The 288,358-nt window shown below is 34.5% G+C and overlaps 1 protein-coding gene across 1 annotated transcript; it reads right to left on the reverse strand.

Annotated features, from left to right (window-relative positions):
- Positions 1-89,363: 89,363 nt before the first annotated feature.
- LOC149540598 (putative UDP-arabinopyranose mutase 1) lies at positions 89,364-92,784 on the reverse strand. The gene is made up of 4 exons (XM_089801695.1): positions 92,386-92,784; positions 91,217-91,467; positions 90,656-90,824; positions 89,364-90,044 (listed from the first exon to the last, which is right to left on the reverse strand). Exons 1-4 carry the CDS (start codon positions 92,701-92,703, stop codon positions 89,703-89,705), a joined length of 1,080 nt encoding a protein of 359 aa, XP_089657821.1. The 5' UTR covers positions 92,704-92,784; the 3' UTR covers positions 89,364-89,702.
- Positions 92,785-288,358: the final 195,574 nt, after the last annotated feature.

The following is a 288,358-nucleotide window of genomic DNA, read 5'->3' on the forward strand; positions in this document are numbered from 1 at the left end:
AACTGAGGCACACTGTAAGTATTGGCATCAAATGAGATAGATGTGTTGAATCCAAACGGAATGTGAACTCTCAAAAGTGAGATAGGTTATTTTAGGCCTTAGTATCACCATCCTATAGCATTTGATAGTTCATCGATAGCCCTCACGAGGTCTGAATTATGACCCTCGAAAGATCGACCTTGAAATGCACTTAGAGCACCTTAGAGACTCCTCAGTGCGGGGTGGCTGCAAATGATGGATGGTCTTTGTGGCTAGAAAAAGGGTGTGACTAGGATTCACTGCCCATTTAGAGCTAATGGCACTGATGATTCGATGGCAAGATCAGTGGTTTCAAAGTTACGTTGTGGTGCACCTATGAACTGAGGTACATTACAAGTTTTGGCATCGAGCGAGATCACTATGCCGAATCCAAACAGAATGTGAACTCTCAAAAATGAGATAGGTTATTTTAGGCCTCAGTATCACCATCCTATAGCATTTGATAGTTCATCGATAGCCCTCATGAACTTTGAGTTATGACCCTCAAAAGATCGACCTTGAAATGCACTTAGAGCACCTTGGAGACTCCTCAGTACGGGGTGGCCGCAAATGATGGGTGGTCTTTGTGGATGAAACAAGGGTGTGACTAAGGTTCACCCGCCCATTTGAAGCTAATGGCATTGACGATTCGATGCCACAATCAACGGTTTCAAAGTTATGTTGTGGTGCACCTATGAACTGAGGCACACTGCGAGTTGTGGCAACGAGCGAGATCGTTGTGCCGAATTCAAACAGAATGTGATCTCTCAAAAATGAGATAGGTTATTTTAGGCCTCAGTATCATTGTCCTATAGCATTTGATAGTTCATTGATAGCCCTCACGAGCTTTGAGTTATGACCCTCGAAAGATCGACCTCAAAATGCACTTAGAGCACATTGGAGACTCCTCGGTATGGGGTGGCCACGGACGATAGAGGGTCTCCGTAGTTGGAAAAAGGGTGTCACTAGGGTTCACCCACCCACCTAGAGCTAATGGCACTGATGATTCAAATAGTTCTAGCCGTTAGGAGTTAGATTTTGAAAAGTTGTCAAGAAAATTGCAAAAGTTGCTAAGCAACTTTTTGCGCTAAGACAAGTTTTATTGCAAATTTGATTGCAAATAGACTCTGCAAACTCCTAGGGACCCTAATAATGTTCTAAACATCTAGACTTACGTAAAAAATATGGAATTTACCAAAAAAATTATTTATTGGACCAATTGATGGCCAAGGCTTATAGTTGCACCATGGGGTCTTGTGTCCATTACAAATGTGGATGGTCACAGGGAGATCATTAGATCTATCCCTAGACCTTATTAAATCAAGAATAGAAAAATGATTAGGTGCTTTGCACTAGTGTTCCCTATTTTTCATAAAATTTAAACTATAGAGTTTCCTTCCAAAATGCTCATGTAGCCGTTCGTTCAAGATTTGAATTTTCTAAAGCAATAAGCTAAAATTTAAGTGACTTATTGAATGTTTCAACTTATGAAATGACTTGAGATTATTATGAGACCATATTAGGACCTATGTAATGACTCACTTACCCTATGAAAACTTAGACATTACTAAAGTTCAAATCTCATCGTCCTTTACAACTTCTCAATATGAAAGTCTTTCAAAACATTATACAATATTATGACTCTTTATGCTTTCAAATACCATGATTGGTTGCAAAATGGAAGAAATCAAGTATTCTAATTGTTCATCCATACTTTCTAGATTTTTCTTATTTGATTAGTTTGATAAAAAATAGTTTTAATAATCATAATGTCAGCTTTATGTCAAATAAGGAAAAAACCAAATTTGTAATAAGATATCCACAAGCAATTATCTTTCATATAGTTATAAAGGCTTTTAAAATTGTCCTTATAGCCTTGTATCACATGTAAATATGATTTGCAAGAACTTGTTCAATATCTTCCTCTTATAATTCCTTACAAAGAACCTACCAAAATACAAATTAGAATGTGCAACTAATTTAACTTGTCTTTTTCATTATTACAAAAATCATATACAAAAAATGTTCACATTTTACATCATAATATATCATAAATCTTAAGAATTCTCCCCAATACCACCCCCCCCTGCCCCCCCACTCTTCATGATGTACCTACATTCCAATATCATAAAAAAATTAGTAACTTATTGTATTAAACAAGATAATCATCAGTTCATTGAATCATTATGAAGAAAATAACATAAGAAGTAAATATACCTAGTCAAGTGTTCCAATAGGGTCCTCTCTCTATTTTAGGGTCTCCAACAGGGCTTCATGATCAACATTAGCAATAGTAAAAAGTTCTTTTACTTTTGGTCTTCTTTGATGCTTCAACAACTTTACATTTGTTGCTATAATAAGATGTGAATATATGAGAATTATTTTGTGCTTCTGATAGTCTTCGAATGTAGGAATTTCATTCCTTCTAAGTATGTATGTCCGCAGCCATGTTCCAGTGACAACCACTGAACCAGTAAGATATGTGAATCCATCATCATCTGTGCAAGTTTTTTTTTACCTCTTACACAACGTACTAACCAATAATTAGATTTCTCATCATTCCCTTATGGTGCAACCAATGCAAAGACATGTCTTAGTAAAGTAGATCTGATAGATGGTTATGCTAAAGTGAACTTTTCATGTCATCATTTTTTATAGAGGATATGATAGACAATGGAGTAAGATAATGTGAAGCCCATGTGTCCACCCACTCACTTGACTTATAGTGATCCCAATCACACTAAAAACAACTAAGACAAAAGCAAGCTAGCTATTGTGTCCAAATGGTCCAAGTACTAGAATCAGAGCTTCGGAATGAATGCATTTTTGATGAGTCTCTCACTATAGCACAAGCTAATCTATTAACTACAGACCCTTCCTCAACCAACCAAAAGAACCTGTGTACCACTGAATCAAGAGTCCCCACCTGTGATAATGCTAAACTACACCAATCAACAATGTTACGAGCATCAAGAAACTCTGCTGCTGAAATCTTCAGTTCTTCCTTGACTAGAGCTCTCTTCACACATGCCCCTGCTTCATCATGTTCCCCTTTTCCATGGCCGAACTCAAAAAAAACTCCAAATATGAGGCACCCCTCTCTACATGCATCCTACACAACCAATAAAACATATGAGCATTCTTGAATTGACCTATACAGTTATCTGACCAAATGATATGTCTATCCATAGCAATTGCATGCTCATGTAAGAAATCAAAATAATTCTCGAAATAATGTTGCACAAACTCGTAAGAGTGAGATCTATCATCACTCATATAAAAATGATACTCTCTAATAATCTTTCAATTATCTTTCGCACTATCATTGGTATGTCTATATGTTATGTAAACAAAAATAGCAATCTGAATAGAGTTGTAATACTGAGATTGTGTCTCATTTTGAGGTTGCAATGTGTAGTTCTAAGTAAAATCAACATCTGATATAATAGTTCCAATAGGAAAAGTCTCCTTGCACATTCTAAATTATTCATCCAACCACTGAGACCTATGACTATGTCTTGCATACTTGTAAAAAAGATTTGCCTTGAAATCTGAAATAAAACTAGCCACACTAATATCTTTTCCAACCAATTCAAATCTAGAGCTCTCACTACCACTCTTCAATGTGTATTTTGTTAGAATCTAATAAGATTAATAACCCAGAAAACTAGTGCGAAGAATAAATATCTAAACTATGAATGCAAATGATACAAAATCAAAATAGCATCATAGAGTTAGTCTCCAAGAGAGTAATGCAAATGCTGGAAGAAAAATAGCATTAAGAGGATGCAAAAATAAGAGATACAAATACAAGCCAGGTAGCATGCTTATATAGGCTAGGAAGAGGGAGGAGGTGGCAACACCAACCAATGAGGAGCAACCATCTACCGGACTAAAGATAGCAAAGTATCTTCCCAAGATAGCTAATGGATGCTCACATGTAGGAAGGTGACACCTCACAACCATTCACCTAATAAGACATGCTTTATTAACCTAAGTGAGATTATTAAAAGTGTAGGAAAAACTTAGCAAAATAAGAAAAATAAAAAACTACACTAACACCCCCCCTTAAGCGAAGCTTCGGTGGATGCTAACCTAGCAAAGCTATGAAAGCAGGAAAATGGGTCCCGGCAACAAGGCCTGATCAAGTACCCAAGACAAGAAAAAGAACTAGATGAAGGAAACTAAGCCTCCAATCTAGGAAATGTCCCAAAGAGAGGAACAAAAAAGAGCATGAAGCATCTCTAAAGCATGAAGCTGCAAACACTGTCAGAAGAAATTGCTGGAACCCCCACTAAAATAGTGCATAACCAGGTAGAGAAGACAAAGTCTGAAGACTTGATCAATCGAAGAGGTTAACTCCAAAAGTAGGAATGAATGAGTGTCTATATAGTAGATGAACCATCTCACCGAAATGCATAGGTGCCTAGCCACTGCATCCACCTAGTACATAGGAACAAAAATTGAATACGTAGATCACTCAACCGAACCAAGGAAGCAAAAGAGCCAATAGGTGAACCCCCCCCCATAATGTTGAATAGGGAGAGGGCTGACAGGAACACTGAAATGCAATGCCAAAAACATCTACAAGAAGAAGAATCAGGAACACCAACAGTGCAATAGAAGTACAAGCACAGGATAAAGGGCGGTGTCACCGACACACTACATGGGCTAATGTCGTGGAAGAAAAATTCACTTGACAAAGGTGGATGATCACAAAATGGAAAAACATCATGACCCCCCATGAAACTTTATAACTGAGTGCGAGTACAAACAAACACAAAGTGTACAAGATCCCAGATATGCAAAAGCAGGCACTTTATCTCCATGCGTTTATAGAAAAAAAAAATGCAACAGAATAGAAGCATACAATGCTCAAAAGTCAAAAAGAAGAGTGAACCAAAAGAATAGAAGAAGAGATTCCAAGACTTGTAGAATCCAAGTAATCCGCTAGAGTGCAAAAGTACAAAACTCGAAGGAGAAAGAACTTGGAGCAGAATCTGGATAAAAGACCTCTGCAACTGAATAACTCACAGAACCAACTTTTCAATGATATCTGGAGAGCCCAAAAAAGAGTTCGAATGAGCGAGATATGGCTACCGAAAGGCAAAATAGAACATCTGGCTTTGACTACCAAAATAGGCAACCAGACTGCAGAAAAAATAAAAAACACCTATACCATCATCTCCATCTCAGAATAAGCTTTTCGATGCATTTTTCAGATCAAAAAAAATGTCTGTATGCTCAAGTTACAGCAAAAAACCAACAGGGCCTCCTCATGAAGAGCATATGCTAAAAGTGAAACTTGAGCACAATAATAAAGGAAACAAATAGCACCACTGCGATCTACTTGAAAAATCATGCACTTTCAAAAAAAAAATCACCTCGATACGAGGTCGTATGAAAAAGTTATGATCCTCTGAAGTTTCCAAAATGAGAACTGTGCACAGTCACGGTTGAGAATCTATAATTTCTAAAGAATTCATGCATGAAAATCAAAAAACAACTCCACTAGTGGATAGAGAACAAAAAAATAGCCAAGTTCATAACAAGAATCATCAAAATCAGAGTCTGTATGAGCAAGAACGAGACATTTGAAAACTGCATTCAAATCTGCGACTGCCAACGGAGAGGGGTATGGCTGTAGCTTTGCATGGTTGATTCTACAAAATATATAGCTTGCATGAAAGATCTAAAAGATACCCAAATGGTTTTTCGGGGCTGCGAACAAAATGCAGAAAGCATTTTTCTTTCTGATGTACAGAAGATGTTGCTGTAGTGTAAATTAGATGTCTTTAACAGTAAAAAATGGCTCCAAAAATCAAAAAATGACCCCAGCAACCAGAATATGACATGCAAATGCTGGATCAACTTCCTAAGTCCATCAATGGCATGCTGGAACCTACAAAACTGATTGAAAACTCTAAATATGCAAGTTGGTTATCAGATTTGAGATTGAAACTCCAGAGAAAAACTGTTTTTGTTAAAACTTTTCTGATTCTCAGGATCATCCAAAGATGCAAGAGAAGAGCATACTTCGTTTTTCAAAAAATTATAATAAAATTTATTTGCGCCCCCCCCCCCCCCCCCCCCCCCTCGAATCTCTCAAATAAGGAAACTAAAATCTACTCTTGCACATAGAAAAGCTCTAATACCATGTTAGAATCTAATAATATTAATAACCCAGAAAACTAGTGCAAAGAATAAATATCTAAACTATGAATGCAAATGATACAAAATCAAAATAGCATCATAGAGTTAGTCTCCAAGAGAGTAATGCAAATGCTGGAAGCAAAATAGTATTAAGAGGATGCAAAAACAAGAGATACAAATACAAGTCAGGTAGTATGCTTATATAGGCTAGGAAGAGGGAGGAGATGGCAACACCAACCAATGAGGAGCAACCATCTATTGGACTAAAAATAGCAAAGTATCTTCCCAAGAGAGCTAATGGATGCTCACATGTAGGAAGGTGACACCTCACAACCATTCACCTAATAAGACATGCTTTATTAACCTAAGCGAGATTATTAAAAGTGTAGGAAAAACCTAGCAAAATAGAAAAAATAAAAAACTACACTAACATATTTCACCATTTCATATACTTTTTTTTTCACTATTATCTTTCCAAGATCTTGTTCACACCTCTCATGGAAACATGTGTCAAACTTGGATAAGCCACCACATTATGAACATTTCTCATTTAAGCAAGCATTTCTATAAAAGAAACAACCATCAACTCTATGACATATAAGTTGATCTAGTAAGTCTCTTGATGATTTTGGAAGCTCACTAGCACCACAATCCTCCAACATTTCTTTACTATGCAAAGTAGAATGGATGGAGTGTAATAGTTCATAGTGCATAGAAAACTCAACATGATATTTGCAACAACATGTATTTCAAATTTTGAGTGGCACACAATAAAATGGCTTTAAAGATTCAAAAGCCCTTTGTGATATATGAAGATTTAGATGACTCTCTCTAAATTTTTTGAACATAGTTTGACTTACCTCCAAATAGTGCTTAGGATGTAGCATGCGGTCTCTGATGCCAGTTCTCAACTTTAATATGTCTTTAGCATTGGGTGATACTCATGAGTTAGAGTGCCAAAATTGTGTAATTTCTTCCTTCACATCATCGGATAGCTTCTTATCAAAACGTGGAAGTCTCCCACCAAATGCCCATGTTTCATTTTGAAGATGATCATCAATTTTCTCTCATCGACTAAGTGCTCTTCTCAAAGTAGTATGATTTAGATTCAAATCAATACAAGTTTGTCTCATATATCTACCCTTTCTCAAATAATGACTTACCAAAGAGGTTGTAATAACCCTTCAAGCAGCTCTGTTATCCTTCTCCCTGTTATTCTTCTCAATGCTATTGAGAGCACTGAAAAGATTCTTCACAATAATGGCATTTCTTTCCAACTTTTTATTGACATGAATCTTCAATTTGGAAAGCATAGGTCTCATCTTTTGCATCTTTAATAAGTGCATGAAAAGCTGACATTTCTCTACCATTGTCTTGTTACCGAAAAATATCTGATATAGTCTTGAAGCCCATAACCGAATGGTTCTTTTTAATTTTTTCCTTCCAAACTAGTAATAATCATTTCATCAATTTCAATTATCCATTTTGGTGTTTTAGAACCTTCATGTCAATTATAATTAGGAGATATGTAATGTTCTTGTGCATTAGGTTCCTGTGCATTGTCATGTTCGACATGGTCAATTATGCAATTTGGATTATGACTTGGTAGCATTTAATTTTCAAAATTTTCATTCTTTAAATTTTTAATTTCGGCATTATCATTTTCAATAGGTACATTTTCATTCCCCAACTGTACATATTCATTATTTGACTCTATGATTTCACCTTCGACTAATTCATCGTCAACTTGACTAATATTTAACATACTTTGTCTTTTTCTTTGGTGTTTCATTTTGTCTCTTTCCCTATATGCCATAATTTCTTCATTGGATATCTTCCTTTTGCATTTATCCTTTTGACGATTGCTACTCCCCACTGAGATGACAAATTTGAACACCTAAGATTATATTTTCGAAAAAAAATTCGATTGGTTGGGCCCCAAAACGCATTTTTTTGCAAAACTCATGAAAAAAATTGAAAAAGTGATGTTGTAGGGTCTACAGGGATAGGGATATCTTGGAAACTGGTGCCAAGAGAAATCGGATATCCGATTTTCTCCAATGACATTTGGAGGGAAAACAACCTTTGCTATAATAGTATTAATATTGGAATAATTATTAGAGAAAAACCGACTTTGGTTTATTAGTATTCATATATAGTATCAATATTATTATTATACCTATAATAGTATTCTTATTATTACTATAGGTATAATAGCATTAATATTTAGTGTTTATTTATATTATTATTATTATTATGCTACAATAGTATTTATATATATATATATATATACTGTGCCATAATAATATTAATATATATATACTATTGTTATAGCTATAATAGTATTATTATTATTACTATACATATAATAGTATTAATATTTAGTGTTTATTTATACTATTATTATTATTATGCTACAATAGTATTAATAGTATATAAATATGTTGTCATTTAATGGCTCAAAGGGGGTCATAGGTCAACATATGACCCCCTTTGATCCATATTAACAAATCTAATATGTCCCTAAGGGTCCTAGGACCCCTAGGGACATATCTTGTCATTTAATGGGTCGAAGGGGGTCATAGGTCAAACAATGACCCCCATTGACCCATATTAACCATTCTAATATGTCCCTAGGAACATATGTCATCATTTCATGGGTCAAAGGCGGTCATAGGTCACCCTATGACCCCCTTTGACACATATTAACCATTCTAATATGTCCCTAAGGGTCCTAGGACCCTTAAGGACATATGTCATCATTTCATAGGTCAAAGGCAGTCATAGGTCACCCTATGACCCCCTTTGACCCATATGAACGATTCTAATATGTCCCTAGGGGTCTTAGGACCCCTAAGGACATATTTCGTAATTTACCTAAGGACATATCTCGTAATTTAATGAGTCATGGAGGGTCATAGGTCAATCTATGACCCCCCTTCACACATATTAACCATTCTAATATATCTCTAGGGGACCCAGGACACCTAGGGACATATGTAATCATTAAATGGATCAAAGGAGCTCATAGGTGAACCTATGACCCCCTTTGACACATATTAACCATTATAAAATGTCCCTAAGGGTCTTGGGACCCCTAGGGACATCTGTGGTCATTTAATAATATGTCCATAGGGGTCCTAGGACCCCTAAGGATATATCTTGCCATTTAGTGAGTTGTGGGGGGTCATAGGTCAACCTATGACCCCCTTTCATACATATTAACCATTATAATATGTCCCTAGGAATGTAATCATTTACTATGTCAAAGGGGGTCATAAGTCAACCGATGACCCCATTTAACACATATGAACAAATCAAATATGTCCTTAGGAGTTCTATGACCCCAAGGGACATATCTTGTCATTTAATGGGTCGTGGGGGGTCATAGGTCAACCTATGACCCCCTTTCAAACATAATAACCATTCTAATATGTCCTTAGGGGTCCTAGTACACCTAAGGAGATATGTCATCATTCCATGGGTCAAATAGGGTCATAGGTCACCCTATGACCCCCTTGACACATATTAACCATTCTAACATGTCCCTATGGGTCCTAGGACCCCTAGGGACACATTTCATTATTTAATAGGTCAAAGGGGGTGATAGGTCACCCTATGACCCCCTTTGACCCATATGAACGATTCTAATATATCCCTAAGTGTCCTAGGACTCCTAAGGACATATCTCGTAATTTAATGGGTTGTGGGGGATCATAGGTAAATCTATGAGCCCCTTTCACACATATTAACCATTCTAATATGTCCCTAGGGGCCCCTAGGGACATATTTCATCATTTAATGAGTCAAAGGGGGTCATATGTCAACCTATGACCCCCTTTGACCCATATTAACCATTATAATATGTCCCTATGGGTCCTAGGACCCCTAGGGACATATGTCATCATTTAATAGGTGAAAGTGGGTCATAGGTCACGCTCTGACTCCCTTTGACTCATATAAACGATTATAATATGTCCCTAGGGGTCCTACGAACCCTAGGGACATATCTAGTCATTTAATGTGTTGTGTGGGGTCATAGGTCCCTTTCACATTTATTAACTATTATAATATGTCCCTAAGGGTCCTAGAACCCTTAAGAATATATGTCATCATTTAATGGATCAAAGAACGTCATAGGTCAACCTATGACCCATAGAAACATATCTCATCATTTAATGGGTTGTGGGGGGGTCATAGGTCAACCTATGACCCCCTTTCACAGATATTAACGATTCTAATATGTCCCTAGTGGACCTAGGACCCCTAGAGACATGTCATCATTTAATGGGTCAAAGAGACCCCCTTTGACCTATATTAAACATTATAATATGTCCCTAAGACCCTTAGGGACATATGTCATCATTTAATGGGTCAAAGGGGGTCATAGGTCACCCTTAGGGACATATGTCATCATTTAATGGTTCAAAGGGGGTCATAAGTCACCCCTAGGGACATTTGTCATCATTTAATGGGTCAAAGGGGGACATAGGTCAACATATGACCCCCTTTGACCATTATGAACGGTTCTAATATGTCGCTAGGGGTACTAGGACCCTTAGGGACATATCTCATAATTTAATGGGTTGTGCGGAGTCATAGGTCAACCTATGACACCCTTTGACCCATATTAACCATTATAATATGTCCCTAGTGGTCCTAAGACCTTTAAGAACATATTTCATCATTTAATGGGTCAAAGGGGGTCATAGGTCAACCTTTTACCCCCTTTTACTCATATGAACCATTCTAATATGTCCCTAGGGGTCCTAGGACCCCTAGGGACATATGTCGTCATTTAATGGGTCAAAGAGGGTCATAGGTCAACCTACGACCCTCTTTCACACATATTAACCATTCTAATATGTCCTTAGGGGTCTTAAGAATCTTAAAGACATATGTTATCATTTCATGGGTCAAAGGGGGTCATAGGTCACCCTATGACCCCCTTTATCAAATATGAACCATTCTAATATGTCCCTAGGGGTCCTAGGAGACCTAGGGACATATGTGCACATTTCATGGGTCAAAGAGGGTCATAGGTCACCCTATGACCCCCTTTGTCCCATATGAAAGATTCTAATATATCCCTAGGGGTCCTACGACCCCTAGGGACATATGTCAAGATTTAATTTGTCAAAGGGGGTCATAAATTACCCTATGACACCCTTTTACCCATATTAACCATTCTAATATGTTCCAAGAGGTCCTAGGACCCCTAGGGACATATTAGAATGGTTAATATGTGTCAAAGGGGTCCTAAGACCCCTAAGGACATATGTCATCATTTAATTGGTCGAAAGATGTAATAGGTTACCTTTTGACCTATATTAACCATTATAATATATCCTTAGGGGTCCTAGGACCCATAGGGACATATGTCATCATTTCATGGGTCGAAGGGGGTCATAAGTCACCCTATGACCCTCTTTCACCCATATTAACCATTTTAATATGTCTATAAGGGTCCTAGGACCCCTAAAGATATATGTCATCATTTAATTGGTCAAAGAGGGTCATAGGTCATCTTATGACTCCCTTTTTAACCATATTAACCAGTCTAATATGTCCTTAGGGGCCTTAGAATTCTTAGGGACATATGTCATCATTTAATGGGTTGTGGGGGGTCATAGGTCATCCTATGACCCCCTTTGACCCATATTAACCATTCTAATATGTCCTTAAGAGTCTTAGGACCCCTAAGGACATGTTGCAATTTAATGGGTCAAAGGGGGTCATATGTCACCCTATGACCCCCTTTGACTCATATGAACGAATCTAATATGTCGCTAGGGGTCTTAAGACCCCTAGGGACATATGTCATCATTTAATTGGTCAAAGGGTGTCATAGGTCACCCTATGACCCTTTTTGACCCATATGAACGATTTTAATATGTCCCTAGGGGTCCTAAGACCCCTAGGGACATATCTCGTCATTTAATGAGTCGTGGGGGGTCATAGGTTTTGACCCATATGAACGATTCTAATATGTCCCTAGGGGTCCTAAGACCCCTAGGGACATATCTCGTCATTTAATGAGTCGTGGGGGGTCATAGGTTAACCTATGACCCCATTTCACACATGTTAACTATTATAATATGTTCTTAAGGGTCCTTGGACCCCTATGGACATATCTCAGCATTTAATGGGTCAAAAGGGGTCATAGGTCAACCTATCACTCTCTTTGACCTATATTAACCATTACAATATGTCCCTAGGGATCCTATGACCTTTAGGGACATATGTCGTCATTTAATGGGCCAAAGGGGGTCATAGGGTATTAACCATTATAATATGTCCCTAAGGGTCCTAGGACCCCTAGGCACATATGTTGTCATTTAATGGGTCAAACATGGTCATAGGTCATCCTATGACCCCTTTTGAACCATATGAATTATTCTAATATGTCCCTAAGTGTCCTATGAACCCTAAGAACATATCTCGTCATTTAATGGGTCATGGGGGGTCAGAAGTCAACTTACGACCTCCTTTGACACATTAACCATTCTAATATATCCTTAAGGGTCCTAGGACCCTTAAGGACATATGTCATCATTAAATGGGATGAAAGGGGTCATAGGTCAACATATCACCCCCTTTGATCCATATTAATTATATAATACGTCCCTAGCGGTCTTAGGACCCCCAGAGACATATGTCATCATTTAATGGGTCAAATGGAGTCATTGGTCACCCTATGACCTCCTTTGAGTCATATGAACGATTCTAATATGTCCGTAAGGGTCCTAGGACCCCTAGGGACATATCTCGTCATGTAATGGGTTGTTGGCAGTCATAGGTCAACCTATGACCCCCTTTGACCCATATTAACCATTATAATATGTTATTAGGAGTCTTAGGACCCCTAAAGACATATGTCGTCATTTAATAAGTAAAAGCGGGTCATAGATCATCCTATGACCGCTTTTGACCTATATGAACAATTCTAATATGTCCCTAGGGGTCCTAGGACCCTTAGAGATATATTTCATCATTTAATGGGTTGTGGGGGGGTCATAGGTCAACCTATGACCCCCTTTCACACATATTAACCATTATAATATGTCTCACATGTCGTCTTTTAATGGGTCAAAGGAGGTCATAGATCAATTTATGACCCCCTTTGACCCATATGAAGCATTCTCATATGTCCTTAGGGGTCCTATGACCCTTAGGGACATATGTCATCATTTAATGGCTCAAAGGGGTCATAGGTCAACCTATGACCCCCTTTCAACCTATGACCCCCTTTCACACATATTAACTATTATAATATGTTCCTAGGGGTCCTAAGACACTTAGGGACATATGTCATCATTTCATTGGTCAAAGGGGGTCATAGGTCACCATATGACCCCCTTTGTCCCATATAAATGATTTTAATATGTCCTTAGGGGTCCTAGGACCACTAAGGACATATGTCGTAATTTAATTTTTTGAAAGGGGTTATAGGTTACCCTATGACCCCCTTTGACTCATATTAACCATTCAAATATGTCCCTAGGGGTCCTAGGACCCCTAGGGACATATTAGAATGTTTAATATGGATCAAAAGCATCTTAGGACACCTAGGGAAATATGTCGTCATTTAATTCATCAAAAGGTGTCATAGGTTACCTTATGACCCTCTTTGACCCATATTAATCATTATAATATGTCCCTCGGGGTCCTAGGCCTCCTAAGGACATATGTTGTCATTTAATAGGTCAAAGGGGGTCAAAGGTAACGCTATGACTCAATTTGACCCATATTAACCATTCTAATATGTCCCTAGTGGTCTTAGGACCCATAGGGACATATGTCATCATTTAATGGGTAAAAGATGTCATAGGTCACCCTATGACCCCCTTTTTACCCATATAAACCATTCAAATATGTTCTTAGGGATTTTAGGACCCCTAGGGACATATGTCATCATTTAATGGGTCAAAGGGGGTCATAGGTAACGCTATGACCCACTTTGAACCATATGAATGATTCTAATATGTCCTGAGGGGTCTTAGGACCTTTAGGGACATATGTCATCATTTAATGAGTCAAAGGGGGTCATAGGTCACCCTATGACCCCCTTTGACCAATATGAACGATTCTAAGATGTCCCTAAGGGTGCTATGACTCTTAGGAACATATGTTGTTATTTAATGGGTCAAAAGAGGTCATAGGTCACCCTATGACCCCCTTTGACCCAAATTAACCATTCTAATATGTCCCTAAGGGTCCTAGGAACCCTAGGGACATATGTCATCATTTAATATGTCAAATGGGGTCATAGATCAACCTATGACTCACTTTCACACATATTAACCATTATAATATGTCTCTAGGGTTCCTAGGACCCCTAGGGACATATGTCATCATTTCATGGGTCAAAGGGGATCATATGTCACCCTACGAAACTCTTTGACCTATATAAATGATTCTAATATGTCCTTGTGGGTCTTAGGACCCCTAGGGACATATGTCATCATTTGATGGGTCAAAGAGGGTCATAGGTTACCCTATGACCCCTTTTGATCCATATTAACCATTCTAATATGTCCCTAGGGGTCCCAAGAACCCTAGGGACATATGTCATCATTTAATGAGTCGAAGGGTGTCATAGGTCAACCTATGACTCCCTTTCACTCTTATTAACCATTCTAATATGTCCCTAGAGGTCCTAGGACCCCAAGGGACATATGTCATCATTTTATGGGTCAAAGGGGGTCATAGGTTAACCTATGACCCCCTTTCACACATATTAATCATTCTAATATGTCGATAGGGGTCCTAGGACCCTTAGCACATTTGTCGTCATTTCATGCGTCAAAGGGGGTCATATGTCAACCTATGACCCCCTTTCACCCATATAATGATTCTAATATCCCTAAGGGTCCAATGACCCCTAGGGACATATGTCATCATTTAATGGATCAAAGGGGACCTATGACCCCCTTTGCACCATATTAACAATTCTTATATGTCCCTAGGGTCTTAGGACCCCTAAGGACATATCTCATCATTTAATGGGTCGTGGAGGGTCATAGGAAATATTAACCATTCTAATATGTCCCTAGGGGTCCTTGGACCCCTAGGGACATATCTCAGCATTTAATGAGTCAAAGGGGTTCATAGGTCAACCTATCACTCCTTTTAACCCATATTAACCATTATAATATGTCCCTAGGGGTCCTAAGACCCTTAGGGACATATGTCATCATTTAATGGGTCAAAGGGGATCATAGGTCACCCTATGACCCTCTTTAACACATATTAACCATTATAATATGTCCCTTAGGGTCTTAGAACCCCTAAGCACATATGTCATCATTTAATGGGTCAAACAGGGTCATAGGTCATCCTATGACCCCCTTTGACCTATATGAACAATTTTAATATGTCCCTAGGGGTCCTATGACCCCTAAGAACATATCTTGTCATTCAATGGATCGTGGGGGGTCATAGGTAAACCTACGACCCTTTTTGACAAATTAACCATTCTAATATGTCCCTAGGGGTCCTAGGACCTCTAGGGACATATGTCATCGTTTAATGGGTCAAAGGGGGTCATAGGTCAACCTATCACCCCCTTTGACCCATATTAACTATTATAATACGTCCCTAGCAGTCTTAGGACCCCTAGAGACATATGTCATTATTTAATAGGTCAAATAGGGTCACAGGTCACCCTATGACCCCTTTTGACCCATTTGAACGATTTTAATATGTTTATAGGGGTCATAGGACCCCTAGGGACATATTTCGTCATATAATGGGTGTATATGAGCAATGTTAGTATGCTAATAGAAACCAAATTTAAATAAAGCTTCTACAAACTAAACAAAATTCATAAACTTCAAGATAGACTAAGGTGAGCTCTCAATTGAGAATATGAGCCATTAATGGGCTCTCTCAATGAGAAGCTCTCTTGTTGAGTGGCTTTCTCTAAATAGATAGGATGTATGCTCAAGCTTATGTTTCAAAAAGGGTTTCAAATGGAGTTGGAATTTGGGTGTGAGTGTATGGTTTTGATGTAAAATGGCTTCTCAAAATGGCATTATGACTTTACTTCATGGATTGTGTTATTTTACAAAGGGGAAGGATCCAATTTATAGGCAAGAGGCTTGAGGGATTGAGGGCTAAGATGCAAGGATGGGAAAAAGCTCATGGAGGGCTCAGATTGCATGAGAAGAGAGCACATGGATTGTGCTTCCTTATAGCCAATCAAAGAGTGACACATGTCACATGGTGAGAGGATGGAGGAAAGGGGAAGGATGAGTCAAACAAAAGAGGCTCAAGGGATAAAATCTTCATAAAGACCCTCATAATGACTTGTAAGAGCAATAAAAGGGCTTGTAAGAGTCATTTATGACCTAGTGGACTTCATAAAATTTTATGGTTGAGATATTTTGAGGGTGATGAGAGAAATTTCAACTTGGACTTGATTAGGAAGATTTTAAGCTTGTTTAGGCTTGTGCAAATGATTAGAAGATGGATTAGGATGGTTTAGGATTAGCTTAGGGATAGGCAAGTGGATGGCATTTAATGAGGGTGGGTGAAGGAGGAGATATTTGTCAACTTTGGCTTGGGTTAGTAAGTTTTAACCAATGTTTACGGAATGTGACAAGGTTAGGAGGGGATTAGGATTAGGTTTAAAGACATCTTCTAGAAGAGTCTAGACTTTGGATGAGGATAAAGACTTTCTAGAATAGTCTAGAATTTCCTAGGATGAGGATGAAGACTTTCTAGAAGAGTCTAGAACTTTTTAGGATGAGGATAAATTAGATTTTTAGAAAATAAATAAAGTTTTATTTATTTCAAGGGTTTGGGTTGAGGAGATATTTATTAAAACTTTTTTAATAAACATGAGGATTAATATTTAATCTTAATTAAATATTTTGAGTTGGGATTAGGGGTAGGAAATGATGGGATTAGCCTTTAATCAAAATTAAAGAAGGATTAGAAGATTTTGGAAGAGGTTAGTGGTCTTAAGGAAATTGGCCAAGTTTTGGGCAAAAAATAAATTTTTTATTTATTTTAGGATTTTTGGTCAATTTATTAATTAAATAATTAATAAATAAGGAAATAATGTTTAAATAAGATTTAAACATTTTTGGGAGGGATTCCTTAATTAAATATTTTTAATTAAGATAAAGGGATTTAATGGCATAAAAATTAATTAATTAATTAATAAATGATGATGTCATCAGGTTTTTTTCAAAAAATAAAAATACTTTATTTTTTAAAGAATTTTTAGGTGTCTACATTTTTCCCCTCTTTGATGTGATGCCGCAAGTGGCATGGCATCAAAGATAAGAAAATAAGATGCCCAAGGCTAGAGCAGAAGAGGAGAGAATGGACTGTGAGATGCCCCCTCAAGAAGGTAGCAGGGAGAGAAAGTGAGGCTCGATGGCTTCTTGAAAAGTACAAGAATCTTGGATGAGCAAGGAAACTCAGATTGGCAAAGAGAAGGGGCTAAATTAGCTCAAACTCTCACTATGGGAGAATGATAAAGGAGAATCAGATGCAGAAGAGGAAGCAAGCTTAAGACTTTAGGGAAGGTGGAGGATGAAGGAGCAGAGCGCTATAAAAAGGAATCCAGGATAGGGAGATGGATGAGGGGATTATAAAGCTGATGCAACAGGATTTCAAAGAGTCAGATTGGTGGAAGATGGGTTTCGGAAATCCCTAGGACTAGGATTGTGGATCTCGAAAGATGAGGCTTGGTGGATTGATTTGGATTGGTGGATCCCTAAGACTAGGATTGTGGATCCCTAAAGCTAAGAGTGATGAGTGATTCAAAGAGATACTGATGCATAAGCTGGGGTAGGAGAGACGGATGTTGGATATGGATGGGGGATAATGGAGATGAAGGAAAACCATTGAAGCTTTTTGAGCAGGGGGGATACTTCAAAGAGAAGTACCACCATGTAGTTGAGCACTAGATTTGCTATAGGACTATTGGTTAATTGCCAAGGTTACCAAGAACATCAAGGCCTTTTCACCAATTGTCCAGAGGACTAACAAACTGACTCAAAACAAACACGCAATGATTGCCCTAGTATCACACATGAATCCCAGAGGAAGCAGTGTGAAAACGACACTGGGTAACCCACAAGCAAAAAAGAAAACAAGAAAAAGACATGATCAAGACCTTACGCTCTGATTGCTTCATTCACAGTATACCATGATATGGAAGATCGTGGCAACCTTGAGGAGGGAACAAGGAGATTGCTTGGAAAAGATATTTCAAGACCCAATAGGGAAGAGTCCAAATCAAAAGAAAGCAAAAATCCAAAAGAGAACTGTTTGCCAACGAGATGGGTAGGACGAGGTACTAACGGACCAAGATCAGACATGAGGAAAGCTATATCCTGCAAGGGCCTATCGGAGAGCACCTAAGCTGGTGGATTTGGATGAGTGATGCGTCTGGCAAGCTGAACTAAGAAAGATAACACTTTGGTGATAGGAACTCTAGCTAAAGGATGCATTGGAATAGCTAACCAAGATGTGCGATGGGTGCAAGATGCTGATCAAGGACGAACTGACATGAACGCTGGATAGATACAATGGTACTAAGCTAAAGAGGATGTACAAGCTGACGGACCAAGATATTTACAAGCTGAAACTGACCAAGATAGTTACAAACAGGCAAAAGCTCAGGATGATAGGATAGCAGGATGGCTCAAGTTGGTGCAATTTGCAGAAGCTAAGGATGAGTTGATAGCAAAAGATATGGATTTGACAAGATGCATCCAATGATGATGAGAGATTTTGTGACCAAGGATAGCTAGAGGAGCAGGACGAGATGGCTGGATAGGATGGTAGATGGCTAGGATTATGATGGATATAAAGAGATGACATTGGGTTTGAATGAGGATAGCCTAGAGCTAGATACCAATGACAAGGGAGGATGGAAAAGACAAGATCTCCAAAGAATATAGTGCCTCCAATTAGAAGATAACATGCGGAAGCAGGTCTTATGATGGATGTGATAGGATTGAAGCTAGGATGGAAAAAGCTGAAGGGGCTAGGGAGATGGATGATAGCTGAGATGATTAGCTGAAGCTGCATAAAATTAGTGGATGGTGTGAGATGGAAGCTGGAGGATGGAGGATAGGTGGATAGATTGGAAGATGGAGATGGATGTCAAGAGATGACCAAAATCATGAGGGTGATAGGCTAAGCTGGGGATGGCAGGATTACGCATGACGCTTGTTTGCCAAGTTTTCATCATGGTACTTGTCCAAGGTGCTTGAATTGCCAAGTTTTCACCAGTGGACGCTTTATTTTTCTTTTCTTTTTTTGACTTTTTGACTTTGGACTTAGCTGGAATGATTTTGGCTTTCTTCAACTATTTTGGCTTTTTTGAGATTTTTCACTGGCTATTGGAATGTTCAATTTTGTTGCTAGCTGTTGGTACACCGGATGTGTGATTTATGCAATAGATCGGATTAGATGGGATTGATGGTAGGAGATGGAGGGATGAAAATGTTGGAAAGGAGCATGAGATGGGGATGCTTGCAAGAGCAACATTGGCACATGTTGGGACAGGTGTGAAAAGAGCATATGGGGGATAGATGGTAGATGCGGGCGTGATGGAGGATTTGTGGAAGAGTGCTTGGGGATATAGGCACCCAAGATGGAGTTAGGAGATGGGGGACATGAGTCACTAGATGGGGGATTAGCAATGGTGGATGCCATTATGCATTGGGTTTCAACTTTTTTCTTGGGGATCCACATGGTTTTGGATTTTCTTTTCATAGGCTTTTGCATTGTTTTGCATTCTTTGATTGGATTTTTCCTTTTTGGAGTATGTCTTTTAGAATAGACATATGATTTCCTAGGATGTGGATTTTTATCTTTATGCATTTTGAAGTTGGCATTCAAATTGTTTTGGTAAGCTTTGGGAAGATGGTTAGGAGAAGCTTTGTGAGATGGAGAGGATATGAAAGAGCATGTAGGGGGATGATGATGGATGATGTGCCCTGATATGTGCCTTTGTTGATCTTGCATAGGAATGGATGGAATAGGATTTTTATGATGGCTAATAGGAGGATGGAGGATGGTAGATTTTGGGATATAGGGACCCAAAATGGATTTAGCGGATGAAGGGGGGATATGGTAAATTGTTTTGGGTTGCAAAGATGGTGGAGGGGGGATGACATAAGATTTCTTGAAGGAGTGATGGGAGGCTGGCATGGTGGGCTTGGAGATAGGCTTGGTTTGGGGGTGTGGTGTACCAACACCTTTAGATGGTGAGCCTTTGGATACATATCCAAGACCATGAAATCCTAGATTTTTTTGTGCAATAATAGACTCTCTGATTCTTTGCTCTTGTGGTCCTAAACCTTGACCTTGATAATGCCATTGATTGAGCATTTGAACAAGCTGAGGAAACTTTTTTCTTGCAGAAAATGGTAGAAGTGATTTATTAGTTGTATTGCAATGGGGAGATACTGTTCTTAATTCTTCTACTGAGAGAGGGCCACCGTGGATGAATGTAAGTGAACCAAGAGGGTAGATTATAGATGGTGGAATAACTTGGATAGGTGGTAAGATGGAAGCATGGAGTAGGGGAGATGGAAGGATAGGATCTTGATGTAGCTGGTGGGATGACAAGATATCTTGTAGTAGAGGAGATATGGCTTGAGGTTTTGGAGATGGAGGAGATGGTAACTACACTATGGATGGAAGACATGTTACGATGATATCTTCATTTATGCTTTGGGGGATGTCAACATGCTTTTGGGCAGGATCTTGATAGGATTGGTTTGGAGTGGATGGTGCGATAGGAGGTGAAGGGATGGATTCTTCAAAGGCAGCGGATGGATAGATGGGAGATTCAGTAGTGGAGATGGGTGAGTAGAAGATGGATGCATAAGGGTCATTACGAGAGATTTGGGAAATGCTTGGAGGCGATGTGGATAGGATTTGGAGGGATTTGACAGGTGGTGGGATTTTGATGCTTGCGGGAAGTGGAAGGATTTTAAGCAATTTGATGGATGGTATGGGGATGATAGCTATGGGAGATGGAGGTGATATTATAGATGGGGAAGCTTCATCACTGACTACTTCACATGGTTGGATTAGATGACATGGCTTATCGACTGTTGGAGGCAACTTTTCTTGTATTTCCTCTAGGAGATCCCTTGGAGACTCGTGTGTTGAAGGTGGAGGTGGATTGACAGGAATAGCCAGTGTGATGGGGGTGGAAGATTGGAAGCTTGGTTGATGGGGTGATGGAGGGGAAGCTGGAATATCGGATGACATGACTAGATAGTTTGGAATAACTCTTGAATTTTGGGGGATGCTTGGGGGAATTTTTCTAAGGCTTTCAATATACCCGTCATAGTCAACAAGATTTTCATCATCATTGGAATAGGAGGTGGCGGGAGCAAGGAAAATGCGACCAAAAAAATCATGATAGGATTGGTCCTTCATGCTTTGATGATGAGTTTGATGGGGATGGGGTCTTGCATATGGATGAACATGGAAGCTCATGGTTGGATTTGGATTAAGCACAAATTTTGGATTGGCTGATAAAAGATTTCCAAGGGAGAGTCAAAGTTGTATGACAGACCTAAGGAGGATTGGTTGGAGATTTTTGGCTTTCCTATGGATGGAAGACTTCAAGGGCATACTGTCAAAAAGTGAGAGTTTTGCTTTCCTATGTGCAGGATTCATGGTGATTGTGTCAACTTAAGGATAGACTAGTGATCCTATGGCATGACACGAGATTGACCACTTGTGGATCCCAACCTTTAGCTCAAGGTGATGAGGGATACAAGTGACAAAGCTGGATTACCCTAGACAATGCTCTGTCAAAAGGATAACCTTGGTGAGATTGGTTGATTGGTAGGATTGATTGGATAGCAAAATCTAGCAAAGTGACAACAACTCTTTAAAGGCTTGGGTGATTTTGGATTGGGTTGCTAGCTGGCTGGGGGGATGATTTGGATGGACTTTGGATTTGGGATTTTTCTAAGGCAAAGAACTAGATAGATTCGGTTGCATCAGGGGAGCTTGGATGATATTCTGATGAGGCAGTGACTACGCTAAGTATGCCTTGAGCTGGGAGATTTCTGCTTTTTTGGGATTTTGACCAAAGTTGGCAAAAATTCATTCAAAAGCTATGAACAAACAAGCAGACAAAAGTTTTGAGCAAGCACGTCAAACACACCAACATCCTAGGAAGCTTTCTACAAGGATGAAATTTGGTTTAGCTAGGGAGTCCTCGATATACACAAGGTACGTGAGGCCCAAATCTGTAGATGAAACCAAAAAGATGTCACATAGCCGAGAGGAGCGGTAACCCACTTCTCCTCTTTCACTTCTCAAGGGTATAAAGTTCCTTGAGGCTTAGCCCGAGTGACAAAATTTTGATCACAAGAGAGGTGTCTTTGGATTCACCTCCCGATCTTTATACTCCATCGAAACGCTGGAATTGAGGTCATCCCAAGGGGTGATGAAATCCCCAAGTAGGCCTCCTAAAAAGCTAAGAGAAGATTTTGGATCCTAATCTTATGCACCCAAGATGGCCTTGAAAGACGACAAGGGGAGAGAAGACTTGGATGATCTTGGGCTAAAAAACACGCTTGTTCTTTTACCAACTGACGCTTAAGTTTTCTGATCTAGACTTTGCAAGCACTCATGTTTAAGATACAATGTTTATTCCAACTTTGAAGCATCGACAAAAATAAAATTGATTGAATAATGTGAACAAGAAGAAGAGTTAGGGTCAACAAGAAGGTAAACTCGTGCGCCCGGAGGCCCTCCACGTCAAGTATCGATTGATTTTTCTTTAAGGCATTCAAGATTGAGTGTGAGTTTATTTTAAGCCCAAAACAAAGGTGTGTGAGATTCAATTTCAAGCGCGCGCCCGGAGGCCCTCCATGTCAAGATTTGTCCAATTTTTATGCCCAAATGAAGTGTGAGCGAGATTAATGCTCATTCAAAGAATTTTCTAACTTAGAAAAACCACTAAAAACCCAAGTGAGTGGAGTTTGATTTGCGTGGAGCACTTAACACCCTCTTAGGTGGACCCATCCCCATATATGGCACATAGATTGCAACCAATGGTTAAATTGATGGGTGATTAAAGAGGGTGAGTCCAATGACAAACTCACTCAAAACATTTTTATTTGTTTTTATAACTTAAAAGATTACAAAAATGTAGATTCTTTTTATGCTCCAAAAGATGATTATTTGATCTATGGCATTCAAGATTGGATTTGTTGTTTTAATCATGCATTCATAAAAAAACAAACTTTGATTTTAATCCATGACACTGAAGAGTGATTTTAGCAACATGCATTCAAAGACAAGTGATTAAACATTCAAGTTTTTTCCTTTGAGCATTCAAGATTGAGATTTTGTGTGTTGTTTTAAGAACTTTGAAGTGCTTTGTTTTAACCTTAGATCATTCAAGATTGGTTTTGGACTCAAAAGTGAAAATGACTCTTTGGACTTTGCTTTTCATTCAAGATTTTGTGTTCTAGTTTGCATGTTTTAAGCCCAAAAATGATATTCCTAGATTGTTTTGATGCATAAAAAACCTAAGAAACATTCAAGATTTTGCAACAAGACATTTGTTTGGAACAAATAACAAAGCTTTTTAGGACAATTTTGGCAACCATTTAGGACTCTTAGTTTTCATGAGATTTTTAAAAGAACTTTAACATATTTGCAAATGAGGTTCATTTTATCCTTGATTGATGCTTTGAGTTTGATTTAGATTTTAGTGTACACTTAGTGTTGATTTTGAACCTTTTGAAATGGAAACTTGAAGTTCTTTTTAAATTCCCAAAAATGAAGTGTTCCTAACTTTGAATGAATGCATCTAAAACCTTAATGTTGCAAGGATGCAAATGATTAGATTGGTTTAGTTTCACTTGTTAAAAGATTTTTTTTTTTTTTGCAAATTTTTAATTTTTTAATAGATTTAAGTATGATTTGGGAGTTCATTTTAAGCACTAAAAAGAAGTGTGTATGATTTTGCTTCCTTAAAAAAAAATGGCCAAGATCTCCCACAAGAAGAAAAAGAAGAAGTAGATGGAATAAGAAGAATATAGACAAGAAGAAGAAGAAGAATTCCAAGTGCTTTGTCCACCTATAAGCTTGAAAAATCTGCAAATACTATGAGATAGACTATGAGTTCCTTTGTCTTCTTCATGCTCATGTGGACCTACAAAACCAATTTATACAATCCTACCAATCACAAAAACAAGAAAAATTAGCCAAAATCAGCAAATGATATACAAAACTTGACTAAAAAAGCTAATGAAGATGACCCATGCGGGGTCCCACCAGGCATGCCAAAATGTATATGAGCAATGTTAGTATGCTAATAGAAACCAAATTTAAATAAAGCTTCTACAAACTAAACAAAATTCATAAACTTCAAGATAGACTAAGATGAGCTCTCAATTGAGAATACGAGCCATTAATGGGCTCTCTCAATGAGAAGCTCTCTTGTTGAGTGGCTTTGTCTAAATAGATAGGATGTATGCTCAAGCTTATGCTTCAAAAAGGGCTTCAAATGGAGTTGGAATTTGGGTGCGAGTGTATGGTTTTGATGTAAAATGGCTTCTCAAAATGGCATTATGACTTTACTTCATGGATTGTGTTATTTTGCAAAGGGGAAGGATCCAATTTATAGGCAAGAGGCTTGAGGGATTGAGGGCTAAGATGCAAGGATGGGAAAAAGCTCATGGAGGGCTCAGATTGCATGAGAAGAGAGCACATGGATTGTGCTTCCTTATAGCCAATCAAGGAGTGACACATGTCACATGGTGAGAGGATGGAGGAAAGGGGAAGGATGAGTCAAACAAAGGAGGATCAAGGGATAAAATCTTCATAAAGACCCTCATAATGACTTGTAAGAGCAATAAAAGGGCTTGTAAGAGTCATTTATGACCTAGTGGACTTCATAAGGTTTTATGGTTGAGATATTTTGAAGGTGATGGGAGAAATTTCAACTTGGACTTGATTAGGAAGGTTTTAAGCTTGTTTAGGCTTGTGCAAATGATTAGAGGATAGATTAGGATGGTTTAGGATTAGCTTAGGGATAGGAAAGTGGATGACATTTAATGAGGGTGGGTGAAGGAGGAGATATTTGTCACTTTGGCTTGGGTTAGTAAGTTTTAACCCATGTTTAGGGAATGTGACAAGGTTAGGAGGGGATTAGGATTAGGTTTAAAGACATCTTCTAGAAGAGTCTAGACTTTGGATGAGGATAAAGACTTTCTAGAATAGTCTAGAATTTCCTAGGATGAGGATGAAGACTTTTTAGAAGAGTCTAGAACTTTTTAGGATGAGGATAAATTAGATTTTTAGAAAATAAATAAAGTTTTATTTATTTCAAGGGTTTGGGTTGAGGAGATATTTATTAAAACTTTTTTAATAAACATGAGGATTAATATTTAATCTTAATTAAATATTTTGAGTTGGGATTAGGGGTAGAAAATGATGGGATTAGCCTTTAATCTAAATTAAAGAAGGATTAAAAGATTTTGGAAGAGGTTAGTGGTCTTAAGGAAATTGGCCAAGTTTTGGGCAAAAAATAAATTTTTTATTTATTTTAAGATTTTTGGTCAATTTATTAATTAAATAATTAATAAATAAGAAAATAATGTTTAAATAAGATTTAAACATTTTTGGGAGGGATTCTTTAATTAAATATTTTTAATTAAGATAAAGGGATTTAATGGCATAAAAATTAATTAATAAATGATGATGTCATCAGGTTTTTCTCAAAAAAAAAAATACTTTATTTTTTAAAGAATTTTTAGGTGTCTACAATGGGTTGTGGGGGATTATAGGTCAATCTATGACCCCCTTTGACCTATATTAACTATTATAATATATCGCTAGAGGTCTTAGGACTCTTAGGAACTTATGTCGTCATTTAATGGATAAAAGGGGGTCATAGATCACCCTATGACCCCCTTTGACCCATATGAACGATTCTAATATGTCCCTAGGGGTTCTAGGACCCCTAGGGACATATCTCGTTATTTAATGTGTTGTGGGGGGTCATAGGTCAACCTATGACCCCTTTTCACACATATTAACCATTATAATATGTCTCTAGGGGTCTTAGGACCCTTAGAGACACGTGTCATCATTTAATGGGTCAAAGGAGGTCATAGGTCAACCTATAACTCCCTTTGACCCATATGAAGCATTCTAATATGTCCCTAGGGGTCTTATGACCCCTAGGGACATATGTCATCATTTAATGAGTCAAAAGAGGTCATAGGTCAACCTATGACCTCTTTTCACACATATTAACTATTCTAATGTGTTTCTAGGGGTCCTAAGAAACTTAGGGACATATGTTATCATTTCATGGGTCAAAGGGGGTCATAGGTTCCCTTATGACCCCCTTTGTCTCATATAAATGATTTTAATGTCCCTAGGGGTCCTAGGACCACTAGGGACATATGTCGTAATTTAATTTTTCATAGGGGGTAACCTATGACCCTCATTGACCCATATTAACCATTCTAATATATCCCTAGCGGTCTTAGGACGCCTATGGACATATTAGAATGGTTAATATAGATGAAAGGCATCCTAAGACCCCTAGGGACATATGTCGTCATTTAATTCATCGAAAGGTGTCATAGGTTACCCTATGACCCCCTTTGACCCATATTGATCATTCTAATATGTCCCTAGGGGTCCTAGGACCCCTAAGGACATATGTTTTCATTTAATGGGATGAAGGGGATCAAAGGTCACCCTATGACCCAATTTGACCCATATTAACCATTCTAATATGTCCTTAGTTGTCTTAAGATCCATAGGGACATATATCGTCATTAAATGGGTAAAAGATGGTCATAGATCACGCTATGACTCCCTTTTTACTCATATTAACCATTCAAATATGTTCTTAGGGGCTTTAGGACCCCTAGGGACATATGTCGTCATTTAATGTGTCGTGGTAGGTCATAGGTCACCCTATGACCCCCTTTGACCCATATCAACCATTCTAATATGTCCCTAAGCATCCTATGACCCTTAGGCACATATGTTTTCATTTAATTGGTCAAAGGTGGTCATATGTCACCCTATAACCCCCTTTGACCCATATGACCAAATATAAAATGTCCTTAGGGGTCCTAAGATCCTTAGGGACACATATCATCATTTAATAGGTCAAAAGAGGTGATAGGTTACCTTATGATGCCCTTTGACCCATATTAACCATTCTAATATGTCCTTAAGGGTCCTAAGACCCCTAAGGACATATGTCGTCATTTAATGGATCAAAGAGGGTCATAGGTCAACCTATCACTCTCTTTCACACATATTAACCATTTTAATATGTCCCTAAGGCTCCTAAGACCGCTAAGGACATATATCTTCATTTAATAGGTCAAAGGGAGTCATAGGTCAACCTATGACCCTTTTTGACCCATATGAACCATTCTAATATGTCCCTAGAGGTCCTAAGACCCCTAAGGACATATGTTGTCATTTAATAGGTCAAAGGGGGTCATAGATCAACCTATGACCCCCTTTCACACATATTAACCATTCTAATATGTCCCTAGGGGTCCTAGGACACCTAGGGACATATGTCATCATTTCAAAAGTCAAAGGGGGTCATAGGTCACCCTATGAACCCCTTTGTTCCATATGAATGATTCTAATATGTCCCTAGATGTTCTAGGACTCCTATGGACATATTAAATAGTTGATATGGGTCAAAGGGGTCCTAGGACCCTTAGGGACATATGTCGTTATTTAATTGGTCGAAGGGTGTCTTAGGTTACCCTATGACCCTATTTCACCCATATTAACCATTTTAATATGTCTTTGGAGGTCCTAAGACCCCTATGGACATATGTCATCATTTAATGCATTAAAAGGGTTCATAAGTAACCCTATGACCCCTTTTGACCCATATTAACTATTCTAGTATATCCCTAGAGGTCCTAGGACTTCTAAGAACATATGTCATCATTTAATGGGTCAAAGGGGGTCATAAGTCACCCTATGACCTCATTTTTATCCATATTAACCATTCTAATATGTCCATCAGGATTTTAGGACCCCTAAGGACATATGTCATCATTTAATGGGTCAAAGAGGGTCATACATTACCTTATGACCTCTTTTGACCCATATTAACCATTCTAATATGTCTTTATGCATCTTAAGACCCCTAAGAACATATGTCATCATTTAATGGGTCAAAGAGGGTCATATGTCACCCTATGGCCCCCTTTGACCCATATGAACGAATCTAATATGTCCTTATGGGTCTTAGGAACCTTAGGGACATATATCATCATTTAATGGGTCAAAGAGAGTCACAGGTCACCCTATGACCCCCTTTGACCCATATGAACGAATCTAATATATCCCTAACGATCCTAGGACCCCTAGGGACATATGTCGTCATTTAATTAGTCAAAGGGGGTCACAGGTTACCCTATGACCCTCTTTGACCCAGATTAACCATTCTAATATGTCTTTAGCGACATATGTCATCATGTAATGGGTCAAAGGGGGTCATAGGTCAACCTATGACCCCCTTTCACCCATATTAACTTTTCTAATATGTCCCTAGGGGTCCATATGTCATCATTTAATGAATCAAAGGGTGTCATAGGTCAACCTATGACCCCCTTTCACACATTAATAATTCTAATATGTCCCTAGGGGTCCTAGAACTCCTAGGCACATATGTCATCATTTAATAGGTCAAAGGGGTCCTAGGGACATATATCGTCATTTAATTGGTCGAAGAGGTTTATAGGTTACCCTATGACCCTCTTTGACCCATATTAACTATTCTAATATGTCTCTCGGGATCTTCGGACCCCTAAGAACATATGTCATCATTTAATGGGTCGAAGGGGGTCATAGGGTTGATCCATATTAACCATTCTAATATGTCTCTACGGGTGCTAGGACCCTTAGGAACATATGTCATCATTTAATGGATCATAGAGGGTCATAAGTGACCCTATGACCCTCTTTTTACCCATATTAACCATTCTAATATGTCTCTTGGGGTCTTACGACCCCTAGGGACATATGTCATCATTTAATGGGTTGTGGGGGGTCATAGGTCACCCTATGACCCCTTTTGACCCATATTAACCATTCTAATATGTCCTTAAGCATCCTAGGACCCCTAAGAACATATGTCGTCATTTAATGGGTCAAAAGAGGTTATATGTCACCCTATGACCACCTTTGTGCCCATATTAACTATTCTAATATGTCCTTAGAGGTCTTAGGACCCCTACAGACATATGTCATCATTTAATGGATCGTGAGGGGTCATAGGTGACCCTATAACCCCCTTTGACCCATATTAACTATTTTAATATGTCCCTAAGCATCCTAAGATGCTTAGGGATATATGTCATCATTTAATAGGTTAAAAGGGATCATATGACAGCCTATGACCCCCTTTGACCCATATGAACGAATCTAATATGTCCCTAAGGGTCCTAGGACCCCTAGAGACATATGTCATCATTTAATGGGTCAAATAGGATCATAACCCATATTGACCATTCTAATATGTCTTTAGAGTTTCTAAGACCCCTAGGGACATATGTCATCATTTAATGGGTCGAAGAAGGTCATAGGTCACCCTTTGTCACCTTTTGACCCATGTTAACCATTCTAATATGTCCCTAAGGGTCTTTAGACCCCTAGAGACATATGTCGTAATTTAATGGGTCAAAGGGGTTCATGGGTCACCCTATGACCCCCTTTGACCTATATGAACAATTCTAATATGTCCCTAGGGGTCCTACGAGCCCTAAGAACATATGTCATCATTTAATGGGTCAAAAACCCATATGAACGATTCTAATATGTCTTAACGGGTCCTACGGCCCTTAGAGACATATGTCATCATTTAATGGGTCAAAGGGGGTCATAGGTCACCCTATGACCCCCTTTGACCAATATGAACGATTTTAATATGTGCCTAGAGGTGCTAGGACCCTTAAGAATATATGTCATCATTTAATGAGTCAAAAGAGGCATATTAACCATGCTAATATGTCCCTACCGGTCCTAAGACCCCTAGGGACATATGTCATCATTTAATGGGTCAAAGGGGGTCATAGGTCAACCTATGACCCCCTTTTCTCACATATTAACCATTCTAAAGACATATATTATCATTTTATGGCTCAAAGGGAGTCACAGGTTACCTTATGAACTCCTTTCACCCATACGAACATTTCTAATATGTCCATAGGGGTCCTAGGACCCCTAGGGACATATGTCATCATTTAATTGGTCGAAGGGGGTTATAGGTTGCCCTATGACTCCTTTTGACCCATATTAACCATTCTAATATGTCCTTTAGGGTCCTAGGACCCTTAGGGACATATGTCATCATTTAATAGGTCAAAGGGGGTCATAAGTCACCTTATGACCCCCTTTGACCCATATTAACCATTCTAATATGTCCTTAGGGGTCGTAGGACCCCTAGGCACATATATCATCATTTAATGGGTCAAAAGGGGTCATAGGTCACTTTATGACCCTCTTTTTACCCATATTAACCATTCTAATATGTCCCTACTGGTCTTTGGACACCTAAGGACATATGTCATCATTTAATCGATTATGGGCGATCATAGGTTACCCTATTACACACTTTGACCCATATTAACCATTCTAATATGTCTCTAAGGGTCTTAGGACCCTTAGAGACATATCTCGTCATTTAATTGGTTATGGGGGGTCATAGGTCAACCTATGACCTCCTTTGCCCCATATTCACCATTATAATATGTCCCTAGGGCTCCTAAGACCCCTAAAGATATATGTCATCATTTAATGGGTCGAAGAGGGTCATAGGTCAACCTATGACCCCCTTTCACCCATATTAACCATTCTAATATGTCTCTAGGGGTCCTAGGACCCCTAAGAACATATGTCATCATTTCATGGGTCAAAGGGGGTCATATGTCAACCTATGACCTCATTTCACACATATTAACCATTCTAATATGTCCCTAGGAGTCCTAGGATCCTTAGGGACATATGTCATCAATTAATAAGTCAAAAGGGGTCATAGGTCAACCTATGACCCCCTTTCACATATATTAACCATTCTAATATGTCTCTAGGGGTCTTAGGACCCCTAGCGACATATGTTGTCATTTCATGGGTCAAAGAGGGTCATCGGGTGACCTATGACCCCATTTGACCCATATAAATGATTCTAATATGTTCCAAGGGGTCCTAGGACCCGTAGGGACATATGTCATCATTTAATGAGTCAAAAGGGGTCTTAGATTACCCTATGCCCCCTTTGATCCATATTAACTATTCTAATATGTCCATAGAGGTCCTAGGACCCCTAAGGACATATGTTGTCATTTTGTGGGTCAAAGGGGGTCATAGGTCAACCTATGACCCCCTTTCACACATATTAACTATTAAAATATGTCCCTAGGGGTCCTAGTAACCCCTAGAGACATATGTCATCGTATCGTGGGTCAAATGGGGAGCATAGATCAACCTATAAACCCCTTTGACCCATATTAACAAATATAATATGTCCCTAGGGGACCTAGGACCCCAAGGGACATATGTCATCATTTAATGGATCAAATAGGTCATAGGTCACCTTATGACTCCCTTTGACTCCTATGAACGATTTTAAAATATCCCTAGGGATCCTAAGATCCTTTGGGACATATTTCGTCATTTAGTGGGTTGTGGGGGGTCATAGGTCAACCTATTACCCCCTTTCACAAATATTAAAAATTATAATATGTCCCTAGGGGTCCTAGGACCCCTAGGGACATATATCATCATTTAATAGATCAAAAAGTGTCATTGGTCAACCTATGACCCCCTTTCAAATATACTAACCATTTTAATATGTCTCTAGGAGTCTTAGGACACTTAGGGACATATGCCATCATTTCATGGATCAAAGGGGGTCATAGGTCACCTTATGGCCCCCTTTGACCCATATGAACGATTCTAATATGTCCCTAGGGGTTCTAGGATGCCTAGGGACATATGTCCTAATTTAATTGGTCAAAGCGGGTCATAGGTTACCCTATAACCCCTTTTGACCTATATTAGCCATTATAATATGTCCCTAGGGCTCCTAGGACCCCTAGGGACATATGTCATCATTTAATGGGTTAAACGGGGTCATAGGTCACCCTATGACTCCTTTTGACTCATATAAATGATTCTAAGATGTCCCTAGGGGTCCTAAGACCCCTAGGGACATATGTCGTCATTTAATTGGCAATAGCGGGTCATAGGTCAACCTATTACCCCTTTTAACACATATTAATCATTATAATATGTCCTTAGGGGTCTTAGAACCCCTAGGGGCATATGTTGTTATTTAATGGGTCAAAAGGGGTCATAGGTCACCCTATGACCCCCTTTGACGTATATGAACAATTCTATTATGTCCCTAGGGGTCCTAAGAGCCGTAGCTACATATGTCATCCTTTAATGGGTCAAAGGGTGTCATAGGTCACCTTATGACCCCTTTTGACCCATATGAACGATTCTAATATGTCCTTAGGGGTCCTAGGACCCTTAGGGACATATGTCATCATTTAATGTGTCAAAGTTGATCGTAGGTCACCCTATGACCCCCTTTGACAATTATGAACGATTCTAATATGTCTTTAGGGGTGCTAGGACCTCTAAGATCATATGTCATCATTTAATAAGTCAAAAGGGATCATAGGTCACCTTATGACCTCCTTTTACCCATATTAACCATTCTAATATGTCCCTAAGGGTCCTAAGACCCCTAGATACATATGTCATCATTTAATAGGTCAAAGGAGGTCATAGGTCAACGTATGACCCTCTTTCACACATATTAACCATTCGTATATATCCCTAAGGGTATTATGACCTCTAGGAACATATGTCATCATTTTATCGGTCAAAGGGGGTCATAGGTCACCCTAAGAACCCTTTTGACCCATATGAATGATTCTAATATGTCCCTAGGGATTCTAAGACCCCAAGGGACATATGTCATCATTTATTGGGTCAAAGGAGGTCATAGGTTACCCTATGACTCCCTTTGACTTATAATAACTATTCTAATATTTTTCTAAGGATCCTAGGACCCCTAAGGACATATGTCGTCATTTAATGGGTCGAAGGGGGTCATAGGTCAACCTATGACCCCCTTTCACTCATATTAACCATTCTAATATGTCCCTACGGGTCCTAGAACCCCTAGGGACATATGTCGTCATTTAATGAGTCAAAAAAAATCATAGGGGTGACCTATGACCCTCTTTTTACCAATATTAACCATTCTAATATTTTTCTAGGGGTCTTAGGACCCCTAGAGACATGTCATCATTTAATGGGTCGTGGGGCATCACAGGTCACCTTATGACCCCCTTTGACACATATTAACCATTCACATATGTCCCTAAGGACCCTTAAGAACATATTTCGTCATTTAATTTATCAAAGGGGGTCATATGTCACCCTATGACCCCCTTTGACCCATATGAATGAATCTAATATGTCCCTAGGGGTCCTAGGACTCTTAGAGATATATGTCATCATTTAATAGATCAAAGTTACCCTATGACCCCCTTTGACCCATATTAACCATTCTAATACGTCCCTAGGAGCTCTAGGACCCCTTGGAACATATGTCATCATTTAATGAGTCTAAGGGGGTCATAGGTCACCCTATGACCCCCTTTGACATATATGAACAATTCTAATATGTCCCTAGGGGTCTTAGGACCCATAGGGACATATTTCATCATTTAATGGGTCAAAAGGCGTCATAGGTAACCCTATGACCCCCTTTTTACCCATATTAACTTTTTGAATATGTCCTTAGGGGTCTTAAGACCCTTAGAAATATATGTCATCATTTAATAGATTGTGAGGTGTCATAAGTCACCCTATGAGCCTCTTTGACCCATATTAACCATTCTAAAATGTCCCTAAGCGTCATAGGTCTCTTAGAAAAATATGACATTATTTAATTGGTCAAAGGGGGTCATATTTCATCCTATGACCCCTTGTGACCCATATGAACGAATCTAATATGTCCCTAGGGCTCGTACAACCCTTAGGGACATATGTCCTCATTTAATGGGTCAAAGGGGCTCATAGGTTACCCTATGACCTGCTTTTACCCATATTAACCATTATAATATTTTTCTAAGGGTCTTAGGACCCCTAGGGACATATGTTGTCATTTAATGGGTCAAAGGAGGTCATAGTTCACCTTATAACACCTTTTGACCCATTTTAACCATTCTAATATGTCCCTAGGGGTTTGAGGACCCCTAGAAACATATTTCGTCATTTAATGGGTCAAAGGGGTTCATAGGTCACCCTATGACCCCCTTTGACGTATATGAACAATTCTAATATGTCCCTAGGGGTCCTAGGAGCTTTAGGGACATATGTCATCATTTAATGGGTCAAATTGGGTCATAGGTCACCCTATGACCCCCTTTGACCCATATCAACGATTCTAATATGTCTTTGGAGGTCTTAGGAGTCTTAGGGACATATGTCATCATTTAATGTGTCAAAGGGGGTCATTAGTCACCCTATGACCATTTTTGACAATTATGAATGATTCTAATATGTCCTTAGGAGTGCTAGGAACCTTAAGAACATATGTCATCATTTAATAGATCAAAAGGGGTTATAGGTCACCCTATAACCCTCTTTGACTCATATTAACCATTCTAATATGTTCCTAAGGGTCTTAGGACTCCTAAGGACATATGTCATCATTTAATGGGTCAGAAGGGGTCATAGATCAACCTATGACCCCCTTTCACACATATGAACTATTCTAATATGTCGTTAGGGGTCCTAGGACCCCTAAGGACATATGTCATCATTTCATGGATCTAAGGGAGTCATATGTCACTCTAAGAACTCTTTTGACCCATATGAATGATTCTAATATGTCCCTAGGGGTCTTAGAACCCCTAGGGACATATGTCATCATTTAATGGGTCAAAGGGGGTCATAGGGCCTTTGACCCATATTAACCATTCGAATATGTCCCTAGGGGTCCTAGGACCCCTAGGGACATATGTCATCATTTAATGGGTTGAAGGGGGTCATAGGTCAGCCTATGACCCCCTTTCACCCATATTAACCATTCTAATATGTCCCTAGGGGTTCTAGGACCCCTAGGGACATATGTTGTCATTTAATAGGTCAAAGGGAGTGATAGGTCACCCTATGACCCATTTTTTACCAATATTAACCATTCTAATATGTCCCTAGGGGTCTTAGGACCCCTCAGGACATATGCCATTATTTAATGGGTCGAAGGAGGTCATATGTCACCTTATGACCCTCTTTGACCTGTATTAACCATTCTAATATGTCCCTAAGCATCCTACGACCCCTATGGACATATGTCATTATTTAATGGTTCAAAAGAGGTCATATGTCACCCTATGACCCCCTTTGACCCATATGAATGAATCTAATATGTCCCTAGGGGTCCTAAGACCGCTAGGGACATATGTCGTCATTTAATGGATCAAAGGAGGTCATAGGTTACCCTATGACTGTCTTTGACCTATATTAACATTTTTAATAGAGACATATGTCATCATTTAATAGGTCAAAAGAGGTCATAGTTCACCCCATGACACACTTTGACCCATAATAACCATTCTAATATGTCCTTAGGGGTCTTAGGACCCCTAAGGACATATGTCATTATTTAATGGGTTAAAAGGGTTCATAGGTCACCCTATGACCCCCTTTGACGTATATTAACAATTCTAATATGTCCCTAAGGGTCCTAGGACCCCTAGAGACATATGTCATCATCTAATGGGTCAAAGGGAGTCATAGGTAACCCTATGAACCCCTTTGACCCATATGAATGATTCTAATATGTTCTTAGGGGTCCTAGGACCCTTAGGGACATATGTTGTCATTTAATGAGTCAAAGGGGATCATAGGTTACCTTATGACCCCCTTTGACCAATATGAATGATTCTAATATGTCTCTAGGGGTGCTAGGACCCCTAAGAACATATGTAGTCATTTAATGGGAGAAAAGGGGTCTAGGTCACCCTATGACCCCCTTTGACCCATATTAACCATTCTAATATGTCCTTAGGAGTCCTAGGACCCGTAAGGACATATGGCAACATTTCACGAGTCAAAGGGGTTCATATGTCACCCTAAGAACCCTTTTGACCCATATGAATGATTCTAATATGTCCCTAAGGGTCCTAGGACCCCTAGGGACATATGTCATCATTTAATGGGTCAAATGGGATCATAGGTTACCCTATGACCCCCTTTGACCCATATTAACCATTCTAATATGTTCCTAGGGGTTCTAGGACCCCTAGGGACATATGTCATCATTTAATGGGTCGAAGGGAGTCGTAGGTCAACCTATGACCCCCTTTCACCCATATTAACCATTCTAATATGTTCTTAGGCATCTTAGAACACCTAGAGACATATGTCATCATTTCATGGGTCAAAGGGAGTCATAGGTCAACCTATGACCCTCTTTTACACATATTAACCATTCTAATATGTCCCTAGGGGTCCTAGGACCCATAGGGATATATGTTGTCATTTCATGGGTGATCTATGACCCCCTTTGACCCATATGAATGATTCTAATATGTCCCTAGGGGTCTTAGGACCCCTAGTGACCTATGTCATCCTTTAATGTGTCAACGGGAGTCATAGGTTACCCTATGACCCCCTTTCACCCATATTAACCATTCTAATATTTCCTTAGGGGTCCGAGGACCCCTAGGGACATATGTCATCATTTAATTGGTCAAAATGGGTCATAGATTAACCTATCACCCCCTTTGACCCATTTGAACAATTCTAATATGTCTCTAGGGGTCGTATGACCCTTAGGAACATATCTTGTCATTTAATGAGTCGTGGGGGGTCAGAGGTCAGTTTATGACCCCCTTTCACACATATTAACCATTCTAATATGTCCCTAGGGATCATAAGACCCCTAGGGACATATGTCATCATTTAATGGGTCAAAGGGTGTCATAGGTCAAGCTATAACCCCCTTTGACCCATATTAACCATTATAATATGTTCTTAGTGGTCCTAAGACACCTAGGGACATATGTCATCATTTAATGGGTCGAAGGGGGTCATAAGGTTTGACCCATATGAATGATTCTAATATGTCCCTACGGGTCTACCCCTAAGGACATATCTTGTCATTTAATGAGTTGTGGGGGGTCATAGGTCAACCTTTGAACCCCTTTGACTCATATTAACCATTATAATATGTCGTCTGTTAATGGGTCAAAAGGGGTCATAGGTCACCCTATGACCCCTTTAGACCCATATGAATGATTCTAATATGTCCCCAGGGCTCCTAGGACCCCTAGGGACATATCTCATCATTTAATGGATTGTGGGTGGTCATAAGTCAACTTATGACTCCCTTTCACACATATTAACCATTATAATATGTCCCTAAAGGTCCTAGGACCCCTAAGGACATATGCTATCATTTAATGGGTCAAAAGGGGTCACAGGTCAACCTATGACCTCCTTTGACCCATATGAATTATTCTAATATGTCCCTAGGGGTCCTATGACCCTTAGGGACATATCTCATCATTTAATGGGTCGTGGTGGGTCATAGGTTTACACATATTAACCATTCTAATATGTCCCTAGGGGTCCTAGGACCCCTAAGGACATATGTCGTCATTTAATGGGTCAAAGGGTGTCATAGGTCAACCTATGACCCCTTTTCACACATATTAACCATTCTAATATGTCTTTAGGGGTCCTAGGACACTTAGGGACATATGTCATCATTTCATGGGTCAAATGGGGTCATAGGTCACCCTATGGGTCAAAGGGGTACTAGGACCCCTAAGGACATATGTCATCATTTAATTATTCGAAGGGAGTCATAGGGTAACCTATGACCCGTTTTGACTCATATTAACCATTCTAATATGTCTCTAAATATCCTAAGACCCTTAGGGACATATGGCATCATTTAATGAGTCGAACGGGGTCATAGGTCACCCTATAACTCCCTTTGACTCATATTAATCGTTCTAATATATTCGTTGGGGTCCTAGGACCTCTAGGGACATATGTCATCATTTAATGGGTCAAAAGAGGTCATATGTCACCCTATGACCTCCTTTGACCATATGAATGATTCTAATATGTTCCTAAGCATCCTAAGACCTCTAGGGACATATGTCGTCATTTAATGGATCACAAGACGTCATAAATTACCCTATGACCCCCTTTTACTCATATTAACAATTCTAATATGTCCCTAGGGGTCTTAGGACCGCTAGGGACATATGTCATTATTTAATGGGTCGAAGGGGGTCATAGGTCACCCTATGACACCCTTTGACTCATATTAACCATTCTAATATGTCCCTAGGGGTCTTAGGACCCCTAGGGACATATGTCATCATTTAATGGGTCAAAGTGATTCATAGGTCACCCTATGACCCCCTTTGACCTATATGAACAATTCTAATATGTTTGTAGGGGTCGTAGGACCCCTACGGACATATGTCATCATTTAATAGTTCAAAGGGGGTCATAGGGTGCCTCTTTCACCCATATGAATGATTCTAATATGTCCTTAGGGGTCTTAGGACCCTTAGGGACATATGTCATCATTTAATGGGTCAAAGGGGGTCACAGGTCACCCTATGACCCCCTTTGACCAATATGAACGATTCTAATATGTCCCTAGGGTTGCTAGGACCCCTAGGAACATATGTTGTCATTTGATGGGTCAAAAGAGGTCATCCTTTCACCCATATTAACCATTCTAATATGTCCCTAAGTGTCCTAGGTTTCCTAAGGACATATGTCATCATTTAATGGGTCAAAAGGGGTCATAGGTCAACCTATGACCCCCTTTCACACATATTAACCATTCTAATATGTCCCTAGGGGTCTTAGGACCCCTAGGGACATATGTCATCATTTCATGAGTCAAAGGGGGTCATAGGTCACCCTATGAACCCCTTTGACCCATATGAATGATTCTAATACCCTTAGGGACATATGTCATTATTTAATGGGTCAAGGGGGTCGTAGGTCAACCTATGACCCCCTTTCACACATATTAACCATTCTAATATGTCCCTAAGGGTCCTAGGACACCTAGGGACATATGTCATCATTTAATGGGTGAAAGGAGGTCATAGATCACCCTATGACCCCCTTTGACCGATATGAACGATTCTAATATGTCCCTAAGGGTCCTAGGACCCTTAGGGAGATATGTCATCATTTAATGGTTCAAAAGGGGTCATAGGTTACCCTATGACACCCTTTAACCCATATTAACCATTCTAATATATGTATTACGTTATTATAGTTAATGAAAATATTATGTTATTATGTATATATTAATAACATACATATTAATATAATAATATATAATACATATTATATATTTATATATAATATATTATGTTATTATACATATATTATATTATTATACATATTAATATAATAATATATAATACATATTATATAATATATATATATATATATATATATATATTACGTTATTATATTTAGTAAAAGTAATAATAATATAAATTATATTTATATATTGTAATAAGATTAACATAATATATTATTATATATTAATAGATTATATCTTATATCTTTACATTATGTTATTATATATATAATATACTAAAATACGTCTTTACATAGTAATATAAGTGAAATAATTTATAAATCATAAGCTATAACTTTTAAACGCAATTTTTCTTTCAAAATGGGTTGGGATTTGAAATTTTCCACCCAAATTCTGTTGAAGCATATCGAATATCCGATTAGGCTTGGTATTTATGAAGCCTACCTGGTCAACCCAAAAGACGTGTTTGAAGAGGGTTTTAGTGATACTCAAACTTCAGGTAGCCATCTGACAATGTTATTTTGATCGAAATTGAATGAAACGAAAAGAGTTTTTTAATATCGCTCTCAAGATTCCATCAATATATTTTTTGTCAATTTTTGAGTTCGATAAGCATTTATTAGTTAATTATCAGTGAAGATTATTGTAAAGTGCTGATTGACATACTGATTGAGAAATAGTTATAATTTTCAAACAGTATAACATTTTTTAAATTTAAAAGTTGCATCACATTCTATGCTTCACCTAGTATAAGAAAAAAAAAAATTGGTAAAATTTTCTATTAGTTAAAGTGGTCAAACACGGGACTTTTTTTTCAAAAATGTTTTGGTAGAAAATTCATATTTAATTATTTATTTGGAATAAAAATATTGAAAAATATGTGTCACATCCGGGCATGAGTCTACTTTTCATATCTATAATTATATTAAAAAAATATTATCATTTGATTTTGATTAAGGTGGTCAGACATACACCTACTTTTTATTTTTGCCCTGAAATTTTTATAGTGTTGCATTAAAATTCAAACTTTTGACCAATCAATTACTTTTTTCTCCTAATAAGGCCTACTAGTTTAGAAACTACATTCAATTTTCTACAGATTATTTTTTTACAACTTTTTGATATAAAGTCCATAACCACTTTAAAATTATGTGTCAAGTTGACATAACCCTGATTTGTTGATTTTTCACTACCACTTAAGGCCATAGTTTGGTTGACCATGATCCTGCACATACCCTATACATGCATATATGTATATATACACATATATGTATTATAGATATATATATACACATATATGTATATATATATACACATATATGTATATATATATACACACATATATGTGTGTATATATATATACACACATATATGTGTGTATATATATATACACACATATATGTGTCTATATATATACACACATATGTGTATATATATATATACATATATATACATATATATATTTATTTATACATATACATACATATATACATATATATAGAACCCGCCTAGAGAATAGTAGGGGCTTCTTAGAATAATAAGCATTGTTGATCAGGATACATTACAAATTTGTTATAGGCCAACATACCTAGCAATAGTCAATGGAGTAGCTTGCAGGGGAAGCACCACCAATACTACCATGCTATTCTAAGGCCCCTACTATTCTAAACCATAAGTAGCACTAACAATATACCCACCAAAATCTTCACTAGTAGACTATATATAGATACATACATATATGTATGTATGTATGTATGTATATGTATATATGTATGTATGTATGTATACATACATACATATATATATGTATCTATACATACATACATACATATATATATGTATCTATACATACATACATACATATATATGTATGTATATGTGTGTGTGTGTGTATGTATGTATATATATCTAAGTTAGAAAAAAAATTATTTTTATAAATAACTTACATATAAAAGTTTAAAATACTCATGAAATACTTTTGACTTCATTGATTGGTCACTTCATATTTGTAATTGATAGAATTTTCCTTCTTTTGTATGCAAGGTGAGATAAGAGGTTTTATTATACTAGTCTTCTTCCTATTTTAATAATATAATATAGTGGTTGTTATTTTTGTTATATAAAAAAATGCTCATAACTTCTAATTTAGATTTATTTATTTTTGTCCAAAGGACCAGAGTCTATAGCTTATATATTGATAATAGGAAATTTAACATAAATATAAAATCAAAAGTAAAAGAATACTCAAAGAATATAATATAGAACTACAGTAGAAGTTTGAGAAAATACTATTGTAACTTGCAATAAATCAAAACTTTTTAAACTAATGAGCTTTCCACTGAAATACCTCTCATCTAACCTTAAAATCTCCATTCAAACAACCCATTAAAGTGATCTCAAAGACATAAAGAATCTCTACATTCAATTAATTGTTGTCCTACCAGAGAGATCTTGAAGTATGTTGAATTTTCCTTGGTGCTTATAGCTTGCAAAGCTAGAGATCTTGAAGTATGTTGAGTTTTCCTTAGTGCTTATAGCATGCAAAGCCAAGTATAGTGATGCAAATGCATAAATTAATTTTGTCTCTTTATAAATGTAACTAATAATTTACCTCAAATAAGAAAGTAAGCTATGCCATTTACATTCAATCATCATGTGGTAGTGCTATAATATTGCAATCTATATTGACTTAGAGGTAATCCTTATGTGGGAACCTACATATATGGGAATGTTTCAATCAACAAATTTCTAGAATACTTATGATTTGAAAAAAAAAATTATAATTTTATTAAAGTAAAAATAATTAATTGTAATAGAAAATTTTAGTTTATTTTTAACAATTTTTTGAATTGGTAAAGAAAAATTTGTCAGTTTGACCAGAAAATTGTCAGCGCTCTCTTAGTTTTTTATTATCTATTTAAAAAATTAATTAATTATAATCTCTATTTTTGACTTAAATTTTTATATATATTTTGTTACTTGTACTATTGTATTCACTTTGCACTTTTACTCATTTAATTTATAATCTATGAACCAATCATTATGAATTATTTTTTGAACGATCAAATATTTATAAAGTTTAATATTAACTTATTAATATGATTTATTATTAAAACTATATTGGTTCATTTGATTTTGTCTTATAGGACTCTTTTTTTATTTTGTTGGTTATATTCACCTAATTTATTATTCTTATAAAATTATTTATAAACTTACTGATAATTACTTTTATCTACATTAATTGATTTGAAATACTTATTTTCTCTCATTTCAAAATCATAACATTACAATTTGAAATTTATTTTTGATTAACTTTCAATATTTTTTTTATTAACTTTTAATTTATTTTTGATTAAATAACATGCTATATATTATATTTTGTTTAATATTTTACTATAAGTAGTGCATAGTAAAAAAAATTAAGACATATTTTAACAAAATAGTCCTCTCATTTCTAAAAATGAAATCAATAACATTAGCTCATATTTTATTTTATTTTAGAATACATTTTATAACAATAAAATATTGTGATTTCTTATACATTTATTTCTAAATCTTTCATCTTCTAAATTGATTAATTATAATGATAATATTAAATAACTATTTCTATTATAATACATTTACACCAAGTACATACGACTATGTGACACTTGTTTAAATTAGAAATTATTAGTAATCTTTCTTAAAACATTTACAATTGTCAAAAAAATCTACAATACTATTGCAATAAAAAATAAATAACAACAAACACTTCTAATTTATGACAAAAATTTAAAATAATCATTTCTATAATTTTAATCCAATACAAATAGCCATAAAAAATAAAATTAAACACCAATTCTCAAACAAGCAAACTCTAGAAGAAAAATAATCCTATCAATCTCAAGCATATCATATAAATCAAGGTCTTCCCTTAAATTTACTTAATACAAAGAACAAAAAAAAAAACACAAGTCCAATTACCAATTTCCAAACAATTTACCCCCAGGAATGCATCCACACTAAAACAGAAGACCAGCAAAACATTCACAGCCATGAAATGTTGAAAAGGTCCCTATATCCAACCACAATACAAGAAGAATGTATACATATTACAAATATTTTTGTAAGAAACAGATTTTTGTATTGAAAAACAAAGATGGTTTAAGATATGAACTTCCAACATTCATAAATATACAACTAAATCCTTTTCATATGACATTAAATGCTTTTAACAAATTAATTGAAATAACCATAACCTTATCGATGCTCACTTGATAATAGCTATTATAATGATTAATTGGAAATAGTTGTATTCATGATCATCTAAAATAACTAAATATAACTATATTCATGATCAATTGAAATAACTAAATTAATGATTAACTAACATAATTGTACTCAAGATCAACTGAAATAACTAGATTAACGATCCTTTCTTCATACAAGTAAAGTAAATGCTTAACAAGAAAAGAAGGAATGGAACATACAAGTATCATCAGAGGATCTTTAGTTGGTTGTGCAAGCCTCGTCTTTGGTGACAAGAGAAGCATTCACATAGGCTTAACCTCCCAAACTCGGGCCATACTTATCCCCACACATTTTATTAGATTAGAAAGACCCTCCTTACCTTGGGATCAGGCTTGGGATGTTCTTTAGTCTAGCTACCTAAGCATCCTAGTGTTTTGATTGTCCACTTAGTTATGAAATGGACATGTTTACATAACTGGTGCTACTAACATCAAGTGATCATTAGATGGAAAACATGCCTATAAACTACCTTGGCCAAGGATTTCTGATGGGTTCAATGACCCGATCACCACCGCTCGACTTGACAATAGGTTTCATTATAGGGATGAGCATGAGTCATTAAGTATATGTTATTTAAGTTATTCATATTTGATTTCTCTTATGTTTTATTTCAAATTAATTCCACCTCTTCACCATGCATGGCTACATAGCCGATGATTCCCAGGTGCTTTGAAAGATCATGAGCACTCTGCCCTTTTACACCTCTTCACCATTTCATGGCTACATTGTCGATGAATTCTAGGTGTTTTGAAAGATCATGAGCATTCTACTCTTGATATCTTTTATCATGAGTTGTGACAAAATAAAATTTGTTCTTGAGATCAAAAACATTCATGTAGGTTCTTATTACATTTAGAACTCTTCTTTAAGAGATACTAATCAACTGAATACAATGAAAGAAAGAAGAAAAATCTTTATAGTTCACAAGGATTATTTAGCAAATTAAGTAACATAATCACATTCATGGAGAAAAGAAATTCCTACACTTAACCAGCTACTGTAGGATATGTATTTAAAAACATTAAAAGGTAACTCATGCCTAATAAGTATTGCTTGAAGAACTTTGCAATCTAATCAGTTCCCTCACGTTGATTAAGACATCACCTTTAATGCATATACTTCTAATTCCTAGCCAAAAATACCTGCATGACAAAGGTAAAATTGTATTGTTTGATCAAGGTTGATAATTGCAGAGTGTAGGTGGAAAAAAAGATTATTGGAAACTATGATGAATTTGAGTGTTATGGAGGCAAAAAAAAAAAATTTAAAAATAACAGAAAGAATTTGGAATTGTGGGAATGGTGTTCAACTCTCCTCACGAATTCCACATTTAAAGATCTAGCCGTGACTTCTTGGCTTCCACCATTTTTAAAAGATTATATGCCATTTCAAATTTCCATGTATTTAAATCAATTAAGAAAAATGAGGGAAAGGAAAATAAAAGCTTGGAAGAAAGAGTTGGAAAGATTATAATTTTCAACTATTATTATAATTTATATTTACATACATTCATGTAAGTATATCAATGGGGTGACATCATTTTATTAAGTTAATATAATATAATGGTGCCATTTCATTTTTATATTTATATGTACATATATAAATATATATTATAATAATATGATGAAAAATCAATTAAAATTCCTTGAGATATGTTTTATATTTTAATTAGATTATTTTCTATTTTTTTAGATTATTTTCTTAATAGCTCATGTAGGTCCCACAAATGTATCATGTGTTCAAGTCATTGCGTCCTTTCCAAAGAAGTTTAAGGTCATACCTATTGATCCTAATGACTAAACTAAGTGAGCATCCCATCCTGATGATCTCGTTTAGCAATGCTTCCCCCCTCTTCATCTTCTCTTGCAATCATCCATGAAAACACTTTCACCATAATAATAATTCTATAATAATTTCATATAAACATTTTAAAAGACCTTAAATTATTAATCATAATTTTAAATCAAGCAACTGCTATTCATCTAATAACAGTTAATGGCTAATGACCATCTTCATTAAGAATTAATACAATGTATATAAATAACTACCTATTTCACAAGATCATGAAAGAATGATCTATTAAATCCAATGGTTATGAACAAGTTTTAAAATTAGGTCAAATTTTTGGGATGTAATATACCCTCCCCCTTAAATTTTTCATTGTCCCTGATGAATATCACAACAAAACTTTAAACAATACTTAATCAGTTTAATTTAAGAAAAGAAAAGAAATGGTCAGATTCCAACCCTTGAGAAAAGATGAGGGTATTTTTGGAGAATTTTGTGATAATCCTCCCAAGTGGCATTATCCTCTACATACTAATCCCATTAGACCTTGCATTGTGTCACCTCTTGATTTCGTAAGCATAGCTTACACACCTTGAGTATTCTAAGTGGTTCTATTTCTACTACCCCTAGTTCTTGCACCTATAATAGGTTCCAATAAATTATATAATCATGATGAGTAATGTATTTCTTAAGGTATGACACATGGAAGACATCATGCATCCTAGCAAGGGCTAGTGGTAAAGCAATTATGTAAGCTACTGGGTTCACAACTTCCAATATTTCAAAGGATCCCACATACCTTGGGACTAACTTGACATTCTTACCAAACTTGATAGTACTCTTCTGAGGTTTTACCCTTAATAGTACTTTTTCTCCCACTGAGAATTTTCTAGGTGTTCTTTTTGCATCTACATAGCATTTTTTGTCTTTCATTAGCTTCCTTCAATCTTTGATGAATTTGGAATATTTGTTCTTCCATTTCCTTAAGCATTTCAGGTCCAACAATAATTCTATCTTCCAAGTGACAACTCACAAGAGTTCTACATTTGTGCCCATATAGAGCCTCAAAGGGAGCCATTTTAATGGTGGATTGATAGGAATTATTATATGCAAATTCCACCAAGGGTAAATATGTTTCCCATTGGCATTTTTGATCCATATAGTATATTCTCAAAAGATATTCTAATACCTGGTTTACTCTTTTTGTCTGACCATCTATCTCAGGATGATAAGTTAAAATGATGTTTAGTTTAGTACCCAATGTTGAAAATAATGTTTGCCAAAATCTAGAAGTTATCCTAGCATCCCTGTCTGAAATAATTTTCTCTAAGATTCCATGCAATCTATAAATTTCTTTCATGAATTAATGAGTAATTTCTATTGCTCAATCAATTAAATTTCCTAGTATAAAATGAGCAACTTTTGTCAATCTATCAACTACTACTAGAATGGTACTATGTTGATTTCGTGTCATAGGTAATCCTTGTACAAAACCCATGGAGATTATCTACCATTTCCATTGTGGTACTTCATTAGGGTGCAAAAGACCAGCTAGGTATTGAGGTTCTACTTTTACTTTTGGGCACTCTAAACATCCTGCCATAATTTTTTTTATCTCCATTTTCATTCCTTTCCAAAAATATAGAGGTTTTATATCAAACAACATTTTAGTTACCCCAGGGTGTCCTGAATATGGAGCTGAATGAGATTCTTCTAGAATCATTCTTTGAAGTTCAAAGTTGTTAGGTACATAAATCTTGTTATGATATCTTAACAATCCATCCTCTTCTAGACTAAATTCTAAATACTTAGAATCATGTGGGTCCCTAATAAGAGCTAGGTCGATTTTTGCATAAAATTCATCATGCTCTAGGTGTTGTAAAATATGGTCCTTCAATCTAAAGTTTATAATAGCGATTGTAGAAATGTGTCTTCTCCTACTTAGGGCATCTACCATTTTGTTTTCTTTTCCTTTAATATAGCTTATGTCAAATTCATAGTCTGCTAAAAATTACAGCCATCTTCTTTGTCTAGCATTTAGATTTGGTTGAGTGAAGATATATTATAAGTCATGATGGTCGGGTCACAGTTCAAAAGGTTTCCCAATCAAATAATGTCTCTACATTTGGAGAGAATGTACAATAGTTGTTAATTCTAGATCATGAGGTCCATAATTTTGCTCATAATTTTTCAATTTCCTATATTCATATGCAATTTCCTATTCATCCTACATTAGCACAGCTCCTAAATCTTCTCTTGATGAATCTATTATAACTATAAATTGCTTGTGCGGGTTAGGTCCTTTTAGTATGGGTGATATAGTTAGCTTTTCTTTCAAGTACTCAAAGGCTAATTGACATTTTTTTGTACAGACAAATTTATTTCCTTTTCTCTAAAGTGATGTAATTGAATAAGCTATCTGTAAGAATTTTCCTTAGGAAAAAATAACACCAAGATCAAGAAGCTCAAGCACTAGCACAATATGGACTAATAATGGATGATCATAATAACAATAATGATAATGAATATCATATGAATACACACTAGAAGTGTATGTATATAAAGACATCTAGAATGACTAAGAGTCAACAACATGATAAACCTCACAACTAAGCACATGTCCACCAAGAGTGGATTATCCTTCATTGAGCATAGGAGTTTGTATGATGATGAGAGGATAAGCTTACATAGGTGTATCTTGTAAAGAGATGTTGTAGACACCATGTGCTCAATTGGAGTGCAAAAAACTATGTTGTCTACATGACAATTTAGATGAATATGCAAACTCATGTGTTGTCAACAAGACAACTCATATGACTACATATACTCCTAGGTGTCTATATGATAATGCATTTAACCTAAGTAAACTCAAGTAAAGTGTAATAATAATTAATTATTTACACTAACACTCCCCTTAAGTGCAATTTATGGAAATGCACTTAAGCTCAAAAAAGCTATGATGAAAATGCATGATGGGTACCGATGACTAGGCCATGTTAGGTACCCATGTACAAATGTAATGCTCTGCATATAATGTGATGCGATGCAATGCAATGCAATCTCTTTGAAAATAGAGAAAGAGGGAAAACCTCATGGGAAAAACCCTCCTCCAAAAAGAGAGATAAGTACAATAAAGAAGAGAAGAGTCATGTGACCTCCCTTGGTGAAACATCTCACACCCCTAAGAGATATCACAAATGGATATACTTGACTTCAATTAAGAGTTTGGAAAAGATATCTAAAATCTAATTTTCTATAGGACAATAATGTAATGCAATGACCTACTCATGTATTAGCTCTCTAATGTAGTGCATATGAACCTCAGTATGTTTGGTCCAATGATGCTAAACTAGATGTTTTGAGATCTTAGTAGCACTCTAATTATCACAATGAATGATTGTAGATTATGGAAAGTTGAACCCAAACTACTTTAGGATATGTCATATCCATATGGCCTTTATAGCTATAGTAACAATCCCTCGATACTCAACCTTAGTCAAAGAAAGATAAATAGTATTTTGCTTCTTACTCTGGCAACAAATGGGGCTAGAACCAAGATGAAACATGTAACCTAAAGTAGACTTACGAGAATCAAGATCCCCTACATAGTTTGAGTCTGTATATCCAACCAACTAAAGTCCACTACCTACTACACAGTGTATCCCATGTGTATGTGTACCCTGTATGTAGTGCAAGATGCATTTGGTGGCCTTCCAATGAAGTTCGTGTGGCTTTTGTATGAAGCGAGAACCCATGCCAACTATAAAAGCTATGTCAGGGCATGTATGTGTCAAGTAAATGAGACTCTTAACCAACTATCTGTACAATGTAGCATCAACAAGTGGAGTGAAACACTTGGCCTCTAACTTAACACCGAAAAGAAAGGGAGTAGGTGCAGGCTTATAATCACTCATACAAAAGCGAGAAAGTAAATCAAAAGCATACTTGGGTTGAGAAAGTGTGATCCTAGCTAAAGACTGTGTGATCTCAATACCAAGGAAATAATGAAGTAAACCCAAGTCTGTCATAGAAAATTTTTCCTACAAAGAAGTCTTGACATTGGCAATGATGGATGAAGTACATCATGTAATGATCAAGTCATCTACATAAAGCATGAGTATCAAGTCTAATTCATCCCTCTAAAGAATGTAGACATTCGAATCTGAATGACACCTAGTGAATCCTACTGAGAGTAGGAAGGAATCCATCTTGTCATACCAAGCCCTAGGAGCCTACTTAAGGCCATAGATAGACATTTTCAACTTGCAAACCAAAGTAGAATCTTGTATGAATCCCTGAGGTTGCTCCATATAAATCTCTTTAAGAAGATCCCCATTGAGAAAAGCACTCTTCACATCCATCCGATGTACAACCCAACCATGAGCTGCAATAATAGCTAGTGTCAAACAAATGGAGTTCATCTTAGCTACTAGTGCAAAGGTCTCAGTATAGTCAATACCAAGAACCTATGAGAAATCTTTGAAAACAGTTCTAGCCTTATACTTATCCACACTTCCATCTGCTACAAAATTGGTCTGATAGATCCACTTACACTGAACCAACTTTCTTCCCTTAGGAAGAGGAACTAAGTCCCAAGTGTTGTTTTTTGTTAAAGAATTATATTCTTTCTCCATGGCCTTGTCCCATTTAAGAACCATTGATGATTCCTTAAATGACTATGGATTAGAAGAAATGGCAATATATGCTTGTGGAAATGATTTGTATTGTGCCCTTGTCCTCCTAGTATCTCAAGGATTCCCCACAAAAAACCTACTGAATCAAGTGTTTCTTGTGCCCAATGAGGTCTAGTGGAAGAAGAAAAAGGAATATCCTCAACTATTTGTGAACCCTATGAAGTTGGTGTCCTACGAGTCAAAGTTGATAGAATATCATCTTCCAAGTCATTATCATTACTATCATCACTTTCCATGAAGGAGGAAGGATGAGTTGAAGGAGCCAAACTTGGACAAGTTTCTTCAAAGTGAACACTCCTCTCAAAGAAAATTTCATGTGTCTCTATATCCATGAGTTTTTATGCCTTAAGGTGGTCAGGATATCCAACAAATATACAAGGTTTACTTTGAGGTTCCAATGCCTTCCATTTTTGTGGAGGTATCCTTGCCCATGTTGGACAACCAAAAACTTTAAAGTCTTTTACACTTGGTTTTCTTCTACACCAAGCCTCAAAAGGTGTAATTTCATTCAAGGCCTTATGGGGACTTCTATTTTGGATGTAATTTTGCACAACACATAGCTTCTGCCTAAAAAACTTGATCTAGAGACTTATGTAGTAGCATACAAGTGGTCATCTCCTTAAGGGTTTTATTCTTCCTTCCAGCAACACCATTTTTTTGTATAGTGTATGCAACTAAATGTTGAAGATCAATACCCTCATGAGTACAAAAGTCTATAAGCCTTGAGTTCACATATTCCCTTCCATTATCTATTCGAAGAATCTTGATGGCTTTCCTTGATTGCTTCTCAACTTGAGATTTGAAGGTGATAAACTTATCAAATACTTCACTCTTATGAGAAAGAAAGAAGACCCAAGTGTAGTGTGAAAATTCATCAATGAAGGTGAGAACATATTGAGCTTTTCCAAATGATGTTTCTGGAAATGGGCCAATTACATCACTATGAACCAATCCAAGAACAACAACAGCTCTCCAAGACTTCCCCTTGTCAAACTTCTCTTTAGGATGCTTGCTTGCTTCACAACCTATACATACACCCTCTAAATACTTGACTTGAGGTAGACCTATGACCATATCCTTGTTGCTAAGTTGTTGAAGGTAGCGGTAATTGAGATGTCCAAACCTCTCATGCCATAGTCTACTTTGTGAACTTGAGTGGGTCAACAAGGAAAGGGAAGTGGACTTAGGCACAAAATGAAAAAAAGAATAAATTCTTTTATCATGATTAGTCTTTCCAATTTCCACCATTAAATCATCCTTTAGATTTTTCACCACAACTGAATTAGGAAGGAACTCCACTTTGTTGCCACATCCATAGTGTGTTATTTGGTAGATTGAAAGGAGGTTGGCGCTAAGGATGCGAACATGGAGAACATCCTTGAAAACTCCATTTTCCAACTCAACATTCCCTTTTCTTGCAACTTCCACTTGTGTGTCATTTCCCACAAAGATGTAAGGTATGTGTGATGGTTTCAAAGAGGGAAAATGCTCCCTTGAAGCACCCATATGATGTGTAGCTCCTGAATCAAGAACCCATTCCTCAGAATTGTTTGTACTTACTACCAAAGCTTGTCCCTTACCTTTTGAAGTGGATGAAGATCCCTTATCCTTATAGGCATTTGGCACATCAATTTTATGTTTCCTCATTATGTTTAGCAACTCATCAATTTTCTTATCCTTATACTCATGTTCATCATGACAATTCTTCTTACAATAGGCACAATTTTTATTCTCCCTTTTGTTGAAGTTGTTCCCCTTATTATTTTTGGAAAAAGACTTGCCTTGTTGTGAGGAATATTTTTGTATGGAGGAAGATTGATGTGTAGTGGAATATTGTTGTAATTCATCTTCTAGCTTAGCCTTTCACTACTTTTTCTTCTTGTTAGAATTTTTACCACTTTGATTCCCTTGATTAGCTACCAAGGCTTTGGTCTTGGAAGACTATAGAATTCCTATACTCACTAACTTTTCATGTACTAAGACTAGCATTATTGAAAATGACTCAAATGAAGGCTTAGCGAAGGCACTTCCCATTGTTAACTTGTGAGTATTATAACTTGAAACAAAAATGGCATATTCAGGAGGAAGATGAGTCATCACATGTTTGATCAACTTTCCATCCTTGATGGGTTCACCACAATCCTTAATTTGTGCCCTATACATGTCTACTTAGGTAAGATAATCTTTAATGGTATCAAAATTCCTAGGATCCAATTTGAGAAGATTTTCCTCAATGGTGTAGGCCATATCTTCATCTACTATCCCATACAGTGCTTCAAGTTTATCCCAAACTTCTATTGGATTGGTAATGTTCCTAATGTGATATTTGACAGGATCTAAGATATTTTTTAACAAGGTTCCTAAGGCCATTTCTTATTTTGATGCCTAGTCTGCTTTATAAGACTCATCAGCATGATCATCAGGTTTCTTCGTTGCACCATTTATGTAACATAGTAAACCTTTTTCAACTAATGGTTCATTTATCTTTTCTTTCCAAGTAGCATAATTACATGGTGTTAACTTAGAAAAAGAACTCTTAATGCAAAAGAAAGAGCACAATATCAAGGAGACGAAAGAACACAAGACACAGTCCCCCTTTTCACTCAATCAAATAACCCCCCCTCTACCAAATGAATGCTTTAGGTACTTTGTACTTAGTGCGGTTACAATAGGCCACTTGTCAAAATGGACAAAAGTGGACTTCTAATTTTGTTGTTAACAACCTCCTCTTCGAGTTCAAATCTGGTACTTAGCAATGTTGCTTAGATATACAACAATCTTAAAGTTTGATCAAAGCAATACAATGCAAAAAATGACCTATTTTTGAAAGTGGTGTTTCTATCCATACAAGCCTATAATCTGATTATAGATCTAGAAAGTACACAAAAAATTATGCACTTTCACAAAAAAATAGAACATGAATATGTGTCCAGATGAGCCCGTATGAAGCAATTGAAGTTGCAAAATGCAGGATTAGACAAGTACAGTTGCCAAAAACTAATTTTTCTAACAAATCTATGCACCAAAACTAGAAAGTAATAGCACCACTAAAAAATTTAGGAAATTCCTACCCAAGTCAAAAAAAATTGCACCTAATTTGGAGTAAGGATGAATAAGATATGGCCTCCCAAAGTTGGACTGTTAAATCAAAACTACATATGGTGAGGGGTCTACCCTGATAATGTAAAGAAAACACTATGTTAAATTTGATGTCTAAATGACTGTCATGGAAATGAAATTTTTCCTACTTGTGATGATCAAATGATCATCAATTTTAGGATTGTAAGTTCATAATGTTAGCAAAAAATGGGCCCGGTAGGATAACTATGTAATCTGTATAGTAGGAATGCTAACATTTCTTGTACAGGAAACTAACTATGCTGGTGACATGGATCTTTGTACAAGGCAGTTGTGGCACTTGACGTGGCACTGCTACATCAGACGTTGATGTGGCCCACAACAAAGATCCAGTTGGCGGTGATAGAGGTCACTAGAGTTGGTCACCAACAGGAGCAGACGGGCAGCATCGTGGAGCAGTTGGTCGGTGGAAGTAGAGGAGAGTTAGTTGTTGATGGTGGGTGTGGGATTATTAATCCCACACGCACCATGATAAAAAAGTATAATGTGGTTAAAAACCACAAGCCGAAAAGTTTGAATCAACTTGGAGGTCATTGGATTGTTGTGTTGTCAGTTTGTTGTGTCGTTGGTTTGTTGTGGAGGATGTTAGTTGGGATATGGAATATATCAATGATGATTTGGAATATTTTGACCACGGGCTATCGGGGTTTGATTGCCCAGTTTTCCTGCAAAAAAAATGCTCTCCTACTGGCCTAAAATGCTAATTTTTTTGCATATGCAAATTCAAAAAAATTTGTAGAGAAGCAAAAATATTCAGCTCTAAAAAATTAATTGCACAGATCTAAAGAGATCATACCAATTTTGCAAATCAGGCCTTCGAGTTTCAATTTGCAAAAAAAAATTGCCTCAGATTTCACTATGGCCTAGGGTGGCAAATTTATTTTCAAAATTCGTCAAAATGATCCTCTGGATGTAATGGTGAGGTCTGCTTTGGCTCTAGATGCTCCCAATAACTGTAGATACTTCGGATCCAAATTGTGGCCCTCCGAGAGGTGAAGCAAAAATGGTCTCCAATGGCAATGTGAAGAGATCTCCTATCGCTCTAATACCATGTAATAATTTGCCTTAGAGAAAAATAACACCAATATCAAGAAGCTCAAGCACTAGCACAATACGGACCAATAATGGATGATCATAATTGTTGGAAATCTGATTGAAAATATCATTAATGAAGAAGATTGATTGAAAGAGAGAGATTGTTCTCAAAACAAGATTTTCAATCATTGTTTTGTCATTGATGTCAAACCTACTATTTGGAGGAATGAAATTTTCTTATAAGATCCAAGTATTGTCACTTAGTTGATTGATGAAGAAGATTTAATCAACAAGATGTAACAAGAGTACTTAAGGGAAAGGTTGAGTTATGGTTTTGTAATAAAATTCAAGGATTAGTTAAGACAATGGTTAAATGATGTATTGATAACATACTTGAAGATATAGAGGTTGGACACACTTAGAAATATTGGAGGAATAAATTGTAATAAGGTTGACTGCAAAGCTTAAACTAAGTTCATCAATGGGTGTCGAGCAAGCTAGTTTAAACCAAGAAAATTTTAAGTTGGAGCTGAGCAAATGCAAAATCTAGTATGTGCCGAGTGAAGTTCAAGTGTCGAGTGATATAGGAGTTGAGTGTTAGAAAAATCTTAGTAGGTTCCGAGTAAACTTTAGGTGTCAAGAATCAATAAAACATAGTTGATGCCGAGTAACATAGTATGTGTCGAGCATTATAATTGCAATAGTGTCAAGCTGCTACATTATTGGAAATGACAAAGATTCACTAAATCTGAGCTGACAGAGTTGTTACCTTGAATTTTTTGAGCCAGGTGGAGGATAAGGATGATGAGCTAGTGGCACAAAATTCTATGTAAAGAATTTTTGGATGAATTCCAGAGGATTCTTCATGATGTTTCTAGAAGAAACAAAATGTGGGTTAGATTCAATGAATCCTACCTAATCCATTCAAACCAAAATTAAAGGAGGGAAGAATTGAGCTGGAAAAGAAACTCCAAAACTTCTACTTAAGAAGTCACAGACCAAGAAGCAAGAGATGTTGGAGTGCCAAATTGCAAAGTGATTAAAGGGTCTCAAGGAGAAGACATCTAGGAGAAGGAAGAACAAAGCACAAAGACTCTACTTCGACAAGTGGTCAGAAAGAGAAGATTATATTGGTACATTGAGCATGGAGACTCAAGGAGAAAAACTTTGAAAGGAAGGCAAGCTGTCTGAGTTACAAAGACTAAAAGCCAGGCAATGTTATGAGTTGAGAAGTAATCTAAAATCTGCAAGTTAAGTTGTATTTTGTAATAAGGTCAAAACCCCTTATTGTTACTCTCTAGCAATTGTATCAATTAGGGTAAAAGAAAATCCTATGGACTTAGGTTGGTTTAATAGCCATTTGTAAATCCTTTAAGAGGGTGGCATTCCAAGTGAATGTTCTAAAGTCCTCTAAGTAGGCCCACTTCTAATAGGGTGGTTAAATCCTTTAACTAGGTCACATTTAATAGTGTGTTATGGCCTTTAACAGGGTAGGCCTTTCATAGGGCATCACTTCAGAAGAGTGAGAATTGAGTAGCATGTCACTAGTGGTTTTTTTCAAATTGGGTTTCCACGTAAATCATTGTGTTATGTGTTGATATTTTGATGTGTTATGCTTGCATGTTGATTTATCGTAACTTACTGAATAAAGGTTGGATGAATGGATAGTTTGATGGGCACACTTTACTTTATGAAAAGTTTGAAGTAGGACATTTGGAACTTAAATAACTAATTCACCCCCCCCCCCCCCCCCCGCCCCTCTCATTTATTCTAAAAGAATTTTTAATAATTGGTATCAAAGCCAACTGCTGATTTAGTTTCCAGGTACTAGAAGCAGGAAGATCAAGATGTCCAAGAGAGAAGTTCCCAAGCTCAACAAAGACAACTTTGCTATGGCAGAGCCTGATGAAATTGCACCTTGGATCAATAGGTGATTATGCAAAAACCTCAATTAGAATAGAAGATGTAGACCCAGCTAGACCCCTCTCTGCAGATGATTTGAACAAAAGGAAGGAGCACAATTAGGCAATGCTAGAGATTGCTTTTGCACTTAGTTATGCTGAATTTGATGATATCAAAGGTTGTAATACTACATTCAAGATGTGGAAAGTCTTGTCAGATATCTATGGAGGAGATCAGAATATCCAGAGAGTAAAGAGAGAAAGCCTAACAAGAAAGTTTGATGACATGAAAATGGAAGAAGTTGAAAATGTTGCGCAATATGCTGCTAGAATGAAAGAAGTGGTAAGTGCAATAAGAAGTCTAGGTGGTCAATTGGAAGAAGAGACTATTAATAGAAAATACTTGAGAACCCTACTCCCCGTTTATGATATTAGAGTTTCATCCATCTAAGAACTAAAGTGTGTACAAGGAAACACACTAACCTTTGAAGGAATAGTGGGAAGACTTACTACATTTGAGTTATCCAACTTTGATAACTATAGACCTGAGAACCTTGAATTTTCTTTCAAGACCAAGCTGACATTAAAAGACACTGAGGAGGTGACATCAAGGAAGAAGAGTAGAAAAGGAAAGCATGCATCCAGTGATAGCACCACAAATGAGGAAGATGTCGAATAGTTGGAAGCACTATTGGCTAGAAGATTTCATAGAGGCAAACATAAATTCAAAGGTAAGCTCCCTATAGTTTATTTTAATTGTAATGAGATAGGACATATTACTACAAGTTGTACACAAAAGAAGAACTACAAAGAAGGAAATAAGTACAAGAACAAGAGAGAAGATGATAGTAGAGATTACAAGGACAAAGGCAAAAGATGCTACATTGTTGAAGAAGATTCTGATGATAATGATGATGAAGTAGTCTATGTGCCCACAAAGGATGAATCAAATGAAGATGAAGCAATAGCACTGGTGACTTGTGTGAACAAGAATGACAAGTGGATCATAGATAGTGGTTGCTCACATCACATGACAAGAGATAAAAGTAAGTTTATTACCTTTACTCAATATGATGGAAATAGTCTTAGATTTGGAAATGATGCTCCATGTCAAAACAAAGGAAAAGGTTCAATTAAATGTATAGAGAAAATTTCATGTGATAATGCATACTATGTTGAAGGACTAAACTACAATCTACTGAGTGTATCATAGTTAGGCAATGTAGGTTGCAAAGTAGAATTTGGAAAGAAAACTACCAAGATCTATGACACTGATGGAAATCTAATAGGAAAAGGTGAACAAACAAGAAGTAATTTGTTTTACCTAGATATGGGAGATGCAACTTGTCTTGTTGTTAGACTTGATGATGTGTGGTTATGGCATAAAAGATTGTGTCATATTAACTTTAACAATCTAATTAGCATCAACAAAAAGAAGAAAGTCAAAGGTTTTCCTAAACTAAAGAAATTTGAAAATACAATGTGCAAACAATGTCAACTAAGAAAGATGACTAAGTCTAGTTTCAAGAGAAAAACCTACAATTCTAAAGAAGTACTAAAGTTAGTCCATACAGACTTATGTGGTCCAACAGAAGTGCAAAGCTACCTAGGAGACAAATACATAATGTTATTTATAGATGACTACTCCAAGATGATGACTGGTATGTTCTTAAAGCAAAAATCTGATGCATTTCAAATGTTCAAATGGTATTTGGCCAAAGTTAAGAAGGAAATAAGAGTCTAAAATGCCTAAGATCAGATAGAGGAGGAGAGTTTACATCAAAGGAATTTGAGATATTCTACAATGACAAAGGTATCAAAAGGCAAACATCAGCACCAAGAAATCCACCTCAAAATGGCATTGCTGAAAGAAGAAATAGGTCAGTAATAGACTATGCTAGAACCTTGATGATGGAGAAAAATGTTAATCTAAAATACTGGAGAGAAGTTGTATGTATTGTTGTTTACACCTTGAATAGAGTCCAAGTAAAGAAAGGAACAACTACAACACCTTTTGAACTATGGTATGGTCACTCACCTAATGTAAAATATTTCAAAGTCTTTGGTTGTAAATGCTATATTTTTAAAGATACTAGAAATGGAAAGTTTGATGCAAAAAGTGATGAAGGCATATTCCTTGGATACTCCACTAGAAGTAAGGCATATAAGTTTTTGAATACTAACACTAACAAGATTATGGAGAGTGCAAATGTAAATTTTGATGAGCATGCAGACGTCCAAGTTGATGAATCCAGGAAACCATAAGGTTATAGATCTTTTGAATACTTCTATGAAAGAATGACTATTGAAGACAATGTTGCCAATCAAGTTGGAAATTGGCAACAAATCTCAGTATTAGCCGAGTCACAACCAGTGAATGTCGAGCTACATTCAGAAGTCGAGTTGCAGAATGAAAAAAATGCACATTCTAACTCTAGAAATAGTATACATGAAAGAAATGATGAAGTATCAGACGAAGAAGAGCAAAATGACTTTGAAGCTGAAGGATCAAACATGGAAAGAAGGACAAAACCAAGATTAGTCAAGTATGTAGGAAGACATCACCCTACAGATCAAATCATTGGTGACAAGGATACAAGACCAATGACAAGGAATAGACTAAGGAATGAATCATTTCTGTTGAGCAAGGTTGAGCCTAAGACATTTAAAGATGCATTACAAGATGATGACTTGTATAAAGCTATGGAAGAAGAGATAGACCAAATTGAGAAGAACAAAACCTAGACCCTAGTTCCTAGACCAGCTGATAAGAATGTAATTGGTACCAAATGGGTGTTTAGGAAAAAACTTGATGAGAATGGTGAGATAACTAGAAACAAAGTCAGATTAGTTTGCAAAGGCTATGCACAAGAAGAAGAACTAGATTATGGAGAAACATTTTCCCCTGTTGCAAGAATGGAAGGAGTAAGAACACTACTTGCATATGTTGCATACAAAGGTTTCAAAGTCTACCAAATGGATGTGAAGTTTGCCTTTCTAAATGGTATACTAGAAGAGGAAGTATGCATAGAACAATTTCATGTCCCCTTTTCAAATAATTAAAAAATAATAATCTTTGCTAATGCAGGCAAGCCCAAGAAAGTGAAGTTTCAGAAAAAGGGGGTTAATCTTTGGAAACCATTGGACTAATAAATAAATTTTTTTATTAAAATATGTTTCATTAACCTCTCTTGGACATGAGTTACGGTTATGCCCTATTTTAAGGGGTTTGGAGGCATTTTGGGCTGATTCCAGAACTTGATTTTGGCTCATTTTTTTGTTATTCTTCAGAGGCTGCCAAACCTGTGGAAAAGGAGACCCAAGAACGGGAGTTTGCATGTTTCCAGGGAGACCCAAGAATAGGAGTTTGTAGGTTTCCAAGAAGGCTAAGGATGGGATTTTGAAGCCATTCCATGTGCATGCTCATACAGAGTTTGCCTTTGTGTTGAACAGTGCAAATTTGTGGGTTTTCGGGTGTGTTTTTGGTATGAGTTTGGTGTTTTCAGTTGAGTATTTCATATCAGTTTGTTTTGATACTATATTTCAGACTTTAAGATGTTAAAATAGAGCTGAATATATGTATTGGGATGTGATTAAACTTTTGAGATAGATTATTATTATTTTTGTGGTGTTTTCGGGCATTTTTGTGTTAATTTCGGGAGCCCGATGAGCATAGTTTTTGTCTTGCATTTGTGAGCTATTGTGTAAAGGCTATACAGATATATAAATTTCATTTTATAGTTTTTTATTCTGCTCAAATTTTTTTTAAAATGTCCATTTTCAGATTTATTAATAATTTGTGAAGTTGTGAAGCTTTTGGCACTATTTTCAGCATACCCGATTTGGGTTTATTTGAGAAATTTGGTGGATCTTTGTGATATTAGTTGTTTGATCTTAAAGATCTAATTAGAGGTTGGAAATATCATATAAAATCAGAAAAGGGACATTTCAGTGGTATCAGAGCCATGATCTTGCCAGCCTGAGGGTTTGTAGAAGTTTGCATGTCAGTTTTGAGAACTACCCAAATCTTGCATGTCATAATTTATGGTTGTGTGTTGCTACTAATCAGCTGCATGTCAAAATTTATAGTTGCATGCTACTTCTAATCATTTTCAGAGTTAGTTCTTGGTGAATTTGGTGGTTGTAGAAGTTTGCTTGTCAATTTTGACAACTACCCAGATCTTGCATGTCAGTTTTGACAACTACCCAGATCTTGCATGTCATAATTTATGATTGCATGTTGCTTCTAATTAGATGCATGTCAAAATTTATGGTTGGATGCTACTTCTAATCATTTTCATGTTAGTTCTTGGTGAATTTGGTGGTTGCATGTTGCTTTTAATCAATTGCATGTCAAAATCTATGGTTGCATGCTACTTCTAATCATTTGCATGTTAGTTCTTGGTGTTTGAAGAAGTTATATCCTATTTGGGTTACACTCTACTTTATCTAGAATGGACAGGTATAGTACAGAGTCTCAGAGGACACGATCTTGGACAATTGATTTCCAGAGTCAAAACAGTAGAAAGGATGGTTATTTAGACATTCGAGATAAACTTATGAAAATAAGCCATGACATGTCTGAACAGTTGGTTGAGCACCACCATATAATGAATGACATGTTGTCCGACCCAGCTAAGGTAGATAAGTTGACTGGATTTCTATTTGGCATATTTTCTCATAGGACAAATGACACAATTCCCAAAAACTTGCATGAGGAGTTTGAGAAACTAGCTGATAGCCAGGTAGAGGTCTCAGATTCTACTCTGCCACAGGAGGTGGTGGGAAAGGATATTACACAGATTGATAGTAATGGTTAACTTGATACTCAAATTGAGACAATTGTTTACAGGTCGTCAAAGGGTGATGCCATAGGTATTCAGGATGGTATAGTTACAACAGGCAGTGACTATAGTGTAGTGGGTTCAGATGATGATTATGAGGATGTTGTTGTGCAGGATGGTGAGATACCTGGTAGAGATGAGCATACATTGAGCATTCATGACTTTGCTGAGAAAGAGTACCAGGCATAGTTAGATGCTTCATCACATGAGGTTGAGGCTGGTAGTACTTCACATGATTTGTCCAGCCAGCTAAAGGTGAACAAAGATAGTATTGTGACTTCATTATCTCATCATGACAGGTATGTGGAGTTAGTTGGTATTGGTCATATTACTCAGGTGAGGAGTTTTCTTGAGTTACCAGTTGATTCTAGTTTATAGATATGGACTCGAGATTGTTATATTGGCATTTGGGATTCAGTTGACTGGAGATATTTAACACTTTTTGGTAGCAGTGTTTGTTTGGTTGCTATCATGGATTTGATTAGTAGATTACATGGTGTTGTCTTTTCTTGTGCCAGTATCTTGTCTGATGTTGGTATTAGTTTTTATACACCGATGTTGGGCTTTGTTCATATATCCAGTCGACCATACTTGCTAGAATGTGTTGATGATATTTCATATTCGGCAGTGTGTATAGATGAGTCCCAAGATCATATTGGCATTGATGACATCTAGGAGGATGCAATGGGCAGTTTTGAAGACTTAGTTTCCTTGGGTATAGAGGAGTTGGACAGCAATGCTAATGTTTTTGATACTCTGTATGTTGATATGAGCTTTAGATTTGATTCACACGATATGGATGGTAATACTCTAGAGACTAGTAACTTTGAGGATACTCCTTTAGACAGTGCATTAGAGGAGGTTTTTAGGATATAGTCAAGACAGTGCCATCATGTGTATAATCAGTTGAGAGTTAGTGACCAAGACATTGCTATCACTTGTCAGCATTTTGATGCTGCTCGTCAGTTGTTAGCAGTTTATAGATGGGGTTCTCCTACTAGTGATGAGCAGGGAGGCAGTTATCTTTCCTTGACAGAGTTCCACTCTTTATGGGATGCTATCCAGATTTTGAGACAAGATTATATGCAGTTGATAGCCGACAGAGATTATCTTATGGAGTGGGGCAGTACAACATATGATGCATTTTTGGCCAAGGAAGATGAGGTGAGTGAGCTTACTGAGTAGCTTGAGGTGACTTCTGAGATTCTTGAGAGTACACAGTTGGCTTTCAAGGAGTCACAGTTTCATTTGGCTAAGGTGACCATGGAGTTAGAGCGACTACAGTCTTTACCTGATTCTATACAATCACAAGTTGTGGTTTTTGGTGATCCGAGGATGTCCATGGCCGAGATTGTCAGAGACAATGGAGATGGGGATGCATCCATCTTTGATACTAACATTGGCATATTAGGTTCATTCCCACTAGAGTCAGGTTCAGTTGAGTTGGGTGTTGTAGCAGATTTTTGTGGTATGCCTGACATGGTGGTGACCTCTAGCACTAATGGCACAAAGACTAGAGATGTATCAAAGATCATGTGTGATGTTGGTGAGTCGGAAGTTGGCATGGTTCCTGCTAGTAATACTACTCCCTTGGTGATATCTTTAGAGGTAGTAGTCAGTTCCAACATGGTTAATGATCAATTGTAGTTAGTTTCATCTAGATTACAGTCTGAGCCACTGACTGAGATTGGTGAATTCTATTGGCATTACATTGTGAGGTACACTCATCAATTTACCTTTGATGACCATGTTGATGAGATGATGATATAGAGATGTACTTTGGTTCCTAGTGCTTATCATCAGTTATGGGATAGTTTGATGCCTCAAGATGAGAGTTGTGATGGGCATGACATGTTGATAGGTTCTGCAGTTGACAGCTTGATAATATGTGACTTAGAGTAGAAGTTTGGGATTGATGCTTCAGTGGGTGTTGTTATTGATTCTACTCCTTTGGCTATGACATCTCCTAACTTAGCTAGTGATCAGTCACAGTGGGTTGTATCACTTGTTCATGGTGAGCTGTTGACTGAGGTTGGTTTTTTTAATCAACATTATATTGCAGGGTATGTACATTAGTTAGCATTTGATCCTTGTTTTGAGGAGTTGATGGCAGGCAAATTTGGTTTGGATTCCATTTCTTACTCTTTATCTTGTAATGTCTTTTCACCATCAGCAGTGCATGGGAGTTATGGCTATGAGATAGTGGCCGGTGATTTGTAGAGTTGTGTTGACTGTAGGAGTTGTATAGTGTGTGGATTCTCCATACTTGGTACAGTTTCATTTGAGAGCATTCACCATTGTTGCAGAGTTGGATTGTACATTCCGTATAGGCCAATGGGATGTGTTGATGGTATTTATTGTGTTGGTAGTTTGATTTGTCCACTTTACCTGGGTTTTGATGTTCTAAGAGTTTGTGTCTCATGGGTTTTTGACTGTGGTAGTGGTGATTTTGGAGTTTGGTTGAGCTATAATTGTTAGTTTGATTATGGATTCCTCTTGGTCATATTGCAGAGGATATTGCAGGAGCCTGTGTTAATTGGCAGTAGTATAGTTCATGACTACATTTGGGATCCAGGTGGATTGATTGGTTTATTGTTCAGCCATTTCTTGAGGACAAGCAATTTTTGGGAGGGGAGGACTTGTCATGTCCCCTTTTCAAATAATTAAAAAATAATAATCTTTGCTAAGGCAGGCAGGCCCAAGAAAGTGAAGTTTCGAAAAAAGGGGGTTAATCTTTGGAAACCATTGGACTAATAAATGAAAATTATTATTAAAATATGTTTCATTAACCTCTCTTGGATGTGAGTTACGGTTATGCCCTCTTTAAGGGGTTTGGAGGCATTTGGGGCTCATTTCAAAACTTGATTTTTGCTCATTCTTTGTTATTCTTCAGAGGCTGCCAAACCTGTGGAGAAGGAGACCCAAGAACTGGAGTTTGCAAGTTTCCAAGTTTTGAAGCCATTCCATGTGCATGCTCATACAGAGTTTGCCTTTGTGCTGAATAGTGCAGATTTGTGGGTTTTCAGGTGTGTTTTTTGTATGAGTTTGATGTTTTCAGTTGAGTATTTCATATCAGTTTGGGTTGCTTCTGTATTTCAGACTTTAAGATGTTAAAATAGAGCTGAATATATGTATTGGGATGTGATTAAACTTCTCAGATAGATTATTAGTGTTTTTGTGGTGTTTCTAGGCATTTTTGTGTTAATTTCGGGAGCCCAATGAGCATAGTTTTTGTCCTGCATTTGTGAACTGTTGTGTAAAGGCTATACGGATCTAGAAATGTCATTTTGTAGGATGTTATTCTGCTAAAAAAAAAATTTAAATTTCCATTTTCAGATTTATTAATAATTTGTGAATTTGTGAAGCTTTTGGCACTATTTTTGGCATACCCGATTTGGGGTTTCTTGAGAAATTTGGTGGATCTTTGTGATATTAGTTGTTTGATCTTGAAAATCTGATTAGAGGCATGAAATACCATACAAAACCAGTAAAGGGACATTTCAAACAACCAAAGGGATATGTTTATGACAACAAGGATATGGTTTGCAAACTGCATATGGCACTTTATGGTTTGAAGCAAGCACCTAGAGCATGGTATTAGAGACTACACAAATATCTTGTGAAGATTGGATTTGAGAGAATAGATGACAACAAAAACTTGTATATCAGGGGAAAAAAAGCTAAAGATATTTGATATCTAAAATCTTTGTTGATGATATAATATTTGGAGGAAAAGATGTTCTATGCAAAGATTTTGTTGATCTAATGAAACATGAGTTTGAAATGTCAATGTTTGGAGAAATCGTGATCTTTGTTGGATTTCAAGTACATCAATTGAAGTATGGCATATTTGTGACCCAATAAAAATATATGAAGGAAATACTCAAGACATTTGGATTAGAAGACTCAAAACTAGGCAGCACAACAATGGTAATAGGACATAAGTTATCAAAGAATGATGAGTCAGCTGAAGTAAACTAGACAATGTATAGATCAATGATTGGAAGATTGCAGTATGTTGTACATAGTAGACCAGACATTGCGTTAGCTATTGGAATGGTGGCAAGATTTTCTGCAAATCCAAGAGAAAATCATCTAATGGCAGTAAAGAGAATAATGAGGTACCTAAAAGGAACTGATGACTTTAGTTTGTACTACATGAGGAGTGAAAAGTTTGAACTAAGAGCCTACATTGATGCTGATTAGGGAGGTAATATTGATGACAAAAAAAGCACCAGTGGAGGATCACTTTTCTTGGGAAGAAGATTGATTACATGGACCAGCAAAAAGCAAAGTTGTACCTCATAGTCAATAGCAGAAGCTGAATATGTTGCAACTGCTATCAATTGCACCAATATTGTATGGATCAAACATTTGTTGCAAGGTATGAAGGAAGAAGTAAATGAGCCTGTGATACTTTATTATGATAATAGAAGTGCTATCAACATATCAAAGAACCTTGTAATGCATGCCAAAATCAAGTACATTGCAATCAAGTATCACTATGTAAGAGAATTGGTGGAAGACAAACAAGTGAAGATGGAGTATGTTAGCTCAAAGGAACAAATTGCTAACATCTTCATAAAAGCACTACCTAAAGATGCTTTTGAGTATCTTAGAGCTAAGTAAGGGGTGATACCCCTAGCCAAGGCTACTTAAATAAGAAAAGACTACCCTACATTAGAGGAATTGACTGGTGAAATATTACACATTAATGCAAAGGATACCTACTTGAGGATTATTCCTAAAGAAATTAAAGTGTTAAAGGTTCAAATTAGTCACAAGTAAGGTGATAGAGGGAGAAATTGAATGAACCTACAAATGCTACACTTGCATGATAAGATGCTAAGATGTTAATATGTCTTTGGCATTGTTGTCAAAGAGGGAGAAATATTATAAACTAATTAATTGATCAATAGTAGACGGAGAAGATGAAGAAGCTGATCAAAAAATATGGATAGAGAAAGAAATAGTAGAAGATGAGAAATACATACAAAGGAAGAGAATGTAAGAAAGGATGTAGTAGCTAAGAGGGAGAAGCAGAAGTAAAGCAATTAGGATAGTAGATCAAGAGAAGGAGATGAGATAACTAATGGTAGCACAATTTTCTTTTGGTATTTGACTTACTATTCTAACCTAGTTAGCACTTTGATAACATGGTTGAAAAGTTTGGTCTGATGGTTGATCAGTTTGGTTTTCCATCAATTCGAAAGAGGGAGATTGTTGTAAATCTGATTGAAAATATCATTAATGAAGAAGATTGATTGAAAGAGGGAGATTGTTGTTAAAATAATATTTTCAATCATTGTTTTGTCATTGATATCAAACCTGCTATTTGTAGGAATGACATTTTCTTATAAGATCCAAGTACTATCACTGAGTTGATTGAAGAAGAGGATTTAATCAACAAGATGTAACAAGAGTACCTAAGGAAAAGGTTGATTTATGGTTTTGTAATGAAATACAAGGATCAATTAAGACAATGATTAAGTGATGTATTGATAACATACTTGAAGATATAGAGGCTAGCCACACTTAGAAACATTGGAGGAATAAGTTACAATTAGGTTGACTACAAAGCTTAAACTAAGTTCATCAGTGGGTGTCGAGCAAGCTAGTTTAAGTCAAGAAAATTTTAAGTTGGAGCCAAGCAAATGCAAAATCTAGTGTGTGTTGAGTGAACTTTAGGTGTCCAGTGAAGTTCAAGTGCCAAGTGATATAGAAGGAGCCAAGTGTCAAAAAAATCTTAGTAGGTGCCAAGTAAAATTCAAGCATCGAGCATCAGTAAAACATAGTTGATGCTAAGTAACACAGTATGTGCCAAGCACCAAAATTTCAATAGTGTCAAGCTGCTGCATTATTGGAAATGACAAAGATTTGATGAATCTAAGCCGATAGAGTTGTTACCTTGAATTTTGTGAACTAGTTGGAGGATAAGGATGATGAGCTGGTGGCATAAAATTCTATGTAAACCATTTTTGGTGAATTCTAGAGGATTTTTCATGATGTTTCTAGAAGAATGTGGGTTAGATTCAATGAATCCTACCTAATCTATTCGAACCAAAATTAAAGGAGGGAAGAATTGAGAAGGAAAAGAAACTCCAAGACTTCTATTTAAGGAGTCACAAACCAAGAAGCAAGAGATGTCGGAGTGCCAAATTGTGAAGTGATTAAAGGGTGTCAAGGAGAAGACATCTAGGAGAAGGAAGAACATAGCACATAGACTCTACTTCAACAAGTGGTTAGAAAGAGAAGATTGCACTGGTACATTGAGCATCGAGACTCAAGGAGACAAAGCTTGAAAGGAGGGCAAGCTGTCAGAGTTGCAGAGACTAAAAGCTAGGCAATGTTATGAGCTGAGAAGTGATCTAAAATCTGCAAGTTAAGTTGTATTTTGTAATTAGGTCAAAAGCCATTATTGTTACTCTCTAGCAATTGTATCAATTAGGGTAAAAGAAAATCCTATGGACTTAGGTTGGTTTAATAGCCATTTGTAAATCCTTTAACAGGGTGGCATTCCAAATGAATGTTCTAAAGTCCTCTACCTAGGCCCACTTCTAACAGAGTGGTTAAATCCTTTAACCAGGTTACATTTAACAATGTGTTGTAGCCTTTAATAGGGAAAGCCTTTCACAGGGCATCACTTTAGAAGAGTGAGAATTGAGTAGCATGTTACTAGTGGTTTTTCCCAAATTGGGTTTCTATGTAAATCATTGTGTTATGTGTTGATCTCTTCATGTGTTATGCTTGCATGTTGATTTATAGTAACTTTCTGAATAAAGCTTGGATGAATGAATAGTTTGATGGGCACACTTTACTTGATGAAAAGTTTGAAGTAAGAGATTTGGACCTTGAATAATTGATTCAACACCCCCCCTCCTCAGTTATTCTAAAAGCATTTCTAACACATAATAACAATAATGAGAATGAATATCATACGAATACAAACTAGAAGTGTCTATATATAAAGGCATCTAGAATGACTAGGAGTCAGCAAAATGATAAGCCTCACAACTAAGCACATGTCCACCAAGAGTGGATTTTTCTCCATTGAGCACAGGAGTTTGTGTGATGATGAGAGGATAAACTTACATAGGTGTATCTTGTAAAGAGATGTTGTAGACACCATGTGCTCAATTGGAGTGCAAACAACTGTGTTGTCTACATGACAACTCAGATGAATATGCAAACTCATGTGTTGTCAACAAGACAACTCATATGACTACACATACTCCTAGGTGTCTATATGATAATGCATTTAACCTAAGTAAACTTAAGTGTAATAATAATTAATTATTTACACTAACACTATCTTAGAGAAGTTCTTGACAAATTTTCTATAAAACCCTACTAATCCCATAAAACTTCTAACTTCTATCACATTTTTAGGTATAGGCCATTCCTTAATTGCTTTAGTTTTTGACAGATCTATGGCTATGCCCTAAGCTGATATAATGTGCCCTAAATATTGGATTTTCTTTTGATAGAAAGCACATTTAGAAAATTTTCCATATAATTAATGTTCTCTTAACCTTTGCAAAACTTTTTCCAAATGTTTTTAATGTTCTTTCTTATTCTTTGAATAGATTAGAATATCACCTATAAAGACTAGCACAAACTTATCCAGGCAATCTTGAAATATGATATTCATTAAGTTCATAAAAAATTTTGGGGCATTGGTTAACCCAAATGGCAATACTATAAATTTGTAATGTCCATACATAATTCTGAATACATTTTTGTGAATATCTTCATCCTTAATAGGAAGCCTATGATATCCTGACCTCAAATCAATTTTTTAAAACATTGTTGTGCCCTTCATTTGATCAAATAGATCATTTATTCTAGGAAGTGGATACCGATTTTTGATGGTAACCTTATTGAGCATTTTGTAATCTATGCATAATCTCATGGTTATATCCTTCTTCCTAACAAACAATTTTGGGGCTCCCCATGGTGAAACACTGGGCCAGATCAGTTTCTTGTTTAACATATCTTGTAGTTGTATTTGCAACTCCATTAATTCTATGGTAGTCATTTGATATGGTGCTCAAGAAATGGGTTTTTCTCCTAGTATCAACTCTATGGTAAAATCAAAGGCTCTAGAATGTGGTAGACTGGGAAGTTCTTCAAGAAACACATCTTGGTAATTCTTTAGATATGGATATTTTTCTTCAAAACATTCCTTTAACTTTTCTCTGATTTCCCCATCTTCAAAAATGTAGTCATCTCCTTATGTGGTATTTTTAGATTCTCTCATGTCCTCAACTCAAACTACAAAGTTTTCACAACCTTTTCTTCCATATTTCTTAAGTTGCATGGAAAATATCTATTTTGATTTAATTTCATGTTTAATCCCTATAATGCTTGTAGGCCTACCTTGATCATCCAAACAATTTATAGTTTTGGCAAGACAATCCACCTTGGCCTTATGCTCATTGAGCCAATTAATGCCTATGATAATTTCGTAAGACCCAAGAGGTGCTATATATAAGTTCAATTCCGTTGAGAATTTTTAAAAATCAACCTGAGGCTCAAACAAGCTTTGCTCTACCTTAGCCCTTAGTTGGTTTTCATATTCGACCGTCCATGGTTTTACCATAAAACTAGATCTCTTTAGAAATCTACTTAATAGTTTAGAAAATATAAAACATTCAGAAGCTCTAGTATCAATTAAAATGGAGACAGGATTCCCATAGATCCTACCTGGAGTTCCAATTGGGCCTATTTATTGTTATGCTTGTCTATTGTCCAGGGTTGCATGGATCCTTTGTTGATAAACTTGTTGTTGTTGTGGAAGAGGTGGTCATTGTAGCTGATAGGTGTTGGGTTTGATCAGGCATTTATTAGCATAATGATCTCCTCCACAAGTGAAGAATCATGAAGGTGGCCCCTTCCTTTCATTACTCTTATTATTCTTACTTGTAATAAAATTACCTTTAACATCCTTGACCTCGTTTCCTTTTGATTCTAGCTTGCTATACTTGAAATCCTTAAATTGCCTTTTCTAAGATCCAGCATCAGTACCATTCGTGTTCCAGTTTGTTTTCTTTTTATTATCTCAAATGGAGTCATCCTTCATGATCTTGTATTCTTGTCGAATAGCCTTCTCTAGAGCTTCCTCCATAGTTTGAGGAGTGAGAATGTCAACTGTTGCTCCTATTTTTTTGTTCAGACCCATAATTAATTTTTTCACCTTCATATTTTTATCTTGCTGATATGGTGGTACATACTTCAATAGTCAGGTAAATTTTCTCCTAGTACTTATGTAAACTCATATCTCCTTACTTCAAGTTTTGGAAGTCTAGAAGCTTCTAGTCATAGAAGGTTTGAGGTAGCCAGCGATTTCTAAAAATGGTTACAAACTTCTCCTAAGTATTCTTAGTGGTTTTAATGTTTTTCTCAACTTTGGTGTTTCCCCACTAGGTTGTAGCTTCTCTAGTAAAGTGGTATATTCCTCAAACTACTTTTGAGGTTTCAGAAAAGTTCCTAATTTCAAAATATTGTTCCATTTCAATTAGCCAAGCCTCTACATCCTCTCTAGACTCAGAACTAACAAATTTGGGTGGTTTAATTTTCTTAATATCTATTGACAAATCAGTCACTATTTCTTGTTTCTTTTATTTTTTAGTTTGAATGGGTGAAGAGGTTTTCTTGTTATATCCAAAGACTTCTGTCTCTATTCTAAGAGGAGGTGATGATTGTGTTTCCTCACGGTTATGCCCCATCTAGGCTACCATCTCATTCATTCTTCTTTCCATACTATCCAACTTCAGTTGTGTTTCTTACAAAATCTGAAGTAACAAGTCAGTGGATGATTGAGTATTTTCATGGACCATGCCATGATCTACAACATTCTCATTGTTGTTCATTTTGTTTGTTTACTTATTTAACCTATGAATTTACAAAATTTGTCAATTTATTGAATATATATAATTTTATTTTTTTAAGTGTACTCACAACAAAAGAGTTTTGTGTATGAATGAAACACATAAATTAAATCAATTTATTTCATTAACTTAATACTTTGCTATTGCATTCATGGTAGCCTTATTTACAAAAATTCTTCCATTGAGGATGTTTACATCATAAAATCTAATCTTGCTTCTTAGCATTTAGTTTTGACTCAGATCGGTACATATCCCACACCATCTAGGATCTATGGAAATGTAAAAGAGAGTTTCCGTATTGAGTGTTCTAGTTTTGAATTAATTTGTTCCTATATACTGCTTTACTAGCAGAAGCCCATTTGACTCTTTCTTTCTTCATTCGTTGCAATGCATGGTTAATAATTTCAATATCTTGGGGCATGGAGTAGCAAGTATAGTCAAATTTAGACATTTTTTTAATTAAATAGGGGAAGATGGGATGTCGAGTCTTCTTGAGGGGTGTTTTATGTGCTTGCATCTTGTACAATCATTCTAATATTTTTTTAGGTTTACAGGGAAGGTAGTGTACCCTAGGTTCAACGTTGAGCCCAACGCTCTAATATCATATGTAACAAATGGATTTTCATATTAAAAAACAAAGACAGTTTAAGCTATGAACTTCCAACATTCACAAATATACAACTAAATCCTTTTCACATGACATTAACTACTTTTAACACATTAATTGAAATAACCATAACCCTATCAATGTTCATCTGATAATAGTTATTTTAACAATTAACTGAAAATAATTGTATTCATGATAATCTAAAATAAATAAATATAACTGTATTCATGATCAATTGAAATAACTAGATTAATGATTAACTAACATAACTGTATTCATGATCGACTGAAATAACTAGATTAACAATCCTTTCTTCATATAAGTAAAGTAAATGCTTAACAAGAAAACAAGGAATGGAACATACAAGTATCATCAGAGGATCTTTAGTTGGTTGTGTAAGCCTCGGCTTTTGTGAGAGGAGAAACATTGACATAGGCTTAACCTCCCAACCTCAGACCATACTTATCCCCACACATTTTATTAAATTAGAAAGGCACTCCCTACCTTGGGATCAGGCTTGAGATATTTTTAAATCTAGGCACTTGAACATCGTATTATTTTGATTGTCACCTCAATTATGACATGAACATGCTTACATAACTAGTGCTACTAATATCAAGTGATCATTAGATAGCAAACAAACTACCTTGGCCAAAAATTTCTAATGGGTTCAATGACTCGATCACCACCGCTTGACTTGAAAACAAGTTTCATTATAGGGATGAGCATGAGCTATTAAGCATATTTTATTTAAGTTATTCATGTATGATTTCTCTTCTATTTTATTGCAAATTAAGTCCACCTCTTCACCATGCATGGCTACATAGCCGATGATTCCTAGGTGCTTTGAAAGATCATGAGCACTCTGCCCTTTTACACCTCTTCACCATTTCACGGCTACATTGCTGATGAATCCTAGGTGTTTTGAAAGATCATGAGCATTCTGCTCTTGATATATTTTATCATGAGTTGTGACAAAATAAAACATGTTCTTGAGATTAACATCATTCATACAGGTTCCTATTACATTTAGACTCTTCTTTAAGAGATACTAATCAATTGGAAACAATGAAAGTAAGAAGAAAGTTCTTTATAGTTCATAGAGATTATTCAACAAATTAAGTAACGTAATCACAACCATGGAGAAAAGAAATTCCTACACTTAACCAGCTGCTATAGGAAATGTATTTAAAAACATTGAAAGGTAACTCGTGACCTGATAAGTATTGCTTGAAGAACTTTACAATTTGATCAGTTCCCTCACGTTGATTAACACGTCACCATCAGTGCATACACCTCTAATTCCCAGCCAGAAATACTTGCACAACAAAGGTTAAATCATGTTGTATGATCAAGGTTCATAATTACAATGTAGGCGAAAGAAAGATTATTGGAAACTAAGCTAAATTTGGGTGCTATGGAGGCAAAAAGATTTGTTTTAAACAACCAAAAGAATTTAGAATTGTGGGAATGGTTTCGGATTCTCCTCACAGCTTCCACATTTAAAGATCTAGCCATGACGTCTTGCCTTCCACCATTTTTAAAAGATTATATGCCATTTTGAATTTCCAAGTATTTAAATCGACTAAGAAAAAAGAGGGAAAGAAAAATAAAAGGTTGGAAGAAAGAGTTGGAAAGATTATAATTTTCAACTATTATTATAATTTATATTTACATACGTTCATGTAAAAATATCAATGGGGTAACATCATTTTATTAAGTTATTATAATATAATGGTGTCATTTCATTTTTATATTTATATGTACGTATATAAATATATATTATGATAATATGATGAAAAATCAATTAAAATTCCTTGAAGTATGTTTTATATTTTAATTAGAATATTTTATATATTTTTTAGATTATTTTCTTAATAACTCATGCTCGGGTCCCAAAAATGTATCATGTGTTCAAGTCGTTGTGTCATTTCCAAAGAAGTTTAAAGTCATATCTATTAATCTTGCTGATTGAACTAATAAGCATCCCATTCTGATGATCCCATTTAGCAATTCTTCCCCCCTCTTCATCTTCTCCTACAATCACTCATGAGAACTCTTTCGCCATAATAAAAATTCTATAATAATTTCATATAAACATTTTAAAAGACCTTAAATTATTAATTATAATTTTAAATCAAGCAACTGCTAGTCACATAGTTAATGGTTAATGACCATCTTTATTGACAGTTAATACAACATATTTAAATAGCTACCTATTTCGCATGATCATGAAAGAATAATCTATTAAATCCAACCGTTATGAACAAGTTTTAAAATTAGGTCAAATTTTTGGGATGTAACAATTTCAAACAAGTAAAGCCAGCATTTCAAATAGAAGATTAGAAAAATGTATTAAAGATTTTTTTTATACATTAAATTATTTCAAGAAGCTCATAAAAAATTAATCAATTAAGATAATGTATATGATTAATGAAGCTCACACAAAGTACTCGAACACCTTACGAAAGTAATTCATATAACAATATATTACTTTATTTTGTTCAGATAATGTTTTTGAAATAAAAAGCAACCAAAACAAGGGGATCAGCCCTTAAAAAAAAAGTGGGTAACTAGCACACTACCAGCAAACACCTATAGAATTAACAAGGTGCCACCTAGTCACATAGACAATATCAACCAAAAAGCACTAGTAATAAGGAAGCAAAACTATCAAAAGTCTACAATAAACTAACCAACTGAACTTCAAGATCGTATAAGAAAAAATAGTAGCCAAAAACTACAAAGCTTAAACACACTATAAAGTTCCAAATAAAAACTATTGGCTTAAACATGCCAACTCAAGTCTTAGTAACAACAGTAAACCAAAAACTATGTTGCAACAGAAAACAAACAAAAACTAGGAACCTTAAATCCTTTAAAAACATTCAAAAAATTCTTTTTCTTTTTCTTTTCCTTTCCCGACTAGAAGGACTTGGGCCTAGTCATCAACAAGAAACTTGTAGAGGAGCTTATTATCTTCCATGTCCATCCCCAAATCATCCTTCTCTTGTGCCAGCAATTGGAGGGTGGTAGCCACTTCATGGGTGACCTTTAGTGCAAATTTAGAGAAAGAATGGAATCCCTCCTCCAAGGTTCTGACTCTTTTTTCTAGCGGTGGAGTCATTTCATTTCATTCCTTCTCTATTTCATTCCCATCCTTATCAACCTTTCTAGGTCCCTCATTAGTCTTTGTCAATTGAATTCCATTCTGTAAAACTTGAGGGTTAATAAAAACATTACATTTTTCTTTAACCAGAGAGGGAATAGTGATGGGGGAAGTGTTCACTTTGTTACTATCCTCACAAAAAGTTATGGGCTGAAGGGTGAAACTGATCGAAACATGAGTCTCAATGGTAATGTCTTTACCAGCCGATGCTAGGGTATTACCAACAAACTCTTGGGAATTATCCACCAAGTTTTCACTTTTCTCTTTTTTCTCTTCCTCATTATCTCTCTTAGAATTAGAGAGATTATCATCCTCCAACTCCTTTTCCTTGCTATCAGAACTCTCCTCTTCCAACCGATATCTTTTGGATTTCTGCTTGTACCTAGCCTGAGATTTAGCCAACCTTCTTGACCTTCTCCTACCCTTAACCCCTCCCTCCTCTTCCAACTCCTCAATTTCTACTGCAACAGGTTTTTCAACCTTAATTTTTTTACAATCCTTTTTCTCTATAGCCGACTCTGGTTTTTTCTTTTTCTTAACATCTTCATTGGGGGAGGGTCGCAGGGAGTAGATTTTAGTAGCTATGCTAGTACTTGAGGAGAATTTCAATTTTGACACTGGTTATCAACCACTATAACCCTAGGGGTGCAAAGGGTGAGGTGGAACTAATAGAGCCTAAAAATCAAACCTTGGTGGATAATGGTAAAATTTAGACCCTTACCCCTTTTTTCCCTAACATCATTAACCATGTCCTCTAGAGAATGTAAGAGAAAAAATGGAATAGAAACGAAATCCTTTTTTCTAAAATGATTGAGCAGTGGAAAGTGATAGTAGTAGTAAACTCCAAACCTACCTTCAAGCATAAAGTATTTCATAATCACTAGGCAGACCTCGTCCCATGGAGCCGAAAGCTTATCCCTTCTGAATCCTCCCCTATACCTCACTAGTTCTTCATTCTTCTCAAAGAAGTTGCTCATACTAGCCTCGTCTACAGTTTTCATGACCTTCTGCCATTTTTTCCCCCTCATGGATAGCCCAGTCGCCATTGCAATCACTTCCTTATTAACTTGGAATGTAATGCCATTTATTGTGACCTTGCACTCATTTTAACTGTTCACAAATTGGACTGCACAATTTTTGTCATATCCCACCATCGCCTGCATATAGGGAAGAAATCCCCCCCCCCCCCCCTCCAATAGAAACTAGGTTGCCATTCTGTATTTAAAATTTTCAATCTTCAATGGTTCCGACCTATTCAAATCTCCACCCATCTCCTCCTCACTAGTTTCTGACCCTCCAACTTTAGCAATTCGCATTTGAATTTCCTTGCCTTCAACATTCTTGAAAATATTGATCACCAAAATCACAGCAATTCTACGATTAACACCAACAGGGGTTTTAATCATCTCCCAAACCATTTTTTGAGTTGTTTTAAAATCCCAATCAAAATTATGATGGGATTCATGCGTACTTAGCATTAGTTTTCTCACATCCCTGAATGCACTGACAACCTTAGTACTAAGAACTTTCGTACTTTCAAAGAGAAAGTAATTCAAATTTTTCCTTGTGTTGCTATTATGGAAAAATAACTACCACCTCAAATCACCCCTATTTATTATCCAATCAGTACGGTACTGTCTTATCAACTTCCCCTTGGACTTTCCATTAAAATTAGCACATTTCGTCTTCCTAGGTATAATGTTGCCAAAATTGGCACTGACTATTATTTGCCAAATCATGCTTAACTTTTGCACCCCTCCTTTTTCTTGCCAATCAAGGCCTTCATTTCATCCTTTAAATTTTCTATGTTTCTCCAGCATGCCAATTTCCGTAATTCAAAACCCATAGTAGTGGCAGCATCTGCCACCCTATTTCCTTCTCTGTAAATATGTTGTAATTGGACTTTCTCCATCCCATCTACAATATGTCTTACATCCATAATAACATTTAGGATACTCCAACTAGGTTTAGAGACTCCCTTCACCAAATCAATGATTAATTTGGAATCCCCTTCTATGGTTATTTCCTTTATCTACATTTCCCTTATCAATTGCAATCCCCAAATCAAAGCCATTACTTCAGTCAGATTATTACCTCCTCCTCCAACATTCCTAGAATATACTAGCAGCACATCTCCATTTGTATCTCTCAGCACACCACCTGCCACTCCTATACCCCCTTTTGCAGCACCATCAAAATTTAGCTTTGGCTGAGTTAAGGTTGGTGGTTCCCATTTTGTGTTCTGTCTCTTTAAGACTTTGGAGTTATAAAAATGATTGAAACCCTCCTGGATACCCCATCTCTCTACTATTTGTTTTTCTTTTCCACTTGGTTCTTCCTTTGGTAGCTTGCATTTAGCAGTCATTATATTTTCCTTTAACAATTTCTTCATGATACCCATGACAACCTCATGTGGTTTTTCCTCCTCCCGAAAGATTATGTTGTTTCTTTCTTTCCAAATGTGCCAGCAAATATAAGGAGGGACACTTTTCCATAGAAGTATTAGTTTAGGGTGATAGAAGGGACAATCCCAATTTTCCACAAATTGACTTAAGTTATCCTTCAACACCCAACATAATCCTAGTTTCCCCCAAACAAACTCCCATATCATTAAAGTATATGGGCATTTTAGAAATAGGTGGGAGATACTCTCCTCTTCTCTTTTGCAAAGATAACATCTGTTTGGCACCATAAAACCCCTTTTTTTCAGATTGTCCAATGTTAAAATTTTGCCATGTTGAACAGTCCACCAAAAAAAATTAATTTTGGGGAGGAGATTGCTTATCCAAACTTTACTCCATAGATGTTTGTAAGCCAATTTTATTGTAAAGTTGCCACTAGGCATTAAGTCCCATACCACTTTACCCTCTTCAATTAGAATTGGGATTCTTTGTGCTTCCAACAATTCTTACAGTTCTTTAAGGAGTTGAATATCCTCTTGGGAATACGTATCATTTTGCAATTTCTTCCACCTTCTTCCCTAGTCAATATAATCCACCACTCATTGTCCTATCACCTCCTTCAACTTGTCCATTAGTCTTCTGAATTTGCTATAAACCAGCGGTTTTCCTCCCATCTAGCTATCTTCCCATAACCTTATTTTGTGCCCATTACCCAAGATCCATCTTACCCCCTCCCTTAGCAGCCCCCTACTTCTAATAATATTCATCCAAATTTTGCAACCTCCTAGGAGATCATTACTAAATAGATTGTGGGAGAATAGGGAGTTTGAGTGATATTTTGCTTTCAGGATACTACACCAATTAGTATTTCCTTCTCCCAATCTCCATCCAACTTTTGCAAGGAGAACCTTATTTAGGTCCCAAAGTCTTCTAACTCCCAATCTCCCCCTTTCCTTCGATTTACAAACCTCCTCCCAACTAACCAGGTTTAATTTGTTCTTGTTTTCTATTCTTGACCATATAAAGTTCCTCTATATTTTCTCTATTTTGTTAACCATATTTTGGTTAATCTTAAAGAGGGACAAAAAGTAAATTGGAATACCCTGGAGGGACACAAAGAGTAACTGTAATTTACCTGCATTACTCAGAATCCTCCCCTTCCATCCTGCTAGCTTCCTTTGGCTTCTTTCAGCAATAGTGTTCCAAAATTCATTGGTGACCTCCCTAGTGGTTAGTGGTAGTCCTAAATAAGCATCTGGGAGGTTGGCCGACTAACAACCTAATATGTTCCTTATCCTCCTTTCCATATTAGCCTCAGTATTGAAGAAGTAAAGCTTACTCTTAGAGTAATTTATTTGCTTCCCTGAGCTTTCTTCATAGTTTTTAAGTATACTTTTCCAAGCCTCAGCTTCCCTAATAGAGGATTCATCAAACAGAAATGTCTCATCTACAAATTGTTGTAACTCCTCAATATCAGCGATAGTTGCAAGTTTTATTCCTTTCACACATCCTGTGTTAACCAATTTAGAGAATGATCTCCCCAACACCTCTGCCACCATAATAAAAAGATAAGGAGACAGTGGATCACCCTGTCTTAGTCCTCTTTCTGCAAAAAAATAATCCCAAGGAGATCCATTTAGAAGGACACCATATTGAACCATCCCTACCATCATCTTAATTAGGTTTATAACTCTATCATTAAACCCCACTCTTCTAAGCACATCATAAAGGAAATCCCACTCTACCTTATCATATGCCTTAGATATATCCAGCTTGAAAGCCATACTTGGTTTTTTTATTTTTATCCATAGTATGTATAATTTCATGTGTGGTAATCACTGCATCAAGGATTTCTCTACCCAGCACAAACCCCTTCTGTGGTGTTCCTATAATACTTTCCAGGAAAGGCTTAATTCTATTGACTAGCACTTTTGCAAATATCTTATACACAATGTTACAAAGGCTTATTGGTCTAAAATCCAGTAGACTCACTGTTGTCGAGATCTTGGGAACCAAGGCAATAAAGGTTTTATTTATCCTTTTTAACATCTTCCCTATTTTGAAGAAATCTATAGTAGCCCATATTAATTCACTTTTAACAACCTCCCAAGAATGCTAGAAAAACGCAGGAGGGAAGCCATCTAGACCTAGGGCCTTATAAGCTTTCATTGAGAACATAGCCCTTTTCACTTCCTCTTCTATGATGTTACCTAAAATATAGTTATTTTCCACGTCTCCAAGCACTTGTGGGATTGTATTTATCAAGCTTCTTCTGATAACCTAATTTCCTATATTGTTATCCTTCATATAGGCCTTGCAAATATATTCTACTGCATGTCTCCCCATTTCCTCTTGCTCTTTGTATTCTCTTCCCCCTTCTCGTTCCAAACTATTTATCATGTTTCTTCTTTTATGATCGAAAGTAGACCTATGGAAGAAAGTCATGTTTTGTCTCCCTCAATTAACCATTGAATCCTCAATCTTTGCTTCCAATAGATTTCCTCCCTTAAAATGATGTCCCTCCATTTTTTCATATATTCCTCCTCCTAAGTAACAGCCTCCAAATTATTACCCCTCGCAATCTCTTTTTGCAGCTTTTTAAGTTTTTCCTCCACTTCCCCTTTAATTTTAAACAAATCACCAAAGGAATTCTTAGCCCAACCTTTAACATTCCTGCCAATATTGTCTAACTTTTGCGTTAGTCTATACATAGCAGTGTTGTGTTTCCACAACACATGCCCCATTCTCTCGGAATGGGGACCCTCTTATCTTTTCGAACTCTTGAATTCATAGTTCGAGATTCGAGAAAATGTTAGAGTCGAAAATCATAAAAGATCAAAAATTCAAAATTCAAAAAAACCAAAAAAATCAAAATTTGAAAAATTTGAAAAATTGAAAAGTCATAAAAAAAAAATTTAATTTTAAATTAATTAATTACGCGCTCACGCCACCGGTGAGGCCACCTGCAAACCTGCGTAGGGGCACACCATGCACCCTATCGATAGGTGGGGTTATAAAAGCCCTCGCTGCTCTAAGTTTTTCCAACTTCATTTTTCATTTTCCACATTTGGCTTGGCAAAATTGCGCATACAAAGGTGAGTGCATTCTGTTCAAATGATCACGCTAGTGTGCACTGGCGGCCTTCACACATCATGCCAACACGGCTTCATGCAATGTGCGGCCTTAGCGTGTGCAGCGTGCAGCTTTCACATAGTGTATGAAGTGCACGGCCTTCGCAGGCACCACCTGCCCATGTGCACCACACTACACACGCACTGCACTCACGTGCTCGCCAAGCTTCACACTACACCAATCTCCCCTTTGTGTCACTTTTTCGTATTTCATTACTTTTTTTCTTTAATCAATTAAGAATTACTTTTACATTTTTTTCAAGGTTTTTGTTATTTTCAGCTAACAAACACCTTTTCTTGTGATGTGCAAAGATTAAATGGCATCCACATCTCGAATGGCACCCAAGCTCGTTGTATTTAAGTTTCAAGGCGTACCATCAAAATCAAGGTTCCACGACGATCATGCAGAAATCAGAGATGCCGACCTGGGACATACAAACCTGGGTGACTTCCTTAGAATATGCAATAAACCCACTGAGAGATCTGCACTAATATCCGCCTTGATACATTCTGGGTTGGTGAGCGTAGCTTTGCATCCCATATTAGTACAGTTAGCGAAATTGATCATGGCTCTAGCACAACATTTTGTTTCTGAAGAGAGAGTGGTTAAGAGTGTCACTAGAGAAGTTGTGTTGGACCTACGACCTGACAACATTGAGAGGGTCTTCCATCTCCCAAGAGAAAATCAATTCATTAGAGTCTCATATGAAGTAGTAGAGAGATGGTACAGGGAGCACCATAAGGAGGTGACAGACATTATACAATCATCTTACCTCATTGAGAAGCCTCTTCGAGGAAAGATAATAGGCAAAGTGGATATGACTCAAGGATACATGAAGGAGGATATTGGCTATTCCATCATTCTCTTAAGCAGAGTCATGGGTTTACGTGCAGTGAGTCACCTCATCACTTTCATGATTAACTTTATTGAGACAATCAGGGCACCAAAGATACCATTGAACTGGGCCACCACACTAAGTGAAAAATTGTGTGAGCAATTGAGGGTAGTTAAAGATAAGAAGAAGTTCTATATCACTTCTTACATGGTATACCTGCTTGCAACAAGGGCTACAAACTATCCCAGTTTGTATAGGAAGGGTAGTATGCAAGATCCAAATGCCTAGCCATACATCATCTACCCTTAGCTGGTAAAGAAAAAGCTCTCAACATAGAGCAAGGGGTATAGAATCATGAAAGATTCATTCATTTTTGCGATCATCCAGTTCATTGAGGGAGATTATGGAAAGAGGCTATCCAATGAAGCAAAAGCACAAATAACAATTCTTAGAGCCTAGTTCATTCAGTTTAAGATGTTCACATATCTGTGGGTAGCTGGTGCCTCCATTAACCCTAAGAAGCTCCCCAGATATCCTAGTGACAAATTGGTGTTATTAAAGATTACCTAACAAATTGAATCAGCATATGAGAGGGTGAAGAGATAGTGGAGACTTTGCTGGGCATGGCCTTTGGTCATTGGACTATATCAGGTAAAGTGGAAACAAGATATTCCGTTCTTTGAGTGGGAATGGGAGAATCATCCCCTCGAAGAATATAATTCCCCTAGGCCTTATTTTGATAATATTGGGAGAGTGGAGAGTCGAGCTAGCAAGGAATTCCATCGTGAAGATGTTGTTGAAGATCACTGGATGAATGCAACAAATGACTATGATGTCTACAGAAGGGACTATTGTAGAATGACTTTGTATCTAGCAGAGAAGGCACTCTAGTTGAACATCCCAGAAGAGATAAGGCAACAAGATTCAAAAGAGCTACTGGACCCCCTATTCAACTCTAAAAAAATAGGAGAAAGACCCATTATGAATGCTAAGGTTGATAGGGAGGAGGCCAATGATATTAATCATCAGGTGAGGCATGTCGTCAGAATGACGAAGGATTGGATGAAGAAGCCTTTTCCACTTGATCCAATACCTGACACAGTAATCTTTCACGCACATGCCTGTCTAGAAAGAGGTAGAGGGAAGAAAGTGACAATTCCTACCTTTGCGGCCCAGTCTCCTATAAGGCCAGAGATAGTATACCAACTTGATCACCCAATTGGATACTATCACCCTCCAAAGAGGAAGGGAAAGAACAAAAGGAAGAAGACCTCCCCTCAAAGGATTCAAACAGAAAAAGCTAAAGAACAGGAGCCTCCCTAGTAGCAAGAAGAGAGTATACAAGGGTCCAAGGATACTAGAGCTACACAAGTTCAGAATGACCCTCAATTGCTTCCCATTGTGCCCAACCAATTAGAAGAGGGAGAGATTCCACAGGTTTTTATTCCTCCTTCACAAGAAGAGCCAACTTCTTCTTCTACCTCCAAGAAACGAAAGAAGATTAAGATCCGGATGAAAAAGAGGCAAAGGATCAATAGAAGATTGGTGCCTTCCCCATCTATTCCTGAAACCATATCGGAGGGAGACGAAGAGGAGGAGGAGGAAAAATCAAAAGAGGAAGAGGAACAAATGCCCTTACAGGGGAGAACTTGGCTAGCTAGAGGCACTGAGCTACAAAGGAGAAAGAGTGCCACAGGTACCTCGCCATCCACCCAAGCAGAACCCTTAGAACTCTCTTCTTCAGAAGATGAAGTACAACAGTGGGTGGATGAACAAAGTGAAGAGGGTGATTTTCACAATGTCATATTTTGATTTTATGCCTATAGGAACAAAGTTAATCAGGGATAAAATCAAGGACACCACTATAGGTGAACCTCAACAAGAAGACTGGATGCAAATGCCGCCAGATTCACAGGGTCCCGATCTTACTCCCTCGTCTCCACCACAAGTCACAGTGGTAGATAGCAGCTCAGTTACTCCTCCACCTTAGAGTTCAAAAGAAGAGCAAGTTCAAAAGGAACCATCATAGGAGGAGGAACTAGAACAAATGGCAATCGATGAAGTGTCAAAGGAGGGACAAATGGTGGAATATTCTCAACCACCTTCCCAAGACACTGAGGTGCAAGTTGCAGGGTCCACTAAGACTAAGACTGCAGAAGGAGAGCCCTCACAATAGGAAACAACTCTAAGGAGGAGTGATAAGGGGAAGGAGGTAGTAGAACACACCCCTTCGTCCTCAAGAGCTAGGTCTTTAGCTGAACACATCCCTAGATGGCTCCGAAAAGAAATAATGAGGACTACCAAACCTTAGTTTTGTGCTTCAAAGCAAGATATTTGTGATATTGCTGAGATTTTGAATAAACCTGAGTCCCCGTCACACAAGGCAACACTGTTGGCATTTTTCACCAGCACACGGAAGTAGGAATTGTTTGCACAAGTGGTTGTCCCTCCTGAAGACATAGATGCAGAAAGCCTCAGTCTCAAAGATTACGAATTGAAAGAAATTATGTTGGGAAAATCTACACGAGATACAGCCCAATTAATGATGACCATGAGAGTCTAAGAGGTCCTCAAGGACATGGAATAGGATGAGGTCGAACTCCAAATACTTCGAAGGCAAGTCGAGATCCTAAAGGGATATTTAGCTGAAGTGGTTAGTCCTCTGGATTCTGAGCACCTCGAGCAGACTTTGAATACTATACTCAGAGAAGGGGGAGGTGTATAATAGACCCATTTTTGAAAGCCTGTCAGCAATGGCAGGAAAATTTTGAGGAGAAAGGTGTTTTGATTATCATAGGAAATTTGAAGTTACTACATGCTACGCAAGAGAACGTAAATAAGATCGTAGCAATTTTAAAGCAAGACTTCGGTATTATGGATGAAGTACAAGCCTGGAGTAAGGATTTACGAACTCTACAAGCCAGAAAAGGGAAAAGGTACCAGGTTTTGATCAATGTATATACGGGAGAAGAATTAGATATGATTGATGAATGGATAGAGAAAATAGCGGATAGCAATACAGTAATGGAAACATTACACGAGGAGATTCATCGGCTCAAGGGCCAAGCCCAAGAGCAAATTTTGGAAGTAGAGAAACATTATAGTGATGCGTGTTTGGATATTTTTGAAGATGAAGAATGAGAGTAATTGTTGCATGTTGAGGTAGTAGTAAAGAATTTCAGGAAGATTTTTGTGAAAGTTGTTGATGATGAGGACATTCGACAAGCCTTCAAAACTGAAGCATTGTTAGAATTGGATACCAAACTCGGGGATTTTGCTAACACTCGAATTGAGGTAGACAATTACAGACAAAATGTCAAGGAAAAATATGAGGCTTTGGATTTACTGGATGCGGCCAAAATTACTGAGATTATAGAGAAATTCAAGGGCAAACATCCAAACATAGCTTTGGGATTAAGAAGAACAAAACCCAGATGCTAGAATTTCAATTTTGACAGTTAGTAAAATTTTGAGATTTTGGACCATTTTGAGGTGCGTAGCTCTGCAAGTCCGCGGGTACGTAGGTCTACAACTCTGCAACTCCGCAGGTGCGCATGTTCAAAAAAGTTTCACCGGCAGTTAACTACCAGTTTCAAAAATAGAGCTTTCCATGCATCGAAAATGCATTCTGACGGCAGTTTAACTCCTATAAATGCCCTGTGAAGGATTAGCTTCTATTTTTGACACTTCCACTTCGACTTGGAGCTTTCTCTTTCTCTCTTCTCTCATATTTCTTTGTTTTAAACATGTACAAGGCTCATGCATCCAATTAATGAATATAAAATGGATGGAGTCCTACTAAGCACTAGTTAGGTAGTTAGTTTGTATATAATTAGTTATTTTATTGTTTAAAGAGCATTTTATTACATGAAGATATCTCTCACTCTCAACACAAATTGAGGAGACAATTTCTTATAAATACCCTATTGTAATATGTAATCAAGGTCGTTGTTATTATGCAATAAAATTATGCTTTTTGTGCTCACATTTGGAGTGTAGTGATTCTTGCCTGAATGTGTCATTTTTTTGTGAATTTTGTTCATGGAATTATGATTGAGCCAAAGGTTTATTGTATTGTTTCTAGTTGTGTGATCTTTTAGCTCTGGTGTTTGCTATGATTTTACGAATTCCACTAATGTAACGAGCTTGAGAAGAAATCATCAAATTGTGCCTGCATAACTCTCTATCTTACATGAGTGCACTTTCCATGTCCTTGCGATTTGAAGAAGAGTGAAATATCATATGATCATTAAAGTTTCTCACCAACAATTGCATCAGTGGAATTGAGGAAGCGTTGCTCCTGTTTTCATTGGTTACCTACCGATTTCTTCGAAAAGCTTAACTCACAGACGTGTTGTTTTCTATAGCTTATGTCTGTTAGGATTTCAATTTTACAATATTTGCTTTGAATTTCATGTTCTTTTCTTTGAAGTTCTTGTTATTTTCTTTATTAACCACCTTGTTAGAATAGGATTTCATACTAGCTACATGGTTAGATTGCATTCATAAAAAATATAAAAAATACAAAAACATAGTTCTTTTGTGTGTTATCTTCAAAGCTGTCTGCAGATTCTTCATTCCCTCTGAAATCAAAATAAACCAAAAAAAGCCTCCTCGTGAACCTTCACATTTATCTTCAACTGAGCAGATTCTAGTAGGTCGCAAGATCGCCTGAAACCTTGGAGTTGATTCACAAAATCAACTTTTCAAGAGAGGAGTTCGCAAGAATTCCTACCATTTAGCATTGTGTAAAACGACAGCTCAACAAGCAGTACCATCAATTTTTATATTCCAACATTCTTGGATACAATCTTTAAATTCTAGGTGGGACTACCACATAATTTCATATCTAAAAGGTTTTGATCCTCCTCTTAAACCATCTTCCCAATGAAACATTAGAGGGGAGTGATCTGAGATAATTCTTGTGAGATTCTCCATAAGAGAATTACCCAATCTGTCCCAATTCCCTGACACCATTAATCTATCCAATCTTACTTGGATTAGCTCTCATCCTTTTCTATTATTAGTCCACGTAAATGGGTTCCCTCTCAAATCAACATCAATAAAATCCATTCTACCCATAAAATCATGAAGATCTTGCAAGCTTTCAGGGTTGTCTTTGTTTCCCCCTAATTTTTCTGAGTGATAGAGGGGGGTATTAAAATCTCCCATACATATTAATTGTTCATCTTTGATGGTATTTACAATCCTTTCCATCTTTCCATAGGTTTCCTTCCTCTTTACTTTGTTATTAGAAGCATAAATGTTAATAAGCCCCCATTTTTAATTACTAGTTTGGAACTACGTAATTATAAAAAATTTGTCCTTCCATATTTTAGCGCCAGTCATAGAATACGGGTTCCACATGGTTGCAATACCCTCTAAGGGTCCCTCAGCATCCATATGTACAAAGGCAGCTCCCGACCAGACATGACTAACCAGTCTAACAAAATTAACACTAGACATTTTTGTTTCTTGAATTAACTCACAATCCACTTTTTCCTGAAATATATACTGCTCTAGAGCATATTGCTTCTGGGGGTTATTTAACCCCCTTAGATTCGAAGAGAGAAATTTCATTTCTTACCTCTTGTTACAGTCTCCAGTGTAAGCTGCTACCACTGGCCATGTCCCTTGCTGCTTGTTTTGTCCTGGTTGCTCTACTAGACGATCTTCCCGTTGTCCCACAAGTTCCTACATCTGGTTTCTTCCCCCACTTTTTCTTCCTTTTCTGCACTTCCCATTCCCCATTCTCACTCTCTTGCAGTGAGATGGGACTTAGTTCCTTTTAAGACTCTCTCTAAACTTGCCATAACCTTAGCAACAATCTCCACAAGGGAGGCCTTTATCACTCTTAGAGCAGTGCACACCCATTCCTGGGTACCACAGTCTACCTCCATATGTTCTTGTAAGCACATATCACCTAGACTTGTTGGCGAACTAGGAAGGGAGTGGTGTGCCACTATTTCACTCTCTTCCATAATTTCTCCTTCCTTAAGCCCCCCGAGTGGTGAACTAATTAATTCCTCTATCTCACATCTAAATGGGTATACTTCCATTTTCCTATTCTCCTCTAAAGCTTCCCTTGTTTCAAGTACACTCTGCCCTTCCACTCTCTTAACCGAGATATCCTTAATCATGTTATCCTCTATATTTTGGACTTCAGCACCCCCCTTCTCCAATCTTGGGGCATTTGAAGGTTCCCCCACAGTCTCTTTAACTATTCCAAGAGATCCAACCTTTTGTTTCTCTTTCTACATTTGGAATTTACAGTCAACTATAAGGTGTCCAAATTGCCCACATTTTTGACAGAAAAGCCCAACATTCTCATACTCTATGGGTTGGTATTTCTCTCCCCACTTAGTTTTAAGGATAACTATAATCGGGAGAGCTTGATTCAGTGCCACATTCACATAGAATCTGGCATACATCAGCCTAGATTTTTGCATTGTCACATTGTCCGTAGTTACAAAGTGACCAAAGGAATTTCCTACCCACCTTAGTATCTTTTCATCCCAAAATTCAAGTGGTAATTTAGGTAGCCTTACACAGACAAGAGCTAGTTTATTGAGTTCCACACTAGCATCAAAACTTGGGTGCCAATTTGTTAATGCAAGACAATGTTTCCCATAGTACCAAGTACCTGAGAGTATAAAATTTAAATCCTCCTCTACAGAGAATTTAAAACAAAAAAGGCCACTCGACATAGCAGAAATATCAACACTACCCATAATCTTCCATTTTTTGCTAACCCACTTGTGCACCATCTCTATCGTGGGTCTGAAGGCCACAAATCTCTCAACCACACAAAATTTTAAACCAGAGGCAACACGGTCCACCCAATCATCCAAGAGGGAGATCACGTGCGCTATCCTAGTTTCCTCCTTAGAAACATTAACCACCTTGGATTCCACAAGAGCATTCCTCCAACCTCCTAGGGTCCCATTTGTCATCTTCTGACCAGTTACCACCGGGCAACCCGCCGAGACCCCATTTTCCAATAGTTTGAGGTCAAAAAGATTCCTTCCCAACTCCTCCATGGACCCACACCCATCAGTCATGCCCTCCAAATCTTTGTGCAAGGTCAACACCATCTGTAGATCAAGGCAGGGTAGAGGGTTCGGAGGCTCGAAGCCCACCATGGACAAAACAATTTCAAGATTCAAACTTCAAAGGAGCGGCAACTTGCAAAGCACAAACATAGTAAAAATTAACTATGTTATGTTTTTTTATCATCAATTCATTGCAAAAGTGGTGTTACTTTATTTTAGATATTATTTATTGATTAAAATATTTTATTTTTAGAAGTGTAGTACTATTATGAAATTAAGATGAGTTTCTTTGGTACAATTAAATTAGAAATCACCTATGAAAAATCAAGAATCATTGTTTAGATGTCTATTTATTTAGCTACTAATTCAATGCTAAAAGCTAACTATAAAAGGCAATGAATCCTTTGCAACATAGTACCTCTCTCACACAGAGATGTTATTTTTTAATTTGAAGAGCTCTACATTTAACTAGATATTTTAACCAACTAAATAAATTTTTAAATAGATCTTTTTCAGATTCACTATTACAATGTTTTCTTGCAACTTTGACAAGAATTTCAATTAGATATTTGAAAGCAAAAGCCTATCTTATTTTTTCTGACATATATTTATTACAGTTTTTTCTTGCATCTTTGACAAGAATTTCAATTAGATATTTGAAAGCAAAAGCCTGTCTTATTTTTCCTGACATATATTTTTTCTTCCAACTTTGACAAGAGTTTCATTTAAATATTTTGAAAACAAAAGATTGTCTTATTTTTCTCACATACATATCCAATTATATTTGAAATGAAATAACAAAATGTATTTTTATTACATTTACAACTAATTAACTCTAATAATTTGAATCACAAATTTTCCATTTCAAAATCTGGTAATTCAATTTCATCTGTAATTATGATGATATGTCAATATCCTATGTCATGGACTCTGTGGGCTACCAGAATGCACCCACACCAGGATATTTTATAAAAACTTAACAAAATAGATCTGAAAAAACAAAGCTTCTTGAGAGCATCAACATTGACAACTTTTATTTATATAAATATCCATCACACCAACATTTATCATCATTCTGATGTGAATGAATTGACAGAATGTGAATAACATAAATATATCAAGCAGCCATTAAAAGCTTGATCAAAAGTATGCACCTCCACATAAATAATAAAATACTAGTTTTCCAACCTTCCCCATTCGATGAGCCTACTGATTCTAAACTGGTGTGTAAGGTTACTAAATCGAACAACTAAAACTAATTAGTAAAGTAATGTGACTAATCAGTAAAGTAATGTGAAAATTGAGTCCAAAATGAACTCGATCGGAACTTTCATTCACTCCCTCCTACTTAGATGACCCATTGACAACTACTGATTTCTCCTTCTGAACCATGTTAAGTTCATCCCAAGCCTCAATCCAAGTGACCATGGCATCTGCCAGCTTCACAAAATATGGATCTACTTCTGCAAGCTTCTCTTTGACTTGTTTTGAGAGCTCAATGTAGCATTGCTGAACAGAGGTACAGTCTTTGGGAAGAGTAGCTGATTGGAAAAACGGAATTATCTCCTCCTGCCAGAATATTCCATTGTATTCTTTCTTCAAGTTCACAAATGGGTTGCTCGCTTTGCTGTGCCAAATGTATGGCAATCCAGTCTTCACTCCCAGCCCCAAATGGTCACAAATCACCTGCAACCAAACCAAAAGATTCAAAAATTGGAAGATGAAATCAAGTAATGAATGCAAGAGAATGATGATAATTCAACATTTGGTGAAGGTTTTGCAAATGGGGTTGTAAGCTTTGGGTTTAACCATGGAGGAAACTCCGTAGTTAAGCGCGCTCAGGCTGGAGTAGTACTGGGATGGGTGACCTCCTGGGAAGTCCCGATGCTTCACCCCCGTGAGCATCACCTAGATCCAATGAGTGTTAAGTGTTCTATTTATTCTCATGAGAGATGGATTCATGTTGAATCACTACTCATAAAACATGAGTCAATGAGTTTGACTCAAAAATCACAGAGTTAAATCCTGATAGCAATATCACGATAATTCAACTACTAAAAAGTAAATAAAAAGCAAATATTTGTATCTGAATTTAATTGTGTTTTTTAAGTATTAATGTTTTAGTATTAATACAGTTTTGGTACTCTTTTTTTTTGATGATGCATCACAGAGGGTGATTTGAAACATTGATGCTAAAAAGTAAAAACGCATACAATCATATTAAAAACAAACAAACTGATGAATTGTAAAAATCTAATAATATTAACGAAAAAAAATATAGTTTTGAAGTCTCAAACCTTGACACACCATCCTGCCCACATGTCATCATATCGACCAATGGGCTGGCCATCGCCCATCAGACCAAAATACATTGCAGGGCCAATCAACTCACGGTCAAAGGCCAAATTCATGCCACACATTGGAAACAATGTGCCCTTCGGAATTGTAAGAACTGCATCCACAAACCTACAGAGAACCACAGACACTATAAGAAGCTTATATCATGACATAAATTCATAAAAAACTAAAATTAAGATCTAAAGTAAGAAAATGCCCAAAACTAGATCTTTGACAAGAACTGCAGATCTCGCTTGAAAATGGTTATGATCATAGATTTGGGTTAACTGAGATATTGGGTATATTGATGATCCTATTTATTTTCTTAGCTTTCTAAATTTGTCAATCTCAAGTCATCCCACAAGCCTATTGAAAATCATTGCCAATGGTAATCAGCAATTTTGGATGGTGGGTAACAAGAATAGATTTCAAATATTAAACATTGGACAGTTTAAACATTATACACTAAAGCTTTATTTTTAAACTAAAGTGTTAAAATCAAAATTAGTTATAAAACATACCTGGTGTTGCGCTCCATAGGTTTGACGAGCTGAGTGGGAGCATCGTAATCAGGGATGTTAAGCCAGAGTCCATGAGAGACAGCAGTGGGTGTGCCATGTCTCATACTGAAAGGATATCCACGAACAAAATCTGTCCCTTCCCTGTATGGATCATACAATGTATTGAAGAAAAATGGCGTTGATGGGCATAACAGATTCTTTATGTGCTGCTCCAGAGCATTTATGTCCTTCCCTGACGGATCCTTGGCAACCTGCAGTGCCCAATTTATATTAATATGACTATGATGACAACTTCCAACGTGTGATCAACAAAATAGTATTCGGCACATTCAAAAGTAATTGCTTAAATCTGTTAATTTGGTATAGCTGGGCTATTGCTATCAGATCTATGCATTTAATGTTTTCACATAGATGAATCAGATCTATACATGTTATTTTAGTTCATCAGATCTACTTTTTGCAACATTTTTTTGGTTAGGGGTCGTATAATTCCTGCGGGATCTCCTATTTCTCCAAGGCAATTGATAATAATTGGGGGATCCAGAAAAGAAATTCAATACATCATTTGAGAAAGCCAAACTTACAACTTTCTAATACAGAAGTCACAGTTATGCAACTCCTGTTACAGAAAAAACATCAATGATGTACAGTATTTTTAAAAAGTAAAGGGCGTCAATCACTTGAATTTGCAGATATTTGAAAAAAAAAACAGAGGAGCTGTCCAACAACCCATTTCAAATCAGAAAAAGGCGGGCCAGTCTATTGATTGAGAAATAATCAAAAATAGGAAAAGGGATGTGAGCTCACCCACCACTATATTTAAATGTATGGCAAACCTGTCGGATTGCCATTATTTGATAACAGAAAGACATAGACAGAATGCCGTGTAGAATGCCCACATTTTGACTGATTACAAATGGACAGGAGTTAAACCTTTATGGTTGATAACCCAAATCGATCTAATATGATTCATATCATGGAAAGACAAAATTGAATCTGAACACTGAGACAGACATTAAAAGGGCATTTATCATCCAGATCTACTACTAATCATACTGCAAACAAACTTTTTAAGTGATGTCAGATTTAAGGAGGGTTATCAGTAACCAGATGACTAACTAATATCAACCATTCAATCATAACCTTCAGGAAAACAAACTAATACTTACAAAGCAATCATCATCAATTGTGTAAATGTACTTCTTCTTGGAGATCATGTAGCCAAAGCAACGGCAAGCGCTGTCCTTGAAGGAGATGCAGGAGGCCTTGGGTCCGAGGATCCTGTTAATATCATTGCGATTGTAGAGCTCATAATCGAAACCCTCGGGCACTTTGATGGTCTTGGAGGGATCTCCATCCTGGACTATGATGAGATGGTATTGCTCAAAAAATGGCCTCCACATCTCAAGAAAATCCAGGTTCCTAATGGTGGGTATCACAATATCCAGCTCATCCTTGAGCATGGGGGTTGGGGAAGGGCCTGCCATTATTCAGTCCACAGAAACTACTGCGAAAAATTTCTGCTCGGCCTCGCTCCAGAGAAGGGGGAAATTCTCAATCCCAGGTTTGAGGTCAAAAGTGGGGGCTCTGGAATACATATGAGAAGTTTCTAACCTTATTATGTCATGCAACGCGCCTGTCGGCTCTTCCCTTCCCTGAATTAGCTCCATATCGTATGGCTTAACCGTTGGCTTGAAATGACACGTGTAGGAGGATTAATGGAATTCAAGTTTGGGATTTTTGGCAAATTCAAATACGTTTGTTAATGGGATGTGGAAGGAAGAAAATTATGCAGGAACGTGAGGGCGCGTGTACGATGCCACCACACTCCCATGTCTGTACGGTTGACTGTCAGTGACAGGGTGGAGAGTGTGATTTAACTTTGGTGGTATCCCATATGTTGGAATATAATTAGCACTCAGCAAAATTGTGAAAGAAAAAAAATGTGACAAAATAATTTTGGAATTTTGCTTTTGAAAATAGGAGTGTTGGGCGATTGGATCTTTGGTGTGAGTTTGAAAAAAAGGAGTGTTGGGTGATTGGGTTTTTGGTTTGTTAGAGATTTGGAATAGGGGAAAAGATGGGGGGTCTAAGGTTGCAATCTTATGGTAGGGGCTTCACAAAAAAATTGAATGGATGGTGCTGTTTTCTTGAGAAATATTTTGAAAATGGTTATTTCGTGAATTTATAAAGTGCCCTAGTGTACTTTGACGTGAAGGTCTAAGCTTCAAATTTGAATGAAGTTTTTAGCTTATGAATTTTCCTTCTAAAATTTTATTCGAGGAGGAATTTAAATTTTAGATATATTTTCCTAACTGCTGGAGCTAATTCTAGCCCCATTAAATTTTTTTTGTGCTCAAATAAGCAACCCTATACTATAGGGGCTCCTATTGTCTTCGAGAAGATTCTAAATGATCGTGTAGCAATTTGTTTTCTTCTTCATAGGACCTCGTCTTCCTTTAAAATAGAAGCTTGAGCCCATCCATGGGACCCCTGACCCCCACCTAATAGTGATGATGGTAGAAGGACAAAATTGGTCATTTTGTGTAGTTCAAAAGTGTTATGTCAATAATGTGATTATGGCATGGATGCACCCAATTAGTAAAGTTGAATAGGGGAAAGGAGCTCATGCCAATAAAGATATCCACAAATGTGATGCCACAACAATGCACCCAACTAGTGAAGTTGAATAAGGGAAGGGAGTCGGTCCAATAGTGGGCATGGTAGTAGGACAAAATTAGCTCTTTGGTGGAGCACAAAATGTGCCATGTCAATTTTTACCCCAAAAAGATATCCAATATAATATGATGCCACATTACTCATTGATAAACATGACTTGGTGCACAACTATGTGTTTTGCTTTTCTTAGGACCATTTTGGAGAAATGAGAAAAAATGCATGTTGATATGTCATCGTTTGTGATATTTCTATCAAGATTCAATTATGTAGTTTGACTTTTGTAACTATATAGTTGAATGGAAGATCACAATTTGACTTGTTATGGAAAACACCTCCTACTTATTGATATGGCATCATATTTGACCATTTAAACTTGAAATCATTGTTTTAAATAAGGAACTTGACAAGTAAGTAATCGTATGATGGTAAGAGTGATTTGAAATATTTGTAGAAAATATTGGAAGGTGTGAATTTTTAAATGTGCCCCCAAGGATCAAGTTTTTTCTAGTGCATAATACATATAAATAAAAGTTGAGGTAGTATCATGGCCTAAGCAACTTGGGCAAATCAAATAACTCCAACTCTTTGACTCTTAAACATGAAGATGTTTCAACTTATGACTTGTGCTTCCATATAGGCTAGCTAGATGATTATAGATTTGATAAAAGCTTTGCAACCAAAAAAAATGAGTTATTTACATAATTGTAAGATTTTTATATAGGGGAAAGACTCAGTATTTGAACACGTTCTTGGTTGTGATAGGAATTGTTGATTTGATACCTATACTTATTGATTCAATATCTATACTTATTAATTTAAACTCCAATTCTTTGGGCAACATTGCACCTATGATTGTGAGTTTAAATTTGTTGATACAATGATGACTACCCATAATTGAATGAAATGTACCCTTATTTGTAAAAAGTAAAAAATGATGCGATGTCATATCAACTATGCAAGTATGGATATCCTTTTTGTACAGTCATTGGTCTCACTTTTTATTTGGGTTATTTTGGACAAGTTGAAAAAAATCAAATTGCATCATAACTAATGATGTGGACTTGAAACCTTCATAATAAGCAGATGACTTGCCAAGTAAGTTGTAAAAATTGAGAGTTTATTATATTAAATAATGTGTTAATGTTTTTGACAATATTATGTTTTTTCCAATTAAGTTCTTAAAAATTGGGTCTAGTTAAGTTATCCTTTGTAGAACTAATGGTCTTTGGCAAACAATTTCATACATCTTAGTAACATTGTTTGTTGATGTGGCATCATATTGGACCATGTGGACTTGAAACTAGATTTTTTAAGTAGGGGACTTGACAAGAATGTAGGGGAGAGGACCCAGTACTTGAACACCTTAACTTCATGCTTATCAAAACCATGTGTAAAAATTTCAAATCGCTCCCAATTTTCTACAGTAGGTTACTTGGTGAATCGTCTACTTATAACTAAGGTTTCAAGTCCATGTCACCCGTTATGATGCCACATTAGCATGATTTTTTCCAAGTTGTCTAAAACAGCCCAAAAAAAAAAGTGAGACCAATGGTCACGCATAAAGGGTACCCATAGTTGAACAGTTGATGTGGCATCACATCATTGGTTAATTTTTATAACTTAGCATACATTTTATTCAATTTTGGGTAGTTATTGGTACAATGTTGTCAAAAAAATTGAACATTAAATCAATACTAAGAGTGATTTGAAATTTTCACATAAGATTTTGGGAGGCCCAAAGTTTTGAATGAGTCCACCAAGGATCAAGTTTGTTGAGTATAAAGTGTAAGAGTAATCAGTTATTTTCTTATTAACTAAATCATTTTGATTTTATTATTAAGTCACTTATTATATCTGGTTTACTTAAGCTAAACTTTGGGCATATAACAATTAGTTCTTTCATTTATTATTATAATGCAACCTAGGAGTTATCTTTTAGGGTTGTGATCTCCTTTTATAAGGATTGATCTCTCTTTGTAATCTAAGTTGATTCATTCAATACAATTGTAATTTATGTTTTGCACATCAAGAATGTCTCATCTTTTGTGGATGTCTAAATTCAAACCTCTATAGCTTTGCTTCTCTCTTTTTGCGATAGGTGTTTGCATGCAAGTGATTCTTGGGAGCTGTAGGTTGAGCTTTCATCAACTTCAACATAAAGTCCACATATTTTAAGGGCTAAGGTTGGGGTTGTGGCATGAGAAACTTTGGTAGAATGGATACCTCTCAATATTCAACTCTTAAATGAAAAGGTTTCAACTTCTGACTTGTGCTTCCATATCAGGTAGCTAGATGATTGTGGATTCGATAAAATCCCTCCACCAAAAAAGGATATGTTTAATCATTTTAATATTTTATGTAATATCATTCTACAATAACATATACATTTTGAGTAGTAATCTTTTATATTTATTATGTTGTTATGTATTCAAATGTATGTTGTATTTTGTTGGTGTTTATTGAGTTCTTAAAAAGTTGGTTTTGATAAAGGTTATTATTTGTAAAATTGTGGGTCTTACTTTCTTTTGGTACACTTTTAGATACCTCAAAAAAAAACATGTTGATATGGCAACACATTTTGACCATTTGGATTTGAAATCAAAAGTTTAAGTAGGACACTTGTCAATTAAGGAGTTATACAATATTGAGGGTGACTCAAAATATTCATGTAAGACTTTGGGATTGAGGATGACTCAAAATATTCATGTAAGACTTTGGAAGGCTCAAAGTTTTGAATGGATCCACCATTTGAGTGCAAGATCCATGTGCCATAAGGGTTAAGGAAAATATTATGGTGTAAGTGGTTCTGGCAGAATGAATAGTTACCATTCTTTGACTTATAGATGAAGAGTATTAGACATATGACTTGTTCTTCCACATCAAGAAGCTAGATGATTATGGGTTTCATAAAAGCCCTCTAAAAAAAAATTGAGTTAGTTAATCATTTGAATATTTTTTATATAATATTATCAAAAGGCAATATATATTTGATCACAATTTTTAAAAAGCCACTTTGGATGGAGCATAATATTGCAAGAAGAATACTCTATTCATAAAATCATCATAAGTTTTTTACAATCCCATGGTTCACCATGCAAGTGAAAATAATACAATTTGGTAAAACTGTTTGGCAAGCTTGGCAACAAGAGCATAAATATGTTAGAAAGTAAAGTCTACCAATATAATAGGGCAGGGTGAATCAATTATATGCTTTAAGTAACTTTATCAACTTTAACAATATTGAAACATGTAAACAAAAGATATTACTAGCACTTGCACCCAAAGGAGCAAGGGGTGCGTTGATAATGGAAAAAGGTGGAAGCCTATATAAGATGGTTGCTCACATGTATTTTTGTTGGATATTTAATAATATGTGAAAGGAATATAAATAATCAAAAACAAACTAAACATTGTTAATTTGACATAGTTAATTATTAAATCTAAGATACTTAAATTCATATTCTTAAATTCTATAAGAAATGTAGAAGACATAAACAAAAATCTAAGATAGAAATCATAATGTCCATGGGTAACTTTATAATTAATTTTATGGCTGAAGAGTCTTGTTTGGATGACGGAGATTGTCTATTGTCTATTGTCTTCCTTTATTTTTTTATTAATTAACAAGTCGAATGATGGTGGTCCTTTCGGTTTAACTTTCCTTTTAGTTTCATCATCTAGGTCCTCTAGGAATTTTTTGCTCAGTGTTGTGAAAGTTTAGAAGGATGTTCTAATTCAGGTTACAATTAAAATGTCTATAGTTTATGTTGTGTAGACAAAACATGCTACCAATTTAGTTTCTCCACAAAACACATATTTAATAATTGATTTGATTCAACATAAACATAATGGATGCCCATAATGTAATACACATCAGATACAATAGAAATATTGTAAACAATGACATCAGACACATGTAAATATGCATAAATTGAAAAACTACATCGCATTGCCACAACATGCTTCTTTTTACCATACCTATAACATGACAACTTTATAGGGATGTATGATATTGAAATGCAAAAATGTAACCAATTAAAAATTTGATGAAGTAAGCACACATAGAGTCCTATATAGTAAGGGAAAGTATGATATTTTGTACCTCTTTGATCACTATAATGAGAGTTGTTGCAATCAAGATTCTTCCTTTTTTTCGATAATTGTATATGATTTTTTTTCATTCTTTGAATACCAATCAAAGGAGAATGGTAGCTCTATATGAAGGTTGTCTAGTGATTTAACTCTTGATACAGTTGTAAAAGTCAAACCTTGTCATTTTGTTTTACCAATATCAATTTTTGTTTACCGAAGCGTCAATCCTTGGGATTTATGTATGGTGAGTGCCGATGTCATGCATAATGGTATTTTCCTATGATTAGCCAAGGTTATAGGTGTTATTCGTAAACTTTTTAGGTCATCTTGGTGATAGGGTGGACCATTGTAATTATCAAATCAAACTTACAATTTATTGTTGTGTTGTAGGTTCTTGCCTATCAATATAAACTTATTAAAATGTGTATTAGAGAGCCCTTCATATTATCCTATCCCTTACCTTAAACATCTTGTTTAGAGACCAAAAAAAAAATATAAACATAAATTTTAATCATAGAAAAATGAGTTGAAGTCTATATTTATATACAAAAAATGTATTTAGGAAGATGACATTTTGAATGGAAGAGATGATATTTTTTCATCTAAAAAATATGGATGGATACCATGATGGCTATGCGAAGCGGAAGGGTGTGATCTGGCTCGACCATGGGTATGTCGGTGGGTTTGAAAGATAGGGCACATGAGGAGGATAAGTGTCCAACAAGATTACGAAAATCAGTAGCATTGATATCTGAAGGGACACGAGATTCTATAAGGGCACTATCAAGGATGTTCTTGTACACAGGACTAGTGCGAAGAAGGTCTAAAATGGAGATTTGGGCTGGCATGTTCCCAAGGTGTTCCAAGATATTGTACTGGCTTTTTGATGGAGCTCATGGTGTTGGTGAAATGGGTGGGCCTGCGATGTTAAATTGTGCTCTTCGAGTGGTGACTGCACACTCATTGTTTGGTCCTTGGATATTGATAACATTGACAGAAGGCTCTTTCTCGGATATATAACCTATAAGGCTACCATAGTCTATATAGGATGAAGTGTGGTCATTGTTCTTCCCATGCTGTTGGTTTGGTTGACGGTTGTTGGTGTTGTTGTTGTTGGTTTGGATAGGTGCTTTTCCAGGATTTTGATTGTTGTGAGGAGGAAAAGCATTTTGATAGATCTGTAAGCCTGCATTGGGAGAGGTTTGGGCACCAACGGTGATTTCTTTCTGATCAATGAGGTTCTGCACATAATCCTTTAGTTTCATGCATCTGAGGGTAGTGTGACCTTTTACCCTATGAAATTTGAAGTACTCATTATCTTTGTACCATGCAGCTTTAGATTGGTTTGGGTCGATTTGCTGGGTAGGAGGAAATTTGATGAGGTTTTCCTTGACTAATTTCTCAAAAATGACATCCAATGGCTCACCAAGGGGTGTATAGTTTCTAGGTGTAGGTTGGAATCTGGGCTTTTGTCCTGCAGCTACATTGATGGCATTAGCTTGATTGCTAGACCCATGATAGTTGGGTCTTGGATTATGGTTTTGATAGCTTTGGTGGTTCTACTGTTGGTAGTTGATAGCTTGTTGATTGTTTGGTTGATATGGTGGGTTGGACTGGTTTTGAGAAGGACCAACAATATTCACATGTCTGGTGTCAGTGACGCCATTTGTTGCAATGTGCTTGTTTTTGTTCCAATACCTAGACTTGTCATTGGAATGTGATTGATTTTGGTTGGCTTCCTTGTAAATCTTGACCACACCATCTTTAATGAGTCCTTTCTCAAGGATCATTCCTTTCTCTTTGATGTCTTTGTAGGTCTGTAAACAGTTCATGGTCATGTGGTGAGCCAAGCTAGGATGGGCATTATCAATAAACATTTTCACCAAATGGCGCTCTGGCAAGGTGCAAGATATGTGGGTGGTAAGGGTTTGCCATCTTTGTAGATATTCGGGAAGGCTTTCTCCACCTTTTTGCTTAGTGTGGACAAGATCAACTACTGATAGCTCTGTTTCAACAAGATGGGCATATTGGGCTACAAATGCCTAAGATAATTTAGCAAAATTTTTAATTGTGCCATATGGTATTCTATAAAACCATTCAAGAGCTGGTCCGGCCAAGCTTTTGGGAAAGAGATGCAAGAGGAAGACATCATCGTATGCCACTTCTTGGCAGTGCATGTAAAATTCTTTGATATGTATGACAGGGTCTCCTTTTCCTCTAAATTTGTCAAATTTGGGTGTCTCAAAATGCTTGGGAAATGGTGTCATGGTAATGGCTCCATCAAATGGGTAAGGACACACATTCTCAAACGTGAAGGTTTTTGGATCATTTCCCTCTTGGATGTTTTTCAAAGCTGTCTTCATGGCTTCCCATTCTACATTAATGGGTGATGGATGGGGTGCCCCCAATGTAGGAGTGCCCTGAGGTAGATATGTGCTAGATGGGGCAATGGAATATGGATGACTTTGAGGTATGGGCTGGTAGGGATTGTACATGGCTTGGGCAACTGAATGGTGGATGATGGGTTGCTGAGGTGGAGGTGGCACATATTGCTGCATATGTTGCGAGGCTTGCTGCTGATATTGGATTTGAGGTTGGGATTGAGGAACATAAGCTGGCTGTGGGATAAATGGATTGCTTTGTGGAGGTAAGGTATAAGATGGGTGTGAAGCTTGGGTAAAGGATTGGGGAGCTTGTGGAACTTGACTTTGGATTTGAGGAGTTTGACCAATATATGTGGGCTGTACCCCCATTTGGGAAGGTGTCTGCATGGCGAAGGAGGCCAAGTAATTGGTGGTTGGTGGCGGTGGATTTCCTCCTAGAAGTGGCATAGAAAAATAGTTGGTGATAGGAGGTAATGGATTAGTTGGTGGTGGAGGTGGTCGGAATTGAAAGCTTGGGAATGGAACTGATGGGGTTTGATAGCTTGGTGGCTAGATTTGAAAGCTTGGTAAAGTGGTGGCAAGAGCTTGGGTCACTTGAGAGCTTGTTAGAACATTGGTAGTAGCTTGTGGGGTGTGATAGCTTTGTGGAGTGAAGGTAGTAGCTTGTGGATTTGTGGCTGATGGCACTGAGCTCCAAGGACCTAGTGGAAACGATGGAATTGTGTCCTGAGCGGAGGTAAACAGGTTGGGGGTGATAAAAGGTTGATTACTTAGCCCCATGGGTGGCATCCCTATTGTATATTGTTGAGGTTGGCCAAAGATGTTAGCACTGATTTGGGAGATGGGTGGATTTGGAAGGCTGGGTTAGAGAGCAGCAACAACAACAGTGAAGGGAGTGAATGGTGAGGTGTTTTGGGAAAAGGGGGTTTGGGATGGAGTGGTATGGACCAATGCTAGAGTGGTGGTGGCTGGATTGGCTTGTGGAAGGGAGATTTCAACTTTAGTGGAGGCTGGTATGTTTGGGTCCGTTGGATCATATGGGTGGGTTGAGGCTCTTCTTTTGGCACATATTGAGGATAATTTGAATCATAAGAGCCTATGGGTGCTGGGAGTTGCTCAAACAAGGGGTGAGATGGATCTGATAAAGGGGGAGGTCTTCCAAATTCGAAGGCTCTGATGTTGTCCCTTCGAAAGTTAGCCATGATTGTTTCCTTATTTTTGTCTATAATGGTGTTCACCAATACTGCATTTCCTGGTTGGTTCATGAAAGCTTCAATGTTAGTAGGTGATGGTATAGTGTTCTTTGGGCTGAAGGATGGTTGAGTGCTCAAGGGGAGCGATGCTATTGGATCCAAATGATAGGGCTCCATTGTTTCCTTCTTCTTCTTGCCTAAGCGAGTGACGGGTGGCATGAAAATGTAGAATGTTTCCTAGGGATGAGATGCAACAATGTTGATGGAGGCAAAAGAGGAAGGCTTTTCTATGCAAATGATTTCCTAGGTTGAGGCAAAGCTATATGAAAAAACCTAAGGAGGATTGGGTTGAGGATTCTAACTTCAAAGATATGTTGCCAAATTATGAAAGGTCTGCTTTCCTATGTGCAAGCTTGGTGGTGATTGTGTCAACTTAAGGATAGACTGATGATCTTTTAGGAAGAACACGAGATTGACCACTTGTGGATCCCAACCTTTAGCTCAAGGTGATGAGGGATAACAAGTGACAAAGCTAAATTACCCTAGACAAAGCTCTGTCAAAGGGATAACCTAGGTGAGATTGGTGGATTTGGAAGATGTTAGGAATGGCAAACTTTTGGCAGGGTGACAACAATTTTGAAGGCTTGGATGTGAGGTTTTGATTGCTGGCTAAATGGTTTGGTTCTAAATGAGATGAATGAGCTAAAATGCTTTAAGGGGATGACTAAGGATGGCTAGCTTACCGACAAAGATGACTCTAATGCAAAAGTGAAGCTTATGCAAGAAGATGTGGAGAAACAAGGGGGTCTGATCATAGAAATCATGCCTAGTTGGTAAGGCATAAGCATTGTTAACTCCTAGATGTTGGTTAAATTGGATGGTGTGATCTAACCAGGCATCTTGAAGGGCTTCGTCAGCAGCTTTGTCCTCTACTTTGTGGAGTTTGGCAATTCGAGGGCTTGGTATTAGTTCCTTTCTCTTGGCTGAAAGTTCTTGCTATGCCTGAGATGGCTTGAGTTTGACATTGTGAAACTTTTGTTTGGGTTTGGGTTGCTCTGACATCAATTCTTGAATCTACTTAGCTTTGAGAGATCTTGGTTGTTTTTCTTCAACTCGTTCAACTTCTGGAATAGGCAGTGACTACGCTAAGTGTGCCCTAAGCTAGGATTGACCAAGTTTGGCAAACATGCATTCAATAAGTAAAAGACCAAGCAATAGATAGAAACAACCAGATAGAAGTTTTGATTCCCAGAATGTGATACTTGTGCCAAGGAGTGTGTATGTTTTACAAATGTTTCGATTAGTCACTTCAAACACATTAACATCTTAGATGGTTGTCTACAAGGCTGACAGTTGGTTTAGCTAGAGAGTCCTCAATATACCCAAGGTACGTGAGGCCTAAATCCGTAGATGAAACCAAAAAGATGTCACACAGTCGAGAGGAGCGGTAACCCACTTCTCCTCTTTCACTTCTCAAGGGTATAAAGTTCCTTGAGGCTTAGCCTGAGTGACAAAATCTTGATTCTAAGAGAGGTGTCTTTGGATTCACCTCCCAATTTTTATACTCCGCCAGAATGTTGGAGTTGAAGTCATCCAAGGGGTGATGAAATCCCCAAGTAGGCCTCCTAAAAAGAAACAAGGTTTTGGATCCTAATCTTATGCACCCAAGATGGCCTTGAAAGACGACAAGGGGAGAGAAGACTTGGATGACCTTGGGCTAAAAAACATGCTTGTTCTTTTTACCAACTGACTCTTATGTGTGCTGATCTAGACTTTGCAAGCACTCATGTTTAAGAGACAATGTTCAATTCCAACTTTGAAATGCGCCAACAAAAAAAAATTGAGCAAAGAATGAATACAAGAAGAAGAGTTAGGGTCAACAAAAAAGTAAACCCGCATGCCCGGAGGCCCTCCACGTCAAGTATCGATTAATTTTCTTTAAGGCATTCAAGAGTTGGTGTGATTTTATTTTTAAGCCCAAAACAAAGATGTGTGAGATTCGATTTCAAGCGCACGCTCGGAGGCCCTCCACGTCAATAGTTGTTCAATTTTAGTGCCCAAACTTGAAGTGTGATCGATTTAATCTAGAGTTTTGGTCATTTAAGAATTTTGATAAAGTTAAAGCAAACGTTCAAAGACCAAGTGAGTGAGTTAGATTGTGGAATATTTAACACCTTTTTCAAGTAGACCCATCCCCATAAATGGCGATGAGATTGCAACCAATGGTTGAATTGATGGGTGATTAGAAAAGAGGTGAGTCCAAGAAACTACTCAAATTGATTTTTGCAAATTTGTATTTAACTTAACGAGGTTTCTTAAATTTCCAAAAATCAAACTTTGCCTAAATTGCATGTGGAAAAGAGATTTGTTTTGTTCAATTTTAAAAGCTCCAAATGAAGTGTTTGATATTGCAATGGTTAATTGACCTTTTGCATTCAAGATTGGATTTGTTGTTTTAATCATGCATTCATAAAAAAAACAAACTTGATTTTAATCCATGACACTCAAGAGTGATTTTAGCAACATGCATTCAAAGACAAGTGATTAAAAATTCAAGTTTTTTTTTCTTTGAGCATTCAAGATTGAAATTTTGTGTGTTGTTTTAAGAACTTTGAAGTGCTTTATTTTAACCTTAGATCATTCAAGATTGTTTTTGGACTCAAAAGTGAAAATGACTCTTTGGACTTTGCTTTTCATTCAAGATTTTGTGTTCTAGTTTGCATATTTTAAGCCCAAAAATGATATTCCTAGATTGTTTTGATGCATGAAAAACCTAAGAAACATTCAAGATTTTGCAACAAGACATTTGTTTGGAACAAATAACAAAGCTTTTAGGACAATTTTGGCAACCATTTAGGACTCTTAGTTTTCATGAGATTTTTAAAAGAACTTTAAAATGTTTGCAAATGAGGTTCATTTTATCCTTGATTGATGCTTTGAGTTTGATTTAGATTTTAGTGTGCACTTAGTGTTGATTTTGAACCTTTTGAAATGGAAACTTGAAGTTCTTTTTAAATTTCCAAAAATGAAGTGTTCCTAACTTTGCATGAATGCATCTAAAACCTTGATGTTGCAAGGATGCAAATGATTGGATTGGTTTAGTTTCACTTGTTAAAAGGCTTTTTTCTTTTTTGCAAATTTTTAAATTTTTAATGGATTTAAGTATGATTTGGGGGTTCATTTTAAGCACTAAAAAGAAGTGTGTATGATTTTGCTTCCTTAAAAAAAATGGCCAAGATCTTCCACAAGAAGAAGAAGAAGAAGTAGATGGAATAAGAAGAATATAGACAAGAAGAGGAAGAAGAATTCCAAGTGCTTTGTCCACCTATAAGCTTGAAAAATCTGCAAATACTATGAGATAGACTATGAGTTCCTTTGTCTTCTTCATGCTCATGTGGACCTACAAAACCAATTTATACAATCCTACCAATCACAAAAACAAGCAAAATTAGCCAAAATTAGCAAATGACATACAAAACTTGACTAAAAAAGCTAATGAAGATGACCCATGCGGGGTCCCACCGAGTGTGCCAAAATGTATATGAGCAATGTTAGTATGCTAATAGAAACCAAATTTAAATAAAGCTTCTAAAAGCTAAACAAAATTCATAAACTTCAAGATAGACTAAGATGAGCTCTCAATTGAGAATATGAGCCATTAATGGGCTCTCTCAATAAGAAGCTCTCTTGTTGAGTGGCTTTGTCTAAATAGATAGGATGTATGCTCAAGCTTATGCTTCAAAAAGGGCTTCAAATGGAGTTGGAATTTGGGTGTGAGTGTATGGTTTTGATGTAAAATGGCTTCTTAAAATGGCATTATGACTTTACTTCATGGATTGTGTTGTTTTGCAAAGGGGAAGGATCCAATTTATAGGCAAGAGGCTTGAGGGATTGAGGGCTAAGATGCAAGGATGGGAAAAAGCTCATGGAGGGCTCAGATTGCATGAGAGGAGAGCACATGGATTGTGCTTCCTTACAACCAATCAGGGAGTGACACATGTCACAGGGTGAGAGGATGGAGTAAAGGGGAAGGATGAGTCAACAAAGGAGGCTCAAGGGATAAAATCTTCATAAAGACCCTCATAATGGCTTGTAAGAGCAATAAAAGGGCTTGGAAGAGTCATTTATGGCCTAGTGGGCTTCATAAAATTTTATGGTTGGGATATTTTGAAGGAGATGAGAGGAATTTTGACTTGGGCTTGATTAGGAAGGTTTTAAGCTTGCTTAGGGTTGTGCAAATGATTAGAGGATGGATTAGGATGGTTTAGGATTAGCTTAGGGATAGGCAAGTGGATGGCATTTAATGAGGGTGGGTGAAGGAGGAGATATTTGTTAACTTTGGCTTGGGTTAGTAAGTCTTAACCCATGTTTAGAGAATGTGACAAGGTTAGGAGGGGATTAGGATTAGGTTTAAAGACATCTTCTAGAAGAGTGTAGACTTTGGATGAGGATAAAGACTTTCTAGAATAGTCTAGAACTTCCTAGGATGAGGATGAAGACTTTCTAGAAGAGTCTAGAACTTCTTAGGATGAGGATAAATTAGATTTTTAGGAAATAAATAAAGTTTTATTTATTTCAAGGGTTTGGGTTGAGGAGATATTTATTAAAACTTTTTTAATAAACATGAGGATTAATATTTAATCTTAATTAAATATTTTGAGTTGGGATTAGGGGTAGGAAATGATGGGATTAGCCTTTAATCAAAATTAATGAAGGATTAGAAGATTTTGGAAGAGGTTAGTGGTCTTAAGGAAATTGGCCAAGTTTTGGGCAAAAAATAATTTTTTTATTTATTTTGGGGTTTTTGGTCAATTTATTAATTAAATAATTAATAAATAAGGAAATAATGTTTAAATAAGATTTAAACATTTTTGGGAGGGATTCCTTAATTAAATATTTTTAATTAAGATAAAGGGATTTAATGGCATAAAAATAAATAAATAAAATAAATAAATAAATAAATAATAAATGATGATGTCATCAGGAATTTTTCAGAAAATAAAAATACTTTATTTTCTAAAGGTTTTTAGGTGTCTACACCTTCCACTTTGTCATTGGCATGAAATTCAATTTTTTTCATGGAATGTCAGAGGGATTTCTCTCCCTCACCACAAATATGGTGTCAAAGATGCTATAGTAACATGGAAACCGTATATTTCTTACTGGTCCCCGTCTCTCTTCCTCCCTTTCTAATGTTTGGAGAGATGCTTTCTTTTTTCAGACTTCTCACTGTGAAGGTAGGGGCGGTGCTATTATTGGTTTGGCTCCTTGGATTCGTAAGTTTGTCATTAACCATGGTGAGGATCCTTCTCATAGTTGTGTGTGGGTTCTCACCTTCATTAATGGTCAGCATATTGGGTTATGCTCTGTTTATGCTCCAAATTTCTCCAAAGACAAAGGTTAGTTGTGGGACCTGATGGCTAGGAACCTCCCCCAGGCCGATTGGGTAATACGTGGGGACTTTAACATGGTAGAATTCCAAATCAATTGTAGTTGACCCAACCATTCTAAACTTAGTATTGAGGAATTTGATAAGTGGCTTCTATGTCGTAATTTCATTGGGGTGATAGATTCTATCCATGACAAAAGCTCTACCAATGACATTAATTGGTTTACTTGGTCAAATTGTAGATTCGATGATGAGAGAAAACTCAACAGGCTTGATCAATTTTGTATTTCTCCTAGTCTTCATATTGTTCAAGATGTTGTTGGTCTATCAGTTAAAGTAGACTACACTCATACTCTCTCTGATCATTTTCCCATTATTTGTTCTATCTCAGGTATTCCTATGGATATTGAGACTTCCAAGATGCCTTACAAACTCAATATCTCTCACCTAATGAATCCTTCCTATGTTGTTGCTCTCATCAAATTATGGAAGTCCATCCCTAAGGACAACGAGCAAGTTTCTCAATGAGATTGGTGGAATTAGGCTATTCTCAAGTGTGTTGAATTTCTTCGTGCTTTTGGTAGAAGGATGGCATGGAAACGTAAACACAAAGAAAAATCTCTTAAAGGAAAACTTGAACATCATAGAAAATTATTAAATGGTAGACCTAGTGACATAAACTTACAAAATTCTATAGCTGCATTAGAAGCACAAATTCATTAAATGGACAATTATAGGGGCCAAGGTGCTAAAATCAGGGCAAGATTACATTGGGCCAAGGAGGGGAATAGGGGTTCTAATTTTTTTTAAAAAATTCTTAACTATAAACATAAAAAGGAACATATTGGTGCTATTTGAGATGATAATGGCACTCTCCATTCGAGGCCCGCGGAGATTAAAAATCTATTTTAAAATTATTATGAGGCTCTTTTTAAAGAGGATAATAATTGGCTAGATGTTCAATCAATATTAGAAGACAATGTTAAAGATCACATTCCTATGAAAGTGAATAAGGACTATAGCCAATATTTGGATCAAAACCTTACCATAGAGGAATTGGAACATGCTATCTTTTCTATGCAAGGCAATAAAAGCCTGGGAGTTGATGGCCTCCCAATATAATTCTACCAAACAATGTGGGAATATATCAAGGACGATTTTTATCATCTTTATTTAGAGGTTGTGAAGGTTAGCTCATTAGGATATGATATCAATAAAGGCATTATTAAACTCATTCCTAAAGGGAAAAATGAGGATGCTATATCCAAGTGGTGACCTATTTCCTTATTAAACACTTCTTATAAAATTATTGCCAAAGCCTTGGCTATCAGGATCAAACTAGTGGCTCAAAACATTGTTAGACCAGAACAAATAGGTTTCCTTGGTGCAAAGCTTATTCTTGAAAATCTAATTCTAGCATGGGAAACAATCGACTGGGCTCAACACTCGGGCCATAATACTATCCTTGTGAAGTTGGATTTTGACAAAGCTTATGATAGAATATGTTGGAGGTTTATTCTTAAAATGTTACAGTAGTTGGGGTTTGGTCCTAAGTTGTGCAAGCATGTTGAAATGCTCTTTATTGATGCCAATACTCAACTAACAATAAATAAGGAATTAATTAATCCCTTTCCTTTACAGTGCTCTATTAGACAAGGTTGTCTGTTATCCCCTTTCCTTTATGTGCTCACAACTGATCCTCTTGGTTACTTGCTCCAAAAGTATAAACCAAATGAATCTTATTAAGGGTATTTCCATCCCCAATAATTCGGTGGTATTAAACTCTTACTTTACTGATGATAGTATGCTTTTCCTCTAGAATTCTAAAGTTGAGATATCTAATACTATGGAGGTGCTCAATCTCTATTGTGAAATCTCTCGATCTAAGTTAGCACATCATAAAACAGAATTTATCATGACTTGTATACATGCAGTCCCTTCTTGGATTCCTAAAGAACGGAAGCAAATACAACATGGTCAAATCTCTCATTATTTGGGCATTCCCTTTGGACTGGGCATCCCTTTGTCTAATATGTGGAATTGGTTTCTTAACAAATTCAAATCCAAATTGTATGTGTGGGAAAATAAGTACTTATCTCTAGCTGGAAGATTCAAGTGGTGAATCATATTTTTCAGCTTCTCATGTCTATTATTCCTCATGCTAGATGCCATCTAAAAAATGTTATAATGATCTTACTAAACTTGTTCGATGCTTTCTATGGTCTAAATGGAGTGGCAATGCTAGTTATACATATACTTCATGGTTGCATTGTATTCAACCTAAATCTAAGGGTGGCTTGGGCTTATTGGACCCCCAAACTCAAGGGGTTTGCCTGGCTGCCAAGTGGATAATTAGAATTATTGATGGGGAGGAACCTTGGAAGAAGATGGTTCAGTTCCATATTTCTCATGCATCCACTTATAAAAGATGGCAATCGGTTAGATGGGTAGATAAAAATTTATTGGTCCCTTTCTGTCAAATTAAAGCATCCTTCCCTTTGTAGTCTATCTGGAAAGCTTGGAAGTCAGTTTGCAAGTTTTTGAATTGGAGAAATCCTTCCTTGCAACATGGTTTTAGTTTTAGCAATTCTTCTATTTGGTGAAACAAATTGGTTCAAGATCATGAACAACCTCTTGATGTAGCTTTTCAAAAACATGCTTATTATCTTTAAAAAAAAGGAGTTCGTCAGTTCAAAGATTTGTGGGACTTTAATTCTCTAGATTGGGTATCTTGGACAACCATTAAACATAGTTTTCTTTTGCATAGCATGTTCAAGGATTTTATTATATTTGTTAGATCATTGGTCCCTATTGAGCTTGCTATGAAAATTTGCACTACATTGGAATGCAACTTTTCAAAGGACTGGTGGTGGCTGTCTACTCATCAATTTAGCCACTTTCCCCTTAGAAAAATCTATTTAAATCTTGTGCCACCAATGCCTCTAAATCCAAGACTTAATAATAAATGGAACTGAAAATTTAATGAAAGCACTTGGCATAATTTGAGTGCCCAAATTTGGCTTTCTAAAGCTGAGGCTAATGCTCAACTTCTGGCCTAGAAATTTTTACATCTCAAATTTCCAGTAGGCAGCAAGCTAAGATGTTTGATGATCCAACCTGCTAAATGCCCATTTTGTCTATGAGAGGAAGATTTGAAACATCTATTTTAGGATTGTATATGGGCTAAGAAAAAGTGGACTGTTGTCTTCACTTTTCTTCCAACTACCTTTGAACATTGTTTAAGTTGGAAGGAAGCTATTTTAGGAGCTAATCTTAAAAGTAATATTGTAGCTGATTCTTTGCGACAAATCATATTACTTAATATTTGGAAATGTAGATGTAGGGTTGTATTTTCTAATTCTAAGATGCATCTTGAAGGAGAAATTTTTTAGTTTTACTCTGACATCATTTTCCAGATGATCATTTTGTGTAACCTTTTGCAAGGAGGACCCAAGGCCCAATTGAAGATCAATAACTAGCTTGATAGAATTAAATACCAGCTATTGCAGCTTTTCAAAAGAGATGTGTTTTTCTTGAAGGAGCTTCAACGAATGTTAAAATTCAGTCTGTAATGTTCTTTGTTTGGTTGTAGCTCTTTGGAGTTGGTTAGTTGATGATCTTACTGTTCACTATATGAGCTATTGGAGCAATTGATTGACTTTTTTGTATATTATTCTTTTCACTTTATTCAATAAAAAAAATGACCATTGTCTTATCAAATTTATTTCTTGTCACATTTGTATAGTGCACTTTGTAAAAAACTAGATTTTTTGTAAGAGAAAATTGAAAATTTTCCTTGCAAAAAATAGGATTAACCAATCAAATGAAAAGTAAATAAGATTTATATATTCATGAAAAATAAAAAATAAATATGAATTGTAGAAGTTGCTTTAATTCTTTAATATAATTGGTTGATTTAATTATAGAATTAGATTAAATGATTTCAATAGTTTCATGCCTTTGACATGAACTAATAATGTTGTTAAGTATTACATGTGAAATTTCTCAACCAGGACATTATCTATATTATAAATATTAAATGTGATGTTTGTTGATTTTAAATTGTTTAAATTTTGAGATGACTATATTAAATGTGATGTTTGAGTTTGTTTTATTTAAATATTTTTATTTTTTACATGAGTTTTTTTGATATTTTAGAAAAATATATAGGTGGTAAATATTTTATTTATTTTTATATATTTTTTTAAATTTTTTTTATGCAAATCAATATTTTGATATTTCTGTCAGGATTTAAATGTGTTTGAGTCAAATTCATTGACCATGTTTCATGAGTAGTGATTCAACATGAATCCATCTCTTATGAGAATAAATAATATAGTTAGCACTCATTGGATCTAGGTGATGCTCATAGGGGTGAAGCACCAAGACTTCTCGGGAGGTCACCCATCCTAGTACTACTCCAACCTGAGTGTGCTTAACTATGAAGTTTCCTCCATGGTTAAACCCAAAGATTGCAACGGCAGTAGAAAAACTTCACCAAGTGTTGTGCCTTATGAACCATTCATTAGAAATCCCCTTAAGCTCATCAATTGATAAGTAGGAGATAATTTCCATAGCAAGTCAAATTGTGATATTACTATCAGGATTTAATTGTGTGTTGTTTGAGTCAAACTCATTGACCCAGTTTCATGAGTGGTAATTCAACATGAATCCATCTCTCATGAAAATAAATAAAATGTTTAGCACTCATTGGATCTAGGTGATGCTCATAGGGGTGAAGCATCAGAACTTCTTGAGAGGTCACCCATCCTAGTACTACTCCAACCTGAGCACACCTAACTACAAAGTTTCCTCCATGGTTAAACCCATCGCAATATCAAAATTTGACTTGCCATGGAAATTATCTCCTATTTATCAAATCAATATTGTTGAGGTTAGTTAGGTCTTTATAAACTTTTAGAATAAAATATCAAATCAAAATAAACATATTGTAAACTAAGAAAGTCCTATATCATGTCTATACATAGACCTAAAGTATATTTAATCAAAAAATTGACAACAAAATGCATGTGTGACAAACAAAGTGGAATATGGAGGAAGCTTCAAAAAATAAGATCCTAAAGCACAAAATGATTTTGATGAATACAATTTCAAACAAGTGCCACATAGTGGCATAGTACTTGCCTTTAGTTATGTAGTTAATTATAGTTCTAATTTTGTATATAAATTTAATTATAATGTAAGTATTATTTATATAATTTTTTCATTGTTATAATTTTTGAAATTATATTACAAATTATATTTTATTTTATAATAAAAAATTATATTTATGAGTTAGATAAGAGCCTACAACACAACAGTAACTTGTGAGCCTCACATGTGGGAGGTCTTAGGTTCGAATTCCTTAACACATAAAAATAATTAATTGCAATAAATAATAATAATTAATTTAGGCTTTAGCCGTTTACCGATCCAAAATAAAATAAAATTTATGAGTTAATAATTGTAATGTAACAATTAGTAATTTCATATAATTATTTCAACTATTATTGTTAAAATTAATTTATAACATTTAAATTATTTTTTTGATCGATAAACGATCGAAGCCTTTGATTATATTTATAAACAAATAAAGATACATCATAAGTCTCTTCATTCAAATGGGCATTGGTAGGAAAGAATGGAGAAGAAAACCTCCAATCTTGCTTGGGACCTTAGTCCTTTATTATTACATTATAAAAAGGGGCATACCCTAGTTTCAGATTGAATGTTTATTACAAATGGAGTAGATGAGAGCCCTAATCTATATTTTGGCAATTCTAAAGAAGCCTAAACCAACCAAATATAATTTTGATCCAAAAGAACCACTCTAACCAAAGCTTTAGGTTCTTAGTAGGCATTCCTTCTTTGTTGTTTTGTTTGAAACTCACATGCTTTACTAATCTATTGAACAAAAGTACACTTAAGAAAAAATCGTTAGCATTGTTAGTTAAGAGTAAGAAATTACTTTCCTATTTGGATATTAACATACTTCGCTAATCAAGACTAGTCCACCAAATGCTGATAATATTCAAATTTATTAGAAGATCTGTTTGGTCCTAACTTTCCTTTTTTATTATAAAAAATAAAAAATAAATTAATTTTTTCTTTTTAAAATTCAGATACCATCATAATAAAATAGAATCCTACTTAAAAAAATAGGTTTTAATATAGCATTCTAAATTTCACACAGTTATTAGAGATTAATTCTAACATATAAAGAGAGGATACAATCAAACCTAAGTGCCATTAAATATAGTCATATTATTTAACTAGTTTCCCTTGATTTGAGATTGGATTATCCTTAAGAGAAACTTAATACCTTGTTTTAATTTAATTATCTTCACTAGAATGATCCTAATCAAAAGAAAGGAAAACTTCTATCACTATTTAAATGAGGTACTGATTTTGAGTCGAAAGGAGAATTTCCCAAATGTGTTTGGTCTAGTGAATCTGCACCTTTACGAAAAGAAAATCTACTTCACATGGATGTTACTACTTTAGATCTAATATACAATTATTCTACAATCTGTTATATGACAAGATCAAAAAACATTGACCATAGTGAGGTAGGAACTGCACTTATGCTTTGATGCTAAAGTTCTCAGTTATTTAGAGGCATATATCCCTATCTTAGTTACTACTATAAAACTAAAACAAAAATGGGAAACAAGAACCACAAAAGCATCCATAATTAAAAAGGAACCAAAAGACGAATGATTGAGCATACCAAAGAAGCAGAAAACATATATATATATATATATATATATATATATATATATATATATATATATATATATATATATATATATATATATATATATATATATATATATATATATATATATATATATATATATATATATATGAAGAGGGTGAATTTATAGTTAGTAATATGTGAGATGGAAGACTACCCTATAAACAGAGACCCTTAAATCTACTATCCTTCCATATATTATAAGATTACATGATACATATTCAGAAAAGACAAAAAGGAAGGCAAATGAGCTACTATACCAGGACAAAAACAAAAGGCAAATATGAAAATGGAGGGATTACATCTAGCAGGAACCCCAAGGGGCAAAGATAGGGGATACCCCCAAACAACCATCCAAAGAGCCCTCCTAGCCCAAATGCCTACTTCCAATATACCATAATGATCAGTGCAATGTCGTTAGGTTTCTCAAGCTGTAAATTAGGTGGGAATTCAAATGCTTTTTTCTCCCTACTAGATCTCTCCATGTTAGGTGTGCAGAAGTTCAAAGCCTCAAGGTTTTCCAGAACCACCCCTAGATGAAGATATGCCTTAAAAATGTTTAAATATTTTATAAGCCAGTCTTTACATAGATCTTCAATAATCCCTCTCCACCAAAGGAGGAACTGGATGCTAGCCTCCATTCTAGGCCATTCCATGTAGAAAGCCAGGTTCTCACGAATGACCATGAAGGGATGCCGAGTCACCATACTCAATTTAGGACTATCAGGTGGGTGTTCCATGTACCTTTCTAGAAGGGGAATCTTAAGCTTCTCATTGATGCTTTTGATGGCTTCTCGCAAACCCACTCTCCAAACTAGGTCAAAAATATTGCAACAGAGCCTAATAATAGCCCATTGCTCCACCCTAGCTCTGGCCAAACAACCTATAAAAATTCCTATAATATCACTGTAGGTCTGCCATGTATGATCATATTGGAACATGCCTTCTCCAATGGCCTAACTGACCACACTCCTGGTCATGTTATAATAGGCTTCAAAATTCTACTCCATCTTTTCGGCTTTTCATTTTGCCAGATTGCCATCATCCTCATCTCTGTGGTGTGAAAAAGACTAAAGTTAGAGTCCATTATGAAGATTAAAATCACTTGGAAAGATAGAGAAATAACTAAGACAACAACGGTATAAAAAGGCAAAACACTACCAAAGAAGGGCCTAGAAAAACTTAGAAGTTGAAACGTCGTCCACTAATGATGCCAACTTGGGTTGAGGTATGAGGGAAACCTATTAATACCTAATGATGGAAAGCTATTGAGAAATTAGGGATAGCAAAAAGAAGACAACCAACAAAAAAAAAATTGATAAGTAATAAATCTTACCATAGACCAATTAGGGGAAAGGATAAACCGATACTAGGATAGAAAGGGAGACCAACTAAAAGTGATTTAAAAGGTATAAAAAAGGACTAAAAAGGGGGCCTAATTACTAGATCTTTGATCCTCAATGATTACTGCACCTACCAAGACCATAATTATTCATATGACACAGTCGAGTGCCAGAGTTGGGAAATAAAACTAGAAAAGGAAAAACCAAATGCGAAAATAGATTAGATCAAACTGAGAGGTTTTAAAAGAATTAATTCATTTTTAAGGGGTGAATTAATGATACTAATAAAGTTATTTTAGGCTAAGATATCTACTATACTATAACCTAGATACCTAAGGATGTAATAGAGAGCTGGTCATAAAAAAGTCTCACCATCAACGCCCTTGTTAGCTAGCTGGTTTGCCTTCTTATTTCCTTCTCGGTAGATATGTAGAATTTGAGTATCTGTGAAACAGTCCAGGATATTGAGGATTTCTTCCAATTTTGAATTGAGGAGCCAATTTGGTGTAGAGAATTTCCTAATGGCACTAAGGATGATTTGAGAGTCACCTTCAATAATGACCTTTGTTATGCCTAAATTTAGACATATTTGAAGTCCTTCCTGCAGAGCTTCTAGTTCTATGAGGTTGTTAGTGGTAGGATTAATGGATTTAGCTCTTTTTGCTATCCATTTACCTGAGGCATTATTAATGATGCACCCAATGCCTACTTTACCAAGATTACCTTGTAAGGCACCATCAAAATTTAACTTGGTCCACCCCGATGTTGGGGGGATCCATTTGCAATTTTCCCTTGCTTCTTTGTTTTTATTATTATGTGTGAGTTGAGGTTTATAAGGTTCTTCTAGTTCTTATTCATCAACCCATCCCATCTTGAGAAAGAACCCTCCTCTTGCTAAGAATTCCTAAGGTGAGAATTTAAGGTCTCAACTATGCATACTTCAATTTTATTAAGTATTGTATCTGTTGACATATCCTGACTCTGAAAAATTCTTATGTTCCTTTCCTTCCATATTTTAGACATAAGAATAGATGGGCTAATATTCCAAATTTTTCTATAAACATCTTTATATACTCCTATTAGCCATACCTTGAGAAGCTCAATAAGAGATGATGGCATGGGAGCTATCCAACCTAACATCTATCTGAGCCATTCCCAACATACATGAGATTAAGGACATTTATAAAGGATATGGTTGGTATCTTCACCTTCTTGTCTATAGAGCACACATATTGATGGGCCTTCAACACCCAACTTACATAATCTATTAGCTATAAGGATCCTATTTTGGAAAGCTAGCCATAAAAAGAGGCCAGCCTTAGGTAAGCAAGACACATCCCAACAGAGATTAAAGGAAATATTGACCTCTCCCTAGTCATGGGATTAAGTGATAACTCTATAACCATTTTTGACACTATACTTCCCATCTTTTGAAGCAACCCATATGATCTTATCGTTACTCTTAACTTGCTTGATTTTCCTATTATGAAGTAGATTTTTGAATATATTTTTTGCGGCAGGATTTATATTAAGATTATCTACTAATTTCCATACCCAATGCATAATTCCATTAGTACTTATTTTAGTTTCACAAACCTTGCTCCCCCAAGTTATTACTAGTTGCTCTTTGAGATTTTGTAGAATCCCCAAACTATCTATTGGGGGGTACCCATCCCAAGAGTCTTCCCAAAAAAGAGCATCATCCTTGTTACCTACATCTTAGGTAAGGTATTTACTAATTAGTTCTCTACCATTTACTATAAAATTTTAGCTCTCAGAGCCTCTGGGAGGGACTGCATTTTGAAAATTGAATAAGGGTTTTCTGGATTAAGGTATTTACTATACAAAATTTTGACCCATTTTTGCTCTCTTTCTACAAATAGGCACCAAAAAAATTTAGCCCCAAGTGCTTCATTCTACCAGCTTAGATTTTTAATGCTTAAACCTCCTAAATCGTTAGGTTTACAAATGTTATCCCACTTGATGAGGGAAACTTTACTAGACTCAGTCGAATCTTTCCATAAAAAATTCATAAATTTGGCCTTGAATTTCTTATTGATATGTTTAGCTAGAGGAAGATAAGAAAGAGGGTATGTAGGAAGAGCAGATAGAATTGCTCTAATTTTGGTAATTTTTATGACTTTTGTAAGCCATCTATCTTTCCATCCTCCTATCCAAGTATCTAATTTATTGAGAATATTGTGCCATGCCTTTCTGGATTTATTGCCTTTTTCTAGTTCAATTCCTAAGTATTTGCATGGAAATGAACCTTTTTTGTAGCCCATTACATTGCATATTTGAACCTCCTTTTCAGGCTTGGTATGAATAATTTTTTTTTATGATTTTGCAACATTCACTTTTTGACCAGAGGCTTCCATATATTGTTGAATGATAGATTTAATACTAAGGGCCTCAATTTTTTGAACTTTCACAAGGTAAAATGGTATCATTTGCATATTTTTGATGGGTGATATTAGGGATATTACCAAAAATTTTGATACCATTTATTTTCCCTTCTAAATGATATTTGGTTAATGCCCTACCAAAAGCTTATGCCACAATAATAAATAAGAATGGAGAGAGAGGGTCACCTTGTCTAATTCCTCTATTCCAAAGAAACCTTCAAGAGTTCCATTAGTCAAGACTAAGATCTAGTCATAGAGATGCATTGATAGATAAAATTAATCCATTGGAGTGAGAATCCAAAGGCTTCTAAAACTTTACATAAAAACCTCCAATCAACCTTATCATAAGCTTTTTGGATGTCCAATTTCATGAACATACTTGTAAGTTTGTTTTTGTTAGCTGAATGGAGCGCCTCTTGAATGATGAGTATACTGTCTAAAATAGATTTTCCTGGGACAAAGCCAGTTTGTTCTTTTAAAATGATCTTGGAGAGGATAGGTTTTAGACTGTTTGCTAGAATTTTAGACAATACTTTATAAATGGTATTGCAAAGGGCTATGGGTCTGAAATCTCCTGGAGTCTCTAGGTCCTCTTTTTTGGGGATCAAAGTTAGAAAGGTGTTATAAATTTTGGATAAAATAGATCTGCCATTTCTTGAAGCCTCAATGGCTTTCCACATATCAAAACCAATAATATCCCAACATTTTTGGAAGAAGAAGTCCTGGAATCCATCCAGTCCAGGGGATTTATCTAGGTTCATGTCGAAGGACACCTGTCTAATTTCTTCTAAGGAGATGGGACTAATTAATAATTTATTGTCTCCTGACAAGATCATCCTAGGAATGAATTCAAGCATTTTTTATTGTGCTACCAAATTTGAGCCATTATAGTTATTTAAAATGTTATGGAAGTGATTAACGAAGGTCTCAGATATTTTATCTGGATTTCCTATGGTGATGCCTTGAGGGTCTATGATTTTTATGATTTTTCTATTAGCTCTATTTTGCAAGGTGCTATTATGAAAGAATTTAGTGTTTCAATCTCCTTCATCCAACCATTTTTCTCGTGACTTTTATCTCCAAAAAACTTCTTCTTTGGCTAGGATGGATTCTTGCCTAGCAAGTAACCCTTTTTTCCAGATTATAAAATGTCATTATTCATCCCTTTTTAAATTACTTCTATGCTAAATTTCTTTATTCTTTCTTCTACATCTAGTTTATCTTTAAATATATTGTTGAAGTGTTCATTATTCCATTTACTTATCCTTTCTTTAATCATTTTCATTTTTGAGACAAAGATGAACATTTTTGAACCTTTAAAGTTTTCTTGTGTCCACCATTCTTTGACGAGTACCATAAAGTTGCTGTCTAAAAACCACATTTTTTCACACTTAAAAGATTTCTTACTGGTTTAATGGGTTCTGAGAGCTCAATACGAATAGGATAATGATTTGAACCTGCAATTGGAAGAATTGAGGCTTGGATCTCAGAGTTTAGTTCACTTAATACTCCTTTGAGGAAAAACCTATCTAATTTCTTAGCTATATATGTAAAATCTTTCCTTTTGCTATTCCATGTATACTTACCATTATTAAATGGAATATCTATCAGATTGTTAAGGTCCGCCTAATTCTTAAAGTCCTTAGTTGCTTGGGAGGTTTTTTGGGTGCCTCCAAATTTCTCATCTATACTTAAATAGTGTTGAAATCACCTCCTAGTAGAATGAGTTCATTCTTATGGTTGTTGATGAAGGTACTAATTTCATCCCATAAATGTTTTTTTATCACTGTTAGAGGTTGGACCATAGATGCTAATTAAGATAAAGCATAAGTTAGTTTTGATGCTATTGACTCTACTACTCAACCATGAGTTGTTTGAACATAAAATATTTAATGAGACTTTCCTAGGGTTCTAGATAATACCTAGACCTCCCAAGGCCCCTCTAGAATCCTATAGGAAACTATTCCACCTACCCAATTTCTTTTCAAACTTACATCCTTCTTCTTTATTTAATTTTTTTTCTTGTAATATGATAATTTGAGATTCAAAATGTTTTGGGTTTTGTTTTGATAAACATTTTTTCCTAGGGGCATTTAGGCCTCTAGCATTCCATGTCATGATCTTCATGCTAACTTGGGAAGGCTCTTCCCCTTCCCTACATAGATTAAATGACTAATCTTTTACTATTCCTTTGCTTGCCAATCAGTGTCTCTTAGTTACTTGAGGGATTTCCTTCCTCTTTTGGCCTTAATTTTACCATAATTTGGTGAGTCTATCCCTGATTGATTCCTCAGAATGCCAAACTGCTTTGTGCTTCCCAATCCATTGAAGACTGATTCTGATTGATTACCTTCTACTACATCTTTATCTTTATTAACTTGCAAATTTTGTGCTTCCTTGACTGATTGATCCTTTGTAAGGTTGTCATCTTCCTAAGAAATCTCTAAAGGGTTATCATCTGAGCACTTTATATTTTGTTCTTAGTGGGGATTTCCTATTTTTTCACATTTCTCAAATGATATCAAATCTCTTCTTAGGTCTTTATAAGTATAATATTCTCCACCTATCTTTAAAAAATGTTGTATAAGGTCCTCTTTTTGCAATCTACTACTCTTGTCTACAATCTCATAATAAAATACTTGGATTAATTCATCAGATAGAAGATCTATTTTGTCCTTCTCAGATTCACTTAGTATTGACTTTCCATAGTCTTCATCTTTTTCCCAATCCTTGTTCAAAAAATCCTGAAATTCTTGGATTGAGGTTTCTTTAATATTGCTTTATTCATTATCCTTTATCTGATGATCTAGAAATGCTTTCCTAGAGGGGGGAGTCTACCAAAATTTGGTAAATAGCTTTGCTACCTTGTTCTAAGGATTTTTGGTTTCCTTTGGAGTTTTTTCTAACTATTGCTTCAGAGTTTCTAGATTATCCTCTATATGTTTAGTCATTTCTTCATCCAAGGCTTCAGTAGAGAATAGTTAAATATTCTCAATTTCTTTTATCCTACTGATTATATTTCTAGGAATTTCTTTATCCTAGTTTTTTGGCTCACTCTCTGATATTTTCCTATCCTTTTTTAATATTTTTGGGCTTTTACCCTTTTCTACTCTCTTTGATTTTGACTTAAATATTTCCCTATGGTTCACTATACTCTAACTTCTTATAGTATCCATGCTCTTGGTGGTATCATTCCTTACTATATTTTGATTTTTGAAACTGAGATCCTTTTGCTTAGACTAGATTTTTGGTATAGGCCTGATATCTTTTGACTTTTGTATATGTGATATTTCAGAAGTCACTTTGTTCTTAACTAATCTTGTAAGGTTTCCTATTACCAAAATTTGGGGAGATTCCTTTCTATTCTCTTGTACTACCTTTGATACCTTCTCTTGATTTTCCTGAGAGGTGTGAGGGGGATTACTTTTGTCCTTAGCTCCTAACTTGGTTATCTTACCTTCGACTTCATTCATTATTTTTGAATTCACTTTCTTTGATGTGATCTGAGTAGCCTTTGGATTGTCTTGCACCTGCGTAACTTCCTTTTGATCCATTCTTTGATTTCTCATTTCATCATGGGAAATGTAGCCATAAGATCAATAGTAGTTTGTAGCTTTTTGAAGGTGATTCTCCTTTCATCATCTAGTATGATAATCTCTAAAATTCTTCCTTCACATCTATGTACTCTTAGTTTATATAAAGATCTATTAGTTATTATTTTGATTGGAATAAATTACATGGTATTAACCTTGCATTTTACCAATAATTTGATATTATTAAAAAAGTTAAAAGAGGAAAAATCTAAGTTTTCTTCCTTACAATTGGGGGTCCAGTCAAAAAATTTAACCACATAACATTTAAAGAAGCATTCAGAAACATATAGAGTTTTTTTTTCTTTTAACATACTCATCACTACATTGGATATATACTAGTCTATATAAATAACAAGAGATACTTACTTAGGAATTGTAAAAATACTCTAGCTAGATGATGAGATTATGCATTTATGATCTTGGCCCATTCCAAAATGCAAAATTGCCAACTTTTAGGCATTCCTACCATTTATTTTCATTGTCTTGATTATTGATAATCAAGACTTTTTCATTTGGTTTGATTTGATTAGAGCTAAAAAGTGAGAGAGGGTTTGTGTCATGAGGAGGATGGCTGTTGGACACCAAATTTCTTCTATTTGGGTAGTGTAAAGATTGAGGGTGACAGGAGAAGCATTAAGGTTGCTAGGAAACCTTTTTGCTAGGCAAATAAGGATTGATATTTAGGGTCAACATATTTGGTGGAGTTAAAGAAGTGAATTTGTTTGTCCAAAATTAGAGTGGAAAGGATTATAGGTTGGAAAACATAAAGATCTAGATGGTTGGGGAATTCATTCTCCAAATCATGAGATTTAAACAATGAATTACCATTCTGGATTTGAATACGGGGGTAAAATTGCAAAAAAACCTAGTTTGTGTCCTGATTAATTTGAATGCTGAACTTGTTCTTTGGTAATGATAGTATTTGCCATTTTTTCTGTTTAGCTCTATCCACCTAATCTAGTACTGCAAAGGTCCCAATATTGTGATCTTTTTTATGTTTAAACTGGGGTTCTAGATCTCGTGTCCCCTCTAAAATGGACAATGCATTCGATGTGTTGACAACATAGTTGTAACTTGTAGGAGCTACTTCAACCAATGTTTCATTAGGGTTTCATATTTTCTGTAGAGGAGGGCCTATACATTTCATGGGAGACTGACATATTGGAATAGACTTATTTCTCACTTTTTCGGATTCTGTAGAGTTTTAGTCATATTCGCAGAGCAGAGAGTATAATGTAAATTTTAATGTTATATGTATTTATAACTATTAATTTTAAAATTAAAAAAAGAAAAAAATGTTCATAATTATTTTATTAAAAAAATAACAATCATAATTTTATTTGATTTTAAGATGTTATCATTTAGAATGTGTAAAGTTATAGTGATTATAATAGTACTATGCCTATTCATAAGTAGTAACAAGTGCCACGCAGTGGCTAAGTACTTGCCTTTAGTTATTAATTAATTATAGCTTTAATTTTATAAATGAAATAGAACACTTAATATTTTACATATATATATATATATATCTGTGTGTGAAATATTAATTTATTTAAAATTATAAGAGTATATCAAAATAATAAAAATGATAAAAATAAATATATAATGTATGATATAAATTATATAATTTTATATTGATTTATTATTTGATTATATCTATAATGCATAACTATTATATTGAAATATATTATAATATTTGAAAAATCTAATTTTATAATAGACATATTTACTGAAAATTAAAATAATGCATCTTATAAATTCTTTATGTTAATATTAAATTTATTACTTATATATAGATTATAATTGTTATATAAAATAGCCAAAATGCTGAAAAAAGCAAGCAATAGTTCAACAAATTATTCAAAACAAATGACAAAAGGATTTCAATGCAACAATCTTCAGTGGGTTAAAAAAATTCAAGATACCCTTTCGTAGTTCCCTCCTCCAAAGCACGTGCAACAACTAACCCTACTCCAAATCTCCACTATTCTGATAGGAAGAGGATTCATACATAGCACATAGCAAGCAATGCCCCGCCTCCGAAACCCAAACCTCCTAGTAGATATTTGATAGAAATTTCAAACCATTTTGAGGTCCTCAGTGAATATCATGAACTAGAGTGCCCCAAATCAAATCAAGCTAGTCAAAATCAAAACGCTCCCCTAGACTGCTCATTGGTTTCTCTGGCCAAAAAAGGAGACAAACTTGTTCATGGTATTAAGGAGAATGGTAGTAAGCTTTTGGATGCCTATATCCAAAAACTGTAGCCACATGCCCGTTGGAGGTCAACCCACAAAGATAAGGACAATTTTCATTATGGTGATTATTCTTTTCTTAGGTCTTCATTTACTCGCCCCATCATTTTTTCAATGACCAACTTGGGTAACCAAATTAGGGTTTTCAATCCCTAATTGCCCCCATCATGAATCCCATATTGCCAACCCTTTAGGTGTCTATCACTTAGCCTCTAAATCATGACTTGTTTCTCATTCTGCCAACCCTAAAGATAAGTTTGTTACCATCAATATTCAAGCTAGTGAAGAGTGATGGAAAAAATGTCGAAAAGTGGGTATATTTGCATATTGGAACGGTCCAAAATGTGAACTAATCAACCTCAACAACTGGTTATAATATTATTGCAAGAATCAAGTAAGTATTTCTCACCATTCTAATAGACTAATATATTTGCACTGTAGTGATGAATTTCTTATAAAAGACTTTCTTTATGTTTTTGATTGCTTTCTTAAAAGTTATGCGATGAGATTTTTTGATTGGTCAATGGACTGTAAGATGTTAGAATTTTTTATTCCAGCCTAGTTTAGCATCTAATCCCTTCCTCCATAACTCCTTCACCTAGATATCATTAAGGAAACAGGTTCATCTCTGGGTGAATTGATAGGCTTAGATTCCTCCTTTCAATTCTGTAACAATATCGAGCTACTTATCCAATGCAAGGCTAATACTATGGAATCTGACAAGATTAAAATTAAAACTAATAGAGCAACATACAGTTTAAAACTCCACAAATATGAAGGTAAAATAATATAAACCATCAGACTAGATAATAATAATAAAATTATATTCAAAACATTGCAACTAACTATGGACCTCAAAAGAACATTCATTATGATGAACTCAGAAATAAAAAAGAAGAACTAAATGCTTCTATGCAAAATAAGGATGCACCTTAGGCTCATCAAGACATCTCAAAAAATAAGGTTTAGATCAAAGAAAAGGGGATAGCAAGCACTAAAATACCTGAAAGGATTACTCCATTGTCAAATCCTAGACATAACCTACCCCAAGCTCTTAGAGAGAGACAGAAGAAAGTGTTAGAGGAAAAGTAAGAAGATAAAATAACTAGTAGCCATCATATAGAAAAAGGAAAATGGATAGGACTAGGACTCAACAAAGGAAAAGTAGATAATACAAATATCAAACAAAGCAAAGATACAAGTCCTCTTTTAAATCCACAAAGGACTGGTAAAAACCATAGAGCCACATATTTCAGCACAAACGATATAAATCGTCAAAAAGATATGATTAGCACCAAGGAAGGAAGGGAAATCTCAAGGGAAACCAAGAAGAATAAGAAAAGTAGCCCTTCAATCAAAGTGGTTGAATCACCAGAGAAATTGGAGATACAACCTAACAAGGAGTCACTAGATTTGGAAGTTAGAAGCATAGAGGAAATAGAAAACATCCTTCTATTCAGTGGGGCAGCACTAGGAAAAGGGGTGTCTATGGAATTAGATGAGGAGAGGGAATCTCCTCAAGAGTATACATTAAATAATAGGGAAGCTACAATAACTAAATAACCAATCAGATGGTGTTCCAAATTTTGGCAAACACCACCAGCCAAACTAGAATTGATTGATCTCTTTGGCAACAATAATAAGGAGAAAAGTAATGATCAATCTAAAATAAAAGATGGCTAACACAAGATTTTCAAGATTTCTGACACAGAGACTCAGTCAGGGAGGAAGAACTAGAAAATTTGTATCTAGACAGGGCTAAAGAAGACAATCTAGAATCTTTAACTGAGGAATTAATTGAAGTCTTCAACTTTGAGAACATTGACAGGAGTAATGAAGCACAAAAAGAGATTTTGATTCAAAAAGTTCTAAAACTAGGAGGAGACAATTATACCTATGAAGATCTAAGAAGAGACTTATTAAAAGTTGAAGGTGAAGACAAAAATAAGGAAATAGTACTAACTAGTGATGCTCTTCCAGAGATTTTGCAAGACAAGGTTCTTGAGGAAATTGAGTTCAGAAGCTATACATTTATAGAGGACAAAGCCACAAATGACCACCTAAATATAGTAGAGTAGTTATTATAGGAGATGGTAAATGAAGAAATGGATGACAAAGAAGGCAATCAATCTAAAATTTCTTTAAGGGCATAAGAGAACATAGAATAGTTGGGTATCTAGATGAATCAAGAAGGACTCAAATCCCTTAAATATGGTAAGGTCAAATCCAAAAGAGGTGGAAAATCCCTCAAGGAACTCAGAGAAGCAGATGGTCAAGCCATAGAACAACAAAAGATCAGTCAACTATTCAATTCAAGGAAGGGGAAGATTCTTCCCATGGAAAGATGAAGATCACCATGTGGAATGCTAGGGGCTTAAATGTGCCTAGCAAGAAAAGATTACTAAAACAATATTTAAAATCATTCAAATCTGAAATCATTCTAATTCAAGAAACTAAGTTAAATAAGGAAGAAGGTGCTAAGTTAGAAAAGAAATTAGGAAGCTGGAATACTACCTTCCATGAATCTAAAGGGGCTTCTAGAGGTTTAAGTTTCATATGGAACCCCAAGAAAGTCACTTTAGAAAACTTAAACTCCAATAACAATTGGTTAGGCTGTACTGTCAGAAGTACCAAATCTAACCTTTAGTTTATTATAATGAATATATATGGTCTAACCTATAATATATACAAGAAGCGATTATGGGAAGAACTCACCTTATTTATCAATTATCATAAGAATGAGCTAATTCTCCTAGGAGGAGACTTTAATACTATATTAAACATTGATGAGAAAGTAGGAGGTATTCAGAGACCCTCTCAAGCTTTTAAAGGCTTCAAACATTGGTGTGATACCAATAATCTCATTGATATTCCACTTAATAATGGAAATTATACATGGAACAATAGAGGAAGGACTTTACATATATTGTAGAGAATCTGGATAGATTTTCTTGAAAGGTGAATTAAGTAAAATTAATGCTAACATCCAATGCACAATCCTGCCAATAGCTAGATTTGATCACTTTCCAATTAGACTCTTTCTTTCAAAACCTTCCAAACCAACTAGGAACCCATTCAAGTGTGAAAAATGTGGTTTTTAGACTCAAACTTTCTAGAACACATTTAAGAATGGTTGAATTTAGGAAACTTTAAAGGATAAAAAATGTATATCTTTGTCTCTAAAATGAAAATGATGAAAGAATATATTCTTAGATTGAACAAAGATCATTTCAACAACATTTTTAAAGAAAAACTAGAAATTGAGGAAAGGCTAAAAGATCTTAATACAAAAGTAATCAAGAAAGGTATGAACAATGACAATTATCTGTTGGAAAAAGAATTACTCACCAAACAAGAAGGCATATTGGCCAAGGAGGAAGTTTCCCAGAGACAAAAGTCAAGAGAAAAATGGCTAGATGAAGGTGATCAGAACACTAAATTCTTCCATAACTCCACTCTCCTTAATAGAACTTAAAGTAAAATAGTTAAAATTAAATATCTTATGGGTTCTACTGTTGAGGATCATATGACTTCTCTGACATAACAATAAAATCAAATTTTTTTAGAGCATTCCTAAAGTATTATCTTCCAAGGATAATAAAATTTTAAACAAACCTATCACCTTGGAAGAAGTTAGACTAGTAATATTTGACATGAACCTTGACAAATCGCTAGGTCTTGATGGTTTCTAAACATTCTTCTATCAAAAATGTTGGGATATCTTGGGTAAAGACCTCTGGAAAGCTATTGAAGCCACTAGAAATGGTATCTTGTTGCTATCTAAGATCAACCACACCTTTCTTACCTTAATTCCTAAGAAGGAGGATCCCAAAAATCTAGGGGATTTCAGACCAATTGCCTTATGTAACACTATATATAAAATACTAGCTAAAATTTTAAGAAACAAACTTAAACAATTTCTTCTAAAAATTATTTTTGAAGAATAAATCGGGTTTGTTCCAAGTAGGTCGATTCTAGATGGCATTCTTATCATACAAGAAACAATCCATTCAACATACAAGAATAAAAGGGCAAGCATTTTTATGAAATTAGACATCCAAAAGGCATATGATATGGTGGATTGGAGATTCCTATGTAAAACCCTTGAAGCCTTTGGGTTTTCTTGCCAATGGATCAATCTTATTTATCAATGTATCTCAACCACTAAGTTCTCCATCCTTGTAAATGGTACCCTAGAGGGCTTCTTCAAAACCTCAAGAGGGATCAAACAAGGAGACCCCCTCTCTCCATTCCTATTTATAATTATGGCAGAAGCCTTCGGGAGAGCAATCACCAGTGCTTACAATAAAGGAGAGATTAAGGGAATAACTATAATAGATGACATCCCTAATATTACTCATCAACAATTTGTAGATGATATGATTCTGCCAAGTAAAAGCACTCCAAAGGAGGCTCTGAACATCAGATCTATCCGTCAATTATATATGGTATTCTGAGGAGAAAAATTAAATGCCAGAAAATCTAAAATTTTCTTTGTTAAGACTAATCCAAAAGTAGAAAAGCAAATCTGCCACATCATGGGCTTCAAGAAGGGTGAATTTCCTTGTAAGTATTTGGGAATTGATCTAGAAAAATTAAGCAAATCCAACAAGGTACATGGCAAAACATTTTGGTCAAATTAGAGTCAAAGATAGGTGAGTGGAAGGATAAATGGCTCACAAAGGTGGACAAAATTACCAAGATTAAATTTTTCCTATCGGCCATCCCTAGTTATCCTTTATCTTGTCTCTCACTACCCAAGAATATCAACAAGAAGTTGGAATCAATTCTTAGAAGCTTCCTCTAGGATAACAATGAGGATTCCAATAATCTTGCACTTATAAGGTGGGAAAACATTTGTAAACCTAAGGAATCTGGAGGTCTAGGCATCAAAAACCTACTTTGGTAGAATGAAGCATTTGGAGCCAAACTAATATGGTGTCTCTTCATGGAGAGTAATAGTAAATGGGCTAAAATTATATATAGTAATTATCTTAATGCGATGGACCCCTTGTCTATTTTTAGAATGAAGAATCTCCCCAAAGGATCAGAGAGCTGGAATTTTATTGCTAGATGTAGACCCCTCATTAGTAAATATCTCATGTGGGATACTGATAAAGGAGATGAAGCCTTATTCTGGGAGGACTCATGGGATAGACTTCCTCCCATAGACAGCTTGGAGATTCCTATAGATCTCAAAGAGAAGCTAATCTCCCTATGGGGTTGCAAGGTTAGTAATTATAAAACCAAGATCTCAACAAATGGCACTTCTAGCTAGGTGTGGAAATCTCTGAACAATATAGACTTGGAACCCCCAATAAAAAAGAAATATGATAAGATCATGAAAAGTAGAAAAATCAAACAAGTAGAGAGGAATGATAAACTAGTCTAGGCAGCATCTAAAGATGGAAAGTATAGTGTAAAAAATGGATATAAAGCTCTTATCAACTCCTAAAATTGGGATGAAGTGGATGTACCACTCAATTTGTGTTGGGACCCATCCTGTCTACCAAAGGCTAGGTTCTTTCTATGGTTAGCATATCAAAACAAGATCCTCGTGATAGATAGATTCTAAAAACTTGGGTATGAAGGCCCCTCTAGATGCGTGTTATGTAGACAAAATAGTGAAGATTCAAACCATATCTTATTTAGTTTCCCTTATACTAAACACTGTTGGGATTGGCTTAGAAACATGTTGGGTTGGTATGCCCCTTTGTCAAATTTGCTAGTGGATCTTCTTAAAGGATGGCCTACTAATATCTGTAGAGGTGTTTATAGTTATATTTGGAATATTTTCCCATCTATCCTTATATTGGAGCTGTGGAAAGAGAGAAATAGAAGACCGTTCAAGGACTAGGTAATGCAACTAGAAGACATTGTTAAGAGGATAGAAGCAAGCATAATTGAGACACTAAATTCCTATCTCAAAAAATCTCAAAAAGAAGAAGGATCATTCTCATGCTGGGATGGCCTCATTAAGAAGAATTAGCCTAATCTCATTAACCCCCTACTTATTTATGAAAAGAAGAATAATAAGGCCAGGGAAAATTGTAGACAGATTCCCCCTCCTAATGGTTGGTCCAAATTAAATTTTGATGGTGCCTCCAGAGGTAACCTGGGTTTAGTAGGTATCAGTTGCATTATTACTAATGATTCAGGGGAGTGGATAGCTAAAAGAGCCAAATCTATTAGTCTTACTACTAATAAAATAGTTGAGTTGGAAGCTTTGCAAGAAATACTCCAACTCTGACAAGAACTAAAACTCTCCAATATTATCATTGAAGGAGAATCCCAAATCATTTTAAATGCCTTAAGAAGGAGAGTTATGCCTGACTAGGTTTTGAACTCAAAATTAGAAGTGGTTCTTAATATTCTAGATAGGTTTGAAGATACTAATATTCAACACATCTTTTAGGAAGGAAACAAGAAGGTTGACCTACTGGCAAATGAGGGGGCTAATGGAAATACCTTCTTGGTTATTAGAGATTAGGTGGATATTATTTTCCTTTTTTCTTATCTTCTCGTTTCCCCCCTTTAAGTACATGATAAACTAGGTTTAATTGTGCTCATATCTTTAGTTATGTCTAGACATTAATTTTTTGCCCTTATTCTTTTCCTCAGGCTTAGGTGTAGGCCCCTTTCATGTGAACCCTTGTTTGGCTTTCAATACTATCTCATCATGATTTCTTTGTTATTTATCTTCCTAGAATTGCATCATCAATTGACCTTTAGCCTCCCTCATGATTTTTTCCTTCTAGCATCATCAATGCATGATGTCACTGCCTCTAGGTGCGTCTAGATCCTTCCATGTTTTTCCTTCTATTTTAGCCCTACTGTAATTTTCCTTCTCTGGCTTTGCTATTTTTCCTTTTGAAATGGGTTCAAACATTTGTCTCTTTCATACCATGGAGGAGAGGACAATGACTTTCCAGGGTAATGTTAAGCCAGAAAGATGGAGTAGAGCTTTGAAGCCAGTTGATGACATGACAAGGATAGTAGTCAGTAGGGCTATTGGTGAAGGTTCCTTCAAATATAGCTATACATGGTAGACCAAAAATGATATTATTGGGGCATTTATTAGTTGTTTGGCTAAAGCAAGGGTGAAACCATGGGCCATGATTAGGCTATGTTGCAACATCTTTGACCCAATATGGTGAAAGGGATTGGAAGAAGCCATCCATAGCATTGATGATAAATGTAGGACCCCCCTCTCAGAAAGCATATGTCACACTCATCAGGTAGTTCAAAATTGGAGGTAGCTTATAGGTGCCCTAATCTAGTCATCCATGAGAACTTGGTCTTCTACAAAGAATGGCCATGAATGGAGGCCAATATACAGTTCCTCCTCTGGTGGAGAGGGATTATTGAAGATGACAACAAAGAATAGTTGAGGAACTACCTTAATATTTTCAATGCCTACATCCATCTGGGGGTGGCTCTGGATGACATTAAGGCCTTGAAATTTTGCACTCCAAATGTGGAGAAGGCTAGAAGGGAGAAGACTAAGTTTGAATTCCCACCTTTCTCCTAGCCGGAGAAACCTAACAACATCTCTAAGGTCATCATGGTTTATTGGAAGTAGGTTGGTTCTCATGTGCCTTTTTATGTCTCCTTTTGCCAGGTTAGGTTTGGGTTACCCTATTTATTACATATTCTCTCTATGATGGTTTGTTAGTTCTTTTCTTCTAGCTTAGCCTGGTCATAGGGTTGGTTTTATTTTAAATGGGCTACTATATAGCTTGGAAGGATTTTCAGTTGGTTACACCCTTCTATCAGGTTCCTTTTTGTAACAAGTTTACTATCAAGGTTTTTCTTTCTCCTATATCTTTTCAGATTGTAAATAACTCTTATATATATATATATATATATATATATATATATATATATATATATATATATATATATATATATAGATATGGTAAATACAGTTTAGATTACAGTCTCTCAATTTTGGCTCTTTCGACCTTTGTTGATGGTGAGGTTTTGCTATTTACTTTTGATTCAATTAATAGCTAAGATGTTTATTTCTTTTAATATAATGGTGGTAATATGATCAACTTCAACTAACTACTAAATGAATCTTAATCTCTAAAGCTTCATTATTTGTTGATAATTTAGGTTTAGCAAATCTCAATGTTTTAGTTGGAATAGTAATCCTACCCATTATTCACCCACCATAAATGAAGGCTGTAGTACTGCTAACTAGAAAAGCTCTATTGAGGCTGCACTCAGGATATTGATTATACTAATTCATCAATTTTTTGGATAAGTTTTCCCTAGATTAAGACAAGTTCTTTATTTCTTTCTTGAAGGAGTTCAAAATCTTTCCTAACAAGATCTGTGTTCATTGGGCTCTGACCAAGAAATCCTATTTGAAAATGCCCTACTTTATCTACACTATGGTCTCCATAGTTAAATTAAATTTAGTCTTAGTAAGTTTTAATTTTATTTGAATTTATTAATGATAGGACCATTGTTTTCTAAATTTTGTTAAGCTTTAATTTAGCATAAATGATTTCTCAATTTAATCCTGTTGAAAAGCTCTGCATTATCCACCAAGGAGGTTGATTTTTTAGCTTCTATATTAAGTGGACTAACTATATCCTCTTAGTAATCTATTGTTTAAGTAGATCAATAAGGTTTGTGTGATACAAATAATACAAGAAAGCAGTGATGCCTACCAATCTAATACTTTGGCTAGAGAGGTTCTCTTGGATCAAGAATTCATCAGAAGTGGTTTAATTAGAATAGAGCAAAGGTAGAATATGACTATTGTTGACAATTTTGCAATTAACTTCAAATTAGAAATGGGGGTATGCCCCTTTCATTTTGTAATAATAAAGGACTTAAGTCTCGAGCAAGACTGGAGGCTTTCTTCTCTATTCTTTCCTACTAGTGCCCGTTTGAATGGAGACACTCCTTTGTATTTTTTTTTAAATTAATATAATCGAAGGCTTCAGCCATTTATCGATTTAAAAAAATAAAAATATAATTGCTTAAAAAAATATTTTATATTAAAAATATGAAATTTTATAATTTTAAAATTCCAAATTATCAATGAGAAAATTGTAATATATAAGCAACAAATACATTAATAAAAAACACACTATCGCAATTGTCCCATATAAGACTCAAATCTCTTTAGCCAATCGAATGAATAACAAATAATTTAAAAAAATTATAAAGTTAAAAATCTTTCATTTATACTATATAAATAAAAAAATTGAAAAAAAAAGAAATTTGTAAATTATGATTGGTTGATACATTTAGTTTTAATCACTAGTTAATGTATGAAATCCAAAAATTGTCAATATTTTAGATAGAATAATATATTATAATTTTATGATAGAGAGAGAGAGAGAGTAATATAAAAATAAGAAATTTTTAAGTTGAAAATTTATCAACATATAAATTCTACAAAGAAAAAGTTTATAGTAAGAAACAAAAAAAAATTGGAATGATTTTGTGTATCACTTAAAAAGTAGACTTATAAGACATATTCATTTCAACCAATGATATTTGAGATAAATAACTTTTTTAAAATAGAAAAATAAAGAATTATAAATTGAACTTTGGTAGAAGTATGTTTATTTTGAAAAAAACTAAAAATAAATCATTTGATTGGTGGAGATTAATTAATTAATACTACACAAGCCAATACAAAAGTATTACCTTAAAGACAAATAGGTAGTACAATAAGATCATTTACTATTTTACTACAAGGTTAAATGAATAAGCATAATGGATCTCTTCAACTAAAGGTTCATTTCCTTGTTGAATGGGTGTTCAATTCTTTAGCAGTTACTATTGTTATAAATAATTAGAAACTACTACTGGAGCAAATATAGATAGTGAATTACTAAGCATTGGATGTCAATAGGCAACAATTGTAGGAAAAAATGGAAATAAAATTTTGTTTCATCCTCTGTAAAGATTTGAATTTTAGATTGGTAGATTCTTCAGGACAACATATTTTTGCTTCACCATAGATCTAAATTCCATTTCATGGAATTGGATTTTTTTGATATAATAGTCTTGTAGATGGATGAAATGATTGCATTATTTTTCCCTCTTTTTTATCCAAATATAGTTCCAAAAGGACAAGATGGCATAAATTGGGGATGCTTCTCAAAATCATTTATATCTTTTCTTTGTTGAAATCACTTTCCCATGGGCTTTTACAATAGCAAACATTGTAAGAATATGTCGACCAAGACGAGGTAGTGATATTCAAAAGCATATTCTTATTGTCTGGATTTTGGGAAATCTCTTAGTTCTCCTCCCAAAAATAGTTTATTTCAAACCTTTTCTATTTTATTTATAACAAGCCAGAGTAAAATTATATGGACATGAGATTTTTAAAATAAAATATTGATTGTAGGTTAAATTTGGATTTAATATGAGATTCAATTTGATTCAATAACACCTCATTTGTGGATTCTTTATAATATTGCCCATAAAAATCAGTTATGTCAATCAGATCACTACACAAAACATCCAAATAGCATACAAATTTTCTAGTAAATAAAATAATACTAAAAGTAAAGTTATGAAAGGGAAAGAAGAGAACAAGAGAACAAATAATGGTAGAAAATCTATAAGAATCTTCATAGATGATAAAAAATCGACAGTCCTTACAACTTAGGCGAGAAGCACTATGCATTAAGGATTTATATTATTTTGTTTTGATCATAGGGAATCTAATTTAATTTACATATCAATAAAGATTTTATTTAGTCAAGGAGATCTAATTTTGATTGTCTCAAAACCAAGGAATAATTACCAAAAACCAATAATTAGCTCTATTTTATGTTGATAAGGATATTTGGTAGGTAATTGAAAACCAAAAAATAATTACTAGGTGGATTTTTAGGATGGATAGGTATTGAGTGAAATGTCCACCTATAATAGCCTATCAGCTAATAACTACAAGATGGTAACCATGCAAACTGACACAAGATATGTTAACTAGGGTAACCCTTGATCAAAGGAAAAGCCCATGTGGGAATGATGCCCACAATATGATGTAATAATATAATATTTTCTTGTGAAACAATTTGACCATGTTAGGAGTCAAATAAATACTATATATATATGAGTCCCTATTAGGAGATTCCAAACCTATTAGGGGCTGATAAAATGTTAACCGAACCCACAATCCAAATTTCTTTACAATTATTTTCACTAAACAATCCATGATAGCATATCGAAGAAAATAAACTGACTAACACAATAGATTTTCTTTCCAATATAGTTACTTTTTAAATTCCACCACATCACCAAGATCTATCTATTCTCTAACCTCAAAATCATTTGCATTCAACTTCCTATACTAGTAACTAATTGTGCTGGCCTGGAGGCTTCCCAAATGTATAATGAATCATATAGGACCATCATAAGATATTGTTAAGTGGGAAAAGGGAGACACTTTAATAGGGTTGTAGATCTCCACTTTTTCAAGGTCACTAAGCCATTCAAATATGTATGAAAGGGAAAGGGGAATTTTCAAATATGGTTCCACTTATGATCCAAATTAGATTAGATAAAAGCCAAATAAATAAGGCAAGAAATACTAAATTTGAATTATAAAGGGGAATGCAACACAAGGAAATGTACTCTTTGGCCCTTGATAAGATAACGTGAATATGAAATTGAACCAATTTCTTGAATAATTTAAATCTAGATGCTATGTGTATACAATTAGTCTAATTGAGATATAGATCTAGGGTAAATATATGAAGGAAAATAAAATATGAAAGACTCACCTTGAAATGTGTGGAGGAAGATGTATTTTAACTCCAAAAGTTGCAGATCTAAATCCTTTTCTAAATATCTACCTACAGATCTGAAAATATAATGATGAAAGGAAAAAATCCTATAAATCTCCCTAGAAAAGGGAATTGAAGGTCTATTTCAACTTGGAAGGGCGACCTACAACTAGGTTGTTATATTCTAATGAATTGCAACAAACTTCTCCAAAAAGTTCTTGAAAAGTAGGTTTTGTATATGTAAGCTCTGGCTGGTATGCTACAAATAAACACATAAAATATGGGTTTTATGGTTTTTTTGGAGGAGGATTTGCCTTGGTGAAGTCATAGGTTGAGTAATTAACCAGAAATGATAAATGTAAATGTAAAGGAAACAAGATAAATGTAAGTATTTACCTTGCTTTTAAAAACCATCGTCAATAAGGGTTATTCATGATGTATGTTGTAGATCTTGATTCCAATATAAAGGATGCAGGATATTTGAACAATTGCAATGTGTTACACTCATAATAATTCTTCTTATTTTGTGTGCTTTGGTTTTGCCTATCTCCAAAGTCAAAATTGAATTTGAACCTTCATTTCATTTTTAGTTCAAGTCTTTTGCCCAAGTTTTAGTTCATATCTTTTGCTCTAGGGTTTTGAGTGAATTCAAGTGTCAACATCTTGAGTCTGAGTCTAGATTACCTATAAGATGATATTTCTTCTCATCGTTCCTTTGTGTCAACCTAATATAGGAATCATATGAGCAAAGCATTAGTCCAAAGCTAGGTGATTAGGGTTTGGAAGGTTTGTTATGCATTATCCTGATGAGAAGAACGTCTAGATATTTTGCTAATTCATATTTCCTCATTCCTAATCATGTTGAAGACAAAGATTCATGTTGAGAAGTAGTTCTTCATGAAAGAATTTCTAAATCTCTAAGAGTTTCTAACTTCATGGTCAAAGGTCTATATCTAAAGAAGAATACATTTAAAAGAAATCACAAGCATATTTAGAGAAAATGCAGTAGAGTGTTGGTCTTAGATTAGTTTTAACAATTGAGTGTCAACACACTTAACCAATTTTCGTATAGAAGCTAAGTACACTATATATGTCGAGCTATAGTATGTGCCAAGCCATAATTTCTATAGGTGCCAAGTGATCTTTAGGTGCTGAGAAATCCTCAAGTGCTGAGTGAAGATCAAGTGCTGAGTGACTTCAGGTGCCGAGTAAACCATATGAGCTGAGTGATATATAGGTACCGAGTCACAGTTGATGCTGAGAAAACTAGAATCATGCATGTGCTGAGCACCAGTAATCAAGTATGTGCTGAGTAACACAGAATTAGCATATGAGTTTGTGCCTTCACAAACTTAGATGTAAACCATTTTTTGAGCCAACATAGAAGGATCTTGAAGGATAATGAGGATAAGAATGAATATTTTATATTTCCTATGCAATCATCAAGCAACCAATAAGAAAAATGGAGACGGAATGCAACCAATAAGAAAAGTGCAAGGAATGAGTGGGAAATCAATATTCAATATGAATCATAGATCCATACCTAACCCTAAGTCTTCAAAATGTTTAAAAGAAGGACAAAAACCCATCGTATGTATGGTAGAGAGTAGTGTAAGGGTAAACTATAGTGAAATTTAGTGGGAAGAGTGGAAAGACTTAAAGGAACAGAGCAACATTACAGTATCCAATTGATCAGAACAGAGTAAGGAATCGAATTGTTAATAGATCTCAAAGGATCAAGATTAGAATGAGCAGATCAAGTGCCTGAATTGAGCAATCAAGGATTGTAAGCTATCAAGTTTATTAGTCTAATACTCTCTAGCAATTGTATTAGAAGGAAAATCCTATGTTGATAGGTTAGCTTAATAGCTAGGTTGTAGATCCTTTGAAGAGGTGATAAAATCCTTTAATAGGGTGACACTTCATGTAAAGTGTTTGTAAATCCTTTAAACAGGTCACTATTGATACAATGTAAAGACTTTAATAGGGCAGGCCTTTTAGAGGGAAAACCATCATAAGTGGTCAAACAACTATTGCTACAGTGATTTTGTGGGTATCATCCCCACCCTAGTTTTACCTTCTCATTTTGGAGGGTTTTTGGGTTACCAAATTTGGTGTTATGTGTTGTGATGCATGTGTTTACTTCATGTTCATTTGATATATTTCCATGCATGTAGTTTACTTTTAGGTAAAAGTTTTAATGGAAAAAATGCCTTACTTCTGATTCACCCCCCCTCTCAGAAGTATTCTTCCCATTTTATTATTCCAACAATTGGTATCAGAGCCTAGTTCTCACAAGGAGAAGTCTAATAGCTTAAAGAAAAGATCTGAAGATGGAAGTCTTCAAACTTGGAAAGATCATAGAGAATCAGGTGATTGATGTGCACCTCACCCTACACAACTTGGAGGAAGCTAGAGAAGAATTGAAAAAATCCTTGAAGAGAAGGAAGGACATAGCCATAGCTAAAATTGACACACAATACAAGGAGATTGATACCACAAAAGTGTTTTCCAATGAAGATTTCAAAGATTTTGATGTAGCAATATCAGAATTGATGGAGAAGAATAGAGCTCAAGTAGAAGAAATCAGAATACTCAAGCTTCAACAAGAATCACAAGCCATAATGCTTTGTGAAGTAACTGAACAGAAGAAGAGAGCCATTGAAGAAAAGGCCATGATAGAAGATGACAAGAGAAATCTTACCAATAGACTGGAGGAAAAGGAAATTGAGTTTGAAAGAATCTTAAACATGCAGCTTGAAACCTTAAGTCAGATGATGAATGCACATCATGAGCTAAATATGAAAGACATTGAAGTCTCTACACTGAAGATGTAGAATGAACAACTGTAAAATGATCTAAAAAGAGAGAAGAAAGTTGTAGAAAGCTTCAAAAAACCCAATGAGGCAATCAAGTACTTTGAGCAGTTACTAAAATCACCAAGGGCTAGCAATGACACTTCAGGACTTGGTTACAACAACACTGAACAAGGAGAATCATCCAAGACTACAAAAGAAAGGAGCAAAAAAGGTAAGAACACTAAACCTACTTGTCAAAAGGGACATACCTATAATGTATGTAGAAGCAAGAATACCCATCAGTATGATAAGCCTAAGAATGCAAGCTATTGCCACAAGTGCAAGAAGCAAGGACATCAAGCACATGAATATAGGACTAGAACTATTAGGACACCAAAATTTGAAGATCACTACTACAATTGCAAGAAATATAGACATAGAGCTTTTGAGTGCAGATCAAAGCCTATGTGGACATCTAATTAGCCTGTAAAGGGAAATAACCATGGTCATCATCACAATTGGGACTACAACACTAGATATAGCTATCATTATTGTCAGCAATACGGTCACATTCATAAAAAATTTATAAGGAAACATTTTAGAGGGAACTACAATAGATGGCTAAGTCAAACCACATGTTTTAGTTGCTTGATGACTAGTCATATCAGTAGGAATTTTCCAACAAAGGCCAAGGCACCCAAGTTAGAAGTCAACAAAGAAATGAGAAGGTAGATGTTGAACACATCAAAGGGAAAATGAACAAGACTTGGAAGAAGAAATATGAGTGTACCTCATCAAATGAAGGGATTACTTCACCTAATAGGTCAAGTGTTCACACCTCATCCAACTAAGCATGAATAGGTGTATGGGGCTGATATAAATAGCTATATCATACATCAGTCCCAAGATAATCAAGCATTACAAAGAAGAGAATAGTATGAGAAAAGATGCCAAGTCAAAACTTGAAGTTTTTGTAAACACTACCGAGTTGTCCTCAGATGTCGAGTAAATGTCAATGGATGCCGAGTTACAAGTAAAGATCGAGTTGATAGATAGTACTAAAGTTGAGAAATGTCAATGGAAGCCAAGTGAAGTGGAAATCTAGTTAGTGCTAAGTAATGGAAAACCAATGGAATCTGAGTCATGTTAAAACCTTGAAGAGTCGAGTGTACAACTGTATGCACTAAGAATTTAATGCTACATTTTGAAAGGTATAAGGTCAATTTTTGATCATTTCTCATCATTCACATGTAGAGAAAAGATGAGAAGAGAACATAAGAGATCAAAGAACAACATTAAAGCCATTTGCATGGATTTCAACAATGATGAAGCATAGATTTTTTTGATCCAAGGTATTCTTCAAGTGTCGAGTTGCGCAGTTTTAAAGTTTGTTATCTTTTGAAACCCTAGTTTTATAGAATGGCTTCTAGCTCCAAAAACCCTACGGAAAAAGAAGGTCATGAGGTTCAATTGGTTAGTAATGAGGTCAAACAACTAGAATTTAGGCCAATTCTAGATGTAGCTTTCAAAAATGACCCTGTCGGTGCATTGTCCATTATTTCACCCAAAGTTGTTATGGTACAAGATGTAAGGAAGTGCTACAATTGCAAGATAGGTGCAATAGGAGACCTTGAAAATTTTCAAGCATACGATAAACCATGTGATAACAAGATATTGAAGGATGAAATTTAGATAGTTGAGAAGAAGGGTTTAACCCATGCCCTAGTTTACCCCATAGGTTTTAAAACTGAATGGATAAGAATTGTTCTCAACAAAATACACAAGGGTTGTTTATGGTTGGAAGGAGGACTAGTTAAAATAAAAAAGAGGATAGTGCATAGGGTAATAGGTTTTCCAACCCTAGATCAGCCCAAGACCCTGCGTAGTGATTCTAAAGAAGCCATTGAAAAGAATACTGGGGCTAAATGGAATAAAAGGGGCATGACCATCAACACCATCATAGACCCCCTTTTGGATTTCATAGTGAGAATCATTTCTCACAAGTTCTATCAATCTAGTAGATTGAATAGTGTACCTTGTATTGCTATGGATGTTGCATATAAACTTATCGAGAAAGATCATACATATGATCTGTCAGAATTGATGTTGTAGCAAATCATGGAGAATCTTGAAGCAATAAGAAGATCCAAATGTGCTCAATGTAAGTTTGAATCAGTCCTTGTCTACATATTTTTCTATGTTTTGGAAGAGTTTCCTTCTTTTGGTAAAGTTAATTGGAGATCAGACAAGTTAGCAATTACTCAAATTAATGAGTATATTGAGAAAATGGGAGACAACTTTGACTCTCTCATGACTAGTTATTTTGAGGATTTTAAGAAATCCATGAAACAAAAACTAAGGATACTAGTTTCCCTAGTGGAACAAGAGATTAATGATGTCTATTTCTTAGTTGACATTGATTTCACTTATATCCAAGCAGTAGTTCCAAGGGTGAGATGGCTAAGGCCATTAGGTTATGAGATAGATGTTAATGAAGCATAAGAAACAATCACAACATTTCTTGCAGAAGAGATTGATAAGGAGGGACCCCACTTTGGAACATTTGATGTTTTACATTTTAAGGTGGACATGGAACTAAAAACTACCTCAACCTTGAAGAAGAAAGATAAACTAGTGAAGAAGATAATGAAGAAATTTGGTGCAAAAATTGAAGAGGCAGTAGGTGTAGAGGATGATGAGGAAGAAGATGACAATGAAGAAGATGAATAGGGGTAAGGCCCAATAGAATTAACTCAAGGCTTAGGAGAAGATAAGGAGGAAGGTGCAGAGGAAGGAGAAGCCAAGGAAGCACCATCTCAAGCCGAGTCAAAGAAAAGAAGGCTAAAGCTTAGCCTACAGCCCAGTCCAAAGCTAAGAAGGTTATAGAGCCTACTCAAGCCAAGCCAACACCAGTAACAAGAGCTACCACAAGGGCCTCTACTCAAAAGGCCAATGAGAAAGTGAAAGAAAAGAAGAAGGCCACTGAGTAGACTGGTGAAGTGCAAAAGAAATGGACAAAATATGTAGCACAACCAAATTTTGATGATGAGGATAAGATTGAATTAGAGGACATCAGCTAGTATAAAGTGGTAAGACATCCTCCTGAGTCACATATAGATAAAATTTGTGATAATGTTAGAATGCAGATTTTACTGATTTGAAAAATATTGATTTCAATAAGTTAAGTAGAGAGGATCAAAACAAGATAGAAGAGTCAGTGTATGCCATGATGGTAGAATTTAAGAATACACCTCTTGAATTAGACAATACTATGCCCAGGGAGTTATATGAGATTATTGAAAATAAATGGCATCATTGTTTTAAAATGGAGAAGGAAATAAGAGAATCAACACTAGCACAAGTGATGCCTAATTTGACTAGAGGTCAAAGAACTAAGGCTAACAAGAAACATGGTGGAAAATTTGCACCAAAGTATAGAGCCTTTAGCATCCTACAAAATAAAATTGAAGACGTTGTCCAAAAATCAATAAGATTATGGAAATCAATATATAACATAATAGATGACAAGGATGGAGAAAAAGAGAAGGATGCAAAAACAAATAAGGTTGAGGCCAGTGAGAAGGAGAAAAAAGAAAAAATAGAAGTAGAGGAAACAATAAAAGGAGAAGGAGAGAAGAAAGAAGACAAAAAGAAAGAAGAAGAGAAGAAAGATGAAGAGGAGAAAGAAAAAGGTGAGGAGGAGGAGACACAAAAAGGAGATCAAATGGCAATAGCTGAGAAAGAGCAACAACAAGACCAGAGTGTGCAAGACACATAATTGCCACCTCCTAGCCCTCCTCATGTAACCATCACACCTATGGATAGTATAACTATGAAGGATGTTCCTGACACTTCTGCTTAGAACATCAATCCATTGACTGCAGAGGATCTCAAGAAGATCCTTCACCAATCAACACTGCAAGCATAGTTATGCACAAATCTTGTATTGGTGAGTGTTGATGAGTTGAAAAAGGTAGTAGCAAAACTAATTAGGGACAAGGTGAAAGCACAACAACCACCTTATATCTCTACAACTACTAGTACTAAAATTTTAATGCTTCCACCACCAATGGAAATAACTGATACATTTGTAACAATTGATACCACAGTGTAGAAGCTGACTATAGAGGCAATGAAACACACAGAGGAAACAAGATAGATTGCTACATATAATCCTATAGTATAGACAAAAGGTACATCACAAACAATTGAAATAGATCAAGGGAAAATAGATGAAGAAAAGGAAAAATCAAAAGAAGAGGAGCAAGCCACAATACAAACACTGGTAGAGTTACCAAAAATAGGCACTCCTACAAAAACTCTTTAGAAGTCGAGCACTGATGCAATACCTTTGCAAATATCTACACTAGGCTCAAGCTCAACCAAAGTGACAAGGGTACTTCAGTATGGAGAACTTGAGTTAGATGAAGAAATTGTCATACCTTCTTATGACTCTAAGACAATTAGCATTGAGCAAATCATAGAGATGCAGGATGCATTGAATAGGAGAAAGAGGCAAGAAATACTTAGGAAGGAGTATAAACATAAGAAAGCATTACATGAGATTAAGGACATCTTTATGGATGCCTTCAGCTTGTAGTCACTAGATGAGAAAAATCCTATAATGGAACAATTGTTAGATATTGTTGACCAGGTGACAAGTGAAGACCAGGAAACCAATGTGAAACTCATGGAATGGTCTAAAAGGAAGTTTCAAGGAAAAGTATATGAGAAAATATCTAGTGACATAGCACTTCAACAAGTTGAATTGGCCAACAAGATTGAAAAGGTCAAAATTGTACTTGAGAATATCTTCTCATTGTACAACAAGCTATGTGATTTTTCCAATTTCACACAAGAGATAGGCCAAAGAATAATAAGCTTGGAGAGAAATCTAAAGATTTCTAGCATGTAGCTACCAAAAGACTCAGCTCAGAGTAAGAAGCACTTTGCCCAATTGCTTCACACCCAAAAGGAGTTAGCTGCACTCACAAGTGAAGAGGCCAATATAAAGGCCAAATTAATGCAGATTCAATCTTCCATAACCCCACATTTGGAAGTACTCCATAAAGAGCAAGTCTATGCTGAAACTATTTTAAAGAAAGATCCTAATCTTTCCACATTAGATGGACTTATACATCTTGCTGTAGAGACTACCATCCAACATAAGTCACTAGAAATTGCTTTGGAAAATTGGGATGCAACTCTTAAGATGATAATGGAGGTCAACCATACATTTTTGGCAAAATATGATATTACTCCTTAGCACCCTTTGACATAAGTGTCAAAAAGGAGGAGAAAAAAAATAAAGGGGGAGATATAATAAGGGAGAAATAACAAAGAGGAAGAATAGACAAAAAGGGGAGATACAATGTTTTGGGAGTTGTATGGAAGGTAACACAGGTACAGAGTATAGAAATAGGGAAAAGGAAAAGAGTATCAGTACAAGAATTTTGGTTACATGAATGAAATGGCACAATTAGCTCAGGGGGAGTTATAAGAATTTTAGGATATATTGTTCCTTACAAAATTTTGAACAGGGTTTTTGAAATTTTGTATATATGCCAAACATATTGGATAATGTACTCATAAGGCCAGATAAATAATGCTTAGTTAAGTGTTTTTGACACTCATGTCAAAGGGGAGATTTTTGGTCTTAGATTGGTTTTAACAATTGAGTGTCAACACACTTAACCAATTTTCATATAGAAGCCAAGTACACTATATATGTTAAGCTATAGTACGTGCCGAGCCAAAATTTCTATAGGCACCGAGTGATCTTTAGGTGCTAAGTGAAGATCAATTGCTGAGTGACTTTAGGTGCTAAGTGAACCATATGAGCTAAGTGATATATAGGTGCCGAGTCATAGTTGATGCCAAGAAAACTAGAATCATACATGTGCCAAGCACCAATAATCAAATATGTGCCAAGTAACACAGAATTAACATATGATTTTGTGCCTTCACAAACTCAGATATAAACCATTTTTCAAGCTGACATAGAAGGATCTCAAAGGATAATAAGGATAAGAATGAATCTTTTATATTTCCTATGCAATCAACATGCAACCAATAAGAAAAATGGAGAAGGCATGCAACCAATAAGAAAAGTGCAAGGAATGAGCAAGAAATAAAGATTCAATATGAATCATGGATCCATAACTAACCCTAAGTCTTCAAAATCTATAAGAGAAGGACAAAAACCCATTGTATGTATGGTAGAGAGAAACGTAAGGGTAAAATATAGTGAAATTCAGTGGGAAGAGTGGACAGACTTAGAGGAACAGAGCAACATTGCAATGTCTAGTTGATCATAACAGAGAAAGGGAATCAAATAGTTATCAGATCTCAGAGGATCAAGATTAGAATGAGCAGATCAAGTACCTTAATTCAAAAATCAAGGATTGTAAGCTATTAGATTTATTAGTCTAATACCCTCTAGCAATTATATTAGAAGGAAAATCCTATGTTGATAGGTTAGCTTAACACCTAGGTTGTAGATCCTTTGAAGAGGTGATAAAATCCTTAATAGGGTGACACTTCATGTAAAGTGTTTGTAAATCCTTTAAATAGGTCACTATTGATACAATGTAAAGCCTTTAATAGGGTAGGCCTTTTACAGGGCAGACCATCAGAAGTGGTCAAACAACTATTGTTGCAATGATTTTGTGGTATCATCTCCACCCCAGTTTTACCTTCTCATTTTGGAGGGTTTTTGGGTTACCAAATTTGGTGTTATGTGTTGTGATGCATGTGTTTACTTCATGTTTATTTGATATATTTACATGCATGCAGTTTACTTTTAGTTAAAAGTTTTAATGTAAAAAATGCATTACTTGTAATTCATCCCCCCTCTCAGAAGTATTCTTCCCATTTGATTATTTCAACATAGAGAACATTGAAGACTAAAGCTAAAAGATCAATATGCAGATCATAAGAACAAGTTATAAGCAAGATTAGTTGAATTCAATACAAAGTGAGTGCTCAAAAATGAAGAAATGGTGAAGGAACCACGTCAAAGGTGCTATGAATCTTTTTGAGATGAAATCGATGGTTAATATTTAATCAATGTGTTTATGTTATAGAGTTGAAAAGTTAATTGAACGAAAGAATGTGTGCTATTGGCTAGTTGAAAAGTTCAAATGCCTATCTATTAGATTAGGTCCCATTCAAATATTAAATGAAATTTGAATGCCTTTAGCCATCAGATCTTACAAGATCCACAATCATCATTATGTTGCTATTAAAAGTTATTCGATTGTTATTCATAGCAACATAATGACAGATCAACACATGTCTCAATGGACACATTATATTCCATAAGGTACAGTCTAGTCATGAAGTGCCACAAAGCAGGGTAGTCTAATGTTAGATTCATTAGTTAATAAAGTACTACCACATGTCTACCACAAGGTATATAATTGGAAGGTGGACCCACACCATGAAACAAAGAGACTTGACATCATTTTATTACCACCATTAGATCATAAAAGATCTACATTTGTCACCATCTCACTATGTAAAGTTGCAAGGAAAATATGCATAGTGACATAATGACAGAAAGACACATGTACACAAAGGGACCTGAAGAGGAAGTTATAAAGGAAGGTCATAATGTTTTAATCATGATCATTAATTTACGATCGATGACCAAAGCTCAAAAATGCAGTGACCATTGGAATATGAAATACATGTGTTGGGCATGAAACAAAAGAAGATGAAGAGTTAATGATTTTCTATAGGATTTGTGAAATCACATGACAATAAAAAGTCATAGAGTGTTTTTAGGAATATCATTGATTCTAAATCACTAATAGAAGAGATATCATGTGCTCATATCATGATGTAGACTAGCTAATTTCATATTTCATTCTTATTTTCTTTTCTATTATATGATTGTTGCTCTGCTAGAAATAAGAAAGGACAAAAAACTATAAATGTAACCTCATCTGATAATGCAAAGGTCAACAAACTTGATGGTGATCAAGTGGTCTGTAATTCCATTCACCCTATTTTTGTATCATGTTTTGTTGCCCATGGGTAGATTAGTTCTGCATTAAGAGTTGAAGGACAATTATATGTGATCTTGTGATAATCAAGTGGATTCCATTTCATTTTGATATTTTTAGTAGAGGTGATTGTATTTACTTTCTGCATATATGATTATGCTTCCTCTCCTATTCATTGCATATTATGATAGATAGTTTCATTGGGAATTGAAGGATAAACATGTGTGAATCTATTAGTAACTTGCTGAATTCCATTTCATTCAAGCCTAGTAGTCAAAGCAATTCCATTTTCCTCATGTGCTTTTCTTCTTCTCTTCCTCTTTTTCATTTAGATGGTTAATACTACATTTAGAATAGAAGTTAGAGTTAGGAAATCTCAAGATCATCTATTCAGGTCATCTAAATTTATTTTGCCTAAATTGTTTGTGCCTACAAACAATTTGGTTATCCTATATTGCTCTCAAGTTAAGAGCTTATAATGTCAAAAATTTTGATCTCATAAAAACATATTCATTGCATATCATCACAAATCATAGGGAGCTATACCTAGTCAATTCAGAGGGCAATGATAGAATACATACATTGACCCATTTGTTGGTAAATGTTCTTTTGTCTCTCCAAGAATTGGGTATCTAAGAGGCAAGATTATAATATCTAATAGGAGAACAAACTATTAACCAACAAAGTTCAAGTTCAAGTTAGTTGTATAGGAGTTTAAAAAGTTAAAACCTTCTTTTCTCCTAGTCTTCGACCGATAGTCCATCAATTTGAAGAGTTGAAGTTCAAGTTGAACTTGAGCCTTTCGGCTTCAAGCTCAACTTCAACATTTTGTTTATTGACAAATTGTGACACCACTTTTCCTATAGGTATTAATTCAAAAAAAAATTAAGAGTAGAACTTTAGAAACCATACACAATTTCATCATCTGATGTTGAAAGCATGATGATAGTAATAATTTGGAGACACGTGTTAAAGTACAAGTCATCATTGAATGGAGTGTGATTACAAGTGTCAGATTGTGTGTCAATTTGATAGAAGTATTTAACTAAAAAAACTAAATTGTCTTGTCAAATAAATATTCACATGGATGTATTAATGATTTCACACTCTTGTATCTATTCATGAACTTTCTCAAAATTGCACCTTAAAGTACCAATTTATTTTCCCATTTTCCCTAACTCACTACTTTAGAATTTGAAGCAACAAATTTGGTAAGGGTTTGCAGGAGTAGTGTGGAATATGAAATTATTAGTACCAAGCATCCTTTTCTATAGATTTTTCCATTTCTAATTTCCCTTTGAGAATTTTAGGAAATTGCATGTGGTGGGCTTTTTTAATTTTCAAATTAACATGTCTTTGTTTTGACCCGAACTCCCTAAACCTAAAAAAACTAGTTTGTTGAGTTCCCTTCCTAAAATTTGAGATACATTTTTGGTAAATGTAAATTTGACGAAGATAGTGGCAAGAATCATTAGTGCCTAGAATTTAACCATAACTCAAAAATTAACCAATAGCAGATTGTTAGAGGCTATAGCTTCCTCCTACTTTGGGATGCCCTGAGTTAGTAATAGAATGTGAAAATCACTATGACCCTCTGATTAGGTGGATAAATAAGATTTTAGGTAAAATCTTAGCAAGGATCAATAGGGTTACTATTGTATCATCTTTAAAAATTCCTCAAAAAGAACCTTATGAACCCTAGCTTTTGAGGCCAACCATATGATCATTGTAGTATAGTTTCTTTACTTTTTTTTATGCTTTAGTAGTTAGCATAGTTAAGTAACTAAAAAACTATTAACTATTGGTGGAGTGATTTTGGATCATGGTTCGTCCTAGCCCTATGAGGGTTATATATGTAATAACTTGATACTTGAAAAAGGTTGAATCTTAGTAGATATGAAGCAAAACCATTTTTTATTAGAATTTGTGCTTTTAAATTTGAAGTGAGAACTTTGTGATAATGATTATAAAAAAATGTTAGTTTTATAATTGGAGCTTTCAAATAGATACTACTATCTATTCAGTGTGTGATTTTTTTTCTTGTAGAAATATATTACATGTGGAGATGCTCTTGAATTATTATGAATAAAGTCTTATTTTGAAATAAGAAGAAACTGAGGGAAGAAAGTGAAATTTATAGTTGGATTTCATAATAGTAGATAATCATGTGGATGATTGTTGTTATTAAATTCAAATGATTTTTAAAAATACACATTCTTTTCATATTGATGAATTGAGTGTTATAACCTTTTAGTATTTTCTGGTAAAAATACTTGTGAGAGATATTCTCTTGTAATGAGAAATTTATGAGTATTTTTCAGATGGGTAGTTACACATAATAATATTGAAAAACTTACATATAAGTAGAGTTTCATATTATTTTGTGGAAACTCAAATAGTTTGTTTAATTTATTATTTCTTTCCAAAGCACATATATCAGCCCAACCGTGTTGGGAAAAACTATTTACCAACAATTTTTGGCAACTCTACTGGGGATCGAATAAGCTAATCAAGTATATCCCTCTTTAGTTATCCTATGAGTCATATGAAAATTGAAAATGGTACTTCATAGCTATAACCAATTACCTATCTTATAACAAAATTTGAGTTTTTTGGACTCATAGGAAGACTTTATCTAAGACCTTAATGCTTGTGCTTGGGTAAATATAATAGACAATCAACAATACCTCCAAGTTTAGCAAGTTTTAGAAAGAGAAGATGTAGTTGAAAGAATTAGAGTGGTCCTAGAGGCTTAGAAAGAGATAGTTGTAAATAGATTTATTGGCATAAACCATTAGTGCAACCAAAATATTCATCCTAGCTGAAAAAAGATGCACCCAGACAGATAAGTTCTTAGGGCTAGTGGATAATTTTTTTGAAGATCTAGCCAAAATTGACTTCAAAATTGATCTTTCTTTAAAAAGGAAGAAAACCAAAACTACTAACAGATCATCATCCCCTACCAAAGGTACTACCTAATCATCTTCTTTTTGATCCCTACTCATTCCAAGAATGTTGATTCCCTCTACAATTAATATTCTTCCTGTCAATATCAGATTACCAAGAATGACATTTAACTAGCCTTGGGGAACTAATGTAGGCCCCTTGAGACTAGCGGGTAATATGGGATAATCACCTAAAAGAGCCTGAGAATATTTTCCTAGGTTTAGTGGAGACTGGAAAAAATCCCCTGAAGAATATTTGAATGCTTTTAACACATGTGGGCTATTGGTAGTTGCTACAAAAGATGTAGCTACGGGGCTTTTCATCCAAACTTTGGTGGATTCAATAGCCAATTGGTTCCATCATTATCCCATTGCATCCATTACATCTTGGGACACTATAAACATAGCCTCTCAAGCTTTAAGTTTGTAGATGATTCTAATTCTTTGTTAATGCAATTGAGCCAAATGAAAAAGGAGATACATGTACCCATGCAAGAATTTGTTGCAAGATTCAAAAAATCTCTTCAACAAATTTTGAATGTCAACAGGCCAAATGAGGAGAATAAAAAAGCTATATTTTTAAATGCAATGTCCCCAGACATTACTTTCCCATTAAAAATGGATAATCCTACCATGCTTGGAGTTTCTTAGAGTGTTGCTATCAAACTTGAAGATGATCTAATAATAAGTGGCAAGAGGAAAAAAAATGTATAAATCCCAAACCCTTAGGCATCTACTTCTTCTTCTAATGATCTGCTAATTCAAAAGATGATCAATGATATGATAAATGTTAAAAGACAACAACCTAAAGCTACATCTCCTTATAAAGACATCCCATGAAGATACCAAAGCCAAAATACTTCTAATTCTAGAAAGTAGTTTAAACTTCCTCCTACTCAACAAAGACTTCAAGTTGAACCACCCTCTGGAAAAAAAACATGTGCATCTTTTATCTCACCAGTAACCATGATGGAGCCACATGCCTAGAAAATGTAAGACAAGCAATTGGAAGCCGAAAAAGCAATTGCAACAAATATAGTGGTTAAAGAGGAGTCTTCTGAAGCACCTAACAACTCTGTAATTTACTATCTAGAATATGAATATGATTTTGATAAGGGTAGTGACCTTCTTGTAACTTTGGAAGAACCGTCTTGCTTAGTCTTAACTAGGGGACAATGTAGAGGAAAATCTAATTCCCAACATAAAAGCACTATAGCATCTCCATAGCTAAAAGATTTCAAAGCTAGAGCATGGGAAGGATATAAAGTTCCACAAACCTAGGTTACTCAAGTTCAAATTCTAAAAAGGTTTGATCCTGACTTGCTCTTTGATATTGTTGACTTTTGTAAATATTCTAGGATTTAGATTTCTCCTGCTCAATATCTGAGGATGACCTCTAAAGAACTTGATAAGATAATAGATTATATTCACCAACCTTCACTAGAAATACCTGCTAAATAGGATAATAAGGTCCCTTCCCATGAAGAAACTAAAATGAAGCAACAAGGTTCTCATGGAGAACAAATTCAACCTGAAAACCTGAGTCCAAATATCCCTTTCAAAGAAAAGCCTAAACCTTTCTATGTGTCTCTAGTTATTCATGGATTCAAGCCAAGTAATTTTATTATAGATTTAGGAGCCTTAGATAATATAATGCCATCAGTTGTAGCTAAAGCCCTTGACCTTCCTTTGAACAATTTTTTTGGTAAATGCTACTTGATGGATTCTAAGCAAGTATCACTAGTTGGCCAAATCAAAGATGCCCAAGTCTCATTAGCAGTCTTTCTTGCCAAAAGAATAAAGCTCACTATTTTGATAGCTAATATTAGCTATGTCATACTTCTTAGTAGAACCTTCTGCAAATATTTAGGAGGAGAAGTTAAAATTGATTGGTCACAAGCTATTATACTTATCTAGGGAAAGAGAAAGTAACCCTATAGACTAAAACCAAATCTTCTAAATATATGGTTTTTCCATTTGATGACCCTAAATCCAAAATTCTTTACCAAGAGAATGATTTTGCTAACTATTTGAGTATGCTAGAAGTTGAAGTGGCAGGAATCCTATAGGACAATGATGACACTCCTTGGGTCCTAGAATTTGATGGAAGTTGATGTTCAACTAGACCAAGAGCAAGTATAGTGTTGATCTCCTCTTCTAGAAAAAAATTACCTTCATCCTTCAAGCTCACATTCAAGAACACAAGCAATACAACTGAGTATGAAAATTTTCTCTTAGATTTGGAAGAGGTAAATAAGAGAGGTATAAGAATTCTTAAGGAAAAAGGGGATGTTGAATTAATAGTAAAGCAAGTTAGGAAATTATTCTTGGCAAAATATAAAAGATTAAGGCATTACATGAATCAGTTATAGGACAAATTGGACTAGTTTGATGCTTTTTCTATAAAATTTGTACCTAGAGAATTCAACACTAGGGAAAATACTTTGGTGGTGTATGCATCTTTGTTGATCCCTCACCCAAGACTTCACAACTGATAGTTACACCATAAAAACTTTACACGGGCCAAATGTACCTATCAATAATCATTCATGGTAGGTATTCAAGGATGACACTCATATCAATTCTTTCTTGCAAAGTTTAGATAAATTCACTACTAATTACTTTGAAGGTTCACAATTAGAGTGTCATGATTTTTTCTTAAACAATGCTAACAATGAAACAAAATATTTTTAATAGCTCAAACATAATATCATACCCAAAGGATTGGTAGAGCTTGAAAATATTTTTGATAGGCAAGATTGCTTTATGACTCAAGTTGTTATTCCCAATAATGTTACTCATGGTGACTGTGCAAAGGTCAACATTGGTGATGAAAAGAACCCAAAGGTGGTGTATTTCAGAGCATGTTGTAATGAAGAGAAAAGGCACATTTCACCATGTTTCTGAAAGACTACATAGATGTCTTTGCATGGTCCTATGAGGACCTGATAACTTTTAGAGAAGGGAATTTTAAACATCATATACCTATGAAACTAGGGATTTCACCTTTCAGATAGAAATTAAGAACTTACAATTCAAAGTTATTTGATGTCATATGTAGGGAGATTGATAAAATGCTTAAGACCCATATTGTCTTCTTAATACATCATTCTACTTGGGTGGCTAACATTATTTCTATGAGGAAGAAGAGTGGGGAGATTAGAATTCGTGTGGACTTTAGAAATCTCAACCAAGCAAGCTTGAAAGATATCTTCACCCTACCCATGATGGACCAAATACTCCAAACACTCACAAGGTGATAAATGATGTTGTTTCTTGATGGCTTCCCTAGATACAACTAGATAGGAGTTGCTAAGGAAGACCAACACAAGATGATATTCACAACACTGTAGGGTGCTTTCATCTATCAAAGAATGCCATTCAGGCTAATAAACATTGGCACAACTTTTCAATTTGTGATGAATTCAACTTTTGGGCATTTTTTGAATAAAACTATCACCATATATCTTGATGATATGATTGTCTTTTCTAGGAGATGAAAGAAACATTTAAAAGAGTTGAGAGAAGTGTTGCAAAGATGCAAAGAATGTGATGTCTTGTTGAATCCTAAAGTGTCCATTTTTAATGTCACTAAGGGGAAATCACTTAGTCATATAGTCTCAAAAGAAGGAATCAGAATCGATCCAGAAAGGGTAAAGGCAATACAACAATTATGCCTTCCTATGAACTACAACGACATCAAATATTTCTTTGGTTAGACAAAATTTCTTAGGAAATTTATTCTTGATTATGATGAAATAGTGAGGTCGATGTCAACCATTTGAGTAAAAAATAGAGCTTCCAATGGGATGAGAAAGCAGTTAATTAATTTAAAGCTATTAAAGAAGCCATAGCCAAAGTACCTATCTTGATTCACCCTGATTTCAAGTGAGATTTTGTGATGTACTACTATGCATCTAAACACACTATATCTGGTATTCTTCAGAAGAATGAGAAATATGAAGAAATCATAATCTCCTTCATCAGTATGACCCTTAAGAAGCACGAGTTGCATTATTCTCCTATCGAAAAGAAATTTTTTTCTGTTATTAAAGATGTGAAAAAATTTCTCTATTGCATTCTCCATTCACACTCTATAGTCTATGTCCCTAGTATGGTCTCTAAATGTATCCTTACACAATAGGATGTGGCTAAACATGGGTAGCTAAAGTGTAGGATTTTAACCTTGATATCAAACCTACCAAGTTTGTTCGAGGCCAAGGACTTTGTAAGCTAATGACAAAAAATAAAGAAGAAGAACTCTATCCCTCTTGTTTGTTCATAGGTTTGAAAGATGAATGATTTTCAAATATTGCATATTTTTGACTTGTGGACACTGCCTAGAGCACCTAAAGGGGAAAGACTAGAGAAGCTTGCAATTGAGAGCAACTAAGTTTGTGATTATTGATGATGTTTTGTATAAGAAGGGGTTAGATGGAATGTTTCTTAGATGTGTTCATGGAGACCAACAAGAAAGGTTACTCCAAGCTTTCCACAATGAAGCATGCAGTGGACATTTTTCTTTTAGAGTGTTCGATTTCAAAATCTTGAGGAATGGTTATTACTGGCTAGGTCTATTCAAGTCTACATATATATAAATGGGTAAAAAATTGTGAAAAATGTAAATTTTTCACTGCTAAACCTTATTTAGCCTTTCTTCCTTTAAAACTAGTAGTCATAGAAGATCCCTTCCAATAGTGGGGTTTGGAATTTATCAAACCCATTAACCCAAATTTAGGTGTTGGTCATACTCATATACTTACCACCATAGATTATTTTACCAAATGAGTAGAGGCAATACCAGTAAAAGAAAATACATCACAAGTGGTGTGTAAATTCTTGACTGAGAACATCTTGACTTATTTTAGACGTCCCATCAAAATTGCAACTGATAATGCCCAAAAATTTTCATCTTGAGAAATTCAACTATTTTGTTATGATAATGGGATTCTCTTATCACATTCCTTAGGTTAGTCCCATAAGGAAATGGATTGGTGGAGTCCATAAATAAGAACTTAATTAATACCATGAAAAACATGGTGGATGAAAAAGGAAAAAACTAGCATAAGAAACTCTGTGAAGCACTATAGGAAGATTTTTTTTTCCTAAGAGAGCTATTGGCATGACTCCATTTGAATTGGTCTACAGAGTAGAAGCATAATTATCACTTCCTATAGAGTTAGCTACTCTAAAGTTGAAAAAGGTGATTGAACATGAAGTTTTTAGTGATCCTTTAGAGAAAAGGATTCTATACCTTTTTAAAATAGAAGAAGAAAGGATGTATCTAATAGATCATATCATAGAGCACCAGGACAGGGTGAAAAAGGTTTTTGACAAAAGAGCCAGACCATGAAAGTTCATGTAGGGAGATAAAGTATTGCTATGGGACAAACAAAGAGAACCAAGAGGAGCTCACAACAAACTTGAGAGTCTGTGGAAAAGACATTTTGTGATTTCTTAGGAGTTGGGATCTAATGCATTTAGAGTAAAGTACATCAATGGTGATGAACTACCCCTATCCTATAATGGGCAAGACTTGAAATTGTATCAACTTTAAGTCCCTAGCCCTTTTTGCATTGTACATACCCATTTTCCTTTCCATTTTCCTATATTTTCTTTATTTTTCTTGTCATTTTTGAGTCACCCTTCTTTTGAGTCAATTTAAGTTTAGTCCTAGTGATCCTAGGTTCATTCTTGATCCTTCACAGTATCAATCCCTAGTCAGAGCTAATTGTTACACTCATAATAATCCTTCTTATTTTGTGCATTTTGGTTTTTCCTATCTCCAAAGTCAAAGTTGAACTTAAATCTTCATTTCATTTTTAGTTCAAGTTCAGGTTCAAGTTATTTGTATAGGAGTTTTAAAATTTAAGATCTTCTTTGCCCCTAGTCTTTAACCGATGGTCCATCAATTTGAAGAGTTGAACTTGAACTTGAGCCTTTCAAACTCAACATTTTGTTTATTGATAGATTGTGCCCTCACTTTTCCTGTAGGTATTAATTCAAAAAGATTCTAAGAGTAGAGATTTAGAAACCATACACAATGTAATGATATACTGTTGAAAGCATGATGACAATGATAGTTGGGAGATAAGTGTTAAAGTATTAAGTCATCATTGAATGGAGTGTGATTACAAGATGAGGTCATACAAGTGTGATATTGTGTGCCAATTTGATAGGAGCATTTAATTGAAAAAACTAAAATATCTTGTCAAATAAATCTTTGCATGGATATATTAATGATTTCACACTCTTGTATCTATTCATGATCTTTCTCAAATTGTACCCTAAAGTACCAATTTCTTTTCCATTTTCCCCTAACTTGCTACTCTAGAGTCTGAAGAGACAAAGATGGTAAGGGTTTAGAGGAGTAATTTGGCATACAAAATTGGTGAGTACCAAGCAATCTTTTTTGCATTTTTTTCCATTTCTAGTTTCCCTTTAAGAATTTTAGGAAATTGTATGTGGTGGGTCTTTTTCATTTTCAAACTAACACATCTCTATTTTGACCCAAACTCCCTAAACCTAAAAAAATTTTATTTCTTGAATTCTCTTCTTGAAATTTGAGATACATTTTTGGTAAATGTAATTTTGATAGAGTTAGTAGGAAGAATCAGAAGTGCCCAGAATGGAACCATAACTTAGAAATTAACTAATAGTAGATAGTTAGAGGCTATACACTTTCCTCCTTCTTTGGGATGCCCTAAGTTAGTAATAGAATGTGCAAATCATTATGGCCCTCTAAGTAGGTGCATAAAGAAGATTTTAGGTGAAATCTTAGCAAGGATCAATAGTGTTATTGTTGTATCATCTTTAAAACTTCCTCACAAAGAATCTTATGAACCCTAGAATTTTGAAGAAGTTAGTGTGGTTACATGAAGGAAATAAGAAAGATTAAAACTCCATAGTTGTACAAAGATGGCTTTTGAGGCCAATGACAGGGGGCCAAGATTACCTAAACCTCTGACTATCAAGCATTTTATCAAAGAAATTGTTGATATAGTTTTCCTCATGAGTAAGGTGAGATGGAATGAACATGCTTGCTACTAGGAGGACTTGATGGTTTTATTCATTAAAAACATTGTAGAAGGTGAATAATTTATTGACTGAGCTGATTTAATAGTAGAAGGATTACACAAAGGGCTATTGGTTTTGGATAATTTTTCTCCTTTCTTCATGTCACCTTTCCTTGTTTACATTTAGATGTTTCAAAAGAGGGGGAAGGTCTTCTTCACGACCCATTGACAAAGGATATTAAAATATATCAATATTATAGATATTTACAAGCAAGAAAGTCCTCCCAAGAATTTAGGGGAATCAATGATGTGTTTTTGGGAAGGCTATTATTTGAACTCAAAGGAAAAGGAAATTGAAGGTTCTTAGAGGAAGCCATGCAAGTGATTGAATTATATGGTTTCTATTATATTAAATTCTCAAGGTTCACCTACCTCAGAGTTGGAGCCTTTGATGGTGTATGTTTTAAGTTACCCTATTATTTCTTAGATGATATTGCTTTGCTAGAGATATCTAGACATCTAATCATTGTTGAAAACCTATATGAAAGCACTAAAGGAATTTGGGGTACTTTTTCCTATAGAATTGGGTCATTATAGTGTTTGAATCTCAATATTTCTATGATGGTAAAAGAGGAGATGTTCAACCTCTACCTTAAACCTTATGTCTCCAGGAAAGGTTTTGATTATACAAGGTTTTCCAAAGAGAATCTCAAGGTTGCATCCAAGTTCCAACATATTCCTCATTTGGAGGATTATTGAGCCAACTACTTTGATGAATTTGAAGTCAAAAAAAGGTTATGGTCAAGGATGACCTTAGATCAAGTGAAATCCTTCAAGATCAACCTAGACATTGGTGGAGTAAAGGAGATGATAAAGAGGAAGTAATAGACCCTTGGTACCTTGAACAAATTGAATCTTTCCCAATCTTAGAATTGGACTAGAGTAAGAGAGAGAAAGAAAATCTACAATCCCGAATTACAGATGCACTCAAAAGAATAGAGGAGTGGCTTAAGAAAAAGAAATATCAAGCAACATATTCCTCATTTGGAGGATTATTGAGCTAACTAATTTGATGAATTTGAAGTCAGAAAAAGGTTATGATCAAGGATGAGCTTAGATCAAGTGAAATCCTTCAAGATCAACCTAGACATTGGTGGAGTAAAGGAGATGATAAAGAGGAAGTAATAGACCCTTTGTACCTTGAACAAATTGAATCTTTCCCAATATTAGAATTGGACTGGAGTAAGAGAGAGAAAGAAAATCTACAATCTTGAATTACAGATGTGCTCAAAAGAATAGAGAAGTGGCTTAAGAAAAAGAAAGATCAAGAAACTATCATTAAGTCATCAAAGCAACACTCAAAGTCTAAAGAAAAGAATTATTCCCAAAGGTTAATTGTTTCCTCTAACCATGGTGTAAATGATTCTATTGTAGGTAAATAGGAACTTGAAATTGAACTAACCACATCCAAGATTCAAGTTCAACTTAACGAAGAGACTATCAAAAGAGTAACCCATTTGAGCATCAAGAAGAAGTAAAGAGGACACAACCCTAAGGAAAGTTGGGAAACACTAATATATTTAAATTACCTTGAGGTTGATCCTAAAATAGAATACATCCCAAATAAAAACATCTTAGATATGACATAAAGTCATCAAATCTCAACTGGAGATGGTAGCATTCCCATGGATACTCTTTCCCTAACTAGCACCTTCATAACACCAAAAATAACCCCATAGTGCATAAATGGTTGGAGACTTCAATGGTCAAGAAATGAAGTATAGTACCACTATCCCTTCCCATTGATGACCTGGTAAGTAAATGTCTAGGCAAGTCATCCGAAACCAAGAAAGAAAAAACTAAATCCAAGCTCAATTTTGATAAAGAGATAGGGCAATGGTTGGTAGAGATCACCAAGCCATTTCAAGATAAGGATGAAGGTGAGATGGTTGCTTAGGATTACCAAGTATCAAATGTGGACCTTGGAAAAGGAAGCAAAGGTAGTTGATATGAAAATATTCAAAGTCTCTAACAATAAAATTGTTGACCAAGTTTGGAAGGATGCTAAAGATAAGCAAGATATGAACAAGACAATGAAAATTATGGCCCGATATATCAATGCCATCTTACATCCAAAACCAAAGCCACTTAATGAGATGCCTACTATCATAGATGTTAAGTTTGAAATTAATCAACATTTTAAAGATAATTTATAGAGGAGCAAGGAAATTGGTAAAAAAATTGAGGAATATATTTAGTTTGTCCAAAATGAGATCATTAAGGAAATAAACCTTCTGAATGAGGCAAGGAAAGAAATTGCTAATGTAACTAGAAAAATAGAATCAAACATTGATTCTCATGAGAAGGAAAAACCTAATTGGGTCAAAAAACTTTTATGGATGGATGAAGTGTAGGAGTATGTTTTGTAGAAGTTCCTCATAAAAAGACCAGTGACATGATTAGATGATAAAACTTTCTATGTGATCAAGTGCTATATTGAATGGAGAAATGAAGCCATCACACAAGGCATCTCTAATATCAAAGAATTGCTCAGTGGGTTGGAAGTCATAGATGACATTATCCAGGACAATATTAAATGGTTCCACAAATTGTGTGCCAAAGAAGACAAATATTCAATCAATTCTTGTGAAGATATTATCATAGATGTGCAAAATAAGTTCTAGAAAGAAAAAGAAAAGAAAATGTTGATGACACAAGACTCCTCTAACATAGCCCATGTAGAAGCCATCTTGATAATTAATCAAAAATACCTAGAGATGCATGAAGAAAAAGTGTGAGGATTTTGCAAAGAGGAAGAGGTGTGGAAATAGAGGATTGAATATCTTTGCCTACCTCATCAGTTAGTTATCTTTTTTTTTTAACTTCCATGTGCGAGAACTAGAAAACATCCTAACTTGTTGCCACTTCCATGGAGAAATATTATGACCTAATGACACCTAGAGTTTCCTAGCTAGAAATGATCGTCGTATTTTAGTTTCTTTATTTTTTTTATGCTTTAGTAGTTATCATAGTTAAGCAACTAAAAATCTATTAACTCTTGCTGGAGTGATTTTGGATCATCATTCGTCCTAGCCCAGTGAGGGTTGCATATGTAATATCTTGATAGTTACAAAATGTCAACTCTTAGTAGATACAAATAAGAACTATTTTTGATTAGTATCTATGCTTTTGAATTCGAAGTAAGAACTTTGTGATAATGATTATAAAATTTTGTTAGTTTTATGATTGGAGCTTTCAAATAGATACTATTGTCTATATAGTGTGTGATTTGTTTTCTTGTGGAAATAGAAAACATGTGGAGGTGCTCTTGAATAATTTTGAATAAATTATTATTTTGAATTAAGAAGAAACTAAGGGAGGAAAGTGAAAGTAAAAGTTGAATTTCATAATAATAAATAATCATGTGGATGATTGTTGTTATTAAATTTGAATGGTTTTTAAAATTCAACATTCTTTTCATATTGATAAATTGAGTGTTATAAGATTTTAGTATTTTCTAGTAAAAATACTTGTGAGATATATTCTCTTGTAATGGAAAATTCATGAATATTTTTTAGAAGGGTAGTTGCACCTAATAATATTGAAAAACTTACATATAAGCAAAGAATTTAATATTATTTTGTGGAAACTCAAACAATTGGTTTAACTTAGTACTTCTTTCTAAAGCACATATATCAACCCATCTATGTTGGAAAAAAATATTTACCAACATAATAGATCTACCATAACCATATCATGGAGCCATTGATGTAAATGTGCATCAATAAATAAGATAATGAATACCTCAATCTAGATGTCCTCCCATGATGGCCTACAAAATGCTAGATCTTGAAGAGGAAATGCCCACAAAAGATCCGTAAATGCTTGAAGAAATTTTCTTTCTTGAATGCTTGGATGCCTTAATGCTCTAGAATACCTTGAATACTTGATGATTTATGAATTCTTGATCAAATGAACTATGAAAATGAAGCCTCTAAGCCTCCTTTTATACTAGTGTTCTGGTGGGAAAATAATTAAAGGCCAACTTAAATATGACTATTAAATGGAGAGTTAACTATAGGATGAATGTTAAGAAAAGAGTTAACTATAGGCCAATCATTAAGTAGAGAGTTAACTATAGGTCAACTATTAGGCAAAGAATTAACTACAGGCCAACTATTAAGAAGAATGAATCAATTGGTAAACTTGAGACCTTTCATGCCTCAAAACTCATAATCATCAAGGGCTAGGTTGATACTAACCCAAACTATGGAGAAAAAGGGCCTTAGGTAGGACTGAATCAATCTAGTCTAGCACTAGGTTGACCTAGGTCAACCTAGTCCCAGAAGATGAAAAGAAAAGGCCCAAAAGGATGTGCAGATGAGACTAGAAAATATGGTGTAGTATAGGAGAAAAATAATATTGAATAGAGATCCATCCATGGTCTAGGAAAGGAATTATGGAATGATTGATAACAAATCTTAAAAAGGAAAGTACATTTATTTTAAGATGATACATTTAGCCCCCACTTTAGAGGGAGTATGAGTTTCCTAAAACTCATGATACAGTAGATCAAAAGAAAAACATAATCTTATCACAACTTAGGAGACAAATAAATTACCAAGCTAGGAACAATGCATAGATTTGAAGATAACTCATAAGTCATACCAAGCCATAAAGCTAAAGTACTCTAAACCATACTTAGAGTCCATATTTTCCCCTTGAGAAACTTGAGACTTTATTAAATCCCAAAATTACAATAAGAGGGATTTCACTAATAGAAAAGAGAGAGAGAAGGGGTTGTGATCAACTTGCCTAATAAGGTTTGTGTTCCATATTTTTAATCACATAAGAAAGGGGATAGGATTGAATATTCTATTGGGTTTTTGTACCCGATTATCAATCCCTTGAAAACAAAAAGAGGTAGGATTAAGTGGTCAATCCCAATAGTGAATTTTACAAATTTTCACCCTGCAAAAACTTTACACTCCCATGATATATTACTCCTATATCATGAGAATGATCTATGTATGCTCTTGGATAGGTCAATTGGTCTAGTGGGTGTGTGTGGAATACTAGTCAACCAATCCAAGACTTGTATAAAGAGAGAGTAGAAGGCCCTACCAAGTTGTGTCATGATAACGTAATTTATATGATGTGCTTAAAAAATTAAAAAAACATGTGAAAAGGAAAAGGGGAAAATGTATGCCCTACACCCCCTCCCCCCAATAATATGGAAAAATAATTTCTTATTTTGGCATCTTAAGTAAGTGATAAAGAAGGATAAAGCAATTTCAACATCAAGATAGTATCCACAAACACCACCCAGTCCAAATCAAAGAGGTCACAGATCCTATGAGGTCATGGAAGAGTAGAATGTAGAGATTTCATGCAAGTAGTGAAAAAAGAAAATACTTAAAAAAATAGGATAGACTATTATGAGACTCCAAGGTAAGTGATCTATCTACCATGAAAATCCAATTGCAAAATATTGAATGTCACATGATAAAAAAATAATACTCAATCAAATGAAATTGTGAATCCATGAGAAAGATGAAAAAGAAGGACATGATTCCCATTCCCTCCAAGTATAGGAACAATAGAAGAGAATACAAACCTATTATGTTTCTCATAAAGAAAACCATGTATGACAATGAGCCCTCTAAAAGAAGGCCAATAATGTTACATGTCACAAGAAACATAATAGGGACTTAAATGTTATTTAAAGAAATTAGAATTAAAAGAGAGCTCATTATAAGGAGATATGTGAATAAAATCATTATTAATGAATTTTTGGATCTTGTAATTTAAAGCTTGAAAATTATTAGGAGAGTGATCATGATAACAACAATACATGGAAAATTGAAGGTTCATGAGCTTTTGACTATGTTTCTTTCTATGTTTAGGCCTAGTAACCACCTTAGCACAAAGAAGTTGAGGTAAATTTATTTCTTGATTAGTAGGATAAGGAATGTGAGGAGAAGATGTGGACAAAGAATGAGATTCAATACTTTGTTGCACACGTCTCAAATTATGATCGACAATGGTGTTAAAGGAGTGCTTATGATGCACATTTCCTAAGGGCATATGATTTTAATCACTATATTTAATGGATTCATCATGAGTGAAGTAGAAAAAAAGTTGGTGAAGAAAGGATCTATGTGATTTCTCATGAATGGAAGGTCCTTAACTCTATATTCCCTAATAAAGGTTGGTGTGAAATCTAAGGATCCTAAATCATCACTTAGAAGGGTATGTGTTGAAGGACGATCATCTTTAGATTCTTGATTTTGGTGTTCCTCAACATTTAGAAAAAATATTTGGCTTAGTGTCTTCATGAAGAGTATACATGATATTATTATAGATAAACTTGATATTTTAGTGAAGAGTTAAAGGAATAACATGCATAGCATGTAACCAAGGTCTACCCAAAAGAAGATTGCAATTAAGAGGTATTCATAACAACTAGACTTACTTTGATAGGTAAAGTGATAGTGCCTAAATATTTCTTGGAAACATTATAAAAGAAATGAATATAATTACTACTAGGTTTAATATTTGGAAGATTAACATTAATTTTCTTGAGTGTATCTATACTACAGACATTAAGCCTCGATCTATTATCAACTAGAGTTTGATGAATAAGGTGACCATTGACTAGGAAAACTATCATAAGAGCATCATAGTGATGTTGAATCTCTTTAGAAGGTAAATCATCATGAGTAAACATAATTTTAGGTAGGACTAATGTAGTATTCATGCATTGTAAAAATGCATTAATGTTATCTTGATTAGGATATGGAGTTAGGAGAGTGGATAAATCTTTTTTAAGGCTTCATGATATGTAGGAGATATTTGAAGAAGTTCTCATAGAGAAATCTTTATGGGGATGTTATGTACCTACAAAACCAAATCATAATCCAATCTAATATTTTGAGAAAGATGAGGTGTAGGGGAAAGAACAATTTGAGAAGGTGGAAGAGAAGTAGTAGGCTGACGATTATTTCTTGTACGATAAGTGTGAGACACCATATGATAATCCTTAGAATCCCTAGGTTCCCCTTGAGGAGTTATGGGAGGAAAACCTTTAAGGGTGATAAGAGGATTATTTGATGAAGGGTAACCCTTGACAGTGAGAATAGGCTAAGCAACATTAACTTGATTGAGAGCTTTCTTCTCGATAGATGCATAACTAGAAGAGAGAGCATTAAGGAGATTGTCAATATCTTCTTTTCCTAAAGAATCTTTAGAATGGGGATTGTAGATGTCTTATAATGATTCATCTCTACTAGGATCATCAAATGAAGGAAATGTCACATTAATGAAAGTGTTTATAATGCTCTCCTCTTATGTTAAGAAATATAGCACAAAATATGGATATGACACTATTTTAGGAATGTATGTCCAAGTTAGTTAACTTGGGGATATTCTATGATAATTTTGAGAAAGATACTTAGGCCATAGTTAAGTATATCCCATATACGTAGGTAGCATATAAGATCTTATCTCATACATTACCAATAGATGATGAGTTTGAGGGTTGGGTTAGAAGGCATATCCAAGTTGATGACTCAAATCATGAGGATTCACCACCACAAAAGAAATAATAAAGGAATGTTTTGAATAAGAAAAAATCCAAGATATGAAAGAAGATAGTTGGTCATGTGATTATAGGTTATCACATCAATTTTTTAATGCATTAACCTTTGTTTATAGTTTGTAACAAACTAAAATGTCACATTGAATGATGGTATTTGTCCTAATCTCGATGTGTGAAGTGTGTTGCAACTCATCTGTATAAAGTTAGTTCCCAAGTGTAGAGATGGGTCCAAATTTTGATAGTATGAAAGTTAATTATCATCTTTTGAGTTGGTCCAAAAACACTGGTCTAATTCTTATTGACATAAGGAAACTGGACATGATCACATTGTGTTAAGCTCATCTTGAGTTTTATTTTTGTAAGATCTAACAATACACTATATTATTTCAAGTCAATTAATACAAATGAGTATTATGAGTTTCCCAATTTGGATCTTTTCTTTGCTTGTGTTACTATAATTTATTTGAGATTTGATAGAAAAGTCTAATGGTTTGATGATGGATCCTGAAAAGGTGTTAGTTATTCTTCAAAGGGATATTTTGATAAGAATGAGATTTAAAGTTGGTTATTGATGTTTCTTTTTACAAAGTGGGGGAATAGATCTACTATGTGTGTCAATTCTATAAATAAATATCCCAATAAATAAAGTACTAGTCAGGAGTGAATATTGAACAAGCATAGATAATACCATGAAGTATTTAAATTTTAAATTGAAAAACTAAAATATCTTGTGTTTTGTTTAGTGAATTTGAAAAGTTAGCTTGTACTTGATCTAGAGAACTTTAGGGTATGGAGGATTAGCTATCTTTCATCCTTTTTGTTGTCTTTGGATTAGAATATTTAGAGGCATTCATCTGCTATAATGGAATTTGTGATAAATTTTATCATTAGGAAAGATCATAGTAAATTCCAAGGTATAGTTAGTTGAATCTTGCAAAATTCAAAGGGGAGAATATTTTAAAGTCTTATCCATTGGTCCTATTGGTTTGTATGGAATATCTATCATGGTCCTTAGCTAATTCCTAAGTATTCTCTACATTCTCAAAAGGTATTTTAAATCTTGTCAAATTAGGACCCAATAGTCAGTGTACAATGAAAAATCTTTAGGCATTAGATAATGGCTTCATTTCTTCAAAAATTGAACAATAACATAGAATTCCTGATAAAAAAATTGAATATTTTATCTTAGCACCATTCAAATTCTTACTAAAGAAAGCTACAAGTCTTCTTTCTTGACTCAAAAAAAATCCTATTACACTTCCACTAGCATCACATTCAATTTGGAAAAAAATACTAAAATCCAACAAAGCAAGTGTAGATAATTCCACAATCTTTTGTTTCAGTGTCTCAAAACTCTTTTTTGCTCCATGGGTCCATTTGCAACTTTTTTTATCTCCTCTAATAGTTTCAATCATAGCATTACAAATAGAATAATTTTTTTTGATAAACTTCCTATAAAAACTTTCCAATCCATGAACTAATCTTACCTCTCCCACATTCTTTGGTGTAGGCCAATCAAGAATAACTCACACATTTTCAGAATCCATCATCAAACCATTAGATGAAATAATAAAACCAAGATACCCAATCTCTTCTTTCATGAAAGAACATTTCTTCAAATTAATCAAAAAAATTTCTTCCTTCAACTTATACAATAGTTGTCTAACTCTTTCTTACTCTTATTGAATATCAAAATGTCATTAAGATATACAATCACAAATTTACCCAAGATTTTTTTTTTCAAAACTTCATTCATCAATCTCATGAAAGTACTTAATTAGACCAAAGTGTTAGAAATGTTTAGAATAAATGAAGGGGGAGGAGGGGGTAAATTATTTACTTAAGGTCAATATGTACCACTTGAACAATAAAATAATAAACACTTCACTATTCTTCTTATCCTACTGTTGCTCATTCTATACTATAAAATTTTCATAAAGATACCTTGCATTGCATAATGAAAACATTATCAAATGTTAACACATATAGCATTCATCATAATTTTGACAGAAGGATTTAATGTGGAAGCCCAATTTGGGAAAAACCACCAGCAACATATCACTCTTTTTCACTATTTCAAAGTGAGCTTTGTTAGGAGCCAACCTTGTTAAAGGTTACAAAACACACTATTAAATGTGATCTGGTTAGAGGATTTATTCACCCAGTTAGGAGTGGCCTTGTAAGAGTAATTTGATCTTTCCATTTAGAATGTCACCTAGTTAAAGAATTTACATAGACTGTTAAGTCTTCAAATGACTGTTAGGTCAACCTCTATTAAAAGGATTTTGATAAAAGCTATTTATAATGATTAGAAAGAAAATAATAGGTTTTGATCTGTGTGTTTACAACCCACTTCTATAGATTTAGATCTCTGTTCTCTTTATGCTAGTTTACTGGTATGCCTTACATTGACATCTCTGATCCTAGTTTTCTTGGACACCCTTCAAGAAATCAGTCCACTCTTCTTATCAACACTTAAGCCTTTTTCTCTAATGTACTTATTAATAACAACATCATATTCGCAAGCTTTCTCCTTTAGCTTCGCATTCACTCACACTCATGCATTTCTGATCAACCTTGCTCTATATGTCTCTCTTCACATATAGGCTTCACTCATAAAAATACTTTCACTCTTTCCCAACACATTCACACAGTTTGTTTAGCTTTGTAACTCTTTAAATAGGAAATTTTTGCTTTACCATTTTCTACATCCACCATAGATCTTAGGTTTTATGATAAGATTCAACTTGATTCATTGTATTTGTCCATCTTCTTCTAGAAAATTCTCTAGAATTTTCTTGTTAGGTCTCTACCTAATCATTTCCTTGAATTTAATGATACAACTCATCAATCTTATCTTCAACATAGTTTACATCTCCCAAAAAATTAAGTGAGTAATCTCAATCTCATGATTTCCTTGAATTTATTCTTATACTATCACTTGACAATATCTAAATGCTGGTACTTAGTCATCATTGAAATACTCGATCCCTGTAGAGCTTTCTGGTTCAACATCAACTATCTTTCTTGGTCAATGATAATGATTGGTCAACACTAAATTTTCTTGGCACTATCTATAGCTCAGTTGACACTAGCATTTCTCAATACTAACTGTATTTTATACTTCTGCTTGGCTTTTCGAAACTTTCTTGACATAAACAAACACATTGCTTTATCAAAGTATATCTAATCAAATGTCCATTGTAACTTCCTTTTCATAATTCAACCTTTCCTCTAGGTGCTAATGTTATGAGCAACTTCTCAAATCATCATCATCAATCACATAAATATGATATTTAGATTAGGTAGCAATATGTCTCATTAATAGATTTGACATCAATGACAAAAAAAAAAATTGTTCCAATTGTAAGTTTCCAAAAATCTCCCTCTTTAGTATTGATGGCAACATCTCAAACATCTTAAGACTAATTTTAGCTTAGTTATGATACAATCCAAAAGATTTTGTTACTGACAGTCTGATTCTTCTTTTTTGAATTACTTTCTCTAAAATTTTGCTTAGGAGTAATTATTCCCTCTTTTTGTAATCTCTCCTTCTATAAGTTTATGAATTTCTCTCTATAGTAAGTTCTCCCTCTTAAGTAATCTCTCCCTATTTGACAAAAATGCCAATGAAGTGTAGCTATCTTAGCTTCACATTCTTCATACATCTAAAATATGTATATTTAGCATGTCTAGCTGATATTTGTCATCTGTCTATGATTGATATATTATGTTATACTAAATTATCTACCTTAGGCACTTCCCAAAGTAGAGTTGCGTTGCATCACTATGTAGGATATTCTGATTAGTATATTTAATACAATGCCTACTTTGTTGATATGATATTTTTTTAATTTAAAGATCCTGTAATGGAACAATCATTATTTTTTTAATAATGTCAAACCTACTACCTACTAGTGAGACAATTTATTTTTGGTCCGAAAGATATCATTTAATTGATTGATGAAGAGGATTTGAAAAGAGGAGATAACAAGAGAACCTAGAGAAAATGTTGAGTTATTTTGTATGTAAAATAAGCACTAAGCCCAAGTAAGACATTGATACTATAGTGTATTGTTTATCTACTTAAAGTTTGAAATGAAAGATTACTCAAATTAAGACTATAAGAAGTTCAAGTAAGAAAAGTGTCTACCAAGTCTTACCAAGTAGTCAGTGCAAACTGAGTAGAAATTAGTTGAAGTTAAGTGAAAATCAAGAGGTGTCGAGTAAATATGAAAAACAATGCGAGCTAAGTGAATGTTATTATATGTCAAGTAAAGTTTCAAAAGTACATTTGCACTAATTTTTTGACCTAGATTTTTGACCAAATGCCAAAGTGGCCTATGAAATCTTTTTGTTTTTGTTTTTTTACCTAATTTGAATCCCTAATTTGGTCAAAATTTCAACCAAATCGGGTTTAATTGTAAAAAAGAAAGAAAACATCAAAATATTTTCTTTTTGACATTAGTAGTTTGTTCGATGAGCTTTGCATACACGAGAGCCATTTGTGGTTGCCATTGGAGATTTTACCATTTACATTTTCACTAGTACATTTTGCATTGGAGATTTCTATTTATTGCATTTTGAGTTACCATTGGAGATCTTTCTATTTATGCTTGCATTTCTCGTATGGTTTGCAAGTTGATTGAGATGCCATTGTAGATTTTTGACAAGTTTGGAGTTGCCATTGTAGATGTTTGACAACTAGTTTTGAGCTGCCATCCCTAAGTGGTAGAAATCTGCAACTTTACTTATCACATAATGTATTTGGCAAGGGTTTCATCAAATCAATAAGTAATTTGTTTTTTAAAATGTGTATAAGGAAAGAGGTCCCAAATGCCCATAAATTTATGTCATCCTTCAATGGGCAAAGCCAATTTCGGAAAGAATTCAACAAGAAGAAACACAAATATGTTTGGAATAGATAAAATAACTCTTCACTTGGTATGGTAGAGGGCTTAGAGTTATTTAATTTTTCTACATGAGCCTCTTAAAAGCTTGTTTACCCAATTATAAATTCTGACATGGTTTATGTTCAAAGTTTATTTTAGATTCATGTGCTAAAAATATGAAGTTTCTTTTGAGAAATCTGGGCCTGGTTATTGAAGACTAATTGTAAGATAAATTAATATAAATCTTTTTTTTTATGGATAGAAATGCCTTTAGATTTTTGTTTCTTGTAACATTGAAAGTAAGGAAATTGTTGATTTATAAATATTTTTAGACAACATGAATGGTTGACTTGTGTTTAAATTATGAGATTATTATTTACCATGATAGAATACATGAATATAAAATTGGGGTACAATAATGATGAGCAAGAAGTTGTAGGAAGCTATCATGCTAGTAATTTTGAAGAAGAAATTAGGGCCATCTTATTTTTGTGCTCCCTTCCTAATTGTTGGAAAGGAGTGGTGATTAAAATTAGTAGCTCTAAAATCTACTAATAAAGGAAGGTATGTTGTAGTCTAATTTTGTTACAATAACTTTTTTGAATGAAGACATGAGAAGAAAAGATAAAGGTATCTTAGCCCAAGAGATAGGAAATGCTGAGAGGGGAGGGTAGGGTGGGTGAATCAGTATTTCATAAACTTTTGCCCAAAACTAGATATCTATAACCAACTTATAACTTGTATAAGAAAGTAAACTAATTATGTTGAACAATAAACATAACCATAAAAAAAAACTCATAACACCATTTTTTGTTAACTAGGGAAAGTTTGGTGAAGGAAAAACCTTGGTGGGGATGATACCCACAAAATGATCCACTAATCAAAAGTATCTTGTGAAAGATATTGACCATGTTAGGAGTCTCTTACATTCATATAGTGTCTTGGTCCTTGTTAGAGGACTTAGAACTTGTTAGAAGCCTCAAAATTAGTTAGGCCTTTTTAGTACAATTAAAGAATGTACACAAAATGAGCCCACTGCTCAAACATGCAATATACAATGAAAATTTGGTATATAAAATGTAGATACAAAAACCTCTTCACAAACTGCTGATATCTTCAATCTAATATTTTCCTTTCTTCTCTTCACAAAAATTGATCACAATTCACACTTCTTTAATCATACTTCCGAATTCACATCTCATATAATAGCTTTCATATAATGGATACTCCACACAAACTTCACACTTTAGAATTGTCCTTTATACCTTAGTTATTTAGCTATCAGCCTTCATCTCTTTGCACACTTTCCAAAATACCAAATTAGATCTTGTCCACTTTGGGTTAATATCTAGGATGTCATCCCTAATTAATCATTTAATTATTTGATAACCAAAATAATTTTTTAATACAAAATACTCAATTACATATCATTTTCTCTATTTTGTCTGCTCAACACTATCACTGTAAAACCAAAAAAATATGTATGTATTATCCATATAGAGTTGTAATCTTGCACCTATCATCCTTAAATGTTGTAATATCTTCATGTAAGTTCACACATTTTGATATGCGCTTATTAAAGATCTCCAACCAAAAGGAAAACTAAAGGATACTTAGACAATTTTCTAAGTTAATACTTCAAAAAGTTATCTTCGAGGTCTCCTAACTTAAACTTGATTATATGTTTCCATAAATGACAACATCATATTGAATAACCTTTCCAAATTTACAACAATCTCCCCCTTTGGCATTGATGATAACATATGGAAAAATTGGCTAAGTCCCAAAACAAAATCTACAAAAACTTGTAACATTAGTTACATAGCCATTACAAAATTTCAAAAACCATGGATCATCATTAATTATACCATCTTTCCTTATATATCCTAATTATATTATAAGTCCCCCTTATATTATAATTATTTTCTCTATTAAAACTTTCTACACTGCTCCCCCTTACATATATATACATAAATGTTGAGTACTACACATAATGCATATGATGTAATCTCTACTTCTTATAAGTCTTTATAAGAAAACTTCTCATAGGTTGCCTAGGCTGATAGGAATTCCCCCAACTATATCTATAAAAGGTAAATTTTCAATGTAAAGTGCTCCCTTCTTCAATATTATTTCCTTCTATAGCTTTTTAAAGCCCAATTTCATGATGAATCTTGCTAATTTTATTCTACAAATCCACGATCTACACACTAGGATTTTTCAACTCATTTGCAAGTGTCTTTCACTCTTCTAGTTTAAAATCTAGTCCATTTGAAATATTCTTGATAAATGTGTGAGAAGGGGAAAATTTACCATATATTTCCTTCCCTTCTACCAAATATTTCCTCAAATCCTTGATCTTCTCATCAAGTTTTTTCAAGTCTCCTCTAATGCTTTCATAGACTTTTTTGAATTATTTTGCATCATGCAAGGTCTATACCTTTGTGATTTGCACTTCTAATTAAAGAGTAAAATCATTATCTAAAGCCTTGATCATTGCTATTTCTTTTGTCTGTGGGTCTGCTTCATTGATCCTAACTGATAATACTTTGTAACTTTTTAGTCACTTCTACCAATGAATTATGTAGGGATTTTACCTTCTTGTTCTTCTCAATGATCTTGCTTGATGATGAGGTCAACTCAACTTGATCATCATCATTTGACTTGTTACCTAATAAAATTACCAATGTAGACTCAAGTGGTGACCTAGAGGAACTAGGTTCACTTGCCTTTATCTGCTTGTTGGCCTTTTCTTCTTCTTCTCTCTTCTTTCACCTCCTCCTTCTTCTCTTCTTCTAACCTCTTTTCTTCTTCTTCTTTCTTCTTTCTTTCTTCCTACTTTTTCTTTTCTTCTTCTTCTTCTCTCCTCTTTCTATCTTATAAATCATTCTTTTCTTCTTCTAGCTTCCTTTTTCATTTTTATTTCTTTAATCTTTTCTCTTCTTCTTTCTTCATTTCTTCTTCATCCTTCTTTTCCTCTTCTTCTTCATTAGAGCTTTGATATTGCACCAAATTTTCAACAATGTTAGGACTATAGTCATTGAATGGGTCTTCGGTTGTATCATCTATTCTACTAATGTTTTCCACTTGCATGGAATCTATCCCAACTATTACCTATAGCATATCTGCTAGTGGTACTATTGCTAATGCCTCTACTACTGATTTCAATTATGTCATCATTTTCACAATGGATTTCTATGTTTCTTTATTCACTTCCTTATAGTTACCTCCCATGACCAAAATAGCCCTTGTCTTGTTCCTATTGACATTAAGGTCAATTTTTCTATCAGTAACTCAACACATAGTCAAAATGGTTACATTGCTACTGAGTTCTACAATTGCTACCAAGCTTATCATTTAGTTTTCAATGTTAACCAAGTGTTTTTGATACTCCCAAGCCAAGAAGTCAGTTTGCAGTGTTTGTCAAGCTAAACAGTGTTTACAGAGCTCCATTAATAATGTATAGTGTAAACCAAGCATAGAAGAGCCTACCGAGCTATGGTATGTTAACCAAGTTATATTGCATCTACCAAGCTCACTATGTTAACAATATGAATCTAGTGTTGACTAAGTCATGCAGTGTCAACCGAGCGATTCAACAACCACTGAGTTTCTTAATGTTCACTAAGTTACACAGTGCTGAGTGAGTTTGAGCTACTTGGAAGTAATTAGTATGGATCAAGCTTCAAGTTCAACTGAGTGCCAAAGATTTTTGAGCATTGACAGTGTTTTCCATGTATTAGAACATCACCAAGTTTTTCTTTAGAACTCATGTTATAACAATTGGACCAACTTTGTGAATTATGATGAAATTGGTATTGTAGCCGAGTCTAGTAAGTTGTGATTTGGATTGGTATAAATGTAATGCATTATATCATATCCAATTATGAATGTGAAGAGTATATGATGAGAAGGAGTGTGAATTAAAAAAAGACTATAACTAGTATAAGGGACAACATAGAATTATTTATCACAATCAAGTGATCATTGCAATACAAGGAATCCCAACTAGAAAATTAGAGTTCCAGATCAGAGATGAGGCACTAGTTCATCCTAATAGGTCCATCAGTCAGATCCTTTAATAGGGTAGACTTCATAATCTTTTGCTAAATCTCCTAACCAAGTGTATACTTCATTGTATGGTTTTAACCCTTTAACAAGGTGGAACTCACATTCTTTATGGCTCTTAATAGGGAAGATCACTAGAAGTGGTCAATTATAAGCCTTAATAGGTTAACTTTATACTGCAGTACTAAAGCTTGTGGGTGTCATCCCCACCTTAGTTTTACTTTCTATTTAGAAGGTTTTTGGGTCACCCTATCTTGTGTCAAAGTGTTATGAATATTTTAAATGCTTTCATTCTTTCATGCATGTAATTAGATTAGAATATTATATGAAGGATTAATTGGTGAAGTAAGATAAAGTTTTATTGGTTGATGATTCACCCCTCCCCTCTCACTAAACTTGTCTACCTTATATTTCCAACAATTAGTATAAGAGATTCTTGGTTCTCACATCATAAGTTTAAAAACTTGAGAAAAGATTAGAGGCAATAAAGGTATACAAGCTAGATAAGGATATAGATAATGAAAAGTTGGATCTAGAATTAGCCATTGGACAACTCAAGAAAGAAAAGGAGAAACTATCTCAATCATTAAAAATAAGGAAAGATCTTGGAGTGAAAATGAATGAAAATCTCTATACTGAAGAAAGAATTGAAGACATATGTCCAGAATGAAATTTAGATGAAGCCAATGCAACAATCAAAGACCTAATAGAAAATACTTCTAAGAAATCATTGTAGAAAATCTCAAGAAAGTATGAATCAATTGAATGAACAAAGTCATTATAGACATAAAGGAAAAGATGGAATAGGATGCACTGAAGAAGGTGAATCATCTCAACAAGAAGCTCAAAAGAATAAAAGGCCTACTTGCAATCATTTTGGTAAGATAGATCATACATCAAAAAAAGGCTAGAGTAATGGTAAATAAAAATTCAATAGCAAGTGTTATAGTTGCAACAAGCATGGCCACAGAGCAAGTAAATGCAAAGAGAAACCTATGTTTGAAGGTTAATGTCACAATTGCAAGAAAAAAGGACATAAATCTTTAGAGTGAAAAACCAAGCAGTGGAACCCAATAGAACAATTTGTGAAAGCAATATTTGGATGGGATTATAATACATGGTGTAGATGTCACTACTATGGTGAATTTGGGAACATTAGAAAAAATTGTGTGAAACATCATATGAGGAAAAGAGATACTACAAAAATATGTTTTATTTATACAAAACTTGGACATCTTGTGAAGAAGTGTATGAATATAGGTAGAATTGAAGATGAAAAGGAAGCCAAAGCTAACAATATCAAAATAAGAGAGAGGTAGAAATGGGTACCAAAATCTCTAGAGAATGAAAACCAAAATCATGAAGTGAATGACATCCAAGTCAATGAGTTGGGTGGCTCAATCATTTCAAATTAGTTCCTTATGGATATCATTGGAACTCTTATTTAGAAGAAGTAATCTAACATCAATTAGCTAGCAAGAAGGACCTAAATCAACATTCAAGCTATAAAAGGTATCACCAAGAATAATGGAAAGTAGAAGACCTTATTGAGCTAGGCCAAGTCGCAAGACCTTATCAAGCAAGGTCAAGTTACATATTGTTCCAATTCATAGACACAGAGTTGGTAGTTCCTACCAGGTGATGGTGACACTACTAAGCTGAAAATGTCTCCTAAGCATTAAAGACTAAACTAAGTGTAGGATAGCTTGTCGTTGAGTGAGTATAAAGTATAAAGCATTAATGATGATTGAAAAGAGAAAATTTTTTAAAAGGAAGAAATCAATTGCATTACTTGACTATGAATTTTTAGAGCTATTTGTGAAGAGAAAATTCAAAGCCCCTAAGAAATTTGAGTGTTGAAGAATTCTCTAGTTTTCAAAAAATCTACCAAGCATGGCATATTCAAGAAACAAATCTAAGAAAGGTTTTGAAATGTTAGTTCATGGAGTTGACTGCAAGGCACCTAATTTCAAGTTGAGTATAACAATTGCAGAGGTCCTTGACCCAGCTAGTGATCAATCTCAAATTCCACCAAAGGTATTACTCGTGCATGACATCCATTTATTTCATCACTATTCTATTTAGGAACTCAAAACCTTATAGATGAATGAAGTGTACAATGAATTGTGTGGATAGTGCATTGAAACTTGAGCATCAACACTTGGAAACTAAGGGTTTGACCCATATTTTATATATGCCAAGAGACTTTCAGGTCAAATGGATTAGATTTATTCTAAGCCATGTTCACAATGGGTAGTTATAGTTGGAACAAACCATTTAGATTATGAAGAAAATGATTCATAGAATCATTGGGATTCTAATGCTAAACAAAGCTAAGATAACCAAAACCCTAGGTTGGGTCAAATTGGCTAAGCAAACTCTTGGTGAGTGGCATGGAAGAGGCATGAAGCTTAATGGTGTAACAAACATGGAGCTGAAATTTGACATATATATAATTGTACACAAAATATATAGCTCTAGTTAGTTAAAAAGTGTGTCATGTGAAGCTATCAATCTTGCATACAAGTTTGTGAAGAATAACCTATTCTTTGACCTTGTTTAGTTGTTGTTGAACCAATTCAATAAGAACATGGAAAGCATCAAAAGATCAAAGAATAAACCATGTAAGTTTGGATCTCTTTTGACATGTTCATTCTTCTTTATTTATAAAATTTTCCCTTCCAAAGATACAGTATTATGGAGGAAGGATGTTCTTATTTTATATTAGATCAATAAGTATATAGCAAAAATGGGTGAAATTTTTTATAGCATCATGGATAACTATTTTGAAACATTCAAAGAAAGGATATAAAATAGATTTAGGATCCCTAAAAAACTTATAGAAGATTACAATGATGATATTTGTTTCATGGTGGACTGTGACAAAGTATATATTTAGGTTGTCAGACCTAGAGTGGCATGGGCTAAGCCTCTAGAGTATGAGGTTAACATTGATGACACTAAGGATATCATAGATGCTTTGTGGAATGAGATTGTGGATCACAAAGCCACCTATTTTGGAACATATGATAAGGTAAAGGAAAGAATTGAACTTGAGATCAAGCTACCTCAAGTAGTGAATAAAGGAAGGAAAAGAGTAGAGAAACTACTGAAAAGAAAAAAGCAATAAAATTATCCTTTAATGTGTACCAAGGGAAAAGGTGATGATGTAGAAGATGATGATGACATAGAGGATGCCAAATCTAAGGAAGAAGAGCCTCTCAGGAAGGAAGGTAAGGTTATCATAACTAGACCAGCTAAGTCCTTCCCTATTATATTCACAAGAAGGGTAGCCAAGTCCACGAAGAAGTTGAAGTTAGGTGAAGATGAAGCCAAGCAAATTATCTTCAAAAGAGATTCACCTACACTTCAATAAAAATTGAAGAAAATGGAAGGATCTAGGATGGAAAATTTCAAATCTCTTAAGTATGAGACCATGAATGTAGAAGAGAAAAAGCAGATTGAGGATATGGTTATGTCTAAATTGGTCAAATGGAAGTACACACTAGATAAGCTTGCACAAAAAATTCCTAATGAACTTTTACAGGTCATTAAACCTAGATGGGAAAGTGCAAGAAAGACCATCAAGGACATCTTTGAACAAACTTTAAGGCAACTCATGCGAAATCTTAGTGAGAAGGAAGTGAAGGAATCCTTGAAGAAAAATGAGAAGTTCACTCTCAAATTCAAGACATGTATGATATTTCTTAAGGGCAATGAATATGTGGTGAATATTGCCACAAGGAGGTGCGAGTAACTAATGCCAATTGGCACACTAAACTACCCAAACCACCATGCAAGAGTTAACACAACGGAAGCAAAAACAAAAGAGAAAAACACCACATAGAGAGAGAAAAATATTATTTATCAATTCATGAAAATATCATCTTACATGACCAACTATAAGGCTTTCTGGGTTACAACTAGATATAAAATACATTCAAATCCAAGATCTAGCTTCAAGTTCACATTTCCAAACACACATGCTTTCAAATTTCCCATCCTCCTTCTATCATCTATATTCCTTTAAGAAGGATCAACAATAATCACTAAAGACTTCACCACAACCCCTACTTATACCAATCTAAGCCACAAGTCAGCCCAAAATGCTAAGAACTAAATAAACCTATTAAATACTTAAAGAGCCACAAGTCGGCCTCAAACAAAAATTGAATGTCTGAAAATTGATACCCTAGAAAAATCATGATATCTCCTAGCCTAGATTGAATTAGAAGTTGTGCTTCAAAGTAAAGGTATTAATTTAGGTCCTCTACAACCCCTTAAGGGCACAATGGCTGATTCATTAAGGATATCTATGCATATTTCTTGAAAGTCATGCATAGAAACCCATCACGCAAACTGCCAAAAATTGATACTCCAGGATAATTGCCATATCTCCAAACTTATAATGAATTAGGACTTGTGTCTTTAACAAAGGGAGTACTTTAGAACCTTTTCAATACCTAAAATTTTTAGCCTCTAACTCATTGTACAGAATTAGTAACACAACCCACAATAGGCACCTAGAAACTAAAAAAAATAGCTCCAATAGCAAGGTAAAAATGACTGAAACCTTAACATGATAACTCCAATCTCTTTGTGTACGTAGGATAAGGTTCCCTAGCGTGTCTCCAACTTGAAAACTACTAAAAGCTTGAAAATACAAGACATTGCAACTCGAAAAAACTAGGAAAAATTGAGAACATGCAGGATAGCAGTGCAACCCAGGATGCTCCTGCATCAAACAACCAGGGTTGGAAGAAATGATTCTCCTAAATCATTGAAATGTCACAACCTAAGCTAAATCAAACTCAGATTGAGAAATACTTGAAGCATCTTCCATAGTTCTATTCTCCCACTTCACCAGATATTCATCATAATATTTTCCCCTTGTGCTCTTACGAACTCTTTGATCCAATATCTATTCAACTTCTTCAATCAACTTCTTAGGATAATCCTCTGATACAATGACTTCATCATCTAACTCATGATACTTTTATAAATCAGCAACATTGAATAGAGGGGATATATCCATGTCATCAGGTAACTTAATTTCATAAGCATTTACATTGTCAAACTTCTTCAAGATCTTACAAGGTCCAAACTTCTTCATCTTCAGCTTACTATATGTTCCAATAGGAAATCTTCCTTTCTTCAGATGAACCATCACCTCATCACCAACTTGAAAATCATGATGTCTCCTAGATTGATCAGCGTTCTCCTTATAATTTTGATTAATTTGTTATATCCTCAACTTCACTTCCTTATGTAAAGATTCCATAAAATCATCAAATTCTTCTCTTGCAACACTTCTCTTCTCTTCACCAACAATATCTCTCAAATCTAATATACCTCTAAGCTACATTCCAGTAACAATTTCAAAAGGTGTCTTCTATGTACTCCTATTCACAAAATCATTCCATGCAAATTCAACTTGGGCCGATACCATCTCCCAATTACTTGGCTTATTCCCAACTAAACATCTTAGCAAATTACCCAAGCTTCTATTCACAACCTTTGTCTATCCATCTATCTATGGGTGGAATGTAGAACTAAACTTCAACTCAGTACCCATCTTCTTCCACATATTTTTCCAAAAATAACCAACAAACTTACTGTCTATGTTAGAAATAATACTTCGGTAGTCCATGCAATCTCACAATCTCTTTAAAGAAAAGTTCAGCAAGATGCTCAACATCTGATGTCTTCTTACATGGTAGGAAATAAGCCATCTTAGAAAATCTATCCACTACAACAAATATGGAATCATACCCTTTCACTGTCTTAGGTAATCCAAGAATAAAATCCATACTAATGTCACTCCAAGGTTTCTTAGAAATAGTATTAGGTGTTTACAAACTAGTACTTTGACTTACTCCTTTTGCAACTTGAAAAACTCCACAACTCTTTGCAAATTTTTGAACATCCTTATACATTTGTAACCAATAATACTTATCCTTCAACAAACTCAATGTCTTATCCATTCCAAAATTTCTAGCCAATTCACCACTATGCCTTTCCTTGATCAAATTCAACCTCATGAAGGTACTAGGTGCATTAGTCAAATCAAAAGGCATAACCAAACATTCATACAAACCATCTTTTGTCTTGAAAATAGTCTTTCATTCATCACCTTCTCTAATTCTGATCTAATGATAGCCACTCTTTAAATCAATCTTGGTAAAATACTTTGCTCCACTCAAACAATCCATAATGTCATCCATCCTTGGCATAGGAAACCTATATTTCACTACGATCTTGTTAACAACTCTAAAATTAGTACACATTCTCCATTCTCCATTCTTTTTAGGTGCTAATATACTAGGTACAACATGTGGACTCAAAATTTATCTGATCAAACCTTTCTACGAAAACTCATTCGCTTGTTTTTTAAGTTCCTCATTCTCTATAAGTGTCAATCTATATGGTGCTTTGTTTGGAAAATTAGCTCCAAGAATCAGATCCATAAAATGACTTATATTTCTCATTGGAGGTAAACAATCAAGTATATCCTCTATAACAATCTCTTTATACTCATTCAACAATTTTGCAATTTCTTCTAGTACTTGGCTACCACTATTTCCTATCACTCGATCATTACCAACATCTGCTACTCAGTCATTACTACCAACACTTGATCCTCTAGGAACTATAGCAAAACAAACTTGATTCTTCTTTACTTCTTTTTCAAATTGCTTTCCATTAACCATGTAAACTTTTATTGCAGTACAACTAACCTCATCTGGACTTTCAATCAAAGGTAACAATATTTTCTTCTTCCCATTTACCCAAAGAGTATATTGATTCAATCTTACATCATGTATAGCATATCTGTCATATTTCCAAGGTCTACCCAAAAAAATATGACAACAATCCATAGGCATAATATCACACAATACTTCATCAAAGTAATAAGCAATCTTGAACTTCATAATACATTGCTCGCTTGCCAATATCTTATGCTCATCTTTGATCCATGAAACATGATAAAGTTTGGGATGTTTTAGCCTTTATGACTGCAACTTTGTAACCAACTCTTTTGATGCCAAATTTGTTGAAATTCTACTATTAATGATAAGTTTATAGCATTTTCTAGCCATCTTACATCTAGTATTGAAAATACTTCTTCTCAAAAGAGGTTCCTCATCACTTCCCTTATTAGATAAAGTTTTTCTCACCATTATATTTTCTCCAGCCTTAGGTCCACTTGGTGAACTCTCAATGTTTCCTTGAATCACAACATTTCTATTGTTCTACACACTTTCAAAAGATTTGCATTCAAAAGATCTATGCCCCTCTTGACCACATCTAAAACAATTACCATGAAAACTACCTCTAGAATATGAATTACCTCTTCCTTGGTAAGAACCAATACCTCCTCAATAAGAACTACCATCTTTCCATTTGGTCTTGTCTTTGTCATCATTCTTCCATTTAGATTTTCCTTTATCATGCATAGAACCATTAGATCTACCACCTTCACCATAAGATCTTCCTCTACCTCTATGGAATCTATCACCTCTACCTCTTTGTCTTTGTTCATGCTTCTTTGTCAAGATCTCCTCATCTTTCAAGACATATTGATATGCTTCTTCCACACTTTCCAACTTTAGAAAACTTATTTCATCTTGAATTCTAGATCTTAATCCATTTACCTACCTTTCAATTTTCCCAACATCATCATCCACATGTCCATATTTGATGTCCAATCTATAGAATTCCTCAGTATACTCTTTCATAGTCATGTCCTTTTGTCTCAAATTTTGCATCTTTCTCAACAAGCTAACTTGGTAATCAACAAGAAGGATTTATTCTTTACCTTTTTCACCATCTTAAGCCAAGTTCTTATTGTCTCCTTTCCTCTCCTTTTTCTATTAGTTTGCAAATGCTCCCACCATAGCGAAGCATGACCTTTCAACCTAGTAACTGCAATCTTCACCTTCCTATTATCAGGAGTGTTTTCATACTTAAAGAACTTCTCCATTTCTGAGATCCAATCTAACACAACATTGGTATTCAATTTCCCACCATAAGGAATTACTTCTAAAACAAGTTTTTAAATTTCCCTGGACAACACTCTCAACAACCTTGCTTGATCTTGATCTTCTTCAAGTTCTAGATTAGGGTTTGGTGCTACTACTTCATCATCAAGATGTACTCCTCTTCTCTGAGATATCTCCATAGCATCTAATCTAGTTATAGTTTGTCTCAATTTATCTAATACTACATTATCATCATTTCGTCTACCATGAACCATCTTTACAAATCAAGTTCTTACAAGATCATAACCCTTTGCAAGTTATAGGTCAAATCCATAGATCTGCAACCCTACAACCAAATCTAAAACAAGGTTCTACATGATCTAAAGTCCTAGTACAAACTACCTCACACTTTGGTGATCTTCTTGCACACTCAGAAACAACTAGGCTCTAATACCACTTGATAAAGGGAGAAGTGAGTAACTAAGGCCAATTAGCACACTTAGCTACCCAAACCACCATACAAGAGTTAACACAACAAAAGAAAACACAAAAGAGAACATCACCATAGAGAAAGAGAACAATATTCTTTATCGATTCATGAAAATATCATCATACATTGCCAACTATAAGGCCTTCTAGGTTATAGCCAGATACACAATACATTCAAATCCAAGGTCTAGCTTCAAGTTCAAATTTCTAGACACACATGCTTTTAAATTTTCTATCCTCCTTCTATCATCTATATTCCCTCAAGATGGATCAATAATAATCACTAAAGACTTCACCACAACCCCTACTTATACCAATCTAAGCCACAAGTTAGCCTAGAATTTTTTGAACTAAATAAACCTAACATTAAATACTTGAAGAGCCACAAGTCAGCCTCCAATAGAAATTAAATGTCCAAAAATTGATACTCAAGAAAAATTGTGATATCTCTTAACCCTAATTGAATTAGAACTTTTTCTTCAAATTAAAGGTAGTACTTTAGGTCCTCTACAACCCCTTAATATCACAAAGGCTAATTCATTAAGGATATCTACACATCTATCCCAAAAGTCAGGCATAGAAACCCATTGTGCAAACTACCAGAAATTGATACTCTAGGAGAATTTCCATATCTCCAAACTTATAATGTATTAGGACTTTTTCCTTTTATAAAAGGGATTACTCTAGGCTCACAACAGGCACCCAAAAATCAGAAAAACATAGCTCTAGCAAAAAATGGCTCAAACCTTAACAAGATAACTCCAATCTCTTTGTGCACATATGAAAGGTTCCCCAGTGTGTCTCCAATGCTTGGAAACTATTGAAATCTCGATAATACAAGACATTACAACTTAGAAAAACCAGGAAAAATTTAGAACATGCAGGATAGCAGTGTAACCCATGATGCTCCTGCATTAAAGACAACTACTAATAAATGGAAAAATATCTATGAGCTGTACCCACCCAGTGACTTTTTTGTACATGTTGATGACAAGGATGATGAAGATGAGGAAGAAGAAGTAGAAATAAAAGATGATGAGTTAGATGATTTCAATTTGGATGATGAGGAGGAAGAATAATAAGCTACTAGAGGAAGCTTTTCAAAGATATAAAGCATTGGGGAAACTAATGTAGAGAAAATTATAGCAGTGCTCATGGCCTTATTTCCACACTCTTTGAGAAAACCCTTAGTTAAATCAGGCTTAGAGATAGCTTTTACCAAATTGGTTGTAGATACCACTGCTATACCAAGCACCCAACCAAGCTTTGGATCTATTTAGCTGAGTGTTACATTGACTGAAGTGCCCAACATTACATCTACAGAGTAGCAATGTCCTCCATCATTAGGCTTAATTGAATAACAACAAGGTATTCCTATTGTTAATTTCATTTCTACATTTTTTGCTAATCCATTAATTTCTATAATTATTTTTGTTCCAAATGTATCCATAGCTAGTATAATGATAGTTGAGAACTAATCTCAATCGAGTAGTAAAGTCTTAGATAAGGGTAGACAAATTGTTTCTACCATTTTGAAAGAAAAGGGTAAAGAATAAGCAAAAGAAATTGATCTAGATAAGGATATAGTTATTCTTAATTGGGATATATCTACCCTCACCCCTAATAAAATTGATATGATGGGTGAATTACTAAAGAAGAGAGCTAAGCAGAAGAATCTTAGAGAAGAAAAGAGGAAAGAAAATCAAGTTCTTGAATTAATAAGAGCATATTTATTGATGCTTTGTGTATTGAGGTTGATGGAAAACAACCCATTCTAGACCAGTTAGTAGAAATTGTTCAAAAATAAATGAAGACTTGAATGGACAAGATAAGTTAATACAAAGATCTAAAAGAAAATTTGAGAATAAAGTGTTGGAACAAGTTTCATAGAGAATTGCAATAGATCAAGTAGAGTTATGTACTATTCTTTTTTCACTAGAAACCTTTGTTAAGAATGTTATTTTATTATTTTTCAAGTTAAGTGATACATCTATCTTCACAAAGGATATCAAGGATAAACTATCCAAGATAGATGAAGTTATGAAGGAAAGTGCACACCAACTATCACTTGACCCAAATCGTAGTTCTGTACTTACACAAAGATTAGATATCTGACAAATCTACAAGCATAATCATTAAAGGAAGAAGCTAGGATTCGGGCCACACTTGCAAAAATCTAGGGCATGATTCTTCCAAATATCAATGCATTACAAAAACATATTGCACATGCAAAGACACTCATCCATGATAACAACTTCTCCATAGGTGATCACATGATGAAATTATCAGTAGAAGTTTAGATTTCATTGCATGCAAGTAAGATACTATAGAAGAATTTAGAAAAGATAATGGTACTTATTCTGAAGGTCCACTTCGATTTTTTCTCACATTTTGGTATTAACATATAGATATTATATACACCTTTGGCATTTATGTCAAAAAGGGGGAGTAGTAATATGTAAAGAGGAAGAAGGTATACTATACTCCAGTTATATGTATATAAGAGAGATATATGTATGAGGGAGTAATATAGTATAATGTAGATACTTGTATAGTTAAGCATAAAATATCTTTACAAAAGTAATTTTGAGAAATCAGAAAAATAGAGTATATTACCAAACTATAACTTCAAGAAGTCAAAAATGAGTTGAAGACACAAAATAATGGTAAATGAAGGTTTTTGACTTATAGTTTTGAAGTTCAAGTTTTTGGTTTGATAAGTATTTTTGTCACTAATACTAAATAGGGAGATTATTGACATTAAGGTCAAATTGTCTATCAGTGACTCAAGACTTACTCAAAATGGTTACATTGATATTGAGCTCTATAGTTGCTACTGAGGTTATCATTTAGTTTTCAATGTTAAACAAGTGCTTTAGATGCTCCTAAGCCAAGGAGTTAGTTTGTGGTGTTTATCAAGCTATATAGTATTCATCAAGCTTCATAAATAATGTACAGTGCAAACTGAGCGTAGTAGAGGCTACCAAGCTATTCATTGGAAGTGAAGTAGATCATAGTGTTAACCAAGCTATCATATGTTAACCAAGTTATATTGTATCTATTGAGCTCATTGTATTAACAATATGAATCTAGTGTTGACTAAGTCATACAGTGTCAACCAAGTGATTCAACAACCACTAAGTTTCTCAGTGTTCACCAAGTCACATAGTGTTGACTAAGTTCAAGGTACTTGAAAGTGATTAGTATGGACCGAGCTTCAAGTTCAAATAAGTGCCAAAGAATTTTGAGAATTGATAGTGTTTTTTGTATATCAAAACATCACCAAGTTTTTCTTTAGAACTCATATTACAATAGTTGGGCTGACATTGTGAATTATGATGAAAATGGTATTGTAGCTGACTCTAGTAAGTTGTGATTTGGATTAGTATATATGTAATGCATTGTATCATATCTAAGTATGAATGTGAAGAGTACATGATGAGCAGGAGTGTGAATTAAATAAGGCTACAAGTAGTATAAGGGATAGTAGAGACATATCTATCATAGTTAGGTGATCATTGCAATACAAGGAATCTCAACCAACAAATCAAAGTTTTAGATTAGAGGTCAACCACTAGTTCATCCTAATAGGTACATCAGTCAAATCCTTTAATAGGGTAGAATACATAGTCTTTTGTTTAATCTCCTAATTGAGTGCATACTTCATTGTATGTTTGTAAATCCTTAAACAAGGTGGACCTCATAGTCCTTATTGCTCCTAATAGGGTAGATCACTAGAAGTGGTCAATTGTAAGCATTATATTGTAGTACTATAACTTGTGGGTATCATCCCCACCCTAGTTTTAATTTCTATTTGGAAGGTTTCTAGGTCACCATATCTTGTGTCAAAGTGTTATGACTATTTTAAATGCTTTCATTCTTCCATGCATGCAATTAGATCAGAATATTCTATAAAGGATTAATTGGTGAAGTAAGATAAAGTTTTATTGGTTCATGATTCATCCCTCCTCTCTTAGTAAACTTGCCTATGTTACATTTCCAATAGTTCCTTAGATAAGGTTTAAGACTTCTTACTAAACTCTGTAAATTCTCCTCAGTATTTACTTCATAGAGCTTTCTTATCTAATTTTCTCTTATTTTTTGATCTTCCTTTTCTACTCTTTTCTTTCTATTTATTATCCTTTCATACAAATATTTTGGAATAAGGTTTTGTATGTCCAAAAAATTCTTATCATTGAGTATCAAATGCCTTATTACTACATTATCAAGCTAAAACTTCTAAAGCTTACTATACAAATCATAAAATTTGTTGAACTATACAAAGTTAGCATTGTTTATGATTATTTTTTTTAGTGTCTCAACCTTTGGCTTCCATGATTTATTTCCCTTTCTCATTCTGACTTTTTTTTTATTTTCTTTCTTTTTATGTGCTACAACCTTAGGGGTGTCAAACTATCCTCTCATTCTTTTCTTTACTTCAAGTGTTAGCAACACTTTAGGTCTCTTGCCAGGTCCAACTACCATTTCTTTTACTCTCTTTGGTCTAGTCTCCTCTATAGGTTCTTGTTTCACTTTAGCTAGTCTTTCTAATTTCTTTTCTACCTCAACTACCTTTACCTATTCTTCTTCTTCTTTCTCACTCGATTACAAAGCTAGAATTATTGGTATAGCATGCAGTTGCACTTATGCAACTATAGTATATGGTTCCATAGGAGTCTACATAGATGGTACTTCTTCTATCACTCCTTCTACTAATGTTGGGGCTAAAGTTGATGGTCTCATTGCAACTAAAGGTGGCACACATTTTATTCTCTTTTCCAATCTTCCACATGCCAGATATTTTCTACTTGACTACAATTATTTCTTGTAGAGTCAACTAGGAATCCTTCATACTTTTCTTAATCAAATTCTTAACTTTTCTTTTAGCTAACTTTTTAATCTTGGCTTGATAAGTCATCTACATAATCTCGTGATAGGTTCCAATTTTGTCAAACTCTTCATGCTTATATAATTTCATAATTTCTTATCTATACCCTTAAACATCATTTTTTTTATTTCATATCCGAAGGGATCTGCATATATCATTCTTGGTTCCACTCCTTCAACATATGTGAAATTAGTGTCTATAAAAAAAATTCCTCCTTGTATTTCCTCACAATAGATTGTGGAATTATAAATCATCACTTCATCTCATTCTAAAAAATTCTCACAACTAGGTCTACACTGGTGTGAATCTTGTTAATTGGGTGTCTCTTATGCAAATTGGTTATCTTCTCCATTGTACACTTGTCACTACTAGTTAACTTAGAAACATGCATAAATGGAAATATTTTCAAAAGATGAAAGAACATGTGGATGATTATGGATTTATATCTGAACTAGCTATTTCTTGCTTTCTTAATCATCACAAGGTTCTCAAATAGTTATGCTCTAAGTATCTCGCAAAGATTTACCTTAGATTTCTCAACACAAAGTTTATAAGTTGCATGAACATAACCTTCTGTTATGTCATCTTTTCTAGAGCTTGAACATATTTTTGTTGCAATAATTTTTCTCACATACCTCACATCTTCTTACTTAATCTTTTTTATTACTATGCCTCTTCCATTGTATATTGATTGGGTGTTTTCAAGTACAACTTTCTTTACCTTCTTCTCATTTAAGGAAATAAAACCCTCATTACTCAAACCTATAACTTCATGAATCAAATTAGCTGATATTTCAACAACATTCTCTCTCATACAATTTTTGTCAGCATGAATCCTACTCAAAAAAATCTTGGTCCATTCTTCATTTTCAAATCCATAGTAAAAGATAAATTTCACTAGCTCATTTTGTTATAAGTGTTCCTTAAATGTCATGTCTTGATTGTAGATTATGTCAAACTCTTTTACAATGTTTCCATCTCCTACTATTTCAAGTTTTCATCTAGTGTAGCTAGCGATGTCCTCTAACTAAATAACATTGATAGGGGTTTGTGAAAATGTGATTAAAGGATCATCTTCTAAGGGTTGAACCCAATTTATCTTCAACTCAGGTCTTTATTATTGTAGAAATAGGGTTTGTTGATAAATGCTCTTCAATTTTTCCTTTGAAGCCTTCAAATAACTCTTAAATTGTTCCTTAACTTTTCATATGTTCAAATGGTACACTCAAATCTGATTTAGATCCTTTAATCCTCTTTTGTTACCTACTTCATTAATTACACAAGTACACAATCAACAAAAAAGTTGTTACAACCTACTGGTGAACTTATTTTCTTTACACACTCGCATGTGCACTCTAAATATTATGTACACTTAACCATAACATTATTGCATCCTTCTCTACCTCATAATAACTATGCAATTTTTCAAACTTCTCCTGAGGTTTCAACTAAGTTTCTAATCTAATTTCATAATTTTTTCTTGTAAAATAAGTTTCTCAATCAGATATGATTAGTTACCAACTATTAGTAACTTCAATATTTTATTAGATGCATCACTTGACTAACTTTCCAATAGAACATATAAAATTGATGGTTCCTTAGCTTTAACAAATGATTCATCAAGGTTTCCTACAAGATCTTTTGTGTTTTCTCTTCAATTGTTACTATTATTTTCATTCCTTTTGTTGATGTTCATATTCCTTCTAGGATTAGGGTTTCTCATATTTATCCTCTTCATCCTACAAATTCTTGCTATGTGTCCCATGTTTTTACACATATGAAAAACTATAACATTATTTCCATACCTAGGTCTTGATTGACCAATATGTTCTTTGTAGTCTCTAGCAATATATCCAAACTTGATTTTGTTAGACAGTAAAGTCCACCAATATTATTTTCTAGGGGGGGTGTGGTAAATTAGTTATCCAAATATTAAAACATGTATCAACTTTGTTAATCCTTAAGCATGTGAACAATATAATCAACAACCACAAGAAGATATTCATACACAATAACACCAGATATGCTAACTAGGGAAACCCTTTTTTAGAGGTAAAACCCTAGTAGGGTGGTACCCAAAAAATAATGTACTAATATAAAATTTCCTTGTAAAAGGATGGACTATGTTAGGAGCCAATGGAATACATTCAGTACATATTAGTCCCTATTAGGAGATTCCAACCCTGTTAGGAGTTGTGCTAACCTTGGTAGGAGTTGTACCAACCCTATTAGGAGTTGTAGAAGGTAGAAGGACCCACTATCCAAACAATTTCAGGGGTAAGATCACTAAATTCATTTTAGAATAATAAAAATGTATATCTCTTACTCTTTCCTCTAATATAACTTATTCTCTTCATATCTTGACGCTAGATCACCAACTTCACATCTAATAATCCCTTGGATTGCTTATTCACATTTTCCAAATACTTGGCATGTCACACACTCAAAATTGTATTTTTCATACACTTCATCACAAGGAAAATAACCTTCCTTTATACCATATCCTCAAAATAGTTCTGTGAGTTGTCCTTGAGGCTTTTCCAATTAATTATAATAGGACCTCATTAAGATATTACAAAACCTTACATTTTTTTGTAATTACAAATTATTGTTAGCTTGCAGTATGTACAACTTCCTACAGGTGTGACCTCAAACCTTACAAAATTTTTGTGGTCATCATCAAGCTGTCTACTATCACTATCTAACTATGCTCATCATGATTCTATCTCAAGCAAGAGATACAAATCAATCATTATAAACCACTTATTAAGTACTCTATCTTCTTACTATCTTCTACAAATCAATCATATCTTCAACATGTATTTGGCTTTCTATATGCACCCTTATCCATATCATCTAGATACAATATAGAACACAACCTTAACTATGATTGAATTGATCATCAATAAAAAGTATGTATGACCCTATTCTTTGTCTACTACTCTACCAACCTTTACAAAAACAATGCTATGTTGACAACAATGACAAAAAAAGTCATGAATGTAACATGTTAATCATGCTAAAAACCTCTTCAAGTATTCTAGCAATACTTAGGATATTCCCTTAAAGGACTACCATTAGTATTCATGCTAACAATCTCCCCCTTTGGCATTAATGACAACATAGATGAAAAATATCTAAGTTACAAGAATACCAAATCAAACATTGTTGTTGTTTTTGTTGTAGTTGTTCTCTTCTTTTCAAATTGTCTTCATCAATAAAATGTAAAATCCACTGGAACACGTCTTTGTCTATGCTTCCTAATTCTTAGGGAAAAACTTATGTGGATGGAAATAAATTGTTCACAACTTCTCTCTTGTATACACCAATTTTGTTTCTCCCCATAAACATCAATCAATTTCAATAGTATTTCTCCCTAATTATTACAATCTCTCTCCCATTATGTTAGAGAGCTTATTTTACATCTACAATACTTCTCCCCCATACATACATAGGAGATTTTTTTTATGCAATCTCTCCCCCAGTAACATTAATGACAAAGGCTTCATTATGTAAATGATCTACCCCAAGTCTTTTATCAGCTCAAGTGTCTAGAAATGCAATTCTATACCAACTACCAAGAGTCCTTGATGACTCTTCTCATCATACATACTCCCCCCATTTATGAAACATTAGAATTCAGTCTAGACAAACAATAGTGCAATGTACCATTGGAGTAATGTATTATCTACATTATTTACTTAGAAGTAGACAAGGGTATGACCCCAAGCATACCTATAAAATACTCAAATGAATCTTTAGGTAATGGCTTTGTAAAGATATATACAATCTACTCTTTTGTACTTACATACTCTAATCTAATCTCTTTCTCTGCAACTTTCTCTCTCAAAACATTATACTTAATAGATATATTCTTATTCTTAGAATGAAATATAGGATTCATAGAAATACCTACTATACTTGTGTTATCACAATGTATGATAACAGGTTTTGAAAACTCTATTCCAAAAATCCTTCAATATGTACTTCATCCACATGATCTAATTATAATGATTTGCTACTACTACATACTCTACTTTTGTTGTACTCCATGAAATACAATCTTGTTTCTTTCTTATCCAAGAAACCAATAATCCTCCAAGGAAAATGACATAGGGCAAGGTAGGAGAATCCCCAAAGGAGATGTCCTAGCCCCCAACTATATAACCATGCACTAGAAACACAACAACAAGAAGCAATCATGCAAGATCTGATACCAATCACAATAATATATTCATAAAATATAACTGATTATATGCAATGTGCCAGGCTATAAGGCCTTCTTGGTTATGGCCAAATACAAAGCAAGTAATAGTTGTGCAAGATCCCTCAAGATCCAATCCCAAACCCTAGCTAGTCCAGATCCACACTCAGGTAGAAACCTCCAAGGAAGATCTCAACTTGTGCTCACAAGCCCACCAAGAAATCCCCTTGTTTTCCAAGCTACAGCTACTAGCTCTGCTCCAACTTCATCCAAGATCCAAGTGTAAATTTCCTCACATTTGGCACTCTATCCACACATTCACAAGTCCATCACAATCCTGCTGTAAACTGCCTCACATTCGGCACTCTATTGACAGACTCAGGAAAACTTGCTCTTCAGCTACTTCCCACACCCACTCCTCTTCTAAGTGAATGAATAATGACTAAAGACTCCCCCTCCAACCCATAATTATACCAATCTAAGCCACAAGTTGTCCAAGACCACAAATTAAATACAAATACATAAATTAAATGGCACAAGTTGGCCAACGACAATAATTAAATTCCCAAAATTGATGTATTAGAAAAATTGAGATATCTCCTAGCTTTGAATGAATTAGAACTTGAGCTTCAAAACATAGATATAAATCTAGGCCCTCTTAAATCCCTCAAAATTTCATCCTCTAACTCATTGTATAAAATTATTTATTTGGCCGAAAACAAGCACCAAATTCCTAAGCAAGGCCAAACTCCTCCTAGACCATGCTGAGCAACCAAAGACCATGCCGAGCTCCTAAGACCATGCTGAGCTCCTTAGACCATGCTGAGCTCCTAGAACATTCCAAGAACCCTCCAAATCAACTACTAAGCCTCCTCCCATGAACTCCAAACTAAGCACCAATAAAACCCAAGATGCTCCTGCATCAGACTCCCCAGGTAAATAGAAAAGTGTGTCCCACACTTTGATGCCCAAAGAAAGAGTAAAAACCACCTTCATCTCCACCAAAGGTTTCCACTCCAATAGGGACAAGAAAAAAAACTACACATCATCCACATCCACATAATTCTATCAAACACCAGAATCTCAACCATCCAATCAACATGCTCACTCCCAACAACAAACTAAACATAATGCTTCATCAAAAAATCCTCATCCACATCAGCGACTAGTGAGTCCACACTAGAAACAACAAACTCCACATTAGTAGAAATATGAAGATATCCATCAAAACATGCCAAACTCTCAACACTAACAATCTCATTGCTCACAACAAGATGCTCTGTAATATACAACTCAGCAACAACAACAACTAGATCATCCACAACCAAGTGCTCTACAATTTCCATGTCAGACTCAACCAACTGATCATGAAAACGAATATCCATCTCAACATCAACAAGGTTAACAATATCCTTAGCAACAACTTCTAGCTACTCTACAAGTTTTGTATCAGACTCCACAAAACCAACCTCTTCCACCTCAACCTTGCGATGCCATCTTCTCTCATGGACAAATCTCTTAACTGACCAAACAACTCTCTTCTAGATCCTTAGACTCCAACTCCATAAACCGCTACAAAATTCCTTCCTCACTTCATCCTTAACTTGATTAGCCAAGCTAGCTTCAAATCGGGTAGTCATCTCAGAGAACCTCCTCTCCACCACATCACAGAGATTCGCAAGCATCTTAGGGTCCAATACTCTTGGAGCCATCTCCCAAGATCTTCATAAACCCTTTGCAACAAATCCTTCCCATGCTCCTTGTGACAACCTCAAATTGTTTGCAAGTTAGATTGCAACTTTCCACCTCGCATGAACAATCATGAAACTCATCACAAGTCTAGGACCATGGATCTATAATCCACAAACTCTCTATGATCATGCCTCAACAAGATCAAACTTCCATCTTCACATCCATCGATCAATTTGCATGTCCTCCCAAGGTCTTGGTGCAAACTGTCTCAACTTTAGTGATCTATCCACACACTCATGAAAATCGTTCACTCTGATACCACCTAACATAGTGCAAGGTAGGAGAATCCCCAAAGGAGATGTCCTAGCCCCCAGCTATATAATTGTGTAGCAGAAACACAATACCAAGAAGGAATAATGCAAGATCTAATACCAATCACAATAATATATTCATAAAATATAACTAATTACATGAAATGTGTCAAGCTATAAGGCCTTCCTAGTTATGACCAAATACAAAGAAAGTAATAGTTCTATAAGATCCTTCAAGATCCAATCCCAAACCCTAGCTAGTCCAGATCCATACTCTGGTAGAAACCTCCAAGAAAGATCTCAACTTGTACTCACAAGCCCACCAAGAAATCCCCTTGTTTTCCAAGCCACAGCTACTAGCTCTACTCCAACTTCACCCAAGATCCAAGTGTAAACTACCTCACATTCGGTGCTTTGTCCACACATTCACAAGTCCATCACAATCCTACTATAAACTACCTCACATTTGGCACTCTATTTACATACTCAGGAAAACTTGCTCTTCAACTACTTCCCACACTGACTCCTCTTTGGAGTGAATGAATAATGACTAAAGACATCCCCCCAACCACTACTTATATTAATCTAAGGCAAAAGTTGGCCAAGACCACAAATTAAATACAAATACATAAATTAAATGCCACAAGTTGGCCAACAACAACAATTAAATTCCCAAAATTGATGTCTTAGAAATTTTTTGATATCTCCTAGCTATTAATGAATTAGAACTTGAGCTTCAAATAATAGGTAGAAATCTAGGACCTCTTCAATCCCTAAGAGTTTCATCCTCTAACTCATTTTAGAAAATTAGTTATTCAGCTAGAAACAAGCACCAAATTCCTAAGCAAGGCCAAAATCCTCCTAGACCATACCGAGCTCCAAAGACCATACCAAGCTCCCAAGACCATGCTGAGCTTCTTAAACCATGCCAAGCTCCTAGAACATGTCAAGATCCAATCCAAGAACCCTCCAAAGAAACTACTAAGCCTCCTCCCATGAACTCCAAAGTAGTCACCAAGAAAAGCCAAGATGCTCCTACATTAGAAAAATGCTCCAGCACAAATGTTCTTTTTATCATCCATACTAGCTTTCCAATCTGCATCAGTATAAGCACAAAGTGAAACCACTTGATCTATCATACCATAGTCCAAAATTAAGTGTACATTTTAGATACCTAAATATCCTCTTTACTAATACATAATGTGAGTCTAAGATCAGCTTGAAATCTTTCTACTATCCCAACTATATTTCCTATATCTAATCTAGTGTGTGTTAGATATTACAAACCTCCAATCATAGATCTATACTTCTACTCAATTGTAGGTGTCTCATCTTTAGTAGATAACTTGTGATCAATTATCATAAGTGTACCAATAGGATTACAACTTTCTAAGCCAAATATTTTCAATAAGTCTTTTATATACTTTGCTCGTAATAAGAAAATACCATCACTATTCTATACACTCTGTAGACCCAAGAAAAATTTCATCTCACCAATCATAGTCATCTGAAACTCATTTTTCATCTCATTAGAAAACTTATAACTTGCTTCATCATTTTCTCCAAATATTATAGCATCAAAAAATATCACAATGATCATCAATCCATTCTCAGTTTTTCTCAAATATAAGTTACTATCTATCGTACCTTTAAAAAATCCCAATTTTGCCAAATATTTGTCCAATCTTGCATACCAATTTTTAGGTGCTTACTTTAGACTATACAATATTTTCTTTAATTTTCATACCATATCCTTTTCTTTTGTCATAGGAAATCTTTCAGGCTGCTCAATGTAGACTTCTTCTTTAAGTTCTCTATTTAGAAATGTTGGCTTTACATCCATCTAATACACTTTGAACTTCTTATTTATTGCATAAGCCAAGGACATTCTTACTACTTCCATTCTAGCACCATGGGAGAATGTCTCTTAATAATCTATACCTTCTTTTTGTGAATATCCTTTGCATACCAATCTTTCTTTATTCCTTATAGTTTCACCTTGTCCATTGATCTTATTTATGCATACCCATTTACTTCCTATAACATTCTTCTCTTTAGGTCTAGGAAAGTACTAAACTCTATCCAATAAAATTCTCAACTTTAAAAAAATGCATGCATAAACATATAGAAATAACATGTAAAGAAAATGCATCCACATAAACACTTGACACTAGATATGATTACCCAGAAACCCTCCAATGAGAAGGTAAAACTAGGGTGGGGATGACACCCACAATTCTTCACTACTGTAGCAATAAAGTTCACCTATTAAGGTTACATATTTTGACTATTCTCATGATCAAGGATTTTAACACTCTGTTAGAAGTGTGCTTGGCTAAAGGACTTTAGAACACACTTGGAATGTCACCCTATTAAAGGATTTTTGAATGACTGTTAAATCAACCTTGATACAAGGATTTCATCCTGCTGATACAGTTGTTAGAAAGTACAATAGAATGTTTGATCTTATACACTTACAATCTTGTATTGTTGATTTTAGATCCCAATTCAATTCATCTCGATCCTCTCTAATCTGATAAGAAATTTTTGCAACCTTGCTCCTTTGTTCTACTCACTATTTCTACAATTTAGTCATTCTTCTAAGTCACCTCGATTGTATGCTAATAAATTTACCCCTTTCACTATTATCATCACCTTCTTGCATGCATTCTCTAATACTCTCTCATATACACACTATGAATTATGGGGCTTCGTCTCCCTTTAAAAAGACTTTGGTGGCCTATGGTTAGGTATGAATCTACGATTGAGATTCGTCCAACTTTCTCGCTCAATTCCCTCTACTTTTCTAATTGGTTGCATGTACATAGGGAATTCAAATAGATTCAACCCTATCTTCAAATATTTAAGATCTATCCTTATGTCGGCTCAAAAATGGTTTACATAATTGTTCGTGTCTTCATAGAATCTTATGTCAATTCTATGTTGCTCGATACTTGTTAAATACTAATGCTCGACACTAACTAAAATTCTATCTGGCACAACACCTAAACTTGCTCAACACTTTTTGTTTGCTCAACAATTGAGTGACTTGACACTTACTATATTTTTGACTTGGCACCTGTTGCAACTCGAGTCTTACTATATTTTTGACTTGGCACCTATTGCAACTCAACACTTGTATATATTATACTTGGTATATATTGCTAGCTTGACATGAACTTAGCAAATAGATTAAGTGTGTTGACACTCAATTGTCAAAACCATTCTGAGATCAACATCGATTCCCATGTCTCATTCTTCACAATTTGATCTATTTCTTCCTTCATTTCTTGAATCCAATGATCATCTTTACATGCCTCATTACACTCTTTAGTTCAACTTGAGAAATTTAATATAATTCCTCATATACTCTATTTCTTGTCATCACTCCTTTGTCTTTACTTATAATAATTTGATCAACAAGGTGATTATTTGTCAAATTATTGTTTGGTGTAGGAGTTTCTATTTGAACTCTTACATCGTCTCTTGGTTTTGATCTTTTTCATTCTCTTTGTTCTAAAATTTGAACATCATTCTATAAATCATTGTTAGTCTCAAAGAAAACTTCAATATTCTCTCTAACAAGTTTTAGATTTTCTTCTTCACTAGAAATATAATCAAATATTGTCTCTTTAACTCCAAAATTTTCATCCACTTTCACATTTTCATACTCAATAATTATCTTAGTTCTCTAATTAAAACATCTATAAGATTTTATTTTCAATGAATAACCAAGGAACATACCTTCATCACTTCTTTCATCAAACTTGCCAATATCATCATCTCTCTTTATGTAACAATTACTTCCACAAATTTTGAAATATTTTACTAATGGTGTATGTCCAAACCATAATTCATAGGGTGTTAGAAGTAATAGTTTACCAATACAACTAGGGGGGGGGGGGGGGTGGTGTGAATCAATTATGTATCAATCTTAAACAATTCTTACTTTACCAACCAAAGTAAACAACAATCATAAAGAAATGCACATACACACATACAATAGATATGTTGACTAGGGAAACCCTTGATCAGAGGGAAAACCTTGTGGGCATCATTCTAAATATTCCTTGTTAGAGGATAGACCCTGTTAGGAGAATTTGAATCCCTATTAGGAGATTCCAACCCTATTAGGAGTTGTATAAGGTACTTAAGCCCACTATCCAAATAGCTTTAGGATCAGATCAATGAACCCACTATCCAATTGATCTTAGTACTATTCCTTTTAGAACAATAGATGTGGAACAATTGCTTTTCTCTTCCTCTATCCAGTACATTGGAATTCTTCATCTTTAGATCATGGAAATAGATCTAGAACTGATTAATAATCGTTAAGGTCACTTGCATGCATTAGCAGATTACTTTGCTCTTTTACTTCATAATTATCAAGTCTTCTATACTTCTCAATCACAATAATGGTCTCTAGAACTTGAAAAAAATCTTTCCTTTATACCATACTCAATTATTAATCTTTTGAGTCAGCTTCATACACTTAACATTCATTTGAATCAGCTCCATATTTAATTAAATGAAATACACATTTAATTAATGTTGTTGGCTCATAGTTGTTCCCAAACTTCCACATGTGCAATTTTCATACCTATGCACTTGCTAACATCATCAGTTGTTAGTGTACTTTCTCCAGTTAACTGCACAACCCTTCATTCCAAACATAATGTATTATATTAATCATACAACAAAGACTATTTTCCCAATGCTTTATTTCCTTGCAGATCTCTATAAATCATTAATATCTTTTGTATGCTATTGATTTAGGTTCTGTGTACATTTTGTAGTATATGTTGTTAACTACACATGGGAAAATATGCAATGTGATGTCCTCAATACATAAATCTCAGTCTACTACTCTGTTAGTCTTACTATGTTATTATCAATGACAAACAAAGTCATAACACTATTCTGTGATGTTTTCTCATAGAATCATCATTCATGCTAACAATCTCCCCCTTTGGCATTGATGCCAACATAGATGAAAAACATCTAGTTCCAAGAATACTAATGAGTTTTCTTCATCAATCAAATCTTGCTTCATGTAAGTCCTTCAACATTACTCCCCCATATTGCATGTTATCTTTTTTCATATTACTCTCTCTCTCCTTTTCTAATGTAATGTTTTCTCATATCACTTTCTTTCCCATTCTAATGTTTTTCATATCACTCCCTCTCCCCCACTAACATCAATGTCAAAGGTAGTACAAAAGTTGAACATATAAGAACCTATTGGCATGACCACAAGTCGGTCTGTTGCTTTTCAATCTTTGCATATAATTTTATAAACAACACAAGTATCTAAACATACTATTTTATGCTAATTACCTATTGCCAAGAGTCCTATACTAACTCTATTCATCATAGCCACTCCCCCATTGAGGAAGTATCAACATTTAGTCCAGTCTAACAATGGTGTTGTGTACCCTGGACTGATGCACTTCTGCATCTTTTACTTTGAGCTAGGTAGGGGCATAAACCCAAGCATACCTCTCAGGTACTCAAATGTATCCTTTGGTAAGGCCTTTGTGAAAATTTTTGCAATCTGTTCCTTAGTGCTGATGTATTCCAATCTTTTTTTTTTTTTGCAACTTTTTCTGTCAGTACATGATATTTTATAGCAATGTTCTTAGTCTTAGAATGAAAAATCAGATTCTTAGACATGTTGACTATACTTGTGTTATCACAGTAAATGATAATAGGTTCTATGAATTTGATTCCAATATGTTTCATCATTTGCTTTATCCATATGACTTGATTATAGTTGTTTGGTGCTGCAACATACTCTACCTCTATAGTACTTTGTGAGGTACAATCTTTCTTCTTGCTGAGCCAAGAAACTAATCTTCCTCTAAGGAAGAATGCTCCTCCACTAGTGCTTTTACTTTCATCCCTATCTCTTGACCAATTAGCATCTATATAAGTGCAAAGAGTAAAATCACTATTTATGTCATACCAAATACCATAATCTAATGTTCCTTTACAATATTTGAATATTCTTTTCACTGCTGCATAGTGATATTCCTTAGGATCATCTTGAAATCTTGCCACAATTCCTAATGAATTGGCTATATTTGGTCTGCTATGAGTTAGATACTACAATCCTCCAATCATAGATCTGTACTTCTTTTGTTCAACAATAGACATCTCATATTTGCTAGATAATTTATGACCAATTACAATAGGAGTTCCAATAGATTTACAACTTTCTAAACCAAATCTTTTCAGTAAATCCCTTAAATACTTGGTTTGAGAAATAAAGATACCTTCTTTGTTTTGAACAATTTGTAATCCCAAGAAAAAATTCATTTCAACTATCATACTCATTTCAAACTCGTTCTTCATGTCTTCTGAGAATTTGTTACTGGCTTCATCACTTCCACCAAAAATGATGTCATCAACAAATACAATGATTATTAGCAAACCATCTTCTATTTTCTTCAAGTACAAGTTACCATTTGTTTTCCCTTTAGTAAATCCAAGCTTTGCTAAGTATTTGTCCAACCTTGCATACTAGGTTCTTGGTGCTTGTTTTAATCCAAAAAATAGTTTCTTTAGTTTGCAAACCATATCCTTTTCTTCTATTGAAGGAAAACCCTTTGGTTGCTTAATGTAAACTTCTTCTTCAAGTTCTCCATTTAAGAATGCTGACTTAACATCCATCTAATATACCTTAAAATTCTTGTTTGTTGCATATGCTAGGAACATTTTGACTGCTTCCATTCTTGCTACAGGTGCATATGTCTCTTCATAATCAATTCCTTGTTTCCGAGAGTAACCTTTGCATACAAGTCTTGCTTTTTTTATTAATAATTCTCCCTATTCATTCATTTCATTTTTGAATACCTATTTAGTGCCAATCACATTTTTGTCCTTGGGTCTAGGAACCAATTGCCATCAAGTGTTATAGATCCAATTCCTATAATATGATAGGCTGCATTATTCCCTACTCTAATAATTCCTCCATCATGGATTCTAAATTGATGAACTTGCTCATATCACCAGTCATGTGATGTGAACAACCATTATCAATGATCCAATCTTTCTTTTCAACTTGTGAAATTAGTGCACTTTCTTCTCTAATGTCTCTATCAAGATCATCCTCTTTTGTAGCTGCAAATCCTAATTCATCTTCACTTTTTCTTTGATTAGACTCTTCTTCATCTTCTTCTTCATTAGCATATAAATAATTTCTAGTTTTTCTAGATTTGAATCTACCCTTAAACTTCCTTTCTCTTTTAAGACACTTAGATGCATAATAACCATATTCATTACAAGACCAACATTTAAAGATATTCTTACCATCTTTTTTTCTTTCCACAAGAAGAGCCACTCCTTGGATCTTTTCTTCAATAGATTTGCTACTACTAGCAATGTCTCCCTATTTTTTTGTGCTCCTTGTTAAACTAGGTTTGATGTTTAATGCACTAAATGTTATCTCAACTTTTGCCAATTCTCTAAACTATTTTAGATCGAATTCTGTAGCTTCCAATCTACCAAGCAATGCCTCTTTGGTGAAATTAGTAGTGTAAGGTATCATTAGTTGAATCATTTATGCTACTGACTTGAAAGGTGGTGTCAAACTTTTCAAGATCTTCCATATCACTTTATCATCAGGTTTCTTTCCATTAGGAGATGTGATTCTTGCAACAATCTTAGATATTGTCCCAACATAGCTTCTCACAAATTCATCTTCCATCGTTCTAGCATCTTGAAATGTGCAATACAAATTTTAAAATCTAACTCTTTTTGCATGTGTATCACCTTCATAATTAGCCTCTAAAGTTTTCCAAATTTTGTGAGATGTTTTAAGTGGTTTTACTTGACTATACTCACTTTCAGGTAATGTTGACAGTATTGCTTCTCTTTCCCTTATGTTGCACATAAACACTTCTCTCTGTTCTTTGGTGCAAGTTTCAAGATTATCTTCTTCTACAATGTTTTTGGATGTCTTGGTCACAAGCCAATATCTTGGACCCATGCACAAGATATGAGTCTTCATTTTATCCTTCTAGCAGTTGTTGTTTGTTCCATCTAATCTAGGACTTTCCTTTCTGAACATATTTGCCATGGATCTCCCAAAGTTGTTAAGCTTTCTTTCAAGGACCCGATGCTGTGATATAATTGTTAGAAGTAATAGTTTACCAATATAACTGAGAGGGGGGGTGAATTAGTTATGTATCAATCTTAAACAATTCTTACTTTACGGGCCAAAGTAAATAGAAATCATAAAGAAATGTGCATACACACATACACCTGATATGTTGACTAGGGAAACCCTTGATCAGAGGGAAAACCCTAGTGGGAATAATGCCCACAGAATAATGTACCAGGCTAAATATTCCTTGTTAGAGGATAGACCCTGTTAGGAGACTTTGAATCCCTGTTAGGAGATTCCAACCCTATTAGGAGTTGTAGAAGGCAACTGAACCCACTGTCTAAATAGCTTTAGGATCATATCAATGAACCCACTGTCCAATTGATCTCGATACTATTCCTTTCAAAATAATAGATGTGGAAAAATCTCTTTTCTCTTCCTCTATCTAGTATGTCAGACATGTTCACCTTCATATCATACAAATAGATCTAGAACTCATCAGTAACCCTTAAGGTCACTTACATGCATTAGTAGAATACTCTGCTCTTCTACTTCACAATTCACAAGTCTTCTCTACTTCTCAATCACAATGATGATCTCTAGAACTAAGAAAACATCTTTCCTTTATACTAAATTATTAATCTTTTGAGTTAGCTTCATACACTTAACATTCATTTGAGTTAGCTCCATATTTAATTAAATGAAATACACATTTAATTAATGTTTTCGGCTCACAATTGTTCTTAAACTTCCACACGTACAACTTTCATACCTATGCACTTGCTGACATCATCAGTTCTTAGTGTACTTTCTCCAGTTAACTATGCAACCCTTCATTCCAAATACAATGTGTTATATTAATTATATAATATAAACTATTTTCCCAATGCTCTTTTTCCTTGCAGATCTTTGTAAATCATTAATATTTTCCATATGTTGTCGATTTAGGTTCTGTGCAGTTGACCACATGTCAAATATGGTGTAGTATATGTTGTTAACTGCAAATGGGTGGATATGCAATGTGCTATCCTCAATACATAAATCTTAGCCTATTGCTCTATTAGTCTTACTATGTTGTCATCAATGATAAACAAAGTCGTAATACTATTCTGTGATGTTTTCTCATAGCATTAGCATTCATGCTAACATAGGGAGTCTTGTTTCTACCTTTTTCTCATCTGCAATCTATTCGTGGTTTATATTTTTGTGTTGACTACTTCTCTCCAAAATGTCTTGGATACATCATTATGAAAACATCATTTCTCTTGCTACTTTAGTTACATTCCTATATCTTCTTTTAGTAATCTTATTCTACTCAAGAGGCTTAGGTGTTGATAGCTATCTCTAAATACCATATTCTTCACAAAATATGTTAAATTCTCTAGAATGAAACTCTCCACTTTTATATGATCTCAAACACTTTATTTTTACACCCAATTCATTCTCAACTCTATTCTCGAACAACTTAAACTTTCAAATGCTTCAAACTTATCTTTAAGAAATGCTACCCACATCATTCTAGTGAAATCATTAAAAAAATCATGAAGTACCTTTCACCATAAAATCCTCTTATTCTTATAGGACCACTCAAATATGTATGAACAATCTCCAATTTCATTGTTGTAGTGAACTTCTTGCTAGTAAAAGAAAATTTCTCCTTCTTAGCCATAACACATTCTTCACAAACAACATTAGTAAGTTTCAAAATTCTAGATAGATCTCTAATAGAAAATGTATTGCTAGCCTTCACAATACTATCAAAGTTTATATAAAAAAATCTTCTATGTCATAACCAATTTTTATCCACCTTTGCAACCAAACAAGTCATCTCTGTATGGTTCAATTGGAATACATTACCTCTACATCTTGTACTAATTCCTATCAACTTACCATCATTATGCTCCATAATTCATATATTCTCTATGAATTGCAAGTGATAATCTTTATCAAAAAATTTTCCAACAATTAATAGGATATGTTTTAATCCATAAACAAAATAAACATCATCACTATCATATCACCAGTCATATGGTGTGAACACCCACAATCTATAATCCAATCAAATTTCTTTTCAGCCTGTAAAACTAGGGCCTTTTCTTCTCTAATTTCTTTTTTCAAGATTTTCTTCTTTTATAGCCACAAATTCTAATTCATCATCACTTTCACTCTGAACTCTTTTGTCAAACTCATCATCTTCATTTACACAAACAATCTCTAGGTCTTCTAGGCTTGAAATTGTTCTTATACTTTTTCTCTCTTTTAGGACACTTGGAACCATTATGACCAAACTCATTGTAAGTCTAACATTTAAAAATTCTCTTACCATCTAGTTATCTTCTCTCAAGAAGGGTAATTCCTTCTTCAATTATTCTATATTCCTTAGATATGAATCTAGTGCTACTAGCATAGTCTCCACTAGTGCTTGCACTTCTTCATATTCCAATATTCCAATATTCTAGGTAAAGTCTCTCTAGTAAAGTTGTTAGTGCAAGGTATCACTTGCTCAATCATTTGCAATGTTTTCTAAATGGTGGTGTCAAAGTTTTCAAGATCTTCCAAAAAAATCTCATCTTCCTCTTTATATCCTTGACATGACTTAATTCCCACAATAATTTCTTATATTCTACCAATGTAGCTTATCACAGAATCATCTTCCATCATTTTAGCATCTTAAAATAAACATATCCAATTTTGTAGTCTGATTCTTTTAGCATACTTATCACCTTCAAAATTAGATTCTAAGGCTATCCAAATCTAATGATATGTCCCTAGGAATTTTACTTGATTGTATTCATTCTCTAAAAGATTTGACAATAATGCTTCTTTGGCAATCATATTGCATATGAACATATCTCTTTCAACTTTACTGCATTTCTCAAGTTTGTTTTCTTCTACAATCTCCTTTTCTTTCTTTGTCACTAGCCAATATCTTGAACCCATACATAGAAAATGAGTCTTCATCTTCCCCTTCCACTTATCATAGTTAACTCCATAAAATTTAGGAATTTCTTTTCTAAAGTGACCTGGCATAGATCTCCCAAAGTTGTTAAGGTTTTTCTTCAAGGACTTGATGCTTTGATACCAGATGTTTGAAATTAAAGTCCACCAAGATAACTAGGGGGTTGAGTCATTTATCCAATCATTAAAACATTAATAAAATATGTTAATCCTTAAGCATGTGAACAATATAATCAAAAACCATATGAAGATACTCATATACAATAGCAACATATATGTTAACTAGGGAAACCCCTGATCAGAGGGAAAATCCTAGAGGGGATGGTACCCAAAAAATTATGTACTAATATAAAAGTTCCTTGTAAGAGGATGGACTTTGTTAGGAGCCAATGAAATACATTTAGTACATATTAGTCCTTGTTAGGAAATTCCAAACGTATTAGGATTTGTAGAAGGAAGAAGGATCCACTTTCCAAACAATGTTATGATCTTGGTGGGTAGCCTTCACTAGCACCTCGAGGTTTTGGTGCAATGGTTCATACCATGTGGTATCAAACACTCCACCCTACTTTGAGTCTCAGAGTGAGTGGAAATGTTGGAATTGTAGTGTTCATCTAGGGCTCATATGGATAAGGGAGGGCTTACCATATGGGTGCACATCCAACCCAGAGTCTGGACTGCAGAGCATGGTGGGATGTTATGATCTTGGTGGGTGGCCTTCACTAGCACCTCAGGGTTTTGGTGCAATGGTTTGTACCAAACAACTTTAGGGGTAAGATCACTAAAGTCACTATCCAACTTATCTCTGTATTATTCCTTATAGAAAAATAGAAATATATAGCTCCTTCTTTATTCTCTAACCAGACTTATCCTCTTACAATCTTGATACCAGATCACTGACTGCACATCTAATAATCCCTTCGATTGCTTACTCAAAATTTCCAAATACTTTGCATGTCACACACTCAAAAATGTATTTTTCACACACTTCATCACATGTAAAATAACTTTCCTTTATACCATATCCTCAAAATAATTTCTTGAGTTGGCCTTGAGGCTTTCCTAATTAATTATAATAGGACCTCATTAAGATATTAAAAAAACTTACATCTTTTTACAATTACAAATTATTATCGGCTCATAGTCTTTAAAATCTCCCACATGTGCCACCTCATACCTTGCATAATCATTGATGTCCTCTTCAAGTTGTCTATTGTCATTATCTAACTACACTCTTCATGATTCTATCTCAGCTAAGAGATACAAATAAATCATTAGAAACTACTTATTAGGTACTTTGTCTTCTTACTATATTTTTTAAATCAATCATATCTTCTACATGTATTTGGCTTTCTATATGAACACTTATCCATGTCATTAGGGTATAATGTAGAATACATCCTTAACTATGCTTGACCTAATAATCAACACAAAGTCCACACAACCTCATTCTCTATCTATTACTATACCAATATTTATAGAAATAATGCTATGTTGACATCAATGAAAAACACAATCATGAATGCAACATGTCAATCATGATAACAACCTCCTCAAGTGTTCTAGTAATGCTTAGGATACTCCCTTAAAGAAATACCATTATAATTCATGCTAACCATTGTAATTATAACCAGAAATAGGTTTAAATAACTTACACGCATAGTCTCTTTTCATATGAAAAAAATCATTGCATGCATAAAATCTACCTTTAAATTCACTCCTCACTTCAATAGGTGATTCAGGTAGCTCAGGTTGCTTAGATACATCAACTTTCTCAAGCTGATTAACTTACTCAACTTGTTTAGGTACATGTTCATATTGACTTGACTCCTTGTTTTGATTATCTTCTTTATGTTCAAGCTAATGGATCACAAGATCTAGTTCTTTTCTTGCTTCAGACTTCTTCACTATCTTTTCTTGTCACATCCCATTTTTTGACCTTCCTTGTCTTTACTTATGTGGCAACCTTGTCAATTTTGACTTGTTAACCTTGTTTAGAAATGGATTAATTAGTGATTAAGTTAATTATTGTATTATGATTTGTTGATTAGGATGATTTAAATGAATAATTAATGCACTAAAACCTCTCTATTATGTTATTTACTGCTAAACATGATTATGTTTTTAAGTTATTGTATGATGATATAATGGGCTTCATATTATGTTGATGATGTAATGAGTTAGATTACACGATGATGAAGTAATTGAGGATATTACTATATGCATTATTACATTTATGTTATTTTGTTCATGATGTCAATTTAGTTATTATTTTTATAGATACTAACTTTTATTTGGTTGTGAGTGTTTGAGTGATTATAGGATTGACAAGATGAGAGTGCGGTTGAGGTAGAAAGGGTTAGCCTCTCAGGAGGGGATGAATTAGATGACCCTTGTAGTTTGCACACCATGTAGATGTTTATATGGAAATTGGGAATTCTTTGGTTGAATATTCTAAGTAGTTTTTGTAGTTTGTCAAATAGAATACAAGTTTAAGATCTCACTTAATTATATTCCAAGCTCAATTTATCATTCTTGATTTAATGAAATGACATGGAAATAAGGAATAATGGTGCACTAACTAGGATTGGCCTTTTAAGATTAGTTAAATTTATTGAATAAAAGATGTTGTACTTGATGAATTCAAATTTAATAATTCTATTTTTGCTATTGCTTTTATGTTTGTACTCATAGTTTTGATGTGAATAGAGATGAAAGTAAGAACTAAGATCTAACTTTCTTAAAAATACTTTTCTTGTTTAGTTTATATATAATTTCATGAAATGACATGTATGAAGTGTCAATATTAATAAATTATGGAAGAAAACCCTAGAATTGGATCAGTTATGAATGTGAATATATTTTAAAACCAATTTAGTTGGGGGAAAATAGGCATTGAGTGGCTGGAACAGTCAAGGGAGAGTGATTTAAAAAAAAAAATCTTGCATGTTGAAAAACCACTTGTGCTGACCCATGCTCCATTTTGAATCATATATCACCATATTTGGTAGAAGATAAAGGAGGGTTCTAGAATTAAGAAAGAAAAATAGTGACTAGGAGATGGATGGTGAGAGGAAGGAAGAAACAATCATCACCCAACAAGAGAGGTGCCTACTAGAATTCATGTTCTTTTTCTTTAAGTGTTGATTTAATTTGGTGATTTATTCTTTGGTAAAACAACAAACACTTTTTGTTCAAATGTCATTTGTTCTAGCATATCAAATGTATAAAAATAATAATGATTTCATTGATTTAGAACCTATATTATATGCATTTTGTGGTTGCTTGTTAGAAAAAAAGATGTTTTAAGTTTAGATTTTAAAAGAAGAAACTTACATTAACCTCCCTATACATAAAACATGCATGTTATTCCTTATATAGCTGCCTACTAATTTTAGGTTTGACAAAAATAGTTCTTGAGGCTGGTGAGTTGTTCTTTTCCTGAACTAATTGTTACACTACTTGACAACTTCAAGAGATGGAGGCATGTCATTTTTAACTAGGGCTCAGCTATTGAGTTTTCTGTTAGCTTAAACCATATTCTTAAAATAATCAAACACAAAACATCTTACACCACAAACCTATAGGATGCCATACAATCCTATACAAGTATTAAATCTCAAATTTCTTACTGTGAATTCCTTAAGACTAACCTAATATAACTCATGTAGTAGGTATACCTGTAGCTAGCATTGAACTAGTTGTTTGACATTAATCTTTTAAAAATCCATGATGCCTAGAAAAGTAGACATGAAATATTTAACTCGATTAAAGTTGGGAGGTTGTAGACTTCAATTTGAGAAATGTATGCCATTGCTAGATTATAAATTTTTTTGTAGACTTCAATTGAGAAATGTATGCCATTGATAGATTATAAATCTATTTTAGACTTCAATTTAAGTAATTTATGCCACTTTTTTCTCATAAATTTGAATAGGGTAAACCTCTAAAATGATTTAACATTCATTGTAAAACTAGAGGATACTATACATTTTCATAGAAATATAGAACTTCATAGTTTGAGTAAACTAAATTAGTAATTTTTCCACTATGTTGTTCATTTAATCATTTTGAGTTTGGATATTTTCTTTATACATGCATGTATATATGTTTTCATGTGGAAGATGTTTGTTTTAGAATCTCTGTTAAATCATGATCATTGAATGCTTTACATTTAGTCACTTGAAGTTTACAAGTGTGATCGCTTGAATAACCAGATACTTCAATTTCATGTTAAAACTTAGCTAGTTTGTTTAGCAAATTCATGAAACATATTAGGTTGAACCTACACACTCTTCTAATTTTTGTTTGACATTTTTTCTCGGTATTGTTGTTACTACTCTTAATGCAATCTTAGTTCATAAATTACTCATGAATAAATTGATTCAGAGATATATAGTTGTTACTTGTTGATAGACAGAGTGTCAATGTTTAAATCCTTATGGAAGGGTGTAATATGGAAATAGGGAGTGTTGGGATGGATGCATTGTGAATTACTTCTCTTAGCTTGTCAGGATCTGGAATGTAGGATTCATAATGTTTTGTCTCTCTTTTGAGTATTACTGACAAATTAAGTGCTTGGTCAACCCATTTAATTTTGTATGTAAATATGTTGTTCTAACATGTAGCATATGTCTATGACAATGTTCAAATTATCTTGCACATGTGTAGATATTTTTTATTTTAAATGAAATGTACATGTGGGTAGATGTGTTACAATTTTACTTTCATTGTATATGTGTAGTGTTTTTTTTTATTCCCTCCCACATTTTGTGATTAGGTTTCTAGGCACATGGATGCATGTAGTATGTTTCACAATTGCATCGGATCCATCTAATCCATCTTGTTCTAGGAAGCTAGGGTTCACATGTCATGGTTGGGGCATTCTTCATGCCAGGAAGAATCTCAAAAGAGTAAAAAATCTGTGGTTGGCAAGGTAGAAGTGCTTGGGCCACACTCCCATGTCAGATAGTAGATGGACGACATCTAATGGATTTTGATACCAGATACACTTTCAATACATCTACCAAGTTTTAGAACCTATCTTATGGTCTTGTATCTTCATCTTAATGATGATGTTCGATATCATTCAATTGATTTAATCTTTATTATCAAATAATGTAAACTTAAAAGTCAGTAATGTACTATTGTTCATGTATATGATGGGCATGCACAATGTATATACATTGTATTTAATTACCAAAGTTCATATAATGTAATGTGCTACGAATATAATTAGCAACTTAGTGTTATGATGAATTGTTGATAAAAAAATTGTATCATTTATTTAGTTAATGAATAATAATTGAGTTTTGAATTTTCAACATTGGTTGTGATTTGGTTATTTTCCACATTTTCTTCTCATGTGTTGTGGAATCTTTGTTTAAGATTTGGTTCTTACATATGGTATCAAAGCTCTGTTTAAACCCTAGGCCATTTGGCTACCATGCTAGTTTGTGGCTTTATGTATCAGGTGTTTGAGTTATCACCATAGCTAAAAGAGATAACCATAGAGATGGGTCCAGTAGTGGTGCATGGGCTGAGGAACCGAATGAGAGGTTAGATCAAATATTGGCATTTTTGACCCAACATGGGGATTTATTGCAGCAACAAGGCAAAAGGATGGATATCTTATAACATGAGACTCAAGGTAGGCACGCTAAAGAAGAGGCAAGGAAGTGTGATGAAGATCAATGCTTTGAATCCTTGCATAAGAAAGAGGAGGAATTAAGGAAGAAACATGAGGATGAGTAGTTGGCCGAGGCTCTTTGGATATTTAAGGTAGAGCAGAAGGAATAAGTTGATAGTAGCTAATTTGAGAAAAGATCTCAAGAAGGTGACTCCACCCACATTTCATGGTAGAGCTTCTGGGGAAGATGTTGAGGCATGGATTGTCAACATGGAGAAATATTTCCTAGTTTGAAACTATATAGGAAAATCTAGAGTAGTTTGGGCCACATTAGTTGATGGGTGAGGAGCTACTTTATGGAAAAACATTATGGCTGAAAACAATTCCAGCATGGAGAGGTAACTTGGGAAGAATTTTTACATCCTTTCCTCAAATGATGGTTACTTCAGCTATTCTATGACAAGAAATCATCAGATTTCTACAAGCTAGTTTACATGAACATGAATGTTACATACTATCATGAGCATTTTTGTCATTTGGTGAAGTATGTTCCTCAGTATTAGCATGATGAGCTATTTAGATCCCAAAAATATGTGATGGGAGACCTAAGATTTATAGTGAAGTTGAAATATAAGAGCCAGAGACTATGGATTTTGTACTGTGTAAGGACCTTAAGTAGGAATAAAGACTAAAGGATGCTTCTTCCTCTAAATCCTTCAACCAGAACTATAAAAGTAAGTTCCAGGATAATAGGTCATATAAGGATAATAGGGATTATCAGGATGGTAGGGAAAAGGGAAATGGAAAGAAAAAACAAATTAGAAACATGAAGGATGAGGGATAGGAGAATTCAGACACAAATAGGAACAAGGAAAATTGGAACAGCAACAAGAACCAAAACACATAAATAACATAAATGGAAATGGAAGGAATGGAAACAACATAAGTAATTAGGACATGTATGATGATAGGAGAGGCCCTAGCATAGGATTTTTTGTATGTGGCAATAACCACTTGCCGCTAAGTGCCCACAATGATTTGATAGGAGTGACTTTCCACCACAACACTACATTCATACTATAGTTGATCATAGATAGGTAGATTATCTAGCATCTCCTATATAGATGACAGGTACTCTTTTTGGTTACCCTATTTCTATTCTTATAGATACTGGTGCTACTGAATGATTTGTAGGTCCTAAAATAGTAGCTAAGATACCTGTTAGGGTTGGTTTCATGGCTAAAACTTGGACTATAAAGTATGGTAATAGGATTGAGCACAAGGTAGAGCAATGCTTATTTTGCAGTGAGTTGGAACTCCCTAGCTTTCAAATAGAAGTAAACCTATATGTATTACCTTTGGGCTCATACGATGTCATCTTAGGCATCAATTGGTTAAATGAGCATAAAGTTTTAGTAATCTATCAGGATAAGATGATTTAATTCCTTGATGACATAGGTCACTCGATGATATTAAATGGTGTCAAATGACCATTTGAATTTAGACAAATTTCAGCTATAGAATTGAAGAAAGAAAAGAGAAAGGTTTGCCAGTTATTTTTTGCTCATGTTAAGAATTTGGAAGAGATTCCACCTTGATTATAGGATCATCCTATTTTGTAGGATTTTAAAGATGTGTTTCTAGACAATTTTTCCAAACTACCCCCTAAGAGGGACTTTGATTTCTCCATAGATCTTGTGCTAGGAGAAGAACAATGATCAAAGGTTCCCTACCACATGACTTCCACAAAAATGTATGAATTGAACACTCAACTATAGGAACTTTTGGATAATTTTTTCATTCAACCTAGTGTATCACCATGGGGAGCTCCTATAATTTCTGTCAAGAAGAAGGATGGTACCTTAAGGTTTTGCATTGATTACCATATGCTAGATAAGGTAACCATAAAGAATTGGTATCCTCTCCCACAAATTGATGAATTGTTTGATCAGATGAAGGGAGTGACCATATTCTCTAAAATTGATTTAAAATTTAGATATCACCAACTTTGGATTTGGGATGAAGACATACCTAAGAGAACATTCAAAATGAGGTATGGGCATTATGAGTTTGTAGTCTTACTTATCAGATTGACAAATATGCTTTTTGCTTTCATGAACTTGATGAACAACGTATTAAGAGACTATCTGGATAAATTTGTGGAGATATTTATAGATGACATATTAATATACTCCAAGAATTTAGCAGAGCATGAAGAGAACTTGCACATAGTTTTGTAGCATTTGAGAGAGAGGAAGTTGTATGGGAAACTCTCCAAGTGCTCATTTTATCAGAAGGAGATCCATTATTTGGGGCATATTTTTTCAGTTGATGGTATAGTAGTGGACCCTGCAAAGATAAAAGCCATCCTTGAATGGCCAAATTTGTAGAACATAAGTGAAGTTAGGAGTTTTCAAGGTCTTGTTAGGTATTACAAGAAATTTGTTGAGGGATTTTCCAGTATAGCAACACTAATCACATCTCTTCAATGCAAGGATAAAAGATTTGAGAGGATAGAAGCATGTGAGAAACCATTTAAATTACTTAAGAAAAGGCTTACTACCATGCCTATCTTGGTTACACTGGGATACTTTGTTGTCATAATAGATGCTTTAGAAGATGGACTTGGGGGTGTACTAATGCACGATGGTAAGGTTGTTGCCTAAGAGTCCAGGAAACTCAAATTGCATGAAGTAAATTATGCTCCTCATGATTTAGAGCTAGTTGCAATAGTACATGCTTTGCAAATGTGACATCATTAATTATTGGGAAAGCCATTTGAGCATAAAATTGATCATATGGGGTTGAGATACATTTTCACTCAACCTAATCTAAATTCTAGGTAGAGGTGATGACTCAAATTCCTTAGTGAATATAATTTTGGCATAGAGTATATTAAAGGCAAAGAGAATTGGGTAGTGGATGCACTCAAGCGTAAGAGGCATATTACTACCATCTCTACATCTTGAGGTTGTATGAGAGAGTATATTCTTTAGTACCTTCTTGGAGATACCCATTATGAATGGGTGAAGTCATTTTTGGACACTAATGCCTCTGATTCATGATTTGATGATTACTCTTTTGATGATGGTGGTGTTCTTAAGTACTAGAACATGATATATGTTCCCAACTATGAAGGGTGGCTAAAAGTTATTCTTGAGGAGATGCATTGTACTCAATTTTTAGGGTACCCAAGGGTAAACAAGATTATGGCTGATTTGAGACCTTTATACTTTTGGATAAAACTCAAATGGGATGTGATGGAGTATGTGGCCCAATGTTTAGAATGTCAGTGTGTCAAGGCTAAACATGTCTATTTGGTAGGACTTCTATACCCATATGAGATTTCATATTATAAATAGTATGTTATTAGCATGGAATTTGTATAGGGTTTACCCATTACTTATGTAAGCATGATGCCATTTTGGTCATAGTTGATAAACTAACAAAAGTTGTCAACTTCATTCCTGGTAATCTGAAGGATGGATCTCCATTTTTGGAAAGGAAATTCATCTAAGAGATATTTTGACCGCATGGTATTTCATAAATCATCATCTCTAACAAGGATACTCGAATGAATTCAAGGTTTTGGAGAACCTTGAACTACACTTTGGGTACACACCTAAACTTCAACACAGCTTACCACCCAAAGATTGACAAACTGATTGAGAGAGTGAACCAAGTTCTTGAAGATTTGTTTGTGCATGTACTACATGGATCAACAATATAAATGAGAGGAGTATCTTCCATTGGTGGAATTTTCCTATAACAACTCCTATCATTCTTCTTTGGGTATGGCTCCATTTGATTGCCAAACTCATATATCAATTGGGATAGGGTAGAGGACATGGTTATTATGGGTCCTGAGATGCTAAAAGAGATGAAAGAGTAGGCGATCTTAAACTGTAATTAGATGAAAGAGGAAACTGACTATCAGAAGAGTTACACTGAAAAGAAACACACTTTTTGATAGTTCCAAATAGGGGATAAGGTGTTTCTAAGGGTTAGACTCCATCAGAGTTCAATCTTGTTCAGCTAGAGATCAAAGCTTGCACCAAGATTTTTTAGCCATTTCAAGGTTTTAGAAGTTATCAACCCAATTGCTCATTGGCTTTCTTTGCTGCCTTCTTTCACCCACATGTTGAAAATAGATCGATACAAGTATGAAAATGTGTTTCAATCATTATTTTGTCACTAATGTCAAACCTACTACTTGTTGGTAAGATAATTGCTTAAATGATTTGAGTACTATCATTTGTTTTATTGATGAGGAAGTTTTGATCAAATGTGATAACAATGGCACCTAGAAGAAAGGTTGAGTTATGGTATGAAAAAGGAATACAAAGATCAGTTAAGATAATGATGTTATAGTGTATTGATTATCTACTTAAGGTTACAAAGGATGGATAGATTGATTAAGTTTAGAAGAACAAGTAAAAAAAGTTAAGTCTAATAAGCTTAACGATCAACATTGTAGGTGTCAAGCAATGTTAGTACAAGCTGAGTAAAAAATTAGTTAGAGCCGATCAAAGTCAAACTTCAATGTATGTCGAGTGATACAATGTAAGCCAAGTAAAGTTTAGTTGATGTTGAGCACTAGTAAACTTTAGTTCACATCAATTGATTTGATAGTGGATGCTGAGAAACATACTATGTGCCAAGCACTAGAAGAAAGTTAATGTCAAGTGACAACATTATCATAAAAATCATGAATTTGATGAATCTAAACCAACAAGTTTGATTTCATGAATTGTGTGAACCATGTGGAAGGTAAGCTTGATGAGTTTTGGCACAAAATTCAAGATGAACCATTTTGAGGTGAATTCAAAGAGGATTAAAGGAGAATTTTCTATAAGGGAATAAAATTTTAAGATGGATAGATTCATTGAATCCTACCTAATCCTACCTAACCCTGAAATGGATGATAGAAGTTAAACAACAAAAGATCTTAACTTTCTATTTATAGAGATGGTTGGTTAGAAGAAAAGGTTGTCATGTACAAAAACCTAAGGAAGACAAGGAGTATAGTGTATTGCTTCATTTAGTGACCAAATAGAAGAGACTATTATTGGTAAAAAAAGCAAGAAGGCTTAAAGGTATGGATGCTTGAAGACTGAACAAGCTGTCAGAGCTGAAGTGTGTGAAAGCCAAGTAGAGTGGAGGATTGAAATAGACTTCTATAATATGAAAAGTGAGTTGTAAGTTATTATCATATCAAGCCGTATTGTTACTTTCTAATCATTATACCAGTCTAGGGTAAATCCTATGGATTAAGCTTGACCTAATAATCATTTGTAAATCCTTTAACCAGATGAGATTCCAAGCGAATGACCTAAAGTCCTCTAACAAGGTTCTCTCCTAATAGGGTGATTGAAATCCTCTAATCAGGTCATATTTAATAGTGTGCATTGTAACCTTTAATAGGGTTGGCTTTTCACAGGGTGTCACTTTAGAACAATGAGAATGAGTAGCATGCTACTAGTGATTTTTCCCAAATTGGGTTTCCATGTGAAATTATTGTATCAAATTAGTTATTGAATCTATTATGTTTCATGCTTATATTTTTACAAAGTTGATTTGACAATAACCTATAAGTTTAAGTGATTGTATGATCTAATAGATGCATTTATGATGAGTATATTTTGTGGATATAGGTTCAATAAGTCGTGAAAAGTTTTATTTTTACATCTGGACCTTGGATAACTAATTCACCCCCCTCTTAGTTATTCTAAAGAATTCCAACAATTGATATCAGAGCCGTCTTCTTAAGAGATATCAGAGCCATCTTCTTAAGAGGACTAGTTTGAAGCTACTAGAAGCAAAAGATCAAGATGTCAAAAAGAGAGATACCCAAGCTTAATAGAGAAAAAATTTCTACATGAAAAAGTATGATTAAGCTACACCTAGGAGGTATTGGAGATCATGCATAATCTATCATCATCACAGAGGATATTGATCCTATTGGAGCCCTAATTGTTGAAGGTCTAAAAAAAAAGAAAGAACACAAACAAGAAATGTTGGAGATTACCCCTACCCTAATTTATGCCATGTTTGATAAAATAAATGATTGTGACAATGCAAAGAAAATGTGGGATTCTCTTTATACCATTTATGGAAGAGATACAAATGTTCTAAGAGACAAATTTGAAAGTCTTAGAGGTATGTATGATGATATGAGAATTTAGGAAGGTGAGAATGTTGTTCAATATTTCTCTAGGAAAAAAGATGTTGTTAATGCCACAAGAGGAACTACTGGTAATATAGATGATGAGATTGTATTAAGAAATTTTTTGAGAACACTGTTGCTTATCTCTACTATTAGAGTTTCTACAATACAAGAACTAAGATGTATACAAGGTTCTAATCTGACTCTTGAAGGTTTGGTAGGTAGGCTCACTTCTTTTGAGCTATCTAATTTTGATAACATCAAATCTGACAATGTTGAATCTACTTTGAAAGCTAAGCAATCATTGAAGGAACCTAATGAGAAGAAGAGGAAAAAGGTAATATGTGTTTCTAGTGGCAATGATATAGGTGAGGAGGATGTAGAAAAACTTGAAGCACTACTAGAAAGGATATTTCATAGAGGTAAAGAAAAATTCAAAGGTAAGTTACATATCATGTGTTTCAACTATAATGAAGTTGGTCATATTGCTGCTAGATGTCCAGAGAAGAAGAATTACATCGGTGGAGACAAGTACAAAAGTATAAGAGATGAAGAAAACAAAGATTACAAAGATAAAGGTAAGAATTCTTTCTACATAGTTGAAGAGGAAACTAAAGATGGATCTGACGATCATGATGATGAAGTGGTGTATGTTGCAATGAAGGATGATGATGATGAGTGTCATGGCCCCCACTTAGAACCCAAATTATATTTTTTTCCACCTAAGAGAGATAGATAGATGATATAAAATAATCTCAATTAAATACATTATTATTCACTATTGATATATTGATAAATGAATATAATATATTCATAAAATATAATATAAGGTTATATATTACAATAGTATAACATGTAATCTATATATTAATATATTAATATAATAATGATATTGTATTAATATAATATTAAATAGTAATACATCATATAATACGATTGAATAAATAATATTTATGATAATTAATAATCAAATAAAGAATAACAATTATGAAAAATCTTAATAATAATATTTATTATAAGGGCGTTAGAAGAGACACATCCCTTCAAAAATGACAAATATATAAGGATGTCATTTTTTAAAGGGAATTACATCATTCTAGACTCAAACTATGATATCAAACATGGATAGAGAAAGGGGTCATTACAATTGGTCTTAGAGCATGATCTTGCCATCTTGTGGAGAAAACAACAAGAAAAAAATTCCAATACAGATAAAGATCTAAGGGAGACCCAAGCTGAGCATGTACAACTCAAGAAGTAGTAAATCTACCATCCGCATCAAAATTAAACATGTTCCTAATGGGTAGGGAGTGTGCATAGGGAGAGGAGTAAATTGGTCGTGTTGGGGCAAGAGAATCCCAATATGGATAAAGATCTAAAGAAGCCCCAAGTTGAGTGTGTCCAACCTCAAGAAGTAGTAAATATACCATCTACATCAAAATTAAACATGTTCCTGGTGGGTAGGGAGTGTGCATAGGGGGAGGAGTAAATCAATCACTTTGGGGCAAGATAATCCCATTATGGATAAAAATTTGAGAGAGCCCCAAGCCGGGCATGTCCAAACTCAAGTAGTAGTAAATCTACCATCCACTATGGTAAATTATACACACTATTATAGTACTAGCTATAGAAAAGTTGTTAAAAATATGCATCTTCAAGAACTTTTGGTTTTGAGATAGGTGAACGGAGCATGACATTCATGATCAAAGTGGTAAAACATTTCCTTACCTTTTCTTATTTCAAATTGTAAGCAAGATTCTAGCATGTATACTATGTGTCTATATCATGTCTTCATGCATTAATATGTTTGCCTTGTGTCTTCTTTGTGTCTTCCCGCATCCGTGTGTCTACCTCATGTTTGCATTATGTCTTTTTGCATTAATGTGTCTACTTTGTGTCTTCATTCATAGACCATCATATACTAACATGTGTACTTTGCAAGTATTTTAAAACACATATGTAGGGAAAAGAATTTGAGTTATAAATTGCTTGAGGACAAGCAAACTCGAGAGGGGCAAACTATCATGGCCCCCACTTAGAACCCAATTTATAGTGTTCTCCACCTAAGAGAGATAGAAAGATGATATAAAATAACCTCAATTAAATACATTATTGTTCACTATTGATATAATGATAAATGAATATAATATATTCATTAAATATAATATAAGGTTATATATTACCATAATATAAAATAATCTATATATTAATATATTGATATACTAATGATATTATATTAATATAATAATAAATATAATATTAAATATTAATACATCAAATACTATGATTGAATAAATAATATTTATGATAATTAATAATCAAATAAAGAATAATAATTATGAAAAAACTTAATAATAATAATATATTAATCATACAAATAATATTTATTATAAGGGCATTAGAAGAGACACATCCCTTCAAACATGATAAATATATAAGGATGTCATTTTTTTTAGGGAATTACATCATTCTGGACTCAAATTTATCATATCAAACATGGATGGATAAAGGGGTCATTATAACGAGGACAAGGCAACTACACTTGTGTCAACAAGACTGACATATGGATAATTGACAGTGGGTGTTCACATCACATCACTGGAGATAAAAGTAAGTTCATTACCTTGAATTATTATGATGGAAATAGTGTAAGGTTTAGTAATGATGCACCTTGTCTGATAAAAGGACAAGGTTCTATCAAACTCACATAAAAGATTTTATGTGATAATGCTTATTATGTTGAAGGACTTAACTATAATTTTTTTGGTGTGCCACAACTGAATAGTTCAGGTTGTAAGGTTGAGTTTGAGAACAAGATTGCTAAGATATATGATATTGATAGAAAATAATTGGAAATGATGATCGAACTAGAGGTAATCTATTCTATCTTGATATGGATGATGCTACTTGTCTAATTATAGAATTTGATGATGTATGGTTATGACACAAGAGGTTATGTCATGTTAATTTTGATAACTTGGTTAGTACAAGTAATATGAGAAGAGTAAGAGGTTTTCCTAAGTTGAAGAAACTTGACAATATAATTTGCAAACAATGTCAGTTAGGCAAGATGACTAAGTCAAGTTTTAAGAGTAAGAGTCATACCTTTAAAGGAATATTGGAGATTGTTCTAACTAACTTTGTGTCGACCAATTGATGTGCAAAGCTACAAAAACAATAAGTAAATTATGTTGTTTTTTGATGACTATTCTAGGATGATGAGAGTTATGTTTCTAAAATAGAAACTTGATGCTTTCCAAATGTTTAAGTGATACTTAGCAAGAGTTGAGAAGGAAATAGGTAAAAATCTCAAATGTTTGAGATCTGACAGAGGAGGAGAATTTACATCAAATGAATTTGAGATGTTTTGTAATGACAGAGGAATCAAAAGATAGACATTTTCCCCTAGGACCCTTCCACAAAATGGAATTACTAAAAGGAGGAATAGATCTGTAATGGATTGTGCTAGGACACTCATGATGCAGAAGAATGTTGCTTTAAAATGCTAGAGAGAGGCTATAAGTATAGCTACCTATACCTTGAACCATGTGCAAGTCAAGAAAGGTACTCATTCAACACCTTTTGAACTATGGTATGGATACGCATTCAATGTAAAATATTTTTAGGTATTTGGAAGCAAGTGTTGCATTCTCAAAGATTTTAGGAATGGAAAACTAGATGAAAAAAATGAAGAAGGTATACTCCTTGGCTATTCGACAATAAGTAAAGATTATAAGTGTTTAAATACTAACACTAACAAAGTTGTGGAAAGTGCAAATGTAAAATTTGATGAATATACAGTAGTACATGGGGATGAACCTATGAAGGAACCAAAGGAATACAAATAATTTGTATACTTTTATGAAGGTATACCTACTGATGAAGATATTATAAATCAAGTTGCAAATCAATAGAAAATTTTAGTGACTATTGAGTCACATACTATGAATGTTGAGTTGCATTCAAAAACTGAGCTACAATCAGGTGTCAAGTTATAGAATGAGGTTGAGGCATATTTTGATTCTAAGATTAGTGTACATGAAAGAGATGTTGAACTACCTAATAGAGACATACATAATGATTCAAAAATTGAGAGACCAAATGAGGAAAACAGAGCAAAACCAAGATTGTCAAAGTGTGTCAATGGACATCACTCTACTGCACAAATCATTGGAGATAAAGATGCAAGACCAATGACACAGAACAAGCTAAGAAATGATACATATTTTCTTAGCATGTATGAACCTAAAATAGTGAAAGATGCTTTAGAAGATGTGGACTAGAGTAAAGTCATGAAAGAAGAGATTGAACATATTGAGAAAAATAAGACATGGACTCTAGTTCCTAGACCAAAAGATAAAAATGTGATTGGCACCAAGTGGGTGTATAAAAATAAGTTAGATGAAAATGGTGAAGTCACAAGGAATAAGCAAATATTATTTTGCAAAGAATATGCACAAGAAGAAGGGATATACTATGGAGAAACATTCTCTCTTGTTGCAAGATTGGAAGGAGTAAGAACTCTACATACAAAGGTTTCAAAGTTTATCAAATGGATGTTAAATCTGCATTTATGAATGGCATATTGGAAGAAGAGGTTTATGAATGGCATAGCCAGAAGGATTTGTTGATGCTAATAACAAGAACATGGTATATAGAATACACAAAGCTTTATATGGTTTGAAGCAAGCACCAAGAGTATAGTATGAAAGGCTTCACAATTATCTTGTAAGAATTGGATTTGAGAGGATTGATGATAACAATATGTACTTGATGATAGAGAAAGGAAAATGTATTTTGCTATCTGAATTTTTTTTTTATGATATCTTATTTGGAGATCAAGATAATTTATCTAAAGCTTTTGTAAATGAAATGAAGAAAGAATTTGAGATGTCTATGTTTGAAGAGATCAAGTTCTTTGTGGGTTTGCAAGTACATCAGATGAAATTGGTATATACATCACTCAGTCAAAATATGAAAAGGAGATATTGAAAACTTTTGGATTGAAAAATTCTAAGCCAGTAAGCACACCTACAGTGGTAGGACATAAATTATTAAAGAATGATGATTCAACTAAGGTGAATCAAACATTGTATAGGTCTATGATTGGAAAATTACAATATGTACTACATAGTAAACCTAATATTGCATTATTTGCTAGGATATCTGCATGCTTCTCTGCTAATCCTAGGGAGAATCATTTGATGGTTGTTAAGAGAATAATGAGATATCTAAAATGAATAGAAGACTATGGTCTATACTAGAAGAAAAATGAAATTTTTTAATTAAGACCCTACACTAATGTTGATTAGGCTAGAAATATTGATGACAAAAAGAGAAACGGTAGAGGAGAATTTTTCTTAGGAAAAAGGTTGGTTAAATGGACAAGCAAGAAATAAAACTGCATATCTAAATCTACTACTAAAGTTGAATATGTTGCTACTATAGTAAATTTTACAAACATTGTATGGATCAAACAACTACTCAAATGTATGGAGGAGGAAATCATAGAACCTATGATACTTTATTATTATAACAAAAGTGCTATAAATATATCAAAGAATCATGTGATGCATACAAAGACTACTTAGCACATTGTAATCAAGTATCGTTACTTTAGAAAGTTAGTTCAAGAGAAAGAGGTGAAGATGGAATATGTTAGTACAAAAGAGAAAATCATTGATATATTCACAAAAGTATTACCTAAGGATTCTCATGAGTATCTACAAGGTGAATTAGGGGTGATACCTCTATCCAGGGTTATTTAAGATGCATGAGAAGTTCCTTGCATCAAACAAGATGATTAACATATGTTACACATTGATGCAATGGATATTACTTTAGGAGATGCCTAAAGTAATCAAAGAATTGGAACTACAAATTAGTCACAAGCTAGGTGAGAGAGGGAGAAACTAAAAATGTTCATATATGCATATAAAGATGACAAGTCTTTGGAATTATTGTAAAAGAGGGAGATATTTAGGAGATAATTATTGGAGGTATTTGTGGAACTATTATACAGATAGAAGGAACATGGAATATCTACTTAGAGGGAGATAGTGTACCTGAAAGTTACTATAGATGATTACTACAGAGAAAGAAATGATTACATCTACCTAGCAAGAGGGAGATAGTGTTGAGGGAGATATAAGAAGTGATCAAGAGGGAGTCATAAGGATAAGTTGATTGTCTATTGATCAAAACCAAATTTTTGTAACCTATACAGATGATGAAAGGTTCTGATAGAAGGAGAGATTTCAATACAAGGGATTAGTTCTTTTTGGTATTATTGTTGGTTGTATTGTTATAAATAATAGTTCACCAAGACAATTGGGAGTGAAGGGGGTGGGGGGGTGAATCAGTTATCCAATTAAAACATTTATCAACCTTAATTAATTTTAACCATTTAATAAAAGTAAACAACAACCATAAAAAGATGCACATTCGATCAAACAACTACTCAAATGTATGGAGGAGGAAATCATAGAACCTATTGTACTTTATTATTATAACAAAAGTGCTATAAATATATCAAAGAATCATGTGATGCATACAAAGCCTACTTAGCACATTGCAATCAAGTATCATTACTTGACAGAGTTAGTTGAAGATAAAGAGGCGAAGATGGAATATGTTAATACAAAATAGAAAATCACTAATATATTCACAAAAGTATTACCTAAGGAGGCTCATGAGTATCTAAGAGGTGAACTAGGGGTGATAACCCTATCCAAGGTTATTTAAGAAGCATGAGAAGTGCCCTACATCAAACAAGATGATTGACATATATTACACATTGATGCAGTGGATCTTACTTTTGGAGATAACTAAAGTAATCAAAGAGTTGGAACTACAAATTAGTCACAAGCTAGGTGAGAGAGGGAGAAACTAAAAATGTTCATATATACATATAAAGATGACAAGTCTTTGGAATTATTGTCAAAGAGGGAGATATTTAGGAGATAATTATTGGAGATATTGGTGGGAATATTATATAGATAGAAGGAACACAGAATATCTACTTAGAGGGATATAGTGTACCTGACGATTACTATAGATGATTACTATAGAGAAAGAAATGATTACATCTACCTAGCAAGAGGGAGATAGTGTTGAGGGAGATATAAGAAGTGATCAAGAGGGAGTCATAAGGATAAGTTGATTGTCTGTTGATTAGAATAGAATTTTTGTAACCTATACAGACGATGAAAGCTATTGATAGAGGAGAGATTTCAATACAAAGAATTATTTCTTTTTGGTATTATTGTTGGTTGTACTGTTAGAAATAATAGTCCACCAAGATAACTGAGAGCGAAGTGGTTGGGGGGTGAATCATTTATCCAATTAAAAAAATTTATCAACCTTAATTAATCTTAACCATTCAATAAAAGTAAAAAACAACCATAAAAAGATGCACATTCACAATTGCACTTGATTTGTTAACTAGGGAAACCCTTGATCAGAGGGAAAACCCCAATGGGAATGATGCCCACAAATCATATATGTATGTATGTATGTATGTATGTATTCTTTGTTAGAGGATGGACCCTGTTAGGAGTCTATAAAAAAATTCAGTACATAAGAGTCTCTATTAGGAGGCCTTGAATCCTTGTTAGAAGATTCCAACTATGTTAGGAGTTGTGTTAACCCTATTAGGAATTATAGAAGGCAGAAGGACCCACTGTCCAAACAAATTTTGGGGCAAGACCATTGAACTTCACTGTCCAACTAATCTCTCAAGTATTCCTTGTAGAATAATTATTTCTACTACACTTTAACCTCTTTTCTCTATTCTATCAACTAGACCAATCACTGTCAGACCTTGTAAACTAGGTCATAAACCTCGAATCTCTACTCTTAGTGCTTGTTTCTCTTCTTCTTTTTCTAACAAAGGAAAATTTCCTTCCTTTATACCAAGTTCATAAAAAAATTTCTTGAGTTGACTAATACACCTTCTAAATTAATTATTATAGGACTTCACTAAGAACATGTTATTCTTAGTGATAACATCAATCTGTTGCCTTATAACTTGAATAAATTTTTGTACATGTAATATTATGACAAGTGAGCTTAGCCACATCATCTCCAACATGTTTTCTACATATTTTTAACCTTGCTTCTCAGAATAACAACTTTGCTAATAGATATAACAAGTTAATCAAAACATTCTTTTGTAAACTCTATCTCAAAATAGTCTTCACCAAAACTTGCATAACTTTTTCCTAACTTAATATCTTTTTCATTGAAGGTTAGATGCATATGCTAGAATCTTAGAAGTATCTCCATTAACCATGCTAGTGAAAATAATTAATGATCTATCTATACCAACTTGATCTTTACCATTTTTCTTTTGTCAGATACCACATAAAATTGCTATGTTGACATCAATGAAAAATATAGTCATGAATGTCACATATCATCAAGATAATGATCTAATCATGTTTCTACAATACTCCCCCATAGGAATATCATCAACATTCATGCTTTCAACATGTACTAGCTGAACTAGTTTGCCATAAATGCCAAAGAGGGAGATTGTGGAAAATAGATTGATACAAGTATGAGAATGTGTTTCAATCATTATTTTGTCAATGATATCAAACCTGCTACATGGTGGTAAGAAAATTTCTTAAATTATTTGAGTACTATCATTTTTTTGATTGATGAGGAGGTTTTGATCAAATAAGATAACAATAGAACCTAGAGAAAAGGTTGAGTTATGGTATGAAAAAGGAGTGCAAAGATCAATTAATATGGTGATGTTATAGTGCATTGATTATCTACTTAAGGTTGCAAAGGATGGATACATTGATTAAGTTCAGAAGAACAGATTAAAAAAATTAAGTCTACTAAGCTTAACAATATACATAGTAGGTGTCAAGCAATGGTAGTGCAAGCCAAGTAGAAAATTAGTTGGAGTTGAGAAAAGTCAAATTTCAATGTATGTCAAGTGATAAAGTATAAGTCACATAATGTTTAGTTGATGTCAACACCAGTAAAATTTAGTTTGTGCTAAGTGATTTGATAGTGGATGCCGAGAAACATAGTATGTATCGAGCATCAAAAATTAATTTAATGCCAAATGATAGCATTATAAGAAGATCATGAATTCAATGAATATGAGCTAACAAGTTTGATTTCTTGGGCTGTGTGAACCATGTGGAAGATAAGCTTGATGAGCTAGTGACACAGAGTTCAAGATGAACCATTTTGAGTAAAATTCAAAGAGGATTAAAGGAGATTTTCTAGAAGGCAACAAAGTGAAAATATGTGTACATTCTGTTAGCCATCATTTCCAATAGGCTTGTTATCCAAATTATGTTGTTAGGATTGTTCTGTACCATTTAGCAGTTTGGATTATTACAGTATATGTTTTCATCCCCTAGCAAAAACCCTATTTTGAGATATTATCTTTGCCAAGCACCTAGGGTTTCTCTAAAATTTTCATAAAAATACTTTACCCTAGGAAAACACTTTTTTTAGGCTCATTCCCTTCAAAATTTTTAATTTTCAAATACCTAAAAAGTGGTGCTTTATGTTATCTCTTTTATCTTCTGGTAAGGGCTCTTATGTTATAAATGTGCAACCATGTGACTACTATTAGTTGCACGGTCAAGGCTCCTAATCAAATTGCAACAATGAAGGGTGTGACCCAGTGAAGTCATGTTTTCCCTTTGATCACTGAGTCATAGCGGGTTGGTAGTTAAGTTTCCCCCTAAACATGACCAAGGGAGGAAATTAAGATGGCCTTGATCTTGCATTCACCTTAGAAGAGTGTTTTATCAAAATGTGGTAGCAACTTGGAGATTTCCTTGATCACATGGTTGGGCACTTAGTTAATAAAAGTTTTGGGTTAACCACAACTATGCGATAAGGTTTCAAGGGCTTGCATATAGTATTTTGATCATAGGTTTTCTTAAAGTTTGGTTTAAACTTGGCATAGAAATGTGAAGTGGTGATTGTTGTATGTTGTATGGTCATTGGAGTTAAATCAAAACCATGGGTTAAGGTGGAGAAGGTGCAACATGTAGCTACATAGATTGAACTTGGTAGGTTGGTAGTCTACTGTCAAGGAGGTGTGGCATAAAGATGGTTTCTAATTGATTAGAGACTAATGGTGTGGATGACAAGATTAAGTATTTCATGACCATTAGATTAAAGATCATCCAAGGGTTGTTGCTTTTTCCTTATAAAATCTAAAGATAATTTAACCTTGGCAAGATAGCAACAGGATGACACATGTTGATGGCCCATTTTCAAAGACCTTAATCACTTGGTCGCATGCTTAGTAAACATAAAAGGTTTTCTAACTAAGACCACGTGATGTGGTTAATTTTCAAAGTTAAATGTAATGATCACTTGATTGCAAAATCAAAGGTTTAAAATAGATAATCATGTGTGATGTCATGACCTCATAATTTGAAGGTGATCTCAGGGTTGATGATGTTAAGTTTAGATACTAGCATGAGATGGTGATCACACAAATAGTAAAAGCAAAAACTTGTGTCACCCTTTTGTAAAGGTAAAGGCTAACAAAAGTATAATTGTCCACCTTTAATGACATAAAACAAGTATTATTATTTAGAATTTAAAAATGAAGTAAGCTAAAGAAATGTGTAAAAATGGATGAAGTTTAGGATTATAATTTTTAATAATTATTTGGAATAAGAATTGATATATTTTTCTAATTTTTATAGATAATTTTTTAGTTGTTGCAAAACACTAAAAATTAGGGGTTTAGTTCCCACCATAAAACTATATGGAAATAAACTTATTTCCATTTGAACTCAAGCTATGTTATAGATAACATATATAGCTAGAACAATCAAAAATAAAAAATGGACTTTATACCTATATTTTCTCTTTTATAATGATTCAAATTTCAACTAACCTGAAATTGATAATTTTTATCTCCCACCACATTTTTGAAAACAAATCTATTCTAATCAGAAGAAAAATTATGCATTATGGAAGAGGACTCTCTCCTCTAGAATGTCATATAAATTTTAATTTTTTAATATGATTTATTATTTTTCTCTCTCTCAAAATTGGCATCTTTTCAAGTGTTAAATATGTTCTTGTAGAGTTTTTAAATTATAGTATATTATATCTAATTAAAACATTATAAATCCTATATGATGATATTCTTGACTTTGAACTCTATGAAATGGTGTTTATATGTTACTCAAAAAATATCATAAAAAATACTAAGAATTATTGAATCATCAACTTTCTAAAATATTTGTTTTTAGCAATTGGATACAAACTAGTATAAAACATGCATTTAATAGACATTTCCAATTGGAAAAATGTGAGACCATATATAACTTATCTAGAATGAATTTATCTAGATCATATGTTTCAACAAAATTGATTTTCTAAATTCAATCATTCAGATAAGTCAGCCTGAAAGATAACCCAACTTTGTACTTTTATGCTAAAAAAAAGTAAAGGACAAGAACTTGTGATTGCTTGATCATACAGTTAATTTCCAATCATAGAAGATATATCGAAAGCAGAAAAAAATGGTAAGGTGTTGTGGTCACCAGGTCATGAGCAAGAAATGTCAAGTGAAAAATGACTGTTAGAAGTGTCATTATGACTTTAAAGGTTATGGCATGTTAGAAGTGCATAAAAGAATTAAAAGGCTGGTTGTACATATCATTTCTTGAAACTTTTGCACATTTTGAGATTTCTTGCACGCGGTGATATTAAGAGATATAAATGCCTCCTATTGTATTCCCTCTATTAATAAGCTGGTATAGTAGATTCTTGAGTTACAATTTTTTGCATGAGTTTAGAGACAAGATTTTGAGCACCAAGAATTTACAAAATTTTTTAATTTTCTCAAAGCCAGTTTTAACAGAAATTATTCTAAAAATCTATAGTTGTAGTGAAAATGCCATAGGAAGAGGGAAAGATGATAGCTCAGGTTGAGGCTATAGAGTAGGCAAAGCCAAAATTGGCAAGCTTGTATGCAGAGGAGTGGGTACATTTTCTCCTAGGGTCCTCTCATGCTCATACTTTGAATGCCCATGTCTTCAAAGATATATATGTTGGATACAATTGTTAATTGTGTATTGTCTTTGATGTTACAAAAATATCATATCAATCATTAGACAGAGTCTACCGAGCTCAGATGATCTGCAAAATAGTTTACAGTGTCTATCAAACGTTCTTGAACATAACAAAGAAAAGCTAATACTTATCGAGCTCACCCGGTTATCAAAGGAAAAGTGGCAAAGAGTTAGCTTCTACCGAGCTCCCAAGGTTAACAAAGAAAAGCTAATGTTTACCGAGCTCACTCGATTATCAAAGGAAAAGTGGCAAAGAGTTAGCTTCTACCGAGCTCCCAAGGTTAACAAAGAAAAGCTAATGTTTACCGAGCTCACTCGATTATCAAAGGAAAAGTGGCAAAGAGTTAGCTTCTACTAAGCTCCCAAGGTTACCAAAGAGAAGCTAATGTTTATCGAGCTCACTTGATTATCAAAAGAAAAATGGTAGAAAGTTAGCTTTTATCGAGCTCCAAAGGTCAGCAAAGGAAGATCAGTGCTAACCGAGTTCACTTGGTCTCTAAAGGATTTTTGCAGGGTCTATAGTGTTTACCGAGCTTGACTTGGTTAACACTAGAAAACCATTCTGGAGCAGTGGTTACTGAGCTTGGTCAGCCAGCAAAGGATTTTACTGTTTTGATATTAAGTTTAATTGCTTCATGCGGCTGACTGATGTAATGATTTTTTTCTTGTTATTGGAACCTATATTTAAGCCGACTTGATAATCTGAAAGGTATATATATATATGTTCAAGTTTTGAATTAAAGTGTGTGAATATGAGTATATGGATAAGGATGGAATAAGCGAATTGAGAAAATTTTGATGAAGGATTAGATATCTTAGAGGAGATGCAAAGTTGTATTCGATCAGTAAGGATCCAGTAAAGCATAACAGAGATATGTACTCAACAAAAGATAAGTTGCCTATCATTCAGGTCAATTCATTGTTGCCTTCTAACCATTGTAGCAGTGACTTCAAATCTCTTAACAGAATTGGTTTAACAACCATTTTGTAAATCCTCTAACAAGGTGGCAGTTTAGTTGAATTATTCTCAAGACCTCTAATCATGTCACTCCTAATAGGGTGATTTAATCCTCTAACAAGGTCACACCTAACAGTGTGTTTTGTAACCTTTAACAGGGTTGGCTCCTAACAGGGCCCACTTTAGAAGAGTGAAAATTTGTGACTAGTTACTTGGTGGTTTTTCCCATATTGGGTTTGCACGTTAAATCTGGTGTCTCTTGTGTTCATTTATTTTAATCTTTGCAAGCTTATTAATGACTATGAATGCTAGATAAACAATATTTAATTAATCTATCGAGTTATAGTATTCCTGCACTATTTACTGAGTATCAACAGTATGTAAAGACATCTAAGGGATTTATTTTGGAATTGTTTTTGTGGTAACTGATTCACCCCTCCCCTCTCAGTTACTTCATCTATATTTCCAACAATTGGTATTAGAGCTTTTGGTGCTTGTAGGACAAGATTTCAAGGATCTAAGCCAAAGATCAGGATGTCTTATAAGAGGGAAATTCCAAGACTTAATAGGGATAACTTCTCAGCATGGCAAGGGTTGATGAGACTTCATCTAGCTTCTATTGGAAATACAGGACTAAAATACCTTGATGAAAAATATGTAGAACCATCTGGTACACTATCTATCAATGATATTGTTGAAAAGAAAATCCACAACATTATGATGATAGATATAGCATCTGCTTTGAGTTATGAAGAATTTGATGACATCAAAGACTGCAAATCTACTTTTGAAATGTGAGAAAAGCTCAAAGAAATCTATGTAGGAGATGATAATGTAAGAAGAGCCCAAGCAGAAAGTCTGAGAGGACAATTTGATCAAATGAGCATAAGAGAGGATGAAAACATTGCAAAATATGTTGAAAGAGTCAAAGCATGTGTTAGTGCAATCAAAGCATCTGGAGGAGATATCAAGGAGGAGACAATAATAAGTAAAGTTCTTAGAACTCTACTTCCCATTTATGCAATCAGAGTTTCTGCAATTCAAGAAAGAAGATGTGAAGTAAATCACAAGATAAATCTAAAGGCCATAGTTGGAAGATTGACTGCATTTGAACAAGACAACTTTGACAACTATGTTCTAGCTTCCAAGAAAATTGAATCAGCATTTGAAGCCAAGCTTTCACTTAAGGAGAAAAGCAAAAAGAAAAAAGAATCTCAGTCAGGAAGTGAAGATGAATCAGACCAAAGTTCAGACAGTGATCTTGAAGTTATTGAAGCTCTACTAGCAAGGAAATAATCTAGAGGCAGAGATAAATTTAAATGTAAAGTTCCTCTAATATGCTTTTCATGTGAAGAAGTTGGTCATATTGCTGCTAGGTGCCCAAACAAGCAGAACAAAGATGAGAAGAAAGGTTACAAGTACAATGGCAAGAAAGACTTCAAATCATTCAAAGATAAAGATAAGAAAACATGTTTTATGGCTAAAGATTCTAAAAATTCTAATGATGAAGAAGAAGATGAAATTGTCTACATTGCTGTGAAAGATGAATTTGATAATGATGAGAAAATGGCAGTCATTTCTCATATGAGCAAAAATGATACATGGATCATAGATAGTGGTTGTTCTCATCACATGACTGGTGATAAAACTAAGTTTGAATACTTTCAAAACTATGATGGTGGCAGTGTAAGATTTGGTAACAATGAACCTTGTTGTATAAAAGGAAGAGGAAGAATCTCTCTTACCAAAGAACTTATATGTGATAATGCCTATTGGGTAGAAGGACTAAAGAATACTTTTTTGAGTGTGGCACAACCACTCAATAATGGATTCAAAGTAGAATTCATGCACGAAGAAGAAAGACTGCTAGATGGCAAAGGAAAATTGATTGGATCAGGCATTCAAACAAAAGGTAACTTATTTTATCTTGAACTTGGTGAATGTTCATGTTTTATTGCTCGATTTGAAGAAAGTTGGTTATGGCATAAAAGGTTGTGTCATGTCAATTTTGATAACTTGGTAAAGATAAGCAAATTCAAGAAAGTAAGAGGCATTCTTAACATAAAGAAACCTGAGGTCGGCCTATGCAAGAATTTTTAGATTGGTAAAATGGGAAAGACTAGTTTTAAAAGTAAAAACTATCAATCTGAAGATATATTAGAAATTGTGCATATTGATTTATGTGGACCCATTGGAATTGAAAGCTATACTGGAGAAAAATTCTTCATTCTTTTTGTTGATGATTACTCAAGAATGATGATTGTCATGTATCTAAGGAACAAATCAGAAGCATTTGAGAAATTAAAATTGTATTTGTCCAAAATAGAAAAGGAAACAGGAAAAAGATTGAAATGCCTGAGGTCAGAAAGAGGAGAAGAATTCATTTCACACGAGTTCAATAACTTTTGCATTGAAAGAGGAATCAAAAGATAGGTATCAGCCCCTGGAACTCCCGAACAAAATGGAATAGCTGAAAGGAGGAATAGATCTATCATGGATTGTGCAAGAACCCTAATTATTGAAAAGAACATTGCTATCAAATATTGGAAGGAAGCTATCAACACTGTAGTTCATACCCTAAATTGGGTACAGCTTAAGAAGGACTCATTCAAAACTCTCTATGAGCTATGGTATGGCTACAAACCTAATGTAAGTTATCTAAAAGTATTTGGAAGTAAATGTTACATTTTGAAAGAATCTAGAAAAGGCAAATTTGATGTAAAAGGTGATGAAAGAATATTTTTGGGATACTCTTGCAAAAGTAAAACATATAGATGTTTGAACCTGTCTACTTATAAAGTCATAGAAAGTGCACATGTGAAAGTTGATGAGCTTGCAGAAAGGACTAAAGAAGAAAGCAAAAAGGAACTCGAAGATTATAGAAGCTTTATTTTCATTGAACCTGATACAGTACTAGTCAATCAAGAATCTTCTACTCTTGATTCATCAGTAACTGTGTTACAGGTAGTTCAAACCAAGCTACAACAACTCGAGTTACATTCAAATGCTATCGAGCAAGTGTCTACCAAGTTTGAAGGACCCGAGACAACATCTATCAAGCTAGAACAACTAGAACCTGAAGTTGAAATGCAAGAAGATAACAATGAAATTCTTTCAAAAGGCAAGGAACCTGTATTAGCAAAGTATGTCAAGAGACATCATTTAGCAGATCAAATCATTGGAAACAAATCTGAAGGAACCATGACAAGAAGTAAGTTGAAAGGTACTTGTTTACTTGCTGATTTTGAACCTAGAAATATCAATGATGCATTGGAAAATAATAGTTAGATTGACGCTATGAATGAAGAAATAGAACAGATAGAGAAAAAGAAGACATGGACTGTTGTACGCAGGCCTAAAGATAAGAATGTGATTGGAACCAAGTGGGTATTTAGAAACAAGTTGGATGAAGATGGTAAGGTATCAAGAAATAAAGCTAGACTATTATGCAAAGGATATGCTCAAGAAGAAGGAATAAACTATGTAGAAACTTTTGCTCCTATTGCAAGATTGGAAGGAGTCAGAAACTTACTTGCATATGCTGCTCACAAAGGATTCAAAGTTTATCAAATGGATGTCAAGACAAAATTCCTCAATGGTATACTAGATGAAGAGGTCTACATTGAACAACTTGAAGGTTTTGTTGATCTAGATAAAGGAAAATGGTCTACAAATTACACAAAGCATTGTATGGTCTGAAACAAGCCCCTAGAGCATGGTATGAAAGATTGCATAACTATCTTATTCAGATTGGTTTTCAAAGAACTAATGATAATAGTAGTTTGTATATAAAGGAACGACCAAATAATAAGATTATTTTGGCAAAAATATTTGTAGATGATACTATTTTCACAGGAAATGATGATCTTTGCAAAGAATTTTTAGAGAAAATGAACAAGGAATTTGAAATGTCTATGTTTGGTGAAATCAAATTCTTTGTTGGTCTTCAAATTCAGCAGAATAAAAATGGTATCTACATCACTGAATCAAAATACATCAAGGAGATATTGAAAAAGTTTGGTATGGAAGATTGTAAACCAGTTGGGATTCCTATGTGTACTGGATTAAAACTTACCAGGGAAGATGAATCAAAAGAAGTAGATCAAACACTGTATAGATCTATGATTGCAAAGTTGTAGTATGTAGTTCATACTAGGCTAGATATTGCCCTTGCAATTGGTATTGTAGCAAGATTTTCACCAAAACCAAGAGAAAATCACATGATGGAAATCAAAAGAATAATGAGATATTTGAAAGGAATTGAAGATTATGGTTTATGGTACAAATTTGGAGGTAATCTAGATTTGAAAGTGTTTACTGATGCTGATTGGGCAGGAAACCTTGATGATAGAAAAAGTACAAGTGGAGAAGCATTCTTTCTTGGAAAAAGGTTGGTTTCTTGGACAAGAAAAAAGCAAAATTGCACATCCCAATCTACAACAGAGGCAAAGTATGTTGCTGCTACAGTAAACTGTTCTAATATTTTTTGGTTTAAATAGTTGTTGGAAGGCATGAAGGTGGAAATCAAAGAACCAATTGTTATGTTCTATGATAATACAAGTGCATAAACATATCTAATAATCTAGCGATGCATTCCAAAACCAAGCACATTGCAAAAAAATATCATTTTGTCAGAGAATTTGTGCAAGACAAGGAGATCAGATTGGAATATATTCATACAAAGGAACAAATTGCTGACATATTCACAAAGCCATTACCTAAGGATGCATTCTTATATCTAAGAAGTAAGTTAGGGGTCACTCCCCTATCTAAATTTCACTAAAATAAAGTTTTAGTGATGCATCAACACATACCAAGTTGAAGATCTATCAGTTGATGCAGCATAATCAGGAAATATTGCATACAAATTAGTACTAAAGGTACATTAAAATCATTTGAGTTGTGTTGTCTTTGGCATGTGTTGTCAAAGAGGGAGAGTTTTATTGTCATATCTTTTTGAAATTTGTTTGAAAGGAAGAAGTTTTCTGTGATATTCCCTCACAGAAGGAGATTACTGAAAGATGGAGAGTTTTCTATCTAATACATAAAGTTGTTAAAAAAAAAAGGCTTGTTAGACTTGTTTTCACTTGTTTTCAAATTTCATTCTGCTATGACATGTTGTGTTGCCATCAATGCCAAAGAGGGAGATTGTTGGATACAATTGTTAATTGTGTATTGTCTTTGGTGTTACACAAATGTCATATCAGTCATCAGATAGAGTCTACTGAGCTCAGATGATTTGCAAAATAGTTTATAGTGTCTATCAAATGTTCCTAAACATAACAAAGAAAAGCTAATATTTACCAAGCTCACCCAATTATCAAAGGAAAAGTGGAAAAGAGTTAGCTTCTACCAAGCTCCCAAGGTTAACAAAAAAAAGCTAATGTTTATCGAGCTCACTCAGTTATCAAAGGAAAAGTGGCAAAGAGTTAGCTTCTACCAAGCTCCCAAGGTTAACAAAAAAAAGCTAATGTTTACTGAGCTCACTCGGTTATCAAAGGAAAAGTGGCAAAGAGTTAGCTTCTACCGAGCTTCCAAGGTTAACAAAGAAAAGCTAATGTTTACCGAGCTCACTCGATTATTAAAAGAAAAATGGTAGAAAGTTAGCTTTTACCAAGCTCCAAAGGTCAGCAAAGGAAGATCAGTGCTAACTGAGTTCACTCGATCTCCAAATGATTTTTGCAGGGTCTGTAGTGTTTACCGAGCTTGACTTGGTTAACACTGGAAAACCATTCTGGAGCAGTGGTTACCGAGCTTGGTCAGCCAACAAAGGATTTTACTATTTTGATATTAAGTTTAATTGCTTCATGTGGCTGACTGATGTAATGATTTTTTTTTGTTATTGGAACCTATATTTAAGCCGACTTGATAATCTAAAAGGTATATATATCGATGTTCAAATTGTGAATTAAAGTGTGTGAATATGAGTATATGGATAAGGATGGAATAAGTGAATTGAGCGAATTTTGATGAAGGATTAGATATCCTGGAGGAGATGCAAAGTTGTATTCGATCGGTAAGGATCCACTAAAGCATAACAGAGATCTGTACTCAGCAAAAGATAAGTTGCTTATCATTCAGGTCAATTCATTGTTGCCTTCTAACCATTGTAGCAGTGACATCAAATCTCTTAACAGAGTTGGTTTAACCGCCATTTTGTAAATCCTCTAACAAGGTGGCAGTTCAGTTGAATTTTTCTCAAGACCTCTAATCAGGAAACTCCTAATAGGGTGATTAAATCCTCTAACAAGGTCACACCTAACAATGTGTTTTATAACCTTTAACAGGGTTGGCTCCTAACAGGGCTAACTTTAAAAGAGTGAAAATTTGTGACTAGTTACTTGGTGGTTTTTCCCATATTGAGTTTCCACGTTAAATCTGGTGTCTCTTGTGTTCATTTATTTTAATCTTTGCAAGCTTATTAATGACTATGAATGCTAGATAAATAGTAATTAATTAATCTACCGAGTTACAGTATTCTTGCACTGTTTATTGAGTATCAACAATATGTAAAGATAGCTAAGGGATTTATTTTGGAATTGTTTTTGTGGTAACTGATTCACCCCTCCCCTCTTAGTTACTTGATCTATATTTCCAAAAATATAATCTTTTTGTAGGGATGCTATTGTGTCTACAACCAATAGGAATGAACTATTTTGGTATTTTTATCAGAAATTCCATATAAAGGATACGAGTGGCCTATGTACACTAGATAGGGAAACCTTTGGTGAAGTCTTTGACCTAGGAGGACCTCTCACAAAGAAAATTGAGAAAGAAAAAATGAATGAATCTTTCAATAATTCCAAGAGTTTCTACACTAGGATAGTCATGAGAAGGGACATTCCCAAAACAAAGAAGGAGAAGGGAGAATTTCCCAAAAAGGTAGGAGAGCTAATGCCATTAGAATTCTTCTACAAATATTTCAGATATACCATTTTTGAGAAAGGTATTGGGAGTTGATGGCACCATCAATACCATGGGTTATGAATATATAATGGCATTGGATATCTAGGATCCAAAGCATGATGTCTATTTATTTTTGTGGAATACATCATTGATAGAATGCATGAAGAAATTGAGGTAGCACATAAGGAAGACATGGGAAACTTTAGGTTTTTCCACTATTCATTGTTGATGCACATTATCCTTTTCAAGAACGTAGGGCACATCAGTCTAGATTTTATCAAAGCCACAAAGGAGAATGGAGAAACCCTACCTATATAATTGTGGACTTGCTTCTAGCAAAGGTTTTATCCCTATGTTAATACTATTGCTTTCTATAATGATTTTTGTATTTCCAATCATGAATATGTTAATGAAAATAAATGAAAGAGTACCTAAGAGGGTAAAAATGTTAATTAGACCATCTTATTTCCCAAATGAGGATAAAGTACTTAGCCATGACTAGGTTGGTTTGTTTTTATTTGAAATTTTTTAAATTATAAGAGTATTTGGATGTCCTTAGCCTCCTCATATATTACCTAAACATATCCCTAAGAGGTTAGGTCAGTTAGAATTCTTTTGGCAATTACTAATGATAAAGGGAGAGTATCTAGGGCGTACTATCAAGAAAGGCTCTTTGTAGCTAGAAACACAAAGATAGGTGATTTTTTGATAGGGAAGGATGCCATAGAAGAGATAGATCAGTGTTTAGTTGGATTTAAACTTCCCTTTGCCTCAACTAGAACCTCTGATCCAAATGATTTGTAGAGGAATGCTCTGAAACAAATGAGGAAGTACACTCTTCCTAGTAGCAAGCCAGTCTAAGAAGAAGATTGCATTATGAACTAATTACAAATAGAGGTATGTAAGGAGAGGACTTAGAATTAGAGAAAGATAATGCATTTAGAAAAAACCATTAGGGCAGTTGACCCATCTTTCAAGGGTTTTCACCATGATGTACCATGTCTTGATAGATACAATAAGTGTTTGGATAATTTTGATGAATTGATGACACAAGTGCCTGCAAAATTTAAGGACATAGTAGAAACCCCATCTCCTTGGCAAGAGGATGTTATAATAGTGGAGGTTGAGGATGATCAACTAGAAAGCTCTTCATGGGATAAAGGACAAAAGAAACAAAAGATGATTCATATCATTGACAAGGTCAGAGGAAAGGCCTTGCAGATTATGCTTCAAGGATCAAATTTTTTTAATACAATTATACACAACTTTCTAATCAAGAAAGTAGGTGAGAATGAAAAGATCCCCAACATGACTGAATTACAAATTCAAATGTTGGATGAAAGAACAATTCAGGTAAAGGAGTTCACAAAGGATGAACAATTTGTTAATTTTGATGACTATAAGTCATTTCTTTATAAAGTAAAACAAAATAAAAATACCCTATAGTTGCAACCTAGAGATTCACCTAAGAAAGTTGCAAAACTAATTTAGAGGTTGCAGGACCATGATCAAAATAGTGAAAATCTCATAGTTGAAGAAGCAAGAGCATTGGTAATGAGAGGTGGAATGCTGCTTTTTCATGGTTGGGAACTTAGTTCCTCTCTTTTGTTAGACCAAATTAGAAAACAAGAAAGACCAGTTTCTTTTGAAGAGACTAATTGGTGTAGGAGCATCCTTGGTGTAAGAGCAATCTTGCATCACCCAAAAATATTTTATTTTCAATCTTTTCTATTTTAATAAGGTCTAGTAGATAGGGTGGTGACTATTTATGGGAACTTGCTATTTTTAGTAAGTTTCTCATACAAGCTCAAAATGTTCATATTTTCTACATGAAGGTTCATTTTAGAGTTATAAGCCTACCATAAAAATCTCATTGCTCCAGCTTAAGTATCAAAGAAGTTATTGCAGATTTTTATTGGAAATATTTGAAGAAAAATCTTTAGGATCACCATTGGAATCCTTATAGTGCATAGATAAGGTTTGAAAACTCGATGAAATGGTGCTAATATTGTTCCAAGCCTATAACTCATGATTTGGCATTTCTGAAAAGTGGTTATAATAGCTAATCGAAGCAACGATTCATGAGTTATGGTCTTCCAAAGTTGGGTTACCTAAAATGTCTAAAATAATTATCAAAGATGTATTTGGCCAAATCTATATGTGTTTTTAGGGTTTATTTCTCCTAGGTATTAAGTTTCAATGTCTAGAACCTTCTTGGGTGGCATAAAATTGCCTATTTAAGAAAGGCCCGAACATTGTCTAGGATAACTCTAGGTGGTAGCTTGCAGCTTAGTCTTGCAAATTATTGTAAGGAAGACACCCATGTGGGTTATCATATTGTACTTATGAATTCTATAATTTTGCATTTACGGTGCAAATAAGAAGTTCATATTGTGTTCTTGCATATGCTGTTAGTTCTTTGTTTATGTTATGTGTTTATGGTATTAAGGGGAGCACCCTTCATCAAGTGGTATCAAAGATGGAGTTCTTGAGTGTGTGAATAGATTTTCGATTGTGAGGTAGTTGCACTAGGACCGTTGTTTGGGTTGAATGTGTAGAGAGATCACCAATTGTGAGGTAGTTTGCACTAGGGTTTCTGTGAAAATGTGAAAATGCTCCATAAAGAAAGCATGAAGGAAGAGTTTTAGGTGTTACATCTGAGGGTTTTAGAGCCCTCCAAAGACAAATGTAAGAATTAGAAGAAAAAATGCATAGAGGAATAAATTCTCCTGTAAAAGATGAAAGTCAGGATGAGGATGAAGTAGAAGAATATGTTGAAGTAGAGGCAGTTCTAAACCCAAAAGAAGAGAGCCTTTTTAAGACCATCTTCAAGATTGGAAAAAGATCTAAGTTTAAGGTTCTCACATTTTCAAGAAATCTTAACCCAAAGGAGTTGATCGATTAGATCAATGAACTAGAGGAGTACTTTGAGTATGAATATATTGAGGATCTTGATAGGGTCAAGTTTACAAAGGCAAAACTGAAAGGACATGTGAAGATCTAGTGGTAGGAGGTTTAGTTTGAATGAAATAGAAAGGGATAGGATAAAATTTCTAGATGGAAATAGATGGTAGCTAAGCTGAAGTGACAATTCATTCCGATAGATGAGCTTGACTTGTTGAAGAAAATGCAAGGGTTGAAGCAAGCAAGAAAATCTATTCAAGAGTATACCGAAGAGTTCTATCAAGTTCTCATTAGAATTGACCATGCAAAAGCTATTAAGGAGAAATTGGCCCATTATCTTTATGGGTTAATCTCAAGCATTTAGGAAGAGTTGAGTCTAGTTCAAATGAATAGAATTGAGGAGGTAGACCAATTATCCCTAAAAGTTCAGGAGAAAGTGAGCAAGAAGTTTGAATGTTCCAAGCACCAAGGAAGGATAGATTGAAGAAAAGAAGGCCAAGATAGAGTTTCACATGTTGATGAAGATGCCAGATCCTCACATTTTAAAGATGCTGAAAGAGGAGAAGTTCTAGCTAATAGAAGAGTCCTATTGAGTGGTGAGAATGAATTTGATCAAAGAAGGAGCTTGTTTTGCGCAAGGTGAAAATGTGAAGATAAGTGTTATGATGTGATAATTGATGGTGGAAGTACTAATAATCTGGTGTTAGAAATGATGGTCACCAAGTTGAAGCTAAAAATATAGAAACAACTGCATCCATACCATATTGCTTGGGTACAAGATGACCATAAGGTCATGGCCAATGAGCAGTGCTCTGTGAAGTTCAAGATTGGAAGCTACTAGGATGAGGTACTATGTGATATCATACCTATAGACATATGTTATATGTTTTTGGGTAGGCTATGACAATTGACATGCATGTTGCACGCAATGGTTGAGCAAATATCTACACTCTAACCAAGGATGGAGTGAAACATAAATTCAAGTCATTGAAGGAGAAAGAAGAAAAGGTATGTAGTGCTGCCATAATATGTTTTGTTGATGGAAAAGAGTTTCTCAAAGGTATGGAGTGTGAGCATATGTATTTTGCTATAATTCCAAAAGATAGTAAAGAAGAAGTAGAGGAGGTACCTACAGAAGTTTCAGATATGTTGAGAGAGTTTTCTAATATTATATCAAATAATATACCTGATGGATTGCCCCCATTAAGTAAGATTAGTCACCAAATGGATTTGGTTCTAGGAGCTAGTTTACCAAATAAGGCAGTGCATAGAATGACACCAGAAAAAAGTGAAGAGTTGAATAAACAAGTTCATGAGTTGTTGTAGAAGGGGTTGATTCAAGAGAGTCTAAGTCCATGTGTTGTATTAGTCATATTAGCACCAAAGAAGAATGGAGGATGGAGGATGTGAACAGATTCTTGCACTATCAACAAGATCACAATCAAATATAGATTTCCATTGCCAAGGATGGATGATATTATGGACTATTTGAGTGGATCTAGGTATTTCACAAAGATAGATCTAAAGAGTGGATATATTCAGATTCATATCCAATAAGGTGATGAGTAGAAGACTACTTTCAAGAAAAATGAAGGACTGTACAAGTGGTTAGTCATGCCTTTTTGTCTAACCAATGCACCAAGCACTTTCATGAGGCTCATGAATGAGGTACTATAGGAGTTTATGGGTAAGTTTGTAATTATTTACCTAGATGATATTTTGATCTTTATTAAGACATTGGAGGAGCATTTGATCCATATTCTCAAGGTGTTTGATAAGTTCAAGGAAGAAAAGTTGTTGATAAACATAAAGAAATGAAGTTTTGTGAATGAGTTGGTGTACTTGGGATTTGTAGTCTCAGTAGAAGGTTTGAAAATAGACATAGAGAAAGTAAAGGCTATCCTTGAATGGCCTACTCCAAGGAGTGTAATAGAGGTAAGATATTTTCGTGGACTGGCTAGTTTTTACAAAAAGTTCATTAGAGGTTTTAGTAGTATTTGTGGACCCCTAACTAAAACAATGAGAGGGGGTAGGAAAGAATTTAAGTGGACTGTAGTGGTAGATAAGAGTTTTAATCTATTGAAATAGAAAGTAATTAAGAAACCTATTTTAGCACTTCCTAATTTTAACAAGGTGTTTCAAGTAGAATGTGATGCTAGTGGTACTATAATAGGAGCTATTTTGAGCCAAGAAGGTAAGCTTATTGCTTATTTCAGTGAGAAATTGAATGATGTAAAAGGAAAATATTTTGTTTATATTAGGAATTTTATGCTAGAGTTCAAGCATTGAAGAAGTGGAGACACTATCTTCTTCCTAAGGAGTTTGTTTTGTATACTGATCATCAAGCTCTGCAATATTTAAATAGTCAAGGTAAATTGACGCAAAGGCATTTGAAGTGGGTGGAGTTTTTGCACAGTTATACATTTGTTTTGAAACAAAGGAGTGGGAAGTCTAATAGAGTTATAGATGCTCTTAATAGAAGACAAATTTTGTTGACAAAAATGCAGATAGAGGTGGTTGGGTTCAGGGAACTCGGTACTTTGTATCCAGATGATCCTAATTTTGATGAAGCATGGAAGGCTTATATAGAACTTGTTACATTTGATAGGACAAAGTGGTTGGATTTTATGATCCAAAATAGTATGTTATTCAAAAGAAGCCAGTTGTGCATTCCTAGAAGTTCAATGAGAGAGAATCTCATCAATAGGAAGCATAGTGGAGGATTAGCTAGACATTTTGGCAGAGATAAGACCATTGCTTTGGTTGCTAAGAATTATTACTAGCCACCGTTGTAGCTAGATGTGAAGAAGTTTGTACTAAGTTACAAAGTATGTTAGATGGTGAAAAGAGTGAAGTAGAATACAAGATTGTATCAACCATTACCTATACTAGAGAAGTTATGGGAGGATGTCAACATGAATTTTGTTCTTGGACTACCAAGGACACAACATGGGCATGATTCTATTTTTGTGGTGGTTGACAGTTTTTCAAAGATGGCACATTTTATTCCTTGCAAGAAGACTAGTGATGTTGTTCATGTAGTAGAGCTTTTTTCAGAGAAGTGGTAAGACTACATGGTCAGCCAAAGAGTATAGTTTTAGATCAAGATACCAAATTTGTTGGGTATTTTTGGCATAAATTGTAGAAGAAATTAAAGATAGAGTTGAAGTTCAGTTCATCACATCATCCACAAACAAATGGAGAAATAGAAGTGGTGAATATGAGTTTGGAAAATTTTCTAAGATGTTTGGTTGGAGACAAGCCAAAAGGATGGTATCTGATTTCACCATAGGCAGAATTTGCATATAATAAATCTATAAATAGGAGTACTGGTAAATCACCTTTCCAAATTATATATGGGATTAGTTCCATAAATGCTTCTAAATTGAGGTAGTTTGATAAAGGAGAGATAAGTAGTACTAAAGTAGAAGAATTTGATGACTATTTGAAAAACATCCATGAGGAGGTGAGGAAACACATCATAAAGATAAATACATAGTATAAAGCTAAGGCACATGTGAAAAGAAGTAAAAGGAATTTTAGATTGGAGATGAAGTCATGGTTCATTTGAGAAAGGAGAGTTTTCTAGTGGGTACATATAATAAGCTGAGGAAAGAAGTTTGGATTGTGCAAGATAATGAAAAGGCATGATTTTGGAGATGCTTATGAAGTGGAGTTGCCTGCTAAATTGAATATTTCATCAGTATTTAATATTCTAGATTTGATAGAGTATTATGAAGGAGGTGATGGAGATGAAGTTGTAGAAGCATAGTGGAGTATTCTAGTAGCTAGTTCGGCTACAAAGGAGATTGAGGAGATACTAGACAATCATATTGGAAAAAGTACAAGGAATAAAACTTATGAGGAATACTTGGTCAAATGGAAAGTGAGGCCAATAGAGGATTCATCATGGCTAGCAAGGGAGGAGGTTCACCATCTTTATTTTCCTCTAAACACCTAAGATGTGATAGAGTCACTTCTCAAATTACCTTGGGTGTCTGATGTAGGAGCATCCTAGGTGTAAGAGCAATCTTGCATCACCCAAAAATATTTTATTTTTAGAATTTTCTATTTTAATAAGGACTTGTAGATAGGGTGGTTACTATTTATGGTAAATTTCTATTTTTAGTAAATTTCTCGTATAAACTTAGAATGTACTTATTTTTGACATAAAGGTTCATTTTAGAGTTATAAGCCTACCATAAAAATCTCATTGCTCTAGCTTAAGTATCAGAGAAGTTATTATGGATTTTTGGTAGAAATATTTGTAGAAAAATCTTCAGGCTCACCTTTGGAGGCCATAGAGTGCTGGATGAGGTCCAACAACTTGATAGAAGGGCACTCACATCATTTTGAGTCTGTAGATTAGGAGCTGGCATTTTTGAAAAGTGGTAATAATAGCCAATCGGAGCAACAGTTCACGATTTATGGCCATCCGAAGTTGGGCTACCAGAAATATCTAAAATAACTATCAAAGATGTATTTGGCAAACTCTATATGTATTTTTAGGGTCTTTTGGTCCTAGGTATTAAGTTTCAATGTCTAGAACCTTCCCAAGTGGCATAAAATTGCCTATTTCAGAAAGGCCCAAACATTGTCCAAGATAGCTCTGGGTGGTAGTTCACAACTTAGTCTTGTAGATTACTGTAATGAAGGCACCCATGTGGGTTAGCATATTGTACTTATGTATTATGTAATTCCACATTTGAGGTGCAAATAAGAAGTCCATATTTTGTTCTCGTATTTGTTGTTGTTTCTTTGTTTCTATTATGTGTTTATGTTGTTAAGGGGAGCACCCTTCATCACTAATATTACTAGTGAATTATAACAAGCTAGTTTTAACATAGACAGTAAAACAATGGAAATATGGAGCATAGCTCCAGAGGGTAATAAATCAACTCTCTCATGTAGCTAAAGGAGTTCCCCCCACGGAAATGTAGTTTTTTGGAATATTTCTATTGTATCCAATGACCAACTCCACAATTTGGTGAACACAACATCATTAATGAGCAAGAGAAAAATGGATACATTGTAAGAAAAATTGTACACAACTTATAGCATATCCATTGATGCTAGGTAGAAATATGAAGAAGATTTGATGAGGTCTTATGTCCTAGAGAAGAAAATTGCTAACATGGAGGAAGAAATAAGGAGCCTAAGGGTTGTAGCTAGACCTGTTACAGAGGTAAAGGACAATGAAGCCCAAAATGAAGCTAACTTTAAAGTTGTGGGAGAAGCCAAAAAAACAAATATTGATGAGTGGGATGGTGATAAGGAGGTGGAAATAAAGACAATTCAACATTTCCTTATGGACAAAATTGGTGTCCTACAAATTCTTTCACAAATTGTGCATAGCAACTACATCAGCTTGCAAGGAGCTGAATACAAGTACTCTAAGGCATTAGACCTTATGTCTCCTCCATTTATAACATGGGGCCCCTATGCTCAATTTTTTGATAATTTTGTCCCTCTCCTACCCCAAAAAAAGGATTTACCCAAGCTGGTAATCATAAATACCAGAAAAATGATAAATAGGGTAAGGGAGTTGCATGGGTTTTTCATAAGAAAGTTGCAATTAAGCCAAGGTAAAATAAAAAAAATTATTGTGGGGATACCTAATTTCATTCCTGGTATTATAAATTGTAATTGAGATCTTAAGGAATGACACAAATGGTCTTCTTCATTTGAAGATATTTTGAGACATATGAGGTTTTTGGTCTATTGCAATAATAGACAGATATAAGCATTGTTTATGATCTAATTAATTTCCTCTTTAGGATAGAATCAAATATGAGTAGTCTTAGGAGATGTAAAGGCTATTACTAATTCCAAGTGGAATAAATCTATAGAGAATTTGAATACAGTTAGGGATGTTACTTGGTCTGAGATTGAATCAAATATAATCACATGGGAATTAATAGCAGACATCAAAGCTCTACCTTCACAGGGGGATGATTAGATATAAACAACAAGGAAGTCTGCTACGAGAAGATAGGAAGAGTACAAAATAGTTAAAGAAAAGAATCTTTCCATTAATGCCATCTACTTTTGTACCCACTTTCCTATCTATTCTCCAACTCCAAAGAATGTATTAATGGAAATCTTTTGAAAGTTGTTGTCTTTTGTTTTTTATTGGATAGTTTTTAACACTTGCCCTCCAATCTAAAGCTTGTTGCAATCCTCTATGTAAGTATTCCCAAGATGTGGATTAGTGGTCAGAAATTTGTATATTTTTCAGTCTATGTTACTCTTACATTCTGTCCAGTCTTTTGATTATATGAATATAATTAGTTCTATATACTCTAGAATACAGTGAATATTAAGTATCAATTATCTAGTTCTGAGTTATACTACAAGTCTATATCTAGTGTTGTATATATTTTCAAAGGAAATTAATATAAAAGAGAATTTATGCATATCTGTGTATCTAAATTTTGTCTCCTTCCTTGCATATCTATGATTTTGAGATTAAAATGAGCAATGTTTTTTTAGTTTAATACAATTCAAATAGATTGTATATCTCCTACTAATTGCATTTAGTTCAAGGAATTAAGTAATTTCTTTCAATAAGATGTAGATTTTTGGGTATATAAGAGGGATATGATAAGAATGAAGTTTAGAGTTCACTATTGACAAATTTAATTGCATGTTAGTTAAATAGGTCGAAGACTACTAGTATCAACTCTATATAATGATGGATTAGGCACTGGTCACTTAATTTTGGTTGCAAGTTGATGGTTTATATAATTGCATGATATAAACATCAATCATAATCAATTTTCCATTTTAAGTAATGAAGAACTAAAGTTATTGGCTAGCCCTTATTTGTAATTTCTCTCCTATTGATTATAAATAGTCATTATAATCAAGAAGTTTACTACAAATCTAAGAAGAAGATTATGACCATTTTCTGCTATAGGGAACAATCTTAAAGAGAAGAGTATCATAAAATTTGTCAGATAAATCCCTAAGGTTTTCCCACCTTGGGCCTGCAGAGCCTAAAGTGAAGGGAATATTCTTATAATATGTTGAAGTTGGTCCAAAAACTAAGATTGATCACAGTAAATATAAGATCTGGCTAATCCATAGGTTTTCTTTTGTCTTATGTATTATGGTATTGGGTTTAAGGTACCTAACAGTCTAAAAAACAATTAAAATTTTTATTGAATCCTACCTAACCTTAAAATGGACAATAGAGGTTGAACATAAAAAGATCTTAACTTTCTATTTATAGAGATGGTTGGTTAGAAGAAAAGGTTGTCATGTGTGAGAACCTAAGGAAGACAAGGAGGCTAGGGTATTTCTTTATTTAGTGACCAAATAGAAGAGATTTCTATTGGAAAGCACAACAGGATGACTTAAAGGTATGGATTCTTGAAGGTTGAACAAGCTATCAGAGATGAAGTGTGTGAAAGCCAAGCAAAATGGAGGACTAAAATAAAGATCTATAATCTGCAAAGTGAGTTGTAAGTTGTTATCAGATCAAGCCTTATTATTACTTTCTAATCATTAAACTAGTCTAGGGTAAATCCTTTGGATTAAGGTTGACCTAACAGTCATTTGTAAATCCCTTAACTGGGGAACATTCTAAGTGAATGAACTAAAGTCCTCTAATAAGGCTCACTCCTAACAGGGTGATTGAAATCCTCTAACTAGGTCACATTTAATAGTGTGCATTGTAACCTTTAACAACGTTGGCCTTTCACAGGGCATCACTTCAGAAGAGTGATAATGAGTAGCATGTTACTGGTGGTTTTTCCTAAATTGGGTTTCCATGTAAAATTATTGTGTCAAATGTATTATTGAATCTATTATGTTTCATTCATACATTTCTCCAAAGTTGATTTGAAAGTAATCTACAAGTTTAAGTGATTGTATGATCTAATGGATGCATTCATGATGAATATGTTTTATGGATATGTGTTCACTAAGCTATGAAAAGTTTTTTTTTTACATTTGGACCTTGGATAACTAATTCACCCCCATTTCTATTACTCTAAAGAATTCTAACACCACATTCATAATGTCTTCCATGTTTCTCTTCTTAAGCTATATCATCTTGATATATCTCATGTGCTTGACTGGCATGCATTGTAGGTACATCATCCAAGGGTGATGGCATTTCAACCCACCCAACTCATTGAGTAGCATACCATTAGGGTATGAGATAGGTAAATCTTTTAGTACAAGGTCTAGTGGGACCAATTTGGCTTAGATGGTGCCACTTGGGAGGATGCAGAGGATTTACAGAAATCCTTTCCCCATCTTTTTGAATAGCTTGCTTTGTTTTAGTTATATCTCAGTTTTAGGTGTGTGTGTGTGTGTGTGTGTGTGCGTGCTTATTTTTTTGTGATTGACATTGGGATGATGCCTCTTCCTAGAGGGGAGGGATGATACATCCTATTTTGTGACCTTCTTTGTCTTTTCTTATGTGGAAACCTTGACAATTTTGAATTGGTCAGCCTTGTTTCAACATGGCTTAGTTAATAGTTAAGTTAATAAGTACATTATAATGTGTTAATTAGGATGATTTAAATGAATATTTAATGCATTGAAATGTCTTTTTTATTTTATTTAAACATGATTATTTTTTAAAGTTATTTTATGATGATATAATGGGATTCATTTTTCATGGATGATGTAATAAGTTAGATTACATGATGATGAAGTAATTGAGGATATTAGTGTATGTATTATTATATTTATACTATTTTGTTCATGATGTTGATTCAATTATTATTCTTATGGATATATTTTTTTTAATGGTTGCGAGTGTTTGAATGATTACAGGATCAATGACATGAGAGTGTAGTTGAGGTAGAGAGGGTTAGCCTCTCGAGAGGGGATGAATCAAATGACCCTTGGAGTCCACACACCATGTAGATGTTTATATAGAAATTAGGAATGATTTGGTTGAATATTCTAAGTAGTTCATGTAGTTTTTCAAATAGAATAGAGGTTTTTGATCTGACTTAATTATTTTCCAAGCTCTATTTACCATTCTTGATTTAATGAAATGAAATGTAAATAAGGAATAATGGTGCACTAACTAGCATTGGTATTTTAAGCTTGGTTAAATTTATTGAATAAAAGATGTGTATTTGATGAATTTGCATTTAATAATTCTATTTTTACAATTTCTTAATGTTCATACTCATAGTTGTTATGTGACATGAAAGTATTAAATAAAATTCAAGTTTGTTAAAAATAATTTTCTTCTTTAGTTCATATAGAATTTCATGAAATGGTGTGTATGAAGTGTCAATTTTAATAAATTAAGGAATAAAACCTTGGAATTAGGTCAATTATAGATGAGAATACATTTTAAAACCAATTTAGTTGGGGGTAAAGAGGCATTGAATGACTGGAAGACTCAGGGGAGAAGCTCAAAACCTATAGTGATTTAAAAAAAAACAAACATTGCTTGTTGAAAAACCACTTGTGCTGACCCATACTCTATTTTGAATTATATATCACCATATTTAGTAGAAGATAAAGGAGGGTTCTAGAATCAAGAAAGAACAACAATGGCTGGGAGATCAATGGTGAGAGGAAGGAAGAAATAGTACTCACCCAACGAGAGGTGTGCCTATTGGAATTTAGGTTCTTTTACTTTAAGTGTTGATTTAATTTAGTGATTTATTCTTTGGTAAAATAACATATGCTTGCTGTTCAAATGCCATTTGTTCCTTCATATCAAATTTATAAAAAGAAGAATGATTTCATTAATTTAAATCCTAGATTATATGCATATTGTGGTTGATTGTTGGAATACAATGGTGTTTTAAATTTAGCATTTAAATGAAGAAACTTACATTACCCTTCCTACACATAAAATATGCATGATTTTCCTTATAAAAATGCCTACTAATTTTGGATTTGACTAATATATTTCTTGAGGTTGGTTATTTGTTCTTTTCCTAAACTAATCATTAAAATCCTTGATGATTTTAGGAGATGGAGGCATGTCATTTTTAACTAAGGCTTGACTATTGAGTTTGGTGTTAGCATAAACCATATTCTTAAAACAATCAAACATAAAACATCTTACACCACAAACCTACAGATTCCATAAATGCCTGTACAAGTATTAAATCTCAATTTTTTTACTGTGAATACCTTAAAACTAACCTAATATAAATTTTGTAGTAGCTAATGTTGAACTAGTTGTTTGATGTTAATATTTTAAAAATCCATGATGCCCAAAAAAGTAGACATGAAAGATTTAACTCAAGTAAGGTTGGAAGGTTGTAGACTTCAATTTGAGAAATGTATGTCATTGTATTGTAGACTTCAATTTGAGTAATGTATGCCATTGTTTTCTCATAAAATTGGACAGGGTAAACCTCTAGAATGATTTAGCATTCATTATAAAACTAAAGGGATATCCTGAAACATAGTTTAGTTTCACACCAATTCATGTTGTACATTTTCATAGAAATAAAAAACTTCACATTTTGAGTAAACTAAATTATTAATTTTTCCATTACATTGTTTATTTAGTCATTCTGAGTTTGGATATTTTATTTATACATACATGTATATATATTTGCATGTGGAAGATGTCTATTTTAGAAACTCTGTTAAATCATGATCATTGAATGCTTTACATTTAGTCACTTGAAGTTTACAAATGTGATGGTCTGAATAACCATATACTTCAATTTCATATTAAAACTTAACTAGTTTGTTCAAGAAATTCATGAAACATCTTAGAGTGAACCTACACACTCTTCTAATTATTGTTTGAATTTATTTTTCATAATGTTGTTACTACTCTTAATGCAATCTTAGTTCATAAATTACTTATGAACAAATAGGTTCAGAGATAGATAGTTGTTACTTGTTGATAAACATAATATCAATGTGTAAATCATTATGGAAGGGTGTAATGTGACAATATGGAGGGTGGGGATAGATACATTGTGAATTTCTTCTCTTAGCCTATCACAATTTGGAATGTAGGATTCATTATGTTTAGTCTCTCTTTTTAGTATTCTTCATGAATTTAGTGCTTGGCATAGCCATTTAATTTTGCATTTAAGTATGTTGTTCTAACATGTAGCATATGTGTGTGACTATGCTCAAATTATCTTACATATGTGTAGATATGTTTTATTTTGAAAGAAATGTACATGTGGGTAGATGTGTTACAATTTTTCTTTCACTACATATGTGTAGATGTGTAGTGTTCTTTTCATTTCCTACCACATTTTTTGATTAGATTGCTAGGTATATGGATGTATGTAGTATGTTTCACGACTGTACCAGATCCATCTGATCTATCTTGTTATGGAAAGCTAGGCTTCTTGTGCCAGGGTTGGGGCATTCTTCATGTCAGAAAGAATCTCATGAGAGTAAAAACTCCATGGTTGATGAGGTAAAAGATCTTGGGCTACACTCCTATCTTGTTAAGATTAAACTTAGACAAAAATAACAGTTACATGCAAATATAACCAATACTAAAAAATAATAGATCACATAAAAAAGAACACAAGACACCAAGATTTAATGTGGTTCACCCAATCCTTGGGTTACATCCACCAATAGCAAATCTAATATTATTATTATCTAGTGATTACATTCTTATTACAATTTGTAATATCTTACAACTCAATACCACCGCAAGAAGCTACAATATCACCATTCATTATGAAATCCCTAACCCTAAGCCTTTTTTATACCAGATTTTTCACTTAAAAAATTAGGGCTAGAATAATAGAAAAATAGTAGTTGATGCCTTGACAATATAAGGGCATTTTTGACTTTGGGGGCACTACCCCAAGAAACCCCTGCAGGGGTGTTGCCCCTCAACCCCACCCTGTACTGTGATAGGGAGCACACCTAGGGCCTTGCCCCTTGACCTTGTCATAAGGGCACTACCCCTAAACCCTTATAGAAATAATTAGGATAGAAACTACATTGAATAAACCTCTAAGTCTGATTAGGCTCCACATCACAACAATCTCCCACTTGGAGACTGATCAGACTTCACAATAATAACCTCCCACTTTGAGATTGATCATAACACTACTAAACCTATATTGGTCCTTATATGGTTTTGACAATTGAATGTCAACACACTTAATTACTTTCTTCATTGAAGCTGAGTACATTATGTATGCCGAGCCATAGTGTGTGTCGAGTCAGATTTCCAATAGGTGTCAAGCTATATATAAGTGCCGAGTGACATATAGGTGCTGAGTCACAGTTGATGTTGAGCAAGTCAAAATTATTTATATGCCAAGTGAGTCAGAATCATATATGTGCTGAGCAAGACAAAGTGTAATAGGTGCCAAGCAATCTAGGATATTATGTGTGTCGAGCACCAGTAGTCTAGTATGTACCAAGTAACACAGAATTGACATATAAGTTTGTGCCCTCACAAACTCAGATGTAAACCATTTTTGGAGTCGACATAGAAGGATTTTGAAGGAGAAAAAGGATAAGGATGAATCTTTTACATTCCCTATACAATCTGCATGCAGCCAATCAAAAAAATGGAGAAGGCATGCAACCAGTGAGAAAAATACAAGGAATGAGTGAGAATTTGAGATTCAATATGGATCATAGATCCATACCTAACCCTAAGTCTTCACAAGCTTTAAAAGGAGGTTGAAAACTCCATTTCATATGTGGATCAAAGTAGTGTATGGGGGGATTATAGAAAAATTTTAGTGTGAAGAGAGTAAGACTTAGAGGAACAGAGCAACAATTTCATATCTAGTTGATTAGAATAGTACAAGGGACAAGAGACACGACTAGATATTAGATCTTAGAGGATCAAGGTTAGAAGGAGTAGAAAAAGTGCCTAAAATTAGTAATTAAAGATTGTGTGCAATCAGGTCAAAGATTCCTAATACTTTCTTGCCATTGTATTAGAAGTTGAAAATCCTATTTTGATAGATTAGCTTAACAGCTAGGTAGGAGAAACTTTGGAGAAGGTGATTGAAAATCCTATTGTATTAGGTGGGTTTAATAGCCTATTATAAATCCTTTAACAGGGTGACACTTCATGTAAAGTGTTTGTAAATCCTCTAACCAAGTCACTATTAACATAGTGTAAAGCCTTTAATAGGGTAGGCCTTTCATAGGCCAAACCATCAAAAGTGGTTAAACATTTATTACTGCACTGATTTTTGTGGATATCATCCCCACCCCAGTTTTACCTTCTTATTCCTAGAGGGTTTCTAGGTTACCAAATCCTATGTTATGTGTGTCGTGTGCATGTGTTTATCTTATGTTCATTTATATGTTTACATGCATGCAGTTTACTTTTCAGTTATGTGTTTAAAGGATTGAAAAAGGTCAAAAGTGTGATACTTCTGATTCACCCCCCCACCTCTCAGAAGTACTCTTCCCATTTTGAACATTCCAACAATTGGTATCAGAGAAATTTTCTCACAAGGAGAAGCCTAATAGCTTAGAGAAAAGGTCTGAAGATGGAAGTCTTCAAACTTGGGAAGATCATAGACAATCGGGTGATTAATGTGCACCTTGCCCTACACAAAGTGAAAGTAGCTAGAGAAGAGTTGAGAAAGCCCTTAAAAAGAAGGAAGGAGATAGCCATAGCTGAAAATGACATACACTATAAGGAGATTAATACCACAGAAGTGTTCTCCAATGGAGATTCCAAGGAATTTGATGCAACAATTGTAGAACTGATGGAGAAAAATAGAGCACAAGCTAAAGAAATTAGATTACTCAAGCTTGAACAAGAATCGCAAGCTATAATGCTTTGTGAAGTGACTAAACAAAAGAAGAGAGCCATTGAAGACAAGGCCATGATAAAAGATGATAAGAGAAATCTTACCAATAGACTGGAGGAGAAGAAAATTGAGTTTGAAAAGATTTCAAACATGCAGCTAGACACTTTAAGTCAGATTATGAATGCTGATCATGAGCTAAACATGAAGGAAATTGAGATCTCCACCTTGAAAATGTAGAATGAAAAATTGAAAAATGAATTGAAAAGAGAAAAGGAGATAGCAGAAATCTACAACAAACCCAATGAGGCTATCAAGTACTTTGAACAATTGCTGAAATCACCAAGGGCTAGTAATGATACTTTAGGACTTGGTTACACTAGCACTGAACAAGGAGAATCATCCAAGACTGCAGAAGAAAGGAGTAACAAACGTAAGAACACTAAACCTACTTTTCATTTCTATGATAAAAAGGGACATACCTCTAATGTGTACAAGAGCAAGAATAGTCATCAGCATGATAAGCCTACCAATACAAGTTTTTGTCACAAATGTAAAAAGCAAGGATATCAAGCACATGAATGTAGAATCAAGACTATGAGGACACCAAGATTTGAAGGTCACTACTATAATTGCAAAAAAATGGACATAGAGCATTTGAATGTAGATCAAAACCTATGCAGACACCTAATTAGCCTGCAAGAGGAAGTAGCTATGGTCATCACTACAACTAGGATTACAATACTAGGTACAACTATCACTATTGTTAAGAGTATGGATGCATTTCTGAAATTTTCATAAGGACACATTTTAAAGGGAGTTATAGTAGATGGCTAAGCCAAACTACATATTTTAGTTGCTTGAACACTGGACATATCAGCAAGAACTACCCTACAAAGTCAAGAGCACCCAAGACAGAAGTCAACAAAGGAAAAGAGAAGGTTGATGTTGAAAAAATAAGAGAGCAAATGAACAAGACTTGGAAGAAGAAAGGTGAGTGCAGCACATCAAATGGAGGGATCACTTCACCCAAGAGGTCAAGTGATCACACTTCATCCAATTAAGTAAAAGAAAGGTGTATGGGACTGATATACAAAGTTATATCATACATCAATTCCAAAGAACAAAGGAGTACTACAAGGAAGAAATTAACATGAGCAAAGATGCCAAGCAAAATTTTGAAGAAGCTACCAAGTTACTCTTAGATGTCGAGTAAAGCTCTAATGGATATTGAGTTTCCAATAGCTGCAGAGCTGATATTTGAAGCCAAGTGAAGTAGAAGTCTAGTGGAGGCCAAGTAAATGAATTACAATGGGAGCCGAGTCATGTTGAATCCTTCAAGTGTTGAGTTTATAGCTGTATGCATGAAGCATTTAATGCTAGGTCTTTGATAGGTATAAGGTCAAATTTTGTTCATTTTCACACCATTCGAACACAGAGCAAAGATGAGAAGAGAAAAGAGGCAATCAAGAAACAAACTAACAGTCATTTGCATCAATTCCAACACCAATTTAGAAAAAGTTCATTAATTCAAAGGTATTTATCAAGTGCCAAGCTACGCAGAGGTAAAGTTTTTAATATGTTTAAAACCCTAGTTTGGTAAAATGGCTTCTAGTTCAAGGAACCCCAAAGCAAAGGAAGATCATGAGATCTAGTTAGTTAGCAATGAAGTCAAACAACCCAAATTTAGGCCAATCCTTGAAGTTTCCTATAGAAATGACCCAGCTAGTGTATTATCCATTATCCCTCGTAAGGTTGTCATGACTCAAGACATAAGAAAGTGCTACAATTGCAAAATTGGCAACATAGGTGATCTAGAAATCTCCCATGCCTATGATAAGTTGTGTGATGATAAGTTGTGTGACAACGGGATATTGAAGGAAGAGTTTTAGATTTTTGAGAAGAAGGGTCTGACAAAAACCCTAGTTTTCCCTATGGTGTTTAAGACAGAATGGATTCGCATTGTTCTGAGCCAAATTCATGATGGATGTTTGTGGCTAGAGACAAGACCTGTCAAGATTACCAAAAGAATAGTTCACAGGGTTACTGGACTCCCAACCCTAGATCGGCCAAAGACCTTGAGAAGTGACAGGAAGGAGACTATTGAGAAGAATAATGGAGCAAAACAGAATAATAGGGGAATGACCATAAACACTATAACTGAACCCCTACTTGACTTTGTTGTGAGAATAATTTCACACAAATTCTATCAATCCAGCAGACTAAAAAACATACCCTACATAGTTGTTGATGTAACTTATAAGGTGGTGAAGAAAGATCATACCTATGATCTGGCAGAGCTAATGCTTCAGCAAATTAATAAAAATTTGGGAGCAATAGGAAGATCCAAGGGAGCATAATGTAAATTTGGATCAGTATTAGTCTGCATATTCTTCTATTGGATGGAAGAATTCCCTTCAATTGGGAAGGTAATTTGGTAAACTATAATTCTAACAAGTCTGTAGTCACACAGATCAATGAGTTCATTGATTAAATGGGAGATAACTTTGAGGCTCAGATGACTAGTTACTTTGAAGACTTTAAGAAGTCTATGAAGCAGAGAATGAGAATACCAATCTCATTAGTAGAGCAACATGTCAATGACATATGTTTCTTGGTTGAAATTGACTATACCTACATCCAAGCAGCAATACCAAGGGTAAGATGGCTAAGGCCATTAGGATATGAAATTGATGTAGATAAAGCCTCAGTAGCAATCACAACATTGCTAGTAGAAGAAATAGACAAGAAGGCTCCTCACTTTGGGACATATGATGTTGTTAAGTCCAAAGTTTAGACTGAATTGAAAATTGCTTCTATTATAAAAAAGAAAGATAAAATGGTAAAGAAGATAAATAAGACATTTGGAGCAAACATTGAAGGAGAAGTAGGTGAAGAAGAAGAAGTAGAAGAAGTAGAAGGAGATAGTGAGGAAGAAGGAGAGCAAGGGCAAGGCCCAGTTGAGCTAACACAAGGCCAAGGAGAAGACAAGGAGGAAGGTACCATGGGAGAAGAAGCCAAAGAAGCACCAACACCTACTGAGAAAAAGAAGAGAAAGATAGAAACTTAGCCTATAGCTCAACCCAAGCCTAAAATGGTTACGAAACTAGCTCTAGCAATAAGGGCCACTACAAGAGCATCTACTCAAAAGGCTAAAGAGGCATCAAAAGAGAAGAAGAAAACCATTGGACAACATACTAAAGAGCCTAAGAAAAGAAGAAGGAATGTGGCATAGCCAGATACAGATGATGATAAAAGGACAAAATCAAAGGACATTAGCCAATTTAAAGTGGTAAGTCATCCTCCTAAATCTACAATTGATAAATTGTATAATAAGATTATAAATGTAGATTTGAATAATTTAAAGTCTCTTAATTTCAATAAGCTTAGTAAGGAAGAGTAGAATAAAGTAGAGGAACCTGTGTATGTAATATGACATAATTTGAAAACACACCTCTATAGCTTGACAATACCATTCCAAAGGAGCTATATGAGATAATTGAAAATAAGTGGCATTATTGTCTAAAGATGGAAAGGAAGATCAGAGAATCTACCCTAGCACAAGTGAAGCCTGACATGACAAAGGCTGAAATAACTAAGGAAAACAAGAAACATAGTGGCAAGTTTGCACCCAAGTACAAAGCCTTTTGCATCCTACAAAACAAAGTTGAGGATGTTGTAAATAAATCCACACAATTGTGGAAAACAATTTATAAAATTACTAATGATAAAGTAGAGGAAACCAATAAGGCAAAAACTAGTGCCAAAGAGAAGGTAGAGGAAAAGAAAGTAGAAGAATAGAAAGGAGAGGTAGAGACAAAGGAAATGAAGAAGAAAGAAGAAGAAAAGAAAGATGAGGAAGAGAATAAGGAGAAAGAAGAAGAGGAATTAGCTAAAGGAGAAGAAATGGCAACAATTGACCAACAACAAGAGCAACAAGATGAACAGAGTGTGCAAGACACATAATTGCCACCTCTTAGCCCTCCTCATACAACCATCAAACCTGTAGAGACAATAATCATCAAGGATGTTATTGACAAGTTAGCTCAAAACATCAATCTCCTTACTGTAGAGGATCTCTCCAAGATCCTTCACCAATCAACGTTACAGGAATAGTTGTGCACAAGACCTATATTGGTGAGTTTTGATGAATTAAAAAAGGCAGTAGCAGCACCACAAAGGGAAAAATTGAAACCAACGGAACCAGCTCTAAGATTTTGATGCTTCCACCACCACCTCCACCAACTACAACAAGTAATACTAATCAGATTCTGAGTGCAGAGCAAAGGAAGTCAGATGAGAAGGAGGATCTAGCAAAAGAAAAGGAGTAGGCCACCATTCAAACATTGGTAGAATTTCCAAAGACTGGCACTCCTACTAAGGCCATTCAGAAGCTGAGCACTGATGCTATCCCCTTGCAATTTTTAACTCCAGGCTCAAGTTCAACAAGAGTGGCTAGGGTACTTCACTATGGAGACCCTGAATTAGATGAAGATATTGTGATTCCTTCCTATGATTCCAAGACTATAACAATGGCACAAATGACTAAAATGCAAAATGCATTAGATAGAAGGATGAGCTAGGAAATACTAAGGAAAGAATTCAAATAGAAGTAAACACTTCATGACATAAAAGACATCTTCATGCATGCCTTCAGCTTGTAGTCACTAGATGAAGCCAAGTAAATAATTGAGCAACTATCAAACATAGTTGGCCAGGTGACAAATGAAGACCAAGATACCAATGTCGAACTCATGGAATGGTCAGAGAGAAAGTTTCAAGGAAAAGTGAATGAGAAGATATCAAGTGGAATTGCACTTGAACAGATAGAGTTGGCCAAGACAATAGATAAGGTCAAAATTGTCCTTGAAAACATTTTTTCATTGTATAGGAAGCTGTGTGATTTTTCCAATTTCACACAAGAAATAAATCAAAGAATAGTGAGCTTGGAAAGAAACTTATAAATCTCTAGCATGTAATTACCTAGAGATCCAGCTCGAAGTGAGAAGCATTTTGCACAATTGCTTCACACACAAAGGGAGTTAGCTATACCTACAGTAGAGGAAGCTAATATTAAGGCTAAACTAATGCAAATCCAGTCCTCCATAACCCCTCATTTAGAAGTCCTCCATAAAGAGAAAGTGCATGCTGAAATAGTTTTGAAGAAAGATCCAAATCTTTCTACACTTGATGGATTAGTACACCTTGCTACAAAGATTGCCATCCAGCACAAGTCACTTGACATAGCTTTGGAGAATTGGGATGTAGCTTTGAAAACAATAATGGAGGTAAATAGTAATTTTTTGGCTAAGTATGGTATTACTCCTTAGAACCCTTTGAAATAAGTGTCAAAAAGGGGGAGATAATAAGGAAAGGGGAGATATATGTTTTAAAGAAGATAATAGAAGGGGAGAATACAATTTTGATAGCCAAGAGGGGGAGATACAAAATTTTGGCAATCATATGGAAAGTTGCTTTGATACAAAATGCAGATATTCCATAAGCTCTGATAGATTAGATATAGAGACACGGGTACAAAATATAGGTACAGGGTAGAAGGCAACATAATATTATGCACATTCAGCACAAAATTTTGGTTGCGAAAATGTTAAGGCACAATCAGCTCAGGGGGAGTGACAAGGTATTTTTGAACAAATTTTGAATTTTTTTGGATAAGGTACTCATAAGAAAAGATTAGTAATGTCTAGTTAAGTGTTTTTGACACTCATGTCAAAGGGGGAGATTGTTGGTCCTCAGATGGTTTTGACATTTGAGTGTCAGCACACTTAATCACTTTCTACATTGAAGCCAAGTATACTATGTGTGTTGAGCCATAATGTGTGTCGAGTTAGATTTCCAACAGGTGCTAAGTGACTTTAGGTGCCAAGCAGCATATAAGTGTCGAGTCACATATAGGTGCCGAGTCACTATTGATGTCGAGCAAGTTAGAATTCTTCGTATGTCAGGTGGGTCATAATCATAGATGTGTCGAGCAAGACAGAGTGTAATAGGTGTCAAGCAATCTAGGATAGTATGTGTGTCGAGCATCAGTAGTCCAGTATGTGCCGAATAATATAGAATCAACATATAAGTTTGTGCCCTCACAAACTCATATGTAAACCATTTTTTGAGCCAACATAGAAGGATTTCGAAGGAGAAAAAGGATAAGGATGAATCTTTTACATTCCCTATATGATCTACATGCAGCCAATCAAAAAAATGGAGAAAGCACGCAACCAATGAGAAAAATACAACGAATGAGTGAGAATTTGAGATTCAATATGGATCATAGATCCATACCTAACCCTAAGTCTTCACAAGCTTTAAAAGGAGGTCAAAAACTTCATTGCACATGTGGATGAAAGTAGTGTATGGGGAGATTATAGAAAAATTCCAGTATGAAGAGAGTAACACTTAGAGGAATAGAGAAAAAATTTGATATCCAATTGATTAGAATAGTACAAGGGACAAGAGACACGACCATATATCAGATCTTAGAGGATCAAGGTTAGAAGGAGTAGAACAAGTGCTTGAAATCAGCAATTGAAGATTGTGTGCAATCAGGTCAAATATTCCTAATACTTTCTTGTCATTGTATTAGAAGTTGAAAATCCTATTTTGATAGGTTAGCTTAACAGCTAGGTAGGAGAACCTTTGGAGAAGGTGATTGACAATCCTATTGTATTAGGTGGGTTTAATAGCCTATTGTAAATCCTTTAACAGGGTGACACTTTATGTAAAGTGTTTTTAAATCCTCTAACTAGGTCACTATTGGCACAGTGTAAAGCCTTTAACAGGGCAGACCATTCGAAGTGGTTGAACATTTATTGCTGTAGTGATTTTTGTGGGTATCATCCCCACCCCAGTTTTACCTTCTTATTCCTAGAGAGTTTCTAGGTTACCAAATCCTATGTTATGTGTGTCATGTGCATGTTTTTATCTTATGTTCATTTATATGTTTACATGCATGCAGGTTACTTTTTAGTTATGTGTTTAAAGGATTGAAAAAGGTTAAAAGTGTGATACTTCTAATTCACCCCCACCCCCCCCTCTCAAAAGTACTCTTCCCATTTTGAAAATTCCAAGAAACCTATAGCTCCCACTAGAATATCAAACCACCCTAGACTATATTGTCATTTTATTCTATTCAGTCTAGAAGACCAACTGAAGCTAAAGAGGAATTCAACTTCTCCCTTGTCACAATCTTTGTAAACATATCTGCTAGATTGGCATTTGTATGTATCTTCTCTAGCTTTAATAGTCTATCATCAAAAACTAATCAAATGAAATGGTACTGCAACTGTATGTGTTTAATTTTTAAATTTAGAGCTTAATTCTTTGCAAGATGAATGACACTTTGACTATATATAAACAAATAATTATCCTTCTGAGGGTGTCCTGATTCTCCCAAGAAGAACTAAAGCCATATCATCTCCTTAGCTACCTTTATAGCAGCAATATACTATGCCTCTATAGTGGATAAAGCATTTGTCATGCCCAAATTACGAGGGCAAGAACACAAATTTTTTTAAAATAATAATTAAATTTGCTCTAAGTTTTGAAATGATCGTGATTACAGTTTAAGAATAGGATCTCTATGATACGTCTTAAGTTAAAAATTATAGTGGAAATTTTATATACTTGTATAGAATATCTTTAAAATTATTCGAATAACTTTAGTTATTAGGACACTAATTAAAAAAATTATTGAAGATACTATAAAATACTATCATTTCTTAAATCTACAACTTAGTTTAATTCTCAACAAAAAATTTAATCGAATTTAAATTAAATCTAAACTAAAGTTTAATATTAATTTCATACTAAACTAATTCCAATTTAATACAACTCGACAACTATCTTAAAAATAAATAATAAATTAAAACACAACTTAGTTTTAGATTAAGCACTATCTAAAACAAAATTTAACTTAAATATAAATAAAACAATTATCTATACTTAATCAAATAAGAACTAACTTCACCTAAATAAATTTACATGACATGAATAAAATAAATAAATTAAAACAAACCAACTAACTTATCTTAATCTAAACTAACATCTAATACTAACTAAATTTAAACATTAAATAACATACAAATTAAAATTAAAAAACAACTTAACTAACATATAAAACAACTAAACTTATTAACAACTAACCTACCTACTAACTCTAATCTATACTAAACCAAGCTACCCTACCCCTAACCACTAATCATCCCACTTGCCCACTAGTGAAGTCGATTTGACCCCCAACACCTCTCCCAAGGCCCCCACGCAATTCCAAGCCTTTACAACAAAGGAGTACGCTGATATCATGGAGGGGATGAAGTTAAAAAGCAGATTTCAATTGCAAACTTTACTACAACCCAAAACTTATACCAAATTCTTCAACCAATGTCATGTCACTGACATGGCAGCATTTACCCTCCTTCCCACACAGCCCAAGAAGAAGAAAAATGCATCCCAAGCAGTGGGCACGTGAGCAAAGACAAGGGAAGGGAGATAATAAGGAAATGACCACCAAATTTTAAACTTAAGACAAAAAGCAACTTTCCCTCCAACATAAATGTTTTACCATCCAACTGAGCGCTAGGTATGGAGGAAGATGTGGATGGGATAGGGTGGCAGGGTGATGTCACCCTCCTATCAAAACAACCTAGATCTTGATTGGATATAAATACCTTTCTAAATCCAATCTAAACTGACGTCCACCATGGGTAGATGGGTATGCAATAACCCATAAAGTTTTATAGGTGAGAAAGATGTTAAAAAGGTAAGATAAGTATATATATATATATATATATATATATATATATATATATATATATATATTTCAATTACTTTTGATATTTTAAACATTAATATCTATATTTTCTTTTTATTTTGTTTTATTTTGAATTTTAAAAATAAGAATATTCTCTGTTGCAAGGAGGCATTTAAATTTTCTCCCATACAAAAGGCAGAGAGTTTTACTCTCTTGCAACACACATTTTTTGATGAAAATTTTTCTAAGTATAGAAATTACAAGGCAAGCAAATTTTTTTTTTTTTTTTCAAGGTGTACTTTTTTCTTTAGAATAGATTTAAAACATTTACACCAAAATCATTTGATCTCCTATAAATCTTAAATTGGAATAATTTGACCTATGTCAATAATTTCTTTTAAATGAAATTCCATAGAGCCTAATAACAACCTTAACATACCAAGAATATAAATTATCCATTTTATTCAATAATGCAATACTTGTTGATTCAAATAATCATGCAACCTGAATCTACATCCATGATCATAATTTTCATTTTCAACATAAAAGAAAACTTGAAATTTTACCAAATTGAACATCATCAATTCCATCCTATTTTTGAGATTCATCCATCTAAATTTAAATCACGATTAAGTCACATGATGTCCAATTATACTCAAAACATCAATTTTATTGGCAAACCTGATTCAAAGGCTCAGCCGGGAAAGAATCAGGAAGAAAATCCAGCTTCGTTGCCATTTACAAAAAAGTTTGAAATACAATTTACAATAGGATATCAATCCCAATTTTCAACAATTAAATCTAATTTTCTTCATGAACCTAATCAAGGGATTTATAATGTTTTCTGCAACACATATCAAGAACCATGGAGGGAACAAAATCTGATCAGGTGACCAAAAAAAACATGACCAAGAACAATTCAAACATGCATATTCCTACAAGGTTTTCACAATAAGATCCACAATGAATCAACACTAGGGAAAGGTGGATTCTTCCAACAGGAGAAGTCAAGAACAACACCAAATCAGATGCCCAATCGGGGCTATTAACCAAGAACTTCCGTTCTTCCATTTAACCATGCCATACTCATACGAGGTTTGTGCTGACGGGTAGGGGCCCATAACACCCTACCCTCTCTCCCTCTTCTCATCCTGAGAAGAGACTCTACACTAGTTGGAGTCCAACTAAACAGACCTTTCCAAAATTGGTCACTTCTGCCCTCTCCAAGGGTGAGTAATACCAAAACACCCATGCAAGAAAAATCTCAAAATTGCAAACATAAACATGAAAGGAGAACATCCAAAATAACATGGTTTTCAAATCTTCCCAACATACCCACAACCATACAAACATTGAAACAACAACAAGGTAGCATAAGCAGGAGCAAACATGAAAACTGAATAAGGGAGATGAGAATTTCCTACCTTCACAAAGAGGTAATGGCAATGAACAAGTTTGAGTAGAGTTTCGACTTCCTTCCTTCAATCTTAAAAAAAAACTCCTCTCTAAATGTAGAGATTGGGTAACAACCTCCACAAGTCCAAGAAGGGCCTCTAAATAAGCCTCCAACTCAACCACCCAAAAGGAGCAATAACTACTTCAACCCACTAGCAATTCTAGAAACTCCTAACTCAACCCACACTATGGTTAAACACTAAGTGGAGGTGAGGTGAGGTGACTCAAGATAACCACTAGCAATTTTCGCACAAAGGAAAAATGAGACTTTTTGAGTGGCCTCAAAAGTCAATAAAAGGGGCTTAGGGGTTGGAAAAGACCCCTAACCCATACCCATACCCTTTGGGTATAATAATTTCATGTTTTAAGCCATAGGAAAAAGGTTTAGAAGAAAACAAAATCTAGGAATAAAATAGGACCATCTAACTACTCTAACATTGCAGATTAAGCACTAATCTAGATAAGGGATGACTAAACTTGATTAAGAACCAAATAGAAAACTGACACTAACTTAAACCAATTTGGTCCAAAGGTTGAACAACTAACCCTAATCAGGACACTGAAGAACATAAACAATTTACTAGTGTCAAGTGACACTAAAAGAACATAGTTACGAACACTAACATTCACTGAACATCGAAAGATACATACATACATCTCACAATACAATACATGAATTACAAACAACAAGGTTTCCAAAATTAGCACAAAGAGATTAGTTCTGTTCCTCCATAGGGTTTCTCGGCTAAATATCTGCACACTCATTGCACATATCAATTATCCAGTAAAATCACATGTACATATATGTATATGTATCAGAAATCCACATAAATTGAAACATACATCAATAAGGGTTTCTTCATCCTACTTAATTCTTAACCATTTAAAATATCTTAAATCAAAGTCTCAATCCTACATTATTAATTTCATCAACATACATATATATGAAACATTAAATGACAATCATCAAATATATCTGAAAGTAACATCACACAACATGAAATAATAAAGTATGTTCTAAGCATCAGATAATGTCTCGACATCTCGAGTCATGAATATCAAAATAATAGTAATGTATCAATATGCTATGATGGGTCGGGGCGAGGCCTCATAGCATTAACCTTCTATAACCTAGAAACCAAGCTCATGATTTCCCTACCAATAGTAAATACATAACCTATAGTACTCCACCTGGTATCAATATCCCCTACCAAATCTGAGTCAACATAGCACTATAAATTAGTAGTAGAGCCGCCAAAGTGCAAACACTTACTGGATGTTCCTCTCAGATATCTATGAATCCATTTAACTGCATTCCAATGCTCGAGCCCTAGATGACTCATATACCTACTAACAACTCCCACAGTATGTGCAATATCTAGCCTAGTACATACCATACCATACATTAAGTTTCCTATAGCTGAAGCATAAGGTACCTTACACATCTTGTCCTCCTATTCTTATGTCCTGGGACACATCTCTTTAATCAACTTCAAATGAATAGGTAAAGGTGTGTTGATACCTTTAGCATTCTCCACAGAGAAATGTTACAACACCTTCTCAATATAATCAGCCTGAGATAATGTCAATTTCTTGTTCTTCCTATCTCTGCAAATCTTCATACCAAGGATTTGTGTTGCTGCCCGTAAATCCTTCATAGCAAATACATGTACTAACTATAGAAGTTGATGAAAGCCAACTTCACAACTCACCAAGATCACCTACATGTAAATAATATATTGAAGGGAAACCAAAGAAGGAAGAGGTGGAGCTTGAAAAAACTAAATGGACTAAGAGAGAAGATATTGTAAAAAAAGAAGAATGTATTGCTATATAATATGCCTTGAAAGATGAGTTATGAAATACAATGAGAGATATTGAATATAAAGGCCTCAAGGAGCCTTTTAAGACAAGCTAGAAGGTGCTAGGAGATAAGTATGACAACTAAGCATACGTCCACAAATGTTGGGATATCCTCGATCAAGGTGAGGAGATAAGTATGACTTTAAATAGGACCAAACTCCTATGTTGTCAACAACTCCTAGACTACAGCTAATAAATGAATGCATCAACCTAAGTAAACTTAAGTAAAAGTGTAAATAATTATTATTTACTCTAACACCCCCCCCCCAACTTAGGGAAATGCACTTAAGCTCACAATAGCTAAGATGAAATGCAAAATCGGTCTCGACAATGGGGCATGTTAGGTACCCATGTAAAATGCAAAGAAATGCAACCTCTAAAAATGGGGAAAGAGGGAAAGCCTCATGGGAAAAGCCCTCCCCCAAAAAGAGGTAAGTGAAAAGCTAGTGAAGGATTGAAGAAGCCTCCAACTAGAAAAATGTCCCAAAAAATAAGAACAAAGAGAAGATCACGAAGGGCATCACTAAAGCATGAAGAAGCCGCAATTTTTTTTAGCAATAAATTGCTAATCTAAAGAACCTCGATGAAAAAAAAAAGGCATGAATCAAGAGTTTCTATATGGTAGATGATTTGTCTCATTGAAATGCATAGGTAGCCAGCCACTACAATTTCCTAGTATATAGGATCAAATACTGAATACATAGCTCACACTATCAAACCATCAAATCAAGGAAGCATTAGAAACAACATAATAACCCCCCCTTAATGTAGACAGGGTGAGATGACAAGCAACTAAGAAAGTGAGCCAAAATCCTCCTACAGAAAGAATGAAGAACAACAGAGAGAGGAAGAGGTACAAACACCTATAAAGGCACGTGTTACTAACACATCGTAAGGCTAATGTTGTGGAAGGGACACTCACTTGACAAAGGAAGAGGACACAAAAATGACAAAAACTAACCCCCCCATGGCACTTTATAAAATAGTGAAAGTACAACTGTCTCAAAACAATGTTCATGAACCTAAAATGTAAGAGTGGCTGGTTGGTGGCCCGTCGGTGGCGACCGGGGCCTAGCATCATTATAGTGGCACAACCTGCTATGGTGGTCCCCAAGTTGAGTGAAAGTGGCACAATGGTGGTCCCATAGTGGTCGTTTGACTATTTTTATATTTTTAAATTTTTTTTCAAAAACTCGTCTGTATAGGTCCGTATAGCCTCCCAGATACATTTGTTTTTCCTCCCAGATCAATTGTGTCAAAAATGGATAAGTTTTATATGGATCCTAACTATAACAGACCTTCTAAACTCAATGGAAGCATTTATTTAGGCCCAAAGTGCTCAAAAAAAATGCTCTTCCCCTGGATTGGAGAAAAAAATCATAAACAACTAGGGTTTTTGTCTCGGAATCACTGCTTCAAAAATCCTTCAACTAGGAAGTAGTAGGGAGGCTTTGATACCATGTAGAAGTTGATGAAAGTCAACTTTACAACTCACCAAGATCACCTGCATGCAAATAACCTGTTGAAGGGAAACCAAAGAAGGAAGAGGTGGAGCTTGGAAAAACTAAGTTGACTAAGAGAGAAGATATTGCAAACAAAGAAAAATGTATTGCTATATAATATGCCTTGAAAGATGAGTTATTAAATACAATGAGAGAGCCCAAATATAAAGGCCTCAAGGAGCCTTCTAGAACAAGCTAGATAGTGCTAGGAGATAAGTATGACAACTAAGCATACATCCAAAAAAGGTGAGATATCCTGGATCAAGGTGAGGAGATAAGTATGACTTTAAATAGGAATAAACTCCCATGTTGTCAACAACTCCTAGACTACAGCTAATAAATGAATGCATTAACCTAAGTAAACTTAAGTAAAAGCATAAATAATAATTATTTACTCTAACACTAACTGGCATTTCAACCCCTTAGTATGATCCAGTTAGACTTAGCTACAAGCATATCATCAACATATAAACATAAAATAATGTTGTTGGCATCATCCAACCTCTTAAAATAAACACAATGATGTAAATGAAACCTGCTATATTCATGCTCATGCATAAAACTATCAAATTTTAGATACCATTTCCGAGGTTGAAAAAAGAATACAAGGAAGTAGAAAATCTTTTTGGAGGTCTACTCATCCCTATTGATTGTCTAACATTCACTAGGGTGTGTGGTATTTGTTGTTGTGGTTGTTTCACATCATGAGGAATTGTGAGAATACCAGCTTTTGGAGTATCATCTAGCACTACATGATCATTTTCTTTCTTCTCATTTTGCTACAACATATCTTTGTACAACACTTTCTCATTGAATATGAAATCTCTGCTTCTTATAATTTTATAGTTTTTAAAATTCCAAAGCCTATAACCAAATTCATTAATGTCATATCCAACAAATACACATTTCTTTGACTTAGCTTCTAGTTTAGTTCTATTTTTAGAATCTATATGAGAAAATGCTTCATAACCAAAGGTTCAAAGAAAAGAATAACTCACCTTTTTACCAATCCATGCTTCCTCTAAAATACCACAACCCAAAGGAGTAGAGGGACTTTTATTCATCAAATATATAGTAGTATTAATAGCTCTTGCCAACATGTTTAAGGGCAATCCTGCATGCAACCTCATGCTTCTTGCATGCTCTATTGTAGTCCTATTCATGCATTTATCCACTCCATTTTCCTATGGAGTCCTTGGAATAGTTTTCTATCTATGAATACCATTAGTAGAACAATAATCTTCAAATTCATGACTGCAATACTCATCATCATTATTAGATCTAAGACATTTTAATTTCTTTCTAGTCTTATTTTTAACCAAGCATTTCCATTTTTTAAAAGTTTGAAATACATCAGATTTTTTCTAAGGAAATAAACCCATACTTTTCTAGTTGCATCATCAATAAATGTAACATAACAATGAGAGCCACCAAGGGAAGATACCTAAGCTAGTCCCCATACATTTGTATGCACAAGCTCTAATTTCTCGCTTTTATTTTACTTCCCAGTCTTCACAAAACTCACTCTTGTTTATTTTCCTTGCACTCAACTTTCACAAAAATCCATATTAAGATATTTCAAACCTAGTAAAACTTTCTTTGAATGAAGTAATTTCATACCTTTCTCACTTATGTTCCCAAGTCTGTTGTGCCACAACATTGTATAAAAATTGACAGTAGCTATTTGTTCTTCCTACTCAACTACAACAACTATTCCTGAACATTCATTTTTCTCTGAAACAATCAAAGTAGAAGGAACAATCTGACCTATACAAAGATATAAGGTTCCTACTTTCACACCTTTTGCTACTACAAGGGAACCTTTTGAAACCTTCCAATTTTTATCATTAATAGTTATTACACAACCCTCATTACCGAGTTGCCCTAGTAAAATTAAATTCCTAATTAGCCTTGGAACATGTCTTACCTCATGTAGTAGCCAATGATTCCCATTCTACAACTTAATCTTAACTTTTCCCTTTCCAACAATCTAACAGGGTTCATTATCCCCCAAATAAACAAGCCCATGATCCCTTTGGACATAATCAATGAAATAACCTCTATGAGGTGTAGCATGAAATGAAGCACCAAAATCTAAAACCCATAAATCATCAACTCTTTCTAAGGACAAAAGCAAAGTATCCTCTTTGGATTTTCCTTCTTGTTCCCTTATGGTTTAGCTCCTTCATTATTTATTTGAGTCTAACAATTCTTCTTCTTATGTCTTGATTTCCCATAGTACCAACAATCTCTCTTTTTCCTCTAGATTGAGACCTCTTCCCCTTTGACTTTCCTCTTGATTTCCCATGATTTTTGGAATTGTTTTCTCTCTCAATCATTCTACCTCTGCTTTGTGTGTTCAAAGAATTTCCTAATGTTGATCCAACTGATGTTATCCTACGAGTTTCCTCACTCAAAATAACACCGATCACATCATTATAATATAGGGTACTAGATCTAGAAATAGAATTACTCACATTCATTACCAAACCGTTCCAACTTTCAGCCAAAGAACACAAAATTAAGAGAGCCCTAATTTCTTCATCAAAATTGATATCAGCAGAAAATAATTGACTAGTAATAGTATTAAACTCATTTAAATGAGAAATACCTTGTTTCAAGTGGAGGGCTTTTCATATAGTTTCGCTAGGGTTAGCATAAACTCTTCTATTGTCTTCACTTTTGTAATATTAAATGCCATTGATGGTGCCAGGTATAATCAAATTCTTCCAAGTGCCTTTCTATCCAAAAGATCCCATTCATCATTTTTTATCGATCCCTAATTCTTGGTTTTTCCTTCCAACAACTTCCATAAAGCCTTTTGATAAAGATAGTCCCCCATTTGCATTTTCCATAACTAAAAGTTCTATGCATTAAAATTGTGAATCCTTAGGTTGTCCTCATCTGCCATCACCCCCACTCAACCATAAGACCTTCCTTCAGAGGATCACTAAAAAAAAGTGACAACCGTTTGGCTCTGATACGACTTGTTAGGATTAACCTAAGACAAAAATTATAGTTACATGCAAATATAACCACTACCAGAAAATAAGAGATCACATAAAAGAGAACACAAGATACCAAGATTTAACATGGTTCACCTAATCCCTAGGCTACATCCACCAATAGAAAATTCAATATTATTATTATCTAGTGATTACAACCTGATTACAATCTGTAATCCCTTATAGCTCAATATCGCCACAAGAAGCTACAATATCACCATTCATTATGAAATCCCTAACCTTAAGCCCTTTTATACAAGCTTTTGCCACTTACAAAATTAGGGCTAGAATAATAGAAAAATAATAGCCTACGCCTTTTAAAATATAAGGGCATTTTTGGCTTTGGGGGCATTGCCCCTGAAAACACTTGCAGGGGTATTTCCCCTTGATCCCACCTTGTACTGTGAAAAGGAGTGCACCTGGGGCACTACCTCTTGACCCCATCTTGGAGGTACTACCCCCAAACCCTCATAAAAATAATCTAGAGGGAAACCATGCTGAATAAACCTCTGAGTTTGATTAGGCTTCACATCACAATAGGTCTTAGATAGCTGATGGATGATGTTTGATGGTTTTGGATACTGGATACACTTTCAGGACACCTATCAAGTTTCAAAACCTATCTTATGGTCTGGTATCTTCATCTTAATGATGACGTTTGATATCATTCAATTGATGTAATCTTGATTATCAGATAATGTAAACTTAAAATTTGGTAATGTTCTATTATTCATGTATATGATGGGGATGTGATGTATATACATTGTATTTCAATACCATGGTTCATATGATGTAATGTTCTGGTGATAGAATCAACAATGTTATGCTGAATTGTTGATAAACCAATTATATAATTTATTTTGTTAATGGATAACAATTGAGTTTTGACTTTTCAACATTGGTTGTGATTGGTTTCTTTTTTGCATTTTTCATTCTCATGCGTTGTGGCATCTTTGTTTAAGATTTGGTTCTTACATTTCTTCAAGATATCCAAGACCTCTCTTATCATAAGAGGGTCTCTTCTAGAGTACAACTTCTCAAGATGTTGCTTGGACTGAATTAACTCTCTTTTCAAAATAGTGTTGTATTTCTAAAGTTATGTGTACTACAACTTTGTAGACTCAAGGTTAGATGGCACTTTGGTAAGGTTGGATCTTTTATCTATATTTTCTTTTTTCAAATCTGACTCAACTTTATCATCATCATCCATTAAGCTCAAATTTAGATTAGTAATCTTTAGTCTTGAAAATTCATCAGTTTCCTTAATTTGATATTTGGGACCTTTCTTGGACTTGAGATAATCTATCTTGTATTTTAGCTTCCCAATGTAATCTTTAGCATCTTTATACTTGCCTTCAAAGTATCTCTTTCTTCAGTAATAATATCAATATGCTCAAGAGCTTCTTCTAGGTTCTTTTGTAACTATTCCATATCCATAGGGATCTTACTCAAGCCGTTAGGCCTTCTTTGAGTAATCAAGATTTGACGCCAATTGTTAGAAATAGGAAATACTAGAGGGGGGGGGAATGAATCAATATTTCACAATTTTTTTCCCAAAACTAGATACCTATAACCAACTTATAAATTGCATAAAAAAGTGAACTAATTATGCTAAACAATAAAAATAACCATAAAATAAAGAAACTCATAACACCATATTTTGTTAACTAGGGAAACACTAGCCAAGGGAAAACCCCAGTGGGGATGATACCCACAAAATGATCCACAAATCAAAAGTATCTTGTGAAAGATATTGACCCTATTAGGAGTTTATTACATCCATATCATGTGTCAGTCCTTTTCTAGAGGACTTAGGCATTTTTAGAAGCATCAACCTTGTTAGGAGTTGTTATTACAATTTACATATGTATGCAAGATGAGTCCATTTCCCAAACACAGAATATACAATGAAAACTTAGTATACAAAGAGTGCATACAAAAACCTCTTCACAAACTATTGATATCTTCAATATCTGATATTTGACTTTGCTTCTCTTCACAAAACTTGACCACAACTTGCACTGCTCTAATCATACACCAAAATTCACATCACATATAATAGTTTTCATATCATGGATACTGCACACAAACTTCACACTTTAGAACTATCCTTTATACCTCATTTCTTTAGTTGACAGCCTTTCATCTCTTTGCATGCTTACCAAAATACAAAATTAGATCTTGGCCACTTAGGGTTAACATCTAGGATGTCATTCTAAATTAATTAAGTAATTATTTTGATAAACAAAATAATTCCTTAATACAAAATACTCTATTGCATATCTTTTTCCTTGTTTTGTCTACTCAACATTGTCACTATAAAACCAAAATATATGTGTTTGTACTATCTATAATAGAGATGCACTTTGGCACACATCATCCTTGCATATTTTTCTACCTCCATGTAAGTGCACATGTGTTGATTTTCTCTTAATGAAGCACACCAACCAAAACTATTCTTCTACTAAAAGGAAAACTGAATGATACTTAGACAATTTTCTAAGTTAACATCCCAAAATTTTATCTTCGAGGTATGCTGATTAAAACTTGACTATATGTTGTGATAAATGACAACATCACAGTGAGTAACTAATTGTAGGGAAAGTAATTAATTAGATGAATAAGTATATTTAATTAAACTAATAGAAGAAAAGGAGAATAATTAATTAAATGGATATAAGTTCTCTTAATAGAAGATTTCAAAATCTTATAACTTTATTTGTTCATTCTCATGAGAGTGTCTTCCACCCCATTAATCTTCTTCTCAAAACCTAGAATCCTAGTCTTAACCTCCTTGAATATTGAAGAATAAGCCTTAGATAAAGCTTGAGTATCATTAATAGCCTTAGAAACATATTTTAGGGCATTACGAAAGGATTCATGTTTACCCATACAAATAACTTCCCAATAGTCAAGCTTGTTGACAAAGGATCTATGTTTACCTTTCATATATTTTACTTCCTGAAAAACCCAACTCACAATTTTGTAGAGGTCCATCACACAAAAATTTGCATGAATTCTTCAAATTATTATTGGTGGGCTCCACACCCTAACAATCCATTTCAAAAAAGACAATACACTCCTTCAAAGTTTCTTGAGAAAAAGAGATTCTTGCCACCATATCCTTTAGCACACTGATACTAATTCTCCAACAACTTGAATAGTGACCTCAAGGGTTATATTGGGAGCATGAAGAGGGGAAGGGGCAGGAAAGATCTTAAGATTCAAAACCCCAAAGATAGGAAGATCTTTTCAAGAAGGGGGACTAGGGGAATTACCACCACCACCACCTATGGAAGAAGAAGCCAAACCCTTAGCTTTATTTCTAGGAGAGGATCTCATTTCCTTCTTAGAGCCAATATCCATACCATCACATTCATCATATCCTCCTCTTCCCACAAATCTTCCTCCAACTTCTTCTAAGATCTTTTCTTAGGAGTATCCTTCTTCTTTAACTCACCAGACCCTAAAAGTTTTTCATACCCTTGCTAGTGCTTTTCTCCATAGTATCAATATTCTATCATCATCCTCTTCAATATTAGACTCCTCATTCATTCCTCATCCAAATCAAAGTGCTCCAAAATGAGGGCTTAATAGAGCTAGCTTTAAAAAAATCAACAATTAACACCATAAGTCCTAATGGAGGGAAATATTTCTATCGAGGTTAACCCTAGCACTTTTAATACTTGAATAGAGAAGTAGAGATATTAAGGTAAGGAAACCTTCACACCATGGAAAAAGTGGTTCCACAAGATGAAGTGGTAGCCATAGACCCAAGAATATCTATCATTCAACATAACATACTACATAATAAAAAATAAGACTCACCTCTAGATCTTCTTAATAACATTGGGAGAGTAGTAGGTCTTGCAAAATTGACAAGTTTATCATTCTTCTTCTTCTACGCCTTAGGGAATTTCTTAATAGCTATGTCATTCAATTTTTGGTCTCTGTTAAATTTCCTCCCCATGATAGGCATCACATTAACCTTAGCTATATTGGTATTTAACTAAACATAGTTATTGTTATGACTTTTGGGCAATAAATTAAAAAATTGTGGGGTCCATTATGAATGCAAGACTCAAAAAGTGATCATTTCAAAGTATCACCTGAAACATATTCCTATTTTTTCTTGTCACGTAGCTTTTCTTACAACAAAAAACATTGCACAATTGATCGAATACTTTTGTATGGATGCTTTAAATATTATTTACTATTTGTACCGATAAACTTGTACAATTGATCTAATTACTAACTTATAACAAAGGTCACACAAGAAAAATAGTGGAAGATAGCAAGGGAAAGGACCCAATACTTGAGCACATTCCCATGACTATGATACTAGCTTTTGATTTAATAGACACACCTCTTGATATAGTGCCCAATATTTTTGGCAACATAGGTCAACGAGTTTGACTCAAAAAATCACATTGTTGAATCTTTGATAGTAATATCACAATTTGACTTCATGTGGAAAATATCTCCTACTTAAGATTGCACCAATATTTGTGACTTCAAAGTTGTTATTGCTGATGATTACTACCCATAATTGAATGAAATTTATGCCTTGGTTCTAAAAATAGACCACAATTATAAGATTCCAAATTAGAAAAAATTTAAAATAAAAATTATGTACTCAACTAACTAAACCTCTACTAAACATATTCAACAATAAAATAATCATATATGTGTTGTAGAATTTCTAAACATCGATACAAATATTTCCAAATAAGTGAATTGTTTACAACCCTATCTCTAAGAAAGATTAAGCTTGAAAAAATAGGTCAACTTTGACTATTTAACACTTTTAGATTAAGAATGAAGCCTTAGTGTGTGATGTTTAAGCCGTACACATTGAATAAGTTGAAATGTGTGATGTTTAAGCTATCAACATTGAATAGGCTGAAACATGTTTCAAACATAAGAGAGATGTTTTGATAAGAAAAATGTGTATGTACAAGCAAGGAGAATAAACTCGATAGTCTTTTGAATGCCATGATTACACAGAGAAACTGATGTCCGAGAAACATGGTTTTCATAGGAAATGCCAAAAAAAAGGATTTGTAGAGAATGCCTGAGCTTTCAATTAAGTTGCAATCTTCTACGTTAGTTGAGAAATGTGAAACATAGATTTGGCCACATGACTATATGTTCTAAAAGTTGAAGATTGTAAATCTATTGAAGAGGCTATGGAAACTTTATAACAAATGGTATACACAAGTGTAAAGCCAAAGTTTATGCCTTTTTCCTTACATTGATACTGGAACACTGTAAGGGCACTCACAATGCATTGAAAATGGCTTTTTAAATTGAACATTTAGCAAACCTCTATGAGGCGATCATTTAACCTCTATGTACGGATATGGAATGTGTAAACCAAGAACCAGTATGCCAATCATTTGATGAAATGTCTAAAGAAAATGATTGCTTATTGTTGAAGAGCCATTAGCCGTTATTTTTCAACAGTAAGCAATCATTTTCATTAGACATTTCGTCAAACGATTGGCATACTAGTGTACACTTAGGTTCTTCTATGCCTTAAGGAATTTCTTAATAGCCCTATTTAGGCATCAAGAAAAATTCTACACACAAAAATCACACACTATTACTGTAAATTATCTTAAGGAATTTCTTAATAGCCCTATTTAGGCATCAAGCAAAATTCTACACACAAAAATCACAAACTATTACTTTAAATTATCTTTATAAATTCTTTGAGTTACTTTCATTATTTAACAAAATTATCATTTAATTGGTTCAATTTACTTGAGGAAGAAAAATGAGACACGTGTTTATACTATTTCGTGTGTGTGTTTTTATATTAGTAAAATAATGTATCTTAAAAAAAAGGACAAAGCAAGCCTTTAAAAATAAGTATTTAAATTGAATGAAATTTTTTATCCAATTTAAATTCAAATTTGAAAGTACATGATGCATTAATTTTCCTTTTTTCAAAAAAAAAAAAGTACCTTTCATAATATCTTTTATTAGAATGATTATGATTTCATACTATTAAGCCGAAGGTATATATGATCAAAGGAGATTTTGAACTTCAAAAAGTTGCCAAATTGTCAAATGGACCCTTGTTTAATTGTAAAGGTAGACATTTGATTAGTAATACAAGTATTATTGTGTAAGATAATATTTTGTATTTTAAAAATCATATGATTATAACTTATCAAAAGTTCAACATAGTATCATTATTGTTGTAGACTTTTTTTTTTAAATTAGTAAACTATCGAAGTCTTTATATTAAATTTAGATGTTAAAAATACATTTACAATGTTCTTCATTCAAATGAGATTGATAGGAAAGAATAGAGTAAGAAAACCTCTAGTCTTGCTCGGGACCGAGGTCCTAAATTATACATAGTTGAAAAGGGGCATTCCCTAGTATTTTCCTAATTAATGAGATCTTATAGTGTCAAATTATTAGATCTAATATTGATGGTAATAATTTCCTTTACATTATTCAACTTGTCTTGCAAATTCAAACTTATGATGTTATTCACGACTGCTTATACCTCTTGAGATAATCTTTCTACTAACCTACATATCAAAGATGACTTTCTTTCCACAAGTATTAGTAGTATTAGACCAACAAGAATAAATGAAGAGATTCAACAAAATTGGATAGAACCTTTTCTATAAAACATTTAACACTTTTCTCCTTAGCTATTTGTAGTTTATTATGAGTTGGTAGACTACCATCTGATTTATCAATTTTTTAAAGTTCATGTCCTTTTAATGTTTCTACACATTTGTAGTGTCCAAATTAGTGAATAATCCATGCATGTTATAATGTACTATATTTGGAAAGATTAGTATTGACAGACATTTCCATTAAATTATTTTATTGCCTTTTTCTAGTTGCTTACTATAGATAGTTGCTTACTATTTATTTCTTTATATGTTTCTATCACATTTTGAACTTAATTTAAATCTGAGTGTTCCTACATGAATTGCAGTGTGTGGAATGAAAGCTTGCAAATTGATATTACCAATTTCTAAAGTTACTACCAAGATTCTGACATTATTCATACATTTATAATAAGACCGAGTTGCAGAGCCTAAAATCATCATATAGATATTGCAAAACCTAAAAGAACAAATTTTCAAGGATTAGATCTAGGTATAAGGAAACTTATAGGATTTAGAAATATGTTCCCATATAGCCTTACTGAATTTCTTTCATAATTTAAAGTACTATTGCCTTAACTCTTTTAATTTAAATTCAAAAACCTTTATTATTATTATTTTTTAAAATTATATTTTAAATTTGTCAAAGTCTTGATTCATCCATAAAATTTTCCTCCATCTACCCCCTTTGTTTGCTACGAGAAGCCAATGCTTTCAAGTTTATACATGTCTATATATATATATATATATATATCTTTTTATGTATTCATATACATATATAGGAATGTATGCATATATATATTTAAAATTATGAAGATATTATATTTGTTTGTATCCTTATTATCTAAATTATCCATCAGGGCTAATTTAGCTAATAAGATTAAAAGTTACATTATCCAATTTTAATTAAGATGGCTATTCAATTTCTTATTAATTTACTTATAATTATAGATTAAGATATTTTCACCATCAACACCCTTATTTGCTAACTGATCTGCCTCTTTATTATCTTCCCAAAAAATATGTAGAATCTGAATATCTTCGAAGTGGTCTAGGAGATTTAGGACTTCTTCCAATTTAGAATTTAAAGCCCAATTTGGTGTCTCCCTTTTCCTAATGGCATTTAGGACAATCTGTGAATCACCTTGAATAATAAGTTTGGATACCTTCTTGAAGGGCTTCTAATTCAACAAGGTTGTTAGTGGTTGACCCTATAGATTTAGCCCTTTTAGAGATCCAATTGCCAAAATCATTGTTAATGATGCATCCTTTTGCAATACCAAGATTGCCTCTCGAGGCTTCATCAAAATTTAATTTGGTCCATTCGCTAGGGGGTGGAATCCAACTACATTTTTTCCTTGCCTCTTTATTCTTTTCTTTATACATAAGTGGGAGTTAATTAGTTTTTTCCAACTTTTTTTCATTAGACCATCCCATTCTTAAAATGATCCTTCCTCTTTCGGTATTTTCCTAAGGTGAGAGTTTAAGGTTTCAACAATACATGCCTCAATTTTATAGTAATCTCACATACTATCATATCTTGATCATGAAATATTCTATTGTTCCTTTCTTTCCATACTTCCCAAACAAGAATAGATGGAAAAATATTCCAAAGTTTACCATAGATACATCTACTATTATCAGTTGGCCAACCCCTAAGTAGACTGTCCAGAGACTTTGACAAGGGTGCAATCCAATCCAACATATGTCAAAGCTATTCCCAACAATATTGTGTATATGAACACTTGTATAATAGATGATTAGTATCTTCATTGTCATTCTTGCATAACACACATTTTGAAGGTCCCACAATGCCCATCTTTCTCAATCTATCAGCAATTAGAATCCTATTCTGTGAGGCAGTAGGCAAGAGGAATCCCAACAAATTTTTAGAGGAGTATTAACTTCTTCCCATCTTTGTGAATTAGTGATTACTCTATATCCATTTTTAATGTTATACCTGCCATCTTTTGATGCTGCCCATATGAGTTTGTCATTTCTCACTAATTTTTTTATTTTCCTCTTATGAATGACATTTTCATACACCTTTTTTACTGCTAGTTCCATGTCAATATTATCCAAGGTTTTCCATTCCCAACTTATACTACCATTAATATCTTTTTTGATTTTATAATTGCTAATCTTACACACCTAGATTTTGACTAATTGGTCTTTAAGACTAGTTGGGATACCCATTTTATCTAATGGGAGGTGAAAATCCCAAGAGTCATCCTAGAATAGAGCTTCATTACCATTACCAACATCCCAAGTAAGATATTTACTAATTAGGGCTTTGCTTTGAACTATAAAATTCCAGCTCTCGGATCCTTTAGGAAGGATCCTCATTCTAAACAAGGAGTAATGATCGGCTGCATGTAAGGAAACTTGCAAGAAATAATATAATCACTTCCACATAACCCATAATAGATCTAAAATAAATACGGAATTAAAATCCACATGCAAGAGAATAGACAACATACCCACAAAATTATTACACAAGATATACCCTAGGAAACCCTCATTGAGGGAAAAACCCATCCTCCAAAAGCATCCATCACCATGTATTATTTAGAAAAAAACACCATTGCAATACAACCATGGAATCCTTCAAAGCCATAGCTAGAATCAAGCAATCTATGTGAACAAGCATGAATTCACACATCCCATGCCATGCTTCCAACCTTCACAAATGCTCCCTTGGCTAACCTATCAAGCCTTGTCCCGCTTGACTCTTTTCTTTTCTTTTTTTTGCCTTTTTTGTCTTCTTTCTTTTCTCTTATAACAAAAACTACCCTTGTGGTTGCTTATATAGTAGTGAGTCCCACAAAAAAACCAAGTGGTATTACATAAACCATGTGCTAAAATCATGTGCTACTTAACCCATTGACCCCACATTTAATATTAAAATTTTAATTCTTTTCCCTAGTATTATATAATTACATGAAATATTATCACAATGTTACAATATAACTCATCAAGTATATCACATGGGAATCTTTCCATGTTGCACATCCATCTAGGTACAACATTACATAATACAATAAAATAAAATAATATAACAATATTATGCAATGTGTGCAACACCCATAATCTCAACAATCTCCCACTTGTTATATATATTGCATAGGGTCAATCTAGAGCCACATAAATAAACAAGGGAACAATCCCTCCCAACACATCCACCATCATGGATCAAAGTACATGAAGTGCTCCATCCTGATACTCACAACAAAATCTAATTATCTTGCATCTCAAACATGAATGATCTCACCTCCTATTATGCCACTACCATTTGACATACATAGAAGCCATCCAAAGAGAAAGACACCCAACCTAACACATTAGAAGATCATAAAATCTTGTACCAATTGAAATGTCAAGCAAAAAAGCTTGATCCAAAGGTAAATCGCATATATTTGTAGTTGTCAAAATATCCATAGCTAAACTAACATCCATAGCAAGTGTCAAACACATCCAACTATCCATACCTCCAAAGGTATGCCAGGTGAATCTCACATCATCAACATATCCAATTTGTAACCTACAATCACAAGCCTCAAGAGCAATACCTACCACATATATAAAAAGAAGTTCCCACTACAAAAGATAATGTCAAATCTATAACCAATCCACTCACAACATCTCAAAGAAGTGAATCTATGTAGTCTCAAGGACATCCATAACACATAAACCAATAACCTGCAAGAACAACTCTTATAACAAATCTTGAATGCTCTCCCAAGTTCTCCACAACCAAAAAAGGAAAGAGATGAAAGAATAACCATGTCATCTCTCACATGACATATATGAGCACAAACTAGTGATCACAATCTCTAAGCAATCTCAAATCCAATATAAGTGAAACCGAACATCCAGGAAGATAACCAAGACAAAAGATAAACTATGAAAGTCATAACCTGTATCATGTCCTTCTACACACGCCTCTACATGTAAACTATGCAAGTATGATCTCCTCCATAAAACCCCAACCAAAAAGCATCGACAACACCCAAGCCATACCATATAGCTAATCATGGCATAAGCCTCTCACAAGAAGATCAAACTCATCAACCATTCCTAATCCAAGGAATATGCCCAATATAAAACCATCTCCCAAACTCAACTAGAATAACAACATATGAAAATGGAGATAACCAATGCTAAACCATCTCTCAAATGAACCCTCCAAAACTAACTCATGTATCGTAGCTCAAGATCCATATCCATGAAAGAAAGACATAAAATTAATGCACCTGAGAGAAACAATGGGCTATACCTCTCAAGTAGAAAAACCACCAAGTAGACCAAGAGTGGGGAATGAGAATTCTCATCAAGATATCCAAGTCTCCAACCAAGACTCATCTAAGAACAATCTCCTCTCATGTTTGTATCAGGTGAATGCCCCTCTAACTTCCTATTGAAACCAAACAATTGTTCCAACAAATACTTCTCTAATCCAAGAGAAATCAGCATCACCGCCATCTCTAAGTATCCACGAGCACTTGTAACCGATCAATCCATGCCAACTCCAAATGCAACATAGCAATATCATGAAGTATCTAGCTTATGATCAATGTACTCAATACCAAGAAATTAAACCAAGATCAAAGTAAAAGTTCCAACCATGGCCTTGGAACATAAACATGACAACATGATCTAACCATCTCAACCAAAGAGACATCATGCTCCATATGAACATACTATAACACATCGATACTCTAAATGTGTATCAAGAGTATACCATGTCATAAAAATGATACCATCCTCACACCAATGATAACATGCCAAATGAAAGCTTAAACCACACCTTTACCAAGAACTCCATTAGTCCTCAAGATGCAACCATCTCCATAGACCATGAAGAAAACCATCTCCACATACCATGAAGAACCATCTCCACACACCATGAGGGTAACCAAGAACCCCATGAGTCCTCAAGATCTAACCATCTTCACACACCATGAAGATAACCAAGTGCACCATGCAAATGTTAAAGGCGCTTTTGCAGCAATAGGATCTAAGACAAACCTCTAACATCTGTAAACACTCAATAAATAACAATGCCAGAAAACTCCCACTCAACCATGGTACCAAATCACCTATGGAATTATAAAATCTATCTCCTACATGAAGATCCTCTAGGTCTACACCTACACAACCAAAGTATTAGTACCAAGTGAAACCAAGATCTCTAAACGAAGAAGATATAAACCAAACTAGGAACTAATCCTGCACTGTCACCTCATCACTATCACAAGCTCCCACTAAATTGTGTATTCAAGTTATCCATGACATCATGATGAAAAGAAAAAGCCATCATGTAACCATGAGAATCAAACAAGGCATCAAACCAACAAAGAACTCAAAGTACACATCATGAGCTCCTTAAAAGAAACCAAATAACCATGATCCTCCACCAAGAAGATATACCACCATAACCAAATTAGGAATCCAAACTAGAGACCATCAAGGATGTACCTGTATATCCAATCATGTCATGTCAAAATCCATGGTACCATGATCACATCCATGAACCAAGCATCTAACTCTCAATATGTCCAACCTATCAGCATAAAATAGTCAACCACACTCCTCCACCATGAATATACCTAGTAACAACATCTCATCCCTTCTACATAAAAAAAAATTAGTAAATCATGTGACTTAGGGCATAAACAACCCAAATCCAAGCTACCAATCTAAATATGCAACAATAATGAAAGATCAATGGGCAAAGACAACCCATATCCAAGCCACAAATACAATTTGTAAGTATAGACTACTTATAACACTACACAATTTGTAGACCCAACAAGTCATCATACATATCCAAACCAAACACTGATAGCCATATCATCATGAGATCAATCTAAAATATGAACTGAGTATACAATGACATCAAATCCAAATCTCCAAAACATATGTCATAAACTCACAATTCTACCATAGTCAATATAAATTATTCAAATTAATATATCACCAAATAAACCATGTCAAACCTACACCAAATCTAAACCAATGCGTAGAGCTCTCCAAGAGCTTTTCGTTGACTACTCGAAGTCCAAAATCCAACTTTTTATGCCCAATTATGCCCTAATTTGTGCTAAAAATAAATAACATCTAAATTTAGAGCTCTTAAAACCTAAAAAAAATATCAAAATCACAAAATCTAACCTACCCTAAGTTATAGTGCTCTGAATTAACTTTCCAACGCCTATAAGAAGTCTAAAATCCGATATCCTGACAGAAAGTTATGGTTGTTTTACTAAGACAGTATTTTACCATTTTCTTTGCAACTTTTTTTTCTTTTTATTTGTGACGAAAATTTTGATGGGATTAAATTTGATGGCGATCACGGGCTGAAAATAAAAAATTCTTTCATTTCCTTTGAACATGGCCAAAGTAGGGCATATTATATATCAAAATTTATGGAAACATGGACCTGGATCCAATGGTGAGGTTTTTTTTTACCTAGGAGGTCAATTTTGCAAGCTCCCCCTAAAACCTTCATTTTAATGAAACATCCAAAAAAAAAGTTTTGATCAACAATTTCACATGCCCAAAATCTACCAATGTCCCATCATAACAACAAACCCAAAACCCTTAGATCTGCAATAAACAACTCATATATCTTGCCCTTTCTTTTATCCTCTCATGCATTCCCATTGATTCAATCTAGGCTTACAATAATAAAACCATAGCTTCAATACCACTTGTAAAGAAACTTGCAAGAAATAATATAATCATTTCCACACAACCCATAATAGATCTGAAATAAATACAGAATTAAAATTCACATGCAAGAGAATAGACAACATACCCACAAAATTATGACACAAGATATACCTTGGAAAACCCTCATTGAGGGAAAAACCCATCCTCCAAAAGCATCCATCGCCATGTATTATTTAGGAAAAAACACCATTGCAATACAACCATGGAAGCCTTCAAAGCCATAGCCACAACCAAGCAATCTATGTGAACAAGCATGAATTCACACATCCCATGCCATGCTTCAAACCTTCACAAATACTCCCTTGACTAACCTGTCAAGCCTTGTCCTACTTAACTCTTTTTTTTTGCCTTTTTTGTCTTCTTTCTTCTCTCTTATAACAACAACTACCCTTGTGGCTGCTTATATAGTAGCAAGTCCCACAAAACCACCAAGTGGTATTACATAAACCATGTGCTAAAACTATGTGCTACCTAACCCATTGACCCCACATTTAATATTCAAATTTTAATTCTGTTTCCCAATATTAAATAATTAAATGAAATATTATCATAATGTTACAATACAACTCATCAAGTATATCCCATGAAAATTTTTCCATATTGCACATCCATCTAGGTGCAACATTACATAATAAAATAAAATAAAACAAATATAACAATATTTTGTAATAATATTGTTAGAGTAATATTTTGTTTTCTTGTAACAAATGAGATGGAGAATTGGATGCGTGGAGAAGGAAGAAAACCATAGATAGTTAGATTTGTAGAGAAATTTCAAAGTAGAAAGGAGATAAGTAGATTGGATTGGATTCAACATTCTAAAGGAAGTTGACACAAGTCTTGGGAAGAAATCTTTTTCAAAAAAGCAATCGTGCAACCAACTAAACCTTTTTTTCTTAGCCCTAGGTTTTAGGTTAAGCACCATGCAAAATCAAAGAAACATTTGCCTTTTGATATCTATAATAGAGACATGTCATTCAATGGGCCGTAGCTAGAATCAATCATTTTTTAGGGGGCTATGGATGATGCAATCATTAGTCACAAGGAAAATGGGGCTCTGTCTTCTTTGGAGGTAGAAAAGGGTTTGTTGAAAGGAGAGGTTGTCATTCAAAATTATATCAGTTCCTAGGAGAAGAGTGAATCTTCTTTTTAGGGCAAAATAAAACAAAGGATTTCTAGGGATTTGAGGAGAGCTCCCTTCAATCCAAAGCAATCGAGAGAGGGTAATGAAAAGACATGTAAACCAAAGCAGATATGGAGGAAGAAGTTGTCGGAAATATTCAAGATATGATAGGTTACTGAGAGGGGAGGGGTGAATCAGTAACTTCAAAACTTTAAAACAATTTAACACTTTAACCATATGTGAGGCCTCGCCCCGACCCATCGTAGCATAGTGATACATTACTCTTATTTTTTTATTCATGACTCGAGATGTCGAGACATTATCTGATGCTTAGAACATTATTATTATTATTTCATTTTGTGCAATGTTACTTCAAATATATTTGATGATTGTCATTTAATGTTCATGTATATGTATGTTGATGAAATCAGTAAATGTAGGATTGAGATTTTGATTTAAGATATTTTAAATGGTTAAGAATAATGTAGGATGAAGAAACCTTTCTTGATGTACGTTTTAATTTATGTAAATTTTTGATACATAAACATTTATGTACATGTGATTTTACGGGACTACTAATGTGCGCAATGAGTGTGCAGATATTTTAGCCGAGAAACCCTACGGAGGAACAGAACTGATCTCTATGTGCTAAATTTGAAAACCTTGTTGTTCATAATTCACGTATTTGTATTGTGAGATGTATGTATGCATCTTCTTTGTTTAGTGAATGTTAATGTTCATAATTATGTTCTTTCAGTGTCGCTTGACACTCATAAAATGGTTATGTGCTTCAGTGGCTGTTTAAGGTTAATTGTTTAACCTTTGGACCAATTTGGTTTAAGTTAGTGTCAGTTTTCTATTAGCTTCTTAATTAAGGTTAGTCATCCCTAATCTGGATTAGTGCTTGATTTGCAAGTTAGAGTAGTTAGATGGACCTATTTTATTCCTAGATTTTATTTGACTCTAAACCTCTTTCTTAAGGCTTTTAAACATGTTATTATTCTAACCAAAGGGTATGGGTATGGGTTAGGGGTCTTTTCCAACCCCTAAGTCCCTTTTTTTGACTTTTGAGGTCACTCAAAAAGTCCCTTTTTGCTTTTGTGCGAAAATTGATCATGGTTATCTTGAGTTACCTCACCTCATCTCCACTTAGGGTTTAACCATAGTGTAGGTTGAGTTAGGAGTTTCTAGAGTTGCTAGTGGGTGGAAATAGTTATTGCTCCTTTTGGGTGGTTGAGTTGGAGGCTTATTTAGAGGCCTTCCTTGGATTAGTAAGTTGTTACCCAATCTCTACATTTAGAGAAGATTTCTTGAAGATTGAAGGAAGGAAGTGGAAACTCTACTCAAATTTGTTCATTGCCATTACCTCTTTTTGAAGGTAGGAAATTCTCATCTCCCTTATTCAGTTTTTATATTTTGTTTCATGTTCATGCTACCTTGTTGTTGTTTCACTGTTTGTATGGTTGTGGGTATGTTGGGAAGATTTGAAAGCTATGTTATTTTGGTTGTTTTCTTTTCATGGTTATGTTTGCAATTTTTTTGAGTTTTCCTTGCATGGGTGTTTTGGTATTACTCACCCTTGGAGAGGGCATAAGTGACCAATTTTGGGAAAGGTCTGTTTAGTTTGACTCCAACCAATGTAGAGTCTCTTCTCGAGATGAGAAGAGGGATAAAGGGTAGGGTGTTATGGGCCCCTACCCGTCAGCACAAACCTGGTATGAGTATGGCATGTTTAAATGAAAGAACGGGAGTTCTTGGTTATTAGCCCCGATTGGACATCTAAATTGGTGTTGTGCTTGACTTCTCCTGTTGGAAGAATCCACCTTTCCCTAGTCTTGATTCATTGTGAATCCTATTGTGTAAACCATGTATGATTATGCATGTTTGATTTTCTTTTGGTTCTGCTTCGTTGTCACCCGATCAGATATTGGTTTCCTCCATGGTTCTTGAAATGAGATTCAAAAAATAGTACAAATTCCTTGATTTTGATCATGAGGAAAAATTTGATTTAATTGTTGAAATTTGGGATTGAGATCCTATTGTAAATTGTATTTTAAACCTTATTGTAAATGGCAACGAAGCCGAGTTTTCTTCCTGATTCTTTCCCGACTGAGCCTTTGAATCAGGTTTGCCAATAAAATTGGTGTTGAGCATATTTGGTTATCATGTGATTTAATTGTGTATTAAATTTAATATGGTTGCACATTAAAAAAAAAAAGAATAACAGATAATTTCATGAATTGTGATATTTCAAGTTTTTAAAATTGTTAAGGAAGAACAATTTGATAGAATGAAATTTCCAAGTTGATGTATAAGTATTAGATGAATTAGGATTCCTACCTTGAGAACTCAAATTATCTCTTCTTTGTTAAATTTCCTTATGAACGAATCAATTGGACTAAGAGATTATGTATCTCCTTAAATTTTTAAAGCATAAATCAGTTAGTTATCTTTAACCTTGCCATGGATTGCTTATCGGCTGCATTAAGTTTTATGTTGATTGTTATATGAATTATCATCCTAAACTATACTTAGTCCAATGAGTAACTCACACTATCATTTTAATATCTTATCATGAGTAACTTAGACTATTGGAGTAGGAAACCAAATAGGAAGGAATTGATGATGTTAAATTTGACAAAATTCTAAGCTTTCATATATGTTGAAAATGAAAACTATGATCATGCATGCAGATTCACTTTTTTATGATTGCTAGATCCAAAAGATAAAGTATTGCATTATTGAATGAAACAAATAATTCAAACTCTTGATAGGTTATGGTTGTATCAAGTCATTATAGATTTTCCTAAAAAGGAAATTAATGATGAATTTAGTCCTTGAATCAATCTATTTTAGATGTGATAGAAATTGTATTGAATCCTACCTTGATCATCTAATAGATTTAAGAGATGCTCTATTAGTTTTGTAAGCCATAAGAAATTTTAAGAATTAACTTGGGATAATATTAGCAATATGTTAGCTCTTCAAATTTTGATCCAACTTAAAGAAGATTAAATTAACTTTTCATACCATCCCTAAGAGAAAATTTCCAAAACACCCACCTACAGGATGCTGGAAATTGTATGGAGAAATAATTTATTCTCTTATTAAGAGAGAGAATATTCCTTTTGTTTTCTATATAAAATATAATTATATATATATTTCTAATGTGAATAATATCTAATGTAGTTATAAACCATTTAATGCTTATCCTAGAAGACTATCTTCATATCTTATACTCTTACCTATAAAATTTATGAATTTATTGCTTACTCCTTGGCCTTGGACGTCAGTTTAAACTTGATTTAAAATGGTATTTTGTCTTGTCTTAAGTTAGAGTGGTTTGATAGGAGGGTGACATCATCCTTCCACCATGTCCCATCCCCATCCTCCATTTCTAGCGGCCAGTTTGGGAAGGTGACATTTATGTTGGAAGATGAATTTGTGGTGGTCATCTCCTGTTTAAACTCCCTTTTTTTGTCTTTTCTCACGTGCCCACCTCTTGGGTCGCGTTCCCTCTACCTTGGGCTGCGTGGGAAGATGTGTGGAGAGGGCCATGTCATGACATGACATAAATTTTGATGTTGGCTTAAGCTTTTGGGTTTTGTAATAAAGTTGCAAGTAGAAGTATGTTTCAAAAAAAAAAAAACAATAAAAGACTTTACCTCCTCCATGACCTCAACGTACCTTTGATGTAAGAGCCTGGAATTGCGTGGGGTCTAGGGAGAGGTGTGGGGGTGGGGGGGGGGGGGGGGGGGGGGGGGGGGGGTCAAATCAACTTAGCTAGTGGCCTAGTAGGATGGTTAGGGTTAGGGTAGAGTAGAGTGTAGGATAGCAATAAGTTAGATTAGACTAGGATGTTAGTGAGTTTATTTATTAGTTTTATTATTATTAAGTTATATTTTAGTAAGTGGTGTTAGTATTTAGTTTTTAATTAGTTTAAATTGTAATTTGTTAAAGTTATGTTCTTTAAATTTTATATATATTGCTTTAGTAATGCTAGTTTAATTTCATGTTTTAATTGATAGTTTTTAAATTTTATTTAATTTGTAAAGTTAAGTTCTATTTAAAAGATTAGACACTCATTTATGAATGATTAGATCAACTATAGATTTAGTTAGTTAGTTTAAGATAAATTAGATTAATATGAAATTATTATTAAATTTAGTTTAGATTTAATTTATATTCGATTAAATTTTTGTTAAAAATTAAGCTAAGTTGGAGATTTAAGAAATGTTGGTATTAATCGTATCTTTGATAATTTGTTTAATTAGTGTCCTAATATCTTAAGTTATTCGAATAATCTAAACCCAATCTTCTTTAGATTGTTATTAAAATAATTTTCACATGATTGTTTAAGCAATGTAATAACGAATCAGTAAACATTGATATCAATCTAATAACAATGTACTTCAAAATCTTGATGATGTATTCCTCCACAAAAGTTTTAAACCAAGGATGTTGTAGAGAAACTTTTCTTAAACTGTAATCAATCATTTCAAACTTAGAGCATTAAATTATTTTTTAAAAAAATTTTAAAAAGAAAAAAAAAATTGTTTGTTTTTTGCCCTCGTAGTTTGGGCATGACATTTTGGTATCAGAGCCCGTGTTTCAATGCTAGGAACCTTAAACCATTGTGCTTCCTAAACTTAACTCAAACTTTTAATTGTGTAGATGCCGCCTATTACTCGTAGCCGGCGAGGTAGAGGTCATAGCGCTAGGGGTGGTAGAGTTGGACAGGAGGATGGACCACCTCCTCCACCACCACCTCCACCTCCACCACTGAACCCAAACCAGGACATTATAGATGCACTTCAGACTTTGATCGGTGTAGTTCAACAGAGAGTAGTACCTATAGTTCAACCAGTTTAGCAGATTCCAGTAGTGGAAGCAGAGGGACCCAGAGGAGGCGGGCCCAGAGTCAGAGAGAGGACTAGGAGTTCCCCACCGAGGCAATTAGAGGGTTAGGGTGAACACAAGGAAGAGTCCATACACTAGAGAGGACCCCCATTTGACAGACCTCCTAGACATGTAGGAGATGACATCAGGGAATTGATTCGACTCGAACCACCATTTTTTATCGGTACCACTGAGGGTTCAGTAGTAGAGGCATGTTTGCAGAGCCTACAACGGTGCTTTGGGTTACGCTCTTATGGGAGTAATCTAAAAGCATGCCTAGCAGTTCATCAATTGAGAGGGGATACCTCCAACTGGTGGCATCAGGAGGAGATCATAGGTGGAGTGAGGATGGATACCCTCACATGGGAATCTTTCCTAGAAAGATTCTGGGAGAGGTACTTGTCAGAGCATTTCCGACAGAAACAGATAGAGGAGTTCCATTCTCTTTATCAGAGAGGCCTTTCAGTGGCTCAGTACGAGAGTAGGTTTCTCAAGCTCCTTCCTTATGTGGAATATATGAAGGATGAGAAACTACGGGTGCATCGCTTTATCATGGGTCTAAATTTCTCTCTTCAGGGCCCAGTTAGGATGGCATTTCCTACCACCTTTAGATAGGCAGTGGAGATAGCACTAGTTATTGAGGATACTCGAGGTAGGCAGGAGTCACGGGATCGGTCTCAGAACTGAAACTCCTCCCAGCAGAAACCCCCTTAGAAAGGGAATCAGAACTATACAACAGGGTCCTTTAGGGGCCAGCAGTCTCAGCAGCCAAAACCCCAGCAGCAGCAGCAGAAACCTTCTCAGGGTTATCAGGGCTCTAAGCCCAAGCAGTGGCAGTCACAGGGTCCTAGGCAGGATCAAAAAGTACAGGCCCCACAGTCACAGTTAGTGAAGACTCAATAGTCTTCTAGGGGAGGATTCAGCGGATCTAGTAGGTCAGGAGGCCCACAGCAGTCTGGGTCACAGGGTGCACGATATTATACTCGCGGACC

Source organism: Cupressus sempervirens, chromosome 9 (assembly GCF_028749045.1).
Source record: "Cupressus sempervirens isolate cs-2001-9-10 chromosome 9, ASM2874904v1, whole genome shotgun sequence".
Lineage (NCBI taxonomy): Eukaryota > Viridiplantae > Streptophyta > Pinopsida > Cupressales > Cupressaceae > Cupressus > Cupressus sempervirens.

Bases quoted from the DNA above. Each gene is read 5' to 3' on its own strand.
- LOC149540598 (XM_089801695.1), bottom strand. From the start codon at position 92,703: ATGGCAGGCCCTTCCCCAACCCCCATGCTCAAGGATGAGCTGGATATT. The intron at 90,825-91,216 runs GTATGTTTTATA...GGTTCTCTGTAG, and splicing joins CCTATGGAGCGCAACACCAG to GTTTGTGGATGCAGTTCTTA. The intron at 90,045-90,655 runs GTTTGAGACTTC...GTTTGGTTGCAG, and splicing joins GGGCAGGATGGTGTGTCAAG to GTGATTTGTGACCATTTGGG.